We start from the raw sequence: 243,793 nt of genomic DNA on the forward strand, positions 1-243,793 counted from the left end.
ATATTCCAGATACAATTATTTTGTCAGACAGGTGTGTTGCAAATATTTTCTCCCAGCCTGGGCTTGCCTGTACATCTTCTTGACAGTGACTCAATGAACAGAAGTTTTTAATTTTGATGAAGTCCAATTTATCACTTTTTTTCCTTTATGGTTTATGCTTTTTGTGTCCTGCCTAAAAAATAGTTTCTCATCCCAAAGTTGTAAAGATTTTCTGCCTTATTTTTTCTTCCAGAAGTTTTATAGTTTAGCTTTTACATTTAGGTCTATGATCCATTTACCTCAGCCCAAAGTTAATTTTTTTAAAAAAATGTGGATAGCTAGTTATTCTAGCACCATTCATTGAAAAGACTTTCCAATCTCCTTGAATTATTTTGGCACTTTTGTCAAAAATCAATTGATCACGTATGTGTGGATCTATTTCTGGACTCTCTAATCTTTACTGTTGATCTATATGCCCATTCTATGCTAAAACCGTACTATTTTGATCACTACAACTTTACGGTACATGTTGAAATCATGCAGTGTAACTTTACCAAATTTGTTCTTTTTTTTTTAATATTGCTTTGGCTATTCCAGGTTCCTTCCATTTCTACGTAAATTTTAGAATCAGCTTGTTCATTTTTACAAGAAAACTTCTGTGATTTTGATTGGGTAGATAGTTTTATTGTATTCAACCTGTAGATTAATCTGAGAACAGACATTATGAATAGTAATTAAACCTTCAATCCATAAACATAAGATATTCAATATTTTTTAGGTCTTTTTTAAAATCCTCTCAGTAATGTTTTACAGTTTTAATGTATGTTGTGCTCATATTTTGATAAATTTATTTCTAAGCATTTCATGCTTGGGGGTACTAATTTAAATGATGTTTTTATTTCAATTTTTAATTTTTATTACTAGAATACTGAAATACAGTTAATTTTATGTATTGAATTTGCATTGTGTGATCTTTTAGATTCACTTATTAGTTCTACTAACTTTTTAGGCACTCATAATACTTTATTTTATTATGTTAAAGAAAAAGGGATATAAGGAAATGATTCTGTACTTAGGTTTTTCAAGAGTATTAAAATTATCAAATCAAATTGACCAATCATAATCAATAATCATCACAGTTCTCATGTTCCTTTTATAAAGACTTTGCTCCAGTATAAAGACAGAATATCTTGGGAGCAAGGGTATGCCAATGGTTCAGAAGAACACAGAAAAAATTTAAAACCTGTAAGAACCCAATACATCACTTTGACTAAATTAAGAAGTTTATTAGCAGGGTATAATCCAAAAGAAAAAATTTACATACTTGGACTTTAAATGTGCTATATTTTTAGTCTTACAAAAAATAATAATAAATATTTGAGTATTAAGTATTCAGCGCTATATTAAGTACTATAGTAAAAACATCTCCTTCGCTGTGTAATTCTCACCGAAAAAAAAAAAATGACATACTCCTCATTTTCTAGGAGAACCTTATAACAGCTGAATAATTTTCCCAAGGACCCACAGCTAGCAAACATTAAAGTAGAACTCAAACCCAAGTCTGACGTCCATAAAGTCCACGCTAGTTTTTAGTGTTTGTGACCTTAACCTAAGAAGACTCAGAAAAGGTATTTTTTAAAATATTGAATGCAAGGAAAAACTCTGCTTTTTTTTAATATTAAGAATAACAAGATTTAGCAAATCAAAAAGTCTCTAAGTCCACAATAAAAATAATGTATTTCACTTCATTTTAGAAAGGACCTAATTAAATACATGTCTTCACCGCTATCCAAACTCTCAATACCTGAACACAATTATTTAAATGACTTGCCAAACATCTTACCCAAAGTTCAATACTTAAGAAGAAACTTCTTATAATGAATCTGAAGATGCATGCCAGCAGAAAATGTGCCCTGTACAAATCTGAGCAGAGCGTACAGAGCGGTCTACAGTCCTACCCTAGCTGTTACCCTATGAGATCACTACTATCAAATGCAGTACCCAGATGCACTCATCATTTTCCACCTCCTCCTACCCCTCCCCTGCTCCCTAGCCTTAGCACTTCATTGGTCCTAGATTTTGCTTTCTGCCAGGTGACTGAGGATACAATCAACCCAGACAATTTAGATATTTTAAGTATCTATAACATGTTATTTCATTGTTTATTTACATTACAGAATATGTTTTTTGCAAATTACAAAGTAATATGTGCTACAGAACAGTATCACTGTCTACTACACAAATATACTAATAAGCTCAATAAAATTTTTTAAATTAGGTAACTGGTGTTTTAAATACCTTGCTGAAATCCTTGTGCAATTATTACATAGCTGTTTAAGAGCTCTTGGGGAAACTGACATAGGACTTTGCACAGACTGGTTAAATTATTTTTTTGTCAGTGAAAAATAACAGAACACAGGTTCCTGCTACCCGAATACTTGCTATCCACCATGTTATCAGGAATGGATTAAATTTGGAAAATGAAGTTATGCAAAATAAACAACTATCAGAATAAACAACTCTAAAAAAACTTTCCCATACCTTCCAACTTAAGAATGACTATTACAATTTATATGGAATCTGGACATTTCCAGCTTGCCTTAAAAGTCCTCTATTTCCATCTTCAGGGTTCTCTCAGTACTCATTAAAACAGTCTCACTTAGAATAGTCAGATTAGTCTGCCAGCTACACACACAATATGTTTCCTACTTCTACTCAAAATGTCCTCATCTGCTATTCTACATCAATCTGTTGTCCAATATTTCCTCTAAGAGCTAGCTCAATATAATTTTATCTCTTCTTTCAATAATTCTTTTAATGTACCATGTGTTCAGGATTTAACTTCAATAAGACATAATCCCTCAAGAATGGCATGGTTTGGTGGCAGAAACAGACATGGTAATACAGTATGATAAATGCCATGATAGAGAAATCCATAGATAACCAGGAGCTAAATCTCAAAGAATGAGTGGGAGTCAGGGGTATGAAGAGAAAGGGAGCATTCCAGGAGAAAGGCTACGTTATACAGAGGGAGAGAGGTAGGGGATGAGAATGAAGAATGGCAAATTCAGGGAAATGAAGGCAGTTCAACAGGACTCAAGTCCAGTATGCATATAGAAGAATTATAATATGCGCAGTTGAAGTAGTTGCTAAGGGTCAGATTATAACAGCTTTGTATGTCATGATAAGGAGTATTAAGGCCCATTTCACTCAATATATCCCTGTGTTTCACATATACTCTATTTTTAACCTTCATAGATTTATGTCATTCATTCATTAAGCAAATGTTAGAGGAAGCACCATGTATTTTCTCTAATTGTTTCTGCCACATGATTTATGTCTCCAATTTAAAAAAAAAAAAAAAAAGCCTGTTTTTCATTTGCTTTTAACTTCTGAAGGCCTAAAGCAACTAGTGTAATACTAAGCACACAATACTCACCTCAGTAAATGCTTCCTGAATTTAAACATTAAAAACCTAATTATTATCAGGTTATTTAAAGTCATTAAACTAGCTTTTATCTTGGCAATAATCCTAAAATAGCAAAAGGTAAATAACACATGCAGAGAATTACAGTGTCTCTCCTCCAGAAAAATAAATAAATAATTCAGTAAGAGCCTCCCTTCTCTGCCTTTCATTTTCGGCAAGCTCCCTGAAAGAGCAAACAGTCTATATTCACAGGACCCTCTTCCTTATCACCCATCCATTCCTCAGTCCACTGCCACCTTGCTATCTTCAACCCAGTCCACCAGAAGTGCTTTGCTAAAGGAACCAGTGATCCCAAAATTCTGCAAAGTACAGTGGATCATTTTCACTTCTTATCTTTATTAACTTACCCAAAGTATGTAACAGGTGGCAACTACTTTCTTGAAATACAATCCTCCTTTGGCTCCTGTGAGATCACTCCTTCCCTATTCCACTCCTACCATTTTTAATCCTCCTTGTTCCTTTCCTAGATTCCTCTTCCTCCATTTATCCATCAAATGCTGTCAGTCTCTCTGGTTCAAGCTTTACCATTTTTGGATTATATAACTTAACCCAAAGACTAATTCCTAAACTTCCAGCCCATATTTTTCTCAATATTTTAACTACCTTCAAGACATTTCTGTCTATATAACAAATAGTGCTTAATACAATGTGACTCCCCAGGATTATGCAGGTATGCACACACTGTGGTATGCCATCTATCTCTCAAACTCTCTACAGCACCACTCACATAGTATGCCAAGTGAGAAATCTAGAAATCATCCTCAGTACTTCCTTCCCACTCATCCTCCCACATCAAATTAATCACTAGATAAAGCCAATGCTAATATTCAAATATACGTCATTTCACTATCTTAATACAGGCATCCACTATGTGAATCACTATGTATCACTGCATGACTTCTCCCTCCCTCCCTTTCCCCATATCCCACCCATTTGACTCACAGCTTACTGTCCTATTATTCTGAAACTACAAAACTGTTCATGAATCTTCTGCTTAAAGTATTTATTAATTTACCATCCCCTATTGATTAAAAATAATAACTGATCTTCTCAAATCTTGATGGCTTTCCACATCCTTTTGGCCTATAATATTCTATACCATTTGACAAACACCTATTCAACCCTCAAAACACAACTCAAATATACTTTGGAATTCTTTCCTAGCTTGTGTCATCCCCCAAGAAGAATCAATGACTTTCTATTCTGAAGTCTCACTGTACCTTATTTGGATATCATTGTATAATTGTTTACATATTTGTATCTTCCATCAATATGTGAGTTCCTTGATTCAAAAAACTTTGTACTATATTCATCATCTTTCTAACCACAGCATGGGATAGGTGTTCATTCAATAGTCACTACATGAGTAATAGTAATAGCTGTCACTTACTGAGTATTAACAAATGTCACACACTGTGTTAAGCCGTGTGTGTATGTGTGTGTATATAATCACATTTCATTGGATTCTCACAATAACATTTTGTTATATTTTTGTATATAGTATTATTCATATTTTAGAGATTTAGAAGAAAAATATATAGGTTTAAAATGGCAAAGTAACTTGCCTAAGGTCACAAGACTAGTATGTAATGAAGCAAGAAAGTGTATTGTGATTCCAAAGCCTGAACTCTTTGCCACAAAACTGAATAAATCAAAGAAAGCTTTATTTTATAGTTTTTAAATTTTTACCATGAATATGACTTTAGCATATATAAAACTCACTAATAATACTACAATCTATTTTACAGTTAGACTTGAAGATATCAGATTGTCTTCCAAAGGATATTCAATCAATGTTTAATCAATGAATAAATGTTTCCAACTTCATCCTCACTGCTTTTCTCACACATAATTTTGTCTATTTATATTTTAACGATTTAATCCTTTCATCCCATCTTTCTTAACACCTTTTTTCTTTGAAACCCATAATTTAAAAATTGGAAAAGTTTTATTAGAAAGTAAGAAAAGTGAGCACTTAGATTTCTGGATACAGTAACCATAATTCAAACAATTAACTTGTGTTTGGGGGAGAAAAACATACTGAACTGAGTGCAAGTCTTCCTAAATCTTTGTTTATCCTCAAATTTCCACTCTTTCAAGGTCACCACTACATATTGCTAGCTACAATAAATTGCCAAGTATCTGTTCTAATGCCCACAAATTAAGTTGTTTAATAAATATTAAAGATGAACAATGAAAAATGAAAAAGTGAAATTTTTGCATCAGAAATAATGGAACAATCCACTCATAAGAGAAAATCATTAATAATATGATAGCAGGCTTCAAATAATCACAAAAGACTAAATATTATTACTGCCTTATTAATTTTTTAGCATATTTTTACTAATCTGAAACTACAACATTCTCCTTGAGATCTACTTAATATCTACTGAAGATTAGTAAATTATTTTTAGGTATATACTAATCCAGAGAAAAAGCAAATTTATAAATTGCACCTTCAAAATACAGCTTTTAAAATTCTAACAATTTTGATAAATTTATATACATAAACAAAGAGAAACAAACAGCTCTCTTAGTTTGCAACCAGAACTTAACATTTTAAAATATATAGTTCCAAATTATTTCAATTTGGCAGAACTTCCAAAGAACTAAAACTTCCAATTTAGGTTTGCTCAGGAAAACTACAAGGCAAATTTTCATACCTTACCACATACTTGTGAACCATCTGTTTTAATGAATATGGGAAATAAATGAATAAATAAGGTTTTGTGTCAACAAAGATCCAAAGTATTGGCGCCACCTAGTGAAATTTTACTCCATTTTTTCTTAACTGATCAGAAGTTATTACAACTTCGTAAGTTTTTTCTCACCAAATCAAAGAACTTCAATAGAAATTATCATTAAATATTTTTCTATGTTAAAGACTTCATTAATGTTAAGGACGATACTAAAAATAATTTTAATTGCCAAAGGCAGAACATATTCCTGTGGAAAACATTCAGTTTGAGTAAAAGTTAATGTTTGTGTTTCTTAACAAAAGTTCTCAATAGAGTAAAGTGCCATAATAAATTCAAAATATATATTGTAAGAATACCATGTATACAACAGAATTAAACAGATCTCAGGAATATGATAAATAAAAAACACTATCATTCATATTTATACTCACATTAATATATACTGTATTTTGTTCTACAATTTAAAAAATGCTTAAACCTAAAGACATTGGAGCACTTATTTGTTTAATTTATTGCTTTAAAACTTATCCTCCTAAGATAATATTATAAATGGGATGAAAGAGAAAACATAATGAACTTTTTCTCTAAATTCAAATTTTAAAATAAAACTGCTCATTTCTTCAGATCTGTAATCAATTCATTCAAAAAGCATTATTAAACATTACATATCTCACTGCACTAACTATATGTATACAGAAAAACAAGTAGAATAAAAGATTCTTGTCCTCTAAGAACAATGGTGTAACTGGAGACCTAAGATAGATATATTTTTTTAAAAAAGATTCCATATATAAGAAATAGTGTTCAATCAAATTAATCATAAGAGAAAATCAAATCAAACTTATAAAATTCTTATAAGTCAATAATAAAAAAAAATACTCCAATTTTAAAATGTGCAAAAGATCTCTAAACATCATTAGTTTTCAGGAAATGCAAAACAAAACCACAATAAATTATCACTTCACACCCACTAGGATGGCTATAATTAAAAAGATAATAGCAAGTGTTGCAATGATTTAGAGAAATTAGAACCTTCATACTTTGGTGATTATAATGTAAAACAGTGCAGCTGCTTTGCAGAACAGTTCCACAAAAAAAGTCAAACTTGTAATATTATACAGCAACTCCACTCCTACCCAAGATAAATGAAAACATATGTCCACACACAGCCTTGTACACCAATGTTTATAGCATTATTACTATGCTCATTTTTCTTATGCTTTCTTTTAGCATATTTTTATACTTATTTTTATTCTTAGCCAAAAAGTAGATATGACTCAAATGTGCACCAACTGAGGAATGGATAAACAAAATGTGGTAGAACCATACAATGGAATATTATTCAGCCATAAAAAGAAATATTGATACATGCTACAACATGGAAAACATTATGCCAAGTGAAAGAAGCCAGTCACCAAAAGACAATGATCCCATATATGTGAAATATCCAGATAGGTAAATCTACAGAGAAAGAAAGTAAATTGATTGCATAGAGCTAGGAGAATTGGGGGTAAATGGAAATGACTGCTAACTGGGGTGAGTTAAATATTCTAAAATTGATGTGGTGATGGTTGTACAACACTGCAAATATATTAAAACATCAAATTATATACTTTAAATGGATGAATTATATTGTAGGTCAATTATATCTCAATAAAACTATTTTTTCAACAAAGCAAACTTCTAAATTAAAATGAAGTGTATTTTGAGGTTAAGGCAAGATGATAGAGTACAAAAACCCCAAACTAGCTTCCTCTCATGAGCACACTAAAAGCACAACTATCTGTAGAACAACCATTGAGGAAAAAGAATGGAACACACCAGAAAAAAAATACTGTACAACTAAAGACATAAGGAAGAAACCATAAGATGGGTAGGAGGTACAGACTTGCAATATAATCAAATCCCATACTCACAGGTGGACAGCTCACAAACTGGAGAATAATTATACTGTAGAGGTTCTTCCACAGGAGTGAGAGTTCTAAGCCCCACATCGAACTCATCAGTTCAGGGGTCCCCTGCACCAGGAAGACAATCCCCCAGAGCATTTGGCTCTGAAGACCAGCTGAGCTTAGTTTTGGAGGCCACAGGACTAGGGAAATAGAGACTTCACTGTTAAGGACTAACATAAAATCTCATGCACACCAGCAACCAGGGAAAAAGCAATGTGAGCCTGAGCAAGACTTACCTGCTGATCTTGAAGAGTCTTCTGGGGAGGTGGGAGCCAGCTGCAGCTCACTCGGGGTACACAGACATGGGGGGGTAGCCATATTTAGGAATATTATACCACATGAACACTGCTGCTGGTGGTTGCCATCTTAGATCATTAGCACCAAGACCTGGCCCTACCCAATATCCTGTAGGCAACAGTACTGAGATACCTCAGGCCAAGTAACTAACTGGGCAGGGACACAGCCCCACCCATCAGCAGACAGGCTGCTTCAAGACTACCTGAGCCCACAATCACCTCTAGACATGCTCCTAGACACGGCCTTACCCAACAGATGGTCAAGACTCAACTCCACCCACCAGGGGGCAGATACCAGATGCAGGAAAACTATGATCCCGCGCCTATGGATCCAGCCCACCACAACAGGCCAGGCTCTATGCTGGAACCAGCTGGGCCCTGGCCATGTTCATCAGAAAGTCAATGCAAGCTTCAGGACACCCTGGACCACATACCCAACTGTGTCTCTGTGTCTGGAACTGGCTCCACCAACCACCAATGATCTGAAATGAGCTCTAGGCTCCCTGGGCCTTGTAGGCAGAATCCATGAAACAGCTCTGCCTGCCAGTGGACAAGCACTAACCATAGGACCTGGCTTCACCCACCAGTGGGCGGGCAACAGCCCTGGAGTGCTCAGGACCCTGACTCCAGCCACCAGTGAGCAAGCACTAGCTGCAGGACCTCCTATGGTTCTACAGCCAACCATTTTGTGACCAAGCCCTATTAAACAAGAACAAGTAGCATCTGCACAAGGCAGAACCTGGCAAACAACTGGACTAGGGGCCAATCAAGCTATCAGACCAGCCACATAATCAGCCCACCACAACAGAAGGATCCATGCAGCCCTCTTAGGGGGAACCCTTAGAGCATGTAACTTTGGTGATGAGAAGGTACTGCTGGGACAAATAGGATGGCTCCTACAGAAGGTCACATCAACAAGGTAGAAAAAGCAATTAACCTACCACATACAGAAAAAAAAAAAAAAAAAAAAGAGCAACATAGACAAGATGAGCTGGTAGAGGAACACTTTCCAGATGAAGGAACAAGATAAAACCCCAGAAGAAGAACTAAGTGAAGTGGAGATAAGCAATCTACCTGAGAAGGAGTTCAGAGGAACAATCATAAAGATGATCAAAGAACTTGGGAGAGGAATGAATGCACAGAACAAGAAGTTACAATTCTTAACAAAGAGTTAAAGAACAACCAAACAGAAATGAAGAATACAATAACTGAAATGAAAAATACACTAGAAGGAATTTATAGTAGATTAAATGATACACAGAAATGGATCAGAGAGCTGAAGACAGAGTAGTGGAAATCACTGCCACTGAACAGAAAAAGAAAAAAGAATGAAAAGTTATAAGGACAGTTTAAGAAACCTCTGGGACAACATCAATCACACTAATTCACATTACAGAGGTCCCAGAAAGAGAAGAGAGAAAGGCTCTAATAAAATATTCAAAGAAATAATAGCTGAAAACTTCCCTAACCTGAGAGAGGAAACAAATATCCAAGTCCAGGAAGCACAGAGAGCCCCATGCAGGGTTAACCCAAAGAGGAAGACACAAAGAAGCATTCTAATTAAAATGACAAAAATTAAAGATAAACAGAGAATATTAAAGGCATCAAGGGCATCAAGGGAAAGGCAACAAATAACATATATAACAAATAAATAACATAACATAAGGCTATCAGCTGATTTTTCAGCAGAAACCCTGCAAGCCAGAAGGGAATGGCATCATATATTTAAAGTGATCAAAGTGAAAAACCTACAACAGAGAATACTCTACCCAGAAAGGCTCTCATTCAGATTTGATAGATAAATCTAAAGCTTTACAGATAAGCAAAAGCTGAAAGAGTTTAGCACTAACAAATCAGCTTTACAAGAAACGTCAAAGGAATTTTTCTAGGTTGAAAAGAGAAGGCCACAACTAAAGACAAGGAAATTACAAAATGAAAAAGCTCATCCATAAAGGCAAGTATACAGTAAAGGTAGGAAATCATCCACACATAGAAAGCTGGTAGGGAGGTTAAAAGACAAAAGTAGTAAAAATCATCCATATTCACAATTAGCAGTTAAGGGATACACAAAACAATTATATAGAAAATAGAATACAAAAAACAGTAATTATGAGGGAAGAAGAATACAAATGCAGGATTGTTACGTGTTTGAAATTAAAAGATCAGCAACTTAAAACAATCACATACATATATATAGACTGCTATACAAAACCTCATGGTAATCACAAACCAAAAATCTACAATAGATGCACACACACACACACACAAAAGGAATCCAAACCTAACACTAAAGATAATCATCAATTCACAAATGAAGAGAACCAAAGAAGAAAGGGGAGGAAAAAAGACCTACAAAAACAAATTCAAAACAATTAACAAAATGTCAATAAGAACATACATATCAATAATAACCTTAAATGCAAATGGCCTAAATGCTCCAACCAAAAGACACAGGCTGGCTGATACAAAAACAAAGCCCCTATATATGTTGCCTATAAGAGACTCATTTCCCATCTAGAGACACATACGGACTGAAAGTGAAGGGATAGAAAAAGGTGTTCATGTAAATGGAAATCAAAAGAAAGCCAGTGTAGCAATACTTCTATCATACAAAATAGACTTTAAAATAAAGACTGTTACAAGAGAAAAAGGACACTACATAATGATCAGGTGATTAATCCAAGAAGATATAACAACATATATGCACCCAACATAAGAGCACCTAAAAATATAGGACAAACATTAACAGACACAAAAGAGAAATTGACAGTTAATACGCTAATAGTGGAGGATCTTAACACCCCACTTACAATAATGGACAGATCATCCAGACTGAAAATCAGTAAGGAAGCATGGGCCTTAAATGACATATTAGACAAAATGGACTTAATTGGTATTTATAGACCACTCCACCCCAAAGCAGCAAAATACATATTCTTTACAAGGGACTGTAAAAAACACAAATATGTGGAGGTTAAACAAGATAATAACTAAAGAACCACTGAATCAATGAATACATTAAAGAGAAAATCAAAAAACATGTGGAGACAAATGAAAACAAAAACACAATGATTCAAAACCTCTGGGACACAGCAAGAATGGTTCTAAGAGGAAAGTTTATAACAATACAAGTTTACCTCAGGAAACATGAAAAATCTCAATTAAACAACCTAACTTACACCTATAGCAACTACAGAAAGAACAAAACCCAAAGTTAGCAGAAGGAAAGAAATAAAGATCAGAGAAGAAATAAATGAAAGAGACTTTAAAAAAAACAGAAAACATCAATCAATCAAGAAACTAAAAGCTGGTTCTTTGAAAAGATAAACAAAATTGATAAACCTTTAGCCATACTTATCAAGAAAAAAAGGGAAAGAGCCCAAATCAATAAAATCAAAAGTGAAAAAGAAGTTACAACCGACACCGCAAAAATACAAAGGATCATGAGAGACTATGAACAACTATACACCAATAAAATGGACAATCTAGAAAAAATGGACAAATTATTAGAAAGGTACAATCTCCCAAGCCTGAATCAGGAAGAAATAGAAAATATGAACAGACCAATTACCAGTACTGAAATTGAATCAGTAATTTAAAAACTCTCAAGAAACAAAAGTCCAGGACCAGATAGCTTCACAGTCAAATTCCACCAAACATTTAGAGAAGAGTTAACACCTAGCCTTCTGAAATTATTCCAAAAAACTGCAGAAGAAGCAATACTTCTGAACTCATTCTGTGAGGCCACCATCACCTTGATACCAAAACCAGACAAAGATATGCCAAAAAATGAAAATTATAAGCCAATGTCACTTATGAACATCTATGCAAAAATCCTCAACAAAATACTAGCAAAGCAAAGCCAACAATATATTTAAAAGATCATACACTATGATCAAGTAGGATATATCCCAGGGATGCAAGGATTTCTCAGTATCTGCAAATCAATCAGCATAATACACCACATTAACAAATTGAAGAATAAAAACCATATGATCATCTCAATAGATGCAGAAAAAGCTTTCAATAAAATCAACATCCATTTATGATAAAAAAAAAAAAACTCTCCAGAAAGTGGTACAGAGGGAAAATATCTCAACACACAGCTAACACCATATTCAACAGTGAAAAGCTGAAAGTATTCCCTCCAAGAGAAGGAATAAGAAAAGGATGCCCATCTCTCCACTTGTATTCAATATAGTTTTGCAAGTCCTAGCCACAGAAATAGAGAAGAAAAAGAATTAAAAGGAATCCAAAGTGGAAAGGAAAAAATAAAACTGTCACAGTTTGCAAATGACATACTATTCACAGAAAATCCTAAAGATGCAACCAGAAAACTTCTACAGCTCATCAATGAACTCAGCAAAGTTACAGAATACAAAATTAATATACAGAAATCTTTGCATTTCTACACACTAATAACAAACTTTCAGAGAAATTAAGGAAATAATCCCATTCACCACTGCATCAAAAAGAATAAAATACCTAGGATTAAACCTACCAAAGGAGGCAAAGGACCTCTACTCTGAAAACTAACACTGATGAAAGAAACTGAAGACAGCAACAGATGAGAAAATACATTGTGTTCCTGAATTGGAAGAATCAATATTGTTAAAATGACCACACTACACAAGGCAGTCTAGAGGTTCAATGCAATCCCTATCAAAATACAAAGAGCATTTTTCACAAAACAAGAACAAATAATTTTAAAATTTGTATAGAAACACAAGACTCTAAATATCCCAAACAATCTTGAGAAAGAACAGAGCTGGAGAAATCATGCTCCCTGACTTCAGACTATACTACAGAGCTTCAGTAATCAGGGGGGAGGGTATAGCTCAGTGGTGGAGTGCACGCTTAGCACACATGAGGCCCTGGGTTCAATCCTCAGTACCTCCATTAAAAAATAATTAATTACTAAACCTAATTACATCCCTCACCCCCCAGAAAAGCTACAGCAATCAAAACAGTATGGTACTGACATAAAAACAGGGACTTAGATCAAGAGAATAGGATAGAGAGCCCAGAAATAAACCCACACACATATGGTAAATTAATCTACAACAAAGGAGGCGAGAATATACAATGGAGACACGACAGTCTCTTCAACAAGTTGAGCTGGGAAAACTGGACTGCTACAGAAAAAGAACCTGTAATTACAATCCTGTAGTTAAAACCTTCCACTTTAACTTGATAACAACTTAATTCCAATCACATAGAAAAACACTAACCTTTTCCTACCCCCACATACACATATATTTTGTGTTCTTGTAGAGAGTTTGCTCCTTTTTATATTGCATACAATTAAAAAATACATTTACCTATTGACTTTTAGGGTTAAAATAATTTATGCACATCTTTACTGTGTTACATTAATCTGTATATGGTTATACACTTTACCCGACAGATTTAAATTTTCACATTGCTGTTCAGCATGTTTCTATCATAATTTGAAAAAAAAAAAATCCCTTAAGCACATCTTATATCTCTCCATTTCTAAAGAATAATATTTCCAGGTATAGTATTCTTATTTGGCAGGTGTTTTCCTTTCAGTACTTTGAGTATGTCTTCCCACTCTCTATAAGCCTCAAGGTATTTGCTGAGAAACGCACTTATATTTCTTATGGAGGAAGGTGGGGAGGGAGGGAGGAATTCCTTATAAGTGATGAGCTGTAGTTCTCTTGCTGCATTTAAAATTCTTTGTCATTGACTTTTCATAATTTGATTATAATGTATCTCAGTATAATATTTCTTTCAGGACCTTTGAGCTTCATAAATATGCATGTCCTTCCTTTCCTAAATGATTTGGGAAGTTTTCAGCCATTATTTCTTTCTGCCCCTTTCTCTCTCTACGACCTTCTGAGACTCCCAAAATGTGTACATTGACTCTCTAACAGTGTCCCGTAAATCCTGCAGGCTTTCTTCACTAATTTTCATTCTTTTACCTTTTTTCTCTTCTTCATTTCAAATGACCTCTCTTCAAGTTCACAGATTCCATCTTAGACATGAATAGGTCTATTACTGAAGTTCCCTACTGCATTATTCATTTCTCATTGTTTTTTTCAGCTCCAGAATTTGTTTGGTTCTTTATGATTTCCACCTTCGTTAAACTTCTCATTTTATTCATGTATTGTTACCCTGATTTTGTTGAGCTGTATATCTTTGTTATCTTGTATTAAGGAAACTCTGTGAGCTACAAGTTTTGAATTCATTGACAGGCAATTAGTAGACCTCCATTTTGAGGGGGCCGGTTACTAGAAAATTATTCTTATCCTTCGGTGTTGTCCTGTTTTTTTGTTTGTTTCCTGTAGCTTTGTTGATGTCTCATATTTGAGGGAGCAGTCACTTCTTCCAGACATTATGGGCTGGCTTCAGTGAGGAAAATACCTATGGATGGTTGTGAGGGCACCAGCTAGGTGGGGTGTGGTGGCTCCTGCTCCAGGGGACCAGAGCAGAGGTTCCAATTTCAAAAAGATATACACTCCAAGAAAAAGAATACCCTCCATGAAAGTCCAATACTTGAGGTAAATGTCATCCAAGACCGTAGGGTTCTTTGTCAGCCAAGGCTGCAGGTACCCACAGCACCTGGATGTGGTGCTGCATCAAAGGCTGTTGGGATCCTCAATGTCAAAGGCTACTGCAGTATTCCTCAGCAAAGTCTCCCCAGGGGTATGTCATGGCCAAAGGGATCCCTCATGGAGTTGGTCTGGTGCAGGAGCATACTTACTGCAGTGGTGGTGATGCCAGTGTCTGAGATGTGGACCCACAGAGAACTGCCACAGAGCCAGGGTCTTGGTTGTGTGCATGGCTGTGAAAGGTGGGTAGTGGCTAGAGCCCTGGGGGGGATAAGGGAGATTGTGGCAGCTCCTTCTCCAAGAGAGACACAGTGGCATGAAATCCAGGTAGCTCCATCAGCTGGCTTAAGCATTGATGAACACTGAGAGTATCCTCCCTAGTGAAAGTTTCAGATGTCCGTGGTAATGACAAGGGCTGCCAGGTTCTGCCTGCTCTCCTTTCCCACCTTGGGGGAGGTCTCACTGATAGGATCCTTCTTGACAATGAACTGTGATGGACTGAAGGATGAGGTGACATAGGTTAAATGCCTCCTACAATTTTCTATGTAATCATCCTTAGTTTTTGAGCTCCTTGGGGTTTCTATAGCTTCTTCACTATAGTCCAGAGCTTCCCCAGAGCTGTTTTCATCAGTATACAGTTGTTTATTGAGTGCTATTTTTTTTGTGGGGAGAGAACAATGTTGGGACTCTGAGTTCACCATATCATTGATGTTCCTTCTAGAAAATATTTTACATTTAAAAAACTTGTTTCCCAAATTTGAGTTTCCAGTTCCACATGTAAGAAACCTGAATGTTGCCACTCCTCCCTAATAAGTAAAAACCTGAACAGAATGAAAAATCAAACTCTTCTTGGATCCATGAGACAGCAGAGAACTCAGGGCAAATGGCTGTCCCCAAAATCGGAGAGACAGACAAACACAAGGAGTCATAGCTTACCAGAGTAGAAACTTCCTACCCTGGCACTGTGGGAACCAGTGCCAGGGTAAGAAAATCTGAACTGTAACTGATGAATTGCTGCAAGCTTAGTGCAGACAAGCCTGAAAGTTAAAAACTCCAGGACCTTAGTCGTAGAGGAGGACCCCACAATTCTGATTTACCTCCAGGAGCTCTACTAGGTTCTCACAGTAAATATTAGAGTAAAATTCCCTTATCCTTCTGGCAGAGTTAGAGGGAAAGGAACCATTCTGAAATAAACCAGAGCACTGTTTTTCTTAACAATGCCTACTCTGAGGAGAATCTAATTAACCGCAGCCTAAACTGCTGGAACATTCTTAGTATCTAATAGACCTTGGGGAAGGAAAACACTCTTGTCAATCCTAGCTTTCCACAAAGATAAAGGCAATACCTAACTCCAGCCCACACCAGCCACCCTATGCCAACTAAGGGAGAAAAAAGGAAAAAAAAAAAAAAAAACTGAGAAAACACTTTTGATGCTCACAGTCCAGAGGCATGGGCTCACGAAAACACTGAGAGCTAGTCATAGGATTATAGCTCTTCCAGACCACATTACTAAAGGCATATTTTCAACAGTTCCTCTACCTGATAAATCCTATCAAGTGCTAGAGACTGAATGTTTACGTTCCTCCAACATACATGTTTAAACCTATTGCCCCAATGTGATGGTATCTGAAGGTGGTGCCTCTGGGATGTGATTAACTCATGAGGGCAGAGTTCTCATTAACAAAATTAATGCCTTTATTTAAAAAAATTAACAAAAACACCCAGGAGAGTTCCCTTGACCCTTCCACTATTCAAAAAAACAGCAAAAAAAAAAAAAAAAAAAGATGACCGTCTATGACCAGGAAGCAGGCCTTCAACAGATAATGAATCTGCTGGTCCCTTGATCTTGGACCTCCCAGCCTCACAGAACTATAAGGAATAAATTTGTCTTTTTTAAAAGCCAACTAGTCTATAGTATTCTGTTATAGCCACCCAAGCTAAGACACCCAGTTATCAAGAAAAAATTACAGCAAATATTAGAAAGCAAAAAACACCATTAGAAGACACAGTAAACAACAGAACTAGGAACCAGGCACTGCAGAAGAGTGCAATCAATTAGATCAGGAATTTAAAATATGTATATTAATATTCTAAGGGCTCTAATGGGTAAAAAAAAAAAAAAAGTGCAAGAACAGATGAGCAATATAACCAGAGAGATGGAAGTTCTAAAAATAAATAAATAAAAAGAAAAATAAATGCTAGAGATCAAAAACATCATGACAGAAATGAAAATGAAGAATGCCTTTATAGGTTTATTAGTAGACACAGCTGAAAAAAGAATCTCTAGCCTTGAGAATATATCAATAGAAACCTCCAAAACTGAAAAGCAAAGAGAACAAAGACAGAAAAAAATCAAAACAGAATATCTAAAGACTAAGTGACAACTACGAAAGGTGTTATATATGCATAATGGGAATATCAGAAAGGAAAGAAAGAACCAGAAGAAATGTTTGAGAAAATAATTACTGACAATTTCCCCAAGTTAATGTCAAATAACAAACCACAGATCCAGGAAGGTCGGATAACACCAATGCCTCCAAAATAAGGATAACTGTAAAAAAAAAAAAACTACACTAGGGTATCATCTTCAAAATACAGAAAATAAAAGATTAAAAAAAAATTCTGGAAGAAGCCAGAGGGAAAAAAACACCTTCCATAAGGAGAAACAAAGAATTACATCTGACTTCTCCAAAGAAATTCTACAAGCAAAAAAAGAGTAGAATAAAATATTTAAAGTGTTGAGAGAAAAAAACCAACCTAGAATCCTATACCATGTAAAATTATCTTTTAAAAGTGAGAGATATACTTTCTTAAACAAATAAAACAAAATTAAATTTGTTGCCAGTAGACCTGCTAACAAGAAACGTTGTTTCTTAAAAAAGAGGAAAATAATATTAGTCAGAAATTCAAATTTGCATAAAAGGAAGAGTAAATAATTAGTAACCTTCCAAAACAAATGCACCAGACCCTGATGGGTTCACCGGGTGAATTCTACCAAACATTTAAGGAAAACATTTAAGGAGATTATAGTTCTCCATAATATCTTTTAGAGGGAATACTTCCTAACTCATTCTGAGGCCAGCATTACCCTAATACTAAAATCAGACAAAGACACCACAAGAAAACTGCAGACCATTATCTCATGATTCTAAATTAACACATTTTATCCTGTTTGAGATTGTAATTGTTAGTCCATGAAAATAATTGTATTATATTACTCTGTTATTGTATCTTTTTCTAATACTTCTATAAGTAATATTTTTCCTTGCTGACTGATAATTCAGGGGAAGATCAAGAAAATGAAGTACAGAGAAAATTCTTATTGTAATACTTATTTTTCAGCTGATAATCATTTATCCTTACTCTAAATGGATTTACTTTAAAATTTGTATCCTATAATTTTTACTTATAATCTTCAAGTTTTTAAATTTAAATATAACAATATACTAGAGGAAAAAAATTCCAAAGTGTTTCTGCTTGTTTTTTTTTCCTTTTGCCTACAAGTTCCAAATGATGAAACTGAAACATAGCTGTAATAAAATATGCAATGGTATTTAAGGTTTTACATTAATAAATATATACTATCTAACAATGAAGATAAAAATCTTACTATGTACTAATTGGACTACACCAAGAATATTATTCTTAGATCTCAACATCATATTTTTTAAAGAGAGAAAGATTCAAAAACTGAAGAAAATCCCTAGATAACGTCAAAAGAAAATAAGTTATCTTAAGTTAAATAATAATAATAGTCAAAGATATTTAGAACATTTATCCTCACTAAAGATTTAAAGGGAGATTGAAAAGAAGTCTTAAGAAAAGGGGAGAATAAGTAGATAGCAAGCAGGTAAGTTTAGGTCAGTTTAAGAAGGAAATTGTAAAAAATAGAGTTGTCTGCAACTGCATCAAGAAACCTTAGGGGTATTGAGTTCTTTATCACAAGAGGTGTTCAAGACAGAGATGGTGAGTGATCACTTGAAGATTTAAAATACAGTTCGTCAGTTCCATCCGCAATATTCTTTGAGTGACAACTACCCACCAGGCACAGTATATCCAAGAGTACTCTAACTTCATGATAGTAAGACATACGATTCAATGACCTTAAAATCTAAAAAGTAGATGAAGTAGCTATTTTTCAACTTACTTTTTTTTCCTCCTGCTGTATTATTACTTCATAAAGTCGTGGAAGATTTAAGCAATAATTTTGCTGTTGATCTTTCTTGATGTTAATGTTTTCATAATGTGGTGCTTTTTTCCTTTGGAAAAATTAGAAAGAAATTTATTCTCAATTTCAAATACATAAATGTTTATATAAGCTAAGGGAATATTTTTACACCAACATTTCCTGATTAAAAAGTATTCAACAATAAGATCATCTGGGTGTGTTTGGCCAATATATTCTAAATTTTGTAAAATGTATACATTTATGTTAGTTCTGCATTTTCCAATTCAGAGCATTATAATATAATAATGATTCCAAAAAGAAAATAAAATGTGAAATTTATGTCATGAATTTAAATAAAAAGCTACCAAAGTTTCCTGTTTATTTTATTTACCATAAAGTCTTTAAAATTTCCAATCACTTGGTATTTCAACTATTCACTAAAATAAAGGGAAAACAGTTAACGCTATTTATATCATAAAACAATCAGGAAAAGGGCATAAAGAAAGATCTTTGAAAATGAAAGAGAAGCTATTTTCACTGAAATTTACACCATCCCAATTAAGAATAAGAAACTAAGCAACAAGTAACAGCCCAAGAATTGGAGTCAGATAGCCTGATATGAATCCTAACATTGCTATCTACTAGCTGTATGACCTTACACAAATCATCTAACTTCTCTAAATTTCAGATTTGACTCTTCACCTGTAATTGGAAATAGTAATAACCCACCCTCATGGTTGTAATGACTACAGTGGACGATACATGTGAAGTGTTTAGTGCCATACATAGCCCACAGTAAGGACAAACAATAATGGTTAGTTATTATTATTATAAGAATATATTTAAATAGGCTACGCCAACTATAATACTAGTTTTTTCTAGTTCTGAAACAAAATTTTGGAAAAAATGTCATATTAAACATTTCCAATGAACTATACTGAACACAAGCAGAATAAAAATTGATAGTAGAAATGTGACAATGAATATATGTATGTTCATGTATAACTGAAAAATTGTGCTCTACACTGGAATTTGACACAGAATTGTAAAATGACTATAACTCAATAAAAAAAAAGTTTAAAAAAAAAGAGGGAGAGAAAAAATTTGATAGTAGAAAAACAGAACCAAATGCTTCAGTTACATAATTGCCATTTTTTTTTAGACACTACTATGATTTAAATATGCATTTAACATCTCCGTTCACTGTCAAATGCTGACTTCACTGATTTTCTTGCACAAAATTCAACAAATGAGTTTATTTTCAAAACCTCAGTTTTAGGGATAAAAAAATGTATATTTAGGATATCAGAAGGGTCACATATCATTGAGGCCTGTGTTTTCCCAAAAAGAAACCTATAAACTCATTCTTCCATTTGGAGTAGCTAATTATCTCAATTTTTATACCATATCAAATCTTTCAGAATAATTATGATTCAATCAATTTTTTTTAAAAGTCAAAAAAAAAAAAAGATAGAAAATATCAACTGCCAGAAGGAACCAAGACTAGTCCAAATAAAAGATACAGTGAAGGCAGCAAAACCCAAGAGCAGACAAATTATGGAAATGGTGAACTATCTGAAGCAGTTTAGAATGCAGTCTATATGGATAAAATCCTTTAAGTAACAGTGAAAATACCAACAGAAGAAAGGAAACAAGGGAAAAAACAAAGATCAAAGAGAGAATAACATTTAAAAAGTAGGAGGAGAATGGGAGTGGGACATGGTTGGAGAAGCAAAAAGGACGGTTAGGAAAAAACTATCAAGGAAAATCAGAGCAGGCAGGCAGGCAGGCAGGCAGATAGACACACAGACAGACAGACAGACAAGCAAACAGCCAAACTGGAAAAGGAAAATGATAAAACACTAAATAATAAAAGCATCAGGACAAGGCGATAAGCAGAGTTAGAGCATTTGACACTTTGTTTTATTTGGCAGAATAACAAAGATTAAATTTAGATCCCATTAAGCTACATATACATCTAAAATTTCTAATGTAACTACTAAAAAAAACAAAAAACAGTATATTTCCCATATTAGGAGAGTGAAAAAATGAAAAGGACAATAGCATATTGTATAAATTCCCAAAAACAAAGACCATGTTTTATTCTTTTTATTCTCAGTTACTAAGTTTATTACTAGGACACAGCAAGAATTCAAACAGTGTTAATTCAATGAATGCATAGTAGCAAGGGGAGTTTAAGCAAGAGCCTCAGCTAGGTCCACTGCTGGTATACAGATGCGTCTGAGTCTGTCTAGCACACTAATTGGATAGGTAATCACTGTGGGACTTCCTGTGAGACAGCTCATTCTATGAGAGAAAGAATCAGGCAGGTAAGCTGGATCCTGTTAAAAAATTGAACCATGATAGATTCTGAGAACAACGTGGTATCTGTTACTCAGTTTTGCCTTCCATGGACTTGTGTCTAAGGTCTTACTGTAGGAGCAGGAGAAAATAAAGATAGGAAGAGTTATTCTACCAGAAAGGTATTTCCTAGTTAAACTTCACATATATCACCTCCAACTTAACGCAATGGCTCTGACTCACACTGAGAATGCCTACTAAATCTCTCACGTAGTCAGACGAGTGGACACCAGAGCCAGGAACATAATCCTGGGTTACTTTCTTTTATGTTTTCTCTGATCTTTTGTCCATTTTATAATTAAAAACAGTATATTTTAGTGCTTAGATACATGGGCTGCATAATCGAAGAGGCCACAGCTAATGTCAAGCTCTGCGACGTAATAGCTACATATTAAATATGCAATTTATTCTCCTTGACCCTCACATTTTTTCCTGATAAAATAGGTACAACAAGAGTAACTACACAGAGACTTGTGAAGATTAACGAGGTAATACATGTAAAACAGGTAGCCCCAGGATCTGGCTCACAGAACAGCAATCATTTTCTTACAGGTCATTCCAAAATAAATATTTCTTGGAGTTTTTCATACTGACTTTTCCTTTCATAACAGCATAATCTAGTCTGAATTATTAGAATACTTCATAGTCAAGAACTATAGTAAAGGTATACTTTTTTTACTTACTGGGTTATATCATACTGTCCAGGACCAGGCCCTGACTTTATAGGTAACTCTTGTCTTCCCAAAGAGTTGCCAAAATGTATCCCCTTATATTTCAAAGTTACACTGCAAAAACCCTTTAAAAAAAAAAAGTGAAAATGAGACACAGTTTAAGTAAGACATGAAACAATGCTTAACTTAAGTCTAAAGCAAGGATAGCCTTAGTCAAGGAGGTTCCACTGGGAAATGCTAAAGTCTCCCTTGATACATCTCAAGCTAAGTTATCACTGCTGTGCCCCATCCCACTCCTGAGTCAGCCAGGATTTCCAGAAAAGTGCCTGTAGTTTAGCATATCCTCGACCAATATGAATAGCTTTGCCCTTGGCAGCACAATCAGCAATCTAAAACCTTAAGGGCAATGAAAATTAGCTCCTCATCATTTATAAAGGGGAGGAAGGGCAGATTTGTACAATTTAGGGAATGCGAAAATCTAGCAAAAATGATCATTAAATAGAAATTAATTTTAAGAGATTAAATTAAACACCACCAGATGTTAGACAACTTCTAATTACCTAGTTTTTAAAACTATAAGATACTCATGTACAGCTTTCAAAGAGTAACAAATATGTAACAAATATATAACAGAAATTAAGCACTAACTCCAGTTCATTATCTTGTTAATACTTGATCAGTTCCTTAATGCCAAAGAAATCATTTTGTGATGTGGGAAATCAACAATCATCTTCCTTCTCATTCACTATAATAAATATCAAAATCAGGCACTACCCACTAAAGTATTTACTTTAGAGAATTTAAAACACCTAGTTTCATTAGAAACTAATAAAACATAAAACAAGAACAGTCTCCTCCCTTAACAGGAATTCTCTTGTATTGACCTAATATTTTCTCAAGTAAGCAATCATTTAAGAATTTTTTCAATGGTAAAAGGTAAACTTTAGTCTATTTAACTTATTTAGTTCATAGTTGTAAAATTTTGTATAGGCATATGTAATATGCCTATATAAGCATAAGTATATAGGCATATAATTTATATAGGCATGGATTATTAAAACAATTAACATACAAACTGAATAAAATCCCCCTAACATAAACTTTAGTTTAACTGCATAAAACAGCATGTCAGTTGTTCTAGGTGACCAGCACTATTCTACAACAGTGGCACCGATCTCTCTCAATTACCATCATAAACAATATTAATGAAATAAATAGCAATTAGAGATTAGAAAACATAATTCCAGTTCATACTGGATAATTAAGCCCATATCTGCCCCACTCCCACCAGAATTTCAAAAGAAGTATATAAAATGCACATAAATTATCAGTGCTAGAAACTAAAAGAAAGTGTCAGTCACATTCCAAAAGTTTAAGGACTTTCTGGAAAATACAGCACAGCAGAGACTAGAACCAGGCAAAGACCTCACTGCATGTGAAAAGAACCTCAGCTGAATACTACTAACATCCCCAGAAAGATAAGAACTAGAGGTAAGGATGGACTCATATTAAGTAGGGAGTGTTTCTCAAAACTGCTAATAACCTTAGAGATTTCTTTGCACCAGTGCCGTTATATGAAGTAATGAAAGAATGTTTAAAAACCCACTTTATTCTCGGAGTGGATAGTTGGAATAAATTGGAAGCACTGGCACTGGCCCCTAACAAGAACAGACTTTCTAGAGAGCCCCACTCCAGAAAGCTTTGGGATGCCACAACAAAACCCAAAATAAGCTGAAACAGCACTAAATTCCCTACTATATGAGAACATCTTTTACTTTCTAGAACTTACCACTAAAAATTAGCCCTCAAATATTATAAAATACAAATGCAATAAAACTAAACTTTCCCTTCTACACCTACTTGATTTAAAGAATTAAATTGGGACCAAAACAATCTCTGACAGAACTCTGATGTTTGCATAAAGTGAAATGGGACCTTTGTTGATTCTTTTTTCATACACACAATCTCAAAGAGAAGCTGAATTATAGTTTTTCTAAAGGTTTCCTCTGCTTTAATTTTAGTAAATCTCTTTGTTCCTTGCTTGGGGTGGTGGAGGGTGTTGGAGCTGAGGATAGAAAACCAGGGTGTTACATGCTATGTCCAAATAAGATTCAGACATATTTTGGAATGTCTAGTGAACTATTAGTGCAAATCAACCAGATGAACGTGAAAACTAATCCTACAAGACGCAGTTACTCATGATGACCCACACCTAGTAAGGAAATCTTACTGTTAAAAGAGTAGCTAACTACTGGATGTTTTCTGTTGACTGGATTTGCCTTCTAACAGACAATCCCCACTGGATTTATGCCTGTGTCTTGTAGAGTAGAGGCGATGACAAAAATCTCAAAGACCCCGTTTTATTAAAACAGTGGTAAAAATCAGTGCTACCTTTAGAGCACTCTGTCCAATAGAGTATAACACAAAGAGAGAAGAGCCAATCTCCCCACCATCACCTCAGCTCATCATGCAGCTGTAGCTGTGATGGAGGACATTGGTGGAAATGCCCAAGAGAGAGCAGCATCTGGCAAGAGACTGAAGTGCCTAGGGGAGCAGAAGCTGCCTATTATAATGTAGCCATGTTAGATATTTTACATATTTCAGACAGGAGCATACCTAATATGCTGATTTACTATAACACAGAGATTTTTAAAAAGAACATCAGTATTTTAAAAAGAGAATTTTGACAAATCATCTTTAGTATATTTTTATAGCTTAAAAAATACATATTATGGTTTTATATTAATTCTTTTAACACAGCATTTCAGGACCTCTAGTAGAATTATGTCCAAGAAGCTTTCTTCAGGTTAATTTAGATTATTGTGATTTTTGTGGTTCAACTATTTCTTAAGGTAATCCAGTAGAAGGAAAGATTACACATACACAGATATATACACACCACTCAAGACAACAGCAAAATCCGTTTTCTGTATATACACTAAAATTCATTTCATTAAACCATGGAACTACTTAACTCACTAACCTCTGCAGTTCTTAGGTAAATGTTCAATCAGAAATTTAATCTAAAAGCCTTTTTAAAATACAGACAGAAAATAAAGAATAAACAGATGTAGTCTTAACTCTAAATCACACTCTCCTTATATCAAGTGTTGACAATACCACCTTCAAGGTCACTGTCAACTTGGAAAATCATTAACAAATAAAATATGACTTAATTGAAGCAAACTCAGCATGGAGCTGCATTATTTCAAGTGAATGTTGTAATATAACTTGAAGAAGAATTGCTAACTGCCACTTTCATTGACAATGAAATAAATGAAGGGGCTATGCAACTCTCCCCACCATGTCTTTTGCATAATTAAGTATAGAAATAGAATTTGTGAAGAATTAAAAGTCCCAAAGTGCACCAGTTCCAACACTAATGGACCACATTCCAGTGTGGCAGTTCCCAGCATGTTATCATTAGCAAATATATCAGTGTCATAATTCCAACCGCAAACTTTGCTTGGGAAATCCACCTCTGAAAAATAGATTTCTAATGGCTACCTGGGCTCTTCTAAAAAAAAAAAAAAAACAGAGAAGCTAAATTTTATAATTCAAAATGTTATACAAAATAATTTATATAGAGAATTTCTCTTTACAGACTAAATATAGCTAAAAATTATTTGTTAGCTAGAGTCTCATACAACTCTTCATTTCAGAGTTGCTTCTTTATTTAAGCTATATAAGATACTTTCAGCAGATGTTATCTAAACAGTTCAGGGAAGAACCACTATAATTAACTATCTGTTGGATTATTTTCTCATATTTTCTATTAATATTTACATCTGGAAATTGAGCCCACATTAGTATTATCTCAAAAAGCAGCTAAAGAGATATGAGAATTATCAGAAATTTGGATGATACTTGAATTAACATTACTACAGTATTAATTTCACAGTAGTCTGTGAGAACCTGTAGTTTTTGTTTTTGGGTTTTTTTTTCCTTGCAGGAAAAAAATAAGAAAATGAAGCCTTCAGCTATTAAGCTCTGCTGCCCTCTCTCTAGTTCTCTCAAATTCAAGATGGAGATTTCAGAAAATACCACAATTCAGTTCAAATTAAGTTTTATTGAATCTTCTTGAATATTAACAACTATGTCTTTAACTTACATGTAAATCTGTTTTTACATGTTTTCTTAAATTCAATCTAGATTTTTATTCTAATAAATACAAGTTTTATTCTAATAAATACAAGTATTCTAATAAATACAAGGATTGACTCAATAATTACTAAAATAGGTCATCAAGTTAGATCTATTAGAACTGTAGAATAAATTTTCTTATTTGTCTTCTATTGAACAATAATTTAGCCAGAAAGAACCAAATTTTATATATCAAAGTAATGTTTATTCATATGTGAAAAAGATTTTGTATACTTGGAAAACTTGGAGGCATTATTCTGGCCTTCTAATAGATGATACATTATTCTGAAACAAAGAGTATACATAAAAATATAATTTTAAAGGAAGAATAATATTTTGAGATTTAAATTAAAAGTAATCAGAGAACTGCTTAAGCTAAGGCCAAGGTTCTATGACTACTGTGGAAAAAAAAAAAATTGTTAGTTCCAATATTTTAGACCAAAGATTTTCCCTGGATATTTTGGATAAGGCACAGACAGCTTAAGCAACTTGGTCAAGGACAAATAATTATTAAGCAGTAAAAGCCAAGAGATAAACCCAGGTAGTCTGGTTCCATTACACTACCTCTCATAATTGTCCTTTACCGTGGACTGAATATACTGATATTAGACCACAGGACTTCTATCAATTTCACTGTAATTTTTACAGAATTATCTCCATTGTTCTTCTAAGCATACCTTACTCAAATATCTAAGATATTGGCACTGTCTGTTGATATAAATTAATTACTTTGGTATTATTAACAGGATGATAGGATAGCTAAGGCCTGGAAAACTAGGTATGGCATAGAGAGGGAGAGCAAAATACTCCTGGGACAAAAAAATCCATATCCAGAAAGAAATGGGAATTCTCAGGTGAACAGGAGACATTCTATAACTTACAATATCCTTACTCTCCATTTACCAGAGGTAAGTTAGTTCTTCTTAAGTTTTATAGTATGCAGCAGCCTATCAGGTCTTAAAATATCTGTATTCGAGCATCAAAAGTATCATTTCTAGTGTGTTCCATAATCAACAAATAAAAAAGAGTTACAAAGCAAAAATAATACTGGCTTGTGTATTTACCTTTACCTTTGTACTTTAAATCTTTAAAGAGAATTTGAGTTATTGTCTAATGAACTTTCATTTCAGCCTGAAGGACTTCAGTGCTTTTAGAGGGTGTACTAGAGATAAAATCTACCAGTTTACCTGGGAAAGAAGACAAAGACTGAAGACTGTTCCAAATTAAAGGAATCTGAAGACACAACAGCTAAATGCAACATGTAACAACAGATTGGACTCTGAACCAAAACCCATTTTTTAAAAGAATATCATTGAGATAATTAGCAATATTTTTAAAATATCTATAGATTAGATCATAGTATTATATGAATGAATTTTTTCTGATTATGATAATTACACTGTGATTATAAAAGAGAATTCTTGTTCTTAGAAATTTTACATTGAACTATTTAGGAGCAAAGGGGCATCATGCCTGAAATGTACTCTGAAATTGCTTAATTAAAATGACAATATAAACATATATAGGAGAAAATGATAGAGCAAATGTGATAAAGTGTTAACTGCAGGATCTAAGTGAAAGGTATACAGGAATTATTTGTATTATTCTTGTAACTTTTCTACCAGTCTGAAATTATTTCAAAATTTTATTTTATTTTTAAAAAGAAACTAACTAGAAGCAATAAATGAATTAGATCTAACACATTGCTGTAGTTAAATCTAGAAAATACAACATAAGTAAAATAGCAAGCAGCCTACATACCAGATGATACCATTTACTTAACTGTTTTAAATCATACAACAATATATATTGTTATTTATATGTAATAAAGATTTACTGTTTACTTTGGCAAAGGGAGAAGAATAGAGGGAGGGAAACTGGGTAGGGTAATAATTGTAATAATATATTTATTTTAAAATGTAGCTAATTAAAGTGTGATTAAAATTTTAATATGTGTTATATGTGATGGTGGGTACATGAGTATCTGTTTTTAGGTTTGTACTAGCCTATGTGTAATTACATAAATTACAATAAAAATACTTTAGGAAGAAAACAAGTATCTAAGACCCCCAAATGCTCCAGTATATCTATTGCCAAAAAGCAAATGGTTTCAGAAGGTGCTTGAACCTAAACCCAAAGATGGAGACATGTTCAAACAAAAAACTACAGAGTATTGGGAGTAAAAGTCAAGCTAAATCCTGAGAATACCTTTTCTTTGCCCCCAGGTGCCCTTTCAGCCTGTCCTTAAGTCTACCCTAAATTTTTGCCATTTTCCTCACTGGGATTATTTCCTTTAGATCTCATGAAAATACAAAAATACAACAGGTTCAAAACACTGTTACTTCAGTCTTGTAACTAAGTAAAACCAGATTTATCTATATTCATGGGTAACTCATACATTTCAGCTGGCTGAATAAAACTTTTGTTCAACTCTGGCCAGGTATGAAATTTAAAATCTGGATGAAATGGATCTGCTACATTATGTTTGATATTTTAATCAGAGAAGCTCTGTATTTTTTTACAATCAGTTGTGAAGTTTGGTAAATAATACTTACCCTGTCAGACTCAAATTCTTTTATAAATAAAATTTTTTCCTTTCAAATTCAGAAAAAGAATGTCTATGTATTGCATATGCTTATACATTATAACAGAGACTTTTAGTAAGTTAAACTTGTTTCCTCTTTTTCCTAGATACAGTTAGACCGCATTTCCCAGGCTCCTTGGCAGTTATGTGCATTCATGTGCCTGAACTTGAATTCCCAGGCCTGGCCTGCAGAAACCCCCACTAGCAGTTCTCTGTCCTCTTTCCCCTTCTGCCAGCTGGATACAGATGACACCAAGGCCCTTAGACAAGACAGTAACATGAATGGAATAAACCTGGATCCCTGAATCTCTACATGGAGGAAAGTCTCTTATCAACTAGAAATGCCCATTTGAATGAGGAAAAAATCTCTGTTGATTAAGCCACTGAGATTTGGGGATCTATTTGATACTGGGTCTATTTGTCACATTAACTAAAATATGCATAAACATAAACAATCTTCCAATTGTCAATATGAAATGTATTATACTTACAAACTGAGGTTTATAGTACGCTGGACCTAGTGTGCTGTCACTTGCAGGTGGAAAATGTTTTATAATACTGTCATCCTCATTAATATGATAACCGTACGACCGTCCACAAGGAATTGAAGGAACATCAACACTTCTGGAAACTGTAAGTGCCCTTGAAATTTTCTGTTAAAAAAACATACTATATTATGTACTCAAAGTAAGAGAAGGAATGAAGAACCTAATATTAAAACTTACTAAAAGACAGCTATTAAATATTGACTTGACTTTTATAATATAAACCAAAAAATCTGTCTATAAAAGTAATTTAAAAGTCAGTCTTATCTCATAATGTAAACCAAGATTTAACCAAATTACTATTAAATAGTAATACAAATCAAATCACTCTGAAAGTCATCTTTGGAGGCAAGGAATCTTTCACTTGGCTGTTATTTATCTTGCTTACTAAAGCAAGTAATACTGATTCCAAAAAACAGGCATTAATTCCTACATCCACATCACCAATCAGCAGTTCAAGGTGGTTATGTGCACTGTGCTATCATAGTATCTGCCAGGCAAAAACAAATTTTATACTTTTCTGTAACATTTCTCAGCTTCATTCTTTCCCAGCTCCTGACTTACTTCCATCTTACTGGTGCCCTGTATAAATATCCTAATTTTGCAGACTATGTAGCAAGGGAAATATCTATGATATAATGCTAAATGGTAATTTAAAAATATAAAATGTAACACTCAATTTATGACTATAGCTAGGTAAGCTATGTAAAATTATATATAAATGTCTAAAGTCATATACATATATGATTTGAATCTGAAAGGAATTATGCAAAAATTAACAGAATTATCACTGTTAGAGTCTGAAATTTTAGGGTGATTATCTTTTCAAAATTTCCTTTCATGTAAAATATTTTATAATTTAAATAAAAACAGGAAGGAATAACATATATTAGAAGTACTAGTATAAAATATATCAAATAAAATACTGGCATTTAAATAATTTAGTTATCTGAAAAATTATTAAGAATGTATCGATCCTACGTAGTTTTTATATAAATAACTAAATGCTATAGTTGAGTGCACACATGCCCAATATACAATTATGTTATAAACATACCACCACTGGTAGGATTTTACTTTTTTTTTTTTTTAACCACTAGAGACAACTATGAAGTAGTTTCAGTGATATTTATGAAACTGGTTACCAAATTAAAACTGGAAAGTATTGAATGGTTTCCTTCCCATTCACTGCTTTCAAAAAGTATTTGCATGATGTCAAGACTTTCCAAAATGTAGCTTCAACCTCCTTCTCAATCCTCTATTCCTATCACTCTCCCTTAGATCCTAAATTCCAAATATTCCAAAAGAACTTTGTTCTTCCCTGAACATTATCACACCATTAAATAATTCAATGTCTTTATTCATAAGGTTTTCTCCATCTGAAGTGTTTTCTCAAATTCTTTTTAACTCCTCAGTGAATCCTTCAAGATCCAGTTTGACTACGATATCACTATTTCCTCAAAAACTCTGTACTTTGGACACTTAGTAAAAAATTTATTATGATATATGTTTATCAAAACAGCATTTCATCAACTGTTTTGTACTAGATTTCATTCACTACTTCCCTATTAAAATTATAGATTCCAAGGAGCAGTGATCTGTCTTCTGTGTATTATCAGTGCCTAGCTTTATGTCTGACACACGTAATTACTCAAAAAATATCTAATAAACACTTGGCATGTATAAACAGACATTTACTTTGTCCCCATGCATTAAAGAGCTGATATTTAAATATACTTATAAAACTTAACCTCATTGTCATTACACTGACATTATTCAACTGAGAACTTAGCACTAAAATATATCCTCCTAAACAAAGAACTGATTAAAATTTAATTAATATAAACTATGTGAAGGACTTGTGGAAAGAGGAGAGGGAACTACTCTAAACAAACTATGACCAAAATCTGCTAGATTATATTATTTATTTTAAAGGGGTAAGCCTTTGGTATAAAAGTTATTCATTATATAACACCAATGTACCTTTCTAAACAGTGTCACCTGCTGGTCTCCTACACAAATCCTTCACTCCAATCAGAATCATCTTCTCATTGTCCTTCATAAGATCCCACTTTCCTATCTTTATTCATGAAGTTCTCCATGCCTAGAATGCATATTCCAACCCTATTCTTCAAAGTCAACCTCATCTATAAATCCTCTACAAATTATATCTTCCCATAATACAGCAGTCTTCCTTTAAATTCCTACGGCATTTAATTACATGATCATTCATTTAGCACCTGTCACATTTCATCTTGCATTAGTAACAATCTACATATCTCTCTCCCATTTTAAGCTTTTTAATTTCAGGAGTCATGTTTTAAATTCCACTGTATTATTAACAGTACTTAACACAGAGTTTCCTCTATATAAAGAGGTAAACCACTAAAGTAGTTTTTTAAATCTCCCTTACTTTCTATTCACCATAGACATTAGAAGTGATTACAGATTCATCAAAAGCAAATATGAAGTCAAATGTTAATACTAAGGTTTATAAACATCAAATACCCATTTAATTATGAACTACAATATACTAATAATACTAATAAACCTACTAATTTTTATAGTATGTTTTTTTAAATGTACTTATCACATAAAATATTAAACTTTTTCTATTTTATTTTAAATTTTAAAAAGTCATTAGAAGCATAATTTAAAGTCCCCCCAGGGAACTATATTCAGTATCCTGTAGTAACCTATAAAGAAAAAGAACATGAAAACGAATATATGTGTGTATATGTATGACTGAAACATTATGCTGCACACCAGAAATTGACACACTGTAAACTGACTCTGCTTGAAGAAAAAAGAAAAAAAACTGCAACGTACTGCCTGAAGACGCTCTTTAGACACCAGCACTTCTCTGTTTATGAGATCTAATGTTCCAGGATAAGACCGATCATAGCTTGCTGGTCCTGGACCATCTGAAATAAACGTCTTAAAACGTTTCTCCCGGTTTTGTAGACTATGGCCTCCTTTTATATTATACTAAATTGGAGAGAAAAATATGAAATAATTAAAAGAAACACTTTTTAATTAATATCTATTTGATAAATATTACATATTAATACGAACAAATAGTTTTAAAACTCAGCCTAAGAAAGTTAAGGCTGTTGACTGAAGACGTTCTCTAATGAGAGAGGATAATGAGAGAATGACAATTATAGCCAACAGTTTTAACGCCGAACTCAAACTAAAATTTACTGTACTTTGAACACTCTGAGAGAATGCAACACTTAGTTTGAAAACAGGAATCAGAGACAAAAGAGTCTCCAAAGTTATAGAGCAAAAATAAAGAGAGTTTATAGGCCCCGGGAGAATCTGTACCTCCGAAATAAGCTAAAAATGCTCATATTACAGGGAAAAAGCAAACTTTCCAGGCTTGCTTCGGATTAATCATTTTCATGAAAAACATTTTGGTCACGTTCAGGGATGTTTATGCAGTCTTACTGGCAACAACTTGATTCTATGCTCAGGCTAGTTTTAAACACTGCTTATTGCAGAGAAGGTATGGGGGGGAATCTTCCACGGCTCTCCACGCCACGTATCTGGATTCTTTGGAAGCAGAAAATTATCAACTGGCTAACAGCCAGTTAATTCACATAAAATTCCATCGTATTAGTTTCAATAAACAGTCATGATGCAGTCATTTCAAAGATAATTCATATTAATAGTTGTTGGCATTTGATAAGGGTTTTTTTTAAGTTACTGATTTACCAACAGGACTCTTCACATGGGGTGTACATGGCAGTTGTTCACAACCACTATTAAGTGAGCCTGTCTCTGGTTTGCGTCTTATTCAGCTGCAATCAGCTTTTAAGAAATGCACAAAAGAGGTCTTTTTAAAAATGAGTCAAATTATATTCTTAGACAGAATTGATTACTGTTTTAATTACTACTTGATTACTGTTTTAATAAGATCACAATTCCCATGTTTAAAGAGTTTGGATCTGTAACAGTAGACTTGAATGCTTTTGTAAAACATTAGCATTACAAGTTAGATTTTAAAAAATCATGTGAAAAGAAAAGATCTCCTCAAATTGTAATTCTTTGAAAGCCAATGTTATAGTCTCTATCATGTGCCATTTATATCAAATACTTCAACAGAAGATGGTAAAATCAACCTAATTTGATTTTTTTTAATCTGTGGTACAACTTAACCAAGACTTTTTTTTAATTATTCATACTTATCAATTCTACTAATTTTATAAAAGGTTACGAAAGGAATTTCCATATGTCAGATAAGTGACCTAAAAATTATATTACAAAAAAAGATACATTTTATATCAAAACCTGTAAGAAAAAAGTCTTACTACTTTGTGAGTACTGTGCTTTGTGCATATGCTAGGGTTATCAGGTGAATTTATATTGTCAGCAATCCCCAGCACTACAGGAGGTAGAGCCTCATCAGAAGGGTGAGGCCATGCACTGTATCACATATGCTAGCCTATCATTCAGCTCTAATCAAAAATAAAGCCTAACTTGGACATCTATTCCTAGGCCTGGCTAATGAAAAATAAGAAGTAAACTATTTATCTGGGAGATCACCACATCTAAAACCACTCTGTAGTAAGGAACAAAATGATAACTGCTATGTAGAGACAGGTCAGAAACTAGAGGAGAATAGAACCAGAAAACATAAGTGAAATCTGTACTGACATTTTAGAGTGGGAATCATCTTAGGAAACAGGATATGTTTGTTCTGTGTGTGACTTAATAAACACGTGACTTAGTAAGCTAATTATCAAAGGATAAGAACCTACATCTTGTAAATTTGATTCTTCTGCTTATTTCCTTAATTTCTTTTATGTTCTTTCCTACTAAGCAAAATTTCTTTTGAAAAAAATTAACATACTTCAGATATGCTACAGGAAGCAAAGGAAATTATTTTGCCTATAACTGGGCAAGAGCTGTAAAGGCAAAAATTAGACCCCAGCTTTGGAATACCAGTCACAACCATAACCAAAGTAAAGCAACCGTAAGAGGAAGAGAGAAATAGAGAAGACCAAGTTGGGGCACACAGCTTCCATTCCTAAATGTTCTGCCTTTATAAAAGCTTCGAGCATTCTGTATTTAACAGTGGAGACAACTATCACAACTACAACCCACATTTTCAGTTTTTTAAATTTCACTTGAAGTCTCCAAGTAATATTTACTGACCAACTGCTGATAGAAAGCAACATTTCAACCTACAGTTCCAAAAGAAAAGTATAAAAATAAATTGTTAAATATATGCATTAATTTCCAGTAAGAGTATCTCTTTAATTACCTAATATACTATTTACAGAATTAATATGTAACTTATGTCACATTATAAACATATTTACTAATTCAGCTATTTAAAATGAAATGGACTTTATTTTTCAAATATGATAAATTCACACTTCCTGAACTTCTAAAAGTTCTGCAAGAATAAAACTACAAAAAAAAAAAAATCCAGCAACTGTGTAAATAAGTAATAAGTCATTTTTTAAACCAAGGAAATCAATCTTCTCCTGGTATTTGTTTTTAATTTTAAGAAAAATAGAGAATACTAGAACTCTTTTTTTCTTAGATCACCCATCATACAAAAAAGCACATTTTTAAATTTTTTATTCTTGAAATCTAAAAAATGTACCCAATTTGGAATAAAATAAAATTTGATCTAAACTGCACTTTATATTATTTTACATGTGGAATCAACTATATGAGAATTAAAATAATACTCCAAAATCCTGATACTTGTCATATTTAACAAGTTTGAAATCTACATATTATGTATTTTACTATATCTCCCTCTTGGAATACTGGAGTTATACTAGGCTTAAGAAGGGAAATCTTGGTAGAACTAGCAAGCCCATACACCCATAATATGCTGGTCTGATCTGTGAGCCATGGAGCGGAAGCAGGAGTGGCACTTCTAATGACTACATCTAATGACCACTATGGAATGTTGTGCTTTTTGTGCCCTAGGCTCTAGTTTTACGGAGGTTTTAAAACCCCAGGGAGAAGCAAGATGTGTTCTCCTGAACTGACAGTTGAAACTACCAACTGGCCATTCCAGGTTCTTTATGCTACCAAGCAGAAAACAAAATAAGCAGGTTTGTGTATTGGCTGGGGTGATCAACTCCGACCAGGACAGAAAAACAGGATTAATGGGAGTCAAGAGGAATGTGGTGGAATGGAACCCAAGGACACCCTGCAGAGCCTCCTAACACCAAGTAAAAATGCTAAGAGCAAGTTTACTTAAAGGTTTAAGAAGTAAGCCAAAGAACTAACAGCTCAGACATCTTGGATCTAAAGATTCTGGTCATCCCACTAAGCTAGAACTCCACCAGACAAAGTTCTTGATGAAGAGATGGGGACCAGGGAATGAGTAACGGAAAAATCTTAAGCTACCTATAGCTTCGTGATCAGTTGCAGACACAAAACAGGTCCCCACCTGTGTTTCCTTGCTTCGTATATCACTTTCTTTCATTTTCCCTCTATTTCTTTCCCCTTTCTATTGTAAAATGGCAACACTAAGAATGGTTAAAATTTATTGAAGGCCAACTATAATCAGGCACTATTCTTAATGCTTATTAATATATTTAATCCTTAGAAAAAGCCTACAAAGTTATTACCCCTACTTAATCAATAAGGAAACCACTAATCTCCTAGGGCCTTGGTAAGTCTCACAGCTAGTTAAGTGGCAGAGACAGATTCTGAATCTAGGCAGTCCAGCTCCAGAGCCCACACTCCTAACCACTTCTTCATAATGAGACATTAATCTCATATTATAGTTACCATTTAATCTATAAGTTGCAGAATAATGAAATAGGAATATGAAAGAACAGAAGAAATGGCCTTAATCAGGATTCATTTGGTAGTAACACTGTAATTTCATCTTTGAATGCAGTAGCTAGACATTTGTTTGACTGTTTCTGAGAAAGTACACTTGAAAACTGTACATAAAATAATTGCATTTTTAAAAATTATATAAATGGGAAGAAGTGTGTGTATTTTGTGTGCATGAGAGAAGAGAACTGGTCAGTCAAGGGGTGAAATGTAATGGAAATCTACTGCTTTTAACTGTCCAGCATCCCTTCTATTATCTGCTCATAATAGCTTATTTGCCACCCTTGGGACAATCAAACCTCTCCTATACTTTGTGGTTTTAAAGGAGCTTCCAAACACAGGAATCCCTGACCCAGGAATCACAGATGTGGGTCCATAATAACACTGGACCAGATTCTTCCTACTGGTCATTTTAATCTTAATTTAGTCTTTAATCTTTAATCTTTATGCTATCACACATAAAAAGTGAAAGGAAATTATAGAATTAAGTTACCTAACAGCAGTTTCCCATTGAATGATGCAGAAGTTCTTACTACTGAAATACCTAGAATTATCTTAGTCCTATCCTTAAGATCTGACTGTTCAATTCCTCCTGCAAGTCTATGAGCCACTCAAGTACTTACCTATGAATTTATTACAAACCTAGTATCTGTCTTAAAAGTCTGTTTTATTGTTTGCAACCAAAAACCCCTAATGGTTAGAATCATTTCCTTTAACAATTCAGGAAGTCTAATGCAAAAATTAAGGCATCAATGCACAGATCCAGGCCTCCAACAGCTGGCACACAAACCAATTCCTTCACTCTGCTACCATCCTTATTCTACGTATTTTGACCATTTGTACAAATTTCGTGGGCCTTAATTCATTCAACAGTCTTATTCTCCCATTCAGGAGTCTCAAGGACCATGAAGCATGTAACAATGGTTTATGTCTTGTAGAATATACGGAAGAGTGATCAACACCCAACCAGACAACCAACACTGAACACATTTATTTTTCTCTTATTCTAATTACAAAATACAGATTGAAGGTGAAAGAAGGTAATATGAAGGGAAAATAAAATATGACAAATGACATGTTAGTTTATGAGAGGAAGAAAGCATGACTTTTATTAACTCAATTATAGTAATGATTATAAATTTACCTGCACTTCTGAAACATCATAGTGTCCTGGACCTGGAACAGCTTTCTCAGTGTTAGAAGCAACAGTTAAAGTACTTTCTCTGGCAGCCAGAGAAAGGAATGGTGCATAGCCACCTGTAAAAGTAAAATCACACCGCTGGTGGATAAGATAGGATTCTAATGATTTCAGAGAAAAAACACTCAAAATATAAAAAATCATTTAGTAACCTCAATTGCTGAAACCATATTATCAAAACTAAGAAAAAAAAGCTACAGAAGTTGTTGCATTTTAAAAATTCTCTGTACGAGCCAAATTTGCGTTAATGTATATTAAATACAAAAACCTACAGAACTAGACTTCCTAAACAGGAAAAAATACCTAAAGAAAATAAAACAAAATAAACTTTTTTTTCCTCTAAGCATATCTGGCTGGGATGAAAATGACAGTCATATTTAACTGGTAAGATATTTTCATCCTCAGAAGACCACAGTTTTATATTCTGGAAAAACATATATTATTTACAGAGAGTAGCATAAATGAATTTGTAGAGAGAGCCTAGATAGAAACAATTTAAAGTGAGCATACAGCAAATAATTAATAACGTTTCCTTGCTTTGGTACATAGCTGGCACTCAGTAAATATTTCTTGATTGCCTGACCCCAAACAAAGGTTTATAAATCCAAGACACAATCATAAGATTAGACACACGCAGTAAATAGTAGACATACTCAGTCTGCTGAAAGATTGATAAAGTTTTTAAAGCAATGTATCAAGAAAATGAGCACAGTTTAAGCAACATAGATACTAAGGAAGAAATGGGAGAAACTAGAGCAGCTATGTTCAACAGGTAGTAAAAGAATCAAAGTGAAGACTCAAAACATGTGAGAATCTTACACACCTAAGAAAAACGTACACTATGAGGATATATGGTGATAATTAGTAAAGTTTAAAAGCTTGCTAATCTAGACTAATAAGATATTTTGAAAACTAGAAATAACATTTCTTTTGAGGCCCTCGTGTTTTAAAATACAACTGAAATCAAGAATTATTTATTTCTGTTAGGTACTGAAGCACAAAAGAAGTAAGTAAAATATAGACCTTATCCTTAAAAAGCAACAACCTACTGAAGCATTAAGAAAAATATTTAATTTTAGACATGGAAAAATATCTGAAGTGCTAAAATATTCAGAGGATCAGTAAGAGGGGAAGTTCTCAACCACACTGAAGTGATTAGAAAAAGTATCAGTACAAAGAAGTGTAGCTGGTAAACCCAAAGTGGCGATAAAAACAGAGCTATTTAAAAAGAAAACTCAAATCATTCAGCTACGATAGGGAAAGAAGAAAAAAGAAATGAGGAACAGAGAGATAAACAGAAAACAAGTAACAAGAGCATAAATTTAAACACAACAATATTATAATTAAATTACATGGAGAAGTTCTCAACAGCCCAATTAAAAGGTAGATTGTCCGACTGGATAATAAAGACCCAACATTATGCAGTCCATAGGAAACCCTCTTAAAACAAAGACACAAAGGTTAAAAACAAAAGGATAAAAAATATATATACCATATACCCATGAATCAAAGAAAGCTGGAGTGACTATATTAAAATCAGACAAGGCAGATTTTAGGACAAGGACTACCAGGGCTAAGAGAGACATTTCATTATGATATGGTTTAATAATCCATAAAAAAAAAGCAAAGAAGTAATTGCCATAAAAGTTGGAATAATGCTTACCTGTAGGGGAGAGGGAAAGGGTAATGATTAAAAAGGAAAATTTTACAATGTTATATTTCCTGACTTGAGTATTCACTTTTTAAGTTGTACATGTATATTTTATGCAATTTTCTGCATAAGTATTTCATCTCACAGTTAAAGGTATATATATATATTTTTTTTTAATGTAGGTTCATACAGACACTGAGGAAATATGAGATAGATATGAAAGCTAAGCTCAGGCTAGTTCTGAGGTAGCTGTCATCAGAACATGGCAGAGATTCTAACTGAATCTACCTAAACAAATGCAAAATTAATTAAAAAATACTGTAATTCATATAAACATGGGGGGAAGAAAACCCCACACAGTAGCCCCATGTATGCAAGAAAGCCAGTACTCATAACATCCTCACTGAAGTTTTCCAACATTAATCATATAGAACCTTTCATCAACAGGTTAAAAGTTTATATGAAATATTGAGCTCAAGTTAAACCACAAGAAAATTAAAATGTTGATGCTGATAAGCTCTATAAGAGAAGGGACTTTTCTGTTTCATTCATAACTGTATGCCTAATGTTTACAGTTACGGGGACAAACTGTCCTAGTTTTCCAAGGCACATAGGACTTGTAGTGCTAAAAGCAGTACATTCCCAGGTAAACCAGGATGTTTGGTCACTCTATCATATATCCTCCATGTTAAACAATAAATACAGGATTAATAGGTGATATTCTAAACTACATCTTTAGTCATTCATTCAGCAATACTGAATGCTTTTTTATGTGTCATAGAGAGATAGTGAGGGTACAATAATGAATAAGCTAAAACCCTGGCCTCAAATAGTGGGGAAGCCAGACAAATAAACAAATAATTACAGTGTAATTACATTATACATTATAGTCCTGCCAATAATTAAGGTAAAAAAATAGGAGAAGAGGGTTCTAGAGAATTAGGGTTGGTGGAATATGAGATAAAAAGTTCGACTTGAGACATATGAATACACTGACATACGAAGTGCTAACTGCAACCGATAAATCAAACTGTCAGATAGAAAGAAGAAATGAAGACTATAGGAGAGGACAAGATTTGAGAAGCAAGAAATATGTTCAATTTGGTATATATTAAGTTTGAGGCACCACCAGCAGAAGATAAATCAAACTGGCATGAAGCAATTAAAGTCAGTCCATTCTGAGAAAGCAGACAGACAGCATGTGAATAAAGGACAACTTCCATAGCCACAACTACAAAACAAAAAAGGCCTTCTTTACAGAAAAGCAGTAACTAGATCTTTGAAACACACACTCATCTTAAGGGACATCAACAAATACAGCAATCACATACACACTGTTTGTTTAAATTTAAATAAAGATGGATTGCATCCTCTGAGATGGTCTCCCTAAATTCTGATTGGCTAGTAAGGTAAAATCATTCTTGTTGACACAGGCACACAGACAGGAGTGCAAGACCATGGACAGCTCATGCTTCCGTGGTAAAGTTAACTGCACTCCATCAAAGGAGAAATTTGGGAATGTATTAAAGAACCAGTGTCCCCAGCTTACATAATTTGTATAGAACCAATACATATAGCTAATATACAGCTAATGTGGGTGTCATTTATTATGTAAACCAAGCTCAAAGAGCAATAAAATACTCCTTAGCACAATAATACCAGGAACAATCACATTATTAAGAGGACTACATTTTTGTCATATTTCACTAAGCTGGTTGTCTCTGGGAAAGATTTGCTTGCTTCTGCAGATAACTGTGAGAAAATGAGAAGTAGCTCTCACTAATTTGGAATTGGAATATCCATTATCTCTCCCACTCAGGAAATCAGAGCAGTTCAGTCCTATTTCTTTCGTGCAAAGCCTGAGTACAAAAGTCTCCCTGATCAAACGGACAAAGGCCAAGGCAATGAAGTTTGCAACTTAATGTGGAAAGAATTTCCTGAGGAAAATATGAAGACAGTACACTGGAGGACCGACAAGCAGGCTACAGTAAGAAGATAATGGTCATTAAGAGAGAAAGACTGGGAATAAAGAGTATCTGCACGTTTCTTTTTAAGTTCTAAGACTCTAAGGTCCTCTCCTCCCGTGTAATTCAAGGTAACAAATTATATAAAGTCACAACATCTGCTCTTACTACATAATACTCCATAAAATTCACCGGATCTTTAAATGAACTGATTGTGTATTCTTCCGCATGGTCCGGTGCGTTACTGATCTTAAAAGAGGGGGAAAGTAGAATGTACCTAGGAAAGAGATAATAGCTACTTTTAAATTATCTTGCCAGAGAATCCTGTAGAGAAATGACTAAAGAGAAACCTACACCTTCTGTTGATTACTATTATTAGCATGTGGCTGAGTATTGCTAATGGGATGCAGCTGCTCAAAGTTCCCAAGTATGGAATCTTCTAGTTTCCTCCATAGGTCAACAAGGCACAATTCTCTAAAATAGTTTAAAAAAAAAAAAAAAAAAAAGGCCTTGCAACACCCCAGTTACTGATCTCTAAGGAGAGTTCACACAAGTCAGGTTATAAGAGTTTTTAATTCTGCTATGTGCAACTCATTATTTTTATTTTAACTTTATTTCAAGAATGACTTTCTTTCAAAAATTAAGCTCTTATGTGTTAAGGTATTGAGATAAAAACTGAGAATAACACAGTAGAGATAATAATGATTGCTCTCAAGAATCTCACGCATTATTGTGGCAGCCAGACAAATGAACAGACAATTACAACATAGTATCAAAGTGCTTTGAGTCACTAAGGAGTCAAAGGAAGACCTGAGTCAGGGTGGAGTTAGAGAATAACTTCACTTTACCTGAAGCTCAAAGAATAAGTAATTAGCCAGGAAAGAAAGGGAGAAAGAGCACGCTCAGCAAAGGTAGCAGCAGATACCAAAATTTATAGATAATGCAAGGTTAGAATTGCTGATGTGTAAGTTAAGTGTTGGCGGAAGTGTGGGTGCCTAGAAAGACTGAGTAAAGTGAGAGACCAGATCAGGGATTAAATCATGAAGAATTTTATGCACCATATTTAGGAGTTCATATTTTAACCTTAGTGTTAAAAGGAATTTTTTAAACAAACAGCATAATTGTATCTTAGATGACATTACCCGTAAGACAGAAGTTGAATTAGAGACTGAAATAGAGGAACCAGTAATATTTTATTGGTTTATTTCAGAATAGAGATAACAAAGCCCAAACTACGTCAAGGGCAGTTAAATGAAGAAAGGGGACTACTTGGAGAGATGAGAAGAATCAACCGGTCTTAATGATCAATGGCAGTGATCAGAGAAAAAAAGGGAGTCTACAATAATTCCAAAGCTTAAAGTTTATAATTGACTGACAGGGAATTTTTTCAAAGGGGCCAGTAATGGTGGGGAAAACGTTAAGTTCAGACACTTGGAATTTCAGGTGCTAGACATCACCCAAGTAGAGATATCCGAAAAAGTAATTGGTAATGCAAAAGCCTTAGGATCAGGAGAAACCTCATCTTAGAGATAGGAATCACCTGTAACTTTAAATGCTTTGTTCTAGGAGTCATCAGACTCAAAATATAGAGGAGTAGTTGAAGCTATGGATTTAAATGAGAAAGTAAATATAAGAGCAACAAGAAAAGGATGGGAAGTATTTTGCAAATGTTTAAAAAGTGTTTAGAAAAATTAAAACTTTTAAACAAGACTATGGAAGGTTGGTTGGAGAGGGGGAAAAAATAGTACCTCAATTCAGCAAGTAACAAATATTTATTTGGTCCTAACCAGTATCAGGGACTGTTCCAAGACAATAGTTAGAAAAAGAACTAGGAAAAAATGATACAGATACCAGGGAAATATTCCTAAAAGACAGTGGTCAGTTGTGTCAAAATAAAATAAGGGTTGCAAAGTATATATATCGTAAGTATAAGCATTTTGAGTGGTTGTTGGTGGCTAACTGGTAGGGGTTAATGCTTATAAGAACTCAGCTGCATTAAATAAACATATAATTAGCTCCAAGAAAACTGATATCAATATCAGATGCTGAAACACATTAAAATTCAAGATTAAAACCAATGACAAATGACAAATTTGTACTCCACCCAAAGAAATCAATCTCATACCCTAATCTTATCAGTTATGTCAACAAAATAATGGTCCTGGCACTCATTTAAAAATACAGATATGGTGTAGGAATAGGGTAAATGCAGGCTAACAAAGGAAAAACTATAATTTGGATGGTATTAAGAACCACAAAAATCATCAGATTATAAAAAGCAGAAAGCAAATTAGATTTATTAAAAGTTAACCCGTCACTAACTGCACACAAATTATTTAAATTATCCATTCCCACTCCATTTCTCAAGAGTCTAGTTTTTCTTTACAGATTGTGGGATAAAGGAGCTCTGATTAAGTATGTTCAAAGAGAAGATGGGTATAGTCAGATAGGAAGCACCTACCTGAAAAAATACATGGGACTATCTTTAAACGACATTGCAAAATAGAAATAGTTGTATCTTAGTAAATCAATGTTTCTCTGGCTAGTTAGGAAAGATGTGTGAGGCAGGCAAGATTACAAACAAAAGATACCCAAGGCAGTAAGAAGTACACAGGAAGACTCATAGTCAACAAGGCCAGGAAATCAAAATCCTAGATCTAACCTGTACAATTTAAAGTATGATGTAGTAGACAACCACTGTAGAATCAAAAGCCTTGCCATACGCTTACTGGCCTTGCGAAATGGGACAAATTATTTTACAAGTACCTGTAAAATAAGGAAGGATATTCCCTGCCTACTTCATGTTTGTCATACTTATGAAGTGGTACTACTATTTTTAACTCAGACACATAGAAGCCGAGCAGGCTGAAAGTCAGGAGCTTGCCTTTCCCTACATCTTACCTGTTGCCTGCTGCTTCAGGAAAGGTACCTGGTAGGATCCAGGACCCACATGATCCTCAGTGCTGCCACCCTCAGCCAATCTAAGCAAGCGCGGAGCCCGGTCATACATAATGGAGGAGGGGGTGGGTGCTGCAAAGGGATTAAAAACAGGACGGTGGGAAGAAACGCGGGGCAAAAGGAAGCTGCCAACAATCCGACCGGGTCGGGGAAGAACCTCCGTAAACGGAGGAGCTAAAGTAGGGGCTACCGCCCTACCGGCTCATTGGTGTCAGACTTCCCCCAGGTCGATTTCTAGCCCCGTGGAAAACTGGAAAGGAGCGACACCAGGGATCACACAACCCACATAAAACTCCACTCACCAACTGAGAGTGGTAGCGCTCCCCCAAGGGAGGAGACTAAGTAGGAGTAGGAGCCCGCCCCTGTGCTTCCGGCCCTGGCTCCGCCCACTTCTCTCCACCCGGAAGTTTCTGGGAGAGAGTTTGAAGCGTTTTTCCCGGGCCGAGCCCTGGGAGCATGCGCAACAAGCCGCGAGACTTCCCGGCTCCCGCGGCCCCGCGCTATCGGCGTCCTAAGGGAGGGGGCGGGGCCGAGCCTTGGAGCTCCTTCTAGTACGCTAATTGCTTTAGATCCTGAACTCGTCGGAAATGCTCTAGAAAACGCGTTAGAGGGTATTAGGGCTGACTTAACCGTGATCCATTTTCCCTCTGAGTCAGGGCGGCTGGGAATAGACTAGCAAAAACTGTGAAAGAAAAGTCTAAGCGAAGGGAAACACTATTCCGCAACTCACCTGCCTCCCTCCCTCCCCCCACTACAGCTACACTCGCACCCCCAGGAGGAAAGCAGCTCTGACTTTATCCCGTAGGTAGTCCAAACCGTGCTAAGAGAAACAAAGGATGTGGCGGTGAGAAGAAACAGAACCGAGGAAAGGAGACGAAAAACTCTCCAACCTAAGCAATGCAAATGTAGCTAACCGAAAGCTGCTTCTGTTGTCAGATACCAGGCAATGGCAACATTGACTCATTTATCTGGTTATAAAGTAAAGCGAAGATGTTGGGAGAGCCCAGTCCACCCCAGTAAACCAAGGGGTCTCTGAAGCTTAGGCGAAAGGAACCAGACTCCTGCAAAGGTCTTAAGGAGTCTATGTCAGAATCCACCTCAGAGTTGTTTTAGGCTGTCTTTCTTCAGCAAGGATTCTATCCAGAATCTAATCATCCTGATGGCTTAAACAAATGCTATCTTAACCCCCAAATGAGCTATGGTACTTTAATCTCTCCCTGTTACAAATGTGTACTTATTTATACTCTGGAGGACACAGTTTGATAATCCATTCTGTGGGTCATTTATTGTGGCTTAATTGTCACATACATGCTAGAATGCTCTCCATACGAGGCTATCTGCTTCTCAAGAATATATGTGTAGTACCTTTTCCTCCTACTCAATAGCTAGCTGAATAATTATTTACTCACTTAAAAACACTTACTGGTATACACTGTACGTTCAGTACCCTGATAGGTTATGGGGATACAAAGATGAAGTCTTCATCTTCAAGGATTCTATATCTAATTGAGAGAGGCATGTGTAATCCATAACAAGAGATGACAAGAAAGATGAATAAAGCAAGAAAAATATTACAGTACTTTGGATACCTCCTCCTCCTCCTAAGAAACTAGATACTCAAGTGTTTGGTGACCCCAGAAAGCAAATTTAGGTCCAGGCCATTTTGCTGTAGGCACTGGTGCAGGCTCTCACATCCGCCTTCTGGTTTTTCACGTCTACAACAACCTAGATTGCTCTTTCCTGGGGTAGAGTTGGGTTTGAAATTGAAAATGGAAGTGGTAAAGCAGGCTTTATCTGCTTCCTATCTGATTTGATTTTTGTTCACTGAGCCTAACCTAATTTAGACAAAAGGAGTTCTTCATAGGGTCTATTCTAGGTCATTTACAGGTCTCTAAAGAAGAGTTTGTAACCCATAAGACCTATGTAGCAGCTAGCAATACAGAATTTCTTTATCTTGCCTGCCTTCTCAGTTCATGTTCTTTCCTCAAGGACCTCACACGGAGGAGCAGTTGATCAGTGGCAGGATTCCAGTGTTTCTGGGTCTTGTGGCAGGATCCTATCTAAATATCACACTCTTCATAATTTTGTTAACGCTTGGTCTCTTAGAATTCTGTATTCCTAACAAAATGCTTTTCTTTTAAAAGTTTTTATTGTGAAAATTCCGTCCTCTATTTCCCTAATTACTGTGGCTGTTCTTCTAACTGTCTCCCAGCTATAATTTCTCTCTTACGGTTCAGTAACCAAAATGATAAACAATATTTAAAAATTGGAAAATATTTTTAAATGAGAACAGTAAATCTTTTTCATTATCTCTCATGGTAAATATTTCTTGAATAGTTTAGAATGAATGTGCTGCTAAAAAAATTAACACAATTATAATTTATATATGAGCACAAAATAAAGAATTTGGTTCAGCATTTCTCAATTCCTACAAAATAGTTTTAATGCTAATTAACCACACTATACAACCATTTCCATCATATTAGTAAGAAATGGAAACTATAATTGAACTAAGGCTTATTTTATTATAAAATTTGGGTTCTTTCCATTTCTCAATGCTGGCTCCCAGTAGAATAAACTTTAAAATGAGTCTTGAGGGGAGGGAATTCTGCCCTAAGGAGCATTAAATACGTTATAAATATTATAAGACTAAATTCGTTTTGAAACTAATTTCTTTTACCCACTATGACTTACTGGTTTTCCATTGTTATGCTTTTTGTCAAAAAAAAATTAAGCAATGGTAACAAATCATTTGGCACGTATCATAATCAATTGAATATACTTTGTCAGTTGTCAGCAGTCTTAAGGGAGAAGGTCGTGGGACCCAGGTCAGAGTTCACAATAACTTGCATGTGTATAGGTAAGAAGTAAATATACACATGCGCTAGTAGCATTGAGTCAGCATTATGAACAATACGCATGCGCCACTAGCATCGTAAAAGGACAAATGCATACACCTGAGGCGCGTGCGTGCCACCCGCTTGTACTACAATAAAGTGCTGTTTTGCTCCTTGTCTGCTCCTCGCGCCTTCTTCCAGTTGGGCAGCTCACTTCCTTGAATCCCTCTTCAGCCTCCTTTAGCTGACATCAGTGTTATTAGAGGTCATATTGTAAAGTGAGATGCATTCAAATTAAATGGTAAAAAGTTTATTTATATAATGATTTGAAGCTTACAAAGTATATTTTACGTTCAGTACTGTGTTGAATGTAAATTTGCGTTTCTCTAAACTGCAGACATAATATGATTCTGAAATCAACAAATTTCATGAAATGTGTTTTTTAAATTATGCCGTATTATCCAGTGACCACTTGAGTTTTTTCACTTGCATTGATTGAGCACCTGCTATATGTTAGCACTGTGTGAAGCACTTCACATGAATAATCTAAATCATTTCTCATAACGCATGAGGTAGGCTCTATTAATATCTCTATCAATATGATGGGACTTAGAGCCATTAAATTCTTTATTCAATGTCACACAGTTAATGAATAAATATAAATAGTTGCCAGTGAGCAGCAAACTCAAGTTTTGCTTTTGTGGAATTTTTTTCAAATATTTTTGATCTGAAGTTAGTTGAATTCAAGGGTGCAGAATTCACAGATAGGAAGGGCTTGCTGTACATGCATATTTACTTATATCCATATGTTTAAACACAAATTTAATTCTGCATTGTGCAAAATCTCAAAAAAAAAAAAAAGAAAGAAAAGAAAAAAGTACCTATTCATAAGGGGAATGACTGAGTAAATCATGTCACCGTGGAATACTATGAAGACATTTTAAAGACTAAATGAAAGTCATTTACTTGGCATGATTTCCACGAAGTATTGCTGAGAAAAGCAAGATTCAGAAAATATATATCATACCATTTTTCTAAAACCACGGAATTACAAAAATAATTCTGTTAATGTTAAATGTACATGTGTATATATACTTAGGTATACAATTAGATAAGCATGGAGAAATGTGGAAGGATGCATGGTAGGTCATTAATAGAGATTAAAATGGGCACAAAATGTGTTGGAAGAGGGGAATTGTGAGGGAGGAATAAATAATCAAATTTATTAACTGTTTATAAAATGGGGGAGATGCTTCTCGATTATTTAATAAAATTTAAGATATAAAACCTTGGTTAAAAGAGACAAAACAGGGAAAGAAAACAGGCAGAGCTGTGAAATATTTGTATTGTTTTAATGCCATGAATGAGGCAAAGCAAAAACAATGGTGAGAGCTAAATCAGGTAAAATTTGCAGTCAAGGTTGGAACATGCACCCATACACTATTTGGGCTCCTTTGGAAAATATGCCTCACCCGACCTGATTCAAACAACATTATAATGAGAAAAATCTACTGCCAACTGAGGTAAACAGTAATTAGAGGAGAGCCACATGTGCTCCAGTGAGGTCAATTACAAGGGAAGATGGGAAGATGTGGTTGGGAGAGATTTTACCACAAAATGTAGAGGCATGAAGGGAATCATTTAAGTTCTATAAAAATGGGTTAAGTAAGTTTGCATTTAGGAGTTTTTCGGGAAGGGACAGATAAAATGTTTCTATTATTAACTTTGAGCAAAATCCAGTATAGGTAATAAATCATCTGCCCGGAAGCAGTAGCGACTGCTCATTCTTCTGATGCCCTGTGGAAATTGGGCTGGAGATCAAGGCAAATGCAGCAACCCATCCTTAGATTGCTCTCCTTGTCCCTCTCATGGGTTACTCTGGGCTGAGTCCTCCCAGAGTGTGTAGTTCCAGGTAACAGCTTACTGTAATATGCTTTTTCTGGCGTGACAATAAGGGAAACAATACCAAAGGCAGAACTTTTGTTTTAAAAGGTATGAATGAAATGCTAAGGCATTTTACTTTTCCTTTTTAGAAAGTAAAATGAAGGTTAAATAAAGTCTTTCTGAAATATGGTATGTGTTTTTAAAAGATTGGAAATCAGTGAATTAATTTGACACTTCTCATCATTGAAATTCAGTATTCTAAAAATGGAAAATATAGTACTGAGATCCAAATCTCATGTGGCTCCACTTATAAATTGTTGATAAAAAATTTAAGACCATGTTTACATGACATTTTTAAAAACCTGTTCTCTTGCATAATGGTCCCAAAGGAGCTTATTAAAGTTTTAGAAGATTCTTGATCATTAGAATTCTGTCTCAGCATAGTACAGTGTTTTACTAAATATATGTAGCTCTATACTTCTGTTATATATGCAGACCATATTAAATTGATTAGCAGTTCTCACTGATTAACTTTTCTGACTACAATCTAAGTACTTTAAAAATAATTACCTTGAATATTATTCAGCCTTAAAAAGGAAAGAAATCCTGTCACATGCTACAAAGGGGAAGATCGTTGAGGACATTAGGCTAAGTAAAATAAGCCAGTCACAAAAAAGATAAATAGTATATGATAACCGCTTATATGAGGTATCCGAAGCAGTCAAGTTCATAGAAACAGAAAGAAGAATGGTGGTTGCCAGAGGCTGGAGGAGGGGAGGGGCAGTTGTTTAATGTGTATAGAGTTTCAGTTTAGCAAGTGAAGAAGTTCTGGAGATCCACTGCACAGTAGCAATGAATATACTTAACATTACTGAACTGCACACTTAGAAGTGGTTAAGATGGTAAATTTTATGGTATGTATTTTTTAACACAATAAAAAATAAAAAATAAAATAATTACCTTAAGTTACTTAAGTGCCTGTGAAATCCCAAATGTGCTTGATGAAATTTACTTTCTTTTCATGGTTGCAATATGAAGGATTTGTTGACAGCATGTCTTCACCTCAGTAAAGGAAAATTCTACTGAAGCCCAGTATATAAGGTTAAAAAAAAAAACCCAATTATTTATTAACTGCCTACTATGAACAAAACATTGGGAACTATGTAAACATTTTTATAGATACCTAGGTACATATATCTCTAGATATAGGTATGGTTATTGACACAGGACCTAAAAACGTAAGTTAAATAACAATTCAAAATAGAAAAGTGTCAAGAAAATAATAGAAGTCACAAGATGGCATATGATTAATAGTTAAAAAGAGGTGGCTAGATAAAAGAAATCTTTAGCTTAATTGAACTGGCATAATAACTAACACAAGTGATATATGCCTGTGTCTCACATATACAAGTAGGTAGTTGAAGAAATTTTTCCTAACATATTTGTGGTTGAAAGGAATTGATATTCATTACGTCATTATTTCTACACATTTTATAAGGTACCTGAGTTTACTTTTCTTTGCATCCATCCCTACCCTTTTTTTTTTTTTAACCATATGAAAATTAAGTCTCCAAAAGTATTTCAAATTCACACAAACCCAAACCTGGATAATTGACTCCAAAGCTTCCTGTAAATTTCAGCTCCCAAAACCCTAAAATATAATCTTTCATTTTCTCTACCTTCTCCATCCCATTTCCCCGTTTATTCTAATACAACTTATGACTCCTCTTATCACAACACGTGCAGGCGCGCGCGCACACACACGCAGACACACACACACACACACACACACCACACACACACACCCTCTGCTTCCCCCAGTTCTGAGGATAGGGCAATATAGCAGGGAAGAATCTTCAAGCCCCAAACTTCAAGATCTTCCCTCCCTCCCACCAACTACCACCAAGAATCTCATCATCTAGTGGTCTTCAGTCTCCCCACTAATACATACACTACACAGAGAATGCTGTACTAGATGTAGTAAGCAAATCTTAGGAAATACTTGGAATGACCACACCAATTCCTAGGGATTGGCTAGAATTTGTTCCTGTGCCTGGAACACACTCTTCCAGTAACATGTGTCCTAAGTTTATTTTTATTTTTGTTCTTATATTTCTTATCTATAATATTTAGAGTTGGAAAAATAGATTTCTAGACTCATTTTTAATTTGTAGCATTTACAATTCCAGGAACTGAAAAATAAAGTAAAATAAATAAATAAATAAAACAACTTTTTTCAATAAAGGGCACTAGATGGCACAATTTCACCAATTTATGCTAATAAAGTCATCTGTCTTCTTATAATTCACAAATAAAATAATTTACCATTATAAATAGCTACACCTAAGTAACAGAAAACCTATATAATAATAAAGAGAAAAGTCCTTTAGAATATTATGTTTCCAGGATACCATGTTTTATGGCTTTATGAGTTCATAAACCCATAAACAAGGGTTTAGGAACACAGTAACCAGAATTCTAGCATTAGATGAATAAGTAACCCAAAGAAAATACCAATCTCTCTCTATAGTGAAGTATATCAAAAACATATAGACGGTGAACATTTTTATAGAATTACTAACGTACAACAAAACTCTACAATACAATAAAGTGGCATGGTGAGTCCATGACTATGAATGCTTATATCAGCTACTGGACAGACTAAAAGTTCAAAATTCTGAATTTTTCTTACTTCAATGTTTACCTTATGCTAATTATACACAATTAGGGCCTTAGTTTCCTCATGCTTAAAAATGAAAAATATTGATCTAGGAACAATAGAAAATGATTAAGTTGAACCCGATTTAGTATCCAGTTGACCCTTTATTTGTTAAAAGTACCATATTTACAGCAAAATTTCCAGATCTATCCAGTATTTTCACAATCACTTCATTTCCTGGAACTATCTATCATTCAGAAAGTTTACCAGCTTTCTTGAGCCTGACATATGAGACAGCACATCAGCCAAACAAACAGAAGGTGCAGCTCACCTGGATAATCTCCTAACCCTGGCTCAGGCCCTTGGAGAAGTCTTGCATAATTATACACACAGTGAATACTCCTGCCAGATGGTGCAATCAACTGTGGTAGATCTTTACTTAAGAGATTCTAACAAAGAAATGTCCCTACTTAGATACTCTTGCCTAAAGAACACTTCTCCTCTTCAAAGGAAAGTCATCATCTTGGGCAAAGGGAACAGCTTCTGGAGGGTCATATATGAAGAGGGGAGTAGGGGACATGACATCTAACTTGTTAGCTAGACTGTCCCAAACTCTACTGGATATTAACAGAATGACATGCTACAATCATATTGCCCTTACCTTCCAACAGGTGAGGCAGAACAAGGTGGCAGATGGGCTAAAGGAGTGAGAGAACAAGAAGTTCGACAATTCCTAGAGAGGAACTCTTAAAGCAATCCTGGGGGTCCTTGAAAGTTGATGAGTCCATAAACAGCTCATCAATGGTAATGCTAAGTGGACAGTGCTTTCTTATAGAAAGTTGCTCCCACTTACCTATGACAGCTGAACTAATATCAGATCTATACCTGCCAAATTCTACTACATGTTTTACAGAAAGACCTTTAAGAAACTCCAGATTTGTAACCATAATGCTGCTGCCATCCATGAATTTAACAAGTTAATCAGCTGTCTTGTTTTTAAGATCGTTTACCATGATAGGGTAGGAAACCAGACTATCTTCTGTTGCTCTGAGATGCTAGGCTTCATTTCAAAAAGTCTCTTTTTTCCTTCCCCTAAAATGATGTTTAACTGACATGCTGACCAGCACATTCTATGCATTATGATCAATAGGCGGAAAACAAGTACTAACAAGATGATAGTATTCTTTGTAAGAAAAAAATATGTATCGTAGACAGATAGGTGAACCCGTTTGGCACCTCTCAAGAGAAGCATTATTATGTGAATAAAGTACGTTGTGGTTTATTCCCCAACATCTCCACTCCATCCCAGAAAACTGTCTGAGCAAATTATAATAATTCTTTCCCTTGACAACAATTACTTCAGGAAAGGGCATGTGACCCAATTGTGGCTATTATAGGCATAATTCTAAAAGGGTCCCCCAAAGATGTCCCACCCTAATTCCTGAAACCTATGAATGTGATGAGCTTTCACTCTCATGATTATGTTCTGTTATTTGGCACATTTGGTCCTGGGATAGGGAAATTATCTCTGCAGGCCTAATCTAATCACACAAGCCCTAAAAAAAAGCAGAGAGGTTTCTTCAGCTGGTGACAGAAAGGAAAGTCAAAGAGACTCAAGGATTCAAGGGAACCACTTGATGAAGAATGTGGGCAGCCTCAAGGGGCTGAGATCAACCCCCAGCTGATAGCCAACAAGGGAACAGGGACTGGATTTTGTGAATGACCTGAGAGAGCTTGGAAGTGGATTCTTCCTCCAACCCTCCAGCTAGAAGTCAAGCCCAGCCTACTCCTTGACTTTAGCCTGTGAAGCCCCAAACAGAGAACCCAGTAGAGCCTGCCTGGACTTCTGCCCTACAGAACTGTGAGATAATAAATGAGCATTGTAATAAGCTACTAAGTTTGTAATCATTTGTTATGACAGCAATAGAAAACTAATACAGTGGACAAAGAGCTGTAGATATAGACTACTAATGTTTCTGAGGAAATTTTATGTACTTCTATGAAAAAGCCACAGGACAAAAGGTGTCTATTCTTTCTTTGAATATTGCTATGTCTGGATCTAATGACTAGAGCTGACCTGTGGATGTAATGGATTATATCGATGGGATTCTTAAAACTAAATAAGCACAATCACAGAATAAACCTACTTAGTAATAATGCATAGGACATAAGTGTATTAAAAAATGGAGCAAACCTAGATCCTCTTGCTACTGAAGAAACCAACCCTGGAGCCCACTCTGTCTCTGGAATAATTGATATGTGAATAACAAATGCATTTATTGTCTAAATCAGTTTGAATTAAGGTTTCTTTTATAGACAAAATTTTCTAACTGATAGAATGGGCATCATTAAAAAGTTAACAAATAATAAATGCTGGAGAGGCTGTGGAGAAAAGGGAACTCTCCTACACTGTTCCTGGGAATGTAGTTTGGTGCAGCCATTATGGAAAACAGTATGGAGATTCCTCAAAAGACTAAAAATAGACTTACCATATGATCCAGCAATCCCACTCCTGGGCATATATCTGGAGGGAACTTTAATTCAAAAAGATACATGCACCCCAATATTCATAGCAGCGCTATATACAATAACCAAGACATGGAAGAAACCTAAATGTCCATCGAGAGATGACTGGATAAAGAAGTTGTGGTATATTTATACAATTAAATACTACCCAGCCATTAAAAAAGAATATAATAATGCCATTTGCAGCAACAAGGATGGACCTGGAGATTGTCATTCTAAGAGAAGTAAGAGAAAGAAAAAATTGTATGTTATTACTCATATGTGGAATCTAAAAAAAAAAGAAAAGAAAAAGGAATAAGAGGAGACTATTAAACTCATCTACAAAACAGAAACAGACTCACAAACATAGTAAACAATCTTACGGTTACCGGGGGAAAGGGAGTGGGAAGGGATAAATTTGAGAGTTTGAAATTTGCAAATGATAACCACTATATATAAAAATAGATTTTTTAAAAAAGAGATTTCTTCTGTATATAGCACAGGGAACTATATTCAATATCTTGTAATAACCTTTAATGAAAAAGAATATGAAAATGAATATATGTATATATATGCATGACTGGGACATTATGCTGTACACCAGAAATTGACACATTGTAACTGAATATACATCAATAAAAAATTTTAATTGATCGATTTAGTGATAAAAAACTAGTAGAGTCACATCTGGAGACATAGCATTGGGTAAAGAACACTAGACACTACAATGAGATATACATATGTCTAGCTGCAGTTATATAATCTTTAATTTCTTACATGTTTAAGAAAGTATTTCATTTTCTCCCTTTTTTAATCCACAAATCAAATGAAATATAAAAATCTCAGAAGACTATATGAAATATGCCTCTGTGATGACATGAAAAATTTCTACCTAATACTAATAAATATAGTTGAGGAATTTAAATTTTGTCAACAAAAATGATGCTTTATTTTCATGGTATGAAATACTGAAACATAACCAATGCTCAGGAACTTGTAAGTAATTGGTTATATAAATACAGGAGAGATCAGGGTTGAGATAGAGATTTGAAAGTCAGCATATAAGAGGTAATTAAAATCATGTTAATTGTCACCCTACATGAGAGAGAAAAAGAGAAGAGCAGTGCCTAAAAACAGAAAGAACTCTAAGAAACAACCAAGTTTAAAAATCTGTGGGCGAAAGAGAAGGGGCCTGTGAAGGAAAATAATAAAATCAGTTAGGCATATATGATTAGAGTCCAAATAAATAATGTCAGGAAAGCAAGAGCATAAAGGATGTTTTGAGAAGTGCTTGCCCAGCAATCAGAAGTAGAGAAGAGATTCATTAAGATGAGTATTGAAAAGAATCTACTGAATTTGGCAATTTTAATGCATTATGTTATTTTAGTAAAGACAATTTCAGTCATGGGGTGAAAGGGGTGGGGGATAAGCAGAAGCCAGATTGTTGTGGGTTGAGCTGTGGGAGGGACGCTTCATCTTCTAAGACAGGAGGGAAAGAAATAAGGATGAATGCAGATGTTTATCACAATGGAAATATGCAAATGTGGGCACATGGAAATAATATAACAGCAGGGGACCTAAGCTCAAGTGAAATAATTACAAGGAGGAACAATGCTTATGAGATTTCCTAAAACACCATCTCACACAATTAAAATAGCTATTGACCTCTGGGATATGGTACCAACCTCAAATGCAGCTGTAAGTAGAGCATTACTGTCTACAGTTGTCAGTACAGAGTGCTATAGTGGGTGGTCGCACAAGACTTTGGATACTGGGAACACAGGACTGCCCTCAAAGAGTTAAACTAGTTACTTACATATTATTGATTTATAGGCAAAGTCACCTGAAAGTCAGAATTCCTGCCAAGTCAAGTCTGCAAGATTTGAGATAATTTATTGAATATATTAACATAGGTAATGAAAGTCTTCATGAAAAAGGGAAGGGGGTATTGATTGGCCATGAATGTTGAGTAACCAGGAATCAGTCAGGCAAACCCACTCAAATACAAGGATGAGTACATCCTGCTAACAGGCTATTGCTGATGGAAAACCAACAGAGAAAATATATGCATCAAAATTATTATAATTCATATAACTAGGTACCATAGGAATTAAGAGGAAAAGGAGAGGACTTGTACTTGATCAATGACATATGAGACTTGAGTCAGGAAGGGAAAAAAAATAAAGGTTGCCAGATACATGGCAGAATTTGCTGCTGTTCAATAAGTTTTTCATTTCTGTCTGTGTTTTGTTTTCCCAACCAGGTTGCCAAGCTCTTTCTTGTCAGAGCCTCACAGTAAGATTGTAGTGAAAAAGAAACTCTCAATATCACTTTGCTTTAGAGCAGAATTACAGTTAAACTCCAACAAGTTCACCAGCATATAGGCAGAATATGCTCTTTCCAATGGCCTCATAGGAATTTCTGTCAACTTGGTCCTTCACATGGAGTAATTATCAAATCTCTTAGTTCTGATTTTCACAGCAGGCTTACAGGTAGGAATAACTGATGTCATTCTTACCATTTAAGGGTGAAATCTTGAGACAATGGAAAGAAGTAGCAAGTAATTTGGTCAAGGTTATACTGTTATGGAAATGACAGGCCAGTCAAGAAACAAGCACCACTCGGAGGGTTGGAGTACTCAGATGTATTACGCCGGCGGGCTCAGAGGGGCTTCTGCTCCGAAGCTCTGAGCACCTCCAAGACATGCGCATGAGGTTTTATAGGGTAAAGTACAAGCTTGGGGTATTCGGCCAAAAGGCATGGAACAGCTTTAGCATCATTATCATCACAAAAGTGGAGGTGGGAGGCAGCAAACCAACATTCCAAAGCCAGATATGTATCTTTGAAAATCCAGCTGGCTAGCAAAAAACATAAACAGCAAACCAACACTAATTAACTTAGATTTACAAGTTAGTCCAGCAGAACTCAGATCAGTATTCCAATACTTAGACTTGTGAGTTATCTTGTTAGCCCAGCCCAGCCTCTCCTTCACATTCCTAGACCTCTGAGTTATCTTGTTAGACTAGCCCAGCTTTTCCTTCACAATACTATCCATGAGAATCAAAGACCCAGATCCAAGGTAGAGAAGGGGCACATCCAAGATTTGTGCCCAGAGGGAAAAGGAAGATGCTGTAGGTGAAGAGAAAAATCTCTTCCTCCAACCTTCTTAGCATTACCAGCTAGGGTCCTGCAAATTAGACTGACCAAAGACAGATTAACAAGAGGAAAACAAACAGGTTATTAACATGTGCATTACACATACACACAGGGGAGCCCTCAGTGATAACTTAAATGTATGGTTAGAACTTGAGTTTAAAGACCAACAAAGGAAAAGGAGTTTGGTTGGAGGCTTTGGGGCAGGGGAGGCAAATTATATGAAAGTGACCCGGAAAAGTATGGTAAACAAGGTTGTTTAGTAAGTTTTATTATGCAGTTTCAAGCTGGTGCTTTCTTCGTTGATAAGAGTTAAGAGTCCCCCTCTCCCTGGTAGGAGAGAGGGAGACATTTCTACAAATGAAAATTTCCTTTATGAATGTAATTTCCCTCACAGAAAGTAAACTTACGTTCTGTCTTTTGTTTGTTTGTTTGTTTAAAGTTTTTTGCACTTGTGTCCTGTTTTTAGGGGTTTTCCTGCATCTGCTGGTTCTAAATGGTCTGTAGCTCAAAATAATCCAAATGCCAAAGAGACATATTTTGGGTAGTATATTCTGATACCCTTCCATATCTATAAGGCACTAGAAATTCTACTGGCTTTTGCCGTGGTGGGAACCAGAATACATCTCAAGTTGCCAGAATCTGGTTGCAAATAGTGTTGGATGGTCTTTACTCTTTTCTTCTGTGAGATGAGCTGCAAAGAACATATGCCTATGGGGCTTCTTCAGGTCACACCCACTGTGTTAGGCAGGGCATGGGGCTAGGAAACAACAGAGAAGTTACACAAACAAGAAGACTTCAAGAAATTTTAGGGATAACTAACTATTATTATTCATAGTTTATTTTTTATTGTGGTAAAATACATACAATATTTACCATCTTAACTTTTTTAAGTGTGTGGTTCAGTGGTATTAAATATATTCATAATATTGTGCAACTGATGCAGGAAAACAGATGTGGGGCATGAGAAGGGCTGTGTCCCAAGTCTTGATGAGCCCCTGGGACATGCTCCCCCCAAGCATGGGTCCTTGACTTCATGCAGGAAAGAATTCAAGAGCAAGCCATGGTTGAGTAAAGATAGATTTATTCAGAGCGATGCATTGAAAAGCCATGAGGTGTTAGGGGTGGGTGCTCAGATTAAAAGTAGGTACACATTCCGTAGACAGAATGTGGGCTGTCTCTGAAGAGGGAGAGAGAAAGGCGTCCTTGAGGCACTGTGTTTTCAGTTTTTATGGGCTTGGTGGCTTCACATGCTAAAAAGTGGAAGGACCAGTCTAAGTAGCCTGGGGAAGGGGCTGGGATTCCCAGGAAGTTGGCCATTTCCCACTCTTTGACCTTTTGTGGTTAGCCCTGGGACTGCCATGGTGCCTGTGGGCATGTTATTCACCATGTTAATATATTACAATGAGTGTATAATGAAGCTCAAGGTCTACTAGAAGTTAAATCTCTCATCATTCTGAGCCTCAAGGCCTACTGGAAGTTGAATCTTTCACCATTTTGATGTTAATTGCTGTAGCATTCCTTGAATGGCTGTGCCCTGCCCCCTTCCATCCTGTCTCACAACCACCACCACTAACCATCTCCAAAACTGTTTTCATCTTGTAAAACTCTATACCCACTAAGCAACTCCTCATTCACACCTCCTCTCAGCCCCTGGTAACCATCATTCTACTTTCTGTCTCTGTGATTTTGACTCCTCTAAGTACTTCATGTAAGTGAAATCATAAGCATTGTCTTTTTATGACTGGTTTATTTTACTTAACATAATGTCCAACTTAAGGTTCAACCATGTAGTAACAAATATCAGAATTTCCTTCCTTTCTAAGACTGAACAATACTTCATTGCATGTGTATACCACATTTTGCTTACCCACTTAACAGCTGATAGACACTTGGGTTGCTTTCATATTTTAGCTATTGTGAATAATGCTGCTCTGAATGTGGATATACAAATATCTTTTCAAGATCCTGCTTTCAATTCTTTGGGGTATATATCTAGAAATGAAATTCCTAGATACATGGTAATTTGATTTTTACTTTTTTAAGGAAGCATCATACTGTTTCCACAGTGGATACAGGAATTTACATTCCCACCAATAGTGCACTGGGGTTCTAATATCTCTACATCCTAATAGCTATCATAATGGGTGTGAGATGGGCTCTCATTATACTTTTGATTTGCATTTCCCTAATGCATGGTGATGTTGAGTATCTTTTCATATGTTTATTGGCCATTTGTATATCTTCCTTGGAGAAATGTCTATTCAAATCCTTTGCTCATATTTTAATTGCATTGTTTGTTTTTTTAGTATTGAGTTTTAGGAGTCCTCTGTATTAATCCCTTATCAGATATATGATTCCCAAATATTTTCTCTTGTCCTGTGGTTTGCCTTTCTTACTCTATTGATACTGTCTTCTCATGCACACAATTTTTTAACTTTTATAAAGTTCACTTGGTCTATTTTTGTTTTGTTTTGTTTTCTGTGCCTTTGGTGTCATATCCAAGAAGTCATTGCCAAATCCAATGTCGTGAAGCTCTTGCCCTATGTTTTCTTCTAAGAGTTTTTTAGTTTTAGGTCTTACATTTATATCTTTGATCTATTTTCAGTTAACTTTTGTATGATGTTAGGTAAGGGGTCAACTTCATTCTTTTCTATGTGGATATACAGTATTACCAACACAATTTGTTGAAAAGACTGTTTTTCCCATTGAATGGTCTTGGAATCCTGGTCAAAAATCGGTTGACAGTATATGAAAAGAATTTATTTCTGGGCTCTCTATTCTATTCCACTGATCCACATGTCTGTCTTTATGCCGGTACCACACTGTTTTGATTACTGTTACTTTATAGTAAGTTTTGAAATCAGGAATGTGGGTCTTCCAGTTTTGTTCTCCTTTTTCAAAACTGTTTTGGCTATTTGGGATTCCTTGAGATTTTATATGAATTTTTGCATAGATTTTTCTGCTTCTGGGGAAAAAAAATTGCTGGGATTTTGATAGGTATGTGTTGAATCTGTAGATTGCTTTTGGTAGTACTGACTTCTTAACAGTATAAATCTGCCAATCCATGAACATGGAATGTGTTTTCATTTATTTATTTTTTTAAATTTCTTTAAACATTTTGTAGCTTTTGTTGTAAAAGTCTTTCACATTCTCAGTGAGTTCCTAAGCATTTTATTCTTTCTGATGCTATACACAGAATTGTTTTCATTTCTTTTCAGATTGTTCACTGTAACTGCATAGAAATGCAATTTATTTTTTGTTTGTTAATATTGTATCCTACTACTTTGTTGAATTCATATGTTAGTTCTAACAGGTTTTTGTTTTTTTTGTGTGTGTAATCTCACAATTTTTCTATATATAAGATTATGTCATCTGAGAACAGAGAGCGTTTTACTTCTTCCTTTCCAATTTGGATGCCTTTTGTTTCTTTTTTTTACCTAAGTGCTCTGGTTAGAACTTTCAGTACAATTATTCATAACTTCAACAATTTTTTGCAACTTCATAAATTCTCCACTGTTGTTATTGCTTACATTATTTTTTTGTTTTGCTTTGTTTTCCAATCTTTGCTTTTAATCAAGCAATTTTAAGAATTGGAGGCAGTGTTGGGGGGAAAAAAGGCAAAGGTATTTCAGACATTTATTATAGCTATCGATCAAAGGACACACTCACATGTATTTAGGAAAGCTCAAGTAAGCATGGATTTTTCTGCATTGATATTTTTTACCACACTCATTAGGTCAATTCATAATTAAGTATAAAGGAGCATCATTTTAAAAACAATATACAGAATGAGAATTAACATTCACTGATTCACTGAGTGTATAATCCATGATTTGGCACTATCTAATTCTTGGAAGAATCATGTAAAGTTTTTATTTACAGAAGAGAAAGCTAAAGTTCAAAAAGATTGGTGATAAATGTGTGACATAGGTTACAGGGCTAAGATAAAAGCCCAGTTCTGATTTCAGAATTCTTTTCACAATGCTACAGTGCTTTCATATTACATTCAAACCAGCAAGTGTTTTTTTGAGAGCAACAGAAGAAAAGGAAATGACTAAAGTTGAAATGACTTGTAAAGTGATTTAAAAAGGCTATTTACACATCTTTCAATTTGAGTTTGAGTTGTAAGAATCTTTGGTCCATGGAAAGAAATTGTTCAGCGTATCACTGAAATAGTATCTAATGCTAATAGATACTACTGATAGGTCTGTCTAGCTATTGGTGCTGTAGAGAATCCATTAGCATCTCCATTTAAAAGGGAAGGTATTCTTTTGAGTGAATTCCCAAACACTATAAAGGTATCAAACTCACACCAACTACACAGATACAAAAACTAAAGAGTTAAAAAAAAAATTAAAGAAGACATGTTGTGGTCATGGGATTGTGGATAATTTCACTTTCTTTTAACAAAAAATGTCCTATGTGTTATTATCTTTGCTTATTTTATATTCAATAAACATCAGGAGGAAAAATATTATAAGGGAATTTCCTTATGAATTGCTCTTCTAGTGTCATTTAAAAAATTATTTTCTTGAGGCTTGGGACTGATCGAATTCTGGATGAACTTATTCAATTTCTTAGAATTAATTTTTTACAATGCAAATCCTTTGGTCTGTGCTGAGACAGTAAATTCTGTCTCCCAGGCAACTTTGTGTAAATCAAAGCTGAAGGTCAGACCAAAGTTAATGTATTACATTAAAGTAAAATAGGATTGCTTTGCATTTCAATTGGTGCTACTTGATTTTGTGTGTTTAAATGTCCCTATTACCATTGTTGGTTAATTCTAGGTAATTTGAATCCCTTGTACATTTAAGGTCTAAAGCATTTTATAAAAGGAAAATTAAATTTTAAAAGTTAAACAGTAGTTAAATAAAATAATTAATCAAGTGATAAATTTTTATCTTCATATTTTAATAAAAAACATTAAAATCCAAACATCAATAAGATAACATTACTCACCTATAAAATAAGCAGATTTACAAAATAGTACTCAACACCAGGAAGGGAAACAGAGAACTGTTTCCTGTTTTGGCTCCACATTTCTACAGACTCCTAATTCAGGTCCTCATTTTCTCCCACCTAGACAACCTCAAAATCTCCCTTCTAACTAATCTGCCTGATCCCCAGTCTTACATTTCTTAAATCCAGTCTCCACACTGCAGCCTGAGAAATCTATCTAAAATAAAATTCTAACAATGTTATTGCATGTGTTTCTCAGCCTCTCAGTTTCCAAGGTAGAATAATTAACGATGTATCTGTAAAGGAATAGCTAAATATATAGTTGCAGCTCAGTTCCGCCATGGTTAGCACTAAATCCAAGATTTGCTCCTCTGACAGCCACAGCAAGGTAAATTAGAATTTCAATGTTGTTTAGTAAGCATGGGATTAGACTAGGGACATCTTTTATACATTTCGAAAGGTTAAGGGAATCCAGTTAAAGCAGCCTGGGGCACTCACCTACTCATTTTTATCAGTCTGAGCGTTCTCTGCCTGCACAGTGCTTGGGTCGCCGTTAGCAACTCTGTCTTTGGGGGTTTCATATTCTCGACCCCATACAGAACTTACTTGTTTGTTTATGTAAGAGAGGCAAAAATTTTCCTCTATCCTTAGAGTCTCTGACTGGACCCGAGAATAAAATTGATACAGACAGATTAATAGGAGAAAAGTATACAAATTTTACTTTTACATGTTCATTGATGTCTTCACAGGAAAATGAAGATCCCAAAAGTGGTTAGGCCTATGTACTTATATACTAGAGTGAAAAAACTGTAGTCATTGTGAGGAAAGTAAAATATACAGGGAGACTAAAGGAAGATAAGGGTGATTTTAACAAGGTGTGTTTGTGCAGTTTCTTCACAACGTTGACTCCCTGTCTCTGGTGATAAGAAGGTTCTTTTCCTCCAGGTGCAGGAAGGGGCAACTTTTACATGGGAGATTTTGCTCCGGTTTTCAGGAAGCAAAAAGGAGATAAGTGTGCCTTTCTTGCATCTTTTGTTTTTCTAGCATCTTTAGCTCAAAACAGTTAATATGCCAAGATAGCATATTTTGAAGTGGCGTGTTTTGACCCCCTACATTTACATCATCTCTCTAAATAAGGTATAATACCACTGCTTAGGGTTTTGCTTAATAAACTTTAATCACATTCCAGACTTGCCTTTCAAGATTTCATCTAGGTTGTTTTGGTTAGGGTTTGAGGCATTCCCAAACCCCTGAGTCCTGTAGTTCCACACAGGCTCCAAGTTTACTCCTTCAAAGTCACTAATTTAAGCAAATAATGAGTACCTACGCTCTGAAAAGCACAATTTGATGCTCTGGGGATAAACTATGACCCAGAAAGACCTGTTTCTATTTTTAAAAAGCCGTAAGAATAACTTTCCTAGAGGGCAATCATTTTTCTTCTTCTTATGTTCTTGGGTGGCCTCTCATTGTTGATACTATTTAAAAAAAAACAAACAAACAAAACATTGTGAAGTTTATTAAAAACTTTAAGTAATCATTTTGTATCACAAGTAACCAGTTGTCTGTCACATGTTGTCTTTTCTTAAAATGTAGCACTGAGGATGATCCTAAGTTTTCCATCCTCCTTAAATTTAACAACAGGTAATTTTGGATAATATGTACAATAATAGGCTTTGCTTATAATTAATGTTAAAGAGTTTGAATTAGAGACGTAGAATTTGGAAGTTATCATAAAATTGCTTGCTACATTCAAATACTTCTTTCATTCTTCATTCACCTGACAATGTTGAACTTTTATTTGAACCCTGTATTTTGAGAAGCAGTGACTGAAAAATCTTTGTACCCTTTCGTGTTCCAGGAAATGGCTAACCACAAAGCCACATGTCTGGCCTCACATATTCCAAGATGTCTCTGCCATTCCTCATAACCCCCAACGGGCAGGTGACAGCCTGGTTTATCTGCCTCTATAAAACCCCAAGCCCTCCCTTTTCTTTGAGATGTTCCTCATTAATAAATACTCTCTTTACTGCAATCATCCAAATAAAATCATCTCCTTAATTGTCTAGTATATTTTGTCTTTCACACCCCAAATCATAATTCTCAAAGCTGCCTTAACACAAAGTTGGTTGGGTTTTTATGACGATTAAGAGTTAATAATTGTATAGCACTTTGAATGATACCAGACATCCAGTATATGTTCAACAATGTATTGTCTGTAATACCTATGTTATCTACAATAATAATTATTATTAAGCATTTTTAACTCCTAATCAATATTAGAGTAAAAATATTATTCAAATTGTTGAAGAAAATACTATTTGTGACCCTTGTTGAAGATGGTAAGTAAGGCAGATTTTTCTCATGGGGGACCATTGCAATGGGTATAGGGACACCTGCAATGGGATCTTGCAGTGGGAGAGAGAGATTGGACTCAATTTCCAATGCAGCCTGGGCAAGTGGGAATTTTTAGCCAAGGAGCAGAGTGGGGTGTGGTCATTACTAAGAGGAAACATCAGGAGTAAGGGGAGATTCTGGCTAGACTACCTAACAGGATTCTTGCTGAAGGCAGGCCAGGGGCATCAGATTCCACCTGGGGGTGGGGGTGGCAGATAGGAACCAAATTAGATATTGAGGGTGATCAGATATGGAGGATGGGGGATTCTAGTTCAACTGACTTACTAGAATTCTTGCTAAAACTGGAAAATGCTGAAAGGAACACTCAAGTCCAAAGTCAGGCCTAGCTGAAAAAGAGTTCAGCGAAGACTGAGTAGAGTTTCATCAAGGAGAGAACCTTTGACGTCAGGGAAGGGGATTTGGAAAAACCTACTCAATCTATATATTTTAATTTCAGTGCAATGCAACCTAAATTGCCCAGAGGAGGAAGAGCAGGAAAAGGTCTGGGAAGGTGTGTGGGGCTGCGGGGGGAGGGGAGGAGTGGCAAGGTTGAGAGAAGGAGAAATATATGGTCCATTCCTCAGAACTGCTGTTCTCCTAGGTTCCCAGTGCTGCTTCTAGACTATAGAGTGAGCACCCTCCCTTCCAGGCTCATCCTGTGGAAGTGAATCCTCAGTCTATGTCCCCTGTCCCATTTCACAGTGTTACAGTTCTCATCTAGCAGAGACCTCTTCCTGCTCCTTGGATACCTTCTTTCCCTACACCAGTATTCTCTATATCCAAAGGTAATTTAACAGCTGCAGTTCCCTTAGTCCTTGATCCTGTAGACCCTCATCTCCATTCCACAGCCAGGCACCTGCCGGGCCTTTGATCTTCTCCTCACTCCTCATCACAATGAGCAACCCTTTGATTCTTTACATCAGCAATCCCTCCTTTTTGACAGAATTTCTTTTTTATATGCCACATTTTCACTGTTACCTTACAGAGGCTAACTTGCTTTTTACCTTCATCTTTCTCAGATTAAAAGTTACCTTCTTGCCTCCTAAGACTCTCTTCAAACTCTAGTGCAATCAAAAATGCGTTCAGCTTCAGGGAAAAGAAACCCCAACGGAAAGTGGCTTAAATCAGAATTCTCTGAGAGCTGCTGATGGTTAAAAATAAGCTGAGATAGTGATCGTTTGGTCTTTGGAGTAGGCATTTAAGGAGCGATTGCCTCCAGTCCTAAGCAGCTTTGTCCATCTACCTACATGTGGAATATGAATATTAGCATCTCCTTGTGTGCTAAGATATGGGAAATGATGAGAAGCACTAGATTAACGGAGTAGTTTACAGTCTCACTGGCGCAAGTCCTAGGATAGGCAGTTCCAGACTGGTGCTATGGCTCAACAATGCCATGGGACGCCCAGGCTTTTTATACCTTCTTAGTCCATCATCCTGACCGTGCTGGCATTTGTTCTCTTAGTTGTTGCCTCATGGCATTAGTGCCTCCAAGCCTCAAAACCTCAACCCAAGCAAAAAGAAGAGAGGGAGAATAGTGGCAATAAATCACCTCTGCTTATACCATGTTGGCTAGAACCGCATCACATGGCCACTTCAGTTTCAAGAAAGGCTGGGGGATTGAGTTTTCAGGTTTCACAGCTGCTATAATAGAGCCAGGTAAGAAAAAATCAGGGAGGTGGGTGGAATGGGTATTATCTGGGCCCATCTGTCATATCTGAAACACCAAGATTCCAAGATGGTAATATTTAATACAGCCGTTTCTGCAGAAGTTCAACACCCTGGCCTTTCCTAACCATGCAGTGGACCTATGTTATCTCACCAAACCCTGAATCTTCCCCCAATGTCTGCTTCTTATCTCTTACTGAACAGCATGATGGTGCTGGAGGGAAAATGAGGCTGATCCAATGATTAATTGTCATTCTCCTGTTGAAATCTGATCCTCACTGCAGCTCAGCTTTTCTAATAGTCCTACTTATGGTTATTCTGGGTATTTATTTAAGATATCCATCCTTTTTCTTAATAGGAACAAAAACAATACCAAAACTGTCTTGTGTCATATCCCATGTTATACAGTAGGTCAAAATCCCCTTTATGCTCTTAATACAAATAATAAAAGCAGAAAGAAGAGTGGGGCCAGGTCAGGAACCCACTCAAGTGGCAAAAGCAGCGAGACTGAAGAGAGAGCTATTGTGAAAACTTAATATGAAAGAGACTGATCAAGACTACAGCTGTTACCACGCTGACAACGATGTGAAGAGGCAGGACAAGACCTTAGAAGGGCCTGCATTAGACCCCAATAGAGCTCTGAGGACTGCGTTATCTTCGAACTTGCATTATGCTCTAACCTAGTGTTTTTTGAAGGCTTCTAGTCCTGTCCCCAAGAATGTGCCACAGGTGTCCTTAAAGTCACCGCACTCTGAACCCACCACATGACAGATTAATTCAACTAATTACCTCCACTGTAGTTTCTCCTGCTTCTGTTTCTTTCCTTGGCATTTCGCTTTCAGTCCTACACTTCTAACCAGTCACAGAATAACCCCACTCTGATGTTTATGATCTGCATAGGAGCTTTATATAATGACATCTGGAGCGAAATGGAAAAGAAAGCCACCTGCCAATGGGTTACATTCCAATTTGTGGGGCATAAGCTGTGAAAAGGTTCTTGCACACACTTGCACAGGAGGAAAAACGTTGCAGGATACCTTGAGCTAGGGCTAGGACTGAATCTTGACATCTTGGTTTAGAAGAGTAGAGGCTGAAAAAAAAATGCCATTTCAAAGTTGCCAATAATTTTTTGTTGTTGTTTCACAACAACACAGAACCACATTTGGGACAAAAGCCCCTTTGTTTTGATTAAACCTTCAGAATTTTTTTTACGTAAATATACAGCAAAGACTACAGTTTTTAAAAGAAGGATTTGTTTAATTATACAAAGGACTGTTCACCTGGTAAAGTTGGATTTCCACAGATTTGGTTCCCTTAGTGGATGTCTCCCCTGAGATTACAACTCCTTTATACCTAAAAAGAGTTGCTTTTCTTGGGGGATGTGAGTTGAGGACATTGCTGGTTGAAGATAAGGACCTGGAGGCCAGAGGTTGAAGGAACTGTTTATATAAGACATATTCTAAGCCCTGGGCATGAACAGTGCTGCTTTCAGCTCCAGATGGTGAATTTTGATACAGAGCTGAGGAGGCAGCTGCCTGTGCCCAGAAATTTTCATTGACAAACACCCTGAGGAATGTCAACTTTTAGAACCTCAGACCTGGAAACAGCACTCAGTGTTTCTTGGTCTCTGTCTGTCTGCCTCTCTCTTTCTCTCTTATGTCTCACTGCATCTGTAACTCTGCTGTCTCTCTGGTGGTTTCACTATCTCCTACTGCAAACAGGCATTCTCCACAAGATGAGAAATAAGATCACTGGCATCCATTTTCACAAACTTCTGACTAGCATTCGAAAGCAAGGTCTTCCTCGCTATCTCCATCTAGAACAATCCTAGTGAGATACTGCAGCTTGGATCATATGACTTACCTCACCAGAGGAGGATGCATTCTGATTGACCTGGCCTGAGCCACGGGCTCGAGAGTATAAGCTTTGCATCTGGAAGGTACGATGGGAGTGGGCATCAAGTACTGGCATACTTGGCAGCTAAAAGCAATAGCTAGCAATTTTATTATGTTTAAAGCTGAGTAAGATTTATTTCCCAACGCAGAGCACGTACCCACTGCTTCAGAACCCCATCTGTGCTGCCTTGTACTCTCAGGCAAGCCCTTAAGGAAAGAACAGACATGTTGTTCAAATGCTTTTAGAAGCACATCCAGATATTTGTGAAAAAAGGAATGAGTGAAAATCCTGAATCCATTATTTCCTGGACCTTCCCCATCATTCGCTTTATTCACCTTGCTCCTTTTCTTCATGGAATGAGGTTGTCTATGGCAGGGGATGCAGTAAGAGGAGTGGTCTTATCTGCCCTGAGTCTTGACTGGATAATGGGGGAAGAGGTTTGAGGAGCACAATTCATTTTCAACAACATGAACTTGAACAATTTAATCCCCATACATCTGTGAAGTAGGAACTCAGGATCTTGGATTTTTAAATGTCTAAATCAGTCAGCCTGAATGTGATCAAGTTTAATCAGCCTATAGAATCAGAATACACCTTAATATTAACCATTTTTATTTAAAAAAATCAAGAAAATTAATTTTTAAAAAGAGGGAAAAGCAGTTTGAATCTTTAACAGCGATATAATTGTAATCATTAAAAGAATTGTTTACCACAGATTCCTAACTATCATTCAGGGCGCTCTTTAACTCTTTTGAATTAGTTAAGTAATTTTTACTGTTCATTACCCTCCTTCCCACTGTTAGCTTATTAGTTATATAATGTTTAACTTTTATTATCGGGGTTACTCTAGAGCAGGGTTTCTCAATCTAGTGTTATGATTGACATTTTGGATTGAAGAATTCTTTATAGAGTGGGAGGGGGATGTTCTGTGCACATTATAAGATCCTTAGCAGCATCCATGATTTCCACTCCCTAGGTACCAGTAGTACTCCCCACTGTCCTGCAATCATGACGATCAAAAATGTCTTCAGACATTGTCAAATATCCCCTGTGGAGCACAATCTCTATTCTTGAGAATCATTGCTCTAGAGCTGGGGAATTCATCCTCCTAACCCAAGAACAAAATTTGTATTTGGCCAAGATGACAACTTTACACTTGAAACCAATGAATTTTGATGATTCAAAACCTAAATGCTTGCTATTTTATCTCAAGATAATAAGCAAGTTCATATTCAGTAGTGACTAACTGAAGCACTGATTTTACTTTCTTTTGTCATCAGAGATTTTTAAAATATTTTTTACCTCTAATACTGTTCCCATCTGAACATGCTTGGCACTAATGCATTCAGAAAGCATTCTTTTTTCTTCAAGAAATCCACTTTACCTGTGTGCATGGAACAGAGGAAACTTGTTGGCTCTATACTCTCATTTTCCTTACATTTTACAATTACAGATTTTGAAAATGAGATTGCTACCTTGCATTCTTAAGACTTTCAGTTATAGATGGTTGGTATTCAAAACAAATATGTCAGCCAAGTAACTGCAGTGTGCAGGGATGGTACTGGCTTAGACACAAATAAATCAAGGGTTTCAAACTGCATCATTGCAATCATCAACATCATCATCTTCATTTACTTCTCCATGTCTCTTTCCCTATTCTCTCTTATCTCTCTGGGAAAAAAGGGTGTAATACCATGACCTTAATAACTTAACACAAATTTATTCTTATAAAGTTCTGGAAGTCAGAAGTCCAAAATAAGTCTTGCAGGGCTAAAATCAAGGTGTGGGCAAGGCTAATTCTTTCTAGAGTTCCCAGGGGAATTTTTTCTTGTTGTGATGGTTAATTTCATGTGTCAATTTGATTGGGCCATCAGGGACCCATATGCTTGATTAGCCATTATTCTGGGTGTGGCTGTGAGGGGGTTCTGGATGATACTTACATTTGAATCTGTAGACTGAGTAAAGCGCATTGCCCTCACCAATGTGGGTGGGCCTCATCCAGTTCATTGAAGGCCTGGATAGAATAAAAAGGCAGTGTTAAGATTGAATTTCTCTCTGCCTGTCTTTGAAACAGGACCTTGGTCCTCTCCTGCTTTCAGAACTTACACCATTTGCTGTCCTGGGTGTCTCCAGCTTGCTGACTGAAAATCTTGGGATTTCAGCCTCCATAACCACATGTGCCAACTCTTTGTAATAAATCTCTTAATATTTTTTTCTGTTTCTCTGGAGAAGCCAGATTAATGCACTTTCCTCCTCCAGCTTCTAGAGGTGGTCAGCATTTCCTGATTTATGGCCACATCTCTCCAATCTCTGTCTCAATGGTCACCTTGCTTTCTACTCACTCTGATCTTCCACTTTCTTCTTAATAATGACTTTTCTGATTACATCAGGCCCACCCCACATGAAATGTCCAGATAATCCAGGATAATCTGCTCCTCTCAAGATCTTAATTGTATCTGCAATATCCTTTACTGTGTAACATATTCACAGGTTCTAGAGATTTAAACATCAACATCTTTGGGTGGAGGGCATTATTCAGCCAACCACAGAAGGTGTCTTGTTCACTAACTCTAGCAGAAAAGTCCTAGGAAGAACTCTTATTGGCCCAGCTCATATTTCATCCCTAAGCCAAACAGCACGGCCAAAGGGATGTCAGCCTAATTTGCATTCCCACTCTTCCTGAGGGGTGGAATGAGAATGTTGTGACAATAGGACCACCAGGTCCCTAGGAATTTGGAGATGGATGGCTCCCCAATGGAAGGGCTGCTATTACCAAGAAGAGAGAAGGGATGATGAGTAGGCAAAAACAAAAATCAAAACAAAACAGATGTTCTAGCACATATTCCCATTGGAACCCCACTGTCAACACTCTGGTAATAACACCAGGACTGTGCTTATTTAAAAATCCTCTGTATGAGAATATGTACTTGTCTGTGTTTTCAGTTTAGACAAAAAAAGCAGTGAATAAGGGCATGGGATTTAGAGTCATTCAAACCTGGATTTATTGCCTGACTCTGTCCCTTCCAGCTGTATAACATTAGATGTGTTATTGAAACGTGCTCATTTTCAGTTTCCTCACAGGTAAAATAAAGTTGCTTACTCTATTGGACAGGGACATTTTTCATGTTTTTTGACTACCCAGCACATTTTAAAAACATCTCTACCATAGTCAAAAGTCCCAGTTTTTGTTTTGTTTTGTTTCTGTTTTTGTTTTTTTGTAAATAAATAGGATTTTTAAAATTGAAGTATGGTTGATTTACAATGTTGTGTTAGTTTCTGGTGTACAGCAAAGCAATTCAGTTATACAGATATATATATTATATATATATTATTTTTCAGATTCTTCCTATATAGGACATGGACATTTTTCATGTTTTCTGAGGACCCAGCACATTTTGAAAACATCTTTACCACAATGGAATAGTCCCAGTTTTAAGAGTCCTGTTCCACAAAGGGGAATGCAGAAAACAAAATTCCCAATTTCTCTTGTGCTGGACCTGGGGATACAACACTCGTTCTAGCTTCTCCAATCAGACTCACACACATCAGAATTTGATTATTAAATGAGCAACAAGAGGAAGAAGGCTGCAGTCAGAATCCATTTTTGCTGGCATGAAAGGCAATAATGCTGCTGCTTTCCATGGTAGCAGCAACAGTGAATACGGCTCCTCAGTGGTTTCAAGGTCTAGTTCTGGCACAGAGGTGGCCCAGGTGGGGAGCTGGGCACTGGTGGCACCTTCCCCAATGCTCTGTAGGACAGCAACGGGGGGCAGCAGTTCTTCTTTGGGCCAACTGTGCTGTATGGTGTTCAGAATTGTTCCCAGGAGCTTAACGTCAAGTTTACTTCTCCAGACCTCCCATCAGTTTCATGAGCTAGCCAAAATCCTTTTAATAAACTCCTTTTTCTGCTTAATCAGCTAAAGAGAGTTAGCTTCATGTGCTTGAAATTGAGGGTGATGACTGCTACATCAACCTCAGAGAGTTGGTGTTGTCATTAAAGAGAATAACATATTGTCACACAAGCTGGTGTCCTCCATGTGCCTGCTGACCATCCCCCAAATACACTGTCTGCACCCAAGCTCTTGTTTCAGGGTTGGTTTTGAGGGAGCACAATGAAGACACACCATATTAATGGAGGCCCAATCTCAGGAAAATAGTGCATTTTGACTTAGAACATTTCAGATAAAAAAAGGCATTTGAAACTAAAATTCCAAAGCTGATGCCTCCACTTTCATTGTCTTCAAATCAAAGTGCTAAAATACTGAATTTTCCTTTTGAAGAGTTGGGATCACTCCCATGATTTTCTATGCCATTAATGTATCTGGTGTACATTATTTTGCAAAAAAATGTTGGTAAAATTCCCTAAAAGGAATAGCCTTTTTAATATATCAAGTCATCTTTTTGTTTATCCCAGAGGTAAAGGCTTAATATGTGTTTGCACTGAAAATAGTGCTGAAATTTGAGAATACATTTAAAATAAGATTAATATTTTGTAATATCCTACTGGTTGAAATGTAGTTTACAAGAAAAACTAATTACTTCTACAGAGCGGTTGAAAACCTTAGACCTAGAATATGTGAATGATTTTCATTTGAACCAATTAAGAGAATTGATTCATCTTTGTTGCAAAGCAGTCTGGTTACATTTAGTCAGGAAACATTCACGATGTTTGGGTCAATGTTTCTGGAAACCTTAAAAAAAAAAAAAAAACTAGAACACATTTTCCCTGCAGGCTCTAACTTGAAAATTCAATTAAGATTTATTGATAAAAGACTGCACCAGCTATAATATATTATCCTAATTTAGGAATCAATAAGCATTTCTGTGATTTTTATGTACTATAAATCATATACTTTAATTTATGCCCATCTGATGTCCAAATGTGTCAGTAAATGAGATGCCTAAAGCAACATGTGGGGATAGAATATAATTCTGTTAATGTTGAAAAGAGGTGGCATTTGTATTCTAATCATAACAGAGCTTATGTGGACTGTTTTAACAACTTGCATACTAGACTCATTTTATTAATATAGTGTCCCTTCTGTCTCTCGTCTTTCACACCTGGTTAATCCACCCACCACCATAAAGACAAACTGAAAACACCAACAAAAGTTTCAGGCAGTTGCCTCCACACTTTCCCATTTCTCCTTCCCCAATCTCATACCTCCTTCTAACCAGCTTTGGTTCTGTGATAGCCTGCATGTGTAACAGAGTTCCAGGTGAGCTGAATTTAGAGCCTTGCGTGACAAGCTGGCAGCATCTCTTGGGTTAGGTACCTGTAGCCAGTTCCCTAGGAGATCTCTGGTTTGCTTTTCGTTATGTAAGATGTTCAGGCACCTGTTCTCTTGGGGCTACGTCTCACAGCCTGATGTTTTTCCTCAAGCTTTCGCGGTCTACAGAGCTCGCCTCCAGGATGAGAGACGGGGACTCCTGCACACCGATGAAAGAGCCGCTCGGGAAAGACATGAATCAGAATCTGAACCATCTCCTTCTTGAGCTTTAACATTGTTAGAAATTTTCTGATAGATTGAGGTGGTTCAGTCCAAGATTTTTTTTGTTGGAGAAGCATACCAAGGGCTCTGAAGTAGAACTCTCCCTCAGTGGTCTGAGCTTAAGACCCAGCCAACCCGAGAACCTTGCTGTCCAAAGGGACCAGTTTTGATTAAAGCATATAGGAGAGACAGGAAGCTGCGTCAGGAGATTCTAGTAATACTCTAGCATGTTCTCAGCTTTAAGAACCTAATGGCCGGGTACGTACAAGTATAGACTTGAAGTGTAACTGTGTGGGGTTGAAGGGGTCTGGCCGAGAAAAGATATCACTGTGGCAGTAGACAGGTACTTCTCAGATTGTGCAGAACAGGTGCTTAGTAGAGACACCAAGTATAACAGTAGAGGCCTCATTAGACTTTTTGGTTCTCTCTCCTCACTTCTTTTGGAAGCTGAATGCACCATTGTGGACAACTTGTTGTGGGGAGGCCACAGAAGGTAGACATTGGTCTTCCAGCAAATATGAGAGTGAGGCATGCTAAACTGATTAATTAAGTTGTGGTTTCCAGTTCTGCTTACTCCTAGAGTCTTGGCCACCTCCCTTTACTTTTGTGTCTCTGAGTATAAGCTACATAGATTGCAAAACTTAGATCACAGTTCTATTTTTTCTGGAAAAACAACTGAGCAAAAAAAAATTGATAAGTTTATTTTTTAAATATCCACATAAAACTCAAAGTTTGAAGAATTATTTTTAAATAAAAAATATGTAGATTTATAATAGCATGTTTTACAAACCTCAAAGTGTTTGGGTGAACAGTAGGGAGTTGGCTAACTGAGAAAGATGCTGAGATACAAGATTGATTGACAATAAAAGGGCCCCTCTCAGTTTTAGAATGGATAAGGGGCAAGTAGGAGACGACCTAGATTAAAAACAAGACCAAATATAGCCCAGAATTTGAAGTTGTTTGTCTTAACTCTGTTCAAACCAGATTCACACTTCCACTCCTTATGTGGCTGGCACCCAAGGAGAAAACAAACCTTTGGACAAAATATGTTAGGAAACAAAAATGAAAGAAAGCCTCCCATTTTACAAAATCAGATTTTAAAAAGTAAAATGCTTAATAGTAAACTTAAAAAGAAAAATATAAGATCTACTTGGGAAGAAAATTGTGGGACATAAAAAATTAAATAAACACAGATATATAGTTAACTCTTTTTAAAAAAAATTTGGGAGACTAATTAGGAAGATTGAAAATCCAGAAGTCATTAAGGAATAGATTAATACATTTGACTACATAAAAACTAAGGGCTCCTGCAAGACAAAAACAAATACTACAGATAAAGACAAAACACAGCCAATTAACTGAAGAAAAAACTATTTGCAACACATAACAGTAAAATTCTAATTTCTTTAATATACAAATAACACTTGCTAATCAATAAGACAAAGAGACAAAAATTGACACAGAGTATATACTTGCAAATTAATTTAAAATACTTTATTTAACAAAGAAATGATGCAAGCAAAAACAAAATCTCCTTCATGAGTCTTAAATTCTAGTAGGCAAGCCTGATACCCAGCTGGTAAAACCTCGCAGGGCTATACTAGTTGCTTATGATTTGTGCTCAGTCTGATTGGTCAGTACCTGTACCTTTCCAGTTGTTAAATATTTTAAATATCATCCCTGCTGGTAGAGGATTGACAGACAATAAACTAATAAATTTCAGAGTTTCTCACCTTCTGCAGTACTGACATTCTGGATGAGATAGTTCTTTGTTAGAGGCTGTCCTGTTCATTGTAGGATGTTTAACAACATCTCTGGCCTCTACCCATTAGCTGCCAGCAGTAGCAGCTCCTTTTCTCTAGTTGCGATGACCGAAATTTTTTCTAGACATTGTCAAATGCCCCTCCTCCGTTCATAAACATCAGTATACATAATATGCCAGGTAGAGTGTTATGAAGTATTATACAGAAAAATGAAGTTGGGTGAAGAGAGACAGAACAGAGGAAGCCATGTGATATTTTCAGCAGGATAGTAAGGTAAGGTCTCTTACTTACCTCCTTTCAGAGGTCTCTGAAAGCATGACATTTGAGCAGCGACTTGAGTAGAGAGAAGAGAATTCCAAGCAGAAGGAACAGGGAGATCAAAGACCTTGAACCCTGAATACATCTGGCATGGTTAAAGAATGGCGAAAAAGCCACCACAGTAAGAGTAGAGTGAGAGAGAAGGGGTGTAGATTGATAGATGAGGTCAGAGAGGAAACCAGGACACAGATCTTTTAGGGTCTCATAGGCCATGGTAAGAAGTTTGTAGTTTCTTTGGATAAAATGGAAAACCAAAGGAGTGATTTGTGAGAAGACCGATATGATACATTTTGTATTAACAGGAAAAAAGGAGTAAAAATAGCTAAGAAGCTTATGAAAAAATAATCAACTTCATTTGTAATTAATTCAAAGGACTTTAAAAAATTGATATGCCATTTTTTTTTCACCTAGGATATTAGCAAAGATTAAAAAGTTGAAACATCCAGTGATGATGAATCTTTAGGGAAACAGGAACATTCCTCTGCTTTTACTGGAGTAAAATGGTACAACTTCTTTGGAAGACAATTTGTTAATACCTATTAAAACTTAAAAAATGATGCAACTGCACTTAAAAGGAACTTAACATACAGATCTACTCCATAAATGTATAAAAAACATTATAAAATTACCTCTTTCAGCATTGTTTAAAATACCAAAAACTCAATCCATGTTCACTAACATTGGACTAATTGTGTAAATTATAGAAAATCTATATAATAGAAGCTGTACAGCAATCAAAAAGTTTAAGATAGATCTAAATAGGCCTATATGGAAAGATCTCAGAAAAAAAGTTGTTAGTTTGAAGAAAAAAGTTACAAACAAATGCAGCTTATAGTATAATTCCATTGTTATTTAAAAGAATAAAAAAGGCATATGTGTGTTTGCTTTAAGGATATTCATTTTCTATATATCTGGTTCCAATTAACTGATCTGTTTCCTATACTTTTCACTGAACATAATACAGGATGATTACTAATGAATGGTTCCTTTTGCTTACATGCTTGATTTTTTTTTTAGTTGAAATATAGTCAGTTTACAATGTTGTGTCAATTTCTGATGTACAGCACAATGTTTCAGTCATACATACACATACATATATTCCTTTTCATATTCTTTTTCATTATAGGTTACTATAAGATATTGAATATAGTTCCCCATGCTATATAGTAAAAACTTGTTGTCTATTTTATGTATAATAGTATCTGCAAATCTCGAACTCTCAATTTATCCCTTCCCTACCTTCTTTCCCCCACTGGTAACCATAACTTTGTTTTCTATGTCTGTGAGTCTATTTCTGTTTTGTAAATAAGTTCATGTCTTTTTTTTAGATTCCACATATAAGTGACATCATATGGTGTTTTCTTTCTCTTTCTGGCTTACTTCACTTACTATGATGATCTCCCGGTCCACCCATGTTGCTGCAAATGGCATTATTTTATTATTTTTTGTGACTGAATAGTATTCCACTGAGTATATATATATATATATATATATATATATATATATATATATACACCACAACTTCTTTATCTATTTATCTGTCAGTGGCCATTTAGGTTGTTTCCATGTCTTGGATTTTGTAAACAGTGCTGCTATGTACATTGGGGTGCATGTATCTTTTTAAATTAGAGTTCCCTCCAGATATATGCCGAGGAGTACGATTGCTGAATCATATGATAAATCTGTTTTTAGTTTTTTAAGGAATCTTCATGCTGTTTTCCATAATGGCTGCACCAAACGACATTCCCACCAACACTGTAGGAGGGTTCCCTTTTCTCCACAACATCTCTAACATTTATCTTTCGTGGACTTTTGATTATGACCATTCTGACTGGTGTGAGGTGGTACCACCCTGTAGTTTTGACTTGCATTTCTCTGATAATTGGCAGTATTGAGCATTTTTTCATGTGCCTGTTGGCCATTTGTATGTCTTCATTGGAGAATTGCTTGTTTAGGTCTTCTGTCTGATTTTGGATTGGGCTGTTTGGTTTTTTTGTTATTAAGTTGTTAGAGCTGTTTATAAATTCTGGCAATTAAGCCCTTGTCAGCTGCATCATTTGCAAATATTTTCTCCTATTCTGTAGGTTGTCTTTTTGTTTTGTTTACAGTTTCCTTTGCTGTGCATGCTTGATTTTTTTGAAATTTGTTTATTTTGTAGATATATATTGAGAGATTCTGCTTTTTTAAGGTATTATATTTGTTACATTTATATTTTAATATAATTTCATAATAAATATATTAATAATTCTAAAAGTAGAAATTCTATGTACTAGTATATGTATAGAAAATTCTGGAGGGATACATAAGAAACTGTTAACAATGGTTATCTCTGGAGAGTGGAACTGGAAGTGAATGGTGTAGGAGACTTTACATTTCATTTCATGTCTCTAAGTACTCATTTATGATTTTTATGTGCATATTTTCTATAATATTCATAATAATTTAAATTACAGCAAAAGAATACAGTCCTCTAGAATACCAGTGCCATTCCATAAGTCTCTACTCCAGTGGCTTTGAACCCCTCTCTTCTAGGCCAGTCTCCCATTCCTGGTGCAGGCAATGATAACAGATTTGGTTTTCCCCATTTTTATTCTCATTTCTCTGCCTCCCTTCACATTTGGTTTGGCTCCTGCTTCTCCCAGCTCTCCAGGTGGCCACTTCATGTGATTTAACCTGTGGTCTATCTGCTTGCTTAAATGGCACTCAAACCTGAAAAAGGGTCAGACCAAAGTTTCATAAACTACAAGAACAAGTAACATTATCACTTAGGAAGAGCTAATGTTAAAAAAAAAAAGTAGTAGTATTTAATAGAAATAAACTTCATTAAAATGCTCAATAATTGTACCATATCTAATTTAGTGTTAAAGATAAAAAACTGGTTGCTATTCTTGTCATGCTTTTCTTACGAAATTAGAACATTATTATGGATCTCATATGGTTTAGAGCTGGGTGAGCAGATGCATGCCTAGCTCGGATTTGCTCATATCATACAACAAACATAACAATTACAAGATAGTAGATGAAATTGGTCATTATTTCCTTACTGGCCTTCAATGGGCCCACTTTTGGTGCCCCACAGATCAAAGAATATATGGAAATTTTTTTTTCATATTGACTTGGAGCCATATGTAGTTTGCAAGGGAGAATTTCTTATTTATTTATTACCCACCTCCACCCCCATGGTTGGCTTCCTCTCACCATTCTTAGACACCACTTTCTTGGCCATTTACTCTCACCTCTCAAGTGAGTTGAATACTTTTCATCTCTGTTGCTATGATCGTTTACCCTGAGTTGTTAACACATAGCCAATAATAAATTATGACATTCCTGACATTTTCACAAGGAGTAGAACAGTGTATATAGGTGTACACGTCAATTTTGTTGATGTCCAAACTCATTTCATGCTTTTTCTAACCTTTATTTTTTGTCTTTATAGATAACATCTATTTCTGAGCAGAGTTTTCTAGATAAAAACTTCCTGATTTGTTGACATCTTCTGGCTGAATAACTGTCAGATTCCCACTTGGCCTTTATACTTTCTTCAGCTCCAAGTGGATAAACACTAAATGGAAAAAAAACCCAGATCTTGAGAACTAACCTAAATACCATTTTCTTCCTACTCTGCCAGTATCAGGAGTGGCATTGCAGTTCCAATTAATAAATGTGGTTTGCTGCAGCCAAAACACACTTTTTTTTCAGTAATTATTTTAAGACAATATTAAAATGACTATTCATGTACCCTACTTCTTAAAGACAAATGAGAAAAACTGTATCTATAAAACTGTCTCAAAAGCTAATTTGATTAAATCCTATTTGACATTTTAATTACAGAATTAGAGTTATTACTATGGAAAACATATTTTTCAATTGCCTGAGTCCAGAGCCTTCTGGAAAGGGAAGATTGCTATGGTGATCATTATTGTGGTTTGCTGGGCCTGTCAGATAATGGCATTCCCCATCATCCTTGCACCTAGTGATTGACTGTCTTTGCCTTCAGGTTTTGAACATTTGGACAGATTTTAGCAGTGTCTTCTCTACTTCATGATCTACCCTTTCATTATTTCCTTCCATTACAAAAATCTTAAGAAATCTCTTTTGCCAAAGCACATTCAGGTTCTACGCAGAATTCTCCTACTTGCTATGGTTTTAAAATGTGCTTATAGACCAGCACAGACAGGTGATTAACACACGGCTTATTCCTCAGGATTTTTTATTTATATTTCTTCAAATAATGTGTTAGTTCCTTATTTTATCAATTTTGTAAATTTGAAGTTTCATATATTGAATGATGAATGATATCTACTATGAATAATATTTCACATATAGTAAACCTCACTATTAATGTAGAAAGCATGACATATTAGCAACAAAATGATTTAATTAATATTCAGTCAGCCTTAAGAAAACTGCTACCTATTTTTAATGTGGAGATCTATTTTATCTAAGATGTAAAAGGAAAAGACTGAAATTTTGCTTACTAGCATAATAATTGTTGGAAAGTGATAATAATACTGTGTAAATTTTTCAAAAATATGATTACATGAGAATTTGTATGTTTTTAACATTTTAAAAACAGGTTCTTAAATTAAAGATACATGCATTTGCAATATGGATGGAAAGTTTCTAGAAATCTAATTTTAACTACCTGCTTTGTAATCTGTATATTTTGTGATCAAATATAATTATTGATAATTACTAATAAATAGGTAACTCATCAATTTTTTGCTTACTGAATAGTCATATTATCAGCTCTGACAAAGTATAATTATATAATTATCACATTATATTTAGTTTCTTATTTTCAAGTACCTTTATAAAACAGAGTCTCTAAAGCTAAAAATAAAAGCAAAAGCATGATTTTGAGCCAGATCTTTTTCCTCTATATGCCTCATGTATGTTCTCCTCCTAGATCTTCCGTTGAAATGTGACAGGAAAGAAAAAAGATGGAAAAGGAAAGCAATAGAAAGATATCAAAATTTTACTGCAGCTGTTTCAAATTATTGTAAAGTCAATTCACCAACTTCAAAAAAACAGTGATAGGAAGTGGTGAGAAAAGAGATCAGATAGAATAAGGGAACAGAGGTTTGAATGACAGGCTAAGAAACCTGAATTTAATTCTACAAGTAAAAGAAAGTTAATGAAATTTCCTGATTAGAGCATTGACATAATAAATATTATCTTTGCAAAGATTAATCTGAAACTGTCACAAATTAACAGGCGTCAAAAGAGATGGAAAACAAAAGGATATAGGAATCTAGTTATAGTCATCCTAGCCTGAGGTCCTAACTGCCTGAAGTAAAGTAGTTGTTATGCACAGGCAGATAGCATTTAAGAAATATTACAAAGAAGAAATGGGCAGAGGTTTCAGACTGATTGGTATGGGTAACAAATGAGAGGGAAAGATAAAAAAGACTCTCAGGCAATGGGCTTATTTATTAGGGCATCAAAGCTTAAAAAAAATATATATATTTATATAAGGACATCTTTTTAAGAAAGTCATAGACACCTACAGAAGAGTAACTAAAAAATCCAACAATGGAGAGAAATACATGCTACCAAACAATTACCATTAATTCGATAATGCTTTTAGATGAAATTGCATTTTATGAATCACAATAGCCATATGTCTGTTTATATTGTGCACTGTTCAACTTTTCTGCATATTGACATTGATATGAATGCTACCCCAAGCATTGTTCAGTGCACAATCTACCCTACTGTACAGTGTCCATGGCTACAGCATCTCTACATCTTTGGAAACAATTGAGCAAAACTTGAGGACACCTATTTATTCAGTTCTCAGTTACTATCGAATTCAAAATGGTTTCAGGGATGCTTTGCAAAGACTGCTTAATTCCCCAGGGGACAGTCATCCTTAGATTGGCTACCAATAGGAGGAAGAGAAACAGGAGGATTATATTGCTGCAAACAATGATGGGAAAGTTTACAGAAAGGACTCTTCTCCCCACCAAATCCCAGTCTTTCTGCTTTCTAAGGTATCATATGGGCTAAGGATTATCTCCTACATAGTATGTTTCCTAAGACTGCTATAAAATAATTACTGCAAACTTGGTGGCTTAAAACAACAGAAATTTTTTTCTCTCAGAGTTTCGGAGGTCAGAAGCAAGCCCCAAATCAAATTGTCTACAGGGTCATGCTCCCTCTGAAGTCTCTAGGGAAAAATTCTTGCTTGCTTCCAGCTTCTGGTAACTCCCAGCAGTTCTTTGCATTCCTTGGCTTTTAGCTGTGTTATTTCAATCTCTACCTCTATCTTCACACAGCCTTCTCTGTATGTCTCTGTGTTTATTCACCTCTTCTTCTAAGGACACTTGACATTGGAGTTAGGGCCCACTCTAACCCAGTAAGATCTCATATCAAGATCCTTAACTAATTACATCTGCAAAGACCCTATTTCCAAATTAGGTTACATTCTTAGATTCTCAGTGGATGTGAATCTTGGGGGAATGCTATTGAACCCACTACACATACCTAACGAAAAAACCTAAATATTTCACAGGCATCCTCTTACATCTTTTAAAGGAAATGTTACATTTTTACAGCTGCTGAGTTTTGCAAAGGTAAAGAAACAATATGTTCTGATTCTGAAGCTCAAATAGGGAAACAATAGCCACAAGATTACACTGGGAGTAGGTTAAAGCAAACATGTTTTGATTGAACAAAACAGCACAGAGCATTAAAGAAAAGGCAAGGTCTCCAAGTTCTCACTTTAGCCTCTTGAGAACACAGCCTTCCCCTGAGTGGTGGCTTTTACATGCATACCTTTCCCTACTTGTGATAGACAAGTTCTGCTTTTATTTCACTATGAAAGAAGGAAATGAAGGAAAGAAGATAGGACATAATTTCACAAGCTTATTATCTGACTTTCTTTTCATAAAACAAAAGCCTTTTATTTTGTTTTTAATTGATGTTTAAATTGTACAATTAGTTGCTGTCTTAATCTTTCCTTTCTTTCTCTAGTTCAGCATATTCATTCATTGAAGCCTGATTAGAATATTTTATCTAAAACACTCTCATTGTTTATTAATGTAGAATAGAATGTGTGGGATTTTTTAAATATTAGTTTTTGATTCTTTTTGAAGTTTGTATAAAGTCATGGATTTTTTTTAAAAAACACACCACAATTTCTTTTCTAACATGAATTCTTTATCCTTTGCATAAAAAATAGAAAAGAGATAAAGTGAGAAAGGATTTCAGATTTATAAAACTCTTTGTTCTTACTCTTTGTTGCTTTCACATTTTCATGTAGCAAATTAAAGGAAAAATTATATTATTGTAGGAATTCGATAATCTTTTCCTATGTAATACTAAATTTGTTCTATCTAAATTAAATGACGAGAAGAAATATGTTTAGCCAGAATAATAGGGTCTGTTGGTAAAGAGATGTGTGAAATTCTGCTCTTGCCATTGAAGTGCTGAACAAACCAGTGGTAAAGAAATAATTATAATTTTATTAATGTGATGCATGCTACTGTGGTGATATTTACATACTGCTATGACATTACGGAAGACAAGTTGGTCGAAGAAGGCTTCTCTGGGAGATGACATTTGAGCTAAATCTGGAAGGATAAAAGACTGCCAGGCAGAGAATACGCTGGAGAAGGATGTTCTAGGCAAAATAAACAGCTGTGCTAATTCATGGAGTATGTTGTACTCAGAAAATGTTAAGAAATTTATTGTGTCTAAAAAAATAGGATTTGTGTAGCAGATAGAGCATAGCAGGAAATGAGGATAAGATGATAAAGCAGATTGTAGTATATGTATATGTATATGTAGTAAGGATAATATTTTTAGAAATACTAAATCAGTGCATTTTAATGTCCCCATTAAAGCACGTTCCTTTGCATTCTTGAATGTCCAAAGTCAAGCTGTGAGGCTTAGCATGTCATGGTAGGAGAAATACTGTAAAATAAAATAAACTTTGATTAGCTTTAAGTCTTAAAGTAGACTTTCTTAACTTTTTTAGAAAGATGGTAATTGAGAGAGCCAGGTTTTGTAAGAGAGAGAAAAGGATTTACTAATTTCCTTGATCCCTCCCCTTAATACTTCAAAGCCAGCCTATACCATTTGTGTAAAGGTGAGTCAATTCAGGCAGGAAGGTTAAGTCAGAAAATTCTGCCTCTTTCAGTCTCATACATTATACAGAAAGACAAGAAATAGGGAGAGTGACACCTGGAGGATGTCTCCTCTTTCCTCCCGGTTTCTGCGGTGAGCAGAGGGGCTGCAGGTGGAAGGTGGCGCATGAGAGAGAAAGGCATTTACTGATTCATTTATTTTTAATTTTTTAAACTGAAATGTAGTTGATTTACAATATTGTGTTAGTTTCAGGTGTACAGCAAAGTGATTGAGTTATATACCTTTTTTCAGATTCTTACTCATTATAGGTTATTACAAGTTATCGAATATAATGCCCTGTATTATACAGTAAATCTTTTTGCTTATTTAATTTATATATAAAATTTGTAACAGTTAATTGGTATCTGTTAACCCCAGACTCCTGATTTATCCTTCCCCACCCTTTCTCCTTTAGTAACCATAAGTTTGTTTTCTATGTCTGTGAGTCTGTTTCTATTTTGCATATAGATCCATTTGTATCATTTTTTTAGATTCCACATACAAGTGATATCATATAATATTTGTCTTTCTTTGTCTGACTTACTTCACTTATTATGAGAATCTCTAGGTCCATCCATGTTGCTGTAAGTGGCAGTATCTGATTCTTTTTTAAGGCTAAGTAATATTCATGTATATATCTATCTATCTACATATATAGATAGATAGATAGATAGATAGATATCTCATCTCTTCTTTATCCATTCATCTGTTGATGGACACTTAGGTTGTTTCCATGTCCTGGCTATTATAAATAGTGCTGCTATGAACATGGGGATGCATTATTTTTTCAAAGTAGAGTTTTCATCTTTTCTGGATGTGTGCCCAAGAGTGGGACTGGTGGGTCATGTGGTAGTTCTATTTTTAGTTTTTTAAGGAACCTCTATACTGTTTTCCATACTGGTTGCACCAATTTATATCCCCACCAAGAGTGTAGAAGGGTTCCCTTTTCTCCACATCCGCTCCAGCATTTATTATTGTAGACTTTTGGATGGTGGCCATTCTAAATGATGTGAGGTGATACCTCATTGTGGTTTTGATTTGCATTTCTCTAATAATTAGCAATATTGAACATCTTTTCATGTACCTGTTGGCCATCTGTATGTGAGACAAGGGCATTTAGAAACATCGGAACAGAAATGATCAAGACCAAGAACATTGGCTCTAGGGACTCATTCCTTAGGAGCAGCACTGGGGAGGCCACTCTCCTGGGAGATCCCCACCCTTCACTCAGTACAATGTCCAACATGGCATGGGAACCATGGTGTGGAGATGGGGATGGGTGATGGCCACATAAATACACCTGAGGCATATCTCCTGCCTGCTCATGGCCTATGTATGTCCTCCAGGGACCCCAGAAGTTCCTGAATGCTTTAGAGAAGGAGCCTGAAAGTGCTGAGAGTACCAGTAGACCAGTGTAGCCTGGGATCATAGAAAGAACATTGTGAGCAAACTTAAAGGCTCAGGTCAAATGACCAGGCTCCAGCAGTGGATGCCACCATATCACCCCAAAAGTTGTACCTCGATGCTTACCTGTCCAAGGAGAATCCAGCCTTTTCATAGCAGAAATTAGCTAATCATCCAACTAACATGTATTTTTTGAGTAGCCAGATGTTTTGATGTGAGGATACAGAGATGAAAAAGACAGGGGGAAATTTCTGATGAAGTGATTTTTGTCTTGAGCCCTGAACAGTGAGGAGGAGGCAGCACATGCAGATCTGGAGGAAGGTCTGAAGCTGGCTAGACCACTATGAAGGAGGCAGACAGTGGCAGGAGATGAAGTAAGAGAGGGAGGCAGAGGGAGAAGATATAGGCTATGCAGGCCTTGGTAGAGAGCTTGGATTTTATTCTGATTCCAGTGGGGAATCATGAAGGAGAGTGAAATGATCTGATTTACCTGTTAGAAAGATAATTCCAGGAGCTGTGTGAAGGGTAGAGTGTAAGGGACAAAAGTGAAAACAGGGAGGCTAGTCAGGAAGCAATTTTAGTGGTTCAAATGAGAGATGACAGTAGCTTAGTTATAACAGCAGAAATATTGACTTTCTGCTGTCAGACCTGGCCTGTATTTGGAAGTAGAGCCAATAGATCTTGCTGATGGATCACACTGAGATGTGAGGCAAAGAGAGGAATGGAGACTGATGGTTTGAGCAACTGGGGTACAGTGGCCATTTCTGATATGGGGAAGGTTCAATGGGAGATGAGTGGATTTGGGGAGAGGTGGAATCAAGAGTCTTCTCTTGGCCATGTTAAGTTGGAGATGCCACTAGACATCCAAGTGAAGATACCAACTTGGGAGATGGATATACCAGTCCAGAGCAGGGCAACTGACAGTTGGAGATGAGACATTAGTCTTCAGGTTATCTGCAGCATATGAATGGATTTAAAGCCCAGGGGCAGGAGGAGGTCATCTAGATAGGGAACAATGAACTCCTCCCTTCACCATCACCAGATCCTGTACCACCCTCTCTTCCTAGCTCAGAGACTCAGAGAGTAATAGTGGAGAGAGAAGAAATCTGAGACACTGACATATTTATCCAAATGGATGTTTAAATTTTTTTTTACTGGATTACATTTATAGGTTTAGATTAAAAATTTTTTTAATTTTCTTTTCCCTAGTACACAAGTAAGGACTTAACAGATAAGCCCTAGAGAAAATTTTAAAATTTCATTTTCTTTGACCACATGAGTATAGTGTGAATAAACCTGAGATATATAATCATAATCTTCATATATAATTTTAAATACAATTATAATTTTAAATTCTTATGATAAATAAATATGTGTTCCTGTTACTCTCCTGAAATGAAATTCATGGATAATAAAACTGACTTACACATGATTTCAAAAAATCAATATGACATTTAATGTCATGTAAGAGAAATAAAAATATTTATATTAAAATAGTATGTATTTCAGTAGGTCAATGCTTGTGCACAACTAAACTGGAAAGGAAAACATGAAGCAGTCAGATGCCTGCATCTATGTATAGATGCACCACGAATGTGATAGCCACACGTGTGGGTGTGTTTTTGGCAATTCAAATACCTCAAGCAGCATCCGCCATCAGTGACATGTTTCTCCAAAATGGCAAACAACTTTTGTAAAGTTCTGAACAAAACTAAATACATACTTCCCTCAATTTACACAATATAGCCATTCCTGTAAAACATCTATTTAAATGCTTATATGTTTCCCACTTACATGAATTTCTTGGGAGTCATTTAAAAGTTGTGCAAGACATGAAATAATTTTTTCTTAAGCAAGACTATCCATGCATTGTAGAACATCTAGCCTCCCTGGCGCCTGCCCAGCAAAAACCAGTAGTACTCCCAATTCTGTGACAGTCCAAAATGCACCCACAAATTTGCAAATATCCTTAGGAAGCAGTATTATTCCCAATAAGGACCACTCTTTAAGTGATATAAGGTGATTTTTTAGTTAATAGAGAACCAATGAAAAATTATAAACAGAAACGTGTTCACACACCAGCGTTTTGGAAAATACCCCCAATAGCATTGTATAGACTGAAATGGGTGGAAATTAGTGGCTAAGAGTTCCATTAAGTGGCTGTTGCAGTATTTTGGATAATTAGATAATAAAAGCCTAGATTAAGATCATGGCATTATAAGGGGAGAAAAAGAATCAGAATCTAGAGACAGTCTAAAGCAAAATGAAAAAACTGAGGGTCAATTATACATAGATTGGGGAAGAAAGAGGAATGCGGAATGGCTCTGAGCTTTCTAATTTGGGAGACCAGATAAGTGATGATGCCATTAGCCACATTAATGAATACAGGAAGAGCAGCAGATTGGAAGGACAGCGCTAAGGTAAATTTCATTTCATGAATATACAGCTTGAAGAAACTGCAGGACATTTTTGCTTTCATCCAATTTGCTACCATTAGTTCATTCAACAAATATGCCTTGACTATGAACTGTGTGCCTGTCACTAGGTTTGTGGCAGTAAAGCAGTCATGCTCTCTGCCCTCGAGAAATTCACCATCTAATGAGAAAAGCATTTCAACTAATAATCATATGCACAATTATCTAATTAGATTTATAGATAGTGCAGTTGTTTTAAATACAATAAAGAGTTTGGCATCCAGTGAAAAGTTGACCTAATTAATCTGGCAGTAAGGAAATGCCTCGCCCAACACCACACCCCTGCCAGCGAGGCTCTAGCAACTTTTATGCCCTCCAGTTTCTCAACCACACTTCTCTACGTCGTTCTGCATTGGTAGGGTGTGACGCTGTTGAGAATCATTGAGGTGACCTACTGTTCAGTACCCTTAGCCATTGTTTTCGTGTGGTCGCTGAGCAAGGCCTGCAACCTTTCTCACCCATCATGGCTTTCATGTGAGAAAACCCACAACTGAACTCATTGGGGAAAAATAAAATAAATCATTTTTTTCTGGTCCAAATCTGACATTTTTTTCTTACCAAATACCTCTAACTTTGGGTTGGAGCTATGAGAGCAACTGGCCTTTTCAAAGTCTCATATACATCCATGGCGCTGGCTCCCCCCACCTGTGTCCCCATAGCAGATCTTTGTCAGTTACACTTGGAAACTTCTACTTGCCTCTCAATAGCATCTCTTCCACTATCTCCAGAAAACTCCACCTCCACTTTCCTGATTCATATGGGCAGCCTACAAGAAAGCTGGTTCTTTCAGAAAAATCAAACTGATCCTCTGCCATAATCCTTGAGTGTCTGGCAGCACACAGGAACAGTGAGAAGATCAACTGACACCGCTGGACCCCAAAAGGGACTCAACCCCAAGGGACTCCTCCTCACTTAACACCTTGTGAAGAAAAGCTGGTACAGCAATTTCTCAAGTGAGACAAAGTTTCTGTTATTATCAGAATAAAAGGGGGAGGTGTAACATAAACTTTGATGAGTTACAAAACTTTATGGATGAAATGTTTCTTTTTCTTGAAAATTGGCCATGTGTTGTTCTTAGCATCTCTCTTCAAATCACCCAGGATTGAATTGGCCAGAAGTCACAGCTGCAACGCAGGAAAGCTGTGAGTGATTTTCCATGTTTTGCAATCATCACGGCAAAATTATGTTTTAAATGTAATTTCAATATGTCACAACTACTTTCTCACTCACAGTTTGAGAAATTAATATTTGCGTGAACTTCTAAATGTTGCCCCTAGACCCAAAATACAGATCACATACTCACACACATCCTACTTTTTTTAATAGAATGAATCTGAAATATTATAATCCAGGCTACAGTGGAAATAAAAATTTTAATATTTATCTGTATTTTAAAACATCTTCTCAGATCTAAAAGATCATGAATTCACAAAGCCTTAAACACATTCTCTAAACACATGGTAGCTCTGTTAAGAAAACCTAGGTGATTAGAAAGCTTATAAAATCTTAATTAATTAAATAGGGATATTTCCAGAGATGAAGAGGGCAGTTTTGCCTCTGTAATATGTTATTTTACTATCATCATTGACACTTTGAAGACTATAGACACAGGCATCTCTATGTAGAACTGACAGTGTCTATGGAACATCAATAGGAGAGTAATTTATGTGCTGATGTCTAGCTAGAAAATTACAAAAAATTAGTACTAAAATACTCCAACTATTTAAAACAGAAATAATACAATGTATATGCACAGTCATCATCATTTTATTTTAATTACAGTGCCAATGAAGATTAAATCAGTTGCATTTCTAATGTTAGGTGTGCCTTCTTAAAAAATATTTCTCTTTCAGTTACAATAATGATGGTGGAAAATACTGAACTATCTTAGTAATTGGGATCAGAAAAGAGCTGATGATAGATTCAACTCCTAGGCCATATATTCAAACAAAATGTATATAAGTAATGAGGTCTCACTTAGCTATAATTTCTTTGGGAGCCTATTTTCAGATTCAGAAATGAGGACCTGGAGAACACAAGCTGATGCAATACTCTGAAAAATCCTCTAGGGAAAGGAACATCTACAAAACAAGCAGAGCAAATGGATTGTGTTCAAGAATTTAAACCAAAATGCTAACGCTAAAAGAGCAATATAGGATCATGAAAGTAAAATTATTTCACATTATCATTTTAAACCATCCTTTCTGTTTGAGGACTGCAGCCATTACTTCCAGAATATATTCATTACATGAAAATTGAAAGCTATAGTTATTTTGCCTTGGTCGAAAATAAAAGTACCCCTTTTATGACAGCATTTGACTTAATAAAAGTAATGAAACTAAAAACTACCCCCTAAAGCATGGTATTATTTAAAAAGCTCCCCCTTCAGCTACACTGACCTGAAAAATAATAAAGCAGGTTAAATATTCATGGTAAGTCCCAGGGGATTTGAGAATATTTTTAAGACTATGAATATGAAAGTTCCTATGAGAGACACTTGCATTTTCCCACTGCGTAAAAAACAAAGTAAATTGCAAATGAGGTACAGAGAACTTAATCAAAAACATTTTACCAAATTTTAATTCTTGAATACCTGTGAAACCATTGCGATAATATTCTCACTGACTAGTTAATATGAAACAAAACTTTTTAATTTGTAATTTTAAGTAGATTTTTTAAAGTATGAATGATCCTCACCCTAATCTCAGTTTACAGTTTACAATGTTAATATATGATAATTAAGATATCTTCTGAATTACTAGCAGAAAGTAATCACTGTGATTTTTTTATATTTTAATGTATCCAATGGAAAAAAATTAGTTCTGTGAATTTAGCAAGACTTAAAAACTTGTAATAATTTCTGTATTTAAAATTCTTATGTGTTATGCAGTACTTATAGACCATCTTTTTGCTCTAATATGTCTCACAAAATACTCACAAAATTTAGAATCCTTGATAGACTAGGAAAGACTCTTATATGTTACCTAGTGTAAAGCCTACGTTAAAAGTTTGTTTCTGAATTATGAACTCAAACATGTTCAAAGTAAAAGAAAAAGCTATGTATTTCATATCCACTCATACTTGTTCTGTCGACTGTACTTTCTTTGCCAACTTCTATATTTTTTATTGGGTCGCTTGTCCTTTTCCCATTGATTTAAGAGCCCCTTGTGTACTAGACACTGGCCCTTTGTTTAGCAAATGTGTCACAAAAATTTTTTTCGAGTTTGCAGTTTATTGATTGTTGTTTACTATATTTGAGATAATTTTCCACACAAATGTTTGCACAGAAACTTTAGAATTGTTCATTTAGTGGCTTCTAATTTTCATGATATTCTTTAAAATGTCTACCTCACTCACTCATGTTTTCTTCTTATACATTTGTGCTTTTGTTTAATAAAACTTAAGAGTTTAATCCAGCTATTTTCATTAGGTTAGGAGTAGATAGACCTATTTCTGATTTTCCAATTGGCTAGCCACTCACTTCGGTACCATCTATAATCTCTTTTTCCCTCTGACTTGAAATTATAATGCCTTCTGTGATAGACAGAGTAATGATCCCCCAAAGATGTCCATGTTCTAATCCCCAAAACCTGTGAATAAGTTAGGTTACATGGCAAGGGGGTATTACGGTTGCAGATAGAGTTTAGGTTGCTAATCAGATGAATTTGTGCTGTGGAGGTTATCCTGCATTATCTCGGTGGGCCCAGTGTAATCACAAGGCTGCTTATAAGTGGAAGAGGGAGGCAAAAGAGTCAGAATCAGAGAGCGATTTGAAGATTCTATGCTCCTGGCTTTGAAGATGGAAGAAAGGACCACAAGTAATGCAGGCAGCTTCTGAAATACGGAAAAGGCAAGGAAATGGATTCTCCCCTAGAGCCTCCAGAAGGAATGCAGTCCTTCTAGCACCTTGACTTTAGCCCAGTGAGACCCATTTTGGACTTCAGACCTCCAAACTGTAAAAAAATTAATTTGTGTTGTTTTAAGACAATATATTTGTGGTAATTTGTTACAGCAGCAAACCACAGACTATAAAAAATATTTGCAAAAAGAGACATCTGATAAAGGACTATTATCCAAAATTCACAAAGAACTCTTAAAACGCAATAATAACAAACAGCCTGATTAAAGCATGGGCCAAGAATCGGAACAGACACTCACCAGAGAAGATATACAGATGACAAATATGCATATGTGAAAATGCCCCACATCGTATGTCACTAGGAAATTGCAAATTAAAACAATAATGAGATACCATTATGTACCTATTAGAATGGCCAAAATCCAAACTACTGAAAATACCAAATGCTGGAGAGGATGTGGAGCATCAGGAACTCTCTACATTGCTGGTGGATACAAAACAGTGCAGCCACTTTGGAAGACAATTGGAAGTTTGGTGATTTCTTACAAAGCTATACACATTCCTACCAGTGATTCAGCTATTTTGATCCTTAGAATTTATCCAAAGATGTTGAAAACTTATATCCACACAAAAACCTACACACAGATGTGTATAGCAGCTTCATTCATAATTGCCAAATCTTGGAAGCAACAAAGATGTACTTCAGTAGGTGAATGAACAACTATGGTACATTGAGACAATAGAATATTATTACTAAAAAGAAATGAACCATTAAGCATGTCATGAAAAGACACAGAGGAACATTAAATGCATAACACTGCAATCTAAAAAGACTACTACAAATATGTAGTTCCAATTAAATGACTTTCTTAAAAAGGCAGAACTACGGAGACAATAAAAAGTTTAGGGATTTCTGGAAGTCAGGGGCAAAGATGAATACTCAGAGCACAGAGGATTTTTAGGGTAGTGAAAATACTCTTTATGGCTTCATAATGATGAATATTTGTCATTACACATACATGATACATTGGTCCAAATTCACAGAATGTACAACACCGAGTGTGAACCCAAAGTTAAACTATGGACTTTGGGTGATTATGATATGACAATGTAGATTCATCCTTGGTTTAAAAAAAAAAAAAAGACTTATTCTGGTGAGTGATGTTGATAGCAGGGGAGGCTATGCATGTGTGGGGAAGGGGGTAGCATGAGAAATCTCTATATCTTCTCAATTTTATTGTAAACCTAAAACTGCTCTAAAAAATAGTCTTTAAAAAATGCAGTGTCTAGGCAGTGTGTCTTTATAGGACTCGATTGGCTTCAGGCTTCTGACTTGGTTCCTATTTGTGTAGCTTCCGAAACGGATTCTCCTTTCTTTCCAGAGATTTTGAGAGGTATCCGATACCCTTTACTAAAATCCTTTTCTGCTGATGTCTAGCAGAGCTGGTATTATCGCTTAGAACTAAGAATCCCGGCTGGTACACAGTTCTGAGGTCCAGACCACCCGGAAATTAGAGTTCATCATATAACCTCTGTTGAGAAACAAAGACTGTGCCCTTGGGCTATATTGTTGGGAATCTGAGCATGGTAACATAGGTAGGAGTTTGAAGAATTCAAGAGTATGTACATTTACACTGACACACTACTAAAACGGCTCTCTCTATGATTTTTTTACTGCTAAATCCAGTAGCCTCTGCTCCCGTCTCAGGATTCACCTTTGTGCCATATTTGATACTGCTGACCACCCCTCCCTCTCGAAGCTCTAATATCCCTTGACAGAGAGCATTTCAAGGGTTATCTTTGTATTCCCAGCACTTTGCATTCTGCTTGACACATGGCACTCAATGAGATGTCAATGAGTGAATGAATGAATATACATTGTATTTTTAACTGTGACTAAAGGAGAGAGCCTAATTGAATAAAGCACACAGGGAAATGTTGACTAAATGTGAGAAAGTAATAGTAACTCATCTTGAGAGTTTAGAGCCCATTTTAATTATAATGATTAATAATGGCATGTAAGCAAATTATGGATTAATACAAAATTGTTTTAGTAGGGGGAAGGTAATTAGGTTTATTTATTTTTAATGGAGGTATCAGGGCTTGAATCTAGGACCTCGTGCATGCTAAGCAGGTGCTCTACTGTTTGAGCTATACAGTCCCCCTCAGAGAAGTCTAACTTAGATTTCTAGACTTGTTCAAAGAGGACCTTGAAAATGGGAATTCTTTCTATCCCAACATTAGAGCTGAAGCTTCTTCCTCTTTGCCCCACTTTTCACTCCTGTCCCCACTTCATTGTAATAGGGATTATAACTATGAACAGTTTATCATAATTAAACTTTGTGACTAAAAATCTATGGTATATCAGAATTCCACAACAACTTGTACATCATATATCCTAATTCTTTTTCCTAAATTCTCACACTGTTCTCACTTTCTCAGAAATAATGGTTTCCTTTTTATCGACCATCCTTCTCCTTCTGACATCTATTTTCTCCCAGCTTCACACTTGCTCATTCATCATTTATCTGCTTCCATAGCTTTCATCATCATTCTGTACAGCTAATTTCCTCTTGCTTTGACCTTTCCATTAAACCTCACACCTGCATTTTCAAATGCTGTTCATCCTCATGTGGGTGTGTTGCTTCCCTACTCACACTTGTCTGGTTTGACATCTAAATCATTATCTCTGCACACAAAAACAAATCATAAAATACACACAAAAATAGAGCAGCTAGTCATTGTTTACACTTCCAACCTCAGTTAATTGCATCACTCTCCTACTGGTTGCCAAAGCTAGAAAAAAGAGAACCCTCTCAACCATCTACAGCTAACCAAACTTAAAATTCTGAAGACTCTGGAATTTAAAATGTATTTAGAAATTGTCTTCTCATGTCATTTTCACTACACTATTTTATAACCTCATCATTGAATAACTTTAAAATTGTTGCAAACTATGTTCCTATCTTTGGTTGACTATAGCTCTAATTCATCCCTCATATTGCTCCCAGGCCTATCTTGTTATAATACAAATCTGATTATGAAACATCTCTGTTCAAAAATCTTCAAGATTTCCTATTGACCTACAAAGTAAAAATGTTTGGGGTGGCATTCAAGGCTAATCATACCCTGAGCTACCTTTTAAGATTTATTTCCAACTAAATCCCATTGTGAAACTTAAACTCTAACAAAATTGGGTTATTTTCCATTTTCCAGACATACCTACGGCATAAGAGATGAGTCATTCTCCCCACCCACACCCCTACTCCGACCATCCTAAATTCACTTGAGAAATAATAGATGGTCATAGTCTGGCTGACAATTAGATTTTGGTTTACTGAATATACTATGCATGCTGGCTAGAGAAAGGGGAAGAGGGAAAAGAAAACTAAGCAAGGTGATTAGAAAGACTGTTGAGGAGATTCTGAGGCAGGAATAAGGCAATTATAAGAAAGAGCAGAGTTTTAGGCTGTTTTGCCATATGACTCCTCCCTGTTTTCTCGTTAAATCTTTAGTAAGTCTGTATTTCTAAGCAACTCTCTCACAGTTGGATTTATTTAAGGGCTAAAACAGAGTGGCATTGCTTGAAGGTGTGCATGAGGCTAGTTAAGAAGAATTTTGGATTCCATTAACTGTGTTTATATTCACTTCCACTTTTGTATTGTAAATTTCCTTGAAGGCAAGAAACATGTTTTACAGTAATTGATCTCTGTTTATGCAACTGACTTGGATTCTAGCCATCTGTAACTTGTATTTCTCCTATAATTTCTATTTTAATATTACCTCTAGGTTCTATTCTCCTAACCCCTCATGGTATCATCAGCTGGACAAATGAGCTGGCTCTCTTCCACAGTCTTATCTCCTATATAATCCTATCACTGTCACCAGCATAGCACACGCTCAGAAGAGCTCCTTGAGCCTATTCACTCCTTCCCTGAATCAGAAGTCTAAAGCTTTCAAGATTCTTTTGAAAACAGTTGTTCCATTAGACATCCTTCCCACTACTAAACAACTGTGGTTGCATATGACCCTCCTCCCATTAAACAGCATTAGATATGAGACACTTTTAATGAGGCTTGTGATATTCTATCTTTAAAGCTCTTTCTTCCAATGCACTAAATTAGAGCATGCAATTGATGCTGAAAAGAAAATCATGCCAGACACTGTTCTCACAGTGCCAGATTACAGGAAACACAAAAATTCTTGTTCTTACTATAGTTACATTCTAGTATAGGGAGAAAACAAATAAATAAAACAAGAAAATATCAGGTAATAATAAGGCTATACAGAAAAAAAGAGGGATGTGATGGAATAGCTGATTCCTTTAGATTTGTTGGTTTGTGTACATTATAGAAGTGAGGCAACCGAGTTCCTATGAGATATTTGAGCTGTGACCTGAATGACAAGAAGGAAGCTGTTATAGAAATATCTGAGGAAAGAGCATTCCTGGCTGGGGGAATAGCTGGTTCAATGGCTCTGAGGCAGGAATGAACTTGGCATTTTCAGGAAACAGAAAGAAAGGTAATGTAAGGGGGGAAAGGGTTTAAAATTATGACAAAGATGCAAGCAGGATGGATTGCATGAGGCCTTGTAACACAGGGTAAGGAGTTTGGACTTTCTTCAAAGCGAGGTAGGAAGTTTTGAGGAGGTTTTAGCAGGAAAGTGATGGATCTGATTTACATTTTATACTGGTAACTCCAGCTGCTGTGTGGAGATTAGATTGTAAGGGGGCGAGAGAAAAAGTAGGAGGCCCTTAAAGAAATCTAGGCACTAGAAGATGGTGGTTTGGACCATGTCTTGTAATAGAGATAAAAGTAGACGGATGTGAAATATATTTTGCAAGAAAGAAGAATCAGATGGTTTGGATGGTGGAGGAGGAGCAGGTAGGAAGGAACAGAGAATAGAAGGGAAGAGTAAACAATGAGTTCTAGGTTTTTGGTTTAAACAAAATGAGATGGTGAAGACTAGGAAAGAGACACATTGGGGATGAAAGGATGATATAAGTTTCTTTTTTTTTCCATATCAAATTTGAAATGTTTATGAGACAAGTAAGAGGAAGTATCATAGTAAGGCAGCTGGCTATACATATCTGGAACTCTCTGTCAAGATTAGAGATGACATATAGCCTTGGGACTAAATGAAGACATTTGGGGAGAGAGTGTAGAGAAGAGAAGGGGAGAGAAGAGGGCCCACCAATATTGAGACGTGGGCAGAGGAGCTCTGAGTTAAGAGGAAAAGCAGAGCATGAACTTCTCTACTGAATTCTAGACTCCTACATCCAATGTCTATTTTATAATTGTTCCCAAACAATCAACAAGATATCCTTTTCCTATGTTACTGTTTAAAGAAATTCTAGGATCTGCCTGTGAGCCACTAGTCCAATGTGCTTATTTGTTCTAAGAAGACAAGTGTTTCCAACAACTTCCTTCCTTTGACTGATTCCTCTGCTGCTGCAGACCACCCACCAGTCATTTCTGAACTCAGCACACTCTGTTACCTGACTTTGGCAACTGGGTGTTCATGCTTTTCCTGACAGCACAAGTCCTATATTCCTTTTCTAGGGGGAGGACTTTTGTGTTTTGTTCTTGTTTTTGGCATTTTATGTCTGATTAAATTCCATCTCAGTAACTGAAGAGCTTCTTAAAAGAAGCATTTTTAGGTAGAAAACATGGGCAATAGTTTAATCTTCACCACCCACTGTAAGTGTAATCTTTGATAAATCCTTGAAACTCATATCACTATTATCTCACTTCTAAAATATATGCCTAAAGTTATGGAAAAAATATTAAGTGAGTGAGTGAATTTATAAGTGCATATAACATGTACCTGAGGACCAAAAGTTGGATCACCTGTCTTCCAGTGTGTAAGTCATTGTTATAGCCATTGTTTGCATATAGTTGGTGCTTAAAAATTGTACTGCAGTGAGACTTTTTAGCACAAAGCCTCTATTACATTCAGAAGGAGCAGTCACCTCAAAGTCAGTTTTACTGTTTTACTTAGGACCATGTTGCTAAAACCAAATGTCCCTCCTCTTCATCCTACTCAAAGAATATGGTTTCCAAAGTGGGATGAGCAAAACAATAGGGAGCAAGAATAAAATATTAGACTTGACACTTATATTTATTTTGTATCTAAAAAATATGAAGGGATTTATGCTTTTCTAATACTTAATATACTGATGGACACTGCTGTCCTCACTGGCTCCACAAGTCAAATAGCATATAAGTAGGCCCAGTAGGGGCTGGCATCAAGGTGCTATAAATTGATTTCCTTTCAATGAATGCTACTGTACCGTGGTTTATGTGCTACACAGAACGTTGTCAGTGTGATTAATTTTTTATAAAATAAGGTCTTTAAAATAATAGTGGAGCCTTTGTAATAAGCAAGGGCTGACCATGAAAATCTTTTTACCATGTAGTAACCAGTTTACTGGCTTTCTTGTAGAAAGGATTGTCCCAACTAAAAGCTGAATAACACTTACCTGTAAACAAACTTCACAAGTGTGTGAATTTATTAACCTTTACTATGAATACAAGTGACAGTCAGATACTTTTGAAAGAATAATACTCTTAATCAGTTTCTTCAAGGTAAAGGTGACATTTTCAATAACGGAGGAGAAAGTTACTGCTGCTCAAAAGACATTTGTGCTAAGCAGAGAGCATTTTTTAAAATAGATACTTGGAAATGTTCCATTCTCATGCAATTTTGTTGCTGAAAACAATTTAAATGTAAAACTCTTAATATCTGCACACTTAAAAACTTGGAAATCGAGCTTTAAAGACTGTTTTTTAAAAGTCTTCCAAATGAGTAGTTTCAGTGAGTTTTGAACCTATTTCTTAAAAATATAAAAATGCAATAACTCCTGATTAGTTTGTGAGAACACCTGACTGATATTGGGGGTGATATATGTTGCTAGCTGAATTTCAACAAAACCCTTTGCATAATTGGGGATAGGATGGAAAAACGAGCATCACGATTTATCGGGCACAGTTAATGGTGCACTGCTTCCACCTGGCTGTACGTATTTTTGTGAGAAAGCTCTTTCAGCTAAAATAGCCATTAAAACCAACATGGGAGTAAACTGAACTTAGAACCATTTGAGCCACTATATCAAAAGGTATTGAAACAAGATTTTTTTTTTGGTGGGGGGTGGGTCTCAGTTTTTTTGGAGCTTTTTTATTTTTTTAAATTTTTTAAAATTGAAGTACAGTTACAATGTGTCAATTTCTAGGGTACAGCACAATGTCCCAGTCATGCATATACATACATATATTCATTTTCATATTCTTTTTCATTAAAGGTTATTACAAGATATTGAATATAGTTCCCTGTGCTATACAGAAGAAATTTGGTTCTTTTATCTGTTTTTATGGCTAACATTTGCAAATCTTGAGATTCCCAAATTTATCCCTTCCCACCCCTTTTCCTTGGTAACCATAAGATTATTTACTATGTCTGCGAGTCTGTTTCTGTTTTGTAAGATTTTTTTTAATTGATGAGGAATTGTCAACCAGATTGCTCTCACCAGAAAGGGCAAAGAGGCTGTTGAATCACTGATAAATAGAATAAAATAATGTGAAAACTATTATTTAATCTTTTTATCTAATCATTCTTAATTTCTATTTTAAGTTTGTTCTACAAAGTACACATTACAGTAGAACATTATTAAATATATAATAATTATATAATTATAATAATTATGTAATTAATTCTGTAATATAATTGATAATTATGTATTTATAATATATTGAAATGTTCAAAAAATTTTAATTAGGGGTGCATAGTCAAAAAGAAATTTGGAGATCACTGCTTTAGTAGAACCAGTCCCATTATGCCTCAAATTCCTGTTTATTTCAGTCATCTTTGGAAGTACAAGTCCCTCTGCCATCCATTGCGGCCTGCTCTTTCATTCCAATACTGCTCTGTAATCTTCTAATCTGACGAAATCCCACTCCCATCTCAACCTTTCCACCCTGCCCTCAGTTTGAGTGTGAATCAACAAACTTCTTATGGTAGCTACTCTCCATTGATGGCTACCAGTAGATCACAACCCTGGTATTGACATCATTGTGAGCCCCCTCCCTTGAAGCTGGACTGGCTCTGTGATTCACTTTAATCAATAGAATGTGGCAGAAGTGATGATGTGTCTGTTCTGGGTGTAAGCCTCAAGGTCTGGCAGATTCCACTTCTGTGCTTTTGGGGGGCCCAAGCTGCCATGTTAGAAGTCCAGCTACACTCCTGGAAAGTTCCTGTGGAGAGGGAGAGACTCTGAGGCAAGAGAAAGAGACAGACAGACAGACAGACACCCTGGCATCCCAGTTAAGCCCAGCTCTCCAGTCATCTCTCCTAAGACAACAGATACGTGAATGAGCCAATTGGATTTTCTAGCCCAAAGCCCCCAGTGACTTTAGCCCCATATGACATCGTATGAATCAGAAGAATCACCCAGCTGAGCCCAGTCAACCTGATGTATCTTGAGAGATAACAAAATTGCTATTTTAAGCCACTGGTTTTGGTGTGATTTGTGAAGCAGCAATTGATAACAAAACCTTCTGTTACATTCTCAATCTTCTGGAAACGTTCCTTTCCACCTTTTGACTAAAAACTGACTTTCCAGTGAGGACATTTACCCTACAGCCCTCTCAAGTGATATCTGTTTTTCCTCTCACACTCCACCTACTACAGAGCCAACAGACAGATTAGGTCTTCTCCTTTCCCCAGTGTCCTCCTGCAGAGACCTCTGTTCTCCTGAAGCTCATGCCATCTGGCTATGTCCTTGTCTAAATCATGTTGCTGCCATCTGCTGATCTCTTGGCCATTCCTCTTCACTGGTAGATAACCTACCCCCTGGCTCACCCTCCACTCCTATTTTTGTCAGTATGTTCTGTGATTTCACCATCCATGTGGATGACTCAGCCTTATAACTTTCCTCTCAGTTCCTTGACTTCTTAACTTTTCCTCTACTCCTCTTCAGCCACCTGTTCCCATGGGTGTAACTTAGAACTTATAAACTGTATCACCTTTGAAATATAAATGTAAAATATCTTATCCTTTTAGCTCACATGTGTTATTAACTGCTCTGCAACCATTCTCTGACCATATCAGAATCTCTAAACAACGAAATATTGAAGAAAATAACCAAGCTGATATATTACACTTTTCATTGATAATTACAGACCTCACATAGGCATTAAATGCTGCCCAGTAATATTACTTAATTTCTGCATTAGGTTTGCATTCATAATTTTGGACACAACTACTTCGTGCTGTCTCTTCTTGTTACCGGGAAAAGGGAAATAAAAATTACCTCAGGTTCTTAGTCACCCGAAAAAAAAAAGAATTTTTAACGAGAAATAGAAAGTGTGATACAAGCATGATTTTTATTAGTTAAGTAAAAAGGCAGTAAAATATAGTACACTCCTGAGAATTGGGAGCGGGTCGATCCAAGAGAGGAAAAATGGCGCCGCTTCTTTGTTTCTCTGTCTTATATCCTGGCTTAGGGGCGTTTTTTTGTGATTGAGTGATTGATTGATGGCTCAGGTTCCTTGAAGGATCAGGCTGACTGACAGCTCAGGTTCCTTGTGCTCTGGCACGACCACCCCCTTTTGGGCAGGTTCATTGGGTACAAAGTTACAGTGGGTCCTTCTCTTACACGCAGCTGCATTGTTTTGATTTTAGCTGGTTTCTTTTGCTGGCCCTCATTTAGAGAAAGTAAAAGTTTCTGGAGTGCTTTATCCTGAGTGCAGATGAACTGTAATTTTCTTGGTTGTTCCTTTCCCCTTCTTCTCCCCCTACCCAGTGCTCATTTCTATCTAACTGCCTAACATTCTCCCTCAAACCTCTTAGCTCCCTTGCCCCTCTCCTTACTCTCCATTAATGATGTCACCTTCATGCTTCATAAATAAAATGAAGTTATTCAATGGAGACTCTCCATCTTCCTGTCATCAAATCTACCAACCCACCTATATCAGTATTTTTACTGCTGTTACAGAGATTCACTTCGGTGTCCATCTCTCAAGTCCATCTTCCAACTAGAGCTCTGGACCCCCTTCCCCTCTGCCTTTGTGAAGGTTTTTACCTCCAGTTATTCTGTCAACTTTGCATCACCAATGGGCCATTTACTTCAGTGTAAAAACAAAAAATCTTTAAAAATCCCTTACATTCCTTATTATGCCAGTTCTCTGCCCTGCTCCAGAGTAAAATTTCTTTTAAAAATGTACACAAGCTATCACCTATCTACCAGTCCTTCTTCAGATTCTAAATCTGGTTTCACTTCCCAGTGTTCACAAAAATTACTCTTGCAGAATCACCGACAATCTTTTCTTTGCCAAATCCAAGGAACATAATTCTGTTGCCATCTTATTTCTCTCCCAGTTTTCCCCATTTGAATTCATGGCTCCACCATCACCCAGTCACTTAAACCAGAAATCCCAGCCTTAATTAGCCTTAATTACCTGGCCTTAATTCCTCCTTGACAGTCTCCCCTAATCTAATTAGTCAGCAAGTACAGCCTTTCTACCTCTAGACCTCTAATCCTCTCACTTTTCTCCTCCACTACAGTTACCCTGGTGCAAGCCACACCATCTCTCAAATCAGCTAGGAACTGATAGCCTCTTAGATGCTCTTCTTATTTCTACTTGTCTCCACAGCAGCTAGGGTGATCTTTCCAAATTGTGTATCAGTATATGAAACCCCACTACTAAAAACCTTTCACTGTTGTTTGTATTTAGAATGAAATTCAAACTCTGTATCATGGCCTGTAAGACCCATCTGATGGAACTATAAGGGTAATATTCATGCCCCCCTTCCCCTCCACTCATTCCGTAGAAAGGAAAAAACTCTGCAGGAAGCAAAGCATGGAAATTTTCCCATTCTCTCCCAGCAACTGCCCCATCTACTCTCCTCCCTTAGTGTTCCTTCCCCTGAGTAGGAAGAGGGAATTATCTCACTGCTGAGATGGCAACGGGAACTGAGAACGTGTGGCTCAGAGACTTCTTGGGTTCCTTCCTTCAGAATGGCTTACTTCTCTGCCCTTTAGAAACTAGTCAGCCCTTGGAGGAAAGCCTCCAGTTCAGTTTTGCTGGGGACAAGCGGGGAGGCAGATTTATTCAGGCTGATGGCAGTGGGAGGAGTATTAGGAAGCCCTTTTGACTGTGTTCTCCAATCAGCAGAATCAGTAAGATCTCTGTCTAATCTGATTCCCGAGTCCTATATCCCACTTGGTTTTAAATTCTGGAATAACACGGAGGGTTTTGTTTTTTGTTTTTTGGGTTTGGTTTTTTTTTTTTTTTTTTTTTTTTGCATCCATTAAAGCCCCAAATTCTACAGTCCTAGAGTTTTCACTACCTTCGCAACTTCATTTTTGCCACTCTCCCTGGCTTACTAGGCTTCAGTTACTCTGGCTTTCTTTCATTTCCTAAAATATAGCCACAGTTTTCCTGCCTCAGAATCTTTGCACTTGTAGGTCCCACTGCCTGAAGAGCTCCTCCTCTGGCTTTTTGCATGATCTGCTTCTTGTCTTCAGGTCTCAGATTAATTATCATATTCTAACAGTGGCCTTCCCACACGATGTTATGTAAAGTTACTTCCCCACTGTCATTTTTGTCTGTCACAGCTCCTTATCTGCTTCCCTCATAGTGCTTGTCACATCTTTTATGTTTTGGTTATTTATTTGCTTGTTTGTCCTTTCTTAAATCTGCTCAATGAGGGAGCAAGGCATAATTGTTCACTGTTATATCCTCATATCTTAGCTCACGTTAGGCTGGTGGTATTTGTTGAAAAAATGAAGGACTACATGAAAATAGCAATTTAGAATTAAAACTTGGCTTGCTGACTTGATAATTACAAAGTGTAAATTCCAATTAATTTCCAGATGAATTTTTAATATTCTTATAATTGTTTTGTTCCTAGAAAACCAGGAATTGGTTTATTCATCATAAAAACCAGTTTCGAGAGATGATTACTTCAAGAATATGAGTCAATTTAATCAATGATGTTTATTGAAAGGGTCCATATATAGAAGTGTTACTAGGTTCTAGGGAGGAAAAAGGGACATAAAAAGTGGATCTGGATAGTGGATCTAGAAAGAAAATAATGTATACCTATGAAATGATTTACACACATATATAAAATAAAAAGTCTATTTTCCAGCATGATTAGAGAACTAGTTAATAAATTTATCAGTATAATCACATATACATATCACATATGTATCACCTATACATACAGGTTTTTTTCAAATTTTCATATATTTAATGGAACAAAATAAATTTGATATTAACTACTGAGGTAGGCAGAATAATGCTCTCCACCCACGAGATGTCCACATTTCAAGTCCCTGGAATCTGTCAATATGTTACCCTACATGGCATTAGGGACTTTGCAGATGTGATTAAATTTAAGGATCATGAGATGGGAAGATTATCCTGGATTATTTTAAAATAATACACACATGTGAACACCAAGCCTGGACTCCCTACTCGGCCCTGTTTCTATGATATTGATTTGGACCCTGAAACTGAGCAGGTGAATGCCCTGTCTAAAAAGTCAGACATCTTTAAGAAGCTACTTTGAAAATTTGGCCAGTGTTTATTCAGGCCTACCGTCAGGAAGGATGGGGAAGTTTAGAGAAGTCAGTCTCTTCCCCAGAGATCTTCTGAAATAAGTAGTGGGAGTTCCCCCAGAAACCTTTCTTTGATATTAATTCCCATCACTATGTATAAATTAGCATAAATCATACACATGGCTAATCACTTTATTGAGAATAAAAGTAAATAGATTTGCAAAAAAATTTTTTTTAAGAAGAAAGAAAAATTCCTATGAAAATTAATTGGAATTTACAGTTCATAATTATCAAGTCAGCAAGCCAGGTATTACTTCTAAATTGCTATTGTCATATAATCATTCATACACACCCACAAAGCCAGTGGGCCCAGTATAATCGTGAGGGTCCTTATAAGGGAAAGAAATAGGCAGGAGAGTGAGAGGAGGAGCTGGGGTTGCAGGCTGGAAGGGAAACACAGCTCAGGAAAGTGGGCTGCCTTTGGAAGCTAGAAAAGGCAAGGAAACAAATGTTCCTCCAGAGCTTCCAGAAAGGAATGTAACCCTGCTGACACTTTGATTTTAGCCCAGTGAACTCCATTTTAGACTCCTGACCTCCAGAACTGTAGGATAATAAATCTGAGTTGTTTTAAGCTACTCATTTTGTGGTAATTTGTTACAGCAGCCGTAGGAAATAAATACAAGTACGTTAAGCAAACTTCTTTCAGTCCTTAATACTTCAGAATCTTGCAGCCCCTCAGGATCACCATTAAAAGAGGCAATTATCAGTGAACTGTCAGTAAATAGGCATGATGGTTAATGAGGCTTTTCTATTCAGAAGTCTGAATAAGCCAGTTTTTATTATAGAAGCTTCCTAAGCAGTAAGAATTGCTTAATCAGGGTTGCATGAGATTACATTAGGATGTCTCCTTAAGGAACTCTTTAGGTGAATTTTAAAGTAGGGAAAAGAGGACCCCTGAAAAGGAAATGGTGGAGACTTCAAGAGGATCTGGGAAAATCTGAAGCTTAGGGAAAATGGGCAATTACTAGTGATTAGGGCTACACAAAATATATGAAGTAAGCCAGATGATCTAATCAGAACTCCTCTTTTGAATTATTTCATTTTAATCTAAAACACCACTCTTAAAATGCTTACATCTATTTCACAAGAGGAATGGATGGGTTTAAGCCTATTGGCATAGATTACTATATTAGCTTCTGTTGAAAAGAAAATCATCCTTAATTAGAAACCAAACCAGACAGTTAACCTTGATGGTGTGGAGGAGTAGGTAAAATAAAATACAGGTGTTTCTCTTCAATGTTATAGTGGAGGTGAGGTCGGGGTGAGTAAACAAGTTGATATGAGGTGATGTGATGAAATGGAAGGAGCGTGGACTTTGAACTCAAATAGACTTGGTTCAAATTCCAGCTCTACCTTTTATTGGTCATGTGACATTAGGCAAATTAATTAAAATATCTTGTTTCTCCATTTCCTTATCTGTAAAATAGTATTAGATGTTAGTGTGCCATGTGAGTTTTTGACACATAAATAATACCAAGAGCATCAGACTAATTTCAATTACTTCCCAGTTTTGCCTTGACCAGCCCAGGGTAGGAGGAATGGAATGTTTTAAGATTTGGAGGAGTTCTCTGGCAAATCTGTGAGGATGTGCACATGTGGGTGGGTGGGGTGGAGAGTGGAGATAATTTTAGGTAGTAGAACCGAATGCCTCTAGCAGAATCGAGCACCCTAAGAAACATATTCCTTAAATCTGAAAGATAGTTCATGGGTTCTCTCCTTGACAGGCCTATTATAATTTATAATATTTACAAAGAAGAAATTTGAGAGTCAAAGTAAACTGTCCCAAAAGACAACTTAACGGCCCCAGAGGTAGTTAGAGGTGGAATGGGACTCAGCATTCTTGTGTCCTGAACTCTTTTTCTCTATGGTAATGTACTCAACCATCACGTCTCTTGGTGTTCTCAAGCCATATTTATTTTGCTTTGGCACAATTTTCTCATTATTATGAAACATGAAAGACAAAATGAGGTGAGAAAACTCTGTAAGGAGTCTGTAAACTGAGATGTCATTCTCTGAGCTGGTATCTCACTAGCAACCCTTTAAGGGCTGAGTTAAATTTGAAGTTTAGAGGAAGAAAAGGAAACAAAGGTTACCCGTACTTATCAAATGATTTAAAAACACACAAGTGTAATGAATTCCTGCATGTTATGATTTAGAATCCTAGATGCACAGCAAGCTTCTAACCCTCCTTTGAGTGTATGTACTGCCAAAGCCAGCACCTAACCCCCTTTTAATGCAACAGGATGCAAAGCCAACTGAAATTAAAATAGGCTAAATATTATTTCAAGAATAATTGAGCCTATATCCTAATCAAAAGCAGCTTTATTAAATATTCAAACAAAATATAATAGCAACAGAGATTCTGTCTTTTATATTTGTAAAGTTCAGAGAAGCAGGAGCAAAAAAAAATTTCTTTTAAAGACAAACGGACTTCAAATGAAAGTATTTTACAACATAGTATTTTTAATCTGTTGAGGTCACACAAAATATAAGGTATTTTCCCTCAGCACATTTATCTACATATTATTGCAATGAGGATTTGAGTCAGATAAGTTTAGATCTGACTTCTGCTTCCTATGTTTCTTAGTTATAGGTCCTAAATAAAATTATTTAACCCCTCTTAACATGCTTCATCATTTGTAAAGCTGAGATAATAATACCTCACACTTGGTACCGTTATATTATTTAAAATAAATAATCCTGGGGGGAGGGTATAGCTCAAGTGGTAGACACAAGCTTAGCATACAAAAGGTCCTGGGTTCAATCCCCAGTACCTCCCCTAAACATAAATAAGTAAATCTAACTACCTCCCCCTCACCAATAAAAATAAATAAATAAATAAAAATATATAAAAGAAATTTATAAAAAAATTTAAGAAAATAAAATAAACAATCCTATCTGACATCTAATCAATTACCAAGCCAATACCATTTCCTTAATATTTCTTAAGACTGTTTGTTACTCTCTATCCCTGCTGCTTCTGTTTTAGTTCCATTCGTTCATATTTGGAATATTACAGCAGTCTCCCAGCTTCTAGTCTAGACCTCATTCTTAGGCACTTTCCACTTTGAAACTACTCAAATATAAATTTAACAATGTCATTTTCAAAATTAAAATCCTCCAGTAGCTTCCTGCTGCTCTTAGGATAATGTCCAATATCTGACCTCAGCCATCAAGACCCTACAAGAATTGATCCCTCTTCCTTGTCCACTTTTGTTCCATGACCTTCTCCCTTCTCCTACACCTGTGCACACCTCACCCTCACCATGAGCTGCTTGCAGGTTCCTCAGAGATTCAAATTCTTGCCTCTAGGCCATGGACATAAAGCCTTCTGCTTGGTTGACTTCTATCCCTACTTCAGGTCTCTGCTTGGTGGCATGTTCCCCAGAAGGCTCTATGATAGGATTAAATGTCCTACCTATTTTCTTCCCCACTACCTCATCTTGGGTACCACATTACCACATCTCTACAGCACTGTGCTCTATTTACTTGTTTGTCTCTACTACTGTACTCCTCGAGGGCCAAAGGTCTCTTATTCACTCTTGTGTACCTAACTCCTAGATAGAACGTCACATGCTGTCAATAAATAAAGCTTTCTCTAATCTACTGCTGCTTCTCCTGCCCCTAACAGTTTTCACCACATTCCATTTCTCAGAAACTTTCAATGACTCGATATTTCTTACCATATCAAGTTCAAATTCCTTTGCTTGGCTATTTTAGGCTCTCACAATTTTTCCCTCTTACTAAATTTCCAATCTTATTTCCCAATATGCCCCAGCATGTACCTTTTTGATGGTCTTATGAATATGACATAGCCATGCCTTAGTTTATACTATTTCTCTCTCCTGGAAAAGATTCCTTTCTTCCCATAATATTTTCCAAAAAAATTCTATCCATCCACATCCTCTCCTTATGAAGCCATCTTTAACTTCTTTGACTAGTTCTCTTTATATGTGAGTTCTCAGACTTAGGCGATCTTGTAATTGGAAGAAACATTTAAAATAGACAGCTCCCTAACCTTGTTTTGCACGATGTGTATACCTATAACTATCTCTTTTCTCACCCAGCACAGTGCTGAGCTCAGAAGAGATGCTCAAAAACTACTTGACTGATTTTGAAGTGCTTTTTCCCATCTAAAAAATGTATACAATCTAGGCCTATAATTGTTTGCAGTACATCAACATCGGTAACTTGAGGTGACAGAGTATGAGAAAAGAAAATTTAGATTTCATAAGATGTAGAAAATAGTTAATATACTAAGTAAATGAGAGGTGGGGGTAGGGTTACTATGAACTAGGAGTTAAGACATTTCAGTTGTTCAACCAGGACTAGTCCAACCTCACTGAGGCCTTTTGAAAACAGAGTTTAGGCAGAAGACTGTTCACTGCCAAATCATTTATCACTGCAAAGTTTAGTTAACTACTCCAGTGAGATTCCCTTGAATGTTATTCAGAACATCATGGTGAAGAAGAGGCAATCAGTTCCCTATTATTCTTTTAAAGAACATTCTTTCCGTTCTCTTTCTACTTCTTGCTTTGCCCCTCCCAGTACATTTCCATTACAGAATTTAAATCACCTTCTAACCTCTTGTTTACAGGCATCAATGAGGTAAGTTTTGTTATAACCCTTGCCAAAATGTAGTGCTTCTGACCCTTTCTAATAAACATTTTCCTTGATACTTCTCTTCACCTGCCCCATGCTCCAGCAACTTGTTACACAAATTAATCTGTGGTTCTTTACGAATATACAGATATTTCTAGATAGAATTTCCTCCTTTATTTCATACCAGGCCTAATCAAATCCTGAGCATTGCTTAACCCAGAGCATGAGAACTACCGGATTTATTCTGGAAAACCCTTTTACATCAGAAGAATATTTTCTAGCTGTTTATGTGATCAGTGACTAGAAGTTTCATCAAAGTAATTTTTCTAACATATAAGCTTTTTGAGAGCAGGGACCATAGTTTTTCTATCCCTGGTGCCTCTTACAGTGCCTGATACATAGGAGGCACTCAATAAATCTCTATTGACTGAATGAGTGAATAAATCAGTACAAAACTAGCCCTTACCCTTTAGAAGATTCACAGTTTAAGACAGAAACAATGCAGATAGCAGCTGTCATCATCATATCATTATAAATATTTATTGAATAGCTAATTTTACTTGGTGAGGTGCTAGAGTTTATAAAAAGATTAATAACACCATTCTTGCTCTCTTTTAAGACAAAAACTCTGAAAGAAAGAATGAAAAGACTTTCATTCATACAACAGTTTTTTTTTTGTTTGTTTGTTTTTAAATGGAGCACTGGCTGTGTGTTAGCATTGTTCTGGCACTCAGGGTATAATGGCAAATAAAGCAGACAAAAATCCCTCCCCTTGGGGAGCTTAAATTTAAATGGGGGTAACAGCCAATAAGCAAAATATATATTATCTTAGTGATGAGTGCTAAGGAAAAAATAAAGTATGAAACTGGGGCTAGTGTTGAGATTTTAGAGAAAATGGCTAGGGAAGGCCTCATGTAGACAACTTTTTTTTTTCATGTAGACAACTTTTTAATAAAAAGAGAAAGGAAAAAAGTGAAGATATGAGGGAAATGCTATATTCCTATAACAGGAGAAGACAAGGGAGGGGAGGGGAACTGGTGGTGTATGTGAAAGGGGCAGGCATTATACCCGCCCACTTCCTCAGGTAGCAGTCAGCATCAGGTCTCACTGGGGCTACACAGCAATTTGTCAGGTGGGAGATCACAAAACCTCTTCAGCTGCTTTTGCTAGTTTCAATTCATGCATCCAAATGAAAAATAGAAGATGCTCTTAGAAACTATTGTAAAATATAGCTATGAAAGGAAGTAGAAGGAAAAGTGAAGCTCACGAACTTGAGAATCTGGCAGAGATTGATGTAGGTGAAGGAAAGAGAGAGCGATAAAAATGAGGAGCAGTGATACAAAGACCTCAGGGTGGTCTTCTGGAGAGATCCAAATGAATGTAGAACATGGTAGGGGCATGTGTGTGAGTGTATGTGTGCGTGCGTGTGTGCATGACCGGGAAAAGGGAAATAAGAATTACCTCGGTTCTTAGTCACCCCCCCAAAAAAAAGAACTTTTGACAAAAGACAGAAAGTGTGATATAAGCAAGATTTTTATTGGTGAAGTTAAAAAAAATAGTAAAAGATAGTACACTCCCAGGAATTGGGAGCGGGCCAATCCAAGAGAGGGGAAAATGGTGCTGTTTCTTTGTTTTTCCTGTTCTTATATCCTGTCTTAGGGGCGTTTTCGTAATTGATTGATTGATTGATTGACAGCTCAGGTTCCCTGCGCTCTGGCATGCCCATCCTCTTTTGAGCAGGTTCATTGGGTCAGGTTATATCAGGGCCCCCTCCCATGCGCAGCTGCAATCCTTTGATTTTAACTGGCTTCTTTTACTGGCCCTCATTTAGAGAAAGTAAAAATTTCTGGAGTCCCTTTTCCTGAATGCAGACATACTATTATTTTCTTGGTTGTTCCCTCCCCTTCCTCTCCCCTGCCCAGTGCTCATTTCTATCTAAACTGCCTAACATGTGTAGTTCACATTGGTGTGTTATGGGCTGAATCATGTTTTCTGCAAGTTTATTCCAAGTTTATTGTTGAAGTCCTAACCTCTAGTATCTCAGAATGTGACCTTATTTGGAAATAGGGTCACTGCAGACACAATTAAAGATGAGGTCATACTAGAGTAGTTGGGCCCCTAATCAAAAATGACTAGTGTGCTCATAAAAAAGAAAAATATGAACAGACATGCCATTTGAAAGCTGGAGTTATGCTAACCACAGGCCAAGGACCGACCAGAAGCTAGGAGAGGCCTGGAAGAAATTCTTTACAGCCTTCAGTGAGTCCTAACCACACTTTGATTTCAGACTTCTGGCCTCTAGAACTGTAAGAGTACATTTCTGTTGTTCTAAGCCACCCAATTTGTGGTACTTAGCAGTCCTAGGAAACTAATTCAAGCCTGTTAAGGCTGTTTTGATGTAAACAGCAAGAGCATTCTTATATCACAGAAAGGGAAGTAATGCAGAAGACTGAAGTGCCTTATTGTCTTGGGCAACAGAAAAGTCTAATAGCTTTGACCTTTGTAGTTAAATTGTATTTTCTTGTTTCACCAAACCTCTCTTAACTATGTTTCATTTTTGTTTTAGAAAATTTGCTCTCTGCTCAACAAATTACAAGGCCTATTCTGACTTGCGTGCTTGTAGTACCAGTCACACAAGTGGAAACTGATCTGACTGTGAGAGGGGCCACGGATAAAGGGTGGGGAGCCCCTTTTCTCAACACTGGGTTCAAAGAGTAAAAGTTAAGAAGGGAAAGAAATTTCCACTTAGCTCTTCAGCATCTCCTTCTCAGGTTGTGTGGCTGACTGCGCCCTTCCCCCGGAGGGTTGCAGTTGCTGCTACCTCGGGAGAGCGACCTGACTCCTTACCGCAAACACGGGTCAGGGCCCGAGCAGGGTGCAGAGAAACGGAAGGCTGCCCCGGCCTCCCCCAGGCCAGGGGACCCAGGACCAGCCTTCGCCTCGCGCGCATGCCCAGTGGGGACGGCGCCCTCGAAAGGGAGCGCGAACCTCACGTTTTCCCCGAGGCCGGGGAGGTGCGGGGAGCCGGCGGCGGCCCGGCAGACCGAGGGAACTCCCGCCGGTCGACCCGGCGGGGCCGCAGCCAACTCGGCGCTTTTATTTTCCTGCCTTGGCAACCTTGCTCGTGCCGCGTTCTGAGGGAGTCGGGCAGAGCTGGGCACATCCCATAGGGTGGAGCCCGACGGCCAGGGCACCCTTGTTACAAGGCTTTTCAGGTGTCCTCAGGGGAAGGGAAGGCCGCGCTCCTCTAGGAAGGAGAACGACACTTTCTAAAGAAATCCTGGGGCGGTCACTCCTCTCGCTGCCCGGACCTCTCTTTTTAAACTGGCCACAGCCAGGACAGTCTTAACTGTCCCGCTGATATGCCTGCTAATACTAAGCGCCCTCCCAGCGGCCACCTCCCTGCTCTGTGCCCAGCGGGCCCACAGGCTGCTCTGAATATGGGCGTCCTCAGGTATCTATCTCCAAGAGGCGCTGGCCTCAGCGCCAGTACGTCCCCTCCAGCTTCGTTTCAGGACATCCGCTTTGCTCCCCAATCACCCTCCCGGGTCAGAGGCCCAGCGTCTCCACCTTCGAGAAATTCCCGCCTGTGCACCCCGGCTGTCCCGTAATGGACATGGGTCCGCTTTCCGGGTGTGGGTTCCCGGGGTCAGGGAACGGAGCCGTACGGTTGTAGTTCGGGCTCAGCGTCCCAGAGCCCAGCCTGCTCAGGGGCCAATCTCCTCTCCTCAGGCGGCCGCCATCAAGCTCCTCCGCCGCAGCTGCAGCCGGTCCGCAAACACACGCCCACCCGCACGCTCAGATTCACTTGCCCCGGGGAAAGAGGGAAGCACTGAGCATGCTCGGTGCGAAGGGCGGGGCACTCCCGGAACGCGAGTCGGGGCGGGCGCTCCTCAGGCCGGCTCGCCGCCTCCGCCGCCCGCCCGCCCGCTCCGAGCCGCGCCCGCCGCAGGCTGCGCCCGCCCCGCCCTACCCCGCCCCGCCCCCCCCCGCCGCGGCCGCGCCGCCTGCAGCAGAAGCAGCAGCAGCAGCAGCAGCAGCTGCTCCTCCTCCCCGGCGGCCGCCCCCCGCGGGTCCCTCCTTGGCTGCGGGAGAGACAGAGGTAGAGGGAGGACATAGCGCCGCGCCGCCCGCACCGGAGACCTTCGCCTCGCCCTGCCGGCTTCTCACCCTCTGGAGGGAACATGGGTAAGTCATCCTTCCTCCCCCGTCATCGCCTGACATGTTTCTCTTTCTCGGCGTGTTGCAGGGTGGGAAGCATTTCTCGCGCAAAGTTGCCGGATTTCTCAAACCCACGGGTGTGAGGCTGTGGCTGTTCCTCCGGGGAGAGTCGGCGCACGCGGAACGCACGCCGCGTCCGCGGGCTGGGAGGGTCCCGAGCGCGGGTGGGGTCGTGCCGGCGGCGGGGCCGGACCGCCGCCCGGCTCTCGGGCACCTCGCAGCCTCGCCTCCCCTCCTCCATTCTTCCTGCCCGAACCGGTGCGCGGGCACCACGGAGCCTGCCTCGCGGGCTCTCATCGCTGCCCCATCCCGCTTTCTTCGGAGGCCGCCCGCTTCCTTTCCCCTGCGGCTGCTGGGCTGGAGGCTCCGGTGGGACGCGAGAAAGACCACTTCACGTAACTTCCCTGTCTGGGCGACCTTTCCCCATCTTGGGGACTGCTCATCCCGGGGCGGGGAAGTGTGAGCAAGTAGTTTGTGGGGGTGATTTTACAACCTGCACGGAAATTATTTTCGATGGGGGAGAGCGGACAGTCTCATAGGTTGAGAGGATGACTTGTCAGAGGCCACGAGGAACGTGAGGAGGGATGGATAGAGCCGCTAGCTGTTGAATTGGTGTTGGGTGACTACCGTGTGCAGTATTCCTGTGCTCAACCCATTTTCTTGGTTCCTTCGCCTGCCTTCTGTAGCAGGAAACGGCACCCTGTGTGTAATATGTTACCGAACTTACATGTTAGTTATTCTTCCCCAGCTTCCCTTGTCGAAATCTACAGAATCTTATTTTAGTTCTTTTGTGTTTATAGTTAATCTTAAGAGTTTTGGGTGAAATATTTAAAAGCAAATATGTCTTATAAAACTATATGCAATTTATCCTGATTTTTTTTTTGTCGTAACATGTTCCTTAATTGTTAAGTTCAGTAATTACAAAAATTGTAATGTTATTAAAGGGCGAAAGCTTAAAAATAAAACAACCCAGTAGCAATGTGGAATACCATACTTCTTCATGTTCCCCAGTTAGCTTCGACTCCTGTCTGTTATAGTTTCCTCTTTTTAAAATTTGCTTAATTGGCAATCTGTGATCTCGGACTTTTCCCACCCCTTCCGTGCAAATTATTTTAAGCTTGAGATGAGTGTGGTCCTTTCATCTGTCAATACAGTGTTCAACACGTCCAGAGGTATGTCATGGCAACTCAGAATCTTCAAGGAAGTATCTAAATCTAGAAATGGTGTCGATGGAGCTTATTCGAAAAGCAAATGCTCCAAGCTCTGATTCAGACCTTTGGCCATATATCAGGAAGAGGTCATTGTTGCAAGAGGAGGTGGTATGAATGAAAAATGACTATAGGGCCCTGAATTTTATTTTTGGTTGTTCAGTTTTTTCCTTTTTAATGTACTATTGGTTCTGCTGGACAGTTTTCTGTGAAAAATTGGGTGGCCCATTTATATATACCTAGCCTTTCTCTAGGAGTAGAATTTTAAATAAATATAGTTCAGATTATTGGACACATTGTCTTTCCCTTGAACATAACAAAAATTTTCTTCTTAATTATCGGCCATAAGTCTGGCTTGTAAAGTACATTTCCCCCATGTTTCAAGGTGAGCTAAAAACTCCATTTAACTAAAATTTTAACTTACATATTGAATCAATACCTTCTCAGAAAAAACTCAATTCTGTTGCAATACTAGTGAAAAAATAAATTAAATACTTTACATAAAAATAATTAATCTTGAATGTTATTGCTTGATTTCACAGAGTCCAAATAGAAACACATCTCCCGTCTTCTCAAATACTCTGATTAAATCATACTCTCTCCTAATACTGTTTGAACCTTGTTGGAAGCTTTTTAGCTCTTACATAATCTGCTTTATAATGGAGTTGTTTATGTGTGTGTTGTGCATTTAATCATGAGTTTCAGAAGATGAAAATTATGTCTTATTAATTTTTGGGTCCCCCAACAATGCTTTCCATATAGTAGGTATTTAGTAAAGCTTTGGTGAATTAATTGATGTGAAAACCCATCTATTTTCAACTTGTGAACCCGAAAGCATGGGCTTTGAACAAACATTTAGGTTGGTAGATATTATGGAGGTGATGGAGGTGTGGAGGAAGTGGGAATAGCGAAATATAATTATACTATGACTCCTCTTCTTTTAAAAAAAAGATTGTCTCACAGGTATGGGTTTTGGAGCAGCCACCACTACAAAGCTATTTCCTTGTACACTGCTGTTTTCAATGGTAAGGTGATTTTATTTATGATCAGTAGGTACATACATTAACGTAAAATTGAAAGCAATTTTATATTCTAAGCCAAGGAAGTTATTATAACAATTCATATATACACAAGGAGTATACTGATTAATGGTAGAAAAAAAATCACTTTTTAATGTCTTTTCAAGAAATAAAGAAGGTGATTTTTAAAAAAGATATTCTCATGGCAGTGATTTTTCTCTATAAGAAAGTGAAGGAAACTTCCTATGTAATCTTACGGAACATGGCTATTATTTTATGTATATATTTTATTGTAAATTCAATGTGTACTTAATATTTTTTGAATACCAACCATATGGAGTGTACTGTGGGAGGATAAAGATGAATAAGACATTCATATTTCAAGTTGCTTATAATCTTAACAGGAATGATGTGATACATAGATAACTATACACAGATAACTATAATAGAAATAAAATATGAGTGATACAGAAGACCTTCACATATCTTTAAGATTCAAAGGTTGGAGAGAATGTTTTAGAAAAATAATGTTACTTAAACCAAAGGTTGATTAAGCTTCTGAAAGGTAGAAATAAATGGAGACTGTTAATCAGGATGGGGGTGGGGGGAGAGAAATTACTTAAATGAAGAAATGACATAAATGAAGATATAAAGATAGGAACATTCAAGCAGTTTCAGGACATGATTAAATAACCATATTTGGCTGGAGCAAAAGATAAGGAAATAGTGAGTGAGAGAGATGAAAAAGTATTAATAGGTAAAGAACAGATAATGGAGGGCCTTGAATACCAAGCTGAAGTTTTTGGACTTGATTTGTCTATTGAGGGACTATTAAACCTTTTTATGTACTTAAGTGATAGAACACATCTGTGGTTTAGGAAAGTAAATGTGTCAGTTGAGTGTAGGATGGATTGAATGAGAAACTAGAGAATATTTCAGAAGGTGGTTGTTGCCATTTGGGTGAAAATATATACTGTCCTGAACTAGGCTATGGCAGTGGGAGTAGAATATTGCAAACAAAGAACAGGATTTAAATTTGAAATTAAGAAAGGAGTCACACATTATTACCTAGAATGTGGGATCTGTTAAATAGATATTTAATCCATTGGAAGAGGAAACATGAGTAGTCAATGTTGAATCTGATGAGTTGGACCGTTTAAGCTTGCCTTTTAGATTCTCTGCTTTTTGATGACAGGGACTCTCATAATTAGGTTTTGAATACTTTTCTAACTCTAGTGTCTAGCATGTACGTAGGAGCTATGCAGTAAAAATGTGTTGACTAACTGAAACTAGGTAAGAGATGCTTAACAGAAAGTTATTTTAACTCTCAAGAGAGGAATTGAGCTAGAGATCTGGACGTTATCCACTAATATCCTGAGATGATAGGAGGATGAGAGTCAACAAAGAAGAAGAAAATTTGTCACTGATTAAGAACCTTGAGGAATGCCCCATTGTTAGGGAAAAGGAATGAAATGAGCTGACATTGAAAAAGACAGTAGTAGTATTTAGGAGTGAAAGACTGGAATTGGCATGTGGTTTCTTTCAAGAGAGAATGGTCAATGTCTGTTGTTTTAAAACAGTCAGAGTAATAAGGACTGAGAAAAGGCTCCAAGTTGATGTGGTTTGGTCAGGATATTACCTAGTGTATTTTCTAAAAAGCAGCTTTAAGAAGTATGATAGATATGGAGGTCAGTGGTAAAGACTAAGTGGATAATGAGTAAGTGGAAACAGTTCGCTATGTGTAGTAGTACGATATCTCTTACAGATTTAAAGATCTGTAAGTAAGCATAGTTTTCTTTAAACAGTTTTTACATGTTGCACTTTACATGGAATGACATGTATTGGGCTTTTTTTTTTTTTTGCCTGAGAATAATTTGTAATTTCACCATAGTGCCTCACATTTCTTTGACATTCCACTCTTCATGTCTTTGTGACTTTATATAGTACACTTTTTATTTTTGCAGTATCTGTCATGCACAGTGAGTTTAGAAATGGTTTTATAATTTCACATGACATTTTGCATAGAGGATATTCTACTGATGAATGGTTATTATCACTTTATTTACTATTAGTCTTTGTGAATTTGAAATTTCTCTAGTTATATGTATGCCTCTAATTATATGCTTAATTTCTGAAGTTTTTGTTTTTCTCTGTAAATATGTATTAGCCTTATAGATAAATCTTTTCCTTTTTGGCTTGTATTTCTAAGACCAGGGTTGGTTTCATAGATAAATAGTAAAAAATGGTACTTTTATTTGTTCTTTACAATTCAGGGTAGAGCAACAAAATACTTTTGTAAGCTGGTTATCACTAAAAGTTATTATTTTAAAAGAGCATAGATGATAAATTGACTAGTTCAATCATTTTTCTTATGTTGGCTTTATATCTATTTTGTATAATGCCCTTTTTGTTTTTCATATGAGAGAAGGGCTGGATTCACTATCCTTGGTAGAGTCATATTCTGAAGTCTCTAGTACTACTATCTGGAAAGGTATAATAGCCTTAATTCATTTTGAGAACCATAGAGTCTTAACTTTCACAGTGGAATGTTGGAGCTTCTAGGTGCCTTTGGGGAAATAGTGTGGTTGCTCTCTCCAGAGATTCTAGATCATCTGAATTTGAAATTGGTGATTTGGGAGATATTGATGTTACCAGCAATAGCCATGAAGAATTATGTAAATTTTTAATATTCATTCATGAACATCAAGGAGGAATGAACAAGGAAGATCCAGTCCTTTGGAAACTTCATGTTAATTTTAGATAACCAAATGTTTGGATGACTGATAAGGAAAAAATTCAATTTAAAATGCTTTCCTAGACATTTAACTTGGCAAATAGCTCTTATGGAGAGAAGAGCAATAAAAATTAAGATAAAGGAATAGGTTATAAAGTCTGTTTTGGTTCTAGAATTCTGATTCTTTGAAACTAAACTTTGAATTATATTCGGTATCATTGATGTCTTAAGTATGTTATAATCATCCCTATATAACTTGTTTTTCTTTATTGTTCAAAGGGTATTGTCTGCTTGAGGTAGAAACTTCAGAATATGAACCAACTTGTTAGCTTTGTCTAAATAGATGTCCCAAAATACCATCACCCATGCTGGCTAAGATATGGATGCTGGATTCAAATTGCAGAGTAATGTAATTCTCTCAGTACATCTATCTATACAACTTTTGTTGCTAGAAGCATTCCAGGAGTTAAAACTGAGAATTAGGATAGTGATAAATGGAAGTAGTTAAATAGAGCTGCTAACCATAGTTGGCTGTACTTATAAACTCCAAAGTTCTTCTGACTTTTTGTTCATAAAATGAATTTTTTTTAATATGGGTTCTGTATCTGACCCTTTCTCTAAAGCCTGTTTTGCTCAGTTTTGTCCATTTTTATGGCTTCAAATACTATCTAAATGCTATTTAGGGTATTGGTGCCTAAAAGCATATACCTGGGCTCTATCTTTTTATCTAGTAGATTTTTAGATATCCCTACCTGCATAGTTAATTCAAACTCACTGAGTTCAAAACTGAATTCATTGTATAATTTTTAATAATGATAATGAGAGGTGTGCTGATTAATGTTTGGCCAGAAGCTCTTCTCCAAAAAGTTCTGATTTGTGGTGGTTGATTTCCTGTGAATGCATGGTTGTGAAGAAATGAGATGCAGCACACCATTATATAGTATACCCACCATATAGACATGATAACCTCATAAATACAGGTAATAATATCATTTAGTAATTAAGTAGTGATGAGTTTTGAATATTAATAGCTTTGTTTCAATATAACTTACTTAAAATGTATGAAATTTAATTTTCAATAATGGCTGTTTTAATACCTGCCTCACAAAATTCCTAAAAATTTAATTATCATATCTCATGGGCCGGTGCAAAGGGGCTCCAGTACACCTATGAATTAATAATTGCCATTTATTACAATTTATTAAGAATTATTGATATCGGTTATTATGTTAAACTTTACTTTTTTCATGTTTTTAAAATTTTAGTGTTAATCTTTTTAACAGTTCTGTGAAGTGGGTGACACTCTCCTCATTTTACTGACTCATAGAATTAAATAATTTATCCAAGGAGACACAGCTAAAAATCTCCTGTTTTAGAGCACTGATTCTTACACTATATTTTGTATAAGAATCACTTGTAAATAGAACTTGTTTAAAAAAAAAATTACCAGGCCCACCCTCAGAAATTCTGATTGAGTAGTTGTGGGGTGGGCCAAGAATTTGCCTTGCCAAGAATTTGCCTTGCCAAGACATTTCCAGTTGCTGCTGCACTTTGAATAGCATGAGTGTAGAGCAGAGGTCTGCAAACTCTTTACTTAAAGGGCCAGATGGTGAGTATTTTTGGCTTTGTAGGCCAAGAGGCAAAATCAAAGATATGACATAGATAAGAGTGAAAATGTATATGATGAGAGAATACAAATATCCACAAAATTTTTATTGAGTAAATTCAAAATACAGCATTAATTGAACATGATTTGTTGTGATACAGGTCTCCTAATGAAAAGATTGTAATTCCTCTTTTGAGATAGTGGTTTCACTTAATTGGGATTCAGCATTAACCTATCATCAGAATTGATTGCAGTTGTTCACCTGTTAATGCAGATCTGTAAAGTCATTTAATTGATTTTGTCTTTGAAACATGTGTTCACACAGATAGGTACTACCAAATGCTGCTCTCAAACCATGGGCATATGATTTTAATGAACATATTAATTATATGGAAGGCATTTATAGAATTATTTTAGATTCTTCTCTTGATATTTGCCATTTAGCTTGCTGTTTACACTGCAGATTAACCACTTCCAGTTGAAAGTTAGGTGGAAGCTCCTCAATTGCATAGTTAAATGGATCTGATATATGGAAGTTTCTTTTGCACTTGCAGTGAGGTCTGAAAAATACTGCTGGAACTATAGTTTGAGTTTGCACAATATGTCTGTTGCAAATTTGTATATGCATAGAGAGCTGCTTCTTTTAACCTTTGATACGACAAGAAGTGTATAAAGCAGATTGATGGTTACTTGTGATTTGAACACTGTTGTCAAAATGACTTAACATAGTATGTTTCACATATAAGCACCATTTGGCCTTGATTTTCAGGTCAAATTCAAGGAAACATTATCAAATCTGTGGCAAAATACAATTTCCAAAGGCATTCATTGTTTGATAATAATGGTTGAAGGCATTTCTTTTTGTTCAGAAATTTCTATCTCACCCCTGAGCTCAAAAAAGTTACAATAAAACTACTAAGCCCTTAAACTGTTGTGTGATAAGGCAAGTTAGGATATTCAGCTTCTATTTCTTATGAAGATACAAAAACTGACAGTGATTAAATCTGTGAGAGTGAATGAAGTTGATACTGTTGGTTTAATACCACATCATAGTTTGAAATATTTCCCCCCCAGAATACCTGCTGATGAGTAATATAATGAGAAACATAGACTTTAAACAATTTATTTTCACAAACTTTGTAACTTTATTCAATTAAGCCCTTTTCTATTCCTCACATATCTCTACCACCATCAGTTGTAATACATCTTAGTAGATTCCACTTCAGGTTGTACTGAATTAATATTTTCTCAAGTTTAATAATATTTTTGCATATTCTATACAGTCTTCATCAAGGCTAATTCTTCAGTCACTTCATGCTTGGCAATGACTTCTTGAAAATAATAGCACTATGCAATATCACAAATATCTGTCAATTTGTCAAGAACCAAGGAAAACCTTTCAAAATTATTTGCCTTATCTTTTTAATTGGATATTTATATTGCTTGTAGTGCCTTTGACTGTTCACGTAGCTAGTCTCACTGAAAGGCTCTTCTTAAAACAAGTTTTTCCCCCTCTTGAAATATTTCTTGGTTGCTGTAGTCAAAATACAGTTTAATTAGCTCACCAGGAGTAAACAGCTTTCCTTGCTTGACTAACAAGTGAGCCACTCAGAGACTTACTTTGTTTGCAACTTCATTTTCACTTTTTATTTTTGTGAAGAAATTCTACTATGATGATGTACTTTGTTTTTTATTTTCTGATTCCTCTGACAATTACTATCCTATGAATTGTGAATATGATGAATACTTAGTCTGGTAATATAGGTGTGTGTTATTTTTCTAGTATAGCTAAAGTGTCCCTGCACAATATAATGGTTTGCCATCTAATTCAGTAACAAAATAATACATATGCCACTTTAAACCTTAAAAGCATGACATTTGAGGTGTACTTTTCTCTTTTTTGTTTCAATGTAATGGTCAAAAAATGTTGTGGTATGACAATACACATGGTACTTGAAACACTGGACAGTCATAACTGTGTCACTGCAATTTGTAGTGCATCATGCAGCAGTGTGAAGTGATGAGAGTAGCACTTATGGTTGTTGTCTCAACTACTCAACTCTGTTGTAGTAAAGTGAATATAGATATAGACAATAAAGAAATTGTGTCCCAATAAAACTTCATTTATAAACACTGAAATTTGAATCTCATATAATTGAATATCATGAAATATATTCTTCTGATTTTATTCAACCATTTACAGATGTAGAACCATTTTACTTGTGGACTGTATAAAAACAAGTAATGGGCTCTATTCTCTGACTCCTGCTATAGAGTAATGCTTTACTACATCACCTTTTCTTAAGACTTTTTCTCCCTGTGAATTCCGTAGCTCACTGCATGGTATCACCATCCATCTAGTCAGCATTCCTAAAATCTAGAGTTATTCTACTTCCAAAACCCATTGGGTTCCGTAATTTCAAACAATTCTACCTCCTGGAATCAGTCCTGTCTGCCTTTCTCCACTGTAAACATGTCGGTTCACCTCTTGAGACCGCTCTGTAGCAGAGGCTCTTTCAGCAGTCCACCTGTTATGTTCTCCCATGCTTCTGGAGTACTCTTTCTAAAATGTGAATCTACCCAATTCACTCCTTAGATATTTTTTCAGTAGCTTTCCAATGTGTAAACCAGGGTTTCTAAATGTAAATGAAACTATATGATTAAAAAGGGTTAAATGGTGATATTTTCACATAGATGCACTTGTTTTGCATATTAAATCAAAGGAATATTTTATTTCTATAAAAATGTATACTTTCGCTCATTCTTCTTGAAAAGAAAATCTTTCTTTTTGTCTTTCATTACCTGTGATAAAAGACAAAGTTTAGAAAAATGTTTCTCTACCATAGTAAAAACAACAATGAGAGCATGGTGAATGGCAGCTAACTTTGGGCCTCACTGTAGGGCTACAACAGGAAATGGTGGGTCTATGTGCCCAACGTAAAAGGAGACTTCCTTACTCAACTGCAGCCGGCTTTGCCATGTTACGAATAATGGCCAAAGGAAGCCAAATTTTCAGACCTTTCAAAAGAAACCAGAAACCATTTTTATCTGAATACTTCAGATTGTTGGTTTTTGGAATTGTAAGATCCAGGACCTCAAACAGTGACATCATGGTTCTCTTTCTTTCTGTCCAGATTATGGAACTGAAGCTCAGGGAAGTTAAGAGATATATCCCATTTCACACATTTAGTTAAGGGCAGTGTCAGATCTAGAATCTTCATTTCTTAACTCCTATACTAGTATTCTGTTCATTATGCTAAGGTAGCTCCAGTTTATTAATGAAAAAAAAAAAAAAAAAAGAAAAAGCACATGTGGAGACACCCACATACACATGAACAAGTTAATAACAAAGATTCATTCAAGTAAGTAGGTTAGTGGAAAACTCCCCTATTTCTACTGCTGGAGTCCAGGCCCTCATCTCTTTCCTGTACTCCTGAGACCATTTCTTGGTAGGCCTTTCCAATATTCAACTCTGCTTTCCAATCCTTTCTACATACTATGAGCAGATTAATCTTTTTTAAGACACTGCATCGATCATACCACTTTCCTACTGAAGAATCAAATATTGTTTCAATGGCCTATCACATCAATTCTAAACTATGCTCAGCTTTCAGGATCCATAGAAATCTGCTACCTCTCTTGTATTTCTCACTACTCTCTGAAATGCATCTTTCTTTGATCATCTCACTGTCCCCTAAATAGTCTTCATCAGTGGTACCACCAAGACACCATTTTTCATGTTATTCCTCCTACTAGAATAACTTTTCTCTCTTTATACATTCTCCTGAGTCTAGCCCATGAAGACAACTTCTGACCTCTCATATCGACCTCTATTTCTCTGGACACTTCTTACTTCTTGGACTCCTTTAACACATTCAATAATATAATTTTAGTTGTTCAACATTTCATATTTCAATTGGCATTCAGTAAATACTTGTTTGTTTATATTATAGAGTCACTACAGATTCAAGTCCATCTTCAACGTTTAATTTAACATTATTACCCTTTAGTGATGACAGGCATGTTTATAATAGAGCTTGCAAAACCAGCAGTCCGTAGGCCAAATATACTCTGCAGATGGATTTTTTTAGTAAAGTTTTAGAATTTGGAATTAGTTGTCAACATTTAAATAATCAGGAAATTGCTGATAAAAATCCGCTTGACTCTTTTTTTTTCTATTTCAAAAAATTTTTTTATTTTTAAACTTTTTTATTGAGTTATAGTCATTTTACAATGTTGTGTCAAATTCCAGTGTAGAGCAGTTTTTCAGTTTTATATGAACATACATATATTCATTGTCACATTCTTTTTTTTCGCTGTGAGCTACCATTCATTAACTTTTTTTGAAAAATTTAACATTTAGAATCCTGAACCTGTATTTCTATTGGTGACAATCAATTATAGTTGTCCTTTAGGCAGGGTATAAGGTCCTTGATTCATTACTTCTTCCTGTTATCTTAAATCCTACAAATTTCACTCAGTACTCTATTTAACTCTTGAAAGTATTTAAATTTGCAATGTCTGAGATTTCTGTTACAGCTTTTGAATTACTAAAGAGTTAATTGTATTCAAGATTGTGGTAAAATTGAACTTTTACTACTGTTTGAAAATTAATACAGTTATTTTAAAATTAAGAAGTTATTGTGAAAATTAAATCATACAACTAGTCAAGACCAAACTTAATTACTTATGACATATCTGGTCATCAGTGATGGTTAAACTGAATATTCAGTTGACCAGAATGATATCAGAAATCAAAGAGATAGAGGATAGAATTTCTGCTCTTCCAAAATTTGTTTACTGTAGCCTTTGGCAAGTTAGGTAAGCTCTTTAAATCCCCGTTTCATACATATCCTTATCATTATTATTGAATAAGAACAAAGAATAGATTTCAAATTAAAATAGAAGGGGATGCCCATTTCTTAGGGAACTAATACAAATTATCATATAGAAACCTTCAAGCTCAGTTACCTAATGAAGACCTACTATCCCCAAACCAAGACTGTTGTATTTTTCCTTTCTTCTTTGGCTCCTGAGCATTAAATACACTTTCTAGGGAAAATGATGGCATGGCATTTTAAAAAGTCATCAAAGTGCAATAAGGCTGCTAGATAAATTGTTTGAGAGAACATTATTTTCTTATATATTAGAAAGTATTTTCTAACATGTAAGAACTATATAAAATTAAAATAATTATATAAAAAGAATTACATAAAAATCATATAATTTTAAATTATGCAAAACAATTTAAAATTTAAATTATTTTTTACATTATATAAAAATAATTAAATAAAACAATTTCAAATAACTAGTAAGTACCCCAGATTTATGGGAGGGGTCTTAATTTTTACAGTCAGGGAAGGAATATAACCAGCAATCTTTCTACTTTAACAGAAAATTGTTTTCAAAACTGTGAAAGGGTCACATCATCTAAGATTGTTTTTAATAAGAAATTTGTTAAGTTGTAAAAACTATTTCCTTTAACTCTTCTGAAAAATATTCCCCTTTGAAGATTACTCATGTAACTCCATTGTGAAAGATGAGATTGATTGATCATTATAAGAAAGTAAAACTGAGTTGTTATTTTTATGCATCATAGAAATATAAATGTTGGTTTATCTTTAAAATTAAAAGCTATAGTTGGCCTCAAAAATAAAATCAATTAGAACAAAGAAAATTTATATGACCTGATTAACTTAATTTCCTGTTAGTTGCAAGAACACATTTTTGGGGAAGGTGGTGTTAAGCTCCCAGAAGAAATAACTGTCTACTGCGTCACATTTCTGGCTTTTATATAGTTTGTACAAAGCACCATCAGTCAAGTCAGAAATACAAGACTACACATTACAGAAAGTAATAAGATAAGTAGTGCAAATAGTCACTTTTTTTTTTTTTTTTTGCTTTTGAAAAGCTTAACTTGTACGTAAAGAATAATATGAAAGAATGGGTAATAGAAACAGATAAGGCCATAATTCAGATTCTAGAAAAAGAGAAAACATGCCCTCTCCTAAGAATTTAAATGATAGGATAGATCATATTTACCCTTTCAGCACCTAGTACAACTTCTCTGGAAATACAAGTGCCCATTACTTATAATGATCTGGAAAATTTTTCATAGAATTTATTTATTCCATTAAACACTTAGTTGTACTAAACCGCATTGTAATACCCTTGAGATGCTATGGCAGAGATTACTCCCTTGTACATTTCATTGTGATTTTCTCTCTTTTCTTTTGGTCACATATTAAGATAAATAGACAGTTGTTAGCTAGTACAACTATCTAACATAGTTGAGTTATAAGTTCATTCTTGAAGAGCTTACATCTATATAAAGCAAGATTCAGGTAGTCCCTTCTTTGCACAGCTCTGATATGCATGAGATCTGCCTGAGGTTCACTTAAGGCAGTGCTGTGCAGATTGCTATCTGGATGTATCCCAACTTTGGCACTTAACTTTCTGCGTAAGTTATTCAGCTTCTGAATTCAACTTTCTCATCTGTTAAAATACAGATCATAGTAACATCTATTTCACAAGGTAGTTGTAAATATTATATAACATAATAATCATATAAATTTAAATTTCTATTTCCAAAGTTGAAAATATAATCATTTTGGAGAGACTTTATCTTGTATTCAGAGTTAAAACCAAACATTGTAATGCTGTTTGTTGTATTATTTTAACCAAATTATGTAGTAAATATTAAGTTACTGGAGCAGATTATGCTTTCCAAAGATGGCCACAACAATATCTCTTGGCCCCACATACATTCTTCTAAAGCTTGCCGCTCTCCATTGAGAGTTGAGGAATTTTCTTCCTGTTGAATCTGAGCATGCTTGTGACTCAGTTGTAACCAGAAGGCAGCAGAAGTGATGCTGTGATTTCCTAGGCTCAGTAGTAGAAAGCAGTGTTGCTTCTACCTTGTTTGTTGGAACATTGGTCTGCTTGGGGCCCTGAGAAGCCTAAGAGCCTACAGATGCCATGCTGTAAGGAAGCCAGGCCACGTGGAGAGGCTTCAGGTGTCAGGTCTCAGGTCAGCAATCTTAACATTCGGGTCCTTCCAGACCAGTCACCAGACATGTGGGTGAATGAACCATCCTTTGAGACTGCGTTGAGGCCCAAGACCTTGTGGAGCAGACACAGGCCATCCTCAGTGTGCTCTATGAATTCCTGGTTCATGGAATCTATGAGCACAATATTTTGGCCTTTGTTTTATGCCAGTAAATTTGGGGTGGTTTGTTATGTAACAATATTTGAAACAGTTGTAAAGCCTGAAAGATACATTGTCTCAGTAAGAAATAGATTGCTGTTAAAACTCATCAAAGTGGGAACCACCTGCTGAATAAATGTTTACTGAGTTTTTCTTTAATTTGAAATGAAGATAGCCTAACAGAGAATTTTTTTCTAGTAAGCATTTCCCTATGGTTTATTTAATTGTTCTTTTTGTGACATTAATTCCCTTGAAGAAGTATTTGTTGACTGTCTTGGCTACCAGAAAAGAAATATGCATGTTTTAACAGTATTATAGGTTTCACTGTAGCTTTCCCACAAACTTTACCTGTTTGGCTGATAAAAAAAAAAATCAGTGACTACTCTTAAGTTAATAAGGATAGTTACCACTAAAAATTATGTATTAGTTTTCAAAACCTAACAGCCTAATAAAACCTCATAGGAACAGAGGAATATCAACACTCATCTCTCCAAATGAAAATTTAGTTTTTATCCCTGATGTTAATTTTAATGTTAATCTTACAATAATAAGCTCATATTAGTATATTTGGCAAAATTATTTGAATCTGAATCTTTCCTATCACTTTTGGAAACCAGTGGGTTTTTTAAGTTTATTACCACTGTGTCATGTAATAATACTTTGTCATGTGATTATCAAGGGATTTCAGATATATAGCGGTTATAATACAATGATTCTAATAATAATGGACACTTTATTAAGATTATTACCATGGGAAAGGTAATTACTACTGTAGTAACAGTTGAATTGATTATGCCTTAAAGTTTGTGTGTGTATGTGTTTTTAAGTACAAATAATTGCATACATACACGCAGAATGCTCTGGAAGGAGACATAAGAAAATGTTAACATTGATTGCTCCTGGGAGTGAATTGGGACATGTGAAGGTGATGGCCACCAAAATAAAATTAAAACAAAGAAAAGAAAGTTTTTTTCTGCTTTGCAAACTGTGTTGTATTCATCTTTGTATCTTTAGCACTTAGTGTGGTGGTTGGTGCTTGTTAGGCACTTAGTTCATATTGTTGGATGAATAAAAGTTTGAGATTATCTTCTTAATCTTTATTCACCTGATACATAGAATTCATGATCTGATAGATTATGATATTGTTCACTGAAAGGGCTAATATTCTTAGTCTTTTCTTGCTTAACCCCTCATTTTTCTAAGCTGACATCTGATATCTGTATCAGTCTAGGACCAATCAGGATACAAACCACATAATGTTAAATATATATATATATATTCTGACAAGAAGTATGAGGTCTGTAGATCATAGAACAGAGTTTATTACTCATAGAACATCTGAATACTGGTTACCCTGTACATGTAGCAGATAGGACTTTTAAGAGAGGTATCCTAAAATTAAGACACTGAGAGCTTATATTGGGTTGCTGGCACATGTGCCATCCAAGGAACACATGCATATCCCTCTTATCTTTGCTCTTTAATTAAACAAATCCTCCCTAGGGAAGGGGATGGCATCTCTAGGTTTGCTACCCTAAAAGTAAACTAAAAGCAAATCTCTTGAAAGAAGAGAATTTTTTTTTTTTTTTTTTTTTTTTTTTTTATAATCCCAGAATGTCTCCAGGGTGGGAGACTTACCTTTATTATAGGTTATCAATTTCCTTTGCTCAGAGGGCCCCAGCAGTGCAGAAACACCAAGAAATCCAGGGAGAATTATCTTTCAACACACAGGGGGCATTGAATATAAAAATTATTAAGCAATAATTGGAGAGTAACTTTAAAGGTAGACAGCAGACTCTAAAGTGTTTGGTACAGGAGTATCCAAGGAAGGATAGACTTCCTTGGAAGTGTGGGTTCTCATTAAATAAGTATCACTTCAGTTCTCCTGATGGCGTAGAAGTTCGCTGGGTTGCTGGGGACTGACCCGGTTCACAGTCACTAGGCCTGCAGGAACAGCTCTTTGGAGAACAAGCAAGCTGAGATTGATGGGTGACACGCAGACAATTGGGCATGCAGAAGCACCCCTGCCGGTGCTGCTAGAACCTTGAGCTGGAGAGGCCCTCTTCTGCACAAACCCAGCACACTTCTGTGTACAATTTGGGATAAAGTGGCTCTAGATGGCCAGCCCCACAGGGCTTCTGGCATGCACACTTCAGGGCTGAGGATATGGTGTGGGAAGCACTAACCTGGGCGGGGATGCAGACTTCAGTTGTGTGGAGCTGTTGTATACAGTGCTGCTGCCTAAATTGAGAGCTGGAGAAAATGTATGGTGAAGTCTATGCATTTGATACTGGAGAAGACTCTGCAGGCTGAGCAGGAAGGAGAGCACCTTTCTCTTCAGTGCTATCCATTGTCCTCTACAGACAAAGCTTGGATCATGCCATCTGGCAAAGGAAAAATATTTAAAGGGCCCAGATTCATTTTCACAGATTAGACAATAAGAGTGAATTTGGAGCTGAGAGACAAATATGTTGATAACTGACTTAATGTTGCTTTATCCTGTTGCTTGAATTTTATTCCTTTTAAATTAATGGCTACATCATAGCTTTAAGTAAGGAGATTATCATGTTTTCTGTTTTATATCTTTAATTTTTATCTAAATTCTCTTTTGTTGTATCTTGACCCTCAAGTTCCTTTTTGCTTTCTGTAGCAGTATCCTGGGAAAATATTTCCTTTGTGGGTTCATAAGTTATAGTTTGGGCAGTATAATTTTTATTAGATTTTTAAAGTTCTTAATATATTCCTTAATATATGCCTGTGTTAAACTCATCTGTCACATTTACAACTACTTGTGTATATATTGTTTTTCTCTGGTTGGCATTTTATTACACAGAAAAGTTGGTGTTGCCTAAAAGTTTAAAATTTCAGTATATATTATCTCTTCCTTGTATTTATTAGGTTACTAAGTGAGACTATTTGCTTTGTACCAATCTTAATGAAATACTTCTTTATATATTTCTCTAGGTAAAGTTCCATTTATGTAGGTCTTTTATGTCAGTCTTTAATTTAGGTCTCTATTATTACAAAGCATTATAACATAGGGTCTTTACTTCTTTCTTCATCTTTATAGTTGATTAGTCATAGCTTTAAGTATGTTCTGGTGAAGAATCCTGCTCAAGACTGTTTGGAAGTATAAGTAGATGTCTCGCAAACACTTCTGCTTATCTACCTTATATAGCCTTTAGAAATTCCCATATATTTATGCAGACTTTCCTCTTACTGAAATTATGGTATCTGTCTCTTGTCTGATCTTCCTCCCCTTCCCCCGTCAGACGTATCCTAAAATCCAGGCAAAGCTTGGAAGCAGAATATCTATTACTCTTGAATCTAAGTGCCAGGAGCTAAAGCATTGTAGCACTCCCTTGAGTCGTGTCCTGGAGGAGTAAAAGGTCACAGCTATGATATTAAACAAGATCAATGTACTATTTAAAGGGACTAAATGGAGTATGAGAGCCTGAAGATAAATGGGGCCTGAGAAACTGGGAAATACAGGATAATAAGTAAACTGATAAAACTTTGTTCCAAAGAATCCTAGTGATAGAATACTGACACCGTGAGGACTCAGTTGGTTTGCAGGCACGTACCAGGTATAAGGAGCTGGAGCAGGGCAAATACATTTCAAGTAGTTCTTTTTATGTTTAGAGAGTTTCTCTTTTGTTATGCACTCAATTAGCTTACCTGTATAGAAGTGAAATTTGAAAATACATCGTTTCTACTTTCCAGCATCTTCTGGAACTCTTTCACAGAGATCATTCCAACATTCTACACAGAAGCTGTTGGTAATGACAAATGAAACATTTTCACCAACATTGTTCTAGTATAATTCTTCAGTGTCTTTAAAATTCTTTGACAAATGCTATCATGCTGTGTAGACTTAATCTACATTGACTTTCTAAGTTGGCTTACAATATCCTGGATGTTGACCCCTGTTTGGTATGATAGCATTTAAAATCTTTCCATTAGGGGATTCTTGAGGAGAAGAAATTACCTTGCTATTTTTCTTGGTCAGTTATGGGTCAAAGAATTAGTTAAGCCTGGATCTCAATATAAATCATTCTCTAATTTAAAAAAAGCTGATGTATTAACATATTAGCAATTTGTGTCATATTACATGCTAAAGGTATATTTGACAGCTATAAAACAGTGAAATAATTCTTGAACTCTATGTGAAAAGGTCTTTTGGCATTGTGTGAAATAAAAATTTTACAAACTGTATCTTGCTGTTAACCGTTATGCTTTAATCTTGTCGTTGTGAAGATCATCTAACAGACATGACAGGTTAAACTGCAGTGTTTCTGGTTCAAACTAAAATAGACTTTAACCCCGTTTAAGAATGAATGAAAAGTGATTGTTCGAAACGTTTTTATTCAATTTCTAAACTAATTAAAAAGAGAAGAAAACTTGCCATGAAATATATCATTGTTTTTAGTATAACATCTAAATAAAAATATTTCTTAATCATGGCAAGTTTACACCATAATTTGTAATAAAAGATGCAAATGCAAGTAAACTCAGTAAGGTCGGTTTTCAGGATCTATTAAGTTTCTTCTATAGGAGAGCAGTGTCAGTATCCTAGAAGAATCTCCTGTCCTACAAGAATTTTCTATCTAATAGTAGAAATAAAGAGTTTTATGGACTCAGGACTATAAAACTAGCAAAGTGAAAAATACAGAAGAAGTAGAACTGTGTAATTGTTTATAAAAATGATTTCTTAAATAGATTTGTGAACTTGATTATGAAAAATACTGGGATTCATCTACTTAGCATATACTTCAAACTGTTGATGCATAGAAAAAGTTTGATTAAATTCATCTAAGCCCTTATATTTTTATGGACTCTTAAGTTAGTAATCTTGCTTCAAGTGAGGGAGGAAGTAATGTGAGATGTGTAATTACAGCCATCTTGTGGAATGAAAGAGGCATATTCAGTAGATAGATGCATACTAATTGGCAAATGGGCACAGAGTTATGGTGTCATTGCAACCTGGAGTAGCATATTGAGAGAGAACCCATGAGTATGAAGAGTTATGATAACATGTTAAAGTAATTAATGAATTAAGATAAAATTGGGAGTGTAATATTTTTGAAATTTATTTTGGAGTTCTTTCCTTAAGTAGAACAGTTTCTTATGTCTTCATTTGTTTCCCTCTAAATATTAAAACTATTTCTAATTCTCTAAGTATTTCCTGAAATGCTACTGAAAACAAATACTGCAACAGATGCACTTTGAGCCGTTAAATTTCTGCTCAGGGATCTCTTTTCCCAGTCAAGTGTATATGTGTTCAGTAAACATTTAGTATTTAGGTAGTCACATTTTATCCAAATTAAGGCCTAAAAAGTGGCAGTTCTTTACATTGATAGGTAGATAGCCGGATGGATAAAGGAAGTTATCTATCCAGCTGAACAAAGGAAGGAAGGACAGAAGGAAAGCTAGTATACCATTCTAATACTCTGGTGAACGTGTATGTATTATCCGCAGAGAGAAGAGGTCTCCAGGCAAAACCAAGGTCATGCCAATATTAAAGGGGCAGAAAGAGAAGACGACGACCAAGGACAAATGTTCAGAGACTGGGGTTCTAAAGTAAAGAGAAGGAGAAAGAGTCTGTTGCTGTAAAGATAGTAGATAAGAGAATTAAGAAGAGTCCATTGGATTTGTCAAGATACCATTTATTAAGACCTTTGCTAGACTGATTTTGATAGAGCTTTAGAGGACTTGGTTAGATTGTGGTTTTTAGAGTGATTAAGTGGTTACAAAGTAGGAGACAGAATTAATGACCAGAGTCAACTTTGCTTTAACTTTTTGAAGATGTCATGTGTTCTTTCACAAGACAAGCTAGACCATATGCTAACATATAGGGAAGAAATTCTTTTAAGAAAAGAAATTTTATTTTAGTTAATATTTCTTAGTATAGAACCTAGTACTAGAAAATTATCCTCTACATTGCTCTACTCCCCACCATCCAAAAGCTGAGAAATTTTCTATTAGAACAATTACAATGTCTTAAATCATAAGTAAATATAAAACGCAGAAATCCGGATTTACACACAAAAATTTGGATGGTAAGGACTCACTACTAAGACATACTGTCAAGGTTTGAGGGAGTCCAAAAATAATACTCTCTGTTCCTTACCCAAGTTCAGAATCACTGGAAATACAAACAGATGAGTTCTCTGGTGGAATTCAAAGGAACTGCTTTAAAATTGATAAAGTCTAGAGTGAAGGACAGGGCTTATTTGTGTATCACAAACGAACTGCTAATACTTCAGGGCTGAATTAGATATATTTACTAAGCTTGTTGTCACTGGTGCAGCTTGACAGCCAAAGATTGGGAGGAACAGAGAGTTCTTGCCTCTCCTAAAAGATCAGGAACCCAGAAGGGGCTGAGCCATGCATATCCAGTTCTCTCTCAACTTACTTATCAGACAAATCATTCCTCTCTAGGAGAATGGAGGTAGCAGTTGCCAAGTGAGGAAGCAGAAATGACCAGTAGTGTTAACCATAATAGAAATTCCTCCAAAAGGAAGCTTGAAGTAGGAAAGGGGTTACTGCCCTAATCATTTTATTCTCCAATATGCTCTTTTAAAATTGAGGTATAATTCGCACAAACTAAAATGCACAGATTTTAAATGTACAGTTTGATGAGCTTTGACAAAGGTATGCACTCATGTAATCACTATTCCAATCAAGATACCAACATTCTAGCCCTTTGTAAACTGATTCACAGTAAGATTTCTTTAAGTACTAACCTGTTAATTCATTTAAAATGCTTAAAAACATTAAATTTGTAATAATTTTGTTGACAGCTTTGGTTGTCTCTAGATGAAGATGTTAATGAACTTTTCCTAAGAAGATCTCACATCATTAATAGGCATATAATTATTTCTGTGGAGAGACTGAATGATTTTTTTTTTACTTATTAGAAATCTTTTAAAAATGAGATGTTCTATGTAGTTTTCAGTTATATATTTTATATTCTTAAATACTTTAAGTTGGCTTTGTTGATGTCTTCCTATCTTAAAATATAAAGTTCTGTATTTATAGTTCTGATAATATGGAGTACTTAGTGTAGGTGCTTAACAAGTGATGTTTACCTTCCCTTCCCTGTTGATACACTTTGGCTTATAAGTGTGTGATGCAAAGGATAGTACCTAGACAGCTTTCTGCAAATGAGGAATTCATTCCCATATTTATTTAGTTAACTTAAACATTGGGTACCTCCTGTGTGCCAGGTAATACGTATAGTGCAATGACTATAATTAATGAAGTGCCCCATACAGTACAGTAGGGGAGCGTATATTACCAATTTAAAAAAGAATATATAATTACAAATTGTGAATAGTGCTGTGAAGGATGGACACAGTGATAGAGAATGACCCTGGAGGGCTAAAAAAGAGGAGGACTTAGAATGAGCAAAGATCTGGGGTCTCTGGAGTGGTGACATCTAGGATGAGACTTGATGAGAAAGGGATGTCAAGCAAGAAGCATTGGGGATAGAATGAAGGAATTGTTTACATAAACAATATAAATAAGTTTTAACTGCTTTTTATTACTTGATGAGTGATAGTTTTGATGAATTGTTATAATTTGACTAACATTGTGTCTTGCTTTTTCCTCAGTGTTGTGATAGTTACTTTTTATTACTTTTAATAATATGAATTTAGATAGTATACATTATTAATACTATATTTCAGAAAAGTCAACCTAATATCCACTTAATAAGTTTGAACAAGTATAGCTGAGATATGATGCCCTATAACTTCTTAGTTAATAGAAGATAATATGGATATGGTTTTTTTTCCCTCTGGGGAAAAAAAATTCAATTTCTCAACACTATTTAGGCCCTCTTAAGAAAATAAATATTAGTCTTGGTTTGAATGACAACCTGGGTAGATTTAGGATTACTAGATAGTCACAAGTTGTACTAGGCATCGCTAGAGCACGTTAGTATTATTTAATGTAAATTTTAAAGTCTACTTTTTCTTGGGTTAACATAGAAAGTAAATTAGCACTCATAACGGGAGTCCATTATATTTCAGAATTGTCATGAGCTGGCAATGTACAAAAGTCTATTAAAATTTATACCTTACTTAAAAAAATTTTTTTTTGAGAGGGCAGAATTAGGTTTACTTTATTTATTTGTTTATTTTAATGGAGTACTGGGGATTGAACACAAGACCTTGTGCATACTAAGCACCCACTCTACCACTGAGCTACATTTCCCTCCCCGCCCCTCCTTACACCTTACTTTGAAGTAAGAAAATGCCTGAAATTCTAATATGAGAGCAGCAATCCCAGGGGTTCTTGGTATCCTATTAGGGTGTCCATGAGGTCAAAACTGTTTGCATAGTATCATCAAGACTTTTTTTTTTTTAATCTTTTTCACTGTGTTGACATTTGCACTGACAGTGGTGCAAAAGGAACTTTGGGTAAAAAACTTCCAGTACTTCAGTATGTGTGAATCAGGCTAGTAGTAACACCAAGCTGTTGTATTCTTTCCCATCATATACTTGAGGTAAAAAGAAAAAAAAATACCGGTTTCACTTAAGAATGTCCATGGTGAAGTGAGGGGAAAAAATGTTGTTAAAACTCTCAACCTTTTTGTACACATTTTAAAAATATACTGTATGATGAAAGGGGAAGTACATATAAAACATTTTCATTGTGTTGTAAAATCTGATGGCTGTTTTGAAGAAAAGCACTTGTGCAGCCTTTTGAGTAGTGAACTGACTGAGGTACTTTTTTTTCATGTAATAACATGTTTTTAATAACTGAGAGACAAACTGACTTCATATTTGGCAGATATTTTCTCATAAATGAATGAGAATAATTTGTTGTTTAAAGAAGACAATTGACAGTATTTGTTGCTGGTGATAAAATTAGAGTTTTTAAGATAAAATTAGAATTTTGGAAGACTTGTATCACCTTGAACTTACAGCATCCCAGTACTTAGTCTTTAAATAAGTTAACTGATATTAACAAACATGATATTTTAAATCAGTACAAGGAAATGTGTCAGTCTTTGGAAGATATACACAGCTCCATGACTTAATTTTTTAAATGACCAGTGCATTGATGATAAATGAATGCATGCATAAAAGATTCAAAGAGCAAAAGAGCAATGAATTTTCCTGTAACAGTTGGCAATGCTCATTGATACTGTTTAAGATTTCACATGGCAACTAACCTTTGAAAAACTACCAGTTGTCAAGTTTTGGTGTAGTATCAGAGAAAATCCACGATTATCTGAAAAGGCTGTTAAAATACTCTCCTGTCTTCCAACTATGTGTATGTGTGAAGTTGAACTTTTCATCTACTCAACCAAAATAACAAATTATAAAAAATTCAGTACAGTAGCATATCTGAGAATACAGTTTTCTTCTATCAAGGCAGACATTACAGAAATTTGGCAAAATATAACATAATGCTACTCTTTTCAGTTATTGGGCTTTGAAATATAGTTATTTTTATTAGAAACTTAATTATAACAGGTAATGGTTTTATAATTGTTAGTTTTTTTGTACATTTTTTAATTGAAGTATAGTCAGTTTACAATGTGCCAGTTTCTGGTGTTCAGCATAATGCTTCAACCATACATGCACATACATACATTTATTTTCATATTCTTTTTCACCATAAATTACCACAACATATTGAATATAGTTCCCTGTTCTATACAGTATGAACTTGTTGTTTATTTTATATATATGTTAGTATAATTGTTAGTTTTAAATGAATTATTAAAATGAATATTTGAAAGTCTCAGCTTTAATTTTTAGTATGTTAAATATCAATAGAAATAATTGACGTAAAAAGAGCTCTTTTATACATGATGCTATACACAGAAAATCCTAAAGGCACCATCAGAAAACTACTAGAGCTCATCAATGAATTTAGTAAAGTTGCAGGATACAAAGTTAATATATAGAAATATGTTGCATTTCTATATGCTAGCACTGAACTGTCAGAAATAGAAATTAAGAAAACAATCCCATTTACCATCACATCAAAAAGAATAAAATATCTAAGAATAAACAAGCTAAAGCGGTAAAAGATCTATACTCAGAAAACTATGAGACACTGATGAAAGAAATTGAAGACACAAACAGATGGAAAGATACATTGTGTTCTTGGATTGGAAGAATTAGTATTGTTAAAACGACCATACTACCCAAGGCAGTCTACAGATTTAATACAATCCCTGTCAAAATACCAAGGGGATTTTTCACAGAACTAGAACAAATAATTTTAAAATTTGTATGCAAACACAAAAGACCCTGAATAGACCAAAAATCTTGAGAAAGAAGAACAGATCTGGAAGAATGATGCTCCTTGACTTCAGACTACACTACAAAGTTACAGTAATCAAAACGGGTACTGGCACAAAAATAGACTTATAGACCATTGGAACAAGATAGAGAGCCCAGAACTAAACCCATGCACTTATGGTTGATTAATCTATGACAAAGGAGGCAGAATATACAATGGAAAAAAGACAGTCTCTTCAATAAGTGTTGCTGGGAAAACTGGACAGCTACATGTAAAAGAATGAAATTAGAATATTCTCTAACACCATATACAAAAGTAAACTCAAAATGAATTAAAGACCTAAATGTAAGACTGGATATTATAAAACTCCCAGAGGAAAACATAGGCAGAACACTCTTGGACATAAATCGCAGCAGTATTTTTCAAACCAGCTCCTAGAATAATGGCAATAAAAGCAAAAATAAGCAAATAGGACCTAATTAAACTTAAAAGCTTTTGCACATCCAAGGATACCATAAACAAAATTAAAAGACAACCTACAGAATGGGAGAAAATATTTGCTAATGATATGAGCAATAAAGGGTTAATAACCAAAATATATAAACATCTCATACAGCTCAACATCAGAAAAACAAACAATCTGATTAAAAAATGGGCAGAAGACCTGAATAGACATTTTTCCAAAGAGGACATGCAGATGGCACATGAAAAGAAGCTCAACATCATTAATCATCAGGGAAATGCAAATCAAAACCACAGTGAAGTATCACCTCATACCTGACAGAAGGGCTATCATCAAAAAGAACATAAATAACAAATAATGGCTGAGATGTGGAGAAAAGGGAACCCTTGTACACTGTTGGTGAGAATGTAAATTGATCCAGCCACTGTGGAAAACACTATCGAGGTTTCTCAAAAAAACCAAAAATAGAACTCTGATATAACCTAGCAATTCCAGTCCTGTCTGGAAAAACCAAAACACTAATTGGAAGAGATACATGCACTCCAATGTTCATAGCATTTTTTGCAGTTGCCAAGTTATGAAAGCAGCCTAAGTGTCCATCAACAGATGAATGGATAAAAAAGAGGTGGCATACATACACAATGAAATACTACTCAGCCCATAAAGAAGAATAAAATCTTACTGTTTGCCACAACATGGATGTACCTCAAGGGTATTATGCTAAATGAAATAAGTCAGACAGAGAAAGACAAATACTGTATATCACTTATATGTGGAATCTAAAAAATACAATAAACTAGTGAATAAAGCAAAAAAGAAACAGACTCACAGATATAGAGAACAAACTAGTGGTTATCCGTGGGAAGAAAGAACAGGGAAGGGACAACATAGCGGTAGGGGATTAGGAAGTACAAACTATTATATATAAAATAAGTTACAAGGATATATTGCATAACATAGGAAGTGTAGCCAATATTTTATAATAACTGTAAATGGAACATAACCTTTAAAAATTGTGAATCACTACATTGTACACTTGTAACTTATAGTGTACATCAACTGTACTTCAGTAAAAAAATTTTTAAAGAGCTCTTTGGTACTCTAGATAATTTTTAGTTGTGTAAAAAGATTTTAGCAATCTGTGGTCTGTAGGAATTCACATATAGTTTAGGAGGAGAGCATTGCTTTATAATCCAAAATGTACATGTTTTAGCTTAAAGCAGTACTTTGAAGTGTTTTTTAAATGGCAATGTTAAAACAGGTTTTGTCATCATCAAATTTTGTATTATTTTAAGTCATATTATTTTGAAACTTTTCTAAACCTTCATTTTCATTTTATGTATTTGAAATAAAACAGAGGAAGCCAAGAATGAAATAAAGTATTATTTGCAAAGCTGTGTAATTTTTTTGGGCTTTTAGTTTTTTTCAGTTAACCGTGGCTGGTTGCTGTACAAGCTAAATAAGGTATAAGAATGCTGAAAAAGATGTTCTGTGACAATCTGTGGAATATTCCTGGCATCTTACAGACACAGAATTAATATTTTGTATGAGTTAAATGGATAAACTTTTATTTTAAAAAATTCTAATTGTATAGTCCATTGTCATTTTAGAATGTATGTGGAAATTAACTCACTGTAATGGGAGCATCATGTTATCATATGATGGTTGTAAAATTAGTAAGGCTTCTGATTTCTCTTTTTTTCTCTAAGCAGATAATCTCAGTGATACCTTGAAGAAGCTGAAGATAACAGCTGTTGACAGAACTGATGATAGCTTAGAAGGATGCTTGGATTGTCTACTTCAAGCCTTGGCTCAAAGTAGTAAGTTTTATTATGTTTATTCAAGTGCCAAACAAACAAATCAAATCAACAATCATTCAGAAATTGGTCTATAGTTTAGCACATAACTTGAATTCTTTTGAATCCTATCCCTGAATACTGAGGTTGTTTTACATGTTCCACCCTCCTACTCCACCTCCCCACCCCAAGGTACTGAAAGCCAAATTGATAGGCAGAAGAAAGGAGGAATTGAGTGCTGGTGATGACATTAATACCAGTCCCAGAGAGAGGCCATTCTTAACGGATAAGCGTGGAAGTTGTTCTTCTTAATACCTACTTTGTGCTTTTTAAAAAAAGACTGTTTATATGTGGGGAGAAGAAACGGAGCATAAAACACTTGAAATTATTTTTCTGAGATCTTTTAAATTATTTTACTTTAAAATAATATGTATGCTTAGATTTAATTGGAAAGAGCAATCAGCAGTCATCCAAAAATCCCTTAAGATTGAGGTAAGGCTTAATCTTTGGTGGTGTGGTAAATAATACTAGAGATAAAAATTATACAACTCTTTATTGACTAATACATTGTATTGTTGCATTTGGTCCATCATGTTTCTGTTCACTAATTTCTGTGTTAGCACTGTGAATAGATAGATACAGAATGGTTTTCATTTGTTCCCTTAATTCTGCTTGGTTGTGCCATGGTTGTGCTGCACTTGTTTTTAATTATGACATTATCTTATCTTGGGACTAATTATGTAGCTGACAGATGATTCAGGAGAAAGTATAAAATATCTTGTTAAAGTTCAGTTTCAAGCACTAAGGTATACACTTTTTTTTCTTTTTAAGTAAACTGATTAGAAAATTTTAAATAATTGATTGTTGTACTCTTCATCGAAAAGCACATGTTAAGGCTAGCTTTTAAAAATCTGTTTCAGTAGTTCTCTTAGCCTTTGAGATCATAACTGTCAAGCTGTTTAATCTTAGAGATAAGTAAAGTGGTTTAAAACAAGAAGTTCAGTAAGAACATCTGGATAAGGGTCCCAGTGGTAAAGAAAAAGAACAATAAAAGAGAATGTCTAAGGCTGTGCTATCCATTATAGTAGGTATGAGTGGCTATTTAAATTTAATAACTAAATTTAATATAATTAAAAACTAAGTTTCTTAGTGTAACTCTTCAGTAGCCATAGTTGACTGGAATTACTCTTAGAGAGTATGACATCTGAACCACCTTGTAAGACAACTACTAGCATAAATTAAAGGCCCCCAAGTAAGCAAAATTAACAGTCTATTTGTTACCCAAAAGGGAAATGGAAAAGATCCCAGTTCTTGTCTTACCTGAAAGGTAAGATTTACAGGCGGGAGTTGGAAAGTGTTGTGTAGCTAAAAGATTTATTTAGGAAAAGAGCACGCCTCCAGTAGTGGGAGGTGGGCTGATTCAAGGGGGAATCGCAGTATCCTTTGTCTCCCATTTCTCTTATACCCTCGCTTAGAGGTGGTCTTTTGACTGATTGAGGGCTCTTGTCCCTGGAATGCTCAGTCATGTTTGGCCCCTTTGTGCATGTCCTTACCCATGGTATACATAGAAGAACCCATTGAGGGGGCCCCTAAATCACAGTGTTAATTATAATACAATGAACATTGGGTCGTGTCCAGTTTTTCTTGATGGCACTCATTTAGGAGAAGTAAAGTCCCTTTATGCTGGAGGCAGACATAATGCCATCTTCTGGACATTCCTCCCTCTCCTCCACCTGTCTGCCCCGTGCCCCCACTTATCTAACTACCTAATATATTCATAATAAAAATTTTATTCCATTGTAAGAGCATGGGGACCATGTTTTGTTGCTGCAGAAGCACTAAACAGTGATCACCAACACAGCTTAAAAAATTTTTTTTCCTAACGGATTAGGCTGTTTTCCTGTGTTTCATTGCCTTGCATACCTTTATGTTTTAACTTTGGTTAATTGCTTGATGACAATTCCTGTTTCATACACATTGTGACATAATTGTTTATTTTCTGTAGAAAACCCTATGAAAGAACACCAGTTTACTTGTCTTTAAAGAAAAAAAAGTACTATGTAGTGCCATATTCCTAACTTTACAATGCTTGTTGATCTGTTGATAGATTTCCTAAGGAACTTTTGAAACTTATCAACTTTTTCAATAGCCATGTTAAATCTGGTGTTACTAAACATGAAAGATTGTTGCTGTTTTAGTAGAAATGAGAATTTATTTTACTTTATTCTTTTATAGTAATATCTAGATTTCACTTTTTACCCTAAGTTATCAAGTGCATCAAAGCAATATGTTTCCTTTGCAAGCTGAATTCATTATGTTGTTCACCTCCTTTACATATTTTTGTATTATGTGGCTCTTTTAGTTACTGTGAACATCATTCATGAGGGCTTATGACTGGTGCTAATCGTAAATTACCAAAGGTTCAATTTTTACTAAATAAAGGTAATACTTGAAGAATAGAGAGACTAGAACTAGACTAAACTAGAGAACATGGTCAACTGAAGACACTGACAGTTCTTGATGAACTGAGACTCCTGGATGGCCATAGAATAGTGGTTGCCACCTAAATCTGAATTCTTCCACACAATCTCTAAAAAGCCATACAAATCAACAGAGAGATCAAATAAAACCAAATAACCTATGCCTTCAGCATAACTAGGAGACAGACTAAGAATTTCAGATATTAGGGAGAGAAATAAATATTCCAAATCTAGCCTACTCAGCTTCAGAGCCCATTATAGAGAGAGTTCGGTGACAACTGCAGAGACTACATGCAAAAGACAAGAGAGGTTGAATCAGGAGCCTAGGGGCGATAGTATACAATTAAAATTGCCTTTAGAAAGAAAAAGTCTTATGTTGGTGGGAAAATACTAAAATCTGGTCTTAGATTTGACTAGAGCATTGGCTATTGGGAAATTGAAAGGAGGAGACTTTAAAGTACACAGGACCCTAGGCAACAGATGAGGACAGTGCCCCTTGTGGGGATGAAATTATTCTCCCTTGTAGACTTTGTGGTGAAGGGAAAGAAGGATGCAAGATGGGGAAACGCTAAGTGTTCTGTAGAAATAAGAAAATCATACTGTTAGAAGACACACTAACAACCCCCTTTGGTTTAAGTTTAGAAGAGGGAGTTTTTGAACTAAGAAACCTAGGTATTCATCCCAAATCTTTACCCTTACTGCATACAACTTTTATTCCTAGTTAAGGAAAAGAAAAATTATACCACTGAGTAGGAAATTGCAGGTGATATACACACATTGGGGCTACAAAGAACAAAGCAGAAAATACAAATCAAAACATTTTTGCTATTAAATTTTTTCTCCAAAACCAACCATGAAGTGGTTATTAGTAATAGAACACCATGACCTCTATTAAACATCTTAAGCCTTTGCAGATATGAAAAGAAAAAAAAGTCTGAGTAAGAAATTCAGAAACTTGGAAACAAAGTGAATAAATACCAGGAAGATGTGAAGAAAGAGTTGACTAGAAGATATTGAAGAAAAAGTATCATTTTAGGAATTAAGACTACATTATAAGATACCAAGGAAGAGTAGAGGTGACTGAAAATTTAATAAGGAGCATTGAAGTAAATGGGCCAAATGGAGATAAAATAAAGGATCAGAGAGAAAATGATTAATACAGAAGATGGGCAAAAGATCCAACATGCATGCAATTGGAGTCTTTAAAGAGAAAAATATAACATTGAAACAGAGCTAATATTTAAAACTATGAACTTTCCTGAAGTTAAAAAAAAGACCAGAATCTACACGTTGAAGGGGGTCATCATGTACTTGTGAAAATTGACCTTGAAGAAGTCTAGCAAAACTTTTAAACTTTACAATTAAGAATAAGTACAAAGGAGAAATCCTCAGGGCCTGAATGCCAAAAGATCAAGTTATTTAAAATGAAAAGAAAATCAGATTGGCATCAGACTCTTCAACAACAATATGCAAAGCAATTCAATATTAGAGCAGTGGTTTCAGAAAACTCAAGGAATAAGACTTTTATATTGAGCCAAGGTAGTAAGTATCAAGGCTGTAGAAAAGTACTGTTAAACATGGAAGAACACAAGAAGTACTATACTCATTAGACTTCTAGAGGAATCTTCTAAACTCGTGCTGTTCAATACAATATCAGTTCTGTGACATGGCTATTGAGCATCTGAAATGAGGCTAGTCTGAATTTAGGTATGCAATAGGTATAAAATACATATTATATTTCAAAGACTTAGTATCCCCCCAAAAGTAAAATAGCTCACTAACAGTTTTTAAATTATTGATTACATATTAAATCTCATTTTTAAAATTCTATAAAATATTTATAAATATTTTATTTCTATTGGAGCTTTATAGGCAATCATTTCTTGAATGGGTGATGGCTGACCAAAGTAGGTTTAAGAGTTGGGCCAGCCAGTATGATATGATGCAAATGCAGCTTAGAAACAAAATCAATGTCACTGTTAACATCAACAAAAGAAAGATATAACATGATACTGGGTGTTGTCTGTATACCTTCTGTGTACTTGCTGCCTACCTTCTGATATGCTTTTAACCACTATGTTTCATAAAGGGCCAAAAAAAGCTCTCATTATGTACAGTCTCCAGGAGATAAGCCTCCATTGGTATTTGTAGATTGTGATTGAAGCATTGGCAGAGGATCTTGGTTTTTTAACATCAGCTAATTAATAAATGGTACCATTTTTGCTTCTTAGGTTTGCTAAATTTGAAAAGCTTCTTATGTTCCTAAAAGTAAAATATGTGAGAGATATGTGATTAGAAATGATGCTATATATGTATGCCAGATAAATACTGAAAAAGATCTGCCATCCTCAGTGTAATACTAGTACTATCACTAAGTTACTGAGAGACAAGCGATGGGTTTGTGCTGCTGTGTCTTCCTAACATTCTTCCCAACAGGGTCCTGTGTGACTCTGTATCTGCAGCTAGCTGTGGGTCTTCTGTGGCCATACTTGATTGATGTTAACTGGCTTGTCCAATTAAACAGTAACTCAGTATGTCCTGAACGTGTTAAAGAATATGCAAGCAATGCAAAGAATTTGAGGACTTTAACTGGTATAATGAATTAATAAGAATTATATATAAGGAAAATGGCTTAAACTAAGAGATTGATTAAATTAACCTATTTTCAGTGCCTCTGTTGTGATTATAGATGTTTGAACCTGGTATTAAAGATATGGGCAGTGGCATAACTTCTTTTTAGCTCCTTTAGTACTTAATAGTCCATGATGGTTGTTTCTAGAAAGCTTCCTTACATAGACTAAATCCTTTCACTTTTAGCTCTTGTAATTCATATTTCCTGAGTACACACTTGGCATTGTAAAACAAAGGTTAAAGTTTCACCATTAGGTAGACTTTGGAATTTATAATTGAGACATTTTGAGGAATTTTTTAAATGAATGAATCGTTTTTCCTCTTGGAATCCTCTATATAAAATACATACATTCTTAAAAAAATCAAGACCACCAGGTACCTTTAAACTATAAATCCTCAATGCAATCAATTAATATTAAAAACAGTAAATATCCACCATTTTTATTATTTTAAAGTTTGTTTATAATACAATTATTTGTTGAGAGCTTTAATACTAGAGGAAGGTTTTCATAAGAATAGAAAATACAACATGGTTTTACAATCTCAGATTCAAGGTTATTTTGTATAATAGTGAGGTTCAGTGTAATTTATATCTTCCTTTGTGTATTCAGGGACAAATATTTACTTAGTGAAATTTAGCACCTAAAGAATAATTAATATTAATAATATTAATGATATATTTTAGAATGAATGGTTGTTAAATTGTCTGATAAACACTATAGATAATTTCTCTGTTTAATAATTTATAACCCCAAAGGTTCAAAACTACAGTCAGTAAAGTGTTAGTTTTGTTAACAGAAAATTGTTTTTCTTAAAATTACAAGGTCATATCATATCAGCCTTTGAATTATGTCTTTAGCTGTAAATTTAGGTGTTCATTTTTTTCTGTTTTTATTACTTAACCCTGAAAATGTGAACTTGATTGCTTATTATTTTTCTTACCTTATCTTAATAGTTTTACATAAATGTAAATGTAATTCTACATGTAGGATTTTTAAAAATTATTGAAAAAATTTTTTTAAATTGAGGTACTGGGAATTCAACCCAGGACCTTTTGCATGCTAAGCATGTGCTCTACCACTGAGCTATTACCCACCTCTCTACATGTAGTTTTACATAATGTAGTTTTATATAGATTCCTCTTAGACATTTTTAATGTCATGTGAATTTTGGTATCTTAAGACTTAATGAAATATGAATATAAATAATTTTATAATTAAAAATTTTTTTTAATACTTGGCATTTAAAACCATTTTAAAGGTTTCTAACATTTCACTTAGAGGGAAAAAAAGAAACACATAGAAAAGTAGGTAACTGAATTAAGTTCTCCTTTTGGAGGTTTTATTTAATATGAATCTTAACCCACATTAACTTATAGTTTATTATGTGAAACTGGAAGAGATGTGGAACTGGAAGAGAAACTGTGGGAATATGTTTTATCATTTTTCATTGTTAATCATTTATTATTTACTGCAATTTTCATTTTTTGAGTTATGGATGTATTTGAATATTAATAACCAACTGTAAAAGTTGTTGAAATAGTCATAACATTAAAGACAAAATTGAGACTAAAAGATTAACTCTTTGCTTCAAGTATTCAAAGTAAGGGAACTGGAAAAGTTCCCAAATTAAGAAACACTTTTTAGAAACACTAAGAAGGAGTTGAAGAAATTTATACTAGGTCAGAAATATATCTTCTTAACTGAATTTAAGATACTATGTTATTTTCTCTTTGCTACACAATGAGATCTTGATGAAGAATACTATGGCCAAAAGTATTATATGCTATATTTTTAACCATATGTAGTTCATGGTCATTTTACTCCATTGTAACAGATCACAAGATAAATCATAGCAATATTTTTTTTGGATCTGACTCCTAAGGTGGCAAAAGAAATAAAAGTAAAAATAAGTAAATGAGACCTAATTAAACTAAAAGCTTTTACACAGCAAAGGAAGCCATCAACAAAATGAAAAGACAACCTACAGAATGGGAAACAATAGTTGCATATGATATGACTGATAAGGGGTTAATAGCCAAAATATATAAACAACTCAATATCAAAAAGAAACAAAGACCCGATTGAAAAATGGGCAGAAGACCTGAATAGACATATTTCCAAAGAAGATATACAGATAGCCAACAGGCATATGAAAAAATGCTCAACATCAGTGATCATCAGAGAAATGCAAATCAAAACCACCATGAGATATCATCTCATACCTGTCAAAATGACTGTTACCAAAAAGTCTACAGATAGCAAATGTTGGCTATGATGTAGAGAAAAGGGAACCCTAGTACACTGTTGTGGGATTGTAAATTGGTGCAGCTACTTTAGAAAACAGTATGTAGGTTCCTCAAAAAACCTAGAAACAAAACTACCATATTATCCAGCAATTCCCCTGCTGGGTATATATCCAGAGAAAACACTGGTTCCAAAAAGATACATGCACCCCAATATTCATAGCAGCATTATTTACAATAGCCAAGATATGGAAGAAGTTATATAAGTGCATTTTACCAGATGAATAGATAAAGAAGTGGTGTACACACACACACACACACACACACACACACACACACACACAATGGAATACTGCTCAGCCCTAAAAAAGAATGAAATTCTGCCATTTGCAGCAACATGGATGGACATAGAGAGTATTATGCTTAGTTAAGTAAGTCAGAGAGAGAGACAAATAGTCTATGTTATCACTTATATGTGGAATCTAAAAAAATAAAATGAATGAATGTAACAAAACAGACTCAGAGATATAGAAAACAAACTAGTGGTTACCTGTGGAGAGAGGTAAGGGGTGGTCAATGAAGAATATGAGATTAAGATATATAAACTATGGTGTATAAAATAAGCAACAAGGATATATTGTACAGCACAGGGAAATACAACCATTGTTTTGTAATAATTTTAAATGGAGTATAATGTATAAAAACATTGAATCACTATGTTGTACACCTGAAGCTAACATAATATTATAAATAAAAAATACTTCAAAAATAAAGAGACCAATAAACAAATAAATAAATAAAAGCAAATACAACCTCTCTCCTCAAAAAAAAAAAAACACTATTAACTGAGAAAATGTGACTATTTCATGTTTTTAGTAAGATAGAGTTTAGTTGTAATTTTCTAGATAATATTCATCTAATGGGCAATAAAATATAGAGAATCTTTATTGTCTTAATTTTTTTTTTTACTAGAAGCTAGTAGTATTCAGTATTCAGTGCCTTCTATTGTCAGATACATTCACTTGGAAATTTGGGCTGTTTTACCACCAGTTTAAAAAAAAAAAAACACATTGTGTGACTTCTTGAGATTGAAGAAAGCTAGCACATGTAGGTAGAGTCAAAGTAAGTTTTTTTCCCGTAACTCTAATTATACAGGGCTGTTGGAGCGGAGCTGTAGTGGAGAATACTGTGTGAAATTTCATGAGTTATTGTGCTGACAGAATTCCCTCTTGCTCCAGGGCATGTAGGGGGAAAGAGATTAGATAGTAAATCTTTTGTTCTAGTCAGGCTTCCACTGATTGGGTTAGGTTCACCCACATTATGGAGGGCAATCTGCTTTGCTCAGAGTGTATGGTTTTAAGTGTTAATCTTATCCAAAAACTCCCTTACAAAAACATCCAGAATAATGTTTGACCATATACCTGGGTACCATGGCACAGGTGAGTTGACTTATAAAAATAAACATCACAAGTGGACTATGTATTTTACTGTCATAACAAAATGAATTGTGTGGCTTAATAGTTATGTGTTGTTGTAACTGCTAGTGGGGAATGATGCCATTAATATTAGAGCTTTCCACATATGAATCTATAATTGATTTTACTGAGGTTGATTTTGTGACATACTTTTTCCTATTCATTGTGATAAACCCCAAAATGAGACTCCAGAAGGCCGAGTAGTGGCTTTTTAAAGAGACATCTGGATTTAAATTCTAGGTTTTAGCACACAGTGTTCTCTGAGGTGAGTTCATTCAGATGCTGGTAATTTTCTCTTCCCATATTTAAGTATTACACATCTTTTCTCTTCCTTGTACTAAAGGAGCAAACAGAATGTTTTCATTTGGCTCATAATAACATAGTTATGGATTGATCATCTCTTCTTTCTGATGTGTGCATGTGGGAGGGATAAGATAAAGGCAAGGTAATTTTCTAAAATGATTTCTGAAGGTTTAAAGAACATTTTTGCATGTGTTTGCTTTTGAAAAATGTAGTCTGAGACCTGATTAGCTTAATGCAAAGTGAAAAGTTTAGTCTCTGCATGAGCTAGTGATTGATAGTTCTACCAAAAATTTTCCATTCTTGATGAGAGAATTCTTAAAATATAAGAGTCTCCTTATAAGCTCAGTCCTCTTTTTCTGTTAAAAGTAATTATAACTTCTATAACATCAATAAATGTAGCTCAGCTGTTTCATCTTTAGTGTTCTATAACAGTTTATATGTCCCTCTAGTTGAACTTATTTTAGTGTATATTACTTATTTGTGTATGCCTTTTTTATTCAGTTATAAACTCCTTAAGGACAGGGCAGTTCTATTAAATGAGCATTACTTGGGTACCACTGTGCATTAGTTGGTACTTTGCCCTGGAGGGATCAGATAGACAAGTAACAGATAAGTTTTAATACAGTATAATACATTATATAATAGAGCTGATTACAAAGTGTTCAGAGAACTGGATTCAGTTTGTAGTTGTAAAAATCTTTTAAAGTGTCACAGAAGGACTGACATTTCTCCTGGGTTCTGATGGGTAAATAGGTGTTTCATAGTATATTCTCTTATTATTCTTCTTTTACCTGCCTTTTCTTCAAACCTTAGATAATACCAGCCTTTTCCAGTTCTCAATTCTGGTAGCCTTCAGCTGCTGGCCAAAAAAAAAAAAAATTCTCCTTTTCTACTTAGAACATGCTTTATTGGCCTTCAGAAATCAGCTAAATAATTACCTTGTTTATGGAAATTTCCGTAATCTTCACGGAGCTGTGTGTGTGCTTCCCATTAGACATGGTACGTAACCTCCATGGTGGTATCATCACACTGAATTGTGGTAATTTATTTACCGCTCTCTTTCTTACTAGACAGCTCTCTGAGGATATGATTTGTATCCTCTTTAGGCTTATATTCCCAATATAGTAGGGACTCAGTAAAAATACATTTTCCATGGATAATGTCATCTACTCCTAAGTGTTCAACTACCAAACAGGTTCTAACAACTTGGAAAAAACTACAGCATTGTGTGTGAAGAGTGGGGAAGAGGGGTGAATTTGATAAGCAGGATCAGGGAGTGCTGGATCTTGAAAATATGGTGTAGTTTACCCAGGTAATGTGAGGGCACAAGGATTATGGGAAGAACATCCCAAGCAGAGGAAGCAACATATACAATGTCACAGTGATGGGGAAAATCCTAGTTCAATCAGAAACTGAAGTTTGGTATAGCTGGCAAAAAGGGTACATGCAGGGAAGGGACAAGAGAGGATAACAGGAAAGGGAGTAAATTGTCAGGCTATGAAAGGAGTTTTATGCTATGTATCTTAGTCCATGTGAGCTGCTATAACAAAATATCCTAGACTGGATAGAATTTCTCACAGTTCTGGTAGCAGGAAAGTCGAAGACCAAGGCACTAGCAGATTCAGTATCTGGTGAGGGCCCACTTCTGGTTGTCTTTTCACTGGAACCTCACACTGTGAAAGAAGCAAGGCATCTCTCTGGGGTCTCTTTTTGTAAGGTCACAGTGGGATGGAGATGGATCTTTTATTGAAAATACTCCTTCACTGTGTTTTACTGTATTCTCATTCTCTTAGTTTGAAGTGAGGAAATCCGTATTTACTATAGGGACAATGTTATCAATAATTACTTTGAACTTATAGTTGAACAATTCTAGTTATTTTTTTAATTGAAGTATAGTTAATTTACAGTGTTGTGTTAGTTTCTGATATACAGCAAAGTGATTCAGTTTTTTATGATACATTTTTTTTTACATTCTTTTCCATTATAGTTTATTACAAGGTATTAAATGTAGTTTCCTGTGCTATCCATTAGGACCTTGTTGTTTATCTACTTTATATATAGTAGTTTTTAACTGTTAATCCCAGATTCCTAATTTATCTCCCCCCTTTGGTAACCATAAGTTTATTTTCTATGTCTATGAGTCTGTTTCTGTTTTGTAAATAAGTTCATTTATGTTACTTTTTTAGATTCCACATATAAGCGATATATTTGTCTTTGTCTGGCTTACTTCACTTAGTATGATAGTCTCTAGGTTCATCCGTGTTGCTGCAAATGGCATTATTCCATTCTTTTTTATGGCTGAGTAGTATTCCATTGTGTGTATATATGCCACAACTTCTTTATTGAATCATTTACCAGTGGACATCTAGGTTGCTTCCGTGTCTTAGCTATTGTAAATATTGCTGCTGTGTACATTGGGATGCATGTGTCTTTTTGAATTAGAGTTTCCTCCAGATATATGCCCAGGAAGGGGACTGCTGGATCATATGGTAGCTCTATTTTTAGTTTTTTAAGGAATCCCCATGCTGCTTTCCATAGTGGCTGCACCAATTTACATTTCCACCAACAGTGTAGGAGGGTTCCCTTTTCTCCACACCCTCTCCAGCATTTATTATTTGTGGACTTTTTAATGATGGTCGTTATGATCGGTTTGACATGATTCCTCATTGCAGTTTTGATTTGCATTTCTTTGATGATTAGTGATGTTGAGCATCTTTTCACATGCCTGTTGGCCATCTCTATGTCTTCTTTGGAAGAATGTCTATTTAGGTCTTCTGCCCATTTTTGGATTGGGTTGTTTGTTTTTTTGTTATTGAGTTCTGTGAGCTGTTTGTATATTTTGGAAATTAAGCCCTTGTTCATCACATTGTTTCCAAATGTTTTCCCCCATTCTGTAGGTTGTCTTTTCATTTTGTTTATGGTTTCCCTGTTGTGCAAAACCTTTTAAGTTTGATTAGGTTCCTTTTTTTTTTTTAATTTTACTTTTATGTCTATTGCCTTGGGAGATTGACCTAAGAAAACATTGCTATGTTTATGTCAGAGAATGTTTTGCCTATGTTCTCTTCTAGGAAGTTTATGGTGTCCTGTTTTATGTTTAAGTCTTTAATCCACTTTGAGTTTATTTTTGTGTATGGTGTGAGGGAGTGTTCTAACTGCATTGATTTACATGTGGCTGTCCAGCTTTCCCGCCTCTACTTGTCTTTTCTCCATTACATGTTCTGGCCTCCTTTGTCAAAGATTAATTGACCAAGGATCTGTGGGTATATTTCTAGGCTCTCTATTCTCTTCCATTTATCCATATATCTGTTTTGGTGCCAAAACCACACTGGTTTGATTACTGTAGTTCTGTAGTATTGTCTGAAGTCTGGGAGGGTTATGCCTCCAGCTTTGTTCTTTTTCCTCAGTATTGCTGTGGCAGTTCTGGGTCTTTTGTGACTCCATATAAATTTTAGGATTCTTTGTTCTAGTTCTGTGAAAAATATCCTGGGTAATTTGATAGGTATCACATTAAATCTGTAGATTGCTTTGGGTAGCATGGCTCTTTTAATAATACTAATTTTTCCAATCCAAGAGCATGGGATATCTTTCCTTTTCTTTAAATCATCTTCAGTTTCCTTTATCAATATTTTGTAGTTCTCAGCATATAAATCTTTCACCTCCATGGTTAAAAATATTTTACTTTGTTTTTTGATGTGATTTTAAAAGGGGTTGTTTTTTAACTTTCCCTTTCTGATATTTCATTGTCAATGTAAAGAAATGTGATAGATATCTGTATGTGAATCTTTTTTCTGCTATCTTGCTGAATTTATCAATTCTAGTAGTTTTTGTGTGAAGTCTTTAGGGTTTTCTATATATAGTATCATTTCATCTGCGTATGATGACAATTTACCTCTACCCTTCTAATTTGGATACCTTTTATTTCTTTTCCTTGTTTGATTGCTGTGGCTAGGACTTTCAGTACTGTGTTGAATAAAAGTGGTGAGAATGGGCATCCTTGTCTTGTTCCAGATTTTAGTGGGAAGGCTTTCAACTTTACACCATTGAGTATTATGTTGGCTCTGGGTTTCTCATAGTTTTTACTATGTTGAGATATGTTTCCTGTATACCCACTTTGGTAAGAGTTTTTATCATGAATGGATGTTGAATTTTACCACATGCTCTTTTGCAGCTGTTGAGATGAGCATGGGTTTCTGTCCTTTCTCTTGTTGATGTGATGTATTACATTGATTTGCATATGTTGAACCATCCTTGTGGCCCTGGAATCACTCCAACTTGATTATGGTGTATGATCTTTTTAATGTGTTGTTGATTCGGCATGCTGATATTTTATTGAGAACTTTTGCATCTATATTCATCAGAGATATTGGCCTGTAATTTTCTTTTTTTGGTAGTGTCTTTGTTTCGTATCAGGGTGATGGTGGCTTCATAGAATGACTTTGGGATTTGAACAATTTTAGTTATATATGTTTTTACCACAGTGATTAACACAATCCGTCCCGGTATTTATTTTCTCAGTCAGTATCTTTTATTTTTTAACCACACAACTCTTAATTTTTAGCAACTACTTTATGTGACCTAGTTAGTCATAATTTTAAAGAAAATAGTCAAACTAGCAGCTCTCCCTGCTTATTCAAGTGATGATTTCCAAACAGAAGACTTCTCTGACTCCCACAGCTTACATTATCCCTGGAATTGAAATGACTGCAAAACTGTCAAAATCATTTATTGTAATTTTATAGAATGACTCTCACAACTTAATCCTTTAGTAAGACCTGTTTCTGACGGTGAGTCATTTTGTAAATGGGTCTTTGTTCTTCCCTCTTTCTTTTCATGACTGTATATATCCTTTTCTTCTGTGCATCTTTTCCTTGTATTTGCTTAAAATCCTTATTGGGGAAAAAGTGAAAGAAAAAGTATTTTATAACTCCCCTTCATGTACTTCCATTTTCTTTTAGAAACAATAATTTCTTATTATTAGGCCCTTTAATCTACTTATATGCAGCATATTCCTCTTTTGTGTTTTAAATCTATTTTAAACCTGTTTCACTTTCTCTATACTCAGTTCCCTTTCTCTCCTTCAAATAACTGAGTCATTTTATCTCTCTCAAAATACTATACATTCCTTTCTCACTTACTTGTCTTATTTTAGTTCTTACTTCTGCAAAATATGTTAAATATACTTATAACATAATAACCTGGCAAACCTGATCAAGGTATTGTTATCACAATATATTTCATAAATAACAGTTGTGGTAGGAAGAGCACTGGACTGGGAATCAGAAGAACAAGGTTCCTGTTGCTTTTCCAATATAATCTTATATGGCCTTATTTGTAGTATGAGGAAAACATAACCAGTCATGCCCACATCACATGGCTGTTCTAAAAATAAGTTTTTATGGTAGTCAGGTATCTTTAAAAGAGTGAGTGGCTTTCAGTCAGGTACCTTTAGATGAAGACACTATGCGTGGGAATTAGCTAAAGTGGTAGAGTGGGTGTGGCATTTCAGAGCAGGAACAAGTGCAGTAAGAAGGTATGAAATAAAATGATTAATTTGGATTACTACAAGTAATTTAGTGTGGCTAGAGAGGAGGCTGTCATTGGAGGAGTATCAGGGGATATGGTTGGGATATATCATCGATGTTGCTTGACCATTTAATTAAAAGTTATGGAGGATCATGTAAAGGTTTAAAGTAGGGGACTGACATAAAATTTCTATTTACAGAAGCTTATTCTGCCATCCAATGTGGTTGGCAGATGAGGGGTGGAAGCTGGAGTTAGACTCTTGAGAAGGCTGTTTTATCTAATAAAGTTCAGAACCGAGAACTGGAAGTAACATGAATGTAACAAGGAAAAGATAGATGTAAAAGATGCTAATCAGGTAGAGTCTATGGAACCTACATCCTGATTAATGTGAGTGGTAGAAAAGCATTTACTGACAGAGAAAAATTTATAATCCTTCTAGGGCTTCTGCCTTAGATGGGTTCCCTGCCATTCACTGCAATATAGACTAGAATGAAAGGAAAGGAAAGAGGCTGTGTTTGATTTGGGGAATGTTAAATTTGAGGCATTTATGGTGTATCCAACTGCACATACTTTGTTTTCAGTAGGGTAAAAGGAGGATTAGGGACGTGTCTCTGTGGTAGTAAATGAAGCCTTGGATTTGGATCAGATCTCCCAGGCACAGGACTAGGACTCTTATTATACTATTCTAAAAATCTACCCCTTGAGAAATAAATGGTTCCCCAGAGACAAGGATATACATAGCCCTCGAGTCATGTTCTTGGTCCTTACAGTCAATCCCAAATCTGAGTCTTATCTTCACAATCTGTTGTAAATATCCTTGGACGTATAATATAAAAATAGCAGTTCTTTATTGTTTTCATAACTCAGAGTAAACAATACTATCAATCTTATCCAAATACATTTTTAATTGAATAGAGTCACAGTAATAGCAATTATTGTTTTTGTTTTTCTAACTTGGAGTTTACTGTAAATTGGTAATCAAATGCTTTTCATTAATTTATCCTCATGAAGCCTATATGCTCGCATAAGTTGTAAATTCACCTTATTATAGTAGCATACCTGAAAAACCCCTCTTGTTTTACAGTGAAGCCTATTATTTTAATGTATTTACCCGGCAGCATTTTTGGGAACTTGAGTCTTTCTCAAGCTGTATCTTAAATTATATGTGTTCCTTCCCATTCTACCTACTTCCTCCTTTGTACTGAGTTATTGGCCTTGAGAAATTCTTTGAGTTGTGCATTGTAGCCCAGCTCTTTGATTTACTCTTCTTTCAAGTTTCTCTGACTGGATTGCCCAGTTCTTTCTTCTTTCTGTCACTGGCAGTTTTATAACGAAGCTGCCTCCTTGCCATCGGGAGGTCAGGTGGAGTGTGGGCCAAGGACTGCCGAGACAGAATGAGTGCCTGCAGAACTGCAAGGGCTACTATCCTGGGTGGTGCCCACAGTTATTATTTTAGAGTAGCAGTCGCCCTTTATATGGGTCCTTCCAAATTCAAAGACTGCTAGCTGCCTGTAATTTTGTAGGCATACTTGAACATTTTTATGCCTGCACCTAAGTGTGAAGGGGGAGAAAGAACTTGAATTGATTCCTGGGTGTAGTTAAACATTTAAAGGGCTGTAGTTGAAAGGTCAGTACTAGTCTGGCTAAAGATAAATGAGAAGTCTGCCTTTTTTTTTTAGAACTCCTGATCACAGTGAGTGATTTTTTTTTTTTTTTACAAGCAGTCATTCATTTAGACCTGCAAACACCAACCATTGACTACTACTAAATCTTAAAATCATTTCAAGATATCTGAGAACATATTTAGTTCACAGATAAGCATTTTGAGATGCAGTAGAATGTCAGTGTAGAAGGTATACATGAAATGAGGCTGAAACTTTGTAATTATTTATTGGATGGTGGTGTTTTAACGGTAAGCAGTGTTTGGTTCTTTGTTTTTATGCTAAATGAAAGAAAGTAATTCCCAGCTATTTAATTTAAATTCTAAACCTATATAGAAATCCGCTTGCTAGCAAGTACATAGAATTCCTTTTAGATTTTTCTAAATTGTAAACCAGATTTATGTGAAGAAGTAGATTATATTTTTTCCTTTTATTTTCTGACAATAGCATTAAAAAAAATAACTATTCCCAAATCTTGAGTCATTTATTACAACTATTCTCCTGATTACTTGGATTATAATCCGTGGAAACTCATCAGAGAGCAAGAGTTTTATATTGTTTTCTTTTTTTTCTTTGCCCCTGACATTCAGCTCTGATGTTAAGCCATTCTCTTAGTTATAGTTAAAATGAGACATGCATGGGTGATTTGCAGTTAACTGCTCGCCTCCACATACACAAATGCCTCAGCTTCACATCTAATCATGATTCATGCCTTATGCCAGATTCTTGCTGTCATCCCAGCACCAACAGATGGTGGGACAAGACCCCTGGGGTAGTCTGCCCCAGTGCTCTAAGGTTGTACATCTTTTGGCAGCAGTGGTCAGAAAAAAGATTTTAACATGGCAAATTGGGTTCAGTTCTTTTTGGCTTCTTGCTAAAAATAAATAAATAAATAATAATTAATGGAAATTTGGTGTCAGATTCTCAGGTGGTACCTTAAAAACGTATTTTTTTTTTAACCCGAGAAGCAAAATAAAAGCAAAAAGGCACATTATATTTTATAAATGGGCTTACTGAACGAAAGGACAGCTGCTGTGTTTATATACCACTAGGTATACTTTACGTTTATAATAATCTGGAATTGCGAGAAACTGGTGAGTAACAGCATACAAAAAGACAAGTTTTGTTTATGCTTAAGTAAGTTTTCTGTTCTAAAAATTAACACCAGTGTTACCAGCCAGGTGACACACATTGATTTGTTAGTGTAGTAGAATCTGAATTTGCTGTTTATGCTCTTGTGATTAGTATGATTGGTGACCTTTAGACAAGTTTGCTTCATCTTTCTGGGCTTCTGTTTCTTCACCTAATAAATAAGGTTGTTTTGAAGTATCTCCAAAACAGCCATTTTATTATAGTACATAAAATGTAAGAAACTGAAATATTATTAGCTGTAGTAAAGTGTACTAGGCTTATGGTAGGAAAAGGAAATGCATGGATGTTGTTTCAACACTGAATAATCTTCATACTGGATCTTTTGTACTAATGTCATAGGTAAACACGCAGGCACACACATAACTACAGTAATTGCGAATCAATGTTTTTAAGATAGTAAATCCCTGACATTTTTACAACTTTCAGTTTTTACAGATTTACAGTTTTAGACATAATTTTCTATTGCTTCGGCCATTCAGTTTTCCACATAATTTTCTATTGCTTCAGATATTCAACAGTTCTGATGATGATGTTAAGAGGATTATGGTTCTTTAACCCAAAATCCTGGGTAGTCAAGGGTTGCACAGAACATTGTGTTTTAACTTTTTTTTTTTTTTAACAGAACCTATGATTAGTAATACATTTTACATTCAGTAAGCATACATGTAATTTGAACTGAAGTTTCACTCAGTGTTTTACCTTACTATGTGTGAAATTCTTTTCTGTTTCTTTGTTGTTACAAATATTGTTAATTCTATTTCTCTTTTTAAGAAATTGCTGGTCCTTGTTCCCCCGATTGACTTCAGAATTCTTAATGGATTGGAACCTGTAGTTTGAAAAACACTGAACTGAACAGTCAGCATTTACTATAAAGAAATAGATTTTTTTTTTTAGACTTTCTCAAATTATTCTATTAAAAATTGTTTTCTTACTCTCAATTGATCACAGCAGGTGCCATTTACTTAACAAGAAATCATTAGAGTTCTCTTACTGGTATATCTGCCAAACGATGTAGAGGATATAGAGGAACAACACATAGAAACAAATTTAAGTGGAATGTTTTAATGAGCCTTATAACTCTCTATTTTTAAACACATGTCATTCCCCTTTATTGTTCAGAGTCAAATAGTAATTTTAAGTTTTATTTCCTTGAGCTTTTCTTTATTTCCATTATCATTCCAGGTGTTCCTGTTCTCTTTTATTTTAATAGGTCATACCTTTTACGTGAGGTGGGTTGGTTTCATACCCAGGCTCTTTAGTTGTATTTTAACAAAGATGGTGAGGAAAGGGAAGAAGCAGGGGCCTCTTGAATTTCTTTATCACCATATAGATCTCTGAATACCATGGTCTTATTGCTGATTACTGTATCCCATTTTCATTAGTGGTGGTTTTGAGTAGGTTGTGTGAGAAACATAGTAGTCCTATGTAGTTGCATATTCTCCTGTATCACTCCATATAAAATGATATAAGGTGAATTTTTTGTTCATTTAATTGCTGTTATTTTTAATTGCTGTAGCATTATAGGAAATCATAGAATTTGTGTGTATATATATATAAATATATATAAATAAAATAATGTGCTGTTAGAGAATTCAGAAGTGAAGTAGAAAAAAGAGCATTCTTGATTTGAATAGATGGGGTTGGAAATAACATTGAAAAGTAAGTTTGTTATGCAAATGGTATATTCAGAAAGGGTTCCTTTATAATCTGTTCTAGATAGACAAATGATTGTATTAAAAGTGTTTTGTGTAAATGAAAACTGGATAAAAGCAGGTTATGGAACTGAAGTAATTTTATATAAATGTATACATTTTAATATGTAATGAACTAACTTTCACTATGGATGGTGAAAATTCTTTAAAAGTTTATTTTAGATGAAGTTAGTGTTAATGTTGAAGATTTTCACTGAAGATCTTTGTATGTATCTCTTTCAGATATGGAAACAAGTGAAAAAATCCAAGGAAGTGGAATACTTCAACTGTTCGCCAGTCTGTTGATTCCACAGTCTTCCTGCACAGCCAAAGTAGCTAACATCATAGCAGAAATAGCCAAAAATGGTGAGGTTTTCCTCAAGAACTTTTCTGCTGGGAACATCTTCAGTTTTACACCCTACTTGTCAGTATGTTTTATTAATTTATGTTTTAATTTTATAGATTAGAAATTTTTTATTTCTATTTCTCTTTTCTTTGACTTTTTTCATGTGATTGTTTAAAATGACTATAGTTACAGTCATACATTTTCCATTTGCTATTCCATTCCTTCCGAGTAGAGTTAAAGAACAGCACTGCTAGTCCCTGCTGTACCTCTATCATTTATTACTTTGATTATAGGATCTTGAGCTGCCACTGAGTCATTCATCTTCACTGTCACAGGAGAGCTTGTCTTTTTCAATGTATACGTTGGTTTGTGTTATACCCAGATAAACTCACTATTCTTTTTTTTTTTTTTTTTTTAGTTTGGCCTATCCTTCTGATATTGGCACTTGACTGCAACAGTACAGTTGGAATATACTGTTCTCTGAACTCACCTTCCTGGGGAATATTTATTTATTAGGTTTCCATGTGAATATACTCTGGAAAAACAAGTGACAGCAAAGCTTAGATTATATAATATCTAATCCACCTGATTGTATGTGGCTTACATCCAGTGAGAGGAGATTTCTTTGGGAAAATTATATTGTAGCAGAAATATTTGTACATGATTTTAGTTCATTCAGTTCGAGAGAAACACTGACTTCTTAAAGCAGTTTTTAAGCTTAAGGGAAGGCCAGTACTATACCTCTATTTGTCAAAATTTGATATGATTTTTAGTCCTTTTATTTTAGTAAGTTGCATATATGTTATGTTATATTATATTATATTATATTATATTATATTATATTATATTATATTATATTATTACACTTTAAAGAGAAGATACTTAAAAATTCTGGCTTCAGTTTTACACAGTTTTATACATTATGTAATCACTGTGGCAGTTGGCATTGTAAGTACCAATATCTGTTGTTTTTGGCCTAGTAAAACAACTTGTTCATACGTGTATTACCAAAAAGAACATTGGCGTGAAATTTTTTCATTTGTTTAGAGGTGCTCCAAATATCTTTCAGGTTCCATTGAGGTTCTATATTGGTAAATCATCTTTTGGTTGTTAGTGAAAACTGACCATCTGTTGTTTGTTTGTACATCTAAGCTATTGTAATTATAATCACTGTGCTGTTATTCAGATTCAGGCTGGTCATAAAAGTTCAGAGATTCCTAGTGGTCTGGGAGTATTTAGTGTACTTGAAGTAGATTTGACCTGCTCTGAATAGATAGAAATTCCCTTGGGACCACAAAGAACTGAAGCAGATCTAGTTTGAACAATGGAACCCCTCCAGGCATTGTTTGTTAACCTAGACCAACCACTATTTAAATCTTCTTAGGTGCAAAGCAGCTTGATTTTTTTAAATCAAGTAGCTTACTTTCAACCTCATTAGAACCACAGTATGGATTTCCAGAAATCAATTTTTATCTTAAAACCTATTTTCTTAAGAATGAACACACACACTATAACATAGATTCAGAAATTTTGAACAGATTCTTTTGAAGTAGATTGCTAGTCCTGTATGATCTTACTTAATATCAGTCCTTATAATACTTTGTCACAGTTTCATGATAATTCTGCTGTTTGAGATTGCTTCAAATAACATTCTAGTAGATGAGAGCTGTGTTCTAAAGACATAATTTGTAACCTTTATACATTTAATCAGAGGCTTGTTAAGGGCATATCACTAATCTCTACTCATTAAAATAAATGGGATATGTTTAAATGGTTATTTATTGCTTAATCACCACATTGGTTTTTTTTTTTATATGACTGGCTGAGAAAGTGGATTAGAGTCTCCTTTTTAAAATAAGTATCTTCAGAAATGTGACATGACCCAAGAGAATTAATTAGGCTTATATTTCTTCTTGTTAGAAATTTAACAATGGAAAAAGATTACGTGAACCAGAAAAAAAAAAAAAGAAATTAGAAGTTGATGTGTTCATCGTCATGCTGCTCTGCACCTTATATAACAGTAGAGGAACGATATTAGCATATACTTGTTAGATTTGGATTAACTGTAAAACATAATTATGTTTAAATTTGCACGTACAAAAAAAATTCTCTAAAAATGAACAGATCTGTGTGCTGATGCTCAAAATTCGAGAGAATTAGTAAGAAATTTCATGAACAAGATGAATGTGGGAGCATAGCTATGACCATAAATTGCAGTAATTTGCAAGATTTTGATACCTTTAAATAAAGTAGTCCCCTATATAACAGATTTAAAACTGAGTTGAGGCAAAGGAAAAAATAAGACAGGAAGTATCTAGAAATGTTTTGTCCTTTTCAGATTGTACTCTCAAGGTATCTCATAGTAGTAATAATAGTAATGATGAATTTCTAAGTAATAGCTAAATGCTATTATGTGTCTCCAGCATAGCAGGTGTTATATACATTATTTCAGATTCTCATAACAGCTTCATATGAGATAGGGTTATTTTATACACATGAGAAATTTGATTGCATATCCTGCCAATCTTACACAACTAGTTGGTGATAAGCTGGGATTAAATCACTTGTGTGATAATAGTTGGAATTTATACTTCATCTTGTTTTCTCTCCTTTCATTTCTCTTCAGTAAATGAGATTTTATGATAGCCTTGGAAAGTGTACCAATGGTCTGAGTGTATGGTTTGAAAGATTAGGCTGATAACTGAAGTTGAAAACGTGTAAAAGCAAACACAACTTTACATCTTATTCTTCTAGTCTTCCTCCTAATTGTTGTTGTTGTAGTCATTACTGTTATTCTTATTCTTCTATTACTCCAAAATACTGATTTCCTGTCTTGGACCAGCAGTATCAGAATTACTAGGAACTTGTTAGATGCAAATTCTTGGACCCTCTCACCCATACGTACTGGAAATGGAACTCTAGGAGCTGGGTTCAGCCATTTAGTTTAACAAGTCCTCCAGGTGATTCGGATGCCTATAAAGCTTGAGAACCAAACTCAGTCTAACGTAATATGGAATTAGTGGGCTGGATCAATATCATGCTTTTCCCTCCCTATCTGTACTTAATCATACTGCAAAAGTGTTTATCAGACTTTTCCACTTGAATGCTCTTAACAACAAAAGAAAGTATATACACAGGATGGACTAGTGAGGGCACCACCAAAAACATAAAATCTCCTGTTTTGTTGTATAAGTTTATTTTAACTTTACCCTCTGCTCCATAGCAAGTATATGTTTATTTCAGTATAAAACATGTGTATACCTAGAAAAATCACTGAGTAAAATTGATAGTCAAAAAAATGCACCATGTTGTCAGGTTGCTTAAATATACATTGCCACTTTAGTGTTGGAAATTAACCTCATTTTGTAAGAATCTATTACAGTTATCAGTATTATCGTTTTTCAAAGGCAATACAAAGTATGAATGAGAAATGTGAAGTCAACAACCCACATATAAAAGTCACTCATTCTTTTATATTCATGCCTCATAGTTTTTTCTTGTTCTTCTAAAGAAAAATGTAAAAAGCTAAGAATTAATTATAGAAAAGTATTAGAGAAAATTTGAAACTCAATGTATATTACTGTTTAGCCTAACAAACATTAAGGTAGAATCTAGCTCTGTGTTTTTATTTGGCTTACAGAGTTTAAAAAGTTTTAATAAAAGACTTATTTCCTTCAGGTAGTTAAAAATGGGGAAGTACATAAAATCAGTTTTTAAATATTTGAGAAGTAGATATATAAAAAGATTTTATGAATCTCAGTCTATATAAAAAGAAAACACTTTTTGTGGTTTTCATCATAGCTTACACTTTATGAAAATGCTAAATGAATGTATACTTCAAGTAAGTTTAGGAAAGTAAAAGTAAAAAATAAAAGAATTACTACTAGATTTAGAAAGAATAGAAATAATCAAATAAGAAGCATTTATTTATTGCTACAATCAAATTAAAAAACTTACTCTTACATATAAGTCAACTTTATATTACTAAGTCTGGGTTGCTATTGAGGTATTGAATGTTTTCACTGAAGTCCACACATTATCCAGAAAACAAATAGATTTTATCTCGTGCAGACATGCATATACACATACAGCTACTTTATGTTTCTGCCTTCTATTACCTAATGGCTTCCACTGACTTTGGTTTCTATTCACTTTCATTCTGTATGTATCTTTGTTTTAACCCCTCTCTGACTGTCCTTCCCTCCACCTCCCAAGAACTTTTCAGTTGTCTGTCTGAATTTAAAATTGCTGAGCAAGAACCTGATTTTTTTTTTTTTTTTTTTTTTTAGTTCATTATCATGTTTAGCCTGAGCTTTCAAACTAGACCATCTGATAGACTGTTGGCCAGCCTGTATACAGGCTGGACTTGAGTCAGAGTCTAGCCGGCTGTAATCGGGTAATAGATTCATGTGGTGTGAACTAGAGGTATGTGTACTGGAAGCCCCTTTGAACGAGGATGACTGTTACAGTTGTTCTCCAGTATTATATTATATATTACTTTAAACATATCCTGATAAATTTTGGGTATATTTTTACATATATTCCTCTAAAGTGTGTAACTCCATGTCTTTAAAACTAGCTAAGGAGGATTGTACTCCTCAGTTAAAAAGCAAATTGGCTGAAAAGCAAAAGGTTTTAGAAGGGGTTTACTTTCCCCAGGGACTGGCAGTGTTGCTTTTACATTGACTGAAAGCTGAGGAATATGCTAGTTTTGTTTTACTTTTGTATTTTAAAAAAAACCACGACATAATTGGCATATAACATTGTGCATGTTTAAGATGTTCTTTATATGCTTTTGAATAAAAAAACATTCAAAACATTTTTATTTGATTCTACAGTTTTCCTATAATTACTTACCCTTTATCATTTCAAGAATACATGAAGCTATTGATTGTAGCATCAAAAGCTTGAAAGATAAATTGGTGTCATATAGACAATTAGAACATAAAAAGCGAAGAAAAATAGTAATTCATTAATGTCGCCATTGCCTGAAGAACAGCAAGAAGAAAACGAACATACAAAGCAATAAGATGTAATAGCAGATTCCATTTTTGGAAGAAGAGTGCAACAGACTATTCCTAAATTTCTTACTTTAGTAGTCATTTAAATGATCCCACTGTTGGAAACTAAGTTTAGGGACAGGTGGAAAGGGTAATGAATATGTCTTTGATTTCATTAATTTAAGTTGGTGACAGTTAATTTAAGATTTGAAATCTATAAAGATTCTCAAGTAACCATTCATTTAAGAGGTAGACAAGTAGATTAATGTGTCATCTCCTGTGGATGGTCATTGAACTCATGAAAGTATGTAACATAATTTGTTTTCCTAATAGGTGATGGGATACCTCATGCTACTGAGTTAAAAAATGAATAAATAAATAAACTTAAAGGTTAGCTTTAAAAGTAGGAAGTACTCTTAGTCTTGGAAGTTTGAATTATAGAGGATTTTCAGTAATATAGTGGTAAGTAAGAGAGATGATAGGAATGCAGTCTTTTATTTAGGTAGAGAGGAATACCTCTATGACTTATAGCTATACTGGGGAAAAGAAGTTGTTTCAGAGGTTAACAGCTCACATAACAACCCTGTAGGATATGCTCTAAAAATTTGAAAGTGAAGAAGAGAGAGGGAGGATTGCTTATGAGGCCACTTGTGAAACAGAATGAGAAGTGGAACCCTCCCCCATTAAAAGTGAGAATGAAAAGATAGTGATTTTTAAGTAAGATGGCTTCTAGGCTGAGAAATTAGATCTTTGTTAATAAGAGACCAGAACATCCTTACAGTAAGTCATGAACTCCAAAATGATAATTCTAATGTTGGCTATTGAAGAATTTTCATCAATTAGATACCTTCGTTATCCTTAGATTTTGTAGTAGTCTCTTATGAGACACTGTAAAAAAGTTTGTCTAAGCATGACTGTAATGGAATCATTGGGAATCAATAAACTGAGAGTGGTTTACTATAAAGCTAAGGAGAAAAAATGGGTTTGAAGTATAAGAAAGCGTAGCATTTGATTTGGTGCTTTAGACTCGTGAATGCGTGGTTGCAGCAGCTGATGTGAGTGATGCATAACATGAATTTTAATAAAGAGTAGGAATGAAGATAAGGAATAGATAGTTCCACTAGTCTTACCAATTGAAAAGGACATATTCTTAATCATTAACTAGAACCATTTAAAATGTTTTGTATTTTGGCTCTTTAGAGAACAGATAGTGAAAAAATGACACAAATTGATGGCCTCGTATGTAACTGCAGTACTTCAATGATCAGGCTCGTGGAAAGAACATTGCTGGTGTTTCTGTCATCAACTGTTGCTTTCCAGGCACATCCAGTTTTAAGAAGATAGTGATAAATTAGGTATAATGAAAGTTAATGAAAACTTCTTTTGGTTTATGGAGAGATGGTCAGCAAAGAAAAAAGTATGACCCCCACTTATTTTTGTGTACTTATTTTATGAAGTATTTAGTAGGGTTGTAATGGTTCTTTTGAACATAAATATACACCTCAGATAGTAACCATCTTAAACATTTAATACTAAGTTTATTTTATTTAAGGGAGGTTATTTGTGTAATTGCAAATCTGTAGATTTTTAATTCAATATGTCTCTTATTTTCAGAATTTATGCGAATTCCATGTGTGGATGCTGGATTGATTTCACCACTGGTGCAGCTGCTAAATAGCAAAGACCAGGAAGTGCTGCTTCAAACGGGCAGGGCTCTAGGAAACATATGTTACGATAGCCGTAAGTGTTGAAATGTCAAGATACACTTATAAACTTTTGTTTAAGAATTATGATTTTCATAATAATTCCACTTTTAGTGCTAGAACTGTCTTTTGTAGGCTAAGACACTAACACGGGCCAATTATGACTTAGCTCTGCTTATGCAGTAGAACCGAGGGAAATTTAGGCCATAGTGTTCTTAACTATGACTTAATTGGAAAGGCATTCCTTTTCCCTACTATCACAGATGATACTTTCAGAGGGAAGTAAGTCAATTTCTAAGGATTGGGACTTTTAATTTTAGGGAAAAATGTATCTTTTCAGTTAGGTTTTATCGAAGTACCATCTCTAACTGATAATGCTTAATAACACATTTTTTTAGTTTCTAAGTCTGTCCAGCTACATTTTTAATTACTTGCAATTTAGTAAAACCATTCATAAAAACCATTATGTTCTCAAGAGCTGGACTGGCCTATTGCATCTTGCATTGACTCCATTCCTATTTATCATAATGCCATTGTCATCCTCACCACTTTCTATAATACACCGTTTCTAGTAGGCAAAGAGAAAGCAAGAACTTGGGAATGGGTATAGACAGTGCAAAAATTTTACATTTTCTACTTTTGCTTCCCACATATATGTAAACAAGATACGGAAAAATCTTGAGTATATTCAACTTATTAGGCATATCCTGATTTTCCTTACTTTTCTATTTTCTGAGCTAAAACACCTTTTTAATATTCACCTTTAAAATCTCCTAGGAATTTAGTTCTGTTTATATAAGTAGGATAACTTTTGTTTATTTTCCCCATTGAGTTTATATATAAAAGGCATAGATAGCTCTTTTATAACATGCAATGCTTCAAAAAGTGATTTGTGCATTTAAGCCAGATAGAAAATAAGGTTATAAACACATTCATTTATTATGAAAGAAAGAAGTAGAAGAAAAGAAGATTAAAACTACAGCTTTTAATTATAACTTGTCTGTACCAGTAGGGGTAAGGCTGGCCTCATTTCTCCTTTCCCTACTTTTTCTGGAATATTTTATATTATGTCTGAGGGCATGAATGATTTTTAATATGAATTTTAATTGGAGAATTTCTGTCCCCAGTGCTGCTTAGAAATTTTCCTATCTGCGCCTTCATTCTAGTTCTTATCATCTTGGGTATTAGCTTTGTTTACAAAATACTAGTGCTTTATGTTTATAATTTTGTGTTTTCATATTTAGGATTTTTATTAAATACTATACTTTTTATTACATACTATAGTTATAATGTTAGCTTTCAAGAATGAATGTATATTTTATATAATTAATTTTAACAATGTATATTAAAAAGATCTGTGCAGAATGATAGTCAAAGATTGATGGCGTGTATTTGGAGAGCATTAATCATTATTGTTTTTATTCTTATCCTTCTGTGTTTATTACTAGAATTTAAGACTATAAGAAGTATTCTTTAATCTTTATTCAGTTTAGATATTCTTGAATTATGCATTGTTTGAACAGAGGAATTATTATCTATTTTGAGTACTTTTGTCCTAGAGTTTCACTTTATGTTGGCACAATGAAGAAATACCCATAGTGATCTATTATCTCATCATGCTCTGATTTTCATGGGCACAGAATAATTTTATTTCCTGTGTACTCTAAAGAACTTTGAAGTTAGGGTGATAAATGTCTAGTTAATAAGATTATAGTTTTGATGAAAATGAAGTCCATTATAGTGTTTATCATATCCATTTATTCTGTTCTTATAAGCTATACAGGATAAAGTCTGTGGATATGCTTTAGGCTATGAGATTAATTTTTTGTTGTTGTTTCGTTTATTTTTGAATATTTATAACCACTTCATTCTCATTTAATTCAGTGGAAATTATAGTGAAGTGGAGAACTAAGCATAGTGAATACAGACTATTTTTTATACTTTTAACCTTTTAGGAAGATAAAATTAGTAATCTTAAAAGTGAGTAAATGTAAGAGATGATTTATTACTGTAAATCATGTGGTGAAATGTGTTCATTGTGCCATGGTGTCTAATGCATATAATTTCCATAAGACTATATGCTTCCTTATCCTTTTATTTGAAGTTAAATCTCTTGTGAACGTCTCAGTGATTTCTCCAGAATAATTGTAGGAAAAAGTACAGCACCTTTATTTGAATGACGAGAATGATATCAAAATCTATAAATGTAATGCTATGTGGTTGATTTTCAAATTTACCTGAGACACGTTTCTCATTACATTTTCATGTCTCAAACTCTTGTTTTATAAATGTACTCCAAATGAATAATTTTTTATTGTTGGTTTATTCAGAATGATGTTAGGCTTACAATAGATAGTAAAGCCAATGTATGCAGAAAGTACCATAAAAAATTAAGTATTAGAGATAAAAATTTAAGAAATGTGTGCATATTTTATAGATTTTAATTTTGACACTTAGAAAGTAAGGCATTTGCTAGCGTTTTTCACTTAACATGGTTTGTTTGAAAGGAGAGCTCCAACTGTGCAAAGAATTACACTTACCACAAAATTCATGGACATCTTTTGAAAAAAGTAGGTCAGATTTCAGTTTTACCAGCTTTAACAGTGCCCATTTTAGGAACTCTTCCTAATGGAAGGAAACTGTCTTATATAATCCTAACATCAGGTAATAGACTGATGTAACTGCTAAATGGGACGGACAGAGTGAGGCTTTGTTGCTGATGAACTTTTTGAATCCCGGTCTCTCTTGCATATAGAGATGAAAGGATCACCTAGTGGGGACATTTTTCATTTAAAATGCCTGGTCTGCTTTCTGTTCTTCCAGAGAGCCTCCGAGGTGCTTATAGATTTCACTTTACAAGTATCCAACAAACTTCTGATAGAAGCAATATTTTAAAGCTCTTTTGCCCTTTAACTTTGTCAAAATAACTTTTTATAAGAAGTTTGACATCTTTTAGATTAAAGAAGAGAGAAAACTTATATTTCAATTTGAAAAGGAGTCAGCAGAGCTGTGATGGGATATGTTAGGGAAAGTGACTTTAAATAAAGAGAAATAGTATTAAATCTCAGAAATGCATACTCTGGCCTGTTTGATTGCTCATTTCTCTCAAAGATGATATGGGAAAAAAATGAGGGGTTTTTTTCCCCTCTTATGTGGCCATCTTTATGGTAGTCTCTTCTATGATTAGTTTGTTTATATAGCTGTGCACGTTTAAAATTGCTCTTATATATGTATGTATATGGTTCTATGGTATTGAAGACCTTCGTGTTAAATTCCCACCCTGTACTTAATGCTTTTTTGTAAGGATAAATTGGTGACTGAAGACCGATTCTCTGTTTGCAGATGTTACTGCTTGAGGTTAGGAAATAGTTGATATTGGAAATGCTGGTTTAAAGTTATTTAGTGTAAGCTAAAATAAAATGATTACATGAGAGTAAGTATTTGTGCATTTTTGCATTACCAGAGAAAGAAGAATATACGATTCAAATTAATACATATTAAAATTAAACAAATACGATTCTTTACAGAAATGAAATTAATGCTTATGATTATATAATTAATCCTATTATTAAAAAGATGCACACTTAATCTTACATGATATGCCATCCTACATGATATAAGGAAAATTGAATTCTTGCTCATTGAGTAATAAATAAATATTCAAAATGAGGTGGTAATCAGGCTTGCCAAAGCCATTGTTGGTGAGGTGAACTAAATGTAGTTTATTTCATTGACTTAAAGAAGGGTAAATGGAAAGGATGCCCAAATACATACATGGATCTATTTGTATGTTAGTGATTCTAACTATGCTACACTATTTTTATGTAAGGGATGAAGAATGAATTTATTATTCTGACTGCAAATGCTGAAAAATAATCAACAATAATTCTACAGTATTTCATAACATAAGTTTGTTAGACAAGTGTATATTAATAACACAGATATGCTTTGAAATTGCCTAAGTAACCAAATATATTGCAGCAGTTATATTCAACATGGAACTGTTTATGCCTGGCATTTAAAATAAGTGTTTATTTCAGTGATATAAATTAGGTTAAGTATCAGGTTGCATTATTAAAGGATTTGCTGGTCTATATACTACTTTTTTACTGTTTTTCAGTATTCAGTTTTAGAGTAGAATAGAATTATCAGCCAGTAAGTATAAAACAAGATTCTTCAGCTTTCATCAAGTAAGCTCTTATATTTTATTAATGGATTTATTGTCAAAGTACATCATGTATATAAGTATAAACAACTATATGCTACTGCTATTTTTACAGACAGTAACTATGGCTTTTATCATATGAAAATACTCCATTGTAAAGGTGTCCTAAATATATAGTAGTTGGAAATAGATGTTGTTTTGTAACACTATCATAAGCTCTGAAAAAAGTTCATGCCATTAAAGAGCTTTTAATATGGTGGAGAAAATTAAATGCACAAAAGAACACAACTTGTGGACAGTTACACTACCTATGTGGTTTCTGATCAGAATGAAAATAAATGGATGATAGGAGTAGTAATTCAAACCACTTTTTAGAAATTAAGCAAATAGTGCATATTTGCTTATAAAATAATTTATTTTTAAATTAATAAAATTATAAATAAATGAAATTTTAATATGCCCTCTAGAAGGCAAATATTGTGTTTAAACAAATTTTTTTTAATGGAGATAACTGGGAATTGATGCATGCTAAGCATGCTAAGCATGTGCTCTATTACTTAGCTATTACCTTCTCCAAATATTATAGATGAATAAGATTTCCAGTTCTACCATTTACAAAGTTGTCATTTAATCTTTCTCAGTTTTAGTTTCCTCATTGGTAAAGTGGACTGTTGTGTGGATTAAATAAGGTTTATATATAAATTTACAGTATAAATTATGAACATCTATGCAAAGGAAATACATAGCATTTATGTCTGATCATTTTTCTTAGTCAATTTGGGCTGCTATAACCAAATACTACAGACCGAGTGGCTTAAAAAAAAACAATTTGTTTCTCACCATTCTGGAGGCTGGAAAATCCAACCAAGATCAAGTCACCAGCAGATTCAGTATCTGGTGAGGACACTCCTGGTTTGCCCACGGCCACCTTCTCATTGTATCTTCACATGGCAGCGAGAGAAGAGACAAAGGAAGCAGGCTGTCCTGTCTCTTCATGAGGGTTCTACCTGCATGATCTCATTATCTCCTGATATCGTCATATCAGGAGTTAGAATATCAACATATGAATTTATGGGGGAACACAAACATTCAGTCCATAATATTATTGTTTCTAAAAAGTGTGCTGTGACATAATGTAACACATATACTAATGTACACAAAATATTCAAAATAAAGATCTAAAGGCCAGAAGCCTTAAAAGGAGAGGAAAAGAGAAACCTAGTAAGAAGTGAGGGTAATATACTTACTATAATGAGCACTAATTTAATTTGAGCTGCTCAGTTGCCAAGGTGGGAAGAAAAAAAAAAACTTGGTATGCTATCTAGTTTTTATTTAATGCTAAGGAGAAATTTTCTGTTTCTTCAATCAAACAAAAAACTGTTGAGACAAATGCTGGAAGAGATTTATCATCAGGTATCGTTAGCTCCCTAAGTAATTCTGCATACATTCTTAAAATACGCAAAAGATACTGACTGGCATTACAGACAGAGTCTTCAATAGTGGTTCTACTAAAATTGCTCAAATATTCTCCATATAATTGTTTCTTGTACCAAATCTTTAACAGAATCCAAGAAATAATACATAATACTTTAGCAAAGGGTGGTTCTATTTGGGTAGTATATCCCAAATGTGTAGGTTTTGGTAGTCAATCTTGATTGAAGCATACAACTTAGAAATTTCAAGAAATTTTGTCTTGAATATATTTCCTAGTTTATTTTAAACCAAAATACAATTCTACTTCGCATTCATTATACCTGCTCAATTTTATGTTGTATAATGTATCCAAGTTCTGTCTTCTGAGACTGAAAAATATACTTACCTTTGATTTTTAAGTCTCATTGATTTGATAAAATTCTGATGTATATGAAAATGAATATTTAAAAATACCATATATTGGTGGTGGTTGCATGAATCTCTACATGTGATAAAATTGCTTAGAACCATACATGCTCATACACATATGCATATAAAAACTGATGAAATCTGAAGAAGATCTGTAGATTGTCAGTTTCCTAGTTGGGATATTGTATCAGAGTTATGTAAATGTTACCATTGGAGCAAAATGGATGGGAGGGTACATGGGACCTGTCTGTACTATTTTTTCTTGCTACTTCCTGTGAGCCTCTAATGATTTCAAAATGAAAAGTTTAAAAAACTTTGTTTCCAAGAGGCATACATATTCTCTCTTCTTTGGGAAATGACCTTATTTCATTCAGCCCTACTTGAGGGAGTAGGGGAGAAAATTATATATACATATATATATATACACATATATATATATATCACACACAAATTTATATACATATACACATACATATAAAAATTTCAAGCATGAAAATTACTGTTTTACTGGGTTTGTGTAATCAAAGTAGAGGACAAAATTCCTTCTGATTTTTTCTCCCTCCAAATTTGACTTTCAGAAAAAAGAATCAACAAAAAATTGATAGCCCCAAAATAAAGTTTAGAGAGGAGCAGTTCATACTTTTGGGACCTTGATCAGAATAGGTAATCATCAGGTTCTGTTTCTATGCAACCTATAGGGATAGGTTATACATTAACGTTCCTAGTTCAAGGGAATTTCTGTGTTGGGCCACAAGCCTCTACTTCAGATGAGACTTCTGGTAAGTCAGGATCAGCCTATAAGTAGTTTATAATTTACCTTTGTTCTAGAAAAACCAATGCAAATAATGTGAGGGGAAAAATATTTTTACTGATAGTCACTTCTGTTTAGTTGTCCAAGTGTGTGTGCCTCCTGTGTTTAAAGACATTATAGTGCATTCAGGGTAATGAAGCATGTATATCAACAAGTAAAAATAGGACTCTATGTGTTAAATGCTGTAAGAAGATACACAGCAGGGTTCTAGAAGGGAGCTCATTTGTGTTTGAGCTCTTCCAATGGTATTAGTAGAGGAGGAAGCAGTTAATCTGCATAGGATTTGGACATGTGGAGAAGAGAGTTAAAAGATTTTTCAGGAGCACAGAAAAGCATCTTCAAAGGTATATAATATAATATAAAGAGAGATATGCCTGGGACCCAGATTGCAGAAGGCCTTGTACAATGGGGAGCCATTGAAGGTATTTGAGCAAAAGAGTTAAATATTCAAGTTGATACCATGGAAAAAGTTAATTTGAAAGAGATGTACATTATAAGATTGGCAGTCATGCTTAACAAGAAGTATGCATCTGAAACAGGGAACTTTTTCCAAGTACATTTTCTTGGCCACAGCCTAGAACCAGAAATCAGAATCTCTGAGGCTAGAATCTAACCTATCATCTATCTTCTGCAAAAACCCCAAAAAACTCTGATGCACATTTTTACTTTAAAAGCCATTGGACAGTGGACTTGATGCACATTCTTACTTAAAAGCCATTGGACAGTGGACTAAATGAAGAATAACCAGTTAGAAGCTTATTGTTTCTTCTGAAACTTGAAAAATAAAGAGAACAGGAAGGAAGAGGTGTGTGTGTGTGAGAGAGAGAGAGAGAAAAGAGAAAAAAGAGAAAAAGACAAGAAAGAGAAAAAAGAGAGAATTCAAGAAGGACTCAAGTAAAAGTAAGAAATCTTGGAGTCCAAAATTTGGGTCTGGATAACACTAACAGCAGAAATAGATCTCAACCAGATGGGTATGTTTGGAGATTTGTTGAAGTGCTGTTGTCATATTCAGGTGACAGAGCTTTGGGATTCATGCACTTGAAAGTGATAGTTGACCCGTAGGCATAGAAGGAATAGATAAAGGAAAGCATGAGGTAAACAGCCATATTTAGGATATATAACTGAAGGAGCTTGTGAAGAAGCACTGAAAGATTGGAGGAAAACAAGTTTCTTGTCATGGATTCCAAAGAGTTGGATAGTCAACAGTGTCAGGTACTGCCAAGAAAAAAAAGTACTAAATTTTGATGATTTTGACTAACAGACATTCAGGTTTTAAAAAACATCTTTAAGTTGAGTCTTGTGGAGAAAGAAATCAAATCTCAGGGGCGATGGTGAGTAATGAGGAAATGAAGGGAAAGTATCGACTTTCTAAAAGTTTAATGAGAAAAGAGACAGTAGTGGTTTGTGGAAAGGGCTGCATTTTGAGTGTAATTAGAGTAGTGTAAACAGTAACATATTTGTTGGGCTAGAACCCTATGGACAAGGACAGAGTAAATTTCCTAGAAGGGATAATTAATGGTGAAGGATCATAGATGAAAAAAGAAGAAATGAAATCTTGAACCCGAGTAAACAGGATTGGTGTTTGAATGAGAAAGAACACTTCTGCCTTAGAGAAAAATGGCAGAATATATGTTAAAGTATTAAAAAAAAAAATTTAAGGTAGTACAGAGGGCATTCAAAAGAATGTTTCTTGCATGGCTTTCATCTTTGCAGTAAAGTAGAAGTCAGGCCCATTATTAATAAAATTCAGCAGCAAGGTGATGGTAGGAAACTTGTGGTGTGGGGGAAGAGTTCGGAACTTGCACGGTGGGGCATGTTATAAACAGTCATGAAGATATGGCTTTTTAAATAACAAAATGGTAATGAAGTTTTACTGTAGTTAGAGGTCTTGATTTGGCATTCATTTATTGGTGTGTGTTGTGCACTTAGAGTGTGTGCAGGCTAAGGAGTTATTTTGTACTTGAATGAGTTGACAGGAAAGAGCCACTGAAAATAACTTGAATTGGTATTTTCAGTTTCACAGAAGGATATAGTTTATATTGAAATGAAAAGAGAAGGGAGGCAGAGATATCAAGACGCCATTATAGTAGGCCAGGTATGCTGTGGCAAATAATGACTGCAGCAGGAAGAGTGAAATTAAATTTTAAAGTAAGATTGGATTGTTTATCGTCAGTTTGGTTGGTTCTTGCAAAGTACTTCACCAGATTTAAACAGTGTTAAATATTTAACTAATAACCCTTCAAATAGTTTATACTTTGAGGAACTATGATCTTTCCAGTTTTGTGTTTGATATTACATTCAGATCCCTTTTGTTTATTAAAATGATTTAAAAATCTAAGAATCTGTAAATTTTTACCTTAATAAAACTTGTGCAAAGAACACATTATATAGCTGCTTTTTTCCAATGCTTAGTTAGCTATTAAGTATCATGTTTTAAAAAAGCTAATGCTTTGTTAAAGAGATGGAATTACACTTTTCAGGTAGTTGTGATCAATTTTATAGGTAAGGAAAGTGGAGGCAACATGTGAGGGAGCCTTGCACATGGCAAAAGTATTAATGATTTTTCTTTAGTTCAATAAGAAGTCATATATATTTTTTCCCCTTACTTTTACTTACCTTTGTTACCCTAATTGATCTGTTAAAGATAAACTCAAAGTATAGACACTTTAAACATAAAATTTCTAGTCTGCTTAGTAAAACTTGGTTAATACATATTATCCTCTGCTATTCTTAATTGTGTTCTGTCTGGTTTTATTTTTCTATTTTTCTTTGTAAACAACCTGAAGTACTGAAAACTTTCTCTGCTTTTAATCAGAGTTATCAATGCTATAAGTTTGGGATATTTTCCTTGGCTGGGAAGGAATATAAAAGATGAATACTATTTATAGGTGAATAATCACATTCTTCTTGGTGAGTGGAACAGCACTTTTGAAAAATTGTGCTGTTACCAGTGTTCTAAATCGTAACTATATATATGTGTACACAATACATGTACATAATCTAGCATAGTTTATAAGTATGAAATAGTTTGATACAAAAGCATCTCATATTTAAAATAATTAGAATAAAATTTAATTTTGATCATGAGCAATTAGACTAATAAATTGGAGCAATAAATTATTTATGTTGTTAACTGAATAATGTTCAGAAGTCACTTAAGGTAATTTTATGATATAGTTGATGTTGATTAATAATTTGTTTATAGAAATACAGATATTCAATCTTTTGCTGATAATATAAAAATATAGGGAATAGTGTAGCTTCAGTGATTTCTTTAGCAAATGTATTGTGACTTATAGATGCTCTATTATTATATAAAGACTTTTCTGAAAAAATTAGAATTGTCAACAATTTTTACTGATGTGAGAAATTTATGGTCTATAAAATTTAATACTAACATCAGTAGGCACATCAAAGCTGTGTCCATTAAATGCTGCACTGTGACCTATTTTTAAGCTGCATCTGTGGATCTAGTGCTTTCCTCTCCTGATCCTGCTTTATAGATGTAAATATTTAAATATATTTGAAAATTGTCTGCTTTAAATAAAGGCAAAATTTAAACCTGAATGTAATACACAAAATTACAAGCTTTATACTTCTTTTTTGATATATGGGTCTTTAACAGTCATGGTGTTTATTTCATGACTCATCTTTATGATTTCACTGATGTAACATTTATAGCTTTTGCATTTATATCTGGTCTTTCATGCATTTTACATGCACCTGGATGGTGAATAAGTTGTTTTCTGAATTTCAGAAAAGACGTTGATGGGTTTAAATTTTTCATTTGAATGCTTAAAACATATTTGAATATGTCTGTGGTACATAATAGAAATTCTCTATTTTGACAAAATTAGATGGGGAAATATATGTACCAGAAGTTAATTTTCTTCCCTAGTATACTTCATAAATGTCTTTTGACTTTATCTTGAAAAACAATATAGGTGTGTCTATTAAGCAGCACCCTGCTCCAGGAAAGTAAAATAGCACCAGGCCAAATTAAAAGGCAATATATTTAAGAAGACTACAAAAAGTCCTTTATAATCATGCATATCAGAATAGCCAATATGTCTGACTTACAAAAATATGACACCACATCTAATGATTTAGATCATTGACTACCAACTTGTTATCGGTAACAAATAGGATTATAGTTTTTGCAGGCTACCAACTTTCTTGAATATGAAGACCCTCTTTTTAGCACCAGAAATAATTGTTCCCCCCACCTTTGAGGATACAGCTCACATACAGTAATGACTGTACTTCCAAAATTTGTTTATTAGGAAAATACATTTATACCATGTAGATTCAAAGGCTAGAATTTTTATACTGGAGGATAATCTTTGGTCATTTGCAAAACGCTTATTTTAAATCCAGTATTATGATGCCAAAGATTGCAAATCAAAAGAGACATGCCACCATAGTAGAATAATAAACTAGCAAAGATTTAACCTGTTTCCTCTTCTTTTTTAATCAGCCTTCCATACGACATGGAAAAAATTATCTCTACTCAGTGAGATTAGAAATAGAAACATGACCTTATGTCATTGAAGATACGTATTTATGTTCCTGCTTATAGAAAGTCTCAGTGCCTACACCTTGGGTCATATGATTTGAATGTTTTTATTCCAGTAGTGATTATGAGTAAATCCCAGGGACTTCTCACTCTGTGCCTTTGTATTCTTTCATGTATGCATATGCAACAGATATTTTAATCAACAAATATTGATTGAGGCCACTGTGTTCAGGGCATTGTGCCAGGTAATAGGGACTCCTAGATCTTATTTCTAAGATTCCTATCTTTGTGGGTCTTGTACAGGAGGGAATAGATAATAAACAAGTAAATACTACAAATAGGAAGATATTTACAGATTATAATAACTGATATCAAGGAAATAAATATGATGATGTAATGGAGAGTATCTGAAGGTGAAGAAAGTTCTCTCTGAGGGTGTTATTTGAGCTGTGGTCTAAGAAATGGAATAAACTAGCTATTTAGAGAGAAGGGGAAGAATATTCCTTAGAGAAGTGTAGCAGTTGCAAAGCCCTGAGTGAGGAAAGAACTTGGTGTGTTCAAAGAACAGGAAGGAGACCAAGGTATACCTGAGATGCAGTGAACAGGGAGGGTGTTGTACAGTAAAGTGGAAGGAATAAATGAGACCTAGATCATAGAGAACCTTGTGGGCCATCCCAGATAATGACAAGCTATTAGAGGGGATCTGACATAGATTTTGAGAACATTACTCTTGGAGCTGCAAGAAAAGTGGTCTGAGAAGGATGCAAGAGTTAAGAATGGAACTTGGACACCAGTTGTAAGACTTGTCCAGGAAATAGATAACGACTTGGATTAGGTCTGTGATGGTGAGGATAAGGGGCATCAGAAGAACTGGGGAAATGTTTAGAGTTGTGGATGTATCAGGAATGAGGGGAAGGGAGAAGTCAAGATTGATTCTTAGATTTGGGGCTTGAGCAGCTGCACAGAGGATGAGGCAGTCTACGGATAAAGGAAAGAACAGAGGGTTATTTTGTTGTGTTTTTCTGAGTTTTGTGATTGCTGCTTAGTTTTATTTTATTTTATTTTGCTGGTGACAGTAGTAAATCTGAGTTTCTTAATAGAGATATGCAGTATAAAAATGGCAGGCGAGCAATTTCTGTATCTTCATATTCTTACACGCTTTGGGGATAAACATTCAACAATTTTAAATAATTTCTCATGTTAGCAAAATGTTCAGATGTTACTTGGATAGAATATGTAGATTCAAGGAACTATGAAAAATGAGAAAGCTTAAGAGAAATAAGCCACCTAGACTTTATAAAATTTTTAAATAGAATGGACTTTCAGAAGTCATCTAATCCACCCCTTCCAAATTTTACAGATAAGGAAACTGAGGCCTGAGAGTTCAAATGACTTTTCAGGATCAACAACTAAATTGGTGATAGTTTGAACTATAATTCATGTCTCTAATTCATTTTCTCTAAGTACTATAACTGAAGAAGTTATCACTTTGATAAATATGTCAGTACTTCATCCAGTACCTTTATGGTTCAATATTCATTGTTCAGCTCTTAGAATTGCAGATACAGGAATATATTGTAATAATCTTACTAAAAGCTAATCCTAAACCTATATTTTGTTTAATCTGTTATTAGTCACAAAAGTAAAATTTACCTCATTTGCAAGAAGGTGGAGCAGAACCAAGTGATTAAGGAAAAGCTTTTCACATTTTTCCAAATTTGAGAACTTCATGTAAAAAAGTATGTGTGTGTACATGCTTTATCATGCTTGAGCCTTTGTTCTTGTCACTTCCACTAAATGTAGAGTGTGTGAAATACTGACTTCTCTTTTTATTTATTGGGAAATAAAGAACATTTGGACTTGATCAGGATTTTTAGTAAAACTAAGGAAATACAGTTAAAAATCTGAGAGTTTTACTATTCTTGATAAATCAGCTAGAAAACCATAGGTAAACTCTTCAAGTTTTCAGACAAATATCTACTGCTTTATACTATTTTTTCTGCACACAAGGCATATAGATAATAAAAATTAAAATTATACTGTTCTTACTAATTTGCTTGAATAAATTCTTTTCTTACATATCTTAATAAATATTTTAAATTCAGTTTTATTCAACTGTTGCTGATTGATACACACTTTTAAATTTCTCTAATTTATTGCTATAGCAAAGTGAGCTTTTCTATTTAGTAGCTCTCTAACATAGAATTATTTCTCATACTGTGCTCCAAAATAAATAAATCTGAGTTTAAAGCAGCAAAACCATAATAACATGTCAAATTAGCAGCAAAAAAAGCTCCTGAGTAACCTGAAAAACCTTCCTAAAATAAGCAGTGATAAAAGAACACGTTCTTTTCTTTGGACAGCTTGTTATTTAAGTGAAAACCAGGTGATGGTTGTTTTTTTTCTCTCTCTTTCTTCCACATAATATATGGCTCAGTTAAGTATTTAATATATGTTATTTGTATCACCTAATCTTTATTAGACCAGATCAGTATTGTATAGTGCTTTATAATAAAAGGAAGAAATGAAGATATACCAAATTATTTTTCAGATTGATATATATTTCATGAAGCCAAAACTGAATGAAAATCAGGCAATTTTTTAAAAGTAATTTGATGTTAAAATTGACTGACTAACAACCAAGCCGCTAGGTGAAAATATTTAATGATTTCTGAGCATGGAATCAATTGTCTCATTCTTGCATGAAGGTCTACTACATATTGTAAAATTAATTAGGAGAGTTATACATTAAAAGCTAATGAGGCTAATGCTTTTCTATAGTGTATACATTGATTTTGGAGGAGAAGCCCTATGCTTACCTAGATCTGAGGCTAAGGTTTCACTTCAATTTAATATACATTTATTTAAGTACCTCTTATGCTCAGGAATACATACGTTGTCCTTTCTTTTGAGAATTTCTGACTTTTACAGTATTTGAGAACTTAAAAAAATATTTTATTGAAGTACAGTCAGTTACAATGTATCAATTTCTGGTATACAGGATAATGTCTCAATCATACATATACATACATATATTCATTTTCATATTCTTTTTCATTAAAGGTTATTATAAAATATTGAATATTAGTTCCGTGTACTATACATAAGAAATTTTTTAAAATCTGTTTTTATATATAGTGGCTAACATTTTTCAAACTCCCAGATTTATCCCTTCCCACCCTCTTTCCCCCGGTAACCATAAGATTGTTTACTATATTGGGATCTGTTTCTGTTTTGTAGATGAGATCATTAGTGTCCTCATTTTCCTTTTCTTTTTTTTTTTTTTTAGATTCCATATATGAGTGATATCATATGGTATTTTTCTTTGTCTTTCTGGCTTACTTCACTTAGAATGACCACTTAGAATGACAATCTCTAGGTCCATCGATGTTGCTGCAAATGGCATTGTTTGTTTCCTTTTTATGACTGAGTAGTACTCCATTGTATAAATATACCTCAACTTCTTTATCCAGTCATCTGTTGATGGACATTTAGATTGCTTCCATGTCTTGGCTATTGTATATGGTGCTGCTGTGAACATTGGGGTGCGTGTATCTTTTTGAATTAGAGTTCCCTCCAGATATATACCAAGCAGTGGGATTGCTGGATCACATGGTAATTTTTTTAGTCTATTTTTAGTTTTTTGAGGAATCTCCATACCATTTTCCATAATGGCTGCACCAAACTACATTCCCACCAGCAGTGTAGCTGGGTCCCCTTTTCTGCGCACTCTCTCCAGCATTTATTGTTTGTGGACTTTTTTATGTTGGCCATTCTGAGTGGTGTGAGGTGATACCTCATTGTAGTTTTGATTTGCATTTCTCTGAGAACTTCTTAAATATAACTTTTCAGTGGCACATCACATTCTTTTAACTGTAATATTGCTCAATAACCATATACTCATAAACATACATCTACTATAAGATCCAGCTATTCAATTTCCAGATATTTAACCAAAAACTTGTACATCAACATTCAGTGCAGCCATATTCACAGTAGGTCCAAACTAGAACCATCCCAAATGTCTTACCAATGTAGGTGAACAGATTTTTAAAAAATTGAGACACACAGTGGAATATTGTTCAGCAGTAAAGAATAAACCACTTGCATTCCTGAAACTGTGTATGAATCTCAAAAGCATTAGGCTGAGATAAAGAACCTAGACATAAAAGAATACATACTATATCCATACTATATGAATATATGTCTAATGCAAACTAATTTAAAGTGACAGAAAACAGTGGTTGTTTGGGCCAGGGTGGAGGGAAAGATGGCCTGCAAAGGGACATGAGGAATCTTTTGATTGTGATGAAATGCTTTGTATCTTGATGGTATTGGTAGTTTCTAGGGTGGACAGAGTTGTCAAAACTCATTGATTATATATTTTAAATCTATGTAGTTTATTTTACATAAATTTTTCCTCAATAGAGTTGGTAAGGAAGGGAATCCAGTCAGAATCTAAACAAAACAGTACATAGTTTTTTTGTTTTTAATACACATAATAAATGCCAGTAAGGACTTGAAAGACATTCTGGGAACAATGAGCATGAATCTTTTTCTAACCCTTCTGGGTAAAATTTATTTATTTGTGCTTTCATTGTACTCTGAAAACTTAATTGTTTTTACTGCTTAAATATTTTTATTCATGCTTTTCTCTCCTGAACTGTGAATTATTTATCTTTGTATTGTCCAAACCTACCTCAGTATGTGAAGCATCATAGATATCCCTGAAATAGTCAGAATCGATGCTATTTTGGCCCCAGGTCTTAAAATACTTTAGTTAAACTGAGTATGTAATTTATATCATTAATCAGTAGTTTAAGGAACTATTACTCCTATTAAATAAGATTTAATTTAGATTACAGATGAGCAAAAGAAAACTTTAATTTTACTGTATAAATCTACCTGTTATTATGGATTCATAATTTATAGATCTTAGGTGAATATGCTTATGTTTATCATGAACAATTTAATTTCTGTGAAGTTTTATTTAAACCTACTTTCTCATTTTTCCTCCATCTGTTTCTCTAGAGAGGTATATATTCTCTTCTCTGTGCTTCCATAACACCCTATAAAAAAAAAACTGTATTGAAGCTTTTATTTTGTTTACTGTTCTATCTTCCTCACTGAAATAGAAACTCTGTAAAAGTAAGGCCTTCTTGTACTCCTGTTTATATCCACTTTGCCTGACATAAAGGCTAAGTTAATATTAATAAGTGTCTGTTCTATAATTGAATGTGTCATTTTTCCTTGGGTAAATTGAGTAATTTTTATTTCTCGCATTTATCTTCATTATTGGCTTTTTATACATTTAAAAAAATTTTTAGTGGTAACCCATATATATCTTTAACTTATCAGAGTTTACCATCAAATATTATATCACATATGGTTTAATAATCTTTATAACTGTGTACTTCCAATTCCACTGTCCCATCCTTTGTGCTATTATAGTCATATATTTCGTTTTTACATATGTTAGAAACCCTGCAATATATTGTTGTTATTTATACTTTAGACAGTCAGTTATTTTTAAAAACAGGAGAAAAACTTTTTATATTTACTTTGATTTTTATCATTTTTACTCTCCCTCATTTCTTTGGGTAGATTCAAATTTTTGTCTAGTATTGTACACTTTCTGCCTGAAAAAAATTTGTTTAACAGGCTTTTTTTTTTCTTTTAATACTTAAGAGGTGTTTTTACATTGTTTTCTAGCTTGCATAGTTTTAGATGAGAATTCTGCTGTATTTTAGTTTTGCTATTCCAAATATAAATTTTCCCCCACTCTGGCTGCCTGTAAAAGATTCTCTCTCTCTTTTTTTTTTTTTTTTTTTTTAATTTTTCAGCAGCTTGGCTTTTTGGTCTGTTTTTGTTTTGTTTTCTTTGCTGGGGGGTAAAGGTGGCCCCTAAACTTTTTAGATTTGTAGCATGATGTCTTTCATTATTTTTGGAAAATTCTCAGCTGTTAACTCTTTAAATATCTCTTCTACGCTGTTCTCAATTGCTTCTCTTTCTGAGATTCCAATTACACCTATGTTAGATCATTTGCTATTTTCTCTCAGTTCTTAGGTTCTTTGGGGTTTCCCCCCTCTTTTTGTCTTTTTTTGTTTTAATTTTTATTGTTTCTATTGATCTACAAGTTCACTGAGTCTCTGGTTTTATTGAGTCTACTGTTCAGCCTTTTGAAATAATTCATCTTTGATATTATCTTTCATTTGTGGCATCTCCATTTAACTCTTATAGTTGCCATTTCTCTGCAAAATTCCACATCTGTTCATGGATTTTAAAGTCTCTGTTAATTCTAACATCTGGGTCACCTGTGAGTCTCATTCTAATGATTGATTTACCTCTTGACTGTGGTTTTTTGTTTTTGTTTTTTTTTTCCTCTTTCAAAAATGCATCTCTTAATTTTTTATCAAATGCTGGACATTGTGGAAAAAATGGTAGAGATTAACAATATTTAATCACTATAAATAAGCACACTTCCTTTTATTTCAGGCAGTTAGTAAGGGATGTACTTCCAGCCAATCTAGTCATAAGTTGAGCTGGGTTCATGTTTTGCTTTTGATAACTTTATTTCAGTGCTGTAGTTTTCAAAACTTTAATAGTGGGCTGTTCTTATTCTGTGCTTAGAGTAAGGGTGCTGGAGGACTCTTTATGGTGTTCCTGCTTTCTCTTCAGCCTTTAGCCATTCATGCATGCCTGTACCACAAGGAGATTCTCTCCATCTCTGGTTCCTTTCCCCAAAATAGAGTGCTATTGACAAGCACTATGCAGAACATCCATCACTATTGTTTTTTAGTCTATAAAGGAAAAGCCCATTTCTAAAAATTTTGGTGCTAAGTAGAAAAAAAATTCAGAGATAGATTAATTAGGAAAGAAGCTGTAATTTTCCTTTGGTTATACCCATATCATAGTTGCTACAGTGACTAGATAATTAAATAAATAAACAAATAATTAAAACCATATATTGATTAAATAATTAAATGTCTTATATTATTGATTAAGTAATTAATGTCCTATATTAATCATACTTGAGATATGTTATTATTAGTAAACTGAAAACTGTAAAAGTTCTGTGAGATGTATAAAATCTGAATATATATTTAAGGCTTACTTAATGTCAAATATTCTTTTTTTTTTTTTAGTAGGAATATATTTCACGTTGTTTATGTAGAGGAGTGTGTTAGTTTCCTAGTGCTCCTGTAACAAAGTACCACAAACCTAAAGCAACAGAATGTATTAAGACAACAGAGTGGCTTAAAACAATAGAAATTTATTATTTTACGGTTGTGGAGGCTGTATCCAAAATCAAGTATCAGTAGGACCATGCTCCCTTTAAACCTGTAAGCAAAGAGGCATCCCCCCCCTTTTTTTTCCCTGGCTCTTCCAAGCTCCTGGTGGCATCAGAAATTCCTTATAGCAGCAAATTCCAGTGTCTGCTGCCTTCATTCACATGGCTGTCTTCCCCTTTTGTGTTTTCATATCTTCACATGGCATTCTCTCTGCATCTCTCTTTTCTTTTTATAAGAATACCAGTTACATTGGACCCTACTCCATACTCATCTTAACTGATCTCTCTGCAGTGATCCTATTTCCAAATAAAGTCTAAAGTACTGGAAGTTAGAATTTGAACATATATTTTTGGGAGACACAGTTCAGTAAACAGGAATGATCATGTCTGTGCCTCAAAAGCATACTCCTATATCACTAGCATTATTTCAAACAGGTAAAGATACTAAACTAATGAGCCTAAAAGGCAGGCTAAGAATGTACTCACGAGTAAACCTCTGTGTCATACATTTGTGTTTTAAATTTATAGGAAGAATTTTGATATTTGATTCCTTTTCAATTCAGGCAAATTTAAAGATAGCCAGTAATGTTTCTAAAAATCACATTTTAATGAAAATGTTTACAAACTCCATCCTGTTTACTCCTCATTTGGAGCATTATTCTTGCAAAATTCTGGTAAACTAAGAAATTAAATCATTTCCTTAACTCAGCAATGGTATAGTTTGGGGATTTTCGATAATATTTTTCATTTAGCTTTCTAAGACATCTGAATTTCACATGTGACTGGCATTCAGTGAAAACTTAATGGGCTTTTTGAAGATTCAAATCTAGGATTCTATTCTCAGTTATAGCTTAGTATTGACTAAAAAGTCTCAGAATAGTTTTCGTGTCCCTGCATTTAAAATGAATCTAATTTATGTTGCCTATTGTTTTTAAATCCTTGCTTGGTATATGTTACACATTTTCAAATCTTATTATAATAAAGTATTTATTTTTAGAGGTTAAAAAGTGGCATAATAGTGGAGTTTGAAGGGGAAAAAATGATGAATGTGATTAAAATAAATTTTATTGTGGCATCTTTGTAATGCTATCACTTTTTTCCAAGCTAACACTAGTAAGGACTTAAGTTATAATTGTTTTGACTTTAAACATCTATTCTGAATCACCTTTCTGTTCACTAAGAAAAAGCACATCAAAAATTATTATTTCTAGACAGTATAATCTTTCAGAGCTCAGCTTTCCAGCTTAGCTTGTAAAAAGAATTTTTATTTGCCATCAGTCTTTGTAGTTTCTAGTAATATTTACTTGGGAAAAATAAAGATAGTACCTGAATTATATAGAAAGCTGAAGCAGCAGAATTTAACATATTAAAAAACCCTACACAGCATATAAGTACTCCTGTGTGCACAACATGGACAAAGTAGAAATTGAAGTCATGTCAAGCTAAAAAGAAGTTCAGCAGTATTGTGCTCCTGCTCCCCCCTCCCCCCTTTTCCAGATTGGAATTTGACATCAACAGAGGTTAAGAGGCTTTCTTATGGTCAAACTTTACAAAACTCCAAATTTAAAGACCTTATTATAGTTACTTCATAAGTCATTACCTCAATGATAATTAGTTTTTAAATATTATAAAGCTTCTACTTTACCTACTTGAAATTCTTAAGTTTAACATGTCAAATTTTAGGTAACAAAGAAATCTAATTCCTGCTCCAACCACCAGGACTAGTCCTAGTATTTCATTGTTAAATGTTTTTTCCATTTGGGTTTGCATCTTTGGTGTGTCTACAACTTTGTTTACTCAAAGAAGAAAGTCTTACCTTCTGTTGAAAATAAATCTTCTCATTTTCTTTTCTTTAGCCTTAATTAGCTATATTGAGTTTTAATTACAGTATGAGATACTGAAAGTGATTGGGGAAAAATGCATCTGATACTAGGTCTGACAGTGAAGAGGGTGAAAAAGTGAGGAAGATTGTATCTGATGTCATCTTTTTTCTCTGTAAAGTAGGAAGCATGGTTTCTGTTAAGAGTACAGAAATTGGAAAAGGGAGGGGCTTTAAAAGTTTTGACTATTTGGATGGGTCATGGTGGGTAGTGTGACAGGAATGTGTGAAAAGATGTGCAGCATAGTTTAAAGGCTTGTCTTTGCTTATAAGGCCTATAATTTTTACAAAGTTAAAGATTGTACAATTTGTTCATTCTTTGCTGTGGTTCTAATTATTGTTAGTTAAAGCACATTTTCTCAAAGATTTGGAAATTTCTCACTATCAAAATGGATCTCAGTGAACGGATGTGTGACTCTTCATGAGTTTTGATATGGATATGAAAATTGTGTTATTGTACTGTGCCTTTTTAATCTCTTAACCAGTTATATGTGTAATAGGTTTTGTCTAAAAACTTCTATTTAGCAGGCATTTTGGACAGCTGCTGTTTAATGTAGATTGGTCTTAGTATTTAAATTCATGGATACCCTAAAAAGATATTTGGGGAGTAAGATACCAAAGGACTTTTCAGAAATGAATCTTTAAAAAAGATTCTTGATTGACACCAAGACAGTGTTACTGTCTTTTTGAACAAAATGGCAAAGGTATTTCAATATACCTTTTTTGTATTTAATGAGGGAACATTGAATTAGAATTCAGATTTCCCAAGTTTTAGTTCTGAACGCTAGTATTTAATCATCATGATTTCTTTAAGCAAAGTCTGAGTTGAAACATGAGGAAAAAGAAATATGATTTAAAATTTATCTTCTTAATTTACTTATTATTTCTTAAGTACATTTACAGTGAAAGTCATTTGTATCTATCTGCTCAGTGCCGTAGCTTTAATTTTGGCTATTGGTAACCCTGGAAAACCTTTGTAGCTCTGTGCTGCATACCATCTTATTAATGCCAAACACTCTAGCACTTACTGTAATGTGTGTGTGCAGCCTGTGCAGAGCCAGCATCATTAATTAACAATTGCAGCGTGTTTGTGCAGGATGCTCTTACACAAAACACAGTGAAGCAGTGCACAAATCCATGACAGTGTAACATGTTAAAGATGAACTCTTTAAGTCACTAAAACTTCTTTGAAAACACAAAAGGTATTCGTTCAATAGTATCTCCACAACATGTAATTTTCTCATGTTTCTCAGTGTTAATTTTTAACAAAATTTAGATGAAAGCTTATTAGTGTGATCAGCTCCTGCAGTTTATTCCTCTTGTATAGATACAATTTTCTAAGGTGCTACCTCATAATCATCACCACAGAAACCACTCCTGATGTCACAAAGGATTATTACTTCTGGTGGGAAATAAGTAGTTTGAGCAGATGGATGCATAAGGAATGAAGATCTTATTATTACACAAACAATTAGAGGGTGAGAGGAAAATATATAAAGTATATATGTAGGCATAATTCTTTTAAAATAGGTTTCTAGAATTTGTGTTTGCTACTGAGAATTTCTGAGAAGAAATATGAAAAAGGTGATATTTAAACTGCAAAAGTAGAAGGTAGCATGAAAATTGTAGATTTTAGATTGTAAAAATAGATTAGTATTAAAAAAATTAATTTTAGATAAAATTTGCTATTGCAGATTGTGGGCAATAGCATCCATCATCAAGCTGCTTCCCCAAGTTTCCTCCTTAGTCATGTCAAAGATTTAAGCCTTCTAAATTCTCTTTTTTGTGGAAAGCTGGCAATGATAAAAAGATATTTAAAAAATAATGTGTTTGCTGATATTATTATATAATATTATTATATAATATCAGCATGAATATTAAAAAGTTCCAAATTGTGCCTATCCAGTCATATTATTACATAGGCTTGATAGTCATTTTCTACTAGCTATTTGGCTCTTTTTCCATTTTTTTTTTCAAATTCTAGTATCTATGTATGCATCCATTTATCTCTCTTTCTCTCTCCCCATCCTTAACTTCAACTGTTATTTTTTCCCTGTAAATGCTGTATACTCTTGATACTAAATTAACTGTCATTGAGAGTACAGAAAAATCAACTGTCAGCAAAGACCTGCTCCTGTATTTTCTGGAATAGGTTAAACCTCACTCATCAGATTTAAAAATCTAATATGCCAGTGGTAGTGAAGAGGTGAAGCCATAGGAACTCACACCTGCTGGAGGGAATGTACACTGGCTTTGGACACCTGTTTATCATTATCTAAAAAAGTGGAAGATGTACAGATTCTATGAACCAACAATATCATTTATGTGGTATAAATAATAGCCCAAACCTAAAAACAACCCAAGTAATAGCAAAAGGATAGACAAATAATTATGATGTGTTCATACAGGGAATATTAGACAGCATTTTAAACATCTCCTTTTTCATATTTCTTCTCAAATTCTCAGTAGCAAATACAAATTTTAGAAACCTATTTTAAAAGAATTATGCTTACCTATTTTAAAAAAATATATAAAATATACTTTATATATTTTCCTCTCACCCTCTAATTATTTGTATAATAATAAGACCTTCCTTATGCATCCATCTGCTCAAACTACTTATTTCCCACCAGAAGTAATAATCCTTTGTGACATCTGCTTCCTGCTTTTGGCTATTGAAGAGTAATATCTCATTAGATTTAAAGTTCTGCTCTTAGTGTGAAAAAAGATCATACTTGTACTGGAAACTACTTTTTGTGACAGGCCATCATTAAAGAATGTATGTAGCAGGGCTTAAAGTGTTGGTGGGGCTGCACTTTCTCCAGTGGTTGCATACCTCATAATTATGGAAAATAAAGGTATAAATTATATTTCTAGAGGGGACAACTCAGTATTCTTTACAAGTTAGAAGTTACTTATTATGAGAAGTGTTAAAAATGAGCCTACATTTAGAGGTATGAAAGTTTAGGATAAGGAAGCTTTTAGAAATTATTTTTAAGTAAACAGTGTTATTTTACTATCATAAACATAAAGCTATAAAGAGCTACCTTTACTGTGAAAAAACATTTCATATGGACTTGTGCATTAACAGATATTCTAATATGTATTTTAAATAATTTGTAAGATGTCTTTAAAAACTTACTGGTTTTAGTAGAGTAAAAGAACACAGCATCATTTATTTCTTTGCACCTTCAGATTATTTAAAATATTTTAATAAAATTCTCTTCAACTCAGGTATCTATTGCTATATGTGCTTTGCTTTTCTTCTCAGATTCGGTAATAATGTAATTTCCAATGTAGAGATTGAGTTTATGCTCAGCAGCCAACTCTTGGTAACACATAGCATTGTGGTAGACAGTCTAAACAGGGCAGGGCAGGAGGGGGGAACAGAAGAAAGAAAGGAAGCAAAGAAAGGGAAGAAAAATACTGTGGCTCTGAAACACAAATAGGAAATTTGCCTTTCAATTTTAGTTATGTTCTTATTTATTGCATTAATAAATTTGGTGAACATAGTTTTTGAATAAGTTTTTATTAAATTTATTGAATTATTTAATTTTTTGAATATTGAATAGCTGTGTGTTGACAGGAAACCAACTTAGCTTTCTAAGCATACACAATTTATATTTTAAAGGCCTGTATTTACTCAGCAGTTAGAATAAGAAACTATTTGAGCTTTACAATTTAGGGATGGGATATACTATAAATGTATAGTATTGAAGGTCTGAACATTCAGATTTGTAATACCAGTATTTAGTTTTATCTGACATCATCCGCATGCAAATTGCCAACAGTTTACATTTATGTTATAGGAAAAGAAAACCTTAGAAATTAGGTTTTTAAATGAGATCTGACCAGTGTACTTGCTGGCTCATTTGACTAGCTACCCTGGACTTAAGAATTTTCTGTCATCTCATTAGCTATTTAGCATAGGGTCCTCTTCTGCATCTATGTAACAGTATAAAAAAGCTAAGTGGACATGGTGCAAAACTTCAGTGAACAAAACTATTTTGTTTCATTTTAGTACGAATTTCCTTAAAATTTTTCAAAATTATGAAGCTCGTATTTACGAGGCCTTGCTACATAAGTGGTGTGTGTGTGTGGGTGTGTGTGTGTGTATCTAACACAAGAAATGATGTCTGTTGTTTCATTTGCTAATATGATTTGGCAACAATGATAAGGATAGGACCTTAGTTTCACTTCTTTTATTAGAAAAATGAAAATCTTTCATTACTAACTAACTACATGGCTGTAATTCCTTTGTCAGCCATTTCTTTTACTGACCCTTTTGTTAGGCTTCTGTAGCTGCACTGTCCAGTATGGCAGCCACTAGCCAGATTTGGCGGTTGAGCAGCTGAGTGTGGCTAGTCCAAACGGACATGTAACTTGGAATTCAAAGATTGATTAAAAAGAAGGGAATGTAGAATGTTTCATTAATAGTTTGTGTATTGATTGTGTGTTGGGATGATCATATTTTTGTTTTATTGGGCTGAGTAAAATATATTACTAAAGTTAATTTATTATCTTTTTAATGTTTTTAATGTGGCTACTAGTAAATTTAAATTACATATATGGCTCACATTTGTGGCTCTCATATTTCTTTTGGACAGCACTTGTACTTTTATGTAAGGAAGTCAGAGTTAGAAAGATATATTCTTTCTTTCATCTCTTTCCAGTCCTATATCTAAGGGTTAGAAAGTATTTTCAAGCTATTTATATGTTGCAACAGTTAAATGACTGTTCTATTTAACGTAGATGTGTATGTAACAGAAAGTATGTTTGACTATCATTTGACCACTGATTGTGATGTTGAAGTGTATTGATGTACTCTTGAATGGAAAGGATAAGGAGAGATAAAACACAAACTACTCAGAATTGAAAAAGAAGAACATTATGTACTATAGGAAATACCGTTAAAGAGACCCTGGTACTAATCTTTAGGACTTATACATTGTGACCAAGAGTTATACTGTCCTGCAGATGCTTGTCTTTGATAATAGTTGACTTTGAAACCATTGACAGAATGATATATTTACTTGCTTCAAACTGAGAAAATTCCGATAGAATATTATTTCCTATTTTTCTTCTCTTACACAGAGTTGTCATTTGTGAAAGAGAAGGCAAAAAATTTCATGTCATAGTCATAAACTTTAGGACACAGAGAAGTTCTTTAAGCTTCTATTTGATACCAATGAGAATAATCTTTTTTCTCCTAAAAAATGATTGTCTCTTTTCCCCATCCCACCCCCATTTCCATGTTTGTTTGTTTTGTTTTGTTTTTTCCAAAAAGACATTTAATGCCCTGCTTAGATTTATTTTCTACTTACTCACTAAATAAGAAATAACTCTGTTATGTTTTGTATTGAAATTGTAAGGTACATTTCTTTTTTCTTTTATTTTTAATTTAACTCTTTGTTTTACAGATGAGGGCAGAAGTGCAGTTGACCAAGCAGGTGGTGCACAGATTGTAATTGACCATTTAAGGTCACTGTGCAGTATAACAGATCCCGCCAATGAGAAGCTCTTGACTGTCTTTTGTGGCATGCTGATGAACTATAGCAATGAGAATGGTAAACAAAATTGAAAACTTGCTTTATCTCTGGGGGAAAAATTAAAAATCATCATTATAATAGTACAAAAAATTTAGAAAAATTATGAACAAAGCATTCATAAGTAGCACATAAAATTAGTAATTAGCCAACATTAAATTACAATGTTTCAAAAATACAGAATGGTCTAATTTAAATGGAACTAATTGTTGAAAGATTGTCCATGTTAATACCAAAAACAAGAAACAGCATAATGGTATGGTTTAAGATTTCTTGCTACGAATATTTTTAAAATAAACAGTGTTAAAATATCTTATGTTTATTACTTTCTATTAATACCAGGAGCAGCTTTAAAACATAAATACTGTCTATATTATTAAAATTATTTTATTTAGATACTAGATTTACTTGTAACAATAAAAAAATTTTAATGAAATCTGGCCTTAGAAAAGTAAAGTTCAAAGCAATTGTAGATACCTGATTTTAGAATTTTAATAAATACATGTAACAGAAGTTTCTTTTTTCTGTAAAACATTCTTAGAGCCCAGCAACAAATGACATGTCAATTTCAGATAGTCTATATGGTTGTTAATTAAATGAACATAAAAACAGTGATCTGAAGACTTCACTGTACTTTTAAATGTCACAAAAAATTCATCCATTTATCATCTTACATGAATTACTGAATGATTCAAACACTCAAATTCTGGTAGGTTCCTAGAATGTAACATTAATGAGGTCTTTCTGTGGTTTGTTTCATAATGGCATTTTAAGTTGTAATCTTTGACAGAGATAACTTTATTTGTATACTGAACATGTAATAGTATTGTTCCATGTATTCTAGAAACGCATGGCCCTTTAGGTATATTTTTATTTTTTCATGGGTCCAAAGAAATTATTCTCAATAGTTAAAAATAAGTAAATAAAAATTGGTGACAAATGGCTACTGGCATTTGGCCTTGGTGTTAGTTACTGTAACAGCAGATGGTAGGGACTTTAGCCCTGCCCCATTGAAAGGGGAGAGCTGCTACTCTCCTCTAGCCAGTTGTTTCTGTGTGGCAATTTGACCAAATACTGCCAGATCTTTAACTTTGGGGATAGGAGGAAGCTAGAAATCTAGCTTTTCATGTGACATCTGTTTTTTAAATGTTTGATTACATTTGCTTTTTTAGCACTGTAAAAGCTAGACAGAATGTGTACTCAGGTCACATCCTTTCCAAAAAATACCAGTTTTAAACCTCTGAATTAAAATTATCAGTTATAATAATAAAAAAAAGTATTCTTATTTATCAAATGGCTTACCTGTTAAACTTGAGCAAATAACAACTGGTAGTTTTTATAGGATCAGTTACCTCTATTTTTCTTGCCCTCTGGTGGAATCATTTTTGAAGAGAAGGTGTCCTAAATATAAATAGGAGGAACAGAAACACAATATCTGGGTAACCTACAAAATGAATAGCTAGTTCCTAAATAATTGAAACTTGAACATGATATATGGGTATTTGAATTGCATTCAGAAATCATTGGCCAGTTGTTCATGTCACTTCCTTTCCCTTCAACTACATTTTGGCTTGGACACCTGAGAAAGTGGGACAAGAGTTGAGTGGGAAGAAGGTTTAGAATGATAAATGAAAGAAACTAGTCATGCAGTTATTATAGCAGCTTTGGATATAAAAGAATTAGTCTCGTTATGCATCTATACCATTTCTTTATCCTTTGAGGAAGCTGTTGTTCAAAAATCTGTACGAAAACATATCAAATGGCAAAATGATCTTCAAAACCATTACTAATTCTAATCCAAAAGAGTTTGTGATTGACTCTCTATAATAGGATATCACACTGTGTAGGGAAGTGTTCTGAGAAGGTAATGTTAACAATGTGCAGAGTGCACAGTCTAAATGCATAATACATTTCTTTTGTAAGATTAGGTTTTTCCCCTGGTGTGCAAGTATTCACAAGAAATAACTTAGATACTTTAGAAAGCTATATTAACTTTTCTCAGAACATTACTGGAGCAGTGGTCATTTTGTTCCATTATTCTAAAAGCTGCAATTTAATACAGCTTTCAAAACTTTTTAGATAAAATAGAAGTGAAGTTATGTTTAGTATTTTAAGGAAGAAATGCCAAACTTGTAACTATCTTCTTTCCTTTGCTTCCGTTTATGTTTGTCTATCATGGGGATCATAGTTTGTGAAGTGGTTCTTTTTGTCAATGATGCTCTTTAACTTAGATTGTATCCTCTTTTGTTTTGCATAATTATTAAGTATCTTTGTTGTTGTGTCGGTTATTTACTTACTCTTTTCTTTAAAATAAGTGTTTACAGACTTTCCAACTTAATTTTAGATCTCCTTGGCTAACTTCAGATATTTGGTATTGATCCTATCCACCCAGATGAGTCACTGAAGACAAGAAAACAGCAGAGCTTTTGAAACTCAGGAGGCACTTTTTGTTAGCACTGATAAATGAAAATTCCTTTTCATGTGTATTTACTATTGAATTTCAATATACAGGTCTCTGCTAGTTTCTGAGTAGAGCAGTTGAGTGATAACTACCTCCCTGTTACTCTAGCCAAGAAATTAACTCTCCCCTTGGGCCCAATAGCTTAAGCCTCATTCATAGTTAAGGGATTACTTTATAGCTTCATAGATAAAAATTTTTTAAATATAAAGATAAGAAAGTACTGAAAATAGTCACCAAGACTCACCAACATGGTTTCTCTAGTAAGAACTTTTGCACATTGTTTATTAGTCCTAAAAGTGGATTCACACCAGACTGAGACTTTGGATACCTTGATTCCTGTCCATATAATGGACAACTCTGAGCATATCCAATTTTGAATCCATTAAATAAGAAATCTGGTTTCCTAAACAGAAGCAAGACAAGTATATAATGAAAACACTCAGTAAAGGCATATTTCTATCCTTTGATAAAACTATATATAACTCAAGGTTCATGAGTTTTGAAATTTTAAAACCAGCTCAGAATTTTTAAGCTATGAGCTGGGTATATTCTTTTGTTTCCCCATTGGTAAAGCAATTAAAACTTTTTATACTCAGACAAGTAAGAGTGGAATATTTGAATAGAAAAAGTTATAATTGCTTAACTAGAAAAGTTGTATCAATTATATTGCTAAATAAAATCATGTTTAAATAGAATAAGATAAAACTTTTTGTTTAGTAAAGGTCATTTCATATTTATCCTTTTGGGGAAAATCATACCTGTTTTTCCCATGGAAAAAGAGAACTCTTCAGTTCTGTGGCCCTCCAAAATAGTCCAAGTATTTGACAGTTGTGGTTAGAGAAAAGTGTGTTGACAGTTTGACATTCAGTTTGAGGAAATGTGAAGTTCCTATATTTTTTTTATGTAGTTACTACTTTAAAGTTTTAGTTATTCTGTAAACAAGGAACTCAAACATTACTGTAGATATTTTTATCTCATTAGTTTCTTGGGTATTCTTTTTCTTAGCTTTGGTTACCTAGTGCCAAAACATTGCAGTGAAGACTGAAAATTTTGTTCAGATATTCAACTGTTTTCAAATATAACACCATTTTAGCATATAATAGGAGTTTGGAAAATATTAATTGACTTTTCTGGATGCTTAGTATTGTCTAAAAATGTTTTATTAACAAAATCTATACTTGGAAGAAAAATATGTTCCTGGAATGCATTTTCTTCATTAAACAAGTTAGAAGCATTATAAACTCTTGCCCTCTGTATTAGTTTATATTTGCTGTTCACATACATGGCGGTAGGAGAAAGTGGTATTGAAAACACAATGATAGTAATAGTACCAAATCTGTGGTTAAAAATTTACCATAGGTAATCTACAGACTTGATAAATCTGTGTATGTATACTTGTAAGTTGATTGCAGTTTGAATAGAAACAAACCAGTAATCTAAAGTAAAGCACTGGAATAATTTAATACCTTGTTGAGGAATCTATTGATGGTCACCGTTTTTACTATATTATAAGTAACCATGATTAATCAGTATGTATCTCCTGGAAAACTCTGTAATTGAGAGTTTAATTCTTTCTTAATATACCTGTGCTAGAGGCAGAAAATACAGGGGAAAATCTATTACAATTCTAAAGAAAATTATTAATGAATGATGATAAGCATTAAAGCAGGCTAAAATTACTTGTTTTACATAAGCTATGCCATGAGAGGAAAAAGTGAAGGAAACAGAAATGCCATCAGGAAAGGAAAAATTCATTTCCTTCTAAAATGACTAATGTAATATACACAGTCTATGGCTGGTTTCTTCATGTGACCTATATAATATATACATATATTTGTATATGTATATATGATTTTTATAAATAGAGCTGATTCTTCTGTGATATTTTAATACCGCCTTGTTATTGAAAGACTAATTTCTCTTTTTTTGTGGTTCCTGAAATCTCTCTGGGATACTCTCATGATAATTCTTACTATGTGGCCTCATGGGCCTACGCTAACTAAACTATGGTTGAAGGAAGGCCATCCATGCTACTTAGGAAGTGCAACACACAGAGCATGTTATTGGAGCATAACAATTGAATTTAAGTATTAAGCCAAGTACTTAAATTCAGTTGTTTAAAAAAAGCCTGTAAAATATTTTCTCTAATTTAAAGGTCACTTAGTATGCAATTCATTTTAGCTGCTACTTTCATTTCAACCATGGCAACAGTTTCACAATTCTCATAATACTGTTCATTTTCCCAGCTAACTCAGCCTGATAACTTGGCTTACTTGAATTTTCTTTATACTTAAAATAGGAATAGTAGAAATTAATAAGGAATAATCCTGATTAAAAACTAAAAAAGCACTTTGGCCTGAGCTACTTGTTTATGTGTTGGCATTACTTTATTATAGGTAAGGAAGAATACTTCCTAGATGTGGAATGTGTAGAAAATGATTTGGTTTGCATGAGTGAAGAACTGTTTCCAAAGTTTACTTACTCTGAGTATAAGCTAATTAATAATTCCATATATTTCCTAAATACTAAAAGCTTTTCCCCTAACTTTAAGGGGAGAAAACAAAACAAAATTAAAAATGTAAAATTTTATCTTTGCAATTTATTGTCTTTTTTCAGTGATAATATTAATTTTCCTATATAGTATTTTCATTGTATTTTCTGTTCACTTTTTCTGTTTATAAAAGCATAGAAGATGTACTTTTACGATTGTATCTTTTGAAGCCTGGTTTGTCAAATTAAAGTACTCTATAGTATGTCGAACAAAGTGTGTTGAAGATTTATTGTGCCACTGAAAAGCTTTTAGGCTTTAAAAAAAATAACATTGGAATTCTTTATTTATTAACTGTTGTTCTCTTTGTAAAAAATTTCTAAATTTTTACTGCTTGTCCAGCAGAGCTTTGTAATCAATCTGAAGCAGGTTGCATTCATGAAGTTCTGCTACAAATGTCATTTTAAACAAATTGTTTTACTGATGAACAGAGCAGTTAATTATTCTTGTGCCTCCTGCTAATTCTGCCTATTAAATTTGACCAATTATTGAGGTTAGCTTTTCATCATAATCCTTCTAAACAATTACTATAATAATGCTGTTATTTAATGGACAGGCTAAGAACTTGGTTTTTAGTAGAGGTTTACCAAATGCACATTTTGGTTTAATTCCATATGGTCCAGTATTGGCATTGATATTCAGCTTTGGCCATTATGGACTGAACTTCTGAATCCAAGAATCAGAAATTTTATCACACACAAAAAATGGAATTGTTCTTACAGTTTTTTGTCAATGATTTAAAGTTTGGCATTATAATACAAAAATAATACTTTTTGCAGCATTTTCAGCTTTTAGATTGCTTTCATAATAGTGCATTTAGCATTGTGATACTAAATAGATAACAAATTTTAACTGCAGGCAGTGGAGTAACAAAGTATGTTTGGGGTTCCTCATTCTCTAACATGTTTTTCTTTATTTGCTTTATGTCTGGATTGACGGTAACTATCATAGATGTTATTGAATATTATTTTTGAGATTTTCCTTATAGTGAAAATTTGAGGTGGCAGAGTTGGCTTTCTGATTTTAACTCATCCTCACAAGATGTAAAGAATTCTTAAATTGGACTTTTTGTTGAACCAGTCATGGCCTGAATGGAATGAAATAACTAAAAATCAACAACAGCTTCTAACATTTATTTTATTTTTTATTGTAAATTCTAAAGAGAATAGATAATCTAATCTCTATTATTCTGCCTTGATTTAATTTTTACATTTGTATAGCTTTCATCATTAGTTATTGCCACATTTTAATATTGCAATATAAATATTCATTTATATTTCAGCTGATATAATTTCAACATATGAAACACATCAGGAGACTTTGTACGTGGAATGCTTACCTATATTTGAAAATGAGTATTTATATAGTGACAGTAAAACTGAAAGACCAGACCTTGTTTTTATTATTGATGTTACTATAACAGTTGAAATATGATGGTATCAAACACCTGATTATTGCCTATGCACAAGTTTGTAGGTACCAGAAATGACATTGAAGTGAGCAGTCAGGTGTTGTTTGGCCTTTAAGAGCTAAGGCCAAAGCCATAGATAAATAATGGATTTTGGACAAATATCAATGTATCTTTAATTTAGGCCACTTAAAATACTCATTCAGAGAGAAATTCAGGGCAGAAAACTATGATGTGTAATCAACTTGTATAAAAATTAGTAACCCAGTTTTCTAACTTCCAGTAAAATTCTGTTAACAAACTGCCTATATTTTATTTACTGAAAAAAAATTTAATTAAATAATGTTTTAAGAATTGTTACTGGCTAGAAATCAGAAATCTTTGGGTTATGTAGATATTTCCTGTTAACACAGTCTGTGTGTTGCAAATAACTTCCATGTAATTATAAAGTATAAAAACTTGATCATAGAAATGTTCCCAGGTAACTAGTAATGCTTGTTTTTGGTTTTGTGGGGTTTTTTGGTTGTTGTTAAAGCCAGTAAATCCTTTTGCAAAGCAAAAAATTTTTATGTTTTTAAACACATGTTTGTAAGATAGACATGTTATCATGTAAATTAACCTGGTATTTAGCTTAATTTACTATACAAAAATACAGGCCTTAAATTTATACTTAGATGTATATGTAGATGTGGCCTTTCTCTCAGCAATGGCACATGACTGGGTTTATTTCTCCCAACAAGAGCTACTTAAGCAACAGCTGGCAGTAGTTCTCTTCTAAAAAAACACAAAAAACAAAAGGCCACAAAAAACCAATTTTAACCTGTAAGAGACCAGTTTCTTTCTGCGATGAAAGCCTAGAGTTTTCTTTAATCAGAGTTGATGTATCTGTGAAATCTTTGTAGCAGTATTTATTATAACAAGAGTTGATCTATAATAAATAATTTAACCTGGAGCGAGTCTAGGGAAAAAGTTATCTACTAGATTAGGACATAATCATTCTGGATGTCATTGGATTGAGAATAGTAAATGGATAAGCTTCTTATGAATAATAAGAGTTTTCTCTTGTGACTTGCTTTAGGGGGTTTTGGTTGTTGCTGTTTTTACATTATACTCACTCGTGTAATTTTGTCATTTAACTCTAGAACTTTTACAGAAGGGAAATTTTGCTCTGCAGAGACTCTCTTATTTTCAGAACCCAGAAAAGCTTTTGAACTCTCTTTTCCATTTTTTGTTAACTTTTAGAAAGAAAAAAAAAGTATTGTTTTTAGACCTCCAATATTTTCGATACTAATGAATCTTGATTCTCTTTATTTTCCTTTGAAATTGCTATTTGTCACTGAAATGTATAACCTGGGGTGTCAATTATAGGGGTAATCTGGGTGCAAAACATCTAATGCACATTTTGTGTAAAGAGGGCTTTCAAAGTAAATTCATTTTAAACAACTGTAAATATTTTTAGTTTCTTATGTTCAGCACTAGATTTAGAATAAAAATTCTTCACTTTCCTGATGAGTCAACAAAAAGGTACTAAGTAACTGAAAAGGAAGTCTTGTATCTGCAGTGTGAATGTATAGAGTTTTTAAACACAAACCATCCTCTTGGTTGCTGTATTTAAGTCAGTTTGCTATTCAACATTATAATAGAGTTGTAACTTGCTTCAACTTGCAAGTTCTACTTCACTGTTACATCCTTTCTAATTTTTAATTTTTATATAGTTTTTTGAAATATAGATGTTCTATTAGACAAGGGTAATTTTCTTCAGTCTTCATTATGCCCAGATGATCCTTATACAGTTTGTATTAAAACTTCTCATCAAGATTTATATCTGCTTGTTTTTATTGTTTCAACTGTACATAGTTTATTTGACTGTAGATGGGGTTTTTATGCAAGTCTGTTAGTAGAAATATTGTGCTCTTTATAGTATGAATAATATACACACCGTATATACATTACTGCTGTAGAGACTGTGTTGTGAATTGTTTTGACACAGTTTCATCATTAAGTCCTATTTACCAATAAGCTTAATAATCTTATAGCATTGTGTATGAGGGCCTTTTCTTAGGAATAAGATAAACATGTTATAATCTTAAGAAACCTATTCTTTTTAGTAGTTGATCAACATAACTTCAATTGAGTTACTGGAATTCTTGGCATATTTTTCTGGACCTGTGATCTATCTGTACCAATGTTTTAAACATTAAACTTGAAACTCAGGGGGAAAAAGGTTCTTCAACTTGAGATCTTCTCTCCAGATCTCCATTCTTTGGAGTTTCCATGAGTGGGACCTGAAGAACTTGGAACCATTGAAATTCAAATGTAGGTAGGTAAGTGTTCACACCAGCGCATGCGTTGATTGCCTTATATCTCTTTGTATATGCATCTGTATTGCACCCCCTCAGTGCCTTTCTTCCTCTTCCTCCCCATAGATCATGCAGGGCCTGTGTCATCTTGATATGTAATTTTGTAATTCTGTATTTTGGTCAGTATTTGTCTGTGATGTGCATCAGGAGCAGTTTTTCAAAGTCTTCAGATGTTTATGACATTGTGCTGTCTCAAGACTGTCTTTCTCACATAAGTGTTTGCTCTGTATGGGCCTGGGTTGCATTTTTTGTGGATTGTGTTTGTTGAGCTCTGATAAACATTCCCTTGGAGTTGCTGGTACTTGCTGAAGGATGCAAAAGTCTCAGTCTTGCATTATGTCACTTACTCTCTCAAATGTATCTAGAGAATGTGAACTCTTCCTGATTCTAAGAATTTCTTCCAGTTAGTCTTTGATTTTAAAGTCATGTTCCTGATAACATTCATAATAGCATGAGTGTCAGCTACTACCCTTTGAAGTCCATTCAGTTTTCTTTGGGCATTAAGAAAAAGTGATTAAACTTAATCATTTGCTTCCAGCAATAAGAATTAATGCTAATTTATTCCACACAAACAAGACCCCTACTTAACCCCTGAAAAAACTATTTGTTGATAACATACTAAGTTGTAACGAAATAAGCAACAGATTTAATCATGGAATATTCTCCTAAGCTTAAGTAGAATTTTTACTCAAATAAGCAAAATGAAATGTTTAGGTGCTTAAATTTGCTTGAAATATCTGAGAACCAAAATCTAGGATTCCTACCATGCTTTTTGATTTTAGTTTTTTCTGTTATCACATCTGCCAAGCATATCATTGATTTTCAGAATCTCTTTTCTATGTTTTGTTTTGTTTTTTTCCAATTCCTATAAAAGTTAGGTAATCCATTGGCAGTGGTTCTTAAACTTTTGCTCTTTTAGATGCTTAAAAATTACTGAAGATCTCAAAGAACATTTGTTTATATATATAGATTATATCTATCAGTATTTACTGTATTAGAAATTAAAATGGAGACAATTTTAAAAATTATTTAGTCTTGCATTTTAAAATAATAAAAACCCATAAATAACATATTTTTATGAAAAATAACTTCTCAAAGTTAAAAAAAATTGCTGAGGAGAATAGCATTTATTGTACTGTGGGTGTGTGATGGTGAGGAATATAAACAACTAATAAAGTTGGGTGCCACTGACTGGTTTAATGCTAAAGCTCCAGCAGTTTTACCCACTGATGTTTTTTGTACCATCAGTGCAAGTGTCAATACAAATCGAATCGTGGTATTTTTATGAAAGTAGTTTTGACCTAGTGATCCTCTGACTGCACTTTGGGAACCACGTTCTAGGATGCCTGTTTATCTTGAAATGAAAACTTGTATCAACCTGTTCAGGTTTTTTCCCTCTTCTGGGCCTTCATTATCAAAGGAGAATGACTTGCTTTGCAGTTGGTATGAGCAGATTTTAGAGTTATCAGAGTATAATTTTTGTTTTAGTTAGCCTCATAGAAATGGATATAAAAGAAAGCACCCATGTGGTCCAAAATGATTTCTGTCCATTGGATAACTATATATTTTTCTCTTTACTTGTGTGTGGTATGTGTGTTGTATGTGAGTATACAAATAATTTGGCTCCTGGGTAGCTTGATAACACATTTTCATGAAGCAATGTGATTTTCATGAATTAGGACAATTCACACCATATTCCATGGAGCTATGCTACTTTTTCTCCTGATCTACCACAATTTCAAATATTGCTGCTTCAATTTGTAAGCCAAAGATTTTATGAAACTCTGCAATATTTCTTAACTTTTTTGTCCCTCTTTTCCCTGGAACCAAAATTCATAATATTGTAAAAGTGGTCCAAGAAAGTAGTAGAGATGCCAAGTTAAGAGAACATGAAGAACGTCACCTTCTACGTGGCATTCTCCTGTTGAGTTATCTCCTTCAGAAAAGTTGTTATTCCTCTGATGTCCCTGGACTGTTGGGTTTTTATTGTTTGCACCAACAGTACTGAGGGGGTGTGTGATGCTTACATATATGCAGACATATAGTGGAGTTTGACTCACACTCAATGCATGCGCTAGTGCTCACGCTTACGTACCTGAAATTTAATGATTCAACAGCTCTGCAGCATTTGAAGAGGTAGTCAAAATGAATAAATTTAAAAAATGAAAGTTAAAAATACTACTAAAGAACAAGGATCTGCAGAGGTGATTCAATAATAAGGAACTCTACTGGTAAGTAATCAAAATAATTTTTCACTTGGAAAGCTTCTTGGTGCATGATCATTAAAAATACTATAACCATAATACAAATATTCTGCCAATATAACACATAGGTATAATACTATAACAGGTATAATGCTATAGGTCTAACGAGTAATTTGCCTCTAAGTATAGCAAATCATTCATTAATGACTGAAGGGTATAGTTTGAAAAAGATGTTTAACATCAAAAGCATAAAAACAAATCATTTAGTTGAATATATTATATTCTTTGATTTCTCTCACTTTTTAGGACAGACTTCATAATTCCATTGCAAAATTTGAAATTGTTTTAGACTATTTGAACTCTAAATGTAAACTTTACTTTTTCTCCAACCTGTTTTCTATTCTTGTTTTGGTAATAGACCCCTTTCTAGTATAGATGGGCCCCCACAACTGAACCAGATAATATCTGTAATTATCAGTTTTCAGGGCCAATAAGCCTCTGTTGTCTATCTTTTTATACTTCACTCTAAAAGCAGGAAAAATTAACAAGGACCACCAGGCAAGTAATCAGTTGGCATGTGAGACAGCTTAACCTTGCCTTTATGTTCTTTCTGATAATCATCCAGCCACCTCCTTATCTATAGGTTAAGAACTATGAAGAGTGGTAAAGAGATTAGTAGGCAGCTCTGTCAAGGGAAGCATGCCATGAGGAAAATGTGTTTTATAAGAAACAGATTTTTATCTTTAGATTCCCAATAAGTAACTTAAAAGAACTTGGAGAAAATTATTAGCTTGAAAACTGCATAAATTTTAAAAGAAAAGTTTTGAAAGCATTCCTACATCTTTGGATGACTCAGTTATTAATAGTGATAGTGTTTTGCATAGACATGTATTTCTGTCTTCTTAGCTTTTTCTGAGAGGCAATACTTTTGGTTTTAGTTTAGGTTTGCTTACCTTCAACTCTGCTATGGGTATTCAGTTATCGTTCATGAAGAGCCATTTTGGAGGCCAAAGCATACTGAGTAGTTTAAAACCAATTAGTTTCTTAGAATATGAAGGCAGGCGATGATAACAAAGCCATGTTGACCTCGTTTGCTTCACCTCTGAAGTCAAATTTTCCTTTCTTTACTAAGATGAGTGTCATTTTAAATAGAACTTTGCAAAGAAAAATATTGTAAATAACCCATTTTTTTCCTTGTTAAAGCTACTTTCTGTCCTAGCAGCCATCGAAGAACCCTCTGCTACAAGTAAACAGTAATTTGTGTGTATTGCGCACTTTTCCATTATGATGAGGCAGCTGGATTTTAGGGATTCTAAGATTCTTATCTTCTCTCTTGGTCTTTATTAAACTTGCTTTTTTTCCTTATGCTTTTCATATACTCTGTGATTTCCTGTAATGTAAATGTTACTTTGTCTAACCTCTAAACTTAAAAACCAGTGCTAACATTTAATTATTTATACATTTTAAAGCCTACTGTATATAGTTATAAGACCTTATTTAAAAAAAATGTTTTGACATATTATTTGAATTATTTTCATTTCTAAATTTTTTTCATCATTGAAAAGGTTTAAAATTCAACTCTTCTAAACTAATGTCTTAAAACATTTTCAAGATAATTATATGACTGGATTTAATCTTGCTTTATTGTAATTGAAATAGTATTGAGTTTGCAATAGGGAAAATAAGAGGTATTTTCTTCTTACTAACGTCCATTTAATACATAAACACTTTTGTTGTTGTTGTTTTTACAGATTCCCTTCAAGCTCAGCTTATCAACATGGGTGTTATTCCTACCTTAGTTAAATTACTGGGCATCCACTGCCAAAATGCAGCTCTTACAGAAATGTGTCTTGTTGCATTTGGCAATTTAGCAGAACTTGGTAAGTCCTTGTTGTGAATCAAACATATAATTAACTTACTACTGTGCGTATAATAAATTTTCCTTTAGATGTTAACAACCTGGAAATCCATTTAGATTATATTAGTTTATTTTTTTTTTAAGCATTGTAGATACTTGCTTCAATGTTTAAAAAAAATGTAGTATTGTTTACAGTTGGAGCTACTTTGCTTCCCTGATTATTTTATGTATTAACATTTAAGGTTTAAACTTGTGTACTATTTTATAGAATTGAATGTTTTAAATGATCTCCACTTTAGTATTCTTATATGAGGGTTAGGGCTGGTCTTAAAATCAAATATTGTATTTCTGGGGCAAAAATAAAGGACTTCATAATTTATTACATTCTGTATAAATTATTGGCTTCTCATTTGAAAAGAATCTAGCAGACTACAGTTCTTCCCCTTCGTTTTACAAAATCCCTAAAAATGATAGAAGAATTTTTCATAGGAATATATTTGTTAAGGATTTTTTTTTAATATGAGAAATTCTTGAAAATCAGAAGGCAGACAAAAACAGACCAGAGCTGGTAACGCAGCCCAGTCCTAACAGAGAAGGGGACTGATGACCCCAGCACCCCCATCTCTTTTTCCCTGTTTCTTTTTTCTCTATGTCATGTATATCGCTCTTTCTTCTTTTTCTCCTCCCTCCCCATGATTCTTGATAGAACATTACAACTCCTCGTCTGAATCCACCCTGCAACCATGTTCATAAATTGTTCATTATGAGGATAGTCAAATCAAATGATATTTCATCATTGCTAAAATAACTATAACAAACAAGTAAATCAATTCTATTAATTACCCCCATTTTATAAATAAATAAACAGAAGCACCAGGATTCTAACTTTCGTTTTCCCAACTGAAAGCTCTTGTCCTTACACACTCGTTAAAATCTTGATTTCAGTACCTAACTTGAAGTCAAAGCAGAAGTAAAGGGAATAGGGATTATTTATCAAAGTTAATTTTTAAAATTCATTTTTATTCAGTGGGTCATCTCCTGGTATTTGTGAATGTTTCTTATCGTCTCTCCTCTTCTGCTTTTCTTCTTTTTCATACTGTCATTATTTCTATCATTCAAGTAACACCAAGAGTAGAAGAACATTCAGTTACTGTTTCACAAGTTATTTTCCATTATTAAAATGGAATGTAGGAGTTTGTGCTTAGGATAGTTTGTAGAAATAAAACAAATCATGTTATACTCCCTGGTAATGTTATAACCTTTGTAACAGAAACAAACACCATTTAATATAAGTTTACTGTATTAAGGAATCAGGATTTGTTTGGGAGATTACATAGACCACCTCATTACAATTCAGCCCTGTCTCCATGGGCTATAATAAAAGCTGAATATGCACCTAGTTTAGTTTAGCCCAATTTGATACTCTTTTCCCAGCTGTTTCTGCCCTTATCCCATATGGAGGGGGGAAAAAGGATGAAAGAGAAATATTTCTTTATTGCTAAGATTTTTAGAGTATAAGTCATGAATCTGTTATGCTCATATAATAGCTAGGTTATACATCAACACTGAAATAGAATATGTATGCCCCAAAATACTTTTTCTCTTTTCAGTGTGGGCTTTATTGCCCATGAGTTAATAAATCACCTAGTATTATTTTATTGACACAGGTAAAGATCAGGATCATATCACATACTTCTTAGTATGGCATATCACTAAATGCTAGAGTTATTACTTTTTGTCAAAAATTTTTAATAAAATTTGTGTGGTTTTGCTCACTAAAGATACATAATAGCTTAAAGACAAAATATAAGATAATTTAACAAGTATAATCTGTTTCAGAATTGGGGCCAGAAAAGGAATGTGCAGCTCTACCTTTTATTGTTCTCTTTGAATCCTAGTAATATATGCATACATAATTTTTCTATATTCACAATTGTAGCATAAATACAATTTTAGTTAAACTTGGCATTCTTATTTAACATTATAGATTAAACAGATTGGGATTTTTACCCTTTTTGTTTGGCTTCAAAATCTTTTATAAATAAAATTGCCTGCTTAAAATACTAGTATTTTGGGGGTAGAGATGTTAGAATGAAAATGTACACTTAATTTCACTCCCTTCTGGAACCAACTAAAACTACAGTAAAGAGATTCTTTTTAAAGTACTAAGCCCTCAAAGAAAGGGAGAAATAAAAAACAAGTAGAGGGGGTAACACAAAAACATTTTAGAACCTGTGAAGAAAAACAAGCAGTAACTCACTTAGCAAAATTTTGAAATCTAAATCCAGAATTGGAAAGACAAGAATTAACCAGTTTGCTCTTTGGGATCTTCAAAATGTTTAGGATTTGTTGTCATCAGGATTTCTAACCCTCTTTCCCATCCCACATTATGGTAACTACCCCTTCCCATCTAAGCAGAAGACTGTATTTATTCTCTGGAGAGACTGAAAATACAGGGTTGGTAGACTAAGGACATCAGACTAAGATGAAGTAAGAGGTACCAGAGTACTATTCTGAAAATAGATAAAGTGAAAGTAAATATGCCAAATTACCCCATTTGTCCTCCAGAACATAAAGAAACTGGGGTTTCTCTACAAAAGAGGCATCTTCAGGGACTCCTGCAGTCAGCAAGACCACTCATACTTATAGCTCCTAATTAATTTTTAAACCTCAATTCTTAATCAATGGCAGACAACTAGAGAGGTGAAGACAGCCTCTGAAATGGAAGATGCTGAAATGAACAGGAAAAAGTAACTTGGAGGAAACAGAAACTATGCAGGGTGGGGGAAATAAACTAATATCCTCAGATAAATGAGAAAAATTCTGTAAGCATGAGACTAATAGTTTAGAAAACTAAAGTTTCCTATTAGTTTAGAAAACCAAAGAAGCTGGAACATTAAAAATACAATAGCTAAAATGAAAGACAGTAAAATGAGTGAAAGAAGTATTTACAGAAGTAAAGCAAAAAACAGATGGAAATAGAAGAGAAAATGTAGATAGAAGATCAAAGCAAGAGTTCTAGAAAGAGGTAAACAGGAGGAAATTGCCAAATAACTCAGATATCACAGAACTGAAGTATGCATTTCTCCAGATTGGAAGAGTCTGTCAAATGCTTAGTCTAGTGGATGAAGATAATTCCCCAGACCACTGCACATCGATACGAAACTTTTGTGTAATGCGGACAAAGAGTACCTTTTACAGACTTCCAGAGAGAGGGGAAAAAACTTGAATACAAAAGAGTGGGAATCAGTAGACATCAGATGTCTCAAAACAACACTGGTAGAAGATGGAGTATTGCCTTCAAAAATTTGAGGAAAGATTATTTCCAATATAGAATTCTATACCCAAACTATCAATCAAGTGTGAGGTTATAATAATGACACTGTCAAACATGAATGTCTCAGAAAACTGGTACCCTACATACCTTTCCTCTGGAAGCCACTGGAAGATAGATGTATTGCACCAAAACAAGGGATATAAATAAGACTATATAAATAAGATTATGTAGGAATCAGGAAGAGTGTCTAACATAGGAAGAAGATAGGATTCATCAAGATAATGATAAAAATTCCAGGCTGTTAATTGTGTCCCACAAACATTGAGAGCAACCAATCTAGATTGGATTTGGTCAGAATTCTTTGAGAAAAACTTGTAAGTAAATTGACAGGATATCTGATGTAGCAAAAGAAGTTGAGAAAAGAATTGGAGAAAATGAAATGGATTCTGGTTGTATTTTGGAGGTAGATTGGTAGACCTTGGTAATTGGATGTATTGTTGAGTGAGAAGAAGTGAGCAGTCATTCCCAGGTTTCTGCCTGCATGGCAGGTAGATAGATGGTACACATATTTACCAAATTAAGGAAGTCTGGAGGAAGAAGATTTCAGGGTAGTATCAAAAGTCCATTTTAGACATAGAGTTTGGATGCTAGGCAGATACTCCAATGGAAATGTTAAATGGCCAGTTAAATAAGTAGTGTGGAGTCCAGAAGAGGGTAGAGATGTGATTGTATAAGCACCAAAACATACGGGTGCTGTTTTGATGTTGTGGGAGAGAACTAGATTGTTTAGTGTGAGCATAGGGACCAAAAAGGTGAGAGAACAAAGGATCAAGTCTCAAGGAACAAGAATTTATAGAGGTCTGGGGGAAAAGAGGAGCAAGCAAAGGAGAGTACAGAGTGTAGAGGTGACCAAAACTAATTTGAGGTGGGTTTAGAAATGCATGTGAGTTGAGAAACTAGAGAGAGTGTGTGTAGACAATGCTGTCAAGAAACTTGTTTGTGAAAGTGAACAGATTAGATGGTAGTTGAATAAAAGTAGAGAGAAGGTGTTTATTTTTAATATTGCTTTTTTATGTGAGAAATATTAAAGCATATTTAAATGCTAATGATGAGGCCCTAGAGTGAAGAGGAGAGGTTGGAGATAGTAAAGAGGCAGGAGGGAATGAGACCCCAAATACACATGAGAAATTGGCCTTTGATAGAGCAAAACAGGAACAGAGCGAAAGCATACCACTTTGATGGCATAAAGATAAGTCACCAGTAATTCAGCCATGTAAAATGTAGTCTGTTATGAGTAATTTTTCTTCTTTGACTAAAAGCCTTGAAACTATGAATTTATAACAGTAATTTTATTGTTGCTATGGTTACCTATATGTCATGCTACTGAACATTTATTTTTATAGCCTCAAATATAATTGGGTCAGAACATTTTCTTTAAAGCCTTAGACATTTTTCCCCTTCAGGGGCATTTTTAAAAAACAGATTTGATTGTTCCTGTATTTGAAGAGTGTTTGTATTTATGAGTAATGGTACAAAATGACCAAGTATTGAAAGTAGTCGAAAACAAATTCTGGACTTAATTTTGTTTGCTTACTCTAAATTTTCCTCCAATTTTTTTGCAGAGTCAAGTAAAGAGCAGTTTGCCAGTACAAACATTGCTGAAGAGCTGGTAAAACTCTTCAAGAAACAAATAGAACATGATAAGAGGGAAATGGTTTTTGAAGTTCTTGCTCCGTTGGCAGAAAATGGTGAGAAAATAAATATACCTCTTGATTTTTGATAATGTAGGCGCCTTCCATTTTTTTCTAATATTATTTAATTGCCATCTCTTAATATCAAAATTCTTCTTTGTTTTATTAATGATGTGATAAGTTTTATTTTGTTTATCTCTAACTTCAGCTGCATTATTACTTCATAACTATATCTATGTTGGCCAAAGCTACTTCCCAAGTTTTTTGATTTTTAAATCCTGGCAAAGTTGGTTTTGCAGCTTACACATTCTCATGCCAATCTGGAAAAGGCAGCTGAGAGGCTAAACTCCACTTATGTATCCTCGCAGGGCAGAGGGGATAAAAGTTGGAGTACCAGACCTGCTAACCCTTGTGGACACTGGTAAATTACTCCTGTCTTTGGGCAAAAAAATCTTAGGGGATACATCCTAGGAATAAGAGAGACCAGCTTAAACAAACCATCCCATATAAATAATTTTTGAAATACAGTGTCTAGCACATAATCAAAGAGGACCAGACACGTGAGGAGACAAGACATTGTAAACAAGAATCAGCACAAAGAACAGGCAACATCAGCAAATCTCCAGATACTAGAATTATTAGACATTGATTTGAAACAGGTATGCTTATTATGTTCAAAGAATTTTAAGCAACCTTCAAAATTTTAGAAAGAAACTATAAAAAGTGACAAAGTAGATATGAAAAAGAAACAATTAGAAATTCCTGAATTGAAAAATACCACAAAAGTTAAGAACCTAATGGATGAGTTTAACAATGGGTAAAATATAGTTGAGTTTGAGAACCAGTGAGCTGGAAAATAGATTGGAAGGAAATCCAGAAAGAAATATAGAGAAAAAAAGAACCAGTATACATAAAAGAGCATCAGGGGTACAGAGCATAAAGTGAAAAGGCCTCATATACATTTTTTGGAGTCCCAGAAAACGGGGAGGTCGGAGGGCAGAAGCAATGATTGAAGAAATTTTGGCAGAGCATTACCAGAAATTATGAAAGCTATCAAAGGTTCAAGAAACCCAATGAATTTAAAATATGATGAAAAGAAATATACATTTAGATACATACTGAAATTACCAAAAAAAAAAAACAAAACAAAAAAACCAAAAAAAAACCAATGACAAAAATCTTAAAAGAGCCAGGAGAAAAATAGATTACCTTAAAAGAGGCAAAAGTTTGACAGCTGATTTCTCAACAGCAACAGTGGAAGCCAGATGGCCAACATTTTGTATGTGCTGAAAGAAAATAAATACCACCTAAAATTCTAAACCCAGTGAAAATACCCTTCAAGACTGAAAGCAAAATATATTTTCAGATTAAAAACTGAGAAAGTTCACCACTAATATACCCTCAGTAAAAGGAATTATAAAAGATGTTTGTTAGATAAAAGAAAAATGATACCCTCCCCTTGCCCCCCTTTAAAAAAAGGAAACAGATTCCAGAGGGAAGGTTATAGATGCAAGGGAGGAGAAAGAGCAAAAAACGAGTAAATATATAGGTAAATCTCATGGGCATTGAATGGATAAAATAATAAAAATAATTCGTGTTAAGTTTAAAGTATATAGGTATATAATTTAAAATATACCACAAAATGAGTATATAAATCTGGAGGGAAGTAAGAGTATGATCTGGAAGAAAGTACTATTAGGCTCTGATTAATAAGTGATTTTAATTTTTAAGGTGAACCAAAATAATTTTTAAAACCAATGTGTAACTACCAAAATAATAGAAGGATTTCTGGGAAGATTTTTTTTTACTGCTCCATCAATCCAAAATAATAGAATAATGGAGAGATAAGGGGACATGGAGTAAGAGGTACAAATAGGACAGAAAAAATGTACTAGATTTATGGTACAGTATTTCAAGTAAGTACAATAAATGTATATGGCCTAAATGCTTTAATTAAAAGACCAATTATCCACTGAATATTTAAAAACCAACTATACTTCAAACAAGCAACACTTCTTAAATACAAGGAGATTCAAAAGGTTGAGATTAAAAAGACTAAAAACATAATACTATTCAAACCTAAAAAAGGCTGAGGTAGTCATCTTAATGTCAGATAAAGTAGACTTTAATGTTAAAAGACTTGCTAGAGATAAAAAAAAAAAGGTGACTTTATTGTGATGAAAAGTTCAATTCACCTGGAAGGTATAAAAAATTATTCATTATCCTAAAATATATAAAGCAAAAATATTCAGAACTATGAGGAGAAACAGACAAATTCACAAAAATCATGGGTGATTTTAATACCTTTCAGTAATTTGTAGAACAAACATAAAAAAACAGGGATATAGAAAATGTGAGCAACGTGTAAGAAAATTGATTTAATGGACATTTTAGAACACTGCACCCAGCTTCAGAGCCCCTTCTTCTCAAGTAAATATGAAGCATTTAGAAGATGTATACTCATTGTGGGAAAAGTTTCAACAAATTTCACAGGATTGCAGTCTTAGAGTATGAATTACGTAGTAACTAAACTAAAATCCATGTATGTATGTATGTATGTATGTATTAAGAAATATGCTTCAGATGCCTCAGAGGTCAAAGAAGAATCATGGTGGAAATTAGAAGTTTTTTTTAAACAAATGAAAATACTATCTCAAACCTTATGTGATGCAGGTAAAGTCATTTAGAAGGTTTCTGTTTTGTTTTGTTTTGCTTTGCTTTAAATGAATATATTAGAAAAGGAAAAAAGCTAAAATCAATGAACTCTATTAATTGCTGGAATTGAAGGGGGAAAAACATAAATTAAACCCAAAGAAAGTAGAAGGAAGGAAATATAAAGAACTGAAATTAATAAAATAGAAAATACATAGTGCAGTATAAGCCTATATTTGCTAATGTTGAATCTGAAAAGATGTCATACAACTAGTAAATCCCTAGTAAGATTAATCAGGAAAAAAAGAGAAGGCACAAATAACCAAAATCAAGAAAGCAGAAGTGAGCTGGAAAGAGAAAGAAAAATGCCATATGACATCTTTTATATGAAGAATCTAAAAAATAATAACAATAAAATAATGACACAAATGAACTAATAATTATTTTGATTTCTTGAATATGTGTAAGCACATTGACTGTCCTTTATGATTGGATTACCACATTCTGTTGATTCTTATTTTGCATTCGGCTTTATTCCTTTGATAACTATGTAAGTTTAAAAAGCTAAATATCTGATCTCTCCTGAGAAATAATAACTAGTACATATATGAAAACTAAAAAAAGTGCTGTATACTGAATATATGTATTTACATGCAATATAATGTGTATGTGCAGTTGAACTGTAGTAATTCTACATAATAAAACTGGGGAAAAAAAAGGAAAAAAAATGAAAGCAGAGATCTCACTACAAATCTTACAGATGTTAGGAGAATATTATGAAAAATTGATGCCAATACATTTTAAAGCAAGAAATAGAAAAGCTGAGTAATCTTAAATTGTTTCAGGGAATAGGAAAAGCAAATATGCTCACCAATTTGTTGTATGAGGCTAATAAAATACCAACAAAGACAACACAAGAATAAAAATTAAAGGTCAGTCTCACCATGAACATAGATCCAAAATTCCCATAAACTTTTAGCAAACAAAATCCAATAATATATTTAAAAATTAACTATCATACCAAATTGGATTTATTTTGGAAAAGTAAAGCAGTTCCAAATGCAATGAATATAGTTTATCACATTAAGACTTAGTAAAAGGAATCATGTAATCTTGTCATATTCAGAAAAAACATTTATTAAGGTTAACCATCCATCATGATTTAAAAACTTTGCAAACCAGCACTGGAAGAAAATGAAAAGTATACATAACTAGAAGCCTGTAGAAAATGTCATACTCAGTAGTAATACAAAAAGCACTTCCTTATAAGATTTGGACATAAGAAGGGTCATCCCCATTTTCATTCCTTATTGTATTGTAGGAACTATCTGATGCAGTAAAGTAAAAAAGAAAGATAGACGAGATATAGGAAAGAAATAAATATAACTAACATTATTCATAGGTGATATGATTATGGTTAAAAATCCAAAAGAATATAGGTAAGTTTTTTAAAATTAGAACTTGGTTGGGTTGCTAGCCAAAACAAATAAAAAATTTACAAACTCAAAGCATTGTATTTTTACATACAATCAAAAAAGTTAAAAAATACATTTTAAAAAATACTTGTTTACCATAGTATAAAAAATGGAATACTTAAGAATGGACTAATAAGACATGTATAAGATCTCTGGCAGAAAACTGTAGAAAATCATCAAGGGAAATTAAGGTCTAAATAAATTGAAAGCTGTATCACTTTCATAGATTGGAAATCTCAGTTTTGTAATGATGTTATATCTCACCATACTCATCTGTAGACTCATTGCCGTTCTCACCAAAAGACCAAGAATAGCGAAGATATTATGAAAGAGAACAAGATAGCAGAACTGGTTTTACGGCATAACAATAATAAAATTGTATTCTGATAGAAGTGTAGTATTTAAATGACACTGTGGTATTGGTTCAAAGATGGACAATAAGGCTAGTGGAACCGGATGGCCCAGAAACAAGTAGGTGTATTAATAAAGATGTTTATTTTATTAGAAAAAAAAGATGTCACTGCAAAACTGTAGGGAAAGAACAGTCTTTAATAAGCAGTGCGGGGAATGGAAAAAAATACTATTGGACACACATACAAAGTCCCACTTTATACTATATTAAAAATCTCATTTCAGATAGATTATTGACCTAAATGTGAAAGTTAAAACCAGAAAGATTATCTTAAAACATGAGATCATTATGGCCTTGGAGTACAGAAAGTTTTCTTAAGTCATAGAAAGCTCTAACAATAAAGGGAAAATGGATAATTTGGTTATTTTAAAAGTAAAAACGTCCGTTCCTCAAGGGATACCATTAAGAGTGAAAAGCATGACGGTAGGTGAGAAGATACAACACGTGACCATCAGAGGGCTCATGTGTACAATATAGTTTTTAAAAATCCCACAAATCATTAAGAAAAATGTAGAAAACCCAGTGGGAAAATGTGCAAATGATTTGAGAAGGCACTTCTCAAATGGCTAATAAGCACATACAAATATGCTTAGCTTATTAAAAATCAGGGAATGCAAAATAAGACCACAAAAAAATACCACTGTATATTCATCAGAAATTGATAATACCAATTGTTGATGAAGGCGTGGAACAGTGGAAACTCTTTAGCTGCCGGTGGGAGTATAAATTGGCACAGTTTGGAGGACAGTACTGAGCTGGAGACAGCCTGTTCCTGTGATCCAACAATTTCACTGTTAGGTGTGTACCCAGAAACAAGCACATGTGCACCAGGAGCCATTACAAGAACGCTCATAACAGCATTATTTATAATAACGAAAAATTGGAAACAACTCATACCCATTTACAGTAAGATAAATAAATCATAGTATATTCATATCATGGAAAAAATAATACAGTTATGAGAAGGGATGAAGACAGCCATAACCCAAGAGTGTAGATGAATCTTAGAAACGTATTAAAAGGAAAAAGTCAGCACTGAAAAATACATATTATAAGATTCCATTTGTGTAAAATTCAAGAAAAGCTAAAATTACACTGTAGTTTTTAGGGATGGTTGGTTGATGAAACAGTGAAAGTATGGATGTGATTACCATAAAAGTCAGGGTAGAGATTTGAAAGGGGTGAGGGAGGGATTTGTGATAGGAAAAATGAATGTATGAAGGGGCTTCCTTGTTGGCAATGAATTTCTTGATCTAAGTGGCAGTTACATGGTTATTTGCTTAATAATAATTGATTAAGTGTAATGTATACTTAATGTACTTGTCTGCTTTTGTGGGATTTTTTTCATCATTTAGAAAAGTTTTTAAAATACGTATACATACACAATCATATACACATATATCTATATATGCAAACAGTGGTGATAAAGATAGATGTCCTTTGGCAGAATGGTATAGATAAATGTGTGCTGGGCTGTCTGCCTTGCTAATCCTTTTTAATATGGCAATTTAAGCCTCCCACAAATATGTGTGATTATAGTCCAAGTGTGAGAGGAGAGATCTGTAAACTTTAATTTTGACACATTTAAATTTTCTAAATGCCTTGGATCTTATTCTTTAGGGAGAAATTTATTTTTCATCTCATTTGGCGATTTGGCCAAATGGGAAATTTTTATTGTGACCTTGAGTCAGTTTTATGCCAGAGAATGACCTGTAACCTTCCTTGCAGTATTTTATAATAACAGGGTTTTTATTTTTTTATTTCTGTTTTCACCTTCACCACCTTCACTTCTGTTTTATAACTGTGCAGTGGATTGAATGATACCTGTAAAACTTTGTTTCTGAACTATCCTTAGCATATCATCCTTGGTTTTCCTTATATGCAATGGAGAGTGATTCCAACATTTAAATTGGGATTTGTATAATTCAAGGTTTTTTGTATTTTTAAGGCTGTTTCATCATGGCTTTCAATTCTAGTCGCCACACATTTCTAGTTCTATCATTCTGTAACCAAGGAAACGCCCTACTTTCAGCATGGCAGAGTGCAAGTGTACCTTTTAAAAAAATATTCCAGGTTGAATATTCTGTGTATTCTGAAATAATATTCTAAAGAAGATCAGTAGTCCTGGTGATAGAAAAAAAAGCTGAATTTTTACACATTAAAATTGTCCAAAAGAAAAAGTCTCAGGAATGAGATAACAAGCCTAAATTGTCATTGCTGTAGATGTGTGCATATACAGCTTAGGGAAACCAAAGACTAAAATAAAATCCAGCTTAAAAATAAAATTTAAATTAGAAATACATTGGCTACACAGAAATTTTTTAAGGTCAGTTGATCAGCATTTATCTTAAGCAGTATCAAATACACCCAAAACATTTAAGTAGGCCAATTTAGATTAAAATACAAAAGTGAATGAGGTAGAATATTTGCTGTAATGGGGGAGACAGATACAGATGTGAATATAAAATCTGCAATGAAGTAAGTTCTATAATGAAAGAATATTTAAGATATTGAAGTGTAAACAATATTGATTTGATAGACGAGTAGAGTTTGCTATGAAGATAATGTTTTTAAATGTAATTGGGGTTTAAATTCTGTCTTTAAAATTCCTTAGTTATCCATCAGAAAACTTGGAAGTTATTTTTTCTTTCAACATTTATTATGGGAATTTTAAAACCTGTTCAGATGTAGAAAGAATAATAGTATAATGAACCACCATGTACCCATCACCAAAGAAAGCTGCAAATTAATGAAAAACTGAAGCCCTTTTTTAAGACATGACTTTTCAGTTTCAGAAAGTTACAGATTAATTAACTGCCCTTAAAAAAATAACATTCATGCAAATATGAATGTACATACTTGTGATATACTTTGAAATTTACTCAAAGCTCTTTTCAGCAACTTTGTATTCAACAAGTTTCTATAACTTTGTAAACTCTGTTAACTGGATATATTTTAACTTTATGTAACAGGTATGTGTGTTTTATTTTAAACAGTTTCAGATATTTTATATATTGTTTTTTAAACATAAGGGTACTATCTAGAAAAACATCAGAGTGATGTTACTCGCCTTCAGAGCTGAGAATCAGTTTGTTTAGGTGCTGCCAGACATTGTGAAAGGTGACATAATTTCAAATGGAAAAATGAAGTAAAGCTTTGTGTATTTAAGCTGCAGTGTCAGATATTTCCTTTTGAAACTCAAATCTTCAAAGGTGTGTTATCTAAATCATGCACTTTCTTGGTGTTTTATAATTCTTCACTATGAATCATTTGTTTATACTAAAACTCCTGTTTCATCTCAAATTCTGTTTATTTTATTCACCTTATTCTTTAGATGCTATTAAACTGCAGCTAGTTGAAGCAGGCCTGGTAGAATGTCTACTAGAGATTGTTCAGCAGAAAGTGGATAGTGACAAAGAAGAAGATATTGCTGAGCTCAAAACAGCTTCAGATCTAATGGTTTTATTACTTCTTGGAGGTGAGTTGTAATTTATGCTGACCAAAGAACATAGTTGTCAGATTTTTTTTTAATTTATTGTCTCTTTTATAAATACGGTATTAGGCATTTTCTCATTTTACTATGACATTTAATCCCGTTGATGTGATGATTTTGAAGTCTTAAACACATCAGGAAGAGAACTAGGGATAATGAACCTGGAAAAGAGTAAATCTTCCAATATTTAAAGAGTTGTCATATAGAAGAGGACTTTGGCACCAAAGGACTATAAGCTAGCTAGATGGCTACTTGGGGCTTAGACTAAACTCTTTTGTCCAGTCTCTTCTAAAAGTTTATTATAAAAAGAGTAATTACTTTTCCCTCTATGAATTATAGATTATACAGTATGTAATTTCCCAATTGGATCTTCAGTTAGGAATATGGATGTGTTACCCCTAATGATTTTCCTTATATCTGTTTCATTTACCTCCAGATGAATCCATGCAGAAATTATTTGAAGGAGGAAAAGGTAATGTGTTTCAAAAGGTACTGTCTTGGATTCCATCAAACAACCACCAGCTACAGCTTGCTGGAGCACTGGCAATTGCAAATTTTGCCAGAAATGGTAAGCATATCAGTTCAACCTTATTAAATCAGACATTCTATATTTTTAATTTTTGCTTTGCTGTAACCTGGAACAGTTCAGAAGTGTACATAGTATTTGCGTGTGCTGCTAGCTTGATTTTTCAGTAATCTGGAGTACTTTTAGTAACTTTCCACACAAATTACTTACTTAATGCAGTTCAACTAAGTTCTGATAGTTTAAAGGTCATGAACAGTGATCATGAATTCAGGCCTTCTGAGTGCTCTATCTTCAGAGATTAGTAAACTTGGGTCTCATTCTAACATACATCTGATCTGGGAGGATATGCTCTTTTGCTTGATGATTTTATTTTGGATTTAATAATCTGAGTAGTCTTTGTACCGTTACTGTGCCTCAATTTATACTTTTATGCCTACAAAATTTAAGTGTGGGTTATCCTCTGATTTAGGACCACATATTTACTTAAATAATATTTCAGAGTCACCAGGCCTCTGTGTATATTTCTTAAGTCTGACACTTCTGCTATTCATTCTAGAAACTTAACACTGTGTCTAGGAAATATGGGTTGTTTTTGGTTTTTATTTGATTTTATTTGAATATGAACTGCTGTTAAAGCATGTTATTCCATTATTCCTTCCTTCCTTTTGGGGACCATCATTAACCCCTCAATGATGAAATAAAGACTGGCAAAATATTGATAATTATTGAAGCTAAATGTAAGGTAAATAGTAGTTCATTATAATAATCTCTCTGTTTTATAAATGTTTAAAAAATTCTGTCTTTAAAAAACAACTTAAATATCAGCCATGATAACAAAACGTAGAGTACTGTCACTGTAACGTTGGCAGAACGCTGGCACACTTCACTATAAATGGAAACCGTTGCAGGATGTGTTAAGCATGTGGTTTCTACTTACTTATCTTCTGATATATTATCAGGATCTCAGCTAGAGACGTTTTTGGCCAATTTTCAGATTTTTAAAAAAATGTTATCTGTATTAAGAATCTTATAATCAGACTTCTTACTCAGTAAACAAACAAAACAAATCTATAAATCTGACGGGAGAAAGAGATAGAATTCATTTTATTTCCCTAATGTAGTTAATGGGCAGGCATCCATTTAAAAAAATATATAGAGAGATTTGTAAAGAGGGAAAAAAGTATTTTTTGTTGTTGTTGTTCAGATGGAAATTGTATCCATATGGTAGACAATGGAATTGTAGAAAAACTTATGGATTTACTGGACAGACATGTAGAAGATGGAAACGTAACTGTACAGCATGCAGCACTAAGTGCCCTCAGGAACCTAGCCATTCCAGGTAAGAGTTAAGAATGGGAGGCAGCTATGTAAGAAAAAAATCTGTTGTTCTGGGAAGTTATTTACTTTATGTTTGTGGACCTGCCCTGAACAAGAAAAGAAGAATCAGATGGAGATCTTTTGTTAAATAATGGAGATCTTTTGTTAAATAAATTTTCTGAGACTATACAGGCATAATCTTTGTTCAGATCATTCAAATATTTTATTACCTTTTGTGAATGCCTAGATTTTCATCATATTGTATATTTAAGCTTTTTTAAGCATCTTCAGTTGAGGTAGGATAATGGTATCAGTTAACACAGTCCCCTAAAGAATGACTTTTAAAGATTTTTTTCCCCCCACCAGCAGACGTACACTGTTTTAAAATAGCCCCAATGTGTCCTTTTGGATTACAAGGCTTTTCAATCATATCATCATGGGGAATAACACAGGATATAGTTAAAACTATTCATTGTTCTACTTTCTAAAGATAAATTTCTGATTAGGTGAAATAGTGTATACTATATGAAAATGAAATCTATAGGAAATCAGTTTGGTTCATGTAGCAGATTAGTATTATTTATTAACATCTATAGTATCTGTTAACACAGTTGGGTCAAGGACAGAGGTAAAAAAAGTTTATTTAAGTTGAGGAATTGTGCTTTTTGTAAATAAGAAGGCAACATTGTCAGATTTCCTTACTTGTTTTATGATTAGATTTAAAAGCCAGTAAGTGTAATTTTGTATGTAGTGCTCCTGTAGACAAACAGGATACTTACCTCTGGTCCTCCCACCCCAATCCCATTCTTAAAATTTACAGAAAAGTAACAAGATTGGTTTTTAAATAGAAAAATACAACATTAGGCCTTGATGATAATAAGACATTCAGTAAATGTGTATTAAATTGAATGATTATATCAATATAATTATATATTATATCAATTGTATTAGAATGCTAATACCATTTTAACCACAGTCTTTCTCTCTCTCTCCAGTTGTAAATAAAGCAAAGATGTTATCAGCTGGAGTCACAGAGGCAGTTTTGAAATTCCTTAAATCTGAAATGCCGCCGGTTCAGTTCAAACTTCTAGGAACACTGAGAATGTTAATAGATGCACAAGGTAAATGAAATGCTTTCCCAAGGTGCATTTTCGGTATAATAGTTTTAATGTGCCTCTAGTTGAAAAAGGATTTGTTTTTAGCTTTCAGAATTATGTAATCATAAAGCTAAGTAGCTGGGGTTCAGGTATAGCTCAGTGGTAGAGTGCATGCTTAATATGCATGAGGTCCTGGGTTCAGTCCCCGGTACCTCCATTTAATTAACTAATTAATTAAACCTAATTACCCCTCCCCCAATTTTTTAAACATTTTTTTATTGAGTTATAGTCATTTTAAAATGTGTCAAATTCCAGTGGAGAGCACAATTTTTCAGTTATACATGAACATACATATATTCATTGTCACATTTTTTTTTGTGCTGTGAGCTACTACAAGATCTTATATATATGTCCCTGTGCTATACAGTATAATCTTGTTTATCTATTCTGCATATGCCTGTCAGTATCTACAAGTTCTAAAATCCCAGTCTGTCCCTTCCCACCCCCTGCTCCCTTGGCAACCACAAGTTTGTATTCTATGTCTATGAGTCTGTTTCTGTTTTGTATTTATGTTCTTTTTTTTTTTCTTTTCTTTTTAGATTCCACATATGAGCGATCTCATATGGTATTTTTCTTTCTCTTTCTGGCTTACTTCACTTAGAATTACATTCTCCAGGGACATCCATGTTGCTGCAAATGGCGTTATGTTGTTATCTTTATGGCTGAATAGTATTCCATAGTATAAATATACCACATCTTCTTTATCCAGTTGTCTGTTGATGGACATTTAGGCTGTTTCCATGTTTTGGCTATTGTAAATAGTGCTGCTATGAACATTGGAGTGCAGGTGTCTTTTTGAAGTAGGGTTCCTTCTGGATATATGCCCAGGAGCGGGATTACTGGGTTATATGGTAAGTCTATTCCTAGTCTTTTGAGGAATCTCCATACTGTTTTCCACAGTGGCTGCACCAAACTGCATTCCCACCAGCTGTGTAGGAGGGTTCCCTTTTCTCCACAGCCTCTTCAGCATTTGTCATTTGTGGACTTTAGAGTGATGGCCATTTTGCCTGGTGTGAGGTGATACCTCATTATAGTTTTGATTTGCATTTCTCTGATAATTAGTGATAATGAGCATTTTTTTCATGTGCCTACTGATCATTTATATGTCTTCCTTGGAGAATTGCTTGTTTAGGTCTTCTGCCCATTTTTGGATTGGATTGTTTGTTTTTTTTATTATGTTGTATGAGCTGCTTATATGTTCTGGAGATCAAGCCTTTATCGGTTTCATCATTTGCAAAAATTTTCTCCCATTCCATAGGTTGTCATTTTGTTTTACTTATGGTTTCCTTTGCTGTGCAGAAGCTTGTAAGTTTAATTAGGTCCCACTTGTTTATTCTTGCTTTTGTTTCTATTGCTTGGGTAGACTGTCCTAGGAGAACATTTTTGAGATGTATGTCAGATAATGTTTTGCCTATATTTTCCCCTAGGAGGTTTATTGTATCTTGTCTTATGTTTAAGGCTTTGATCCATTTTGAGTTTATTTTTGTGTATGGTGTAAGGGAGTGTTCTAGCTTCATTGATTTACATGCTGCTGTCCAGTTTTCCCAACACCATTTACTAAAGAGACTGTCTTTATTCCATTGTATATTCTTGCCTCCTTTGTCGAATGTTTTTTTAAAAAAAGAAGGTAAGTAGCAAATAAAAGGCAATAGGGATTGGTTTTGGAACCCAGTTCATTAATTTCCATACTTGTTATAATTGACTTTAAATGGAAATTATATTGCATCTCTCTTTATCAGTATATATAATTTGGTTTTAGGTTGATTTATTAGCAGTTCTTGAGGGGCTTTTATGTTTTAGCATTTTTTCCATACCCATTTTCAGCCTGTCTTCAAAATTATCAAGTTTCATTCAATACAGTGATAGTCAAAATTGTGTAAAATTTGTTTTGCAAACAGGGAGATCATTTTTTCTGTTTACAGCAACAGTAATGAAAATCACTCCTTGGAAATTAGTTTTATTTATTTACTTCTTTCTGAATTCTAAACCTTTCTCTTTATTGATTCCTTAGAGTCCTTATAAAAACTCTTCATTATAGTTTGCCAGAGTACTAATGGACTGCCAGGCAGAACCAAACAAGTACAAAGTTGTTTGTTTTTGTATTTTGTATGAAAGTCCACAGCTTGATAGAAAAAGCCCAATAGTTCATCAGAAACAGAATATTTGCAGTTCTCGCTTTAATAAAATTGTTATGTTTTTTAGACATGTAATTTTCCACCAGTTATTTCAGTTGATCGCCTAGCAGTGATTCATTCCTTTGTGGTTTGCCTTCTTTTCTATAGCAGAAGCTGCTGAACAACTGGGAAAGAATGTTAAATTAGTGGAGCGTTTGGTGGAATGGTGTGAAGCCAAAGATCATGCTGGTGTGATGGGGGAGTCAAACAGACTGCTCTCTGCCCTCATACGACACAGTAAATCAAAAGTAAGTCCTAGAGGAAACCGTTCACCATCAAACATTGCAGTGGCCTTTTCGGAAACCCAGTATCATAGACCTGTATCATAAGCTTGCCTTTTTTATGTATTCATGTGTAAATACATTAATCCACAATTCTGAAAAAAATAATTGAAGATTGAACTTTTTAAAATTTAGTTCTACTCCATAATAGATAAGAGGAACGCTTTGGAATCAAAGCAGAGATGAGTTCAGATTATATCTCTGCAATTTACTTGGTCAAGTGTATTCACTTCTCAGTATCTTCACCTATAAAAATTGGGATGACACCCACATGAAAGTGCTGTGAGGATGATTCGATGAGATCACATAGACAGAGCGCTCAGCTGCCGCCGGACACAGTGAGCACTCAGTCAGTGGAGGGTGCTGTTGTTCTCCACCACTACCAGCATCTGTGTCAGGCATCTTCCGTGTGCCACGCTCTGACCCAGCAAGCCACGGATACTCAGAAATTAAATGATATCTGGATGGTAGATGATGCCCCAAACTCATAAAGTTGGATGAAATCCATTCTCTTGTCAGGGTTCAGCCTGGTATGTGTCTGGTATGTGGTAAATCACCTGTAAATTTTTGTTGAGGAAAGGAAGAAATGAATGAAAAAATGAACTGTTTTAAAGATCACAGTGGTGGGAACTCAGGCCAACAGTTCAGCAGCTGATTTAGTATCCAAGTTAGATACCTTTTATTTTTTATAATCTCATTTTTGAAGTGACCCTTTTGACCATTTCACTTGTTTACAACTGATTGTATGTGAGACGAACGACAGTTTAGAACTAAAAATCCACGAGCTATTTTCATTTATTTATGGAACAAATTAAAAGAAGATGGCAAGAGAAAAAGCTTAAAAATAAGGGTATTCCTTGACTTGTGTAAATCTCCTTCATACAAATAATTGACTTCACCATAATAGCTATTCCAGCTGACTGGCCACAGGAATGTTCCTCCCCATCAGAAGTTATCTCTTGGCGTCTTTCCGTGGAGCAAAGCAGCTGTTCATTAGGGCTTTCCTATTACTTATTTCACTCAGAGTAGCCTAAAGGTTTGTACTTTTTTACTGACAGCAGTATATTCTATTAACTGTATTACAATAGGAGTCGTGTTTTGGCATCTGATTTGGAACCCTAAGATAAATTTCTGTTACATGTGGTAGTTAGGCCAGTGAGTCCAATGAAGAGTTGATTAATTCATAAAATCAGTTCAGTATCAACTAACAATTATATAACCAAACCATTAGTGGACACAAAAATGTGTCCATAGCTAGATGCATCCCAGCATCTTAAACAACCATGTCTTAGAACCAAAACTATTCAAATGCTATAATATTAAATTGAGATCTGAGGGTTTTGAGATTTTTTTGTGAGTTTCATTTATCACAGGTTTCCCTTTGCCTCATCTAATCTCTTATTTTCTCCCCGTCAAAAACTTTTAAGTACCCATTAAGCATCTATCAACTATGTAAGGTTTTTGAAAAAAACATGAGAAATACTAGATGGTACCTTTGTAGGGATGTGGGTGTTGGTATGAGTATGTGTAATAAAAAAATAATTGGAAATAATATAGGGTTTCAAATTTATAGTTGCATTATAACTTTTTTACAATTCAGTACCAAATAGACTGTTTTTTTCCTTTACATATCTTTACTACAATTGAGATTATACTGCTGCTAAGAGGCAATTGGAACTTTGATTCATAGGCTTCAATGAAAAGAATACAACGTATGTTCTTTGTGTGACCTCTGGATTAGAATTATTAAATTATTTTTAAATTTAACAAACATGAAAGGAATCAGCGATTCCTTTCAAGCAGCAGTTCTCAAAATATGTTTCATCAAATAATAACTCCAAGAAATGTTCAACAAAGAAAAAGGATTTTATGGTCAGGTTAGTTAGGGAAATAGCTCATTCCCTTAACTTGCCTTTGGAATTCTTCTTTTAATTTGTTCACTGATTCACAAACTGTTTCACTGTGGGTCTTTTTTGCAAGAGACACCTATTAACATTCCACTGGAAATACTTTGGAAAATGCTATGGAATAAGCTTTTAAAAAGTAATTAAACATTAGGTAAAATTTGTTGCATTCCTGTAGATTCTTAACCAACTGTTGTGAATCATGGCTCTCTCCTTGTGTTGTTCTTAAACTTTGAAGATTCTACTCCTTTTAAAGTCACCCTGATATCTGTCTTAGAGTACAGCACTCTAGAAGTTTGCACTGATTCACAGTTTCACCCTGGCTTAGGCATCTTGGCCATATAGAATGTATTCCTTGCTTATGCCAATAGGTAAACTCACATCTTGCCTTGAAAGCATGTCCTCAGCTAGGGCTCCTAAGCAGCTAGCTTGAGAAACATAGTTTGCCTCTACACCATGAATATAAAAATTCCCTCCTGTCAAAGCAGGGTACTTTTCCTTAACCTTTAAGAGTAAAACATTCTTCATCAGTTATCAAGCTAAAAATACTTAAACAAATGTATTTAGTCATTTGCTTATTCGTCCAACAAATATTTATTTAAACCCTGGACTGAGAGCTTTGATGATAGATTGTTGAGAAAGAAAGGTTTTGATAGGTGATTCGGGAGCTACATGAGCCTATAATCTTATAAATTATCCCAAATTCAAGCCTATCTCAAAACATTCCATTGTAACTGATGTTTTCAACAAAGTCTTTAGCTGGATTTATCTCAACAATTAAGAGCAAATTGACCATAAATGATAAATATGTGAGACTGTTAACATAGATAATTTGCCTTGGTTATATATGTACTGAAATTTAGCCTTCTATAGAAAAACTTCTTGAAAAATAGGATTATGAAATAAAATATATTTACTTATTATAAATGAAATGGTTTCAGAGAGGTTAAAATAATCTCTGGATTAATTTTGGAAGTGTATTGGTTAAAGTTATTTGTAATTCTCCAGATGAATCTTCTTGTTCTATGGAGTGGTGCTATTTTTTGTCTTGAAGTTAAAAGCATAACTTTAAAATACATTCATAGAGCCTCTTGAAATCACATTAAATGACTGCCTCTGCTTGGCACTATAATGAATTCAGTACATATACTTTTGCATAGACCACAAATGGTTAAAAATGAGGACCTGGTGGTCAGACTGTCTGGATTTGAATCTTGGCTTTTCACTATTTAATCACTGTCTGACTTGAGGCAAATTATATAACAATCTGAACTTCAGTTTCCTCATCTATAAACTGGAGATACTATCTAGGGTGAAAATGAGCTGTTGTCTGTAAGCTACCCAGTACAGTGTCCTGGGTGTAGGTGTTGCTCCATAAAGGGTAGCTACCAATAGTAATAATCCTCTTTTGTCATATGTCACAAGTACAAGGCTGCATTTATTTTTTATCCTCCATTCTATCAGGCAGAGTGACACCATAAGCTACTCAGTAAGCATTTACTGAAGTAGGAGGAGCGGGGGCAGACATTTTAAAGGGAAATACTCAGGTATCTCTTTCAGAAAAGTGAGGTGGGAAAAAGCTATGCTTGGATTGAAGGGTAGTAGTGGTATTCACTTCTGATGTACAGATTTTCTTCATTTATTCCTTTCCCTTCTTTCTAGTACAGTGGACTTTTTAGGGTGAATCACAAACGGGAGGATGAAATGATAGTCCAGGAACCTTCCTAGGTGACTGCATATGTATCTTGTGAATCTTTTGTGGTCTTCTTGACTCAAAAATCTTTGTGATTTTTATAAAATTCTTTACTAATTTTAAGAATTATTTATCAGTTTCAAATAAGCTGCCTCTGAGTACGCAGTATATAGCTGTCCCTTGGTATCTGAGAGGAACTGGTTCCTAGACACACCTTCAGGTACCAAAATCTGTGGATGCTCAAGTCCTTTATATGTGCACATCCTCCCATATACTTTGTCATCTCTAAATTACCTAATACAATGTAAATACGATGTAAATAGTTGTAAATACGATGTAAATATTTGTAAATACAATGTAAATACTAAATAGTTGCCAGCACACAACAAATTCAGGTTTTGCTTTTTGGAATTTTATGGGAGTTATCTTTTCCCCAAACATTTTTGGTACGTGGTTGGCTGAATCCATGGATTCAGAACCGCAGATACAGAACCCACAGATACGGAGGGTTGCCTGGATTGGGAGGCTTCCTTTTCACTAAGAAAGGCTTTGAAACATGGTTTCTCACTTTCTAGAAGAAGTGGGTGGGAAAAGACATTAGACGCTATAACACAGCCACCAAAAAACTCAGTACTTGGACTCTATTGATTTAGAATGTTTAATCACTAAACAAGTCTGGGCTCAAAACAAAGATACTGTCTATAAATAGTTTTCTTAAAAATTTACATAAGGTAGAAGGAGAAAAGAACTCCTTTTTCAAATATTTTAACAAATTAATTTGAAAAATATTTCTAATTACAGTTAGTTTTGTATCATTGAAGCTAACTGGGACAGGCTACTTAAAATATTCCAGTGGTTACTTCAGGTTACTAAAAATAGTGAAAAGTAATAAAGTTACTTTTAAAATATTCTATAATTGAGAGTTTCTACTAAATCATATTTAGCCCAAGAGTTTTAAGGCAACAACGAGTACTAGATGAAGTGAGATGAAGACAAAACTGAGTACTAGAAAAAAAGTGATCATTTAAAAAAAATCTAGCCTTTGTGCTTTTCATGTAGTAACATTGTAATTTTAACAAAACCCTATGAGATATACACTTACATTATCTCATTATTATAGGTGAATTCTTTGAGAGGCAGAGAGCTTCAGTAATTTGCTCAAAGTGGTGGTGCTGGGATTTTTTGAGTCTGGAGCCCAGTGCTCCCTTTGCAATTGGAGAGGGCAGAACCGTAGGCACCATGAAAAATGAGGAAGACAGAATTTTAAGTTCTGCTCAAGTCCCTTTGTATGTAATCTAGTTTTGTCAGATCCAACAATGGTTTTTAAAAGCTACGTAAGTAAGTAAGTAAGTAAGTAAGTAAGTAAGTAAGTAAGTAAGTAAGTAAGTAAGTAGGTAAGTAAGTAAGTAAGTAAGTAAGTAAGTAAATAAATAAATAGCTTCACCTAGTGCATCTGGAGAACACCTACCTGGTGTTATATTACAAATGTGAAAAAGAAAAGAACTTTTTAAATTATTTCAAGACTTAGTCTCTTGTTGATCTTGTGGGTAAGTCAACATTTGGGGCAATGTCACTTTATTTCTTTGACTTTGGAAGCTTCTGGGACTCTGTTCCTTGATATGAACTGCGGTGGTCTTTTTCACCTAGGTAATTTAAAAGTTGTCACCTTTTGATGGATTTATTTAAAGCTAAAAGCTTTTTCCTTTTCTTCTGTGAAGAAAAAAATTATGGCTAAATGTAATGATTCATAGGGGACACTGTCAGAAAACCACTCAACAGTGAATTGACTGATTGTAATGCAGTTTCTTTATGTTTTAAAATTAAAGTTTATTATTCTGTGATATTTATTGTAGGATGTAATTAAAACCATTGTACAAAGTGGTGGCGTCAAGCATCTAGTTACCATGGCAACTAGTGAACATGTAATAATGCAGAATGAAGCCCTTGTTGCTTTGGCACTAATAGCAGCTTTAGAATTGGGTAAGTACCCCAGTGACAGACTTGTTTTTTCCTATTTTTATTTTGGATGAAAGGAAGCACAGGAGTGGAACAGAGGTCAGACAGAACCTTGACTGTACACATTTTGCCAGTGTGTCTGTACCCATATCTGAGTATATGGAAAATCATATTCTACAGAGCATCACCACAGCTGTCCCTTTTGGTGGTTCTTTAGGTAATATTTTTAGGGCAGTACTTTAAGGTTAGTTTGACTCCTTTTTTTTTTAAGGTTAGTTTGACACTCTTAAATGTTATCTCAAATTATAGGCACTTAGGAAATACAGAAAACATTTTCAGAAGGCCTCATGGAGAAATAAAAAAATACATAGAATACAAAATCAAGTTTAGAGTTTGCTGCCCTTCCAGACACCCAGACCTTCGCTGCCGTATCTACTACTCATTCTTTCTTTTGCTCATATCCTCCTCCCTGTCACTGTGGTTTCTGTTGCTTCATAGCATTGCCTTCATTCTAAATTCTCACCTTCTATGTCACTCTTCTGTATACTTTACATTCAGAATTCCCCCAAAGCAAAGTCTGAATGATTCAGTCCTTTTCTCTCTATCAGTAGCATCTCTGTTGGTCAGAATTCTTCAGGATAAGCTAGCTTATAGGCATCTTAGCTTATGGGTAGGAACTTTGTCTCAGGAACCAACCTCTGATACAGTCAGCTGGGGACAATCAGAGTCCCATAGCCTGTGGAAAGGCCTCAGGCTGCCTTACACAGAAGAGGACTATAGACTTAGGCGTGTCCTATTCAGTTCAGAGCCATTTGGGTAAATACTGCTAACTGATCACCTCAATTCCCATTGGTGATTTATGTGCATAATCTTCGCACTGGGGCAAGTGGACCCACCAACTCTTATCCCCAGGAGCCAAAAGATAAACAAGGTATATTTTCCTCCACTGTCAGATTTACTCTGTCACTCTCAGATTTCAGGTATGAGAGATATGAATTTTTGTCCTCTTAAAGGGTTATAAATTTTTAAACAACTTACACTTTTAAAAAAATAAGTAGGATTTAAAATTTTCTTGAATTTTAAAGATAAAAGACTTCAAGAAAATGTATGTGACTTTGGTCACTGATTTAGGTTAGAGATGCTGCAGAGGTCAGTCCGAGTCCTGGCCTACTCGGTGATTTATCCCATGGTTTGGGGAGATTATGGATGTCGGTCCTGAAGTCCAGACACCTTTAAGTGGGGGGAGCTGTGATGAAGAGGTGAGAGTTGGTGAGAACATTGAATACCAAATTGGGTTCAGGGCTTGATTTTTTTAAATGGCTTAAAGTGATAGAGCAATTTCAGAACATCCTTGGCCTCCCATCCTAGGGGAAATCTGGTTTTATGCCCTTCATAACTAGTGTCTCCTAAACAGGCTTCCTGATAGCTGAGTATTTGCCTGGGTCTGGTCACCTTACCATGGAACTGACAATACATAATCACATTTGTTGTTGTTACCTCATGTTTCCTAGGCTCCTTGAGCCTAAGATTTAAAAATAAGGCCATACTACCTTTTTAATGTATAGTGCACTTTGAAAATCATACTTCTCCAACTTGCATCCTTACCAGCTGTTGGATATGATTAAGGAATTATAAATTTTGTGTATGATGAAAATATTAGAGCAGTATTTTGAGTCCTTATATATTTTTATTAATTGTAGATTCACATACAGTTATAAAAAATAATATAGAAAGATCCTTTATACACTCTGCCCAGCTTTTCCCAATGGTAATATTTTACAAAACATATGTGTAACATCTCAACCACTAATACAATTTACCTATCTTATTCAGACAGACTTGCCGAGTTATACTTGTACTCATTTGTGTTTAAAAGTTCATAGTTTTATCACCCGTGGAGGTATATCTGAATAGTTCTAATACCACAAGGATCCTCCACTTACAACCACACTCATCCACCTCCCCCTTCCTTGTTTCTAATCCCTGGAAACTACCAATCTATCCTTCATTTCTAAAATGTTTTCATTTCAAAAATATTATACAGTATTTGACCTTTTTGAATTGGCTTCTTTTCCTCAGAATAATTTCCTAAAGAGTTACTGATTTGTTTTATGTATCAATTGTTCACTCCTCCTTTCTGAATAGTATTTTGTGATATGTATGTACTGCAGTTTGTTTAACCTTCCACTTATTGAAGGACATCTGGGCTGATTCCACTTTGGGACTTAAAAATAAAGCTGCAGTGAACATTCATGTATAGGATTTTGTGTAAACATAAATTTTCATTTCTCTAAAGAATGCCTAGGAGTTACAAGATAACTTCTCGATGGTATGGTAACTGCATGTTTGATCTTTTAAGAAACTGACAAACTGTTTTACAGAACGGCTGTAGCATTTTTCATTCCCACCAGTGCTGTATAAGTGATCTCGTTTTCTCTGTATCTTCACCAATATTTAGTATTGTCACTATTTTTTAAAATTTTAGCCATTCTCATAGCTATGTAGTGATACCTCGTTTTAATTTCCATTTTTCTAATGGCTAATGATGTTGAACATTTTTTCATATACTTATTTGCCATCTGTATATATTCCTTGGTGAATGCCTATTTATGTCTTTTGCCCATTTTCCATTTTTTTTTAACTATTGAGTTTTGAGAATTCTAAAAGGCTTATAGTCTTATATTTTACATTTAAGTCTGTGATCCTTTTTGAGTTAATATCTATATAAGATGTGAGGTTTAGGTCAGGCATCGTTTTTTTGTGTTTTGTCTATGGTTATATAATTGCTCCAGCACCATTTGTTGAAAAGGCTGTCTTTCCTCCACTGATCTGATGTTATACCTCTGTCTAAAGTCTGTAGAGCACATTTGTGTGGGTCTGTTTGTCGGGTCTTCTTTCAGTTCCTTTGACCTATGAGCCTACCTGTCTCTCCACCTGTTTGGCACCGTCTTGTTAACTGTAGCTGTCCAGTGAGCCTTCATACCTTGTAGAGGAATTCCTCCCACTTTATTCTTCTTTATCAAGATCTTTTTTTTTTTTTTTTTACCTTTTCCAGGGCCAGTGGCTTTCCATATAAATTGTAGTACATGCCTGTTTTCTATAGAAAATCCTATTGGGATTTTGATGGGAATTGCAGAGACCTTATCTCAAAGATACATACTAAAATACACATGGGGGAAATTATGTGATTTGTAGGATTTGCTCCAAAATAATTTGGGATGGGTGAGAGTAGATGGATAAGACTAGAGACAGAGGAAACAAGATTGGCCATGATAATTTTTGAAGATGGTGACAAAGTGTATCATATCATCTTCTTCTTCTTTTGTATGTTTAACAGTTTTCGTAATAGAGGTTAATTGCCTCATATTTAAAGGAATATTTTAATATTGAATTTTAAGCCCAATCTCCTGAAATGTCTATTGAAATTTAGATCTATCTACCCTTTTAACAAGGCCTGAATTTAATACTCTTTATCTACGTCATTATTATTATCAGTCCCTTTTGGAAGGTTTCACATGGTCAGCTTCTAGAAAGGGAAGCAGTATTTAGCCAGATTGTATCAGGTTCATACACAGTGAATGTAACTGATACTTTAATTGTTTCATGTTCCAGGCACTGCTGAGAAGGATCTAGAAAGTGCCAAACTTGTACAGATTTTACACAGACTGCTAGCAGATGAGAGAAGTGCTCCTGAAATCAAATACAATTCCATGGTCCTGATCTGTGCTCTCATGGGGTCTGGTAAGTATTTCTTCTGTCATTTGATATTCATCAACGTACAGTTGACATTAAATATAAAATAATAATAATGGTTGCTTTGGGTTTAAAAGGCATTAGAAATTAGTTTATGGAAGATACAGGATTCCTTTTATCTTGCAAATATTCGCCAAGGATTTTGGTGGGGGGGAGGGGGTAATTAGGTTTATTTATTTTTAGTGGTGGTCCTGGGGATTGAGCCCAGGCCTCCTGTATGCTAGGCAGGTACTCTTCCACTGAGCTATTACCACCCCCCAAAAAAGATTCTTAATAATAGAAAGTATTATATAGCAAACAAAAATCAATGTTAAAAAAGTTTACCTTTAAGTTTCATTAACCCTAAAATATTATTTTATATAAAGAACAAGTTCTGATTTTGTATACCATGATATTAACTAAGGAATTTGTTCAAGAACTCATTGGCATATCTTGGTATATGTTCCGTGGACACTTGAAAAGAACATATATCCTGCTGTTATCAAGTGGTGAGTTCTATAAATGTCAATTAGATCCTTTTGTCTGATACTAATGTTTTCTGTATTCTTGCTGATTTTCTACTGGTTCTGTCAGTTTTTGAGAGAGGGGTGTTGAAGTCTCCAGCTACAATTGTTGATTTGTCTGTATCTCCCTTCAGTTCTGTCAGATTCTTGCTTCATGTTTTGCAGCTCTGTTGATAGGTACATACACCCTTTAGGGTCACTGTGCCCTCCTAGTGGATTGACCTTTCTATCATTATGTAATGTTCCTCCCTGTCTCTGGTACTTTGCTCTGAAGTCTACATTGTCTGATATTAATTTAGCTACTCCTACTTTCTTTTGAGTAAAATTCACATATCTTTTTCTTCCCTTTCAGTTTCAGTCTGCTGTATCATTCAATTTGAAGTGTAGGCAGCATATTGTTGGGTCATGTTTTTGACTCCACTCTGTCATCCCTCACCTTTTTTTTGCTTAACAGTTGTGTGATTTCGTCCACAAAGTTGGTTATCATTATTATTATTACCATTTGTTAGATGAGGAAGCCAAGGCTGTGAAGGAAATAAGCAGGGACAGTGCAGTGGTGCTGGGTGAGGAGTGATGAACATGAATGGTCCCGTTTGTTAGGGACAGGCATTTTCTTTTCTTTCTTTCTTTTTTTTTTTTTTAACAATTTTTATTGATTTATAATCATTTTACAATGTTGTTTCAAATTCCAGTGTTCAGCACAATTTTTCAGTCATTCATCAACATATACACACTCAGTGTCACATTTTTTCTCGGTGAGTTATAACATTTTGTGTATATTTCCCTGTGATATACAGTGTAATCTTGTTTATCTATTCTACAATTTTGAAATCCCAGTCTATCCCTTCCCACCCTACACCCCCCCTGGTAACCACAAGTCTGTATTCTCTGTCTGTGAGTCTATTTCTGTCCTGTATTTACTCTTTGTTTTTGTTTGTTTGTTTGTTTTTGTTTTTGTTTTTTAGATTCCACATATGAGCGATCTCATATGGTATTTTTCTTTCTCTTTCTGGCTTACTTCACTTAGAATGACATTCTCCAGGAGCATCCATGTTGCTGCAAATGGCATTATGTTGTCGGTTTTTATGGCTGAGTAGTATTCCATTGTATAAATATACCACCTCTTCTTTATCCAGTCTTCTGTTGATGGACAGTTGGGCTGTCTCCATGTCTTGGCTATTGCAAATAGTGCTGCTATGAACATTGGGGTGCAGGTGTCATCCTGAAGTAGGATTCCTTCTGAATATATGCCCAGGAGCGGGATTCCTAGGTCATATGGTAAGTCTATTCCTAGTCTTTTGAGGAATCTCCATACTGTTTTCCACAGTGGCTGCACCAAACTGCATTCCCACCAGCAGTGTAGGAGGGTTCCCTTTTCTCCACAGCCTCTCCAGCATTTGTCATTTGTGGATTTTTGAATGATGGCCATTCTGACTGGTGTGAGGTGATACCTCATTGTAGTTTTGATTTGCATTTCTCTGATAATTAGTGATATTGAGCATTTTTTCATGTGCTTTTTGATCATTTGTATGTCTTCCTTGGAGAATTGCTTGTTTAGGTCTTCTGCCCATTTTGGATTGGGTTGTTTATTTTTTTTTCTTATTGAGTCGTATGAGCTGCTTATATATTCTGGAGATCAAGCCTTTGTTGGTTTCACTTGCAAAAATTTTCTCCCATTCCGTAGGTTTTCTTCTTGTTTTACTTCTGGTTTCCTTTGCTGTGCAGAAGCTTGTAAGTTTCATTAGGTCCCATTTGTTTATTCTTGCTTTTATTTCTTCTAGGAGAAAATTTTTGAAATGTATGTCAGATAATGTTTTGCCTATGTTTTCCTCTAGGAGGTTTATTGTATCTTGTCTTATGTTTAAGTCTTTAATCCATTTTGAGTTGATTTTTGTATATGGTGTAAGGGAGTGTTCTAGCTTCATTGTTTTACATGCTGCTGTCCAGTTTTCCCAACACCATTTGCTGAAGAGACTGTCTTTATTCCATTGTATATTCTTGCCTCCTTTGTTGAAGATGAGTTGACCAAAAGTTTGTGGGTTCATTTCTGGGCTCTCTATTCTGTTCCATTGGTCTATATGTCTGTTTTGGTACCAATACCATGCTGTCTTGATGACTGTAGCTCTATAGTATTGTCTGAAGTCTGGGAGAGTTATTCCTCCAGCCTTTCTTTCTCTTCAGTAATGCTTTGGCAATTCTAGGTCTTTGATGGTTCCATATAAATTTTATTATGATTTTTTCTAGTTCTGTGAAATATGTCCTGGGTAATTGGATAGGGATTGCATTAAATCTGTAGATTGCCTTGGGCAGTGTGACCATTTTAACAATATTGATTCTTCCAATCCAAGAGCATGGAATATCTTTCCATTTTTTAAAGTCTTCTTTAATTTCCTTCATCAATGGTTTATAGTTTTCTGTGTATAATTCTTTCACCTCCTTGGTTAGATTTATTCCCAGATATTTTATTACTTTGGGTGCTATTTTAAAGGGGATTGTTTCTTTACTTTCTTTTTCTGTTGATTTATCATTAGTGTAAAGAAATGCAACTGATTTTTGAACGTTAATTTTGTAACCTGCTACCTTGCTGAATTCTTCAATCAGCTCTAGTAGCTTTTGTGTGGACCTTTTAGGGTTTTCTATATATAGTAACATGTCATCAGCATATAATGACACTTTTACCTCTTCTTTTCCAATTTGGATCCCTTTTATTTCTTTCTCTTGCCTGACTGCTGTGGCTAGGACTTCCAGGACTATGTTGAATAGGAGTGGTGATAGTGGGCATCCTTGTCTTGTCCCAGATTTTAGTGGGAAGCTTTTGAGTTTTTCACTGTTGAGTACTATGCTGGCTGTAGGTCTGTCATATATAGCTTTTATTATGTTGAGATATGTTCCCTCTATACCCACTTTGGCGAGAGTTTTTATCATAAATGGGTGTTGAATTTTATCAAATTCTTTTTCTGCATCGATTGAGATGATCATGTGGTTTTTGTCCTTTCTCTTGTTGATGTGATGTATTACATTGATTGATTTGCATATGTGGAACCAGCCTTGTGTCCCTGGGATGAACCCCACTTGGTCATGATGTATAATCTTTTTTATGTGTTGTTGGATTCTATTTGCTAAAATTTTGGTGAGGATTTTGGCGTCTATGTTCATCAGTGATATTGGCCTATAATTCTCTTTTTTTGTAGTGTCTTTGCCTGGTTTTGGTATCAGGGTGATGGTGGCTTCATAGAATGAGTTTGGGAGTATTCCCTCCTTTTCAATCATCTGGAAGAGTTTGAGAAGGACTGGTATGAGTTCTTCTTTGTATGTTTGGTAGAATTCCCCGGTGAAGCCGTCCGGTCCTGGACTTTTATTTGTAGGGAGGTTTTTAATTGCTATTTCTATTTCCTTTCTAGTGATCGGATTGTTCAAGTGTTCAGATTCTTCTTGATTCAGTTTTGGTGGACAGTATGTTTCCAGAAACTTGTCCATCTCCTCTAGGTTATCCAGTTTGGTTCCATATAGTTTTTCATAATATTCTCGTATGATATTCTGTATTTCTATTTTGTTTGTTGTAATTTCTTCATTTTCCTGGGACAGGCATTTTCAAGGTGATGGTGACAACTACAGTTGTGGGCAGTAGAGGGCAGTTTCGGGAAAGCACTTCCGGAACTAAGTCTTGGTGGGTGGGGTTGGGTTCCTAAGTGGCTTGGTGCTTTCACCAAGGCCTGAGGTTCAGCTGTCAACTGTGAGCAGGTTCACATGCCTCATTTTGTGCATGTAAATAAAGGTGGACCTGTCTCCTGGGGTGGGCTCACCGTATCCAAGTACAAAACCAGAATGGTAGTTTACTCATTTATAATGAGAAGTATGACTGCCCCTGATCTCAGAACACCCCCCATGCACATGTCTGGTGCACTGACTCCCGCAGGGCAGACAGGCATCGAGGGTTGCTTGATGAGCTTTGAACAGAACAAGGAGTTAAATGAATGGACTGTGTAGTGGCATCAGGTCATGGTGGCTTGATGCATCTGTTTTTGCAGCAGGGTCCACTTTGACAAAGGAATTGTAATCCTGGAAGCCCTTGGCTTGAGGCACCCGTCATCTTTTCAGATGTTGCTGTTGTGGCTCTGTCTACACTGCCCTAGGTAGTGTTTGTGCTCTATGCCGACCAGCGCCCCAGTAAGCTCTGCTTTGCTTGTATTCTTTGAGGAGATTTCTGATATTTTCCACAAATCCTGCTTGGGCAACCCATTGAATGATAAAATTCTCCTTCACAAAGAGTTTTTCCATTCTCAGATTGACCAATAAATGGTCAAGATACTCTTGTGTTAAATCTTTAGTTAGGGAAGATTTTTCTTGGGGTATTATGTGGATTTTTCCAGAGCCATTTTTTAAAATAATGCACAGTTAGAGAAAAATAGAAATACTAATTTACCAGTAAGTTTTTTGTTACTGTGATATGAAACTCAAATTGGAGTAATGGGAAACAAAAGGTTTGTGTGGTGTTTAATCAGTAAGCAAAAATAATTTACTATTTTGAGGTTTTTTTAAATGATCATTGTATAAAATCTTTATTCAATTTATTTAAACTAAAAGAAAAAATAGTTTATACATTTCTTCTACTCCCACCCCCTGCCTCTTGCAACCACCAGTCTATTTTCTGTATCTGTGAGCTTGGTTTTTGATTTTTAGATTCCACATATACAAGAGATCATATGGTATTTGTCTTGTTCTGTCTCACTTACTTCACTTAGCATACTGCCTTCGACGTCCAGCCATATTGTCGCAAGTGGCAAGATTTCATTCTTTTTTATGGCTGACTAATACTCCATTGTATAAATAAACGACAGTGTCTTTATCCATTCATGGACACTTAGGTTGCTTCCATATCTTGGCTTTTGTGAATATTGCTGCAGTGAACATAGGGGTGCAAAGGGTTTCAAATTAGTAATATTTCCTTTGTATACATTTAGAACCACATTAGATAATGTTACCATTTTTGTTTTCAACCATCAAACATAATCCAGAGAACTCTTGAGATAAGGAAAAAGTACTGTATTTATCTACATCTTTGCTGTATCTGTTCTTTCTTTCTGATGTTACAAGTTTCTTTTTTTTAAACATTCCCTTTCTGTTTAGAGAACTCCTTTAGCCATTGTTTTAGGTGAGATCTGCTTGTGACAAATTCTCATTTCCTTTATTATTCCTTCACTTATTCATTGTGTTTCAGGATATGTAGATTTGTTCTTCATTTCTGAAAAATATTCTGTGTTAGAACTCTAGGTTGACAGTTCTTTTCCTCAAAACTTGAAAAATGCTGTACCACTTTCTTCTGGCCTCCATGGCTTCTTGAGAGAAATCCACTGTCTCCCTATTTGTCGTTCCCCTGTAGGCAAGGTGTCATTTCTGCTTCAAGATTTTTTCCTGTCTTTAGTTTTCAGAAGTTTGACTATGATGTGTCTTGGCATGCATCTCTTTGGGATTATCCATTTAAGTTTTGCTCAGCTTCTTGAATATGTAGGCTCATGTCTTTTGCTAAATTTGGAAAGTTTTTAACCATATTTCTCCAGGTACTTTTTTAGTCCCACCCTATTTCTCTTCTCCTTGGAGACCTCTAATGACACAAATGTGAGATCTTTAGTTATATAGCACAGGTGACTGAGGCTTTTCATTTTTTTTTCCAGTTTATTATCTCTGTTCAGATTAATTTCTGTTGCTCTGTCTTTAAGTTCATTGATTGTTTCTTCTCCATTCTGTTGTTGAGCCTCTCGAGTTTTCTATTTCAGGTAAAATAGTTTTCAGTCTACTCTCTTCTTTACATTTTCTCTTTCCTTGCTGAAACTCAGTTTTTCTTACTTGTTTCAAGCATATTCGTAATTGTTCAAGCATTTTTTAATGTAAAATATACATATAATTTGTGATCTTAATGCACTGACCTATACACTTAAAAATGGTTAAGTCTCTTACTATCATTGTGCAACTCTCCTCACCATCCATTTCCAGACCTTTATCTTATTTCCAAACTGAAATTCTGTACTCTTTAAACAATAACTCCCTAATCACCCGTATCCCCAGCTTTTGGCATCTACCATTTTATTTTCTGTCTCTGTGAGTTTGACTACTCTTGGTACCCCATGTAAGTGGACTCATACAGTATTTGTCCTTTTGTGTGTGGCTTACTTCACTTAGCATCTGTCTTCATCCATGTTGCAGCATGTGTCAGAATTCCATTTCTTTTAAGGCTGAATGAAAAAATATTTTGTTTATCCATTCACCCATCAATGGACATTTGGGCTATTATCACCTTTTGGCTATAGTGGATAATGCCACTATGAACCTGGGTACACAAATACCTGTTCAAGTCCCTGCTTTCAGTTATTTTGCATATGTAAACAGAAGTGGATTTGCTGGATCATACAGTAGTTCTGTTTAATTTTTTGAGGAACCACTGTACTGTTTTCCACAGTGGCTGCACCATTTTACATTCCCACCAGAAGTGCACATGGGTTCTAGTCTCTACATCCTCACTAATATTATTTTCTGTTTTGATAATAGCTATCCCAGTGGGTGTCAGGTAGTATCATACTGTGTTTTGATTTGCATTTCCCTAATGATTAATGATGTTGGGGATCTTCCTGTGTGCTCATTGGCCATTTGTATATCTTGTCTTCTTTGGAGAAATGTTAAGTCCTTTGTTTTTTCAATCAGGTTGTTCTCTGAGTTGGAAAAGTTCTTTATATGTTCTGTATGTTAAATCCTTATTGGATATATATGTGATTTGCACATATTTGCTTCTGTTCCAAGAGTTGCCTTTTCACTCTGTTGATTGTGTCTGGATACACAGAAGTTTTAGTTCTGATGAAGTCCAGTTTATCTGTTTCTCCTTTTGTTACATATCCAAGAAATCACTACTGAACCTAATCTCATAAAGTTTTCTGCTAAGTTTTTTTTTTTTTTAGAATCTTTTAGTTATGTTTAGGTCTTTGGTCTATTTTGAGTTAATTTTTGTTTGTGTTGTAAGATAAGGGTCCAACCTCATTTTTTTTCTTGCACCATTTGTTGAAAAGACTGTCCTTTTCTCATTGAATGGTCTTGACATCCTTGTTGAAATTATTTGATTATATATTTCTGTGCTTTCTATTCTGTCAGTCTGTCTTTATACCAGCACCACACTGTTTTGATTGATTACTGTAGCTTTGTAGTAAGTTTTGAAATTAGGAAGTGGGACCTCCAACTTTGTTCTTTTTCAAGATTGTTTTGGATATCCAAGAATGCCTTGAGATTCCATCTTAAGGATGGAATTTTAGGATGAATTTTTCTATTTCTGCTAAAAACAGTAGTTCTGGTTTTATTCCTCAGTCTTATCAAAATAAACACATCAGTTTAAAGGACGCTGATTACATTAAAGTTATTAGACTTAAGTCTTCCCATATATCACTTCTCAGAGTCTTAAAAGCAGCCCTGTATTTTACTGTAATTAAGGTTAAATAGAGCAAGAAAACCAAAACGAGGAAGATAGGAAATCTAAAAAAGGAGCCTGCTTTCACACAATGGAGTATAACCATTTTATTTGCCACAAAATTAATTAATCTGAAACAGATCTAAGATTTTCCTATAAGTATTGAACTTCATATCTGAACTGATGAAACTGATGGTAGGGTCAAGGGGTACATTGCTGAACCCTGAGATCATACACTGTGCTATGTTTAATTATAACTCACTACCTTAATCAACCTTATAGAACTTGATTGACATCTGATTTAGTTTTATATAACTGTGACAAGTAATGGGTCTCTGATTTTTTTTTTTTATCCTAAGATATCTCTAAAGATGACATTTCTAGGCTATTGCTGCGTCTTCTTCCAGAATTGGTCCTAGTTTTATAACTCAGCATCATCTAAATAAGCATTTTGGATAGAGTATATAGTAAGATTAGAACAGCCTAGTAGAAGCATATTTGTTACCCGGTTTCTGTCTTCCAGAACCTCTGCACAAGGAAGTACAAGATCTGGCCTTTCTGGATGTTGTATCCAAACTTCGCAGTCATGAGAACAAAAGCGTTGCTCAGCAGGCCTCTCTCACAGAGCAGAGACTGGCTGTGGAAAGCTGAGAACGGCCCCTCCCTAATACATTTCTGATTCCCTTTCGTCCTCCATCCAGCTGCCTCTTCTGCTTCATCCTCTTCCATATCACTTGTGCATGCGTGTAATGTTCCAATACCAATTGAAGAACTGCTGGAGGTACCTGCCCAATAAGATTTCTAAACCCATTGTTAGCGTGCACATGAATTTGTCAAAACGAGTCTCCACTAATAACTGTTTTCTTGTATTCCTGTTGCTTGAGCTACATTGAGTAGAACGTGCATGTTGTAGTCCTATGATGATGTAAACTCGGTACTACATAATGACTTGCTCCTCATCCTGGGTAAACTACATAATAATGTACTGGTAAATTAGAAACAAGAATGCAGCAGAAGCTGACTAGCTTATTAAAGACGGCATTGACTAGTAAAAATAGCTCCATTTATTGGTGCTTGGAAAGCACAGTGACCAAAAAATCTGTATGGCTGCTCATTCATTAGTCTTACCTACTAATGTCAAACCATGGTACCTAGAGTTAAATAAAATCCAATGCTCTCACTCTTTACCCTATGGTTTCTCCTCCTTCCTATGTAGATGCTTGAAATTGCCAGTCATCAGTAGCCTGATGTTGAAAACATTGGTGGTTTTCAGCATGAAACTAAGGGGTTGAAGAATGTTACACTAGTACATCTTTTTTTGTCTGTATTTTTGATTCTGCAGTATGTACAGTTTGACCTCAGAATTTCTTCCATCAATTAATCATCATTGTCCAACACTTGTCTTTAAAAGTCACTTGGCATTTGCTTTCAACTCAGAAAACTGAGTATAGCTCATTGGAGAATGGATTTTTTTCCCCCGGTTTTTCATCATTCAGCTTGAAAGTAAGATGTTTTCCCGGTCATTGCCTCTTTAAATCTTATATTAGAACTAGCAGGACTTACAAAAAAATATTAAGAAATGTTCATCTAAAGAAAGCAGGTTATAAAAGCCATAGTAGCCAGTCCAGTTCACTCTGCACATGGCCTCATACCAGTAGCTGTTAGTTCCCCACCTCCACTTCCCACAGAGAACTGCAGTCCGTCTTCAAGGCTCTCAGAAAAGGTGACAGTGCCAAGGCTCGAGATGAGAAGACCTCCCTGGCAAAATGTAGTATATACTCTTCACTGCCACTACCACCACCAAATGGGTTTTTAGAGCTTTAGGACACAATCTTTGTAAAGTAACCAAAACCCCCTGTGACATACCTGCCTCTTCCCGTGCCCAAGTCTGACCACTACTGGCCGAAAGGTAAGATGGGCTCCTTCCTCTCTGTGAGATGCTGCACATCTCAACGGAGTGACCGAAGCTGGACTTTTGACTCTGAAACAGCTATAATTCAAGAAAGTTAACATCCCAGTGGAGGTAAAGAACCTTTTGGCTGTTCCCTTTGATGTCCAAGAACGGGACTAATACTGTGAGTGCTTAATGCTCCTCTGTCAGAATGGTCTTGTTTACTGTCCTCTCCTGGGCTGGATAGTGGGCTCTATTTTATTATAGGTTTTGAAAGATATCTGTAATGTTGCAATATAGGCTGTCCATATTCATAACTAAATAAATAGTATATTAAACTGTAATGGCATCATTTGGTTTGTTTGTATATTTTACTTATTTCCAGCTCCTGGCAGAGTGCTTGCTCACTGTTGGTGGTCAGCACCTGTTTGCTGAATGAATCCCTACTTCCATGGAACCTCCCGGCTGCCTGCCTGAATTATTTCTAGATAGACTGCTAGAGAAATTGAGATGTAAATATTTGTCTGACTTCAGGGAATTTTTTTTTTTTTGATAGTAGGAGCTGTCTGTAGTAATAGCCTATCCTTAATAGTGTATTAATGGTTTGAGGAGCACCCAGTTATCCTCAGTGCAGAACGCACAACCCCTCACTTCATTCCCTCTGAAACTGAGATGCCACGTGGGCAGAGCAGGCCCTGAATGTACCCCCACCAGAGGACTTCCTCGTCCTGTCAGACGTCTTCGTCTGTAAAGTGGCGTAACAGGAGTAGCTCAGTGATACTAGCTTTTATTAATATTATTACTAAGTCAATATAAAGTTGTAGTACTATGAGTTTTTCAATATAGAAACAAAATAATCCCCCCTTCTCATTTTCAATGCTGACGTCTTACTAGTATTTATAAAATACACCTTTTTAACGTACATACCTTTCAGGTATCTGTCTTTGTCTTTTTCTTAAATATAAATGCTGTGTGTTTCCCATAAAGGCTTATGGTAGCTGTACTTTAAATCCTCTGATAGAATTCACCTCCGATGGTCTATTTATCATTACACTTCTTGGCTAGACAGGCAGAATCCCTTTTATATTGGAGGTTTCCGGCTATTAGCTGTTGGTTCTTGTATGCCGTGAATGGTCCGCTACAGAAGGAAAAAGTGACACTATGCATGGAATTTATGCTCCTAAGTTTAACTAATATTCTTTCTTTCTCAGTTGACTTTTAAAAGTTCATTATTTCCTTATCCTTGCTTTGTTTCTTCCCAGGAAAACAAAACGTTTAAAACCTTTTACCAAATTGAATTTTTTAGCCATGGCCGCAGAGATTCTAATCTAACATTGCAAAAATGGAAAACATGCATCTGTCTGCTATTTATAACACTAGACAGGAACTGAATATGATGACAACTCATTTCTATACTGGAACCAATTATAAGCAGAACAAACTTCAGCCAGGTAGGGACTAATGCCTCTGGGTCTCCTGACATTTGTTTCCTCAGTCCCTGGCTTTTCTACTGCCTGATGTCATACTGTCCAGAGAGAAGTGTAGGCCCTCCCACTTCCTAAACAAACCAGAAGATCAGACTGATGTTATGAGCAGTGCCCTCTTCTCGTAAGTGACAAATGGTTTCTCTGACTCCCAGCATGATCAATGCAGCTTTCAAGGAGTAAAAATGGAGCAGGTAGGATGGCTTAGGCATGGGAACAGGGGCTCAGGCGAGAAGTGACTTGATGCAAATAACATCTCCAACCTAAAAAACTAACTTGGCTTTAACCTTTACCCCCAACCTCAGAGCACATTCTTAGAATTAGCCATTGCTCAGAGATCTGTGATTTTGCTGGTAGGCATAAATGCAATCTTGTATTAATCTGCTTAACCAAATAAAGTTAAAACCACATTGAGTGGT

General features: G+C 34.8%; 2 protein-coding genes and 1 non-coding gene across 9 annotated transcripts in view; 2 read left to right on the forward strand and 1 right to left on the reverse strand.

Moving 5' to 3' along the window:
* Window positions 1-44,394, reverse strand: part of STPG2 (sperm tail PG-rich repeat containing 2) — a 411,510-nt gene extending 367,116 nt beyond the window's left edge. Inside the window, exons 1-6 of the mRNA XM_032460154.1 lie at window positions 43,991-44,394; window positions 37,421-37,533; window positions 32,290-32,448; window positions 29,407-29,568; window positions 22,201-22,313; window positions 19,136-19,247 (exon numbers count right to left, since the gene is read on the reverse strand). Coding sequence (XP_032316045.1) covers window positions 19,136-19,247; window positions 22,201-22,313; window positions 29,407-29,568; window positions 32,290-32,448; window positions 37,421-37,533; window positions 43,991-44,099 — 768 coding nt within the window. The 5' untranslated portion in view covers window positions 44,100-44,394. The remainder of the gene's footprint in view (window positions 1-19,135; window positions 19,248-22,200; window positions 22,314-29,406; window positions 29,569-32,289; window positions 32,449-37,420; window positions 37,534-43,990) is intronic.
* A 68,274-nt stretch (window positions 44,395-112,668) lies between these two features.
* RAP1GDS1 (Rap1 GTPase-GDP dissociation stimulator 1) lies at window positions 112,669-242,242 on the forward strand. Of its 7 annotated transcripts, none has more exons than XM_032460186.1 (15): window positions 112,677-112,857; window positions 139,103-139,213; window positions 158,594-158,716; window positions 165,311-165,436; window positions 191,324-191,470; window positions 204,182-204,310; window positions 209,188-209,313; window positions 217,130-217,273; window positions 217,725-217,856; window positions 219,019-219,153; window positions 220,127-220,252; window positions 222,571-222,710; window positions 228,194-228,320; window positions 231,909-232,037; window positions 240,523-242,242. In XM_032460186.1, the coding sequence occupies exons 1-15, from the start codon at window positions 112,854-112,856 to the stop codon at window positions 240,648-240,650; spliced, it is 1,827 nt and encodes a 608-aa protein (XP_032316077.1). In that variant the 5' UTR covers window positions 112,677-112,853; the 3' UTR covers window positions 240,651-242,242. The 7 variants fall into 7 exon arrangements, with proteins under 7 accessions (XP_032316107.1, XP_032316077.1, XP_032316092.1 ...); XM_032460201.1 differs by having other exon boundaries at window positions 222,574-222,710; XM_032460194.1 differs by having other exon boundaries at window positions 112,700-112,857; window positions 139,106-139,213.
* On the forward strand, window positions 220,374-220,445 carry TRNAI-AAU. The gene has a single exon. It is a non-coding gene; the product is annotated as a tRNA-Ile (tRNA).
* Window positions 242,243-243,793: the final 1,551 nt, after the last annotated feature.

Source organism: Camelus ferus, chromosome 2 (assembly GCF_009834535.1).
Source record: "Camelus ferus isolate YT-003-E chromosome 2, BCGSAC_Cfer_1.0, whole genome shotgun sequence".
NCBI classification, from domain to species: Eukaryota; Metazoa; Chordata; class Mammalia; order Artiodactyla; family Camelidae; genus Camelus; species Camelus ferus.

Bases quoted from the DNA above. Each gene is read 5' to 3' on its own strand.
- RAP1GDS1 (XM_032460186.1), top strand. The intron at 217,857-219,018 runs GTAAGCATATCA...GTTGTTGTTCAG, and splicing joins TGCAAATTTTGCCAGAAATG to ATGGAAATTGTATCCATATG. The intron at 228,321-231,908 runs GTAAGTACCCCA...TTCATGTTCCAG, and splicing joins AATAGCAGCTTTAGAATTGG to GCACTGCTGAGAAGGATCTA.